Source organism: Cynocephalus volans, chromosome 8, assembly GCF_027409185.1.
Source record: "Cynocephalus volans isolate mCynVol1 chromosome 8, mCynVol1.pri, whole genome shotgun sequence".
Lineage (NCBI taxonomy): Eukaryota > Metazoa > Chordata > Mammalia > Dermoptera > Cynocephalidae > Cynocephalus > Cynocephalus volans.
Genome location: NC_084467.1, coordinates 112,665,557 through 112,900,080, shown reverse-complemented (window position 1 = coordinate 112,900,080; position 234,524 = coordinate 112,665,557). Strand labels below are relative to the sequence as shown.

Here is a 234,524-nt window from a genome sequence, read left to right as displayed (position 1 = left end):
ATGGACTATGCCCCTCCACTCCAAGCACATGGCCTCATTACAGCTCTCTCTCTCTTGGGCAACAAGGTTTTTCTTCCTCAGAGCCTTGACATGTAGTATTTCGGCCCCCACAGAAAATTTCTTGCCCCACTTGTCCCTGCTGGTTCCTTTTCATCCTTCAAATCTCAGCTTTAAAATGATCACATCAAAGAGGCCTTCCCTGACCACCTCATCTGAAATACATTCCCCTTCTCTCCCCACTGGCTTCTCTGTTCCAGCACCCTAGTGATTACTTACTAGCACTTACAAAGTTTGCAGTTACATATTTATTTCTTTGATACTTGTTTATAGTCTGTTTCCCCACTATACCGTAAATTCCATAGAAGGGCAAAGGCCCTCTTTTGCTCACCACTGTATCCTCAGGGCCTGGCACAGAGTAGGTGTTCAATAAATATTGGACAGTAGTGAAAGGACAAATGGTAGCCAATATTACGATGATGATGCTATCAAAGCTCTTCCAGAGAATCCCACTGTTTCGTCCCGGCTGAACCCACAGCTAGAGTCATCTCAAAAGTGGTGGCAGGGGAGTTCCCACAAGAGAGTGCCCCAAACCATCCAGAGATGAGGCCAGTTGGGATTCCAAAGAAGGAAGCACTGGACACCAGGGTGATCAGTCCAATCTTATGCATAGAGGGTGCTGCAGAGTACCCCAGCGGTCGACAGGGAGACGAAGGATGTTCTACCTAGGAATACCCTCTAGAGGGCATTGGGTAATGGAGGTTTTCTCTCTTTTTTTTTTTTTTTTCTGTGGCTGGCCAGTATGAGGATCCCAACCCTTGACCTTGTTCTTGTCGGCACCACACTCTACCAACTGAGCCAACTGGCCAGGCTGGTTATGTAATTTATATAAGAGTTTAAGGAATTTGGCTGGAGGTGGGGCTTGATTCTATGTGTTTAGCAACGTGGTTGATTTGTCAGTGTTTTCTAGCAACAACCTAAACAAGTTTATCAGAGCCTGGGAATGTTCAAGGCTCCAGCTTAGGTTGAAGCCTGCAGGGAAAACACGTAGCCAGCCGAGTCACAGAGTGGACAAGGCACTCTGTATTTCTCAATCAGGACAGAGAAAAAAGGTGGGGGAAACTGGGGGACCCTATATTCACACTACCAAAGTGCTCCCCTTCCCCTTTCTTCAGCCTCCAGTCCCTACCTTAAAGCCCCTGCTTCGGGCCGGCCCGTGGCTCACTTGGGAGAGTGTAGTGCTGATAACACCAAGGCCACGGGTTCGGATCCCTATATAGGGATGGCCGGTTAGCTCACTTGGGAGAGCGTGGTGCTGACAACACCAAGTCAAGGGTTAAGATCCCCTTACTGGTCATCTTTAAAAAAAAAAAAAAATCCCTATTCAGGTTGATTACTAGACAGTGTGAATGGATAGAAAATTTATTGGGAAGAATGGATGAGAGAGGGAGAATGCCAGAAGACAAGGCCAGAGAGCCGGCAGGTCTGGGGGAGGGACTCTGCGTGGGGACAGGGGCAGCCTACTGGGTGTGCCCCTTTTTTATTTTCTGGCTCCCTTAGATAAGACCAGCAGTTTTCTTGTCCTCTCCCTCTCATTCCAGTTTCGGTAGCCCCAGTCCCACACTCTGGAAGCATGTCAAGCCAGGAGAACATACTATCCCAGAAGCTTTGGTCATGTATCTCTAAGTCCCAAAGAGACTTAGCAAACTCCATCCTGATTGGAGCTCCAGGAGGTAAGAAAGGTGAACAGAAGCCATTGAACAGAAGAGAGAAATAAGTGTAGAAATCAGGAGTGGGGGTAGAAGGTATAAATGATACCCATGTGCTGCTGGCTAAGAGGGATTTGGGGAGGATCTGTGTTCATCAGAGTCTCCCCTGTGTTAAATCATGGACCCTGGTCCGGGCCTCTTGTCCAGGCCCTACAGGCAGGCCAGAGGGAGCCTGCAGCATGAGAGCCACGGTGCACTCTCGTGGTTCCTGGACTCTGGCCCCTGGAGTACAGGGCTTCCAATGGTAGTGGAGATGCTGGTGACACTTTAACCAATCTACAGAACTGACCCCAGCTCAGCCAGCCCTCATGCCTGTGACAGCCTGACAGTGGAGCAGAGAGGAGGTAGACGTGCAGTGGCATGGAAGGTGGGACTGGAAGGGGGTCTCCTCTGGCTGGGCTGGATCAAGCTACAGGGACCCCCCAGGGCCTAAAGCAGCATTGAGGGGGCTGGGGAAACACAGAGGAGGGAGTGGGGAAGCCAGCCAGTTGCCAGGGGTTAAAAGGAAGAAGGAGAGGGGACTGGGTGATTCTTGGTCTGGATAAAGAGGGGCCTCTGTGGACTAAACATCAGAGGAGCTGAGGCAGAGGGAAGTCAGCAGCTAAGGGCAAGATCGGTTATGAGGGGCCAATGTAGCTGAATGGTCAGGAATTTGAGCCAAGAGCTAGTCAGACATGGATTTGAATCCCATCTCTGTTACTTAGAAGCTTTATGATCTCGGGCAATTTATTTGATGTTTCTCAGCCTGTTTCCTTATCTGTAAAATCAGGATAATTATAGAGCATTAACAGGACCTGCTGTATAGAGGTCCTTGTGACTAAACAAGATGTGGGCATGATGCTCAGCTCATAAGAAGGGCTCAACACAAACTGGAGAGCTGAGGGAAGGAAGAGAGGATATGCTGAGATGAAGCATGGGGAGGAAAGGCAGGTGCCCATGCAGCCCCTGAGCCCCCTTCTCCCACAGGGCCAGCGGGGTACCTGCGGAGGGCCAGTGTGGCCCAGCTGACCCAGGAGCTAGGCACTGCCTTCTTCCAGCAGCAGCAGCTATCAGCTGCTATGGCAGACACCTTCCTGGAACACCTCTGCCTGCTGGACATTGACTCTGAGCCTGTGGCCGCTCGTAGCACCAGCATCATTGCCACCATCGGTAAGTACCACGCATCTCCCTACAGCTTCACAGGGCCTCCTGGGTGTTTCTCAAGGTGCTTCCTCATCTTTTGTCTCCTTGGAGATTACTCCATGTTGGACACAGTCATTCATTCTACGAATATTTGTTGGGCACCTAGTAGACAAGATTTGGGGCCTGGGGAGTAGATTTAATGAAAAAAAACCAGAGATATACCTACCCTTGGGGAGCTGACAGTCTACTTATGTGGGACAATAACTAATAAACATAATAAATTATTAAAAATAAGTAAACTATTTGGTACATTAGAAAGTGGTAATTACCATGGAGAAAAAAAGAAAAAAAAAAAAAGTATGGTAAGGGGTCACCAGGGTGCGAGACAGGAGTCCCAGATAGGGAGGCCAGATGAAGGTGTGTCAAGAGGTGTGTGTGTCCAATGCTGCTGATGGGCCAGGTAGGAGAGGACTGAGAATTGACCATTTCATTGAGCAACAACACAGAGGTTCTTGGTGACCTTGACAAGAACAGATGCAGTGGAGAGATGGGGGCCAATGCCTGGTTCAAGTGGGTTCACGGGAGAATGGGGGGAAGGGAATTGGAGGCAGCGAGTACAGATAACTCTTGCAATGAATCTTGCTGCAAAGGAAGGCAAAAAGAAATAGGACTGGAGCTGGAGAGGAAATCGATATTAAGATAAATTTTTTTTTATGATGAAAGTAATAACAGCAGGTTTTACACACTGATGGGAATGATCCAGTAAAAAGAAGAGCATTATTGACACAGAGGACAAGAGAATGGCTGAATCTATGTCCTTGAGCAGGTGGGAAGAAGACAGCGCACAAGTGGAAGAGTTGGCGTTTGATAGGGTCTGGGGAAGTTAGCCAGCCTGCTCTCAGCTACACAGCTGCCCTATTAGCAGAGTAAGAATGGGATAGAACTCAGCTCTCTTCAGTCAATGAGGCTTCTGAGGTCTAAAGCCCTGTACCCCAAATGCCCTCACCTGGCACCAACCCCTGCCGTACCCCCCTAATACCCCGGGGTTGCATTGCAGCACTCACATCACTTGCTAATACAGTTACCTTGGACTTGGCTGAGGACACCCTCCTCCAAGACCCCTCGGTGCTGCCTCCCCAAGGCGGCAGATGTTGGCTGCAAAGCGAAACGCAATTTGTATCCTGTGACGTGCAGCATCTCTGAGGGTTGTGAGGGTTTGGTTATCTCTGGGTTTGAGGGAAAGTAGTCTAAGCGGGCTTTCTGGTTCCAGGGCCAGCATCTCGTTCCGTGGAGCGCCTGAAGGAGATGATCAAGGCCGGGATGAACATTGCGCGACTCAACTTCTCCCACGGCTCCCACGAGGTGTGGGGCGGGGCCGAGGGGAGGCGGTCGGGGCAGGAGGATGCCCCGGGGTTCTGGCCGCTTTCCCCTGAAACCCCGGCTTCGCTCCCGCCCCCAGTACCACGCTGAGTCCATCGCCAATGTGCGGGAGGCGGTGGAGAGCTTTGCAACTTCCCCGCTCAGCTACCGGCCCGTGGCCATAGCTCTGGACACTAAAGGACCGGAGATACGCACTGGGATCCTGCTGGGGGTGAGAGGCGGGGCAGGGACGGATCCTGCCTGGGCCGGGGAGGGGGCAGGAGAGCTCGCGGGCAACCGGGCGGGTCCTCGGGGGCGGAGCCTGGGGGCGGAGCCTGGGGGCGGAGCCTGGGGCGGGTCCAGGACGGCGGGGGGCGGAGCTCACGTCGCCTCTGGGTCCGCCCCTAGGGCCCGGACTCGGAAGTGGAGCTGGTGAAGGGCTCCCAGGTGCTTGTGACTGTGGACCCGGCGTTCCGGACGCGGGGGGACGCGAACACCGTGTGGGTGGACTACCCCAAGATCGTCCGGGTCGTGCCGGTGGGGGGCCGCATCTATATCGACGACGGGCTCATCTCCCTGGTGGTCCAGAAAATCGGTGCGGAAGCGCCCCCCGCCCTGACCACGCACTGGGCGCACTCTCTTCCCTTTGGCTCCCCCCTTCGCCCTTAGACTGACCTCGCCTTCCCCTAGCCACGCGTCCTTCCCCACCAGTCCCAGGAGTACTCAGCATCCAGACTCCTGCCCTCACACTGGGTTAGTCGTTTCTTCCGCAGACGTCCAGCAGGTGCCTGTTCGGTGCGGGGCCCAGAACAAAGGCGGAGGGACGAGTAGGACATGATTCCTGACCTCTTGGGGGTCCGAGCCCGGTGTTTTCTCTGCCGTGACTGTGCCCCCGGCCTCACCCCTGACCGAAGCTGACTCTCTCCGTGCCCGCAGGCCCAGAGGGGCTGGCGACCGAAGTAGAGAGCGGTGGCGTCCTGGGCAGCCGGAAGGGCGTGAACTTGCCAGGCGCCCTGGTGGACCTCCCCGGGCTGTCCGAGCAAGATGTCCGGGACCTGCGCTTCGGGGTGGAGCATGGCGTCGACATCGTCTTTGCCTCCTTTGTGCGGAAAGCCAGCGATGTGGCTGCTGTCCGGGATGCTCTGGGACCGGAAGGACAGGGCATCAAAGTCATCAGCAAAATTGAGAACCACGAAGGCGTGAAGAAGTGAGGCTTGTTCTTTGTTCCCATCAGGCCCCATAACCATTCCCCATTGCCCCTCCTCTCCTGCCTGCTACTTCCTGGCATCTCCTGGTTCTGCACTAGCCCTAATTCCCACAACAACCCAGGTTTGATGAAATACTGGAGGTGAGCGACGGCATCATGGTGGCGCGGGGGGACCTGGGCATCGAGATCCCAGCAGAGAAGGTTTTCCTGGCTCAGAAGATGATGATCGGACGCTGCAACTTGGCGGGCAAGCCCGTTGTCTGTGCCACACAGGTCTGGAGGCTGGGTCATGCTGTGGGATTTGGGGACACTTGAGGATAAATACCCACGCCTTAGATCTATAGTACATTTTGCTGTCCAGTGCCTGATCCTCAAACAACGAAATTATGTCAGATACTGTGACTCCTCTTTTCAGATGAGGAAACCGAACTGCAAGGATCGCACAGCTTGACTGTGACCCTGGCTTTCAGTGCACTCTGAGAGTGTGGATATCAGAGAAATAGCTTGAGCAGGGACCCCCATCACAGTGTGACTCCTGTAGCTCTGACATCCATCATGTCCCCCAGATGCTGGAGAGCATGATCACCAAGCCCCGGCCAACACGGGCAGAGACCAGCGATGTGGCCAATGCTGTGCTGGATGGGGCAGACTGCATCATGCTGTCGGGGGAGACTGCCAAGGGCAAATTCCCTGTGGAGGCTGTGAAAATGCAGCATGCGGTAGGAGTACAGAATGAAAGGCAAATGGGCCAGGGAACCAACCCCCTTCTGGACCCCAATGTCCCTGCCCAGCCTGACTTCCTGGTGCCTGCAGATTGCCCGGGAGGCAGAGGCCGCAGTGTACCACAGGCAGCTGTTTGAGGAGCTACGCCGGGCAGCACCGCTGAGCCGTGATCCCACTGAGATCACTGCCATTGGTGCTGTGGAGGCTGCCTTCAAGTGCTGTGCTGCTGCCATCATCGTGCTGACCACAACTGGCCGGTGAGGGGGACACTGGGAGTGCCCAGACAGAGCTTTGGGGCAGGGGTAGGGTGGGATGGGCTACAGGCTTGGGTTTTGTCTGGTCATCAGGGACAAAGAGTATCGTCGTAGGGCAAGAAGAGAGGTAGCTATGGGAACTAGAGGCCAGGAGAGGCAGATCTTAGAGCACACCAGCAATCATGCCAGTGAGCACCAGGGGCTGGAAGGAGACAGTGGCATCAGTGAGTGCATTGGCTTCAAGGCCATTTGGGCTTCTAGGGCTCAGAGGCAAATCCATTCAGCCCACAGAGCTTTGTAATTCTGAGGTGTTGCAGAAGGGCCCAGTGAGTCTGAGTTGTCTTTGCTCTGAAACTTAGCTATGAGACCTTGGGTAAGTCACCTGGGCTCTATAAGCCTGCTGTTTCCTCTTGTCTGTGGTGAGTTAATCATTTGTTCCTCATGGGGTTGTGAGGATTAACAAGAAACATTAAGTATGATATGTAAATTAGTACTATATAAATACATTTTCAGGGCCGGCCCGTGGCTCACTCGGGAGAGTGCGGTGCTGATAACACGAAGGCCACGGGTTCAGATCCTATATAGGGATGGCCAGTTCCCTCACTGGCTGAGCGTGGTGCTGACAACACCAAGCCAAGGGTTGAGAGCCCCTTACCAGTCATCTTTAAAAAAATAATTAATAAATAAATAAATAAATAAATAAATAAATAAATAAATAAATGTACATTTTCAAAAGGGTTTATGTTTCTTGAAGAGGTTTCTCCTTATTATCTCATTTGGTATATCTTTATTATCTTATATCTTCCTTGTGGGGTAGGAAGGGCAGGCATTCTTTTACTCACTTTACAGATGAGAAAACCGAGGCCCAGAGAAGTATGGTTACTTACCCAGGGTCACACAGCTTGTTGGTGACACCTGGAACCATAATCCAAACTCTTGTTTCCTGGTTCAACATACTTTCACTGTTTTTAGCTGAATTTCTCTGCCTCCACCAGCTCAGCCCAGCTTCTGTCAAGGTACCGACCTCGGGCAGCAGTCATTGCTGTCACCCGTTCTGCCCAGGCTGCCCGCCAGGTCCATCTATGCCGAGGAGTCTTTCCCTTGCTCTACCGTGAACCTCCAGAGGCTATCTGGGCAGACGATGTGGATTGCCGGGTCCAATTTGGCATTGAAAGTGGTGAGCCACTGAGACCTACCTCGCTACCCACCCCTGGCATTTGTACCAGGAGCCCCCCAACCCAGCTTCCCACACCCACTCAAAGTGCTCTGCCTCTCTCCTCTGGCCCCAGATTTTCCCAGTTAGATTCACTAATACTAACAGGTATCTTGCACTCTGAGGAGGGTGAAAGTCAGGCTGAGGGTGGAGGGAAGAGGGAGAGAGGCCAAGAGGGCAGGAATATCCCTAAGAAATCACTCTGGCTGCTGCCTGCACCAGGTGGCTAAAGCAGGGCATAAGGAGCAAGAAATGAGAGGAGAAAGGGGGACCCCGTCCCCTGCAGCTGGAACTAAAATCTAATATTCAATTGGCATATGATCATACCCCACCTCCTCCTATCAGCATAACTACACAGGTAGATAGACTTGCTACTTAGCAACAACATGCTCCACGCCACCCCTCAGACACACCTGCAACTTTAATGTACTGCAGTGATCATATTCCCTGCGGTGCCACCTGTGGGACACACTGTACAGTTTCCTTCAGGCTCCTCATTCCCTATAGGGTAACCTTGAGGTGATGGAGGGTGGTGGTTCATTCTCATTACAGGGCTAGCCTGGTCCCTCAATGATTGACTGTCATCTTCTCTTCCTCCCCCAGGAAAACTCCGTGGCTTCCTCCGTACTGGTGACCTGGTGATTGTGGTGACAGGCTGGCGACCTGGCTCTGGCTATACCAACATCATGCGGGTGCTGAGTGTGTCCTGAGATATCCGTGCCTTCTCTGCCTCACCCACCACTGCACCCCCTCCCCTCCTCCTCACTCTGCTTCCTCCAATCCATGCTCCTCCTATAGCCCCACCTGTAAGTATTCTCTACTTCCAACCCTCCATATCTGAGGCCTATGCTAGACTATACCTGCCATCTAGCCCCATTCCAGGATGCCCCTTCCCTCTCTCCATTTTACACAAGCCCCGAAAGTCTGTGTCCAATTACGCGCTGGCCACCCAGCAGCACAAATTGTACATTCCCTGCATCTAATCTGCTCACCTGGGCCCTAAGATGCCCTGAGCCTTTAATCCCAGCTTGGCTGGTTAATTCTATTCCCTCAAGTTTCCCATCCCTGGGGGTGGGGGAGAGGAGAGACAGTGTGATCTTGTCCAGAGTCTCCACAGAATGAATATTTAAGAAACACTTCATATCCATGCAGTCTGATGTTCTCATGTGTGGCCCTCATGATAACCTGGGCATCTCCTGAGGAGAGTACCATCTCCTCCTTATGGCCTCAAGACAGGGCAGGCTACTCCTACATGGGGGCTAACAAGGCTACTCCTAACATGGTGACATCGAAGCGTCATGCTTTGGGAGAACCTAGGGTAGATGGATGCTGTGCAGAACTGACAGCCAGGTGGCTGATCTCATCACTGTCTTCCCAACCTCTGTCCTGAGCCTGCAGACTGCTCCCCTGGCTGCTCTCATGCCTTGCTGGGTCAAATGCCCTACTGCTCCCTCCTGCACCCAGAAATTCCTTCATGCCCACTTTGTTCCCACACACAAATGAGGAGCCAAAATGAGTATCTCTATTTTCTTTTTAAATGCAGCTATTTGGAAGCAATTATAAAACTTCTCCCACACACCAAGAACCCCAGAACTCCCCACTGCTGGGAGAAAAGGAGATTTAGGGTACCTGCCCCATATTCTTCAATGCTATAGAGTAGGAGAGGGGACAGAGTGAGTGTGGTAAGGGATTAGTCTGTCCCTGAGAAGGCAGAAGTGCTGGCTGGCCTGCCCTTCCCCAGGTATGGATACCTCAGGCCCTCCCCTTACTCCTGCTCCAATAGCAAACTCAGAAGGAAAAAAAAAACCCCAAAAACTAAAGGTAAAAACAATCCTCCTCCCTCTCTTGGGCAACCCCTCTTGCCCCTACCTAGACAAGGAGGGGATGAATATTGCTGCTGATGGAGTTGGGCAAGGACCACACAAGCTGGCATGGAGAGCCCTGCCTCCTCCTGCTCCTCCTGTCTCCCTACCAGGCGGGGAGGGGAGAAAAGGATAAAGGAATGGGTGAACAAAAGGAATTGATAACAAATCAAATTAGCAGGTGAATAAATAAATAAAATTAATAAATGATTGAATAAATAAGATAATGGAAAGAAAAAAGTCATAAGAATTAAGCCCCCCCCCAAACCCAAAGAATTAAGCCACTTGCCTCCCACCTGGAGGGATCTAGGTTGGCACACTAAGAAGATGCCAACCATGCCTTAGCTTTAACAGGGGACACCACTGGGGCAGAGGCACAGGGAAGAGGTGGCTCCCAGTTTACAAAAAGACAGTTCTACCACAGAGACAGAGACTGCAGGGAACTTGGCAGATGTGTGTTCCCATTCAGAGGGTATAGACAGGTGGCAGTGAGAGGGCAAAGGCAGATGCTCACACTCAGGACCCAAGACATTTGGTGGTAGCAATGGAGGCTCAGGTAATTGGCAGTGCCCAGCTATGCTAGGGGGACAGGAAGACAACCACAGGAGGCAGAACTTCAGGGTCATTGGCAGGAAAACAGATATCTACTTACTTGGCAGTGATGGTGGTGGCAAGTACTTGTGCTTAGTAAGGGTGGGGTCATGGGCCTGGGCCTGCACATGGCAGGACTATGGTCAGGTAGATACCCTCATCAGAGGGCTCAGAGTCACTTCTACTTGGCAGTGGAGGCATACAGTGCCTGGCACAGTGCCTTGAACATCGTAGGCACTCAGTACATATGATGAATAGGTGAATGGATTAGGATGTCAGACAGGCTGCAGGGTGCTTCAGCAAGGACAGAGAGATCATCTTCATGGCAGGAAGGGGAGACATTCCCATAGGGCAGTCAAGACCCCTTGGCCTTCCCCAAGAAACGTCTACCTTCAGGCACACACTACTGCGTGCCAAGAGCTAAGGCCAGGTATACCCAAAGTTTTCACATGTTGGCAGAGAGCTGGGGGCCCCTGGAGGTGGCTGGCTCAGGCACTGGTGGCCTGGGGAGCTGGGCTGTCCCTGGAGACTTGGCCAGGAGCCCTGAGGGGGGCAGGCGCTCACTTCCTGAGCCTTTACGCCCAGGAGAGCCATCGCCTGTTGCCCGCTGAGGCAGCGAGGGTTGGGAGGCTGAGAGTAGGCGGCCCTGAGGTCCTAGCCGCCGTCCACCTCCTCCTGGGGGGGGCCCCAGCAGGGAGACCTGGGAGCGCCCTGCCCGGGATAGGCTGGCGTGGAGGGTTCGGGCAGGTGGGGCAGGCAGGCGGGAAGTGGATGCCCATGGCCCCCGGGCCAGCAGAAGGCCTGCTCGGACAGGCACCAGTGGGGAGGCTGGGGAACCCACTGAGCATCGAGCAGAGCGAGCAAGGAGGGTGGCTGGAGAGTCAGGGGAGAGGGGCAGAGGGCCCCGCTGGTGAGTCAGGGCAATAGCCACGTTGGAGGTCACAGCAGCTGCCTGCAGGGGCGCATGCACCAATGGTTCCCACAGCACTGGCTTTCCACTGAGCCGAGCTCCCGTGCCTGGGGCCAGGCCCTGAACACCCCGAGCCATGTCCCTGTCGTGTTGCACCAAGTGCTGTTCCATGATGCCACCACTGCTGCCTGGACTTGGCTCAGAACGCTTCCGCTGCAGTATGGAATTCTTCTTGCCTAGAAGTTGGGAGGAGGAGTTAAGGTTGGGGAAGGAATCCAAGATGGAGGTTAGATATCAAAGAGTGTGAGGGTAACGGGTGGAATCGAAGGTAGGGGATGGGAGTCAGGAGTATGGAGATGGGGCAAGGGGGATGGAGATTGAAAGACAGGGGTTGGAGGAGGAGGGTTTGTATCAGAGACAGTGAGGATCAGGGACTGGTACTCAGGGGGAGGAGGACTCAGTGCATGGGACTTGGGGTGATATCTCCAGAGGTAGGACATGCTGAGGGATAAGGACAGTGAGCCACCTGTTGGGAGCATTTGCTGGGACAGATGGGTTAGGGTATGACACTGAAGCACTAGAGCCTGGGCTCCTTGCTGTTGAGAGGGGTGAGGGCACTGCCTAGACCCAGAACAGACAGGATGGATGGGCCTCACCAATGCGGCGCAGCCGATCCATGGCCACAGTCTCGAAGGCCCGGCGCATCATGGGGAACTCCTCAAGCACGGCATTGAAATGGTCCACGCTGAGTGAGTAGAGGCGGCAGTAGGTGTCAGCACGCACACTGGCTGTGCGCCGGCCCCGAGTCAGCAGGCAAATCTCTGCAGAAGTTGAGAGGATGCTTCAGAACCCATCTCCAGAACTCCCTCTCACTGGGCCTGCAGCAGCTGACCCAGCTTTCTGACTCCTACCTAGACCTGGGAGATACTAATGATTACCCCCTATGCCACCCCAGGGTCCCTCGATGCTCCAAGCATTTTTTCTCTCCAGACCTGCACAATTACTAGATTACTGCTCCCTGTCCTTCTCACTCTCTCCAAATTAAAACAGGCAGGTCTTGCTAGCCCCCAGACTCCCAGTTATTCCACTCCTCTTTAACCTCCACCACCATCCCCACTGCTCTATCCCAAGGGAAGACGTGGGGCATCTCACTCCCCTCCCAGCCCCTTGAAGGAACATCAAGGGCAGCCCCAAAGGAGAAATGCAGTGCCAAAGGGCAAAGTGCAGCATGTTGGGGATGCTGGGGGTGATGGGGGGTTTGAAGACTGAGAGATTATATGCACCTCAAGTCACTTTGGGCAGAAGCTGGCAGAATTGCCCACACTGCAACAGGCTGGGTCCCTGAGTCATACTGCCAGGGCAGATCCACAAAGCTCAAGCCCCTGGGCCAGCTCAGCTTCATTCCTATCTTTCCATCAACTCATAGGATCCCTGGATTTCACCATTTAAGGATTCTAAAAGGCCCTATGGCCCAGTAGTTTGCAACCTGGCTGTGCAATGGAATTTTCTGAGAAGCTTTTTAAAAGTGCAGGGCCGTAGGCCCCAGGCCCAGAGATTCTCACTGAGTCAGACTGGGGAGCGGCTGGAACTCTGTGATTCTGCAACATAGCCAGATGAGGACCCTGATCCAGGGGAGCAGTTGCCCTGTCTTCTGCTCATGACCCACCCCCACTATCCCTGAGGCCTGCTGACCCCCAAAGTAGGATCCATCAGTGAGGCGGGTGTCCCGGGCGCCACGTGCCAGCACACTGAGCAGCCCGTGCTGGATGAAGTACATCTTCCTGCCCACGGAGCCCTCACGCACCACGAGGTCACCCGGTTGGAAGACCTCAAAGCGCAGCTTGGTGAGCACCGCAGTGACGAAGCTGGGGTCAGCATGGGCGAACAGCGGCATGTGGGCCACCAGGCCTCGGCAGGTGAAGTTAATGATCTCCTGGGCAGGGGAGGGGCCTGTCAGGCAGGCTCTGCCTCCTCCCCCAGGATGCCCCTACTGAGCTCAACTGTCTCTAGAAACCCTACCCCTGAGGTCATGATCTGCCAAATGATCTGGATTCTTCAGTAGGCCTGGGACCATCCCTAAGCTCCTACCTTCAGAGCACTCCCATGAGCCCTTGCGGGACCATTCCCCCCAAAACAGAGATCCCTACAGGCCCTCCTCTTCACCCCCATAAGACTTTCAAAACCCTATCCCCTGAAAGCCCTCCAAATACCTGGCCTCCCATGGGGCCTCACTCTCTATGAGAGCACCTGTGGACCAATATCCCCCATCCCCAGACAGCACTCCCGGAAGCCCAGGTCCTTGAGGAGCCCACCTCAGGGCCCAGCATAGCCCCACCTCCCGAAGCGGCTCGCTCAGCTCGCCTAAGATGCTTTCCTCATCGAACATCTTGCCTTGGTAGCGGTGCTCATAGTACTCATGGATGCGCTGTCGTGTGTCAGCTGGTAGCTTGTGGAAGGACATGTACTGCTCCACCTGCTTATACTGGAGGGTCAACCCATGGCCAGTGGGAAAGAAGACACAGAGAGATGAGCGGCTGGAACAATGGAGGTGTGTGTGGAAGGTCACAAACACAGGTCAAACCCAGATGGGTGAAACATGGAGCCAGATGTGGATACACAGGATCATGGAGGACATAAGGAAAACAGTAGATACAGGGAAGACACATAGCATAGTCACAGGAAAACCAGACATGGGCAGGGGGAAGGTCCAAGGACAGGGGCGTAGGTCCAAACAAGGAAAAGGTATACACAGGGACATGAGACAAATGGACATGGGGCAGGAAAGGACACAGAGACCCAACAGGGGTATACATCAAAATGGGCCTCAAGTCAAGCTACCCAGTCTCCATCTCCCCTCCACGTCCACACTTGCCCTCTCCTGCCCCTGCTGACCTTCTCCTGATACTGACGCCGGGAAGAGTCCAGGGACTGGATGAGGGCGGTGGCATGGCCGATGAACATGGCGTAGCAGGTGGCACCCACGATCATGCTGAGCATGGTGAGCCAGACGTCGGGCATGCCCACAGGTGCCTGCTGCCCATAGCCAATGCACAGCATGTGGCTCATGGCCTTGAACAGGGCGTGAGAGTACTGGCGGCCCCACGAGTGGTTCTGGGGGGAAGAGTGTGTGGCAGAGCTGGGTATGGGCCCCTCAGAGCCTCATTCTCCACCTGCTCTTTTTTTCTCTCTCAGTCCTGCGTGCCCCCTTCTACTTCAGACCTTCCTCCTAGGAGACATTTAAGTTTGGTTCTGGGGGCCCTGACGCTAAAGGGGCCTCTTTGCAGCTTGGGGGCCTAAGTTTCTGCCTAGGTTTCCTTCCTTGGCTGCTCCCTCCAACACACAAACAGTTCTTCTGGGTCTCTTTCCCCTGTCCTCCCTCTTCCCCACCTCCTCATTCCTATCTACTCTCTTGATCATTTCCCTCTTCCCGCTCCCTGTGGCCATCCCTGCTATTCAGACACAAGGCCCACGAGAGGCACATCTGTGGGGACTTCTCACCACCATGTGATTGATGGAGACCCAGCAGTCGGGAGGGAAGTCCTGCAGCATGGGGACCAGGAACTGCAGACAGCCATCCCAGTGACATAGAAGCAGCATCATCCCAATGAGGTTGAAGATGCGAACCACAGCGCTGGCCAGGTCATAGGTCATGTGAAAAATCTGAGGAGTCCGAGGAGGGGCTGCTGTGGACAGGAACCCCTTCCTGCTGGTCCTCCTCCATTCCCAGCCTTCCAAATTCTCTCTTTGAACTTCTCCCTAGCCCCAGCCCCCATGAATTAAAAAGTGTGGCTATTATTCACTTGTATAGAGTTTTATAACACACATGTACAGCTAATGAAAAGTAGGTTGTGTTATTACTCTCATCTTATAAATAGGAAAACTGAGGCCAATTGTGTGCTCAGAATCACATAGTAAGTGTCACAGGAGAGACTCAAATAGATCTACTGCACAAGCTGCTCAGGTGTAGCCTGGAAAAGAGGAGAGAGGGCATTTAACAATGTAATGTCCCCAGGGCATGTGTATAAGGATTAATGCCAGCAGCTGTCTTCCTCAATAATAATAATAATAATAATAATAATAATAATAATAGTAGTAGTAGTAGTAGTAGTAATAGCTAATCTACTGAGAACATACTATGAGAACCTAGTAGTAATAGCTAATCTACTGAGAACCTTTCTAAATATTTTACGTATAATAACTCCTTTAATCCTTACAACCTTATCATAGGTAAGTATATTTAACATTCTCATTTTATAGAAGAGAAAACGAGTCTCGTATACTAAATAATAAAACTGGAGTCTGGCCACAGACAATGAGATTGCACAGCCAACAGCTGGAACCACTAAACTCTGCTGCTTGAAGTTGAAGCTCCAGCCTCTTCCATGCCCCATCTTCCAACCAGCATCCAACTAACCCTGAAGTGCTTGTCTAGCAGTTGTTCTTCACCCTCCTGCACCACCATCCCCACCCCAGGTCCCATCCCCCTGAACCCTTATTCTATCCCTGCTTCTCCCCCACCACGGAAGCGCCAACCATCTGCCCCACCCTATAAAGTCACCAGGAGCCCCACCCATAGTGCCATCCCAGAGGAGACTGTGAGCCCCCTGCACACCTCCCCGCCCCACCTCCTCCCACTGGTGTATGTAGCGGATGAGGCGGGAGAGGCGGAGCAGCCGCAGCAGACTGAGGATCTTGGTGAAGCGAACAATGCGCAGGGCCCGTGCAGTTTTGTAAACCTCAGCGTCCAGCCTTGGCTCCAGCTCCACCACCAGAAAGATGTAGTCCACCGGGATAGAGGAGATGAGGTCAACCAGGAACCAGGTGCGCAGGTAGCGCATGCGGATGGCACGAGGCGCCAGCAGGATCTCAGCGCCCTCCTCCACCACAATGCCCGTGCGGAAGTTGAGCACCAGATCCAGCAGGAAGAAAGTGTCAGAGAGGACGTTGAAGACGATCCAGGGCGGAGAGTTCTCCTCCTTGAAGAAGGTGATGCCCACAGGCAGTACAATGAGGTTCCCCACCATCAGCAGCAGCATGATCAGATCCCAGTAAAACCTGAAGTGGGAGTGGGATGGGGAATAAGACCACTATGATATTTCACCAGCCACCAGACTAACAGAAGACAATGTGACACGGCCAAGAATGGGCAAGGATACAGAATAACAAAATGACCATTTACAGCCAGTGGGAGTGTAAATTGGGACCACCATTTGGGAAAAGAGTTCAACACTATCTAGTAAAGTTTTTTTTGTTTTTTTTTTAAAGATGACTGGTAAGGGGATCTCAACCCTTGGCTTGGTGTTGTCAGCACCACGCTCAGCCAGTGAGCAAACCAGCCATCCCTATATAGGATCCGAACCCGTGGCCTTGGTGTTATCAGCACCGCACTCTACCGAGTGAGCCACGGGCAGGCCTAGTAAAGTTAAACATATGGATTCCCTGCAACCCAGCAATTCCATTCCTAGATATATATACATCCAAGGGAAATATATGCTCCAGGAGTTATATACAGGAATGTTTATAGCAGCATTAAATTTGGGAACAACACAAATGTCCATCAGTAAAAAAATGTAGATAAATAAGAGAAGTAGGTAAATACACTGTGATATATTCATTGCCTGGAATACTATACAGCTGTGAAATCATCCAACTACAGCTATATTCAGCAGTATGGATGAATCTCACAAATTTAATGTTGAGCAAAAGAAGCAAGAGACATAAGGATATATATTGGATGATTCCACTTATACAAAGTTTAAAAACAAGCAAAACTAAACAATAGTATTGTTTTGGGATTCATACAAAAATGGTGAAACTATTTAAAAAGTAAGAAAATGAATACCACAAAAGCTAGGATAGTAGGTTTGGGAAAGAAATGTGAGAACTCTAGGGGGGGCTTTTATGGTGTTAGCAATGTGGCATCTCTCTCTTTTTTTTTTTCCCAATTCAAAATATTTTAACATTTACTTGTACATATTTGTGGGGTACAGAATGTTGTTTCAATGCATGCATATACTGCACAATGATTCACTTAGGGTAGAGAGCATAGTTTTGTACCCATCAGTCCACCACTTTTCCTCACCACCCCCACCTCTGGTAACCATTATTCTACTCTCTACTTCTAAGGTTGCATCTTTTGACCTAGATAGTTGTTACATGAAAGTTTGCTTTATAATTACTCTTTCACATATATGTATATTATATATAATATTAATTTATAAATGTTATATATAAAAACATATTATATATAATATATACCTCCCTACTATGTATGGTCTATGTGACCATTATTAAATAATTTAGAAGCTAGGGCCGAGCCCATGGCGCACTCGGGAGAGTGTGGCGCTGGGAGCGCGGCGACACTCCCGCCGCGGGTTCGGATCCTATATAGGACTGGCCGGTGCACTCACTGGCTGAGTGCCGGTCACGAAAAAGACAAAAATAAATAAATAAATAAATAAATAATTTAGAAGCTAAAAGAAAAGATAAAGTACCCTGTGCTAATTTCACAGGGCTGTTGAAAACATTTCCACTGAGACAATAGATGTGACAGTGCTGTATAGGCACTAGTTGGTGTTATGACTCACCCACCCTTTATCCCCAGATTTCTGAGAAGGTTGCTGTTTCTCCCATCTCCAGCTCCCTGCCCATTCCTAGTCTAGGATCTCACACCTTCCCCAGCCTTCTGCACCCCATTCCTTCTCCTCAACATAGTTGGACCCATGGACCTGTTTCTCTGACAGGATCTGCTCATCCATGTTCCAGGGTGAGGGTGGTCTATCCTGCCTCCCATCTGAACTGAGCTTTCCAGGAATGCCCCTTCCCCTCCATAGCACCTCAGACAAGGCTGCACAAACAGAGAAGCTCCACAGGAAATCCTGAGGCAGTGAGGCTTGAAATCTGCACTCCTTTTCTCCTCTAACTTCCCTACGCCCACCGGGACTCAGACTGAGCCCAGGCAAGGACATGGGCAGAGAAGAGCTACACTGCTGTAGCAGAAGCTGTGGAAAGAAGAGGTTGGGAGGGAGCTGGATGAAGACCCGATTCAAAGATAATCACTGGATAATCTGAGGGACTCAACTACCTATGGTGGTTTTAATTCTGGGACACACCAAATCTCACCATCAAGCCTGGACCAACCCCCTTCTGACTCTGCAAAACCAAACCTTTCAGACTCTGAAAGGAGCTTGGTGGTCCCCAAGTCCAGGCCTCCAGGAAGCCCTTCAGACTGTGTGCTTTCAATCAACAGCAAACCCTCGACCCCTCTTCGTCTCTCTCCTGGAATGCCAAGGAGAAATCTTGTACTGTGAGATACTGGCAGAGGGGAGGGAAAGAAGGTTGGCCTATCCTTAAGAGCATCTTCACAGCCTGACTCACAGGCGGTCACAAGCCCAGCCAGTGATGCAGTAGAAAGGACAGAGAAGAAGCACAATCATAAGGGGCACACATGGCTTCTGGGGATACCGCTGAGGGTGAACTGGGGAAAGGGAGGGAGACCCACAGGAGATTAGAAAAGGAGTGCTGGTATGGTGGGAATGAGGCAGTGAAGAAGAGAGGAGTGGAAGGAACAATGGGAGGAAGAGGAACATTTAGGGAGTGTAGCAGATATGTCTGTGACTTCAAGATAATGTCTGGGTCTCCAACTGTGTTTCAGGCTCCAGATTCACACCTCATCCTTTCTGCTTCTTTCATTCCCAGGTTAGGTGCTTTGCACACAACCCTGCCTCATCTAAAAGCTGTCCTTAATTTCCTCCAAGGACAGGGCTGCTCTCCTCCCCTAGCGACCTTGATGTAGAGGTACAGCGTGATGGGGACTGTGAAAGGGCCCCACACCCACCCTCCGTCCTTTCTCTCTGGGTGTCACCTGGGTGGTGGTCGTGCCCCTGCTTTGCGGCCTTGATCGCTCTGAGTACTGGCCCTGTCCTGCCGCATCCCACGTTCAGCACCAGGGACAGCGACGAGGGCTGAGGTCTGGCCCGCTCACCACCCCTCAAGCGTCCCCATTTTTCCTGGTAGCCTGTCTTGCTGAACTAGGCAGGTGCTGGGGGTGGGAGATGAGGGAGCTTGTCTTCTCCCTCAGGCTGACCCCGAGCCTTGGGATATGACATAATTTCCCTGATCTCCAGCAAGCAGGACTGGAGGAAGCAGGGGACACAAACTCCGGTAGTCCCTGTCATCCAAATGGTGTCCCAGGTCTCTGAAAAGGGAAATCCAGGTCTCTGGAGATCCTCTAATGTCTGCTTGCCCCCTACCAGAACCCCAAGTCTGACAAGTCACGGAGGATCTAAGGCCAACGATACCCCGCCAAGGAATTCCCAGGCTATGGTGGGGAAGGTGATTCTCCCGCCCCACCCGGGGACCCCTGTGCCGGAAACGAGGTGATCGTGGAGGGTGGGGCGGGCCGGCTCCTGTGTCTCGGCCTGCCCGGGTGGGATCGGTGTCCCCTACCCTCCCTGCCCGGCCCCCAATACCGGAAGTCGCTGTAAGGGTGGATGATCCAGGCCCCCGCTGACTTCACCCGCTCCTGCTCGATTTCCACTGCTTTGTGGCTGCCGAACACCCGAAGGGAGAACTTGTTGACCGTCGGCTGGAGCAGCGTCCCGAGCTGTCTTCTTTTAGCCTCGAACCCGGGGATCTGACCTGAGGCCACGGTCGCAGGCGCCGGAGCCGCGGGAGGCGCCGCCTCCAGTCCAGGGGTCGCCCCTTCTCCGGCTCCCGCCGCCGGCCGCCGCTCGGTCTCCATGACGCCCGCCCGCTTACACGCTTGCCTTCCTAGACCTCGCCGCAGCCATCGGGAACCCCCTACCCTTCCGGAGTAGGAGGCAGCGGAGCCCGGCGGGCTCGGAGCCGATGCGTTGTAGGCTCAGAACTGCCGGCGCGCGGGGTGGAGGGGGTGTGTGCGACAGACTAGCGGGCAGGCTGCGGGGGGGTTGTGCTGCGCCCTCTGGCGAGGGCCGCGCGAAGACTCGACCAGGCGGGCGGGGCCAAAGGAAGCCAGTATCCCGGAGGGACACTGAGGCGGGTGTGGCTTAGCAAACGGAGAAGGTCCTCCAGTGTAGAAGAAGGCGGGGAAGCGCAGCCAGAGCAAAGGGGAGGGCTTGGCCTAGAGTCGATGGGCTTTTGTCCACTGAGAACCAGGGAGGTGGAGCCGCCTGCAAGTGGCGGGAAAACCAGACGCGGGTTGCAGCTCCGTAGGACAAGGCAGGGCGAGTGATTGGGGGCCAATGGAAGAAGGGGAAAATGGCTTTTGAGATACTTTTCTCCCACCCTCACCCATGAGCTTCTGTCCTCCTGATTCTGTCTTCTCTCAGAACTCTCCTAGGTATATTCCTTTCTTCAGATCTCCTCCTAGGGGCTCCCCATAAATACTTCATTTCCTAATGCATTCTGCTAACCTGCACCAACTGCGACTCTGCCTGTCACTGAATGGACGCTGAGGATACAAAGATAAGTTATTAAAAAGTACTAGCTATAAAGTCACTGCTCATCTGTGCCCGAGGACAGACTACCGAACAGGTAAATTACAATGCTATATGATGCTACGTGCCATAAATTCCTAAATATCTCAAACTCTTCCCTTTATCTCCATTTCTTATTGCCACTGCCTTAATTCAAGCCATCAGCATTTTTTCACCTAAATTATTTCAGAAGCATCTGAAAGAGCCTTCAACCTTTCCCAGCCCAATTCTTTTTCCACACTCTGCCAGAGTTACCTTCCTAAAATCCAAAGGTAGCTATATGACTTGCTTAAAACTTCAAACTTCTTTCAAACTTCCCTGTCTTCTGTAGGTATGTACATTTAAGCTCCTGAGCATGACATGCAAGGCCCTGCAAAATCTAGACCTAGTTTCAACAATCTAACAGTCCCTCTCTTGAAAGCCAGGATCCCTATCTTGCTGAAATGCTTTGTTCTGTCTTATCTCCAGGACTTTGGAAATGTTTTCTCTGCCTGGTATTCTTCCGCAATTCACTTTCCAACAGTCGGGAACGGATCTCACCTCTAGGAAAACTAGAAATACATTTCCAATTCTCCTTTTCCCCCAGTAGGGTCTGATTTAGAACTTTCTTGCAACAGCCTGGGCACCACTGTTTATAACAGTTCTTGTCACAGCTCTTGCCATTATTTGTTTGCAGGTCTGTTGCTTCCATTAGATTGTGAAGCTCTAAAGAATAAGAACCTTGAGGGCCGACCAGTTAGCTCACTTGGGAGAGCGTGGTGCTGACAACACCAAGTCAAGGGTTAAGATCCCCTTACCAGTCGTCTTTTAGGGAAAAAAAAAAAAAAAAAAAAAGAACAGGAACTTTGTGCCTGGCACAATGTTAGAGACATAGTAAACACCCAGTAAACGCTTGTTGCATCAATGAATGATATGGGAAATTGTTCATGGAGGAGGAAGTGAAATCTCCACTCCTTCTCCCAAGCCATTTTTTTTTTATTTTTGGTTAACCGAGATCTAATCTCCATCTGACTATCCTCCCACCCAGCTCCCCTCTGATATTCCCTGACTTTAATATACTTTAATATAGCTATCCTCAGTTTATTTTATTTCCCTTTCAATTTTCCTTTCTAACCATTTCTCAATTCCTTTTTTTCTTTTTTTCTTTTTTTGGAAGCTGGCCGTTTCAGGGATCCGAGCTCTTTTTTTTTTTTTTTTTTTTCCCTGACCGGTAAGGGGATCGCAACCCTCGGCACGGTGTGGTCCGCACCACGCTCAGCCAGTGAGTACACCGGCCATCCCTACATAGGATCCGAACCCGCAGCCTCGGCGCTACAAGCGCCGCATTCTCCCGAGTGAGCCACGGGGCCGGCCCGGGATCCGAACTCTTGACCACGCTCTTACCAAGCTAAACGGCCAGCCCTCAATTCCTTCTATAGCGTATCTAACTCTGTCCGGTTTGCTTCACATCCTTCTCCTTCCTGTTCTTTTTTAAGATTCAGTAGACGTATATACTTCTCACACACGAGGCACTTAAAATACAATTCTCAAATGATTCTCCCTTTTTCGGTACCTGATTCTCCACCCCTCCATCGCTCAAATCTTTCCTCCACGGCCATGCCCCCGCCCCCACACGTGCATAACTTTTGTTCAAAACAAAAGGTGTGAGCCTCTCTCTGCTGGGATTAGGTAAGCAAACTGTTTTAAGAAATGGATATTGTCAGGCTATGCTGGAGAATCGGACCTCACCTCCAAGCCTCACCAGAATAAGGTTTGCGGTGCAGCGACAGCCTTTCTTTTAAACAATCTTTTCTTTTAAGCCTCCAAACCTAAGTCACAGAAGTCTCCATGAAAAGGATAAAAAACTGAGGAGGGATGGGACAGGACAGGAGGCGGGGCACAGCTGGCCTGGTAAGTATGCAGCACGCCCCTGCAGTCCCTCCTAGCCCCCATGAACTTCCGCCCACAGCGTCTCCCGGGCTCTGACAGGCTGACTGCCGCGAGCTACGTGAGCACGTGTTGGCGCGCGCGGCCCTGGGGGCGGAACCCAGGGGAAGCTGGGAAGCGACGCAGGGCGTGCGTGCGTGCGTACGTGCTCGCTCACGGCGGCGGCGGCGGAGCGGAGAGGCCAGAGCCGGAGACCGAGCGGGGATCGGGCCCCGGGCGGGGACAGTGCGAGCGGCGCCAAGCGGATCCTGGGGGCGGGGACGGAGCCGGGGCGGGCGGGACTGGAGCGGAACCTGGGAACGGGGCGGGAGGTCCCAGGGTCCCGGGTTTGGGGGGAGGAGCCGCACTTCGTCGCCGCGGGGGTGCCGGGACTCCGGCCGCAGTGCCGCCGCCATCACGGACTTCCTGTGGGACAAGCGCACGGGCCTTGCCGCCAGAACGGTGAGCGCGCGGGCTGGCAGGCTGTGGGGCAGCGCGGAAAAATGGCGACCGCCGGGCGGGCGGGGATAGGTTTAGATTGGGGGCAAGGGACGGGGGCGAGATTGGAAGAGGAGGGCTGAGAGACTTGTGAAGTGTTAGAGTAGGAAAATGACGAGGATGGGGGTGGGTTTGCCTTAGATGTATCGGGGAAGACCTATAGGAAACTTGGAGGAGTCAGAGTAGGAGATGGCGTGGTAGAGTAGGGATAGGAGTGGGTCCAGAGATGCAGGTGCGAAAGAGCGGAATATCAAAGTTGGATCAAGGGGTCCAATCAAAGCTGGAGAGGGGGAAGACACCGTGGGGTCATTTGCTGCATGCAGGAAGAGTTTCACTCTAGGAGTTAGTTATGGATTTTCTGAGTAAGAAAGGGGGAAAAAAGATTTAGAAGTTGAGAAAGGTACGCTACAGATGCTTTGTGGGTAAAGGCCTGTGAGGCATTTTGATGGTAGTATGTGTGTGGTGAGATGGCATTTATGTGGCTATGCTAATCAAGGTTGGATTACCTGGAAGAATCTTGTGCTTGCATCTTTTTGTTTTTCTACCACCCCCATTAGGCCAGGAATGCATCAAATATCACACTCCTCAATTTTAGGAGGTTGGGAACCAGACGTTGGGGTCAATAAACCTTCGGCACACCTAATCCTCCCACCCTGCCACCAAGACTTCAATCTCTGGGCCTGTTTCATTTCATTCTGCCCTCCTATTCTTAAATTCCTGGATTGTGAGAGTGATTTCTCTCTGACATTTTTCCCTGAAGGAAAAAAGGGATTTGTGAACCATGCCATTCCAATTCCAATAACTGGAAGGTGACCAGCTCTCAGCGAAACAGTGCCTATATTAATTAAATACAGTTATTCTCTACTTCCTAAGCACAACAGGGGAGGGGTCAGATGGGAAGCTGACTGTAGTTTGGGGCCCATTGTATTAAAACTTTTGCAGGGGGATCTGGCTAGTCATGCGAGGGATGATTAAGATAGTTCAAGGGGCCAGACCCACAGCCCTGGAACTTGCTAGTATTTGGTATTTATCTGTTATATGTAGAAACCTGGGAAACTGGATTCTTGTTCTCAGGACACCGGTGGTCTAGGTGGGGAGATAACTTTTTTTTTTTGGCTGCTGGCTGGCTCAGGGATCTGAACCCTTGACCTTGGTGTTGTCAACACTGCACAAGATATACTTTTAATGACTGTAAAACATTTATTATAACTGTATAAACTAAAGTTTTGTTTTATTGACTCGTGAGAAAGTCAGCATAACACATATTTTTTATCTTATATCCCAGTCAGGGATGAACTGTGGCAGTGTCTATCAGTCACATACTCTAACCTGTAATGAGCTGTGACCTAGACCTCATGGAGCCATGTTTGAGGAAAATCAGGTTATAGCGATAGAACTGAGTGGGGCATAATGAGGGGTGGGGTTGGGAGGAGCTTTCTAGAGTTCTCAACCAGAGTTAATAGGTGACTGTATACTTCAATAAAGAGGAATTGTAAGCACAGAGGAAGACTGAGGAAGTTGTACGTGGTAAAAAGAGGTAGAAATAGAAGAGCAGAAAGTGGCTTAGCATCTTTGGAGCAGCCAGTCCTTGAAGGAGACTTCTGAAAACTCAGAGCTTTTCCTACTATTTCCACTTTTCTTTCCCTTCCAGATGCCGCATCCCCGAAGATACCACTCCTCAGAGCGAGGCAGCCGAGGGAGTTACCATGAACACTATCGGAGCCGAAAGCATAAACGACGACGAAGTCGCTCCTGGTCAAGTAGCAGTGAGCGAACACGGCGGCGCAGGCGGGAGGACAGCTACCATGTTCGTTCCCGGAGGTGAGGCCTCAGGAAGAGAAGCTCAGACTCAGGCCACTGGCTCATTCATTTGTTCAACAAGTATATATTGGTTACATGCTAAGGGCATTGTGCTAAGCAGCTGCTGCAGGCGATGTTCAAGATGGATAACAAAGTAAGCCATTTGCACTGTAATGTTAAAAGTGTTATCACAGAGGAAGTATCTAAGGAGGGGCTGAGGAGTAACCAGTGGGTTTGGTTGGAGTGGGGCAGAATGTGTAGTTCAGGAAAAACTTTCCAGAGAAAATGCCATCTAAGCTTGTCTGGAGGACAGTAGGAGTCAAATGGGAGAAGTGTCTTCAGGCAGAGGGAAAGCATGTTCAAAGGACTAGGAGCTAGAAACAACTAGTGAGCTAATAGATACAACACAGGTTTGCGTAACTTTAATAACTTAGTGGCATGTTCAGTGGGAAGGATGGGTTAGAGATGGTTTAGAGCAAGGCTGGATTTCAGTCAGGAACACTCTAGAAAGAAGTGGCTCTTTGTTCCGTTGTCTCACTGGAGGGGAAAAGGAGACCTTCAGAGGGAGTGGTGCTGCAGATGCCTTTTCAGAGGTCTTGGTGACATGCAGGTGCGGGGATCCTCCTCTATGCTTCCTTACCTCACTTCTCTGGCCATTGGTCCTCTCAGAGTGACTCGAGTGTCTGAGAACAATTTTTCTAGTATTATTTCTTTGTCCTCACTGAGGCAGGACTTTGTCACATAGTGTGGCAGGGAATATGGTCTGAACAGCTGCGCCTAATGGGTACTTATTGTTCAACAGCAGCTATGATGACCATTCATCTGACCGGAGAGTGTATGACCGGCGATACTGTGGCAGCTACAGGCGCAATGACTACAGCCGGGATCGGGGAGAAGCATACTATGACACAGACTATCGGCATTCCTATGAATATCACCGTGAGAATAGCAGTTACCGCAGCCAGCGCAGCAGCCGTCGGAAGCACAGACGGAGGAGGAGGCGCAGCCGGACATTCAGCCGCTCGTCATCGGTGAGTGCCAACCCTGGTCTTTCTCTCCTCACTCTTCTGGCCCTCTAGGACCCTGGTAAGTGAGAAGTATCCTTGTTCTCAGCTGAGCTTTGAGGCATGAACACTGAGATGGGCACTGAGTCTGTCTACTCTCTTGGAAGCTCTTTGACTCTTGAAGGGCCCTGGAGTCCGCTTTGGAGATGAATGGGCACAGAGTAGTTGTGACACCCACCCCCCTCAGTGCCCTCCCTGGCATGCTGGGCTTATTGTTGGCAGCAGTTCCTCTGCCCCAGAGGCATCTACTCTTCATGGGGACCTTGCTTGTGAACTGCCTTTCTCCCCCCAAGCCCTGGGCTCTGTGGCCCCATTGGCAGGCAGGCTTGGGTGGGGGCAAGGGGAGATCTGTGCCCGCCCAGAAGGGCATTGTGTAGAGCATGGGGTTGTGGGTGACACTGGCAACGACACCACCACTTCTCTGCTCTGCCCATGCCTCTCCCTGTTCCCGTTTTGGGTTTGGGTACTTGGGATTGTGCGCCGCTCTCTCTTCTCACACCAGTCCGCCTTACTGCATCTGACGTGTTCCCTTCCACTGTCCCCCATCATCGTCTGTCCCCCCTGGCTGGGCGCCTGTGACCGGTGACCCCTCCACCACCCACCCCGCCTCCCTTCGGCCCCCGCTCCGACACCTGGCTTGCTCCGACCCCCCCCGCCCCCCGACAGCAGCACAGCAGCCGGAGAGCCAAGAGTATAGAGGACGACGCTGAGGGCCACCTCATCTACCACGTCGGGGACTGGCTACAAGAGCGATGTACAAGCCAAATCGTAACAATCCTATAGCCTGTAATGGTCCCATAGCCATCCTAACGTCCCAAGCCAACCCAAGTCACAGCCTCTTTTGCCTTTTCTCAGTGGTGTTGTTTATCTGGGTGGTTTGAGTTGCTGTTGAGAATTGACCTCTGTTGTCCACTCCCAGCTCTCATGGCCCCTGGGTTAAAGGTGGTGGGTATCATGCAGGGGTTTTCTTCCCCTGTGACCATCTGTATCTGTTCCCCCTTCCTTCATCTCCTCACCCCAGGTTGCTTTACCCTTTTTTCTATCAACTCAGCTTATTCCCCACCTTCTCTCCCTCCCTTTCCCCGACCCTTCTCTCTTTCATTTCAGATGAAATTGTAAGCACCTTAGGAGAGGGGACCTTCGGCCGAGTTGTACAGTGTGTCGACCATCGCAGGTAACTGTCAGCCCCTTTCCTACTCCATACTTGCTAGGCATAAAGAGATGGTGGGGGTTGTCTAGGTCGTTTTGGCTGATTAGCCAAAGGCAGGATTTCTTAGTCCTCACACAGCCAATTCAATCTGATATATTCTTGAGAACCCAGCAAAAGCCTCTGCTGCCAACCTACAGGGGCGGGGCTCGAGTTGCCTTGAAGATCATTAAGAATGTGGAGAAGTACAAGGAAGCGGCTCGACTTGAAATCAATGTGCTGGAGAAAATCAATGAGAAGGACCCTGACAACAAGAAGTAAGCAAGCAAAGGAGTATGTGGGGAGGCCGAGAGGCTCCGTCCCTATACAGGGAAGACTCTCAGACCTGAGTTAGGCATGGGAGTCCTAGACCTTCTCATTCATTCATCTTTTGTTCATCATCTTAGAATAGTAGAACATCAGGGTAGGAAGGGAGTGTCTATTACGTTCTGTAATCCATTCCCCTGTTTTCAGGACAGTTAGATTACTCTGAAGGTTGGTCCCAGCCTAGGATGGCCTTTGTAGAGATAAATCCTGGAAATGTCCTTGGGACTGAGCATCAACATTTTCATCAAAAAACAAATTACACTTTTCTACCTAAAACTATGCTGATGAGGCCACAGACATCTATACAAAATATTTTGTTCACATACATTCACAGGCCAAAATAGAATAAGAGCATTAAATGAAGACATAAGAGGACAATAGTTATAACATGAACCCAGTAGTAACTGAAAGTGAGTGAATTTCAGGAGTTGGGTTGGGGTTTAGGAGTGACAGCTTGATGATTCAGGGTCCACATTGTTTGGAGTTTGACACTCAGCAATTCTTTAGCAAGTAGTTTTTGGAATTAAAAATGTTTTGAAGCTTGACAGGTAGAACCTCTCTTCTTGGATCTGTCAGAAAGGCCATTCTGTAGCTGAACTGAATTTTTTTGGTAATACTAGCTGGCATGTTTTCACGCAATTATGTGAATCAACAGCTATGCAGTCCCTCCTTGTTGGACGGGTGGTGGGCAGATTGGAGCTCATCAGACATCCTCCTTCCCCTCATCTCTCTTCTCAGCCTCTGTGTCCAGATGTTTGACTGGTTTGACTACCATGGCCACATGTGTATCTCCTTTGAGCTTCTGGGCCTTAGCACCTTCGATTTCCTCAAAGACAACAACTACCTGCCCTATCCCATCCACCAAGTGCGCCACATGGCCTTCCAGCTGTGCCAGGCCGTCAAGTGTGAGTGGGGTGGGCCGAGGCGGACTCTGGGGCAGCTCCTCCCTCCATTGGATCTCTTCTGTCTCAGTTGTGCACTGGGGAAGCTCCTGAATAGTCAGTTTTCTATTATCTGCAGTTCTCTTGTTCACTGTCATCTTGACATCTCCTGACTTAACTCCTAGACTGGTGTCTTCACCATCATTGATTGCTCTTAGTTCATACCCAGCCTAGCAGGAGATGGAAGACAAAGCTTTTGAAATCAAAGAACTTAATATACTCCTTTTTCCTTCCCCTCCCCTTCCTTGGGAAGTATCAGTCAGACAGCAAACACAAAGAAAAAAACAGCACTCCTCAGGCTAGAGGTTTACATTTGTCTGAGATGAGATGTTCTCCACTCACAGCAAAGCAGATGGGACATGGAGTAGTTCAGGTAAGGGTCCAGGTGGGGAATCCAGACAGGTAGTTCCTCTTGAGTCTTCACCGCAATATAGTTTCATAGAATTGAGTTCTCAGAATGTCAGTTACACACATATGTCAAAGTCGGTATAAAACTACAACCCATGACAAACATCTTTTTTTTGAACATCAGTTAAGATACATATATATCTTAAATTAGTAAGAATAGGGCTTCTTAGACCAGGCATTTCATTTAGACGTAGAGCAGAAAGCAGCTCTAGTGATTTAGGACCTGCCTCGTCACCAGCTTTGTTCTAGGTGACAAAGCCTAGGGTCAGCTGGTTAGCTCTGGCCACCTGGACCAAGCGTGACCTGGCTTTCTCCCCTGCAGTCCTCCATGATAACAAGCTGACACATACGGACCTCAAGCCTGAAAATATTCTGTTTGTGAATTCAGACTACGAGCTCACCTACAATCTAGAGAAGGTAAGATGGACAGGGTCTGCCACTTGCCATTGGGGGCAGGCAGCTGGACAACTTTACCTTTTGCTTAGCCCTTTCTGTCCTCCGTTTTCTTTCTCCCACACTTTCTGTGTCTGGCTCCAAATGGGTAAAACCAGAGTACCAGAATAGGTTGGGAGAGATGTAAGACTTAAATTGGAAAAGGATGTGGAAAAATGCCTCAGATAACTTTCTGATAGTGAAAGTGTTTTTAATGTCGTAGGGTTGGTTTGGACTTTTTTCTTTTTGGCGGCTGGCTGATACAGGTATCGAACCCTGGACCTTGGTGTTATCAGCACCACACTCTAACCAACTGAGCTAACCAGCCAGCCCCTGGACTTCCTTTTCTTTCGGTGAGGTAGGAAAGGGCCGTTTCTTTGACTAACTGGAGATAATCAAGATGTCAGAACTAAAGAAGCTCAGCTCCCTTAACTCCTTTGCTATATGTTATAGTTTCAGAAAACCTGTATACACATCACTTGGGAATAGTGTTTTGTTTTTTTTTAAGCAAGTCAAATTTAGCAGTGGGGGGTTGTGAGTATAGTTGTAACATATTTACAGACTTGCATGCTATTCCATAATCATTCCTTTTGCTTGCTCTCAAAGTATTCTGCGGGATGTGGGGGAGGCTGTAAAGCAGGAGTTTTTTTCGGATATGTAGGAGCAGGCAGGAGGTCAAAGTTGCTTTTTTTTTTTAAAATTTTTTTTGTCTTTTTTCGTGACCAGCACTCAGCCAGTGAGTACACCGGCCATTCCTATATAGGATCCGAACCCGTGGTGGGAGCGTCGCTGCGCTCCCAGCACCGCACTCTCCCGAGTGCGCCACGGGCTCGGCCCCAAAGTTGCTTTTTTAAGGCTCAGAAGCACTCTAGAGAACAGTGGTGGAATCTCCATTTGAGATGCACAGTTTCATTCTCTTTTTTGCTTTGCTTGTAGAAGCGAGATGAGCGCAGCGTGAAGAGCACGGCTGTGCGGGTAGTAGACTTCGGCAGTGCCACCTTTGACCATGAGCACCATAGCACCATTGTCTCCACTCGCCATTACCGAGCACCAGAGGTCATCCTTGGTAAGGGAGGGTAAAGCTGTCCAAGTGTGATGTGGTGGGGGTGGGGCCCCCTAAGCCTCATAACAGCTTTTCCCTTCCACTCCCATCCAGAGTTGGGCTGGTCACAGCCTTGTGACGTGTGGAGCATAGGCTGCATCATCTTCGAGTACTATGTTGGCTTTACCCTCTTCCAGGTAAGTGGTGTGATTTCTTACTCGACTACCTGATTGCTTTGTCATCTGCTGAGAACCTGCCCACTCACTCTTCCACACTGCCCTTCGTCCTGGCAGATAGTCCTCAGCATCCCCTTCTCAGTTCCCTGCTTAATTCTGTCTTTGTTCTTTTCCAGACCCATGACAACAGAGAGCATCTAGCTATGATGGAAAGGATCTTGGGTCCTATCCCTTCCCGGATGATCCGAAAGACAAGGTGAACCTTGAGTGGGAGGGACTTAACTCTTGTCCTTTCCTCTTCACAGAATTGGTCTTTTGTCTTTTTTCTTTGACACCTCTCCTCTACCCCAATTACTCCCAGATGGGGAAATAAGGGAATTGTCCTGTAACAAGGGGAAACTTCTGATTCCTCAACCTCCCCTTCTCCTCTAGAAAGCAGAAATATTTTTACCGGGGTCGCCTGGATTGGGATGAGAACACATCAGCTGGGCGCTACGTTCGTGAGAACTGCAAACCACTGCGGGTGAGCCAAGCTGGGGATAAATAGTGCCCATCGCCCAGAGGTCACTTCCTTCTTAAGGTGCTTTGCACCTAGAATGCACTTCACAAGCAGAGGGTTAGGAAAGGAGGGGAAGAAAACTGAAGGAAGACATCTTTGGTCAATAGAGGAGAGATTAAAGGGAATGGTTTTATGGAGGGAAGGAGGTTAGACAGCCTAACCTTGAGACAACCAGAGATCAAAGCAATGTCCTGGATTCTTTAGGTCAGACAGAAAAGAATAAACTACCTTTGAAGAACTTACATTTTAATGGGAGCTAAAGAAGATGCATGAAGTTGACAAGGATATACAAGTAGAAAGAACTTTCAAAGAGTATGAAGGAGTAATTGTGCTAGTGGGAAGGTAGGTTGAGTTGTAATTCCAGAAACACTGGTCATGGTGTAGTTGTGGTAAGGTAACATTCAAATTGGTTGCAAGCAGAGCCTTGTTTTTCCAAGATTGAAAGGTAGGGCCTTGAAGAGTTTTTTGTAAGGTATCCTGCCTCATCTTTTTCCTGCCCTCCTTCACCAGCGGTATCTGACCTCAGAGGCAGAGGAACACCACCAGCTCTTCGATCTGATTGAAAGCATGCTAGAGTATGAACCTGCTAAGCGGCTGACCTTGGGTGAAGCCCTTCAGCATCCTTTCTTCGCCCGCCTTCGGGCTGAGCCACCCAACACCAAATTGTGGGACTCCAGTCGGGATATCAGTCGGTGACAATCAGGCCCTGGGCCCCCCTGCATCTCTTACAGCAGTGGGTGTCCAGTCCAGGACACTGGTGCTTTTTTATACAAAGGAACAGAGCCAGAGCTCACTCCTTCCTCCTGGCTCCATATATACCTGTGAATATGTGGAATAGTGTAAATATGACAGAACTTGTACCTATCACTTCAGCCCCTGCCTTGTACATAATGCTGTTCCATCTACACTCTACCCATCCTCACCTGCCCCCACACATGGAGTTGGATGAGGGCAGACTGAGGTAACCAGGTGGCATCTACCCCATGTTTTATAAGGAATTTTGTACAGTCTTTGTGAAATAAAATTACATGGTTCATCTGACCCCCATCCCTGGAATTTGAGGTTTGGGGGTGCTGGGGTGGATGAGACAATTGGCATCCTTCCTGAGTGTGTGTTGGTTGTTTTCTTTAGCGGGGTGGGGGGGTGGCCAGTACAGGGATGGACCCTGGACCTTGGTGTTACCAGCATCATGCTCTAACCAACTAAGCCAACCAGCCAGTTCCTCCTTTCTGAGTTTGGGTATTAAGGGAGTCTACCTTACCCTCCAAAATTAACCAGAACCGGGCCACTAGTTGATTTTTTCTGTCCACGTCTCAGAGAAGGGTAGTGATGGGTGGGTTTCATCTGGAATAATGAGGGTATACAAAGAGGTGTGACTACCATAGTCATTAGGCTGAGCCCCCCGGGGTAGGGCCAGAAACCCAGGAAGAAACTTATGCAGCTAGACTCCTTAGAGGCCGCCACGACTGGTCGGAAGACTCCCGTCCTATGTCTCGGGAGACTGGGAGGCCGACACTGACGCGAGGCCTGCTGGGAAGCGTAGTTCTTTGGTGGGGGAAGTCACGTGGGGGAAGAGGCGGCACTTGGCTTGGGGACTGGGTTAGTCATGTCACGTGGGGCACTTCCGTCCTTACTTTTGGCCAGGACGCAGGCGCAACCCAGTGCTGCTGCGGGATCCTTGTGACCCTTCCGGTCGGTATAACCAATCAGTTCACAGAGAAGCGGGGCGGCACGAGAGGAGCTGAGCGAACACGGAGGGCCACCGCTGCCGCCACTGCCTCGGCAGGGGCGTGGAGGGCAGGGGGCGGCCAAGGCCTCAGTCGCGAACATGGCTCAGAGCAGAGACGGCGGAAACCCATTCGCCGATCCCGGCGAGCTAGACAACCCCTTTCAGGTGACTTGCGCAGGTCTCCTTTGGGCAGTTGGGTTGATTCTTCTAGGTTCTAGGGTCGGGCTAACTTGTATTCTCATTCATGACATTTGATCCGGGGAAGGGCCGCCACGTGGGGGTGACTGTGACTCCAGACCAGTAAGCAACTTGAAGGGCAGACCCTGCCCCTGTAAGGAGCTAGTAGTGGCAGTATTGGGCGACGGATTTGAGGCAAATATTGGGACAACAGCGTATCCCGAAGGTGCAGTACTTGGAGTCACAAGCAATTTAGGAGGGGTCCCTGGGAGGCACCGGGTGCCAGCTGAGCCCCTGGTCTCTGCCTTCAGGACCCTGCTGTGATCCAGCACCGACCCAGCCCGCAATATGCCACACTTGACGTCTACAACCCTTTTGAGACCCGGGAGGTGAGCTACTGGAGAGCACAGGAGGGCAAGGAAGGGGAGGGTGTTCAAATAAGCCCTCTCTGTCTGGATACAGGGGACTTTCTGCATGCAGAGGAAGAAACACGGATTTGAGCTCACTGAGAGAGGCCGGTCAGCCATGGGATGCCTAATCCTTCTAGGGACACAAGGGCCAACAATTTATCTGGTTTGAGCTCTGAAAGTCAGTCCTCGGAGCACCTGTTGTGTGGCGGGGGCTGAACCAAAACTCTGGGAAGCCTTCCTTGAGGAAAATAAGAGGCTGGGACTGGTTGGAGTTGAGAAAACAAACTACGGATGGGTATGCAGTTAGAGGGCAAGGAATGAGGTGGACTAGGCTGGTTTGTCCTGCTAGAATAGATAATGGTGAGTTTCAGTAAGTAAATGGGGCAGATGGTAGATGAGTGCTGTGGGTTCTTGCTAAGGAATTGGATGTGAGGGGTGAGGAGAGCTGCTGCAGGTCATTAAAGTGTTCTCTAACATAAGTTCACACCAGCACTAGCTTCCTAACAACTGGGGGAAAGGCTGTTGCCTAAGATAATGAGTTCTGGGTCTAAAGGTATTCCAGCAGACTCTAGATTCCTGTGTTATGAGGGACTAGATGATTCCTAAAGTCTTTTCCCCAACAGCCACCACCAGCCCATGAGGCTTCTGCCCCTACCCCATTGCCTCCAGCCTCAGCTCCCTCCTTGCAGCCCTCAAGAAAGCTTAGCCCCACAGAACCCAAGAACTATGGGTCCTACAGCACTCAGGTAAAGGGGGTGTGGGCATGGGGGCTGGGGAGAGGGGCCAGTCCTGGAGCCCAGACTCACATTCCCCTCTGCTCATACTGGGCAGGCCTCAGCTGCAGCAGCCACAGCTGAGCTGCTAAAGAAACAGGAGGAGCTCAACCGGAAGGCAGAGGAGTTGGACCGGAGGGAGCGAGAGCTGCAGCATGCTGCCCTGGGGGGCACAGCTAGTAAGTGGAGCTTTGGTAGGGTGGGGAAGTGTATCTGATAGTTTAGAAGGAGCAAACAGAGGTCTTAGGACATGGGCTCTGGAGTCAGACTGCTGAGTGTGAATTTTGGAGATATCACTTATTAACTGTGAGCTCTTAGGCAAGTTACTTAATCTTGAGTGCCTCAGTTTCCTTATTTGTAAAATGAGGATAATGTTTGTATCTGTTTGAGAGGATTGTTGTGAGGGCTAAACGAGGTCATGTATGCAAAGTGCTTGGCACAGTGCTTGGCACATTTGCTATTAGTATTGTTTTTTCTACTCTGTCTCCTTGGACCACAGAAGGGCCAGAAAATGCAGGGAAGGGGTAGTGATTCCTTTGTTGGTCTCTGCCTCACTTATGGGGTCCTCCTGCTCTCTTTGTGCCTTATAGCTCGACGGAACAATTGGCCCCCTCTACCTTCTTTTTGCCCAGTTCAGCCCTGCTTTTTCCAGGACATCTGCATGGAGATCCCCCAAGAGTTTCAGAAGACCGTATCCACTATGTACTACCTCTGGATGTGTGAGTAGTGAGAAGCCTTTTTGGAGGAAGTTACAGGCAGATCTCTTAACTTCCCTGGAGGCCAGTCACCTAGAACTTTGACACTTCACCTCTCCACAGCATTTGAGTTTAAGGCCAATTTCTCCAGGAATCTTCCTGGGTTACTCTTTTTATAGTATTTAGAACTTATTCACCAGCCTGCTAGCAAATATATGTTCTTGTCCCCTCCCCCCTTTCTCTTGGCCCCATGCATAAATGCATTTGGAATCTTTAAATACCTTTGCAAGGGGATCATATGTGATTGCGATTGGCTTGTTTTGTCTTCGTTATTGAGTTGAGGGTTCCATGAAGGCAGGAACTGCCTTCTTTTCTTTACTGTGTCACATTTGGTGAAGGTGTGGGGTGGGCGTGTATGGAAAAGAGCCTTCATTGCAGTCCAGAAGGACCCCCTCATCTTGTCCCTCTGTCCCTTAGGCAGCACTCTGGCTCTTCTCTTGAACTTCCTCGCCTGCCTGGCCAGCTTCTGTGTGAATGGCAGTGGCACAGACTTTGGACTTTCTATTCTCTGGATCCTTCTCTTCACTCCCTGCTCTTTTGTCTGCTGGTACCGCCCCATGTATAAGGCTTTCCGGTAAGTAGGGCGGCAGAGTGGGGACAGTGATACAGGACCTGCAATGGACTCCACATCTGCTCCTCCAGTGCTAATTCTTTTTCCATTCTCCCCACTTTTTTCCCTTTGCAGGAGCGACAGTTCATTCAATTTCTTCGTTTTCTTCTTCATTTTCTTTGCCCAGGATGTGCTTTTTGTCCTCCAGACCATTGGCATCCCAGGTTGGGGGTTCAGGTCTGTGAGGCTGCCATCTACCCTCACCCCTTCCTCCCACTCCTCTAGAGCAAGCCAGCACTGGATACTGGGGTAGAAGTTGTTCAGAAAAAAAAAAGAAAAAAAAAAAAAAGAAGTTGTTCAGAAAAAGGAAATATAGTTCTTATCTTTGGGAGGTGCTGGTTTAATGAGAGAGACAGGGTATATTTCCAGGATAAGAGCGCCCAGACAGAACTCTAGATAGGTACAGATTGAGGGGAATAAGGCTTCGTGTGATCAATCTGAGAAAGTTTCCTGATGGAGACACATGTAACCATGATTGAAGAGTTGAATAGAACTTATAACACCCAAGTCACAGGTTCAGATCCTTGTACTGGTCAAACACCAAAAAAAAAGAAAAAGCATTGAAGAGGGGAGGGAGAGTCCTCAATAGTGAATGGCTCATTTGTAGTGAGGATGCCTGGAAGAGCTCGGAGAGCTTGCAGCTACTGGTTCAGAAGCTGGGATTAAACTATGAAGATGTGTGTGGAATGCTGCCAGGCTGACAAGGGAGCGAAGGGCAGGATCGGGACATACCAGTGGAAAAGCTGGGAGGACAGAGACCCAGCTGTGAGCAGCCCCTCTTCACTGGCACCTGCCTTCCCCTCCTTACAGTGGCTGGATCTCCGCTCTGGTGGTGTTAAAGGCCAATACGGCTGTAGCTGTGCTCATGTTGCTGGTGGCCCTGCTCTTCACTGGCATCGCTGTGCTGGGAATTGTGATGCTAAAGCGGGTGAGGGGCTGTGTTGAAGGTGGGGCCAGAAGGGTGAGATCATGGGTCTCTGGTGACCAGAGTGGAACATTCAGGAGGAACTGGGGTGGGCCAGGCTGATAGGTGGGTTCTCAGCTAATGGACCTCTGTTGGGGGTGTTCTTTTGTGTGTGAGTAGTGTGCCGGGAGGGATGATTAGATTCAAGAAGGAAAAGCTAGAGCAGCAGGCTGGTGAGTGGTGGTGAGGATGTTAGGTTGGGATGGAGTAATAGTGGCTAGAATGTGCTGTAATGTCTGCCCTTCTACTCGCAGATCCACTCCTTGTACCGTCGGACAGGTGCCAGCTTTCAGAAGGCCCAGCAAGAATTTGCTGCTGGTGTCTTCTCCAACCCTGCAGTGCGAACTGCAGCTGCCAGTGCAGCTGCTGGGGCTGCCGAAAATGCCTTCCGGGGCCCGTGACCCCTGACTGGGATGCCCTGGCCCTACAACTCAAGGGAGCTGACTTAGCCCCCATCCCTAAGGTCTCTGGGACTTGGAGAGACATCACTACTTGATGGCTCCTCTGTAGCGCCCCCAACCCCATGACCATGACTGCTGAACCTGACTTGGGGTGTGGGGAGTCCATTGTGACCCAGTCACTACTTGCCCTTGCCCCCCCATCAGGCCACACTGCTGCCACCTCTCACACCCAACCCAGCTTCCCTCTGCTGTGCCAAGGCTGTTGCTTCGGTTATTTAAATAAAAAGAAAGTGAAACTGAAACTCATCCCCGTTTCTTGAAGTTTTATTGGGAATTAGGCCTTATAAAAGAAAAAGGAAAGTGTGGAGTGGAAGCGGTGAACTCCAGAGGGAAGGTCGGACCTGGCTTTTGTGTAAACCGAAAGCTGGGGGGCGGGGCGGCAGAACCCCAGTGGCTGGTGCAGGAAGAGGGAGGGAAGTCCACGGTTGGGCGTGGAAACACGGAGCCGCCAGGGAGCCTTGCTTCCCACCCCTCTCTATTAATGACGGCCGGGGGTGGGGGGTGATCGCTGCCTCTGCCGGGAACGCTCTGGGCCCGGGGGCCTGAGAGGCTGGGTGGGGCCCAAGTGCGCCGAAAGGATCGTTAACAGCCGGGCCTTGGTCGGGGAGAGGCAGGAGCTGGAGAAATGCCCACATTAGGGCAGATAGGGCCGCCCCTCCCTGCAGCTGCCAACCCCCACTCCCCCAGGGTCTCAGTCCCGGACTACAACTCCCGGGGTGCACCGCGCCGACCCTCGCCGCCAAGCCCCTCCTCCCGCACCATCCCCATCCCCATCCCCCGCCTCTAGTCCCGGACCTGCTGCAGCCAGAGCCCGGGGAGCAGAGCGTGGTGGGGAGGGCAGCGGGGTAGGCGATCCAGGAAACGGCGGCGCCGCGGCCTCTCCCCACCAGGCGGCCCCGGATCCTACTGGACACCCCGAGGGCACACCGACCCCGCCTTTAGAGTCACCCCACGCCGACCCCTCCCCTCTTGACTTCTTTCCATCCTTCTAGACTTTACCCTCCCCACCCTTCCCTGGACCGGCCCTTCTCGGCACCCCTCTTCCCCAGGGAGATGCGATGAGCCGGTGCCCCCGCGTCCTCATCGCCACCCCGGGCACGGTGCCCGTCCAGTGCCCGTGGTGGGGAGAGAGCACCCCGCGTTCCCTCCGTGACGCCCCTCCCTTGGGCCCCCCCTCAGCTGGTGTCCCAGGGCCATGCCCCAGGGGACCCAGCCAGGGGGTGGGTTCTAGAGCGAGGGGGGCGGAGAGGAGAAAGGACGAGGCCTTGGTCGCCATCGCCTTTGAGATGCTCCCAAGCGCCAGGGGGTGCCGAGGGAGGCGCAGGCAACCAGGCGGCAGGCATGATGCCCTCGCCTAGTGACTCCAGCCGCTCGCTGACTAGCCGGCCCAGCACCCGGGGCCTTACCCACCTCCGCCTCCACCGACCCTGGCTGCAGGCCCTGCTCACTCTGGGGCTTGCCCAGGTGCTCCTGGGCATCCTGGTGGTCACCTTCAGCATGGTGGCCTCCTCCGTCACCACCACCGAGAGCATCAAGAGGTCCTGCCCCTCTTGGGCTGGATTCTCGGTGAGTTGGGTGCACGGTGGTTGGGTGGGGGAGGCTGCTCAGGCCCCATCCCTTCACACCAGCTGCAAGTCCACATCCTTGCCTCCCTTTTCTGCCTCTCCTGGCCCTCTCCCTCCTTACAGGGCTGGGTGCATCTTGTGGTGAGGGGCTCACTCAGGTGCCTCCCTGCCAGGCTGAGCCTCTGCCCACTCTGTCCCCAGCTGGCGTTCTCCGGCGTGGTTGGCATTGTGTCCTGGAAACGGCCATTCACTCTAGTGGTAGGTGCCAGGGTTTGGTGCCCACTGGAAGGCAGGTGCCCAGCACCTGAGGGGAAGCCCAATTATGCCCTGAAGAAGGGAGTTGGCTCATCAGTTGGTGCCAGCCAGGCACAAAGGGTCTGTGAAGGAGCATGGTTCCATCCATGATAGAGGGGTACTCATGAGGGTCCCAGCCCTAAGTGGTCACCCTGTTTCCCCCAGATCTCCTTCTTCTCCTTGCTTTCGGTGCTCTGTGTCATGCTCAGCATGGCTGGCTCTGTTCTCTCCTGTAAGAACGCTCAGCTGGCCCGAGACTTCCAAGAGTGCTCCATGGTGAGATTTGAGGAGGGAGAACTGGAAAGAAGTGCTCGGGGAGGTGTGCAAGACACCTGAGTTTGTCCTGACTCAGGCTGCCTCACCCTCCCTACTTCCACTCAGGATGGAAAGGTCTGTGTGTGCTGTCCCTCTGTTCCCCTACTCCGGCCCTGTCCAGAGTCGGGACAGGAACTGAAAGTTGCCCCTAACTCCACCTGTGATGAAGCCCGAGGGGCCCTTAAGGTGAGCAAGCACATCCCACCTCTGCTGTTCCCTCTTCCCCCACCATTGTCCTGATTCTCACTCTTGCCTCCCCTCCTCCTTTCTCTTTCCTTCCCCAGAACCTGCTCTTCAGTGTCTGTGGGCTCACCATTTGTGCCACCATAGCCTGTACTCTCTCTGCTATTGTCTGCTGCATCCAAATCTTCTCCCTGGACCTTGTGCACACGGTGAGAGGGGAGCCAGGGCCAGGCAGGTATGGTGGGGGGCAAGGGTGTGTGGACTGGGACTGGGCCACAGATCTGGCTTCTGAGCACCAGGGACTGTGGGTCACCTATTAGGCACGTCTAGTGGAGGGATGTTTAGGGGGGTCAAAGGGAGGGTGAGAAGCAGAGATGATAGATAGTGAGTTAAGTATGGGATGCCAGTTGGGACCAGGAGAGGGGGCTTTAGAGAGTAGGCCTGGAAGGTGGGGTGGAGTCTAGAAGGTCCTAGAGGAGGTGAGGATAATGAGTGGACATTCCTGTGGGGACAAAGAACAGGTGGCGATTCTGGATGGAGTTGGGGCCATGAAGAGGAGGAATTTCTGGGTGGGAAGGGCTGGAGCTGGAGGTCCTGGGTGGGGATGGGGGTTAAGGAGGAGCTGGTTCTGGCTGAGGGAGTGGCCAGAACTGGAGCTTCTTGGAGGGGGCAGGGCCAGAAAAAATATATGTAGAAGAGAGAGGAGTTTGGGGGCAAAGGAGGAGCTGTATTTCCAGAAACTAGGCTTGCTGACCTGCTTGCTCCCCAGCAGCTGGCCCCAGAGCGCTCAGTCTCAGGCCCCTTGGGGCCTCTGGGCTGTACCTCCTCACCTCCAGCTCCTCTCCTACACACCATGCTGGACTTGGAGGAATTTGTACCGCCTGTGCCCCCACCACCCTACTATCCCCCAGAATACACCTGCAGCTCAGAAACAGATGCACAGAGGTGAGGCCTGGCAGGGTTCTACCCTGGGAACTAAGGAAGTTGAACAGGGCTGGATGGGTGGGGAGGGATCTTCGTGGAGTATGAGTTATATTCCAGGTCATATTTGACTTTCTTCCTTATCCTGCCAGCATCACATACAATGGCTCCATGGACAGCCCAGTGCCCTTGTACCCCACTGATTGCCCTCCTTCTTATGAGGCCGTCATGGGGCTACGAGGAGACAGCCAGGTGAGAGCAGGGGTTGGTGCAGGCTGGGGAGCCAGGGATAGGGCCTGGAAAGCCAAACAAGCTGGAATTGCTGGATAAAGATAATAATAGTTCACGTGATCTTCATAGTACTAGCACATCCACTCCATCTTCCCTGGAGCCTGGCGAGGTGGGCAAGATAGGTACTATTATTTCTGTTTTTACAGATGTGGAAATTGAGGCCAACATAAGTTAAGTGACTTGTACAAAGTGACAAAGCTGGTCTAGAATCTAGGTCCCTAGCGCATGGGGGTGGCCATGTCAGTGTGAGGGCTGGTCCCTTGAACCTTGTATCCTCTGCAGGCCACTTTGTTTGATCCTCAGCTTCATGATGGCACCTGCATTTGTGAGCGAGTAGCCTCCATTGTAGATGGTGAGCAGAAAGTGGGAAGGGGTGGGCAAGGGCGGGGCTGCCAGGGATAGAGGGGCTGGGTGCGGGCAAAAAGGGCAAGACAAGGCTGAGTTGGCCGTTTAGGGACAAACGAGGGCTGTGGCTTCTTGGAACCCTGGATTTATCGGTGTCCTGTGAGATAAAGCTGGAGGCAGAGTGGCCCTAGAGGTGCTGGGCTTGGGAGAAGAACTGCCTGGGCTGGGTTGGGCCAGGCTGGTGCTACCCAGACCCCTTGCCGCCCACAGTGTCTATGGACAGCGGGTCTCTGGTGCTGTCAGCCATCGGTGACCTCCCTGGGGGCTCTAGCCCGTCGGAGGACTCGTGCCTGCTGGAGCTGCAGGGCTCCGTGCGCTCCGTTGACTACGTGCTCTTCCGCTCTATCCAGCGCAGCCGCGCCGGCTACTGCCTGAGCCTGGACTGTGGCCTGCGAGGCCCCTTTGAGGACAGCCCCCAGCCCCGGCGGCCCCCACGGGCTGCCCGCTCCTATTCCTGCTCTGCCCCGGAGGCCCCACCCCCGCTTGGTGCCCCCACAGCTGCCCGCAGCTGCCACCGGCTGGAGGGCTGGCCGCCCTGGGTGGGACCCTGTTTCCCCGAGCTGAGGCGGCGGGTTCCCCGGGGAGGCAGCCGCCCAGCAGCGGCCCCTCCCACCCGAGCCCCGACTCGACGCTTCAGCGATAGCTCAGGTTCCCTCACCCCACCCGGGCACCGGCCTCCTCATCCGGCTCCGCTGCCACCGCTGCTGCTGCCGCGGTCCCACAGCGACCCGGGCATCACCACCTCCAGCAACACTGGTGAGCCCCACCCGCCAGGTCCAGGAGAGGGCGGGCACTGCGAGTTAGGTCAGTGATGCTCACTATCGAGGGGGGTCCCTGAAGAGGAAGAAGGGGCGCGTTCACTCCCACTGTAGACACTTCTTGAGTACTCACTTCCTAGGGACAGAACATCCATGGCTCAGTGGCTAAAAGAGGAGGAGAACTTGTTTTTTGAAACCAGTTCCATAGTTCCCAGGTTGGGCCAGTTACCTACCCTCTCCCAGCCTCAGTTTCTCACGTGTAAAAGAGAAATAATAATAATGCCTAAACCATAAGAACTGTAGAGTTGCTGACAAATGAGATAATGTGAGCGAAACGTTCCGCACTGGCACAGAAGGTGCCCATCGGTACCATTAAGTCCCAGGTACTGGCAAGGACACAGCAGCGAATGGTACCACTGTAGCCCGTCTTTGTGGGTTGTGCCATCTAATTGCTGGCACACGTGGGCAGAAATGATGGCCTGTTGGTTGGGGATGGGGTATGGGAGCGTGAAAGCTCCTCTGGGCTTGAGTTCTCCCAAGAGAGCAGTGGGATGGGCGGGCGTGTCCACAGCTCTCCCGCTCAGTCCCTCTCTTTCTCTTCTCCCCAGCTGACTTCAGGGACTTCTATACCAAAGTGCTTGAGGAAGAAGCTGCTTCCATTTCCTCTGCAGATACAGGTTTGCATGTAGTTGGTGCCTGGGAGGTGGGGGGCAGGGGAGTGCTGTCTGCCCTCTCTGCACCCCCCTCCATACCACTCTCCTGACTCTCTCTCTCTCTCTGTAGGGCTCTGCTCTGAAGCTTGTCTCTTCCGTCTAGCCCGCTGCCCTTCCCCCAAGTTGCTACGTGCCCACTCAGCCGAGAAACGGCGCCCTGTGCCCACTTTCCAGAAGGTTCCCTTGCCCTCAGGCCCTGCACCTGCCCACTCCCTGGGGGACCTGAAGAGTAGCTGGCCAGGCCGGGGCCTGGTCACTCGTTTCCTCCAGATATCCAGGAAGGCCCCAGACTCCAGTGGGACTGGTGCCCATGGACATAAACAGGTAAGAGTTTGGGAAGCCAGAAAAGATACCTGAGAAAACCTGGAGCTTCAGCTTGAGCCATACTGATGCACTGTCCTGTGTATCCCTCTAGGTGCCCCGGAGCCTGTGGGGCCGGCCAGGCCGAGAGAGCCTCCACCTTCGCAGCTGTGGTGATCTGAGCTCCGGCTCCTCCTTGCGGCGCCTTCTATCTGGCCGCCGGCTGGAGCATGGTACCCGCCCCCATAGCCTCAGCCTTAATGGGGGCACCCGGGAGACTGGGTTCTGACCTGGGCTTATTGTCACACCGAACAGATCCAGATGAATGCTGGGTCCACAGGCACCAGCTGGTTGGGACCAGCAGCCCCCAGCACCCCCTTGCACTGGCTGGCACAAAAAGAAACCCGCTGTATACCCCCAAAAGTGTCCCTTTCCCTCCTACCTCTGGGGGCTCCTGCTGCTTGCTACTGCCCCTTCAAACTGGGAGAGCTTCTGTCCTGTGCTGCATGGGTATTCAGGCTGTCGGGAGGATATTCCTCTGCTTACAGCATTGGAGGAGGAAAACAAACTCCTGTACCCCTAGCATGAGAGCGGCTCTTTCTGATTTGCAGGGGCACTATAGTCAGGGCAAGGCATATCCCTGTCTTTAAGTACGGGGGAAGTGTGCCTGTGCAATGGGGGTGGTGAGGCAGGCATGAAGGGTCAGAACAATCTGGGTGGTCTCTCAGCTCTGCCACCTGTAGCTGCATGACTTTGGGCAAGATATTTAACCCCAATTTCTTGATCCGTAAAACATTGTGAAAATGAATGTTTATAAAGCTCTTAACACACTAAGTAAGCCTTCAATAAAACTTCAGTTTTCCCCTTCTCTCCTGGATCATTCTTTATGACCAATGAAATTTGTTCCAGTATCTCTCACATTTAAGAAAACTCTTTTGAGATACTTAATTTCCAGCAACCACATTGTACCTCTTCTCCTTTTCATAGGAAAAGATTTTCTCTCTTCCTTCCCTCTACTCTTGAACATCTACCCTCTCCTTACCCACTCTCATCAGGCTCTACCCCTACCACTCTCCATCCTTGACAGTTTTCAGTGACCAAAGTGGGATCAGACCCAGTGACCATTTCTCTGCCCACATCTCACTTGACCTCTAAGCAGAAATTAACCCAGATAACCAGCATCTTGCTTTTTGAATTTTAAAGTGGGATCAGACCCAGTGACCATTTCTCTGCCCACATCTCACTTGACCTCTAAGCAGAAATTAACCCAGATAACCAGCATCTTGCTTTTTGAATTTTTCCCTTTCTTGTCTTGGAATACATCACACTCTCCTGTTTTTCCTCCTACTTTACCCTCTGGTACATCTTTACCAGCTTTTACACCTCTACTGGATTGCTTAACTCTGGAGGGCCCCACAGCTCTTTCCTCAGCCCTCTTCTCTTTTCTACCTCCACTTTGTAGGTGATCCTACAAAGTCCATGGCTTTAAATACCATCTATGTGTTAATGTGTAACTCCAGCCTTGACCTCTGCAGAGTTCCAACCTCCAATTCAACATCTCTGCTTGGAAGTCTAATGGGCATCTCACATTCAATATGGCCACACCTGAACTCTTGATTCCACCTGCAGCACATTTTCTTCCACCGTTCCCATCTCAATAAATGGCACTACCGTTACCCATCTGCGCAACACTCCAAAAGCTTAGGAATCATCCTGACTTCTTTTCCCTCATCCAACACACCCAATCCTACACTGAATTCATCCTTGTTTCATCACCTCTCCACCTACCTAGTTCAAGCTACCACCCTCTCTTCACAACCTCTTAATGGATCTATTTCCACTCTTCCCAACAATCCATTCCCCACTCAGCAAAGTGATAATAAATCATGTCATATCAAGGCTCTGCCTAAACCTAATGGATTCCCGTTGTACTTAGGAATAATCTTCAAACTCCTTACCAAGACTATGGTTAGGTACAACTTGGCCCACTCTGTTGCTCCAAACTACCTCACAGCACAAGGACAACTGCACCTGCTCTTTCCCAATCATGAAACACTTTTGCTTCACCTAATTCAGGTCTTAGCTCCACTCTTACCTTCTCAGTGAGCATCCCTCCCCCATCCCAGTCGTTCTATCACGTCGTCATGTTTTGAGCACTTATCACTATCTAATATTGTGTTGTTTATGTTTGTGTCATCCCATAGAATATAAACTTCCAAGAGCAGAGGCTTGCTCATTGCACAGGGTCTAACACATAGTAGGTCGTCAACACACACTCGTTAAATTACTAAAGTGGCAGAGTGGTGCCTTGTAAACAGCTTCAGGACCCTATGACTGTGGAGGCAACGTGGCGCTCCCCAGGGACGGGCAGAGGAGGGAGGGGCACTACCCAGAGGCGGCGTGAGGTTGCAAGTCCTCTTGAATAATTTACCATCATAACAACCCAGCCTCAGGAAGGGTTGCGGCGCGGCCGGGATGACAAAATTAGGTAGGAGACGGTGGGCACTGGGGTTCCCACTGGGGCAGCTTCTGGGGCACCCTAAAGAGGAAGCTCAAGAATTCTGTTCAGCAACTGTGGGTTGGATTCGCGGGAATCTAACCCCCCTCCCTCCACCCATTATGAGTGTGCGGGCCTGTAAGCGCCGAAGCGCATGCGTGGTTCTCACCTCCCGCACTCTGCCCTCAGCGTAGACCCCTAATACGTGTGCGCCCCACTTGGGTTACGGCTGGTCAGCGAGATTGTCTGTCCCCAGCAAGACCAATAAGGTGTGCAGAGGGGACTTGAGTCCCGCCTCCGGACGAGCAGCGATCTCCCTTCCTGAGCGAGACCCCTCCCCGCTGCGCCCGCCCTGGGCCTCTTGTCCTGCGGCTGCGCGTCCCGAAGCTGCGGCGTTGTTCGGGCGCGGATTCAGCTGGGCGCGCTCCTGCCGCCCCGCCCACTCGCCTTTTCAGACTGCAGTGGGATTTCCTTTAGCCTCCGGTTGGTGCTGCTGTTTCGCTTCGCGGACGGTAGGCGTAATGGATGCTGCACCCTTTGGATCTTAACTCCCCTCCATGAGTTTGCACTTAACCTCTTCATCATCATTGTTATTAATTGTAGGGATGGTCGCATTTTAATAATGAAGAAGTGATCAAATCAAGTGCTTCTTCTGCCCGCTTGCTTTTGAGGGGTGGAGTGGGAAGAAGGTTTACATATGCATTCTTCAGTCGTCCAACAAACGTTCACTGAGCGCTGGACGAGCGCCAGGCGCTGTGCTAGCACTGGGGATACCGTGGGGAGCCAAGACAGACTGGTCCCTACGCTACTCGGCTTATGTACAGATCAGCAGGCAAACGAACTAGCAGTGTTCTGTGAGCTGGGCGCTATGACTGACATTAAGCCATTTGTACAGTTAATTACAACTGTGATAAGAGCGACGAAGGCGACGTGAGGCTATGAGATTTTGTTACGGGAGGAGGGTGTGTGCACGCGCGCGCGCTCGTGTGTAGAGGGGGGGATTTCTTGGAGAAAGTGACATCTGAGCTAAGTTGTGAAAAAATAGGTATTAACTAGGCTAAGGGAGGGGAAGAGTGACGTATGCTGAAGGAGGAGCCTTTGCTGGGACTTTGAGGCAGAAAGGATGAAGAACCGGGGACAATCTATGGCAGGCTGTAGTTGAGTGCCAGTCTCCCTCTGCACTTAACCCCCTACAGTCTGATTTCTACATAGCAGGCAAAGTGACCTTTTAAAAATATAAATCTAATTTTGTCACTTCCCCGCACCAAACTCTCCAGTGAATTTCCATCTTCGAACAAAATTCAGACTCCTTACTGTGGCCACCAAAGGCCCTCCAGAATCTGGTCTCCAACCTTCTCCTCTAAACTCACTTTTTACAACTACCCATCTCAACTTGCTGCACTCCAGCACTCTCTACCTCTTCACTTTATTTTTCTTCATAGCTATCACCAACTGAAATTATCTGTTTTTTTGTCTACCACCTCCACTAGAACATACACACCATGTGGCCAGGGACTTCATCTTCTTATTCCTTGCCATAGTCCCAGGATCTAGAACAGTGACTGGCACATAATAGCTACCCAAGTAATATTTGTTGAATGTGCAAATTGGTTAGTGCATACCAAAGGTGCCTAACCCAGTCACGTGTGTCAAGAAAATGGTACTCATGGCAGTGATATTAAGATTGAGGCCTTAATAATGAAGAATAGTTATTCATTTTTGCCAAGATGGTGGGGAAGAAGAAAGTGTTCAGGACAGAGGGGACAGCAGAGGCAAGATGGAATGTGGCCTATTGGAGGAGGTGATTGGAGCATATGGTGCCAGTGGAGAGGTAAGAAATGAGGGTGGAACAAAGATGTCAGGTCCCATAAACCCTCTTAAGTGCAGGGTGGAGTGAAGCATGTTAGAAGGGAGAGTGGTGGCTTCAGAATTTGTATTTTAGATAGATCATCCAGTTCTTGGAAAATGGTTTGGAGGAGAAAAGTGGAGGTTAGGAGACTAAGAGAAATGTTTCAGTAGTCTAGGAGAGAAATAATTGGGAGAAGTGTATGGAGAGAGGACAGAGTCAAGGACAAATCCGAGGTTCTGGGAGGAAGGGGTTCTATTCATGTGAGATGTCCAGAGGGGAGGCCTGGAGGGCAGGTTCATGTATACAGAGTCATTCCAGGTGAAAGGCTGGGATTAGAGGTGGATTTTTAAACCAAAAGCAACTAGAAGGTAATCAAAACTATGGGGTTGTGTCTTTGGAGAGAGCATGAAGTATGAGACTAGGAGACCTATGAAAAAACCCTAAGGAACACCCACAGAAAGAAAGAGGAGGTAAAGCCTGAAAAGGAGAAAGAGCAGCTGGAGAAGTGGGAAGAAATCCAAAGCAGCAGAGTGTGGAGTCATGAAAACAAAAGAGAGTGCTTCAAGAAGGGAGGGGTTGAGTCTCAACTGAGTTAAAAGGTCAAGTCAAGTAAGGGCTGAACATTAGCAACAGAGATTGTTGGTGACCTTGGCAAGACTAATTCTGGAGTGGAGGGGGCAGAGTGGTCCTGTGGAGTGTAGAGAGTGTGAGAGAGGACTTGTCAAATGTAGCAACTTGTTCAAGATGTTTGTCTGTAAATATTAATTATCACATGCATTGTTTCATTCAATCTCAAACAACCCTGGGGGCAAGAGTCTTGGAGATGAGGAAACTGAAGCTCTGAGAAGTTAGGTAACTTCCCAACATTTCATATCTAGTTGAGTAAAGGAGCAAGGATTTAAAACCTACGTATAGTCACTCCAGTGTTCAAGCTAAGACATCCTTCCATATTGCCTCTCTTTAAGAGGACAAGAGAGAAATGGTCAACATTTTTCTTGACCAGGGGGAGCAAGAGTGGAGGTAGAGGCTTTGGAAAGAACACTCCTTTGACTATACCTGGAGGGAAGAAAGAAAGGCTAAATAGCAATTAAGGGTAATAGTTCCCGCCATCCATATGGAACCTTACAATTCACAAAACACCTTCACAGACATTATTACCTTCTATGAACCTCTTAACAGCCCTGCCTAGGAGACTCAGAGCCATGAGAGTGAGAACAGGCTCACATGTATGCAGTATCTGAATCCATATTTCCTGTATCCTCAATCAAATTCCTTCCATTAGGTCTCAGTTTGATTCTAATAATTGTATTCAGAGTTAGCCTCATTCTTCCTGAAGCTCACCACTCCTTTGCTTTGATCACGCCAGCTGTCTCTGAAGCACTGATGAGAAGGACCTTGACTAGTGGGGTATGATTGGTAACTTAACTCATTCATTCATCCAACAAACATTGAGCACCTATTCTGTGCTTGCCTCAGAGTAAAGAGCTTTGAGGTTTCAATGAAATAAGAACTACAAAATTTGCTTTGCCACTGTTTACAACCTTTAAGGAAAACTGAAGATATTCCTGAAACATGTGGGAGGCTGTAGGACCTGATGACTCAGAGCGGCTTGAACTTTACAGTGGGACACTTACTTAACTTCTTTAAGTCTCAATTTTCTCATCTCTACTTGTCAGGCTAATGCATGTAGTAAGCACTCGTGAAAGACTGGCTATTATCTTGAGAAAAATTAGAAGACAGGGACCGCACTTTGAGAATCACCACTCTAAAAAATAGGAAAATAAAATTAGAAGACAGCATATGAGGTACAAGTACCTTCCATTTACACTGAGCTGTACAGTGAATACTATGGTCATTTTTTAAAAGTTGGTTTAATAAGATGAATCCAAGGATAAAGCTGCACTGTAGTGGGTAAGAGGTATAAGTGGTGTCACCCAACAGTGAGGTCATTTTTGGTGTCAGAAATCAGGAAGAGTGGGTATATCCTTATATCAGAAACCAGAAGTGAAAGGACAGGGCTAGCTTGGCTGGTAAAGTTTATTCATTCATTTGGCAAGTATTTTTTGAGTACCTACTCTCTGCTGTGTGCATAGAACGAGAAAGCTTCTCTCTTGAACTTAACCATGGAGGTAACAGTGGGACTGGAAGGGGGCACCCTCCATGGGAAGTTGGTCTGGGGCCTAAAGAGCAAGGAGCCTGTGACATGGTACCTGTCAGTGTGTAGGGCGGGAGTTTGCTTATCTGAGCCATGCCTACAGCCTGGTACAGGGCTGGCAGAGGTGAGATCAGAACTCCTGTGCTGGTCAGCCAAACTATTATGCTTTTCGCTTGTATTTATTTCCCAGTTGCCTTCCTTGGTGTTTAGGTAAATCGTTGTGTGGTTTTTTTTGGCAGCTGGCTGGTATGGGAATTAAACCCTGGACCTTGGTGTTATCAGTACCAGGCTCTAACCAACTGAACTAAGCAACCAGCTGACTAAGTGTTTTAAGAGGGCTGAACAAAGGGGACAAAGGAACCTGGTTGTGGCCACCTAGTACACCCCTAGTGGCCATTGCAGTGAGGACTAGGTGTTTGAGGTGAGGTGCCTAGGGCAGTGGTTCTCAGTCGCCCCCTAGGGGCATTTTGGAAATTTGTGGGAGCATTGAAATTTGTGGGAGTTGAGACGATGACTAGGAGGCACTTTTGATTTAGTGGATGGGATGGAGGCCAGGAAAGGTATACATTCTATAATGTGTAGGACATTCCTGCACAGGGAATATCTGTCCTTCATTTCACTTGTCTTTGGAATGTTTTGCTCAACCACATGTACAAATATATAGTCAAATACAAATCAGCAGGACTTTATAATATTGCAGAAAAGTTTTACAAGAATTTTTTTAGAAAGAGCCCAATCAGTACAACCCCCACTCCCCACTGCTAAATTTGACTGGCTAAAAAAAAAAAAAAAAAGGAAAGAAAGAAAGAAAGAAAAAAAAAACCAATCATTTAGGAGATCATTATGGAGAAGAAAGCTTAAATAAAATTATGTTGTCTTGGAATTATTGCATTCTGTCTAGTCAGTGCATTAAGGCATTTCCAACTATGGAATATATTTAGTTGAAAAGAGTTTCAGTGCAGTAGTGTAGTTCCTGCAAAAGCAATGAACCTATTGCAAATATTTAATAAAAAAATTTTATTAGTTTAATTGAGGTGTAACATACATAAGTTTTTCCTTTTACATGTACAACTCAATGATTTTTAATAAATGTACTGAGTTGTTCAACAGTTCATCTCCATTCCCACACCAGCACCAGGCAACCATTATATTTTCTGGCTCTGTAGATTTGCATATTCTAGAATTTCATATAAATGTAATCTTAGGATATGTGGTCTTTTGTTGTCTGGCTTCTTGCACTTAGCATAATGTTTTTTGTTTGTTTTTTTGGCAGCTGGCCAGTACAAGGATCTGAACCCATGTCCTTGGTGTTATAAGGCTGTGCTCTAATCAACTGAGCTAACCTGCCAGCCCTAGGATAGCATGATATTTTTGAGGTTCATTCATGCTGTATTATGTGTCAATTTTTTGTTGCTTTTTATTGCTGAATAGTATTCCATTATAAGGAAATACCACAATGTGTTTTTCATTCACCAGTTGGTGGACATTTAGGTTGTTCCCACGTTCTGGCTATTATGAATAATGCTGCTATAAACATTCACGGCATTAGCTCAGCTGGTTAGAGCTCAGTGTTATAACACCAAGGTCAAGGGTTCAGATCCCTGTACCCGCCAGCTATCAAAAAAAAAAATTCATGTACAAGTCTTTGTGTGGACATATATTTTCATTTCTCTTATTTTTATTTTTATTTTTTTTTAAAAGATGACTGGTAAGGGATCTTAACCCTTGACTTGGTGCTGTCAGCACCATGCTCTCCTAAGTGAGCTAACCAGCCGTCCCTATATAGGGATCTGAACCCGTGGCCTTGGTGTTATCAGCACCACACTCTCCCAGATGAGCCACAGGCTGGCCCTTCATTTCTCTTAAACAGATACCTAGAAGTGGAATTGTTGGGTCTTATTGTAACTCTATGTTTAACATTTTCAAGAGCTGCCAAACTATTTTCCAAAGTAGCCACACCATTCATTTTTTACACTCCCACCAGTAACATATTATTGCTGTACAGGGCGAGACCCCCAAAGAGGGAGGGCCTTGAGCCCCTCAGCAAGAGGGTTCTTGGCTTTGCGTGAGAAAAATTCAAGAGGAAGCTGAATAGTGAAAGTAAAGTTTAGTGAAAGAAAGCTACTTCACAGACAAAGCAGCAGTCTCCTCTCTGAAATGAAAATGAGAGACCTCTTTGTTCTTTGGGTGAGGGATTTTATAATTCTTTCTACAGGTTGCTCAACTATATGGAAAAACACTATTTCTATCCTACAGTTTATCATTTATGTCCATCTATTGTACAGTGAAACCTCATGTTCTTCATGCCTATGGATGATTAATACGCCCCTTTTAGTAAGTCTTCATCCTTTGAGGAAGGAGGTCAGATCCCCTGATCCTTGTCCGACTGGTTGTTTTTTTTTAAGTTAATGATTACATGAGAGGTTTCAAGTCACCCCTCAAGAAAAGGGCATTACTCATGCGTGTTATCTATAAGCCTCTTCTATCCTCCTATCTGAATATGAGAGTCTACTTTCTCCATATCCCTGGCAACTGTTGTCTGGTTTTTTTATTATAGCCATCCTAGTCATGTGAAGTGGTATCTCATAGTGGTTTCTTTTTTTTTTTTTTTCTTAAAAGATGACCGGTAAGGGGATCTTAACCCTTGACTTGGTGTTGTCAGCACCACGCTCTCCCAAGTGAGCCACAGGCCACCCCTATATAGGGATCTGAACCAGCGGCCTTGGCGTTATCAGCACCGCACTCTCCCAAGGGAGCCATGGGCCGGCCCTTCATAGTGGTTTCTATTTGTATTTCCCTAATGATTGATGTTGCTGAGCATTTTTTCTTAGGTTTATTGGCCATTTATATATATTTTTGGAGAAATGTCTATTCAAATCCTTTGTCCATTTAAAAAAGTGGGCTATCTTTTCATTATTGATTTGTAAGAGTTCTTTATATGTTTTGGTCACTATACTCTTATCAAAAATATGATTTGCAAATATTTTCTCCCATCTTTTGGGTTATCTTTTCACTTTCTTTATGGTGTCCTTTGAAGCACAAACATTTTTCATTTTGGTTAAATCTAGTTTATCTTTTTTTCTTCTGTTACTTGTGTTTTGGAAACATGTATAAGAAACTATTGCCTAATCCAAGGTCACAAAGATTTACTCCTAGGCTTTCTTCCAGGAGTTCTAGTTTTAGCTTTTACATTTAGATCTGTGATCCACTTTGCTTTATTTGAGGGGGCGTGGTGGTGGCTGGTGGTACATGGTTCAAACCCTGGACTTTGGTGTTATCAGCACCACACTCTAACCAAGTGAGCTAACCAGCCAGCCCTATTTTGCTTTAATTTTTGAGTATGGCGTGAGGTAATCAATAAATGTGTGATGTGCGTCATAGGATTCTGGATATGGATCCAGGCTCTGCCACTGAGTAGCCAAGGGACTTTGGGCAATTTAATGACCTTTCAGAGTCTTAGGTTCCTCATCTCTAAAATGAGGAGAATAGTATTATCTGTCTTGTGAGAGTGCAATGAGATGATGTAAATAAAGTAGCATAGAGTAGGCATTCCATAAACATTAGTCCTTATTATAATTAATACGGGAGGCCATTGTTTCGGACTGAGCTCCTGCACTAGGCTCCAACAGACCAGACCAAATCAAAATGGAGTCACTTATGCTAAGTGCCACATAATTAAACTGAAAACTTAAAGGAAGCAGATAGATCCTAAAATAGACCAGTTTTTCCTGAAAAGAGGAGATTCCAGCCTACCTGAGTCAGCGTAATTAGAAATTCCCCTCACTATAACTCTTACAAAAAAGTAACTGAAGTAACCTGATGTTAACCAATTTGTTTTTTGCTATTATCTGTTTCCTTGTCCCCACCTTACAAAACTCACTATTCTGCTATTGTCTAGTGGGAACTCTCATTCTATTTTGTAGAATGAAGGCTGCCTCCATTTATAAATTGCAAATGAAGTCAATTAGACCTATAAATTTGTTGTAATTTTGTCTTTTGATACTAACTTTACTTAGAAAATAAAATAGAAGAGTCTCAGGGACAAAACGCATTTTAAGAGAAATTTGAAAGATGAGGGGTATCCACCCTGGAAAAAATTTTACAAACTGAAGAATAAAAAGAAGAGACTCCCAAACTTACAAACTCTGTCTGCAAAGGGAAACAAGGAGGTGAGGGAGACTCTAAACCCAACAGAGCAGGCAGAGGCAACAGTAGAATGTGCTCAATAAATATTTATGGGATGAATGAACTAGAGGGAAGTAAGGTACTAGATATCACCTGCCCTCCCCAAGAACAAGTCCTGTGCAACATTTCCTGGAAAAACAGGAAGTCTAGATGGGGTGGATACTGATGTAGTGATGCAAGTAGTTCAATTCAACAATGTGGCACCCACCTGTGTGCCAGGCTGTCTACAAGGAATATGAGGCTGCCTAGAATGAGTAAGACATTCCTTCAAGAAACTCCAAGTTCCCTCCATAAACACAGGCCTAACTTGTAATATGTGGTGCTAAGCAGTGTATTAGACATACATTATTGCACTTAAATCTTACAATAATTTTATGAAGTAGGAGTTATCACTCCCCTTTTACAGATGAGAAACAGAGGCTAGAGTGATTAAGTAATTTATTGAAGGTCAAAGAGCCAGTAAATGGAGCCCTGCTCATCTCACTGAGACTATACTTAAGTACTGTGGGAACCTAGAAGAAGAAATGATCAATTTTGCTTGGGTGTGTCTGGAAAGATTTTACTGAGATAATTTAAAGGCAAAAAAAAAAAAAAAAAAACAGACAAGTAGTTCCCCTGCACCTACTAAGGCCAAGGCACTGTGCGGATCTCACAGACTCCAGGAACAGCCCTGTGATGTGTGGTGTTGCCTCCATTTTACAGGTCAGGAAATAGGCTCAGAGAGCTGGAGTTCATCAGGTCATGACTGTGTGTGTCATTCCTAATAAATCTCATTTGATATGGTTCATGAAGTAACATCACGGACAACCCCCTGCTTGCATCCACTGAGAATGTAACTTCATACAACACTTTCTAGTTTCTGAACTACTGTACAAACCTCCCAGTCCTGTGAGAAAGTAAGAACGGTTATTACAACCAGCATCTGAAGAAACGGAAGGCCACAAGCAGAGCCGTGCTGACCACTCCTTCCCTTCAGTCGTGCCATCCCAATGCCCAGGTCCCATCCCCCGAGCCCCACACTCCACTGGTTGATAACCCCCTATCTTCTCCTGGATAACTAACTGCCCACCCACAAAGGGTCCCTCCTGTCTCAGAGAGCTCTCCATGCATACCTGTTACTGTTTCTGTCTTTATCGCTAAATATCTGTGTAAGCGTCTGACTTCTGTGCCTCACGGGCCTACACAGGGCAAAGATTGTGTTTAATTTTTTCCCCCCTGCTTTTATTTGTTTATTTTTTTGGCAGCTGGTCTGTACTGGGATCCAAACCCTAGACCTTGGTGTTATCAGCACCACACTCTCCCAAGTGAGCTAACCGGCCAACCCAAGACTGTTTTAAACATCTCTATGGCCTCAGTATTTTGCACAGTGGAACTCTTTATTAATACTTTTATTAGTATCACTTTTAAGTTTTTCTCAAGAAAGAAATGTGCCTGCCATGGTCCCCATTCTCTGGGGTTTGAGAGCCTCTACCCAATTCTCCACCCAAATCTTTGTTCTGGGTTCTTCCTAAAGTTGTCACCCACACGTGACTTCCAGAGTTTCATATGGTATGTAATTGCCAACAGCCAGGAGGAAGCCAATCACCCTTTACAGATATGGCTGCAATAGCCTCACTTCCTGTATCATGTGACTCTGCCATAGGCATCACATGACCCATCTACTTAATGATGCCGGAATTAACCCGCAGGGCTAGCCCAGTGCCTATAGCTACAGCAGGTACCTGCATCCTTGTTTTTACTTGGTGGATTCTCTATTCCTCCGAGACTCTGGAACCCCTGCAGTCTTCTCCTTAACTGGTAATCCTGAGGTGATGGAGTTTTCAAGTCCTTCCAGAGAGGTAAGTGGGCCAGGGGTCCCAATCAGCCTTGTCACTCGGCTTCTGGAATCCGGGCCATCCAGGCTCTGGAATTCAATGAATGACAGACTCTCTTTGAAGAGCCATGCCATCATGGCTCTTTGAGCAGGGCAAAGGTGGAGGGAGGGATGGGTTGAGGTTGAAATGGGTGAGAAGAGGGGTGAGGAGAGTGCTGGTTGGGGTGGGCAGAGAGCTGTCACCAGCAGAGGGTTTGCAGGGAGGGCTGCACCCAGGTGCCTGTGGGCCGTGTCCCATTCCTAATAAAGGTGGGAGACTAGGCTGTGGGCACCCATAGGCATCCAAGCCTGCCCAGGAGAGTAGTCGAGGGTGGAGAGGGGCTTGCTGTCTAGACACTCTTCATTCTGTCCTCAGGAGCGTCCCAAGCACCTGGGCAGGGTAGGCGCTACTGCTGCCAGCCTCACAGGATTGCTTCTACTTCAGGCAGTGTCATGGGCATCAGGTGAGTGAGTGAAGGCAGTGGGAGGTAGCACTTGGCTCCCTCCTGCCTTATGGTCTTTTGGTAGCCCTTTAGTATACTAGTGGTAGACTTTAGTAGGTGCTTGATAAACCTTTGAGTGATTTGAGACCAAACTTGGGGTGAGGGTACAGCGAGAGAGCTATTTTTTAAATTTTCTATCTTTATTTTTTTAAAAGATGACCGATAAGGGGATCTTAACCCTTGACTTGGTGTTGTCAGCCCCACGCTCTCCCAAGTGAGCTAACCGGCCATTCCCATATAGGGATCCGAACCCGAGGCCTTGGTGTTATCAGCACCGCACTCTCCCAAGTGAGCCATGGGCTGGCCCTGCAAGAGAGCTTTTGAAACCGGCATTCAGTCTCTCCTAAGTCATGTATCTGTTCTCCTAGTCCTCCTCCTTCAGCCCTTGCCTCTGCCTATGCTCCCTCCCTCCAGGTGCCCGCCCCTGCATCCCTAAGAGCTTTGGCTACAGCTCGGTGGTCTGTGTCTGCAATGCCACCTACTGTGACTCTCTTGACCCCCTGACCTCTCCTGTCCCTGGCACCTTCAGCCGCTATGAGAGTACACGCAGTGGGCGTCGGATGGAGCTGAGCATGGGGACCATGCAGGCCAATCGCACAGGCACAGGTAACCACTACACCCCTCACCCCCAAACCAGGCTGGGTCCTTCTGGAGCTAAATCATGCCTGTGATCATTGTGCCTGTGATCTCAGGGAGTTTCTCCCCTGTGCACCAACACCTTTTATTCCCTATGGGTGTCCTTAGGACTGCTACTGACCCTGCAGCCAGAACAGAAGTTCCAGAAAATGAAGGGATTTGGAGGGGCCATGACAGATGCTGCTGCTCTCAACATCCTTGCTCTGTCACCCCCTGCCCAGAATTTGCTACTCAAATCATACTTCTCTGAAGAAGGTGAGGAGGGGGACAAGGTGACAGTGCAATTGACACCTTCCTTTGACCTTTTCTTAGACCCTGACTTCCACCCACCCCTGACATTTGGTTCCTCTCTTAATGTCCAGTGAAATGAGATTGCCCTACCAGTCTTCTGCTAGGTGCTTGGGGACTGTCAGGCTCAAAGGGCCTGTGCTTCACCCAGGTGCTGGCCTCCACAGGCCCAACCCAGGAGCCCAAGTTCCCTTTGGCATTGACTCAGACATTATTAAGGACTACCAAGTGATGAGCCAAGTCTCAGTTTCCCCTGTTGACCCAGACTCCCATATCTTGGTCATCCTTTTCTGCAGGAATAGAATATAACATCCTCCGGGTACCCATGGCCAGCTGTGACTTCTCCATCCGTGTCTACACCTATGATGACATCCCTGATGACTTCCAGTTGCACAACTTCAGCCTTCCAGAGGAAGACATCAAGCTCAAAGTGGGCATTCTGGCTGCCTCAGGCCCTGATGGCATTGATGTCTGTGGGTTGAGAAGCTTCAGCCTAGGGAATTCTGCAAAGAGACACAGAACCTGTCCCTTGCTTTCTGTTTTGTCCTGCGGTGGGAGGGTAGGGGTTGATGGCCAGACCTGACGCACTGGTTGGGCTAGTCTGTCTGTGTTCCAACTGTGGGTGTCTCTCTCCTCACTACCTTTGTCTCTAGATACCCCTGATTCACCAAGCCCTGGAATTGGCCAAGCGCCCTGTTTCACTCCTTGCCAGTCCCTGGACATCACCCACTTGGCTCAAGACCAATGGGGCAGTGAATGGGAAGGGGTCACTCAAGGGTCAGCCGGGGAATATCTACCACCAGACCTGGGCCAAATATTTTGTCAAGTAAGAGATCAGCAAGGTCATGGGGTCTGGACCAGCCTTCCCTTTGGACACCCTGGTCTATGGCCCAACCCTGGACCTGATTCCACCTCCAGATCTGCCTCTCCTCAGCTCACCTTTCTACATTCTGGGCCTTTCAGAATTGGGCTCATCAGTTTTCCCCACTCCATTGGGCCTCCTGTTCCCCAGGGTCTTGGTCCACTTTTTTGGTCATGATCCCTCATGCCCTTTCCCTTGCCAGGTTCCTGGATGCCTATGCTGAGCATAAGTTGCAGTTCTGGGCAGTGACGGCCGAGAATGAGCCTTCTGCAGGACTGATTAGTGGGTACCCCTTCCAGTGCCTGGGCTTCACCCCTGAACACCAGCGAGATTTCATTGCCCGTGACCTGGGTCCTACCCTCGCCAACAGTACTCACCGCAATGTCCGTCTGCTCATGCTGGATGACCAACGTTTGCTGCTGCCCCACTGGGCACAGGTGGTAAGGCCCAGGACCTCCACGAGTGCTCCAGTGACCCCTAATCCAGCATCCAAATGACCACCTTCCAAACTTAGAGTACCTTTTCTGCCCCAACTCTTGATTCCTAAAGCACCCTAGGCTGGATCCTGGTACCCAGGCCACCATCCTCTCTGGACCTTCAGGGCCCCCTGGATCCCCATGCTTGTCTCTTTAACCTCCTCTAGTTGCATTCATACTACCGCCCATTTTTTAGGACTCCTAATTTCTCTTCCAGAACCCTCTGTGCAGGGCCCAAGGTCAGTGGCTCCCGCATCATCTCCCTTCTCTACGCAGGTGCTGTCAGACCCAGAGGCAGCTAAGTATGTTCATGGCATTGCTATACATTGGTATCTGGACTTTCTGGCTCCAGCAAAAGCTACCCTGGGGGAAACACACCGCCTGTTCCCAAACACCATGCTGTTTGCCTCAGAGGCCTGTGTGGGCTCCAAGTTCTGGGAGCAGAGTGTGCGGCTAGGCTCCTGGGATCGAGGGATGCAGTACAGCCACAGCATCATCACGGTGAGCCCCCCAGTCTCCCTTTTCAAAAATCAGACCACCTCAGACCCCTGCCTAGTCTCACCAAGGGCCAACAGAAGGCTTTCCTCTCCAACTTCCCCAGCCAGCTTGCCCTTTGTGGCAGTTCTGGGATACCATGATTCCTCTTGCCTTTCCTTCACAGATCTGCACACCCTATCACCTTTTTCTTTTTATTTATTTATTTATTTATTATTATTATTTAAAAAAAATTTTTTTTTTAAGTCTTTTTTTTTTTTTTTTTTTTGGCATTTTTCGTGACCGGTACTCAACCAGTGAGTCCACCGGCCAGTCCCGTGTAGGATCCGAACCCGCGGCGGGAGCGTTGCCGCGCCCCCAGCGCCGCACTCTCCCGAGTGCGCCACGGAGAGCGCGGCCCTATCACCTTTTTCCCAGATGCTTAGGTCTCAGGCAGTTACACCTGCTTCAGATTTCTCCACTTCCCTTGAGATGCCTCCCTCTTTGCAATCCCCCTCTCCTTAGATATTAAGGAGATAGAAAGTCCTCCTTACTGGGATAAGCTATCCACAACCCCCATTTCCCTCATGTGACCCTTAACTACATTCTCTGGGGATCCCACATTCAGCCGGTCTCTTTGCCCTTGTCCCTTCCTTAGAACCTCCTCTACCATGTGGTTGGCTGGACTGACTGGAACCTCGCCCTGAACCCCGAAGGGGGACCCAACTGGGCACGCAACTTTGTTGACAGCCCTATCATTGTAGACATCACCAAGGACATGTTTTACAAGCAGCCCATGTTTTACCACCTTGGCCACTTCAGGTGAGTGGAGGGCAGGCACTTCCATTCCACACCAGACCTATCATCTCCTGCATTGGGCTTACATCACCCTGCACCTTGAGTGAACAAGGTGTTTAGGGTGGGAACCTTGGGAGAGATACACCCATCCCCTCTTGCATCATATAGGCAGGAAGTGACTAGGTGACATCAGAGATACAGACAATCCCTGAATGTCTGAAGCTGGGGCTAGATGTGGGAAGGCAGGGCCAGTTCCCAGTGGCATGGCTCAAGGCCTAGAATTGGAACAGTGCTTTGGCAGAAATTATTGCGGGAGGCGGGTGGATGATGTGTTAGATGAAGGTTTGATGGGAGGTGCCCTGAGGACCAGAGGGGCTGGGCTGGGATCCCTGACAGTACCTGTTCCCACATCCAGCAAGTTCATTCCTGAGGGCTCCCAGAGAGTGGGGCTGGTTGCCAGTGAGAAGAACGACTTGGATACAGTGGCACTGATGCGTCCTGATGGCTCTGCAGTTGTGGTTGTGCTAAATCGGTGAGGCCAACAGCAGGGTCTGGGAGCTGGGCGGAAGACAGGGTGATGGGCCTTGGCAAATCACTCTCTCAGCTTCTCCTCCTCTATCCCCAGCTCCTCTAAGGATGTGCCTCTTACCATCAAGGATCCTGCCGTGGGCTTCCTGGAGACTATCTCGCCTGGCTACTCCATTCACACCTACCTGTGGCGTCGCCAGTGATAGAATAGATTCCCAAGCAGGCACTATGAGACTGTAAGCATAACTGACTCCATCTTTAGCCCTTACTGCTTGCTATGTCCTTTGTGTGAGCTTTGCCCATAAAAGTTATACAGTAACTAGGGGTAAGGTAGTTAGAACAATAGATAGTAACAACCTGCTGACTGTAAAGAAGAAACTTTTTTTTTCCTTGGTGGCTGGCCGATGCAGGAATCCGATAAAGAAGAAACTTATAAGAGTCAGTACTGGTGTGGCAATAAGCCGGCCTGGGCATCTGCATACATTTGGAGTTGGTTACATTAGCTTGTAACTTCCTTTTGACTTTTCCCACTGCTTTGTATGAACTGTCTATATAAACCTGAGCTCAGTCAGGAGCTGGTACAGAGAATCTCTGTGTATGCCTCTGGGTTGTCCACCCAACCTGTCATCCTTTTTTCTTTTTTTTTTTTTTTCAGCTGGCCAGTACAGGGATCCGAACCCTTGACCTTGGTGTTATATCTATCATCCTGTAAGTTGCCCTTTAATAAAATCCTTTGCTTTATTGCATAGAATTGCCTGTTTCATTTTTCAGTCTCAAGATACCTTCTCAGTTTGGTGGACATTTTGCCTTTGGTCCACCTTCAGACAGGCACCTTGAGTATTTATCTGGCTCAGCATGGGCATTAAAGGGACAGAGTGTGCTCACATGCTGTCTGTGGCTAAACAGGGCACAGCAGGACTGGTGTGAACTTAAAGTGACATAAGCCCAGGGGCAGTGGTTTGGGTGACTCACTCTCCCCTGTAGTTGGTGCCAGGGGCTGGAGGCCCCCAGAGAAAGATGAGGAAGCACCAGTGTCCCCCCACTCCCCATGCTTGTGTGAGTGTGTGCTATGTGCTGGTTGTCTGTGGAAACTGGGCCCAGGCCCAGGGTGAGCTCACTGTCTGTACAAACACAAGATGGGAGTGGGGGTTGGGAGGGGTGTTAAGGAAAGGAAGAGACTAGGAAAGCTGGACCCCAAAGTGGGGACTGTATGTATTTCATGGAGATGTAGAACTGGGCCCATGCAGAAGCAATGTCAGCATCAGGGCAGAAGCAGCTAAAGCAGCCAAGTGCCAGTGGGTAGGCTCCAGCACCCAGATGGCTCCATTGGCACAAGCTGGGAAAAATGGCAGCCCCTAAAGGAGAGAATGTTTGATCCCACTCAGTGTGAGCAGCTTTATTCTGGGGGGTAGCACCCCATTTCTGGCTGTACCAACAATGGGGAGGTACAGGGGCCTCTGGAATGCATGACAGTAGAAAAACAAGTCCTGGGAGAATGAGGACAAATCATTCCTCTTCATCCTCTTCAGCCATACTCAGGGCCTGGGTGCCAGGGGCCCGGGCAGGCGTTGCCCTCTGGATAGATACAATGCCGCTGAGCAAGGCATAGCCCACCATGGCTGCCAGTCCTGCCAGCACAGATAGGATCTGGTTCCGGCGCCGGTATGGCTCCTCCTCAGTCTCTGGGCCTACTGGTGTCTGGTGTGGGGGTGGCACCTCAGCTGAGGGGCAAGGAAGAAGGGTGGGCAGGAGGCCTAGTTCCTGGATCCCTGCCCACTCTCCCCAGGGCCATCCCATCCCATCTGCTCATCTGCCCCTTACCTCCATCCCAGGGGAAGTAGAGGCAGAGAATGTGGGTGCAATAGGCACAGAGGTTGTGCAGCCCCTGCAGGTGGGCCTGCAGCTTCCCACTGGGCAGCTTTGCCTGTAGCAGCAGGGCCAAGTGGCTAAAGACAAAGGCATCCAAGGAGGCAGGGCTGGAGCAGAGAGAGAAGGATGGGATGGAGGAGGACAACTGGGGCAGAAGGGGTAAAGATGGAGCTAGAGGAAGAGTCAGCCCTGGGAGGTGGGCTCTGGGCAGCAGGGGGCCACTAGGGGAAGACAGGACACACAGTTGTGGACCTGGCATGGGTAGGGTTCCCCAGATGGCGCCAGCCTGGCCCTGAATGGGGCTCTATCCAAGGGCTGCATAATGGACATATTGAATGCCCTACAGCCCTGCAGGCCCCTCCTGAGCCTGGCTGCCCTCCCATCCTACGCTCCTGTGCCACTGAGGAGACTCTGGCCCCACACACAGCCCCACTGTCACCAGAGCCAGTGTCTGTCCCGAGCCTAAGCCCACCCAGCCCCAACTGCTACATCTGAACCTGTATCTTCTTCCAAGCTACCCATTACCCCCTGGAGTCAGACTCACGCATCTCCAAAGAAGAACTTCTGAGAGCCCAGGCGCTGAGAGAGAAGTGTCAGGCACTCCCGGGCCTCTCGGTACAGCTATAGGGAGGACACAGGTAGGCTTGCGGCTGCAGGAAGTGCCACCACCCCTCCTAGGCACTCCCATTCCTGGCCATCATCCTGGGGCTCATCACATACAACAGCCCCCTGCCCCGGAGCTACCTCCTTCTCCAGCTCTTCCTCATTCTCAGGCCTATGCTCCCCACACAGCAGCTGCAGCCGTTCCATGTACTGCCGCTGCATGCGGCCAGGCAGGAAGAAGTTGAGGGGAAAGGGCATAGCCTCTGCATACCACTTCCGGGTCACTTCCACATAGTTCTTGGTGTCTATCCAAAAAGTGTGTATCTGGATTGGGTAGGCAGGAGAGAAGAGGGAGGTCTGAGTCAGTGCACCTGCCTAACCCAGGGTGGGCTGTGGACCCCCACACTTCTCTGAGTCCATGTGTGGGTGTGTGTGTGCCTGACCCCCGTCCCTGCTCGCCATGAATGCTGGGAGGTCTGGGCACACTCACCAGCACTGGGAGCAACTTCTCCTCCAGTAGAGACATGAAGGCCAAGGTGTCTGCCCCTTGCCGGGCTGACAGATCATAATCAGCATTGTACTTCTGTGGAGGAAATATCCATGAGGTAGACACTGTGGGACTGCCAGGGCACTTCCCCAGGGAGGGAGGAATCCTGTCTGGTACCCCTGTCACTGGCCCTGAGGATAGCAGAGGTAGAGCAAGGAGCTTTTCCTGCTGAGGCCCCCTTGCCTGGTCCCAGCTAGTAGCCTGTTGCTGTTGGCAGAAAGCCTGGGCCTTGGATCCCGCTGGCTGTCAAGTCCTGTGCCCATCGGGGGGAGGAAGGAAGGCCTGGCCACAAACTAGGAACAGCTCCCAGAATTTCCACGGAAAGCTGGCAACATGCCTGCTGACGGCAACTTTCTAACAGTAACTTCCCCGATCCAGACACCACAAAGCTAGCAGAGCAGAGCTCAGATGCAGGTTGGGCCTCAGTCCATGCCTCAGGAACTAAGGGACGCCGTCCTCACACTCCCTGGGCCCTCTGGCTTGTTCCCTCAATGCCCAGCTCTCGGCTGTTTCTTCCACTTCATTCCATGGCCCAGGCGCCACCACCACACACACATTCCACCCCTACCCCCAGGTCTCAGCCTGCCCTACCTTCCCAGGCTCCAGTCTCTGCTCCTCAGCACTCCCTCCAACCCTGAGTAAACTTTGTCCCCAAATAACCTCTTAAGCATGATTTTTAAGTCTCTATGAGCCTCAGTTTCTTCCCTGTGGAATGAATGTAATCATCTCTTTTTCTCAATGTGGCTATGTTAGAAAATAATTTAGGAGAAAACATTTTGGAAATTGGAAAATTTCTGTTCATGTATAAGGAATCAGGACAGTGGCCCAGGCCCTGCCAGAAAATTTGGCTTTTATTTGGATTCCCTTTCTCCAGCTCTCTTAAGTTTCCATTAATTCCCTATCTCCTTCACCTTTGGGAAACCAGAAATGAGGAAGAGTAACCTACTTCTGACAATGTGTTCCCTTTGGAACCAGACCGGGAATGCTAGAAGAACCCTTGGAAAGCATGCTGGCTAAGCCCACTAGTTTTACAGATAAGGAGCTTATGGCTCTGACAGGTTAAGTGATTTGCCCAATCTCAATAACAGAGCAAAGAACATAGCCTAGGCTTCTCCACTCCTCTTGTAATGCTCTTTCAATTTCCCCAACCTGGCTCTAAGCGTTGTCCATCCTGAGCCCCATATCCAGCCCAACCTAGTCCCTGAAAATAGGGAAATGGCCCTTAGAAGTCCCTCTCCAGTCCCATCTTTGAGGGCCTCATCAGAGCCACCTGCTTTCTTCCACTCTCTTTTCTCCTCCATGTGTCATCCGTCTATGCCTCTCTCCTTCCCTGCCCAGTGGTGCCCTGAGCTTATTCTCTGGTCTACTGCTCTACTGCATCACAGCAACATCACCTACCATCAGACTGTGTTCTCCTGATGCTCTGGGTCACCTGTGTCTAGCTTGATATATGTCTCGTGCTCAATAAATGTGTTGCACTGAACTGACTGAACTTCTCTCACTGAAAGCTCCCCTATCCAAGCCACTTACCTCTTTTCGAAGGTGGGTGATGATCTTGTGTGGTACTGAGATGACCTCTCCATGACTGGTCCGAAGGGCAGGCAGAGTTCCTGACATCGAGAGACAAATATGCCCACCAGACCCTTAGCTGCCTATCCATACATACTTGCACCACCTTCCTGCCTGTCTCCTGCTCCTCCCCTCGTACATCCCTCTCCTCAACCCCCCAGGGTTGCTGGGTACCTGAAGGGCTCCGCCAGGGGTTGGTGATCTTGTGCACCTTTAGTGGAGCACCAGTAAATCTGGCATAGGTCTGCAGGGAAAGAAGCAGAAGGCAGAATGGCCAGGGCCATGGCCCTCACAAGTGAATCAAGAAGAGAAAAAGCATTTATTGAATCTATTATGCTTAGTATCTTAGTACAAAAAAAGAGGTAGATATTACTATTCCCATTTCACAAATGGGATCAGAGAAATTATGGACATGTCCATGATTATAGGTCAGCCAGGAAAATCCTTCCCTTTATCTCCTCTCCTGACATCTACCTGGTGAACACCTATCCTCAGAAGCTTTTCCCTAACCAGTATCCCTCTTCTGGGAAGCACTAATCATGCTCTTCTTCTCTGGCAGTTTCTGTGGCCTGTTCCTACTTATATCTTACACCTGAACATTTTGTTTCATTTATTTGCTTACATGTCTGTCTTCCTGTAAATAACTTGAGGGGAGGGACCAAGTCTTATTCATCCTTGTAGAGCAATGTTTGGTATTTGGAAGAAGCCTAATACGTGCTTATCAAATCAAGGAGTGAGTGAATGAGTGAAGTGAACTAAGTCTTTCTGATACTAAAGCTCTTTCTACAGAGCCTGATTGTGGGCCGTTTGGTCCAACAAACAATAGGCTCAGTAAATACTGTTTAGTGAGGTGGAGGATGAAAGGGAAGCTGAGAAGACAAGAATGCCAAGCCGGAGGAGATCCCTGAGATCACCCAGGCTGGTAAACCTCCGGATGAAGAAACAGAACCCAGAGAGAGGAAGGGATAGCCCCAAGGTCACACAGCCAATAAATGGATGGGCAAGTACTAGAACCCATCTCCTGAACCCCTGACCAGGCCTCTTTCCATTGCTGTACGAAGCCTAGGAAATTACGACACAGGGTATTGAGCCCATCTTGGCCAAGCACGCTCTTTGATTGCCTCAGTTTCTCCCACTGCGCCCGTGCTGAGGCGCCCCGGCCAAATTCGTATACTCGGCTAGTTTGGGCCCCCTCCCCAGTCTTCCAGGGCGCAGCAGAGGGCGCCGGCGCCACCCCTCACCAGCACGGCCAGGCTGTCCAGGTCCACTGACGGTAGTCCCCAGCCTCCTGACCAGCAGAACAGCTCCATGGGGGCCGCCATCTTGCCCGCCCTCTGTCCCGGAAGCACCTCCCTGGGCACTTCTGCCCTCCCCCGCACGGCCCCGCCCCCACCACCCCCGCTGCGGCCGCTCGGGGCTGGGGACCTGGGGAGGCCGCGGGGGAGGTGCAGCTTCTCCTGGCTCTAGGGGCTGCCGGACGGCTGGGGGCGGGGCCGCGAGCTGCGGGGCAGGGCGGCCGTAAGTTGCCCTCGAAGTAGCGGAGGGCTCCCAGCCGATTGCGCCTCGGAGAGTCACGGCGCCTTGGCCGAGGGGAACCCCGAATCTCCCAGAACGCGGCGGGCCCAGGAGAGGGGTGTCTTGTGTGCCTGGGCTGGCTCTGGGGGCTCTTGACAAGCTGCACGTGGCGTGGACTACTCCGGAGCCCCTCGGGGCTCAGCCCCGAGCGGGGACTCCGGGGGGGGGGGTCCCCCGAGCCGCATGTTTTCCACAGCGCGTTATGTTTGGAGCGGGCCCTCGCCGCCTGTCGCCATGGAAACAAAACAGGGGCGGTGGCGGCGGCCGATCGGAGGCCGGGCTGGGGCCTGGGTGGGGGAGGGGAGGTGGGGCTCGCGGCTGTTTCCTGGTAGCTGGAACTCAGGCGCCCCTCCGTTTCGTCCGGGTCATGGCCCATCGTCCGCTAGTACCCACAGTGTTCCCCAGTCTGATCCATGTCTCCTGGTTTGTCCTCTGGTCTTCTACTCCTGTCCCTGGTGTCCCTTTCCTCTTTCCTGATTTCTTCACTCGGACCTCACTGACCACTGTTTTATACTCTCTTTCCAGTTCCCATCAGACGCTTCCAGACTCCAAGTTTTCCTAGGAATGAGGGAAAATGGAGGAAAGGCACATGTCAGAGAACCCCCACCCTAATAAAGAGCACTTGCTCCGTCAAAGCAGCAAACTTCATGCCATGTGGGCATCCCCTGGGCACTACAGCAAGCTAGTTTCGGCCACTCCTTTGGCATCCTTTCCCGCCAGATGTGGAATAATGCTTACTGTCTGGCACTGCCCCTGCGAGGGGTTCCTGCCTTCCCCGACTGTGGCTTCCAGAAAACAGTAGCATTCGGTAGTGCTGTGTATTCAGGCACTGAATACAACGGGATGACAGGGGAGAGGGAGGCACCTGGGGGAGAGGACTATTACGCAGGCACAGGAGGCAGGGAGGCCTCCAGGGCTCTTTCCCAGTGACCCTGGTTCCAGGAGCTGGTGATGCCTCCAGGAAGATTGGCAGTTCTTTGTTTCACACCCCCCCTCACCCTCCTGCTGCCCCCCCCAAACTCCCCCCTCCGTCCCTCCGCCCCCCGCTCCTGCTCTCTCCGCCTAGCCTTGTCCCCTCCCAGCCGCCTGCTTGCCAGGGGTAGTGAGCCGGCTGAGCGGCATGGAGACGCCGGAACTTCGGGGGGCCCTGGCTCTTCTCCTCCTTTGCTCTTTCGCATCTGCCAGTCAGGACCTGCAGGGTAAGCCTGTCTCCATCCTCTTAGACCCTTCTCTGCCTCCTCCTCATTTGCCCCCAGCCCAGATAGCAGGGAACATGTGGGCCAGGGGAGAGGGGAAGGGTCCTGAAACTGAGCTGGAGGAGAGTTACACTGTCTAGAGTTGGTGAAATTATGGCCTGGTGGGGAGGAGTGGGCACCAGAGAATGGTGGGTGAGTGGGAACTGGCCAGGATCAGGCATAAGGCCAGGGCAGAGGACTCAGGAACTGGATGCTAGAGCTGCCTGGCTGGGTTGGTGTCTGAGCATCTGCAGGTACCCCAGGGTCTGGGATAGCAGCGTGAAGAAAGGTGTACTGTGTGGGTCCCTGTGCTTCGTCCCCCAGGTCTCCTGGCCGCCGAAGGACAGGACAGGGGTGGAGACCAAGAGGTCTGGGCTCTCCCGGAGGTCTGGTTGAAGGATGGGCCCATGGGTGTGGGAGAGGTAGCTGGAGCAGATGACACAGGCATAGATTCTTTACTGACTGAAGGGGAAACCGCAGATTGGTCAGGTCACAGGAGGCAAAGGAGCCAAGTCCTGCATTCCCGTGGGATAGAGCCCAGACGGTGGGAGGGTCGGAGCCCTCAGTGGGCAGCTGTTCTTATCCAGAGTGAGTGTGCTGAGCCCCCAGGATGGGAGGAGCACTAGGGGGTGGAATAAGCCAAACCAGCAGTGGAAAGAGAAGCTGCTTCCCATTTCTGTGCAGTGGGCACCAGGTGCCACTCCTGCCTGGGATCAGCAGTGTCTACCTTGCGCCACCTGGTGGGGGCATCTTATGTGTGCAGGGTGCTGTTTCTGTATTTCCAAGTGAGCCTCTGGCCTGCAGGTTCCCAGAAGATGGTAGTGGGCAATAATGAGGTAAAAGGGAGGCATAATGCCTCTGTGCTCTGATAGCAACAAGGGTTGAGTTTTGAGAAGGTGACTAATGCTGCATGGTTGTGAGTGTGGGGGGTGATGAGAGAGGCCCCACCCCTGAGGGCTCAGGGGAGAGGGCAGGCCTTAGCATTTGACCCCTTTCTCTGACCTTGATAATCCTTGCCTGGCTAGTAATTGACCTGCTGACTGTGGGCGAGTCCCGGCAGATGGTAGCTGTGGCAGAGAAGATCCGGACAGCCCTGCTCACTGCTGGGGACATCTACCTCTTGTCCACCTTCCGCCTGCCCCCCAAGCAGGGTGGTGTCCTCTTTGGCCTCTACTCTCGTCAAGACAACACACGATGGCTGGAGGCCTCTGTTGTGGGCAAGATCAACAAAGGTGACTGAGGGGCATTTCCTTTCTTGCAGTGGTGATCCCCCTGAACACTCACCCTCATTCCCACTCCCAGTTGCCTCCTAATTCTCCTTGGCCTCCACTGGGGACAATGGCCCCATCAGGTTGTGCCCAGGCATCAGGGGCAGCTGGTATTGGGCACTTAGGAGATGCCTCAGAAGGCCAGGTACCAAACCAATAGAGTGAGGCCTGATATCTATAGAGATGGGAGGTTGTACTTGGGGATACCTAGAGGTAGGGTAAGACATGTCTCTTTGCCCCGGCAGTGATATAGAGAAGTTCTTCAGATCCGTGGGACAGTTTGGTGGGTACAGAACCAGCTGCCACTCCAGGAGAGGATAGAGTGATCTGATGCCACTGAAGACTAAGAAAATCATAGTCTGTAAACCAATTTGAGAAACATTTATTGTGTACCTTTTATGTATAAAGCATTATAAGATACATATAGGATACATATGGATAAGATACATAGCTGAATTAAGGATGGTAGCCCTAGAGATGTGGTATCCAGAAGAGTTGATCCAAAGCTCACCTGGGAAACAGGGTATGGGGGACAGTGCCGATACTGACCTCCCCTCCTGGGCAGTACTGGTGCGGTATCAGCGGGAGGATGGCAAAGTCCACGCAGTGAACCTACAGCAAGCAGGCCTGGCTGATGGGCGCACACACACGGCTCTCCTGCGACTTCGAGGTCCGTCCCGACCCAGCCCTGCCCTGCAGCTCTATGTGGACTGCAAATTGGGTGACCAACATGCTGGACTTCCAGCACTGGCCCCCATTCCTCCAGCAGAGGTTGATGGGCTGGAGATTAGGACTGGACAGAAGGCTTATTTGAGGATGCAGGTGAGCAGAGAGGACCCTCTTGAGTTTCTGTAGAAACAGAGTTTACACCATTGGGGGAGGAGTTGATAGATCCTCCCACCTTACTCTGCTGTTATCCCCCCAGGGCTTTGTGGAATCTATGAAAATTATTCTTGGCGGGTCCATGGCCCGGGTAGGAGCCCTGAGTGAGTGTCCATTCCAAGGGGACGAGTCCATCCACAGTACAGGTAACACGGAGACTTCTGCTAGCTGACACTGGACTACAGGTCCTATGATCTTTGGTGACTCCCTATCCACTCTACCTCCATCCCTCTTACCACCCATTTCTTTGGCTCACCTATTCCTGAGGTTTCTGACCCTATTACCCCAAACCTTTCATCTCTGACTCTTATCATCCCAGGAGGTATAGGTAAAAAAAAAAAAATTCCCTGTTCAGGTCATCTCACCTACCAGGGTGGCCAAAATAATAAAATGATTGAAGAGAAGAGTGTAACTATGAGGAACTTCGGGTGAGGCAGGGGAGGAAGCAGCAGCTAATTGCTTGGTCTTGGCTGAATGAGATACTGGTCTGACATCTTTTTAAGCTCCCATTGGCAGTTCTCACCTACCAGCAGTTTCTCTGAACATTGCCCATCTTTCTGCCTGGTCTTTCTGACAAGGATGTTCAGAGGCTCTTACCTAAATAAGACATCCACTTTTCCCAGATATTTCAAAGAAAGAACTCTCGAAATGTAAGCTATGGAAGGAGGGAGGCAATGGAATGTATTGGGGTCCTGGCCCTGCTTTGGGTCACCTCTCACTTGGATTCCTTGTGCCACTATCACTCCTGGGAATAGGGAGTGTTTGAATTTTGACTTCCTATGAGGCAACTCCCTTAGGTCCATTGCCCAGTGGAAAGAGCTGGTGCTGCTTGCCTGTCACCTGTCCTCCCACCATCCAACACCCCATCTTTATTCTGAGGCTCCAACCCTCTGTCCTTGTCCCTCTCTCCCTTCCTCCTCACCAGCCAGGCCCCTCTTCACATCTCTATCCCACTCCCCTGACTGTGTTTTCTTCTCCTCTCCAGTGACCAATGCACTGCACTCCATCCTAGGTGAGTAGGCCATGATGAAGGGGTAGAGCATGGATGGTGAGAGCCCCTGGCTTTAACAGCTGCCTGACACAAACTCTTCTGTCAGGAATGGGGTGGGTTTTAAAGGTAGGGGTTGGGCAACAGTGGCAGGAGCTGGCTTATTGCCCAAGGAGGGGCCAGGGCTGGCACCCCAGTTCTGAGCCTCTCCACACCCTGGGCCCTGACAGGGGAGCAGACCAAGGCGCTTGTCACGCAACTCACCCTCTTCAACCAGATCCTGGTGGAGCTGCGGGATGATATCCGAGACCAGGTTTGGGTGGGCCAGTGAAGGGTGGTACTGATTCTGAGGTGGGGTGAGAGATGCCAAGAGCTGACTCATCCCCATCCTTTTGTCTACCAGGTGAAGGAAATGTCCCTGATCCGAAACACCATCATGGAGTGTCAGGTGTGCGGTGAGTGGGAGAGCAGGGGAGGGTTCTGGATAGCATCACTGTGCTCTCCACCCCACGGCTTCAGCTTCCCCTTCCAGTGATTTGAATGGTGACCTCTGGGTGGCTCTGACTGTGCCCGCCCCCCAGGTTTCCACGAGCAGCGTTCCCACTGCAGCCCCAACCCCTGCTTCCGAGGCGTGGACTGCATGGAAGTGTACGAGTACCCTGGCTACCGCTGTGGGCCCTGCCCCCCAGGCCTGCAGGGCAATGGCACCCACTGCAGTGACATCAATGAGGTGGGAATGGGCAGAGCCCAGAAGGGTGCAGCAAGCTGGGGTGAGGGTATCAGGAGGGGCACAGGAGGGTAGGATGAATGTTGGTCAGAAGCGGAGGAATCTGGGGTTTAGGAGAGGTCAGACATCAAAAAAGTGTGAGATGGGAGGGAGACAGAAGGTCTGGGGCAAAGACTGAAGAGCCACACAAGAGAAGGAGCTGGGGGAGTGGCAGGGGAAGTTTGAGTTGGCTAGGCAGGAGCACAGGAGGGAGCAGGGGAACCCAGAGGGAGGCTGGGGGTGGGGATCAGATGGGGCACAATGAGGGGGGTGGGGAGAGCTGCAAAAAGTAGAGACCAGGAGCAATGAGTTCCCCTGGGGAGGCCTGACCTCTTCCTTCTCATCTGGCCTCCAGTGTGCTCATGCTGACCCGTGTTTCCCAGGCTCCAGCTGCATCAACACCATGCCCGGCTTCCACTGTGAGGCCTGTCCTCGAGGGTACAAGGGCACACAGGTGTCTGGTGTGGGCATCGATTATGCCCGGGCCAGCAAACAGGTCAGACTGGGTAGTGTGTATGAACAAGAGATTTTGGCCTTGCAGAGGCCAGGGGCTTTTGGGTTGGACACAGAACCCTTGTGATAAGTGGGATGAGGCTGGCTTTGCATTGGCTTTCGGTCTGGGCTTAATATCAATGTTCACAGATAAGACCACACCAGTGCCCTCTCCTGTATCTGAGGAGATCCACCATAGGTCTGGTTCTACCCAAAGTCTGCCCCTTCAGGTCTGCAACGACATTGATGAATGCAATGATGGTAACAATGGTGGCTGTGACCCAAACTCCATCTGCACCAACACTGTGGTGAGTAGAGTACCGTGAGTGTGTCTGGGGTGGTAGGAATGTGTAAATGCCGCCTCTTCAAATTTCCTGCTGCTCTTCCTCCTTCCTTAAGGCACCACACAGAGTAGATGTTCCCATGGACCTTGTTTGGAATTCTAGTTCCTGCCTCTTACTAGCTGTGACGTTTTCTGAGCCTCAGCTTTCTCATTTGAAAAATGGGGCTATTACCTGCCTTGAAAGGTTGTCATGAGAACCTTAGGGATACACCTGGCATAGTTATGCGTGCCCATCCTATACCCAGCAGTGGGGTGGTGCCAGTCCCGGGTGCCTGGCAAGCTCACCTACTTCCTAAGACACTACTGCCCCATTCTTAGGGCTCTTTCAAGTGTGGTCCCTGCCGCCTGGGTTTCCTGGGCAACCAGAGCCAGGGCTGCTTCCCAGCCCAGACCTGCCACAGCCCAGCCCACAGCCCCTGCCACGTCCATGCTCACTGTCTCTTTGAACGCAACGGTGCAGTATCCTGCCAGGTGAGCTAGAACTGGGGCTTGGAAGGAAAAGTGAGAATCTGGGGAAAGGCACAGGACTGGACTGTGGGCTTTCATGGGAAAGGAAGGGGCTTGGGCCCAGGAACTGGTTGCAGGGGAGAAGAGAGCCTTGAATCTATAAGCGGTGTGGGGAGACAGCCCAAACTGCTAACTCTTACCCTTTGTGTTGCCCCAGTGTAACGTGGGCTGGGCAGGAAACGGGAACGTGTGTGGGCCTGACACAGACATCGACGGCTACCCAGACCAGGCACTACCCTGCATGGATAACAATAAACACTGCAAGCAGGTGCAGGGGGCAGGTGGGCGATTGAGCATGGGGGGGAGCCCCAGGCTGGGTCAGGCCAGAACTCATCTTCTTCCTCCCTCTTTACTTTAGGACAACTGCCTTTTGACACCCAACTCTGGGCAGGAAGATGCTGATAATGATGGTGTGGGGGACCAGTGTGATGATGATGCTGATGGGGATGGGATCAAAAATGTTGAGGTGATACCTAGACTGTCCTCCCACTTCCAGCTTCTCTGCTCTCCTCCTCCTGTTCTGTGTCTCTTGCCTCATCCCACAATCCTACCTCTCCTTGTCCCCTGGCAATTCTCTAGGAAGGGCCCCAGTAGTCCAAATTAGGGAGGGATAAACCTGGTGCCCAGGACAAGGTGGACTACATGGAGTTGGGTAGGTGGGACTGCATGGAGCAGGTAGATGGTCACAGAATGGTGATCTTAGACAAGGATACAGGAACAAGATGGGTGCAAGATGGCCAGTGGTTTGGGAGAAGATCTGACCCTTCCCCTCCCACCCCTCTGCCCAGGACAACTGCCGGCTATTCCCCAATAAAGACCAGCAGAACTCCGATACAGATTCATTTGGTGATGCCTGTGACAATTGCCCTAACGTTCCCAACAATGACCAGAAGGACACAGATGGCAATGGAGAAGGAGATGCCTGTGACAACGACGTGGATGGGGATGGTGCAGGCCTGGGGCTAAGGGGGTGGCTGGGAGATGTGTAAGAATTTGGACACAGGTGGGGATGAAGCAGGGAGGCTAGGAAGCCTGAGACTGGGGAGTATGCTTGGGGAAGTTGGTGTGGGTGAGGGAAGATTACCTGCAGTGAATGTCAGTGGGAATGTGAGGTGGGGTGTAGGGTTAAGTAGGATGTGGGCTACGGGGTGAGACAAGGTACAGGCAGATTTCCTGACCAGTTGTCCTTTGGGTCAGGAGACAAAAGCTCAAGGCTTCCACCACCCTAGAAGAAAGAGCATGACATGTTCTAGTGACAGCCTTGTGCTACCCCGCATTCTTCTAGGCATCCCCAATGGATTGGACAATTGCCCTAAAGTCCCCAACCCACTACAGACAGACAGGGATGAGGATGGAGTGGGAGATGCTTGTGACAGCTGCCCTGAAATGAGCAATCCTACCCAGGTACAGGGGAACAGCAAGGGAAGGGGAGGTGTAGGGGAACTGGTGGATGAGGCCCCGCCCTTTGGATGGGAAGTGGTTAGGTCACCCTCTTCAGAGTCATCAAGAGGAGATGGTGAGAACAGGACCCTCTCTCTCAGACAGATGCAGACAGCGACCTGGTAGGGGATGTCTGTGACACCAACGAAGACAGGTAGGGTCTTGGCCAAAAGATGCAAGGTCTTAGGGGATATTTTACTTACCTCCAGTATATTCTTAAATCTCCATATGACTTAGCTTTAATTCTTCACCATTATCGGGTAGGAAGTCATTCTCATAGTCTACTCTCCATTCCTACTATTGGACCTCATCTGGCTTACTATAAGGGGTCTGGTTGGCTGAAGAGTAGACTCCAAGAGAATCCTAAGCAGAAGAGAGGGGAATGATGGGGGGTGCCATTAGAGCCTTTATTTAGTGCCTGTTCTGAACAGCGATGGGGATGGGCATCAGGACACCAAGGACAACTGCCCACAGTTGCCGAATAGCTCCCAGCTGGACTCAGACAATGATGGACTTGGAGATGAGTGTGATGGGGATGATGACAATGATGGTGTCCCAGATTATGTGCCTCCTGGTCCTGATAACTGTCGCCTGGTACCCAATCCCAATCAGAAAGACTCAGATGGTAAGGCTGGGGGCCCCGGAGAGGGTTGGATTGGTGTGGGCTTTGCTCAGGGGGAGGCAGCAGGCCCTGCTGGAGAACAAGGAAGGGCAGGGTAGGAGAAGAGGTCAGGAATGTAAGGCCCAAAAGGTGGTAGTGTTGACTAGTGGCAGTGGCCACGGCTTTCCTGAGCACCTAGCCTCACTCTGCCCAGGCAATGGTGTTGGTGATGTGTGTGAGGACGACTTTGACAATGATGCAGTGGTCGACCCCCTGGATGTGTGTCCCGAAAGTGCAGAGGTAACCCTCACGGATTTTCGGGCCTATCAGACCGTCGTCCTGGATCCTGAGGGTGATGCTCAGATTGACCCAAACTGGGTTGTGCTCAACCAGGTACTCAGGGCAGTGGGCTGGGAGTGTGCTATCAGACCAGACTACCAGGTGGGGCCTAGGTGGGGTAGTGTGCCTATATCAGGGCTTTTTTTTTTACCATACAACACCAGGGCATGGAAATTGTTCAGACCATGAACAGTGACCCCGGCCTAGCAGTTGGTATGTAAGGAACACCCAGTTCAATCATTTCTGAACAGAGGAATCCTACAGGGGCAGAAGGTTGGGGAGGAAACAGACAGGGAGGATGGGCAAAGAGGCAAGAATGAAGGCAGTGGGGAAAGCTGGCCACACATATGGCTGGCATCCCTTTCCACCCCCACCCCACCGTGGCTTTGCTACCCCTGACTTTTACCCCCCGCCCCTGCCACAGGATACACAGCCTTCAATGGTGTGGACTTTGAAGGCACCTTCCACGTGAACACAGTGACTGATGATGACTATGCAGGCTTTCTCTTCAGTTATCAGGACAGCGGCCGTTTCTACGTGGTTATGTGGAAGCAGACGGAACAGACCTACTGGCAGGCCACACCTTTCCGGGCTGTTGCCCAGCCTGGGCTACAGCTCAAGGTCCCCCAACTGCCCAGATTCTCCAACCCAGGGCCCTTTCCCAAGGCTCTCCCCACCCAGCCCCAGGGCCCCCACTGCCTGACTGTGAACCCTCTTACCCAGACATCTGGCTTGGAGGTCAAGTCTCTGGGGCTCCAGAGCATTCTCCTGACCTCCTTGACTCCCTTTCCCACCGGCACTTACCAATCTGTTGACTCCCCTCACTCCGGTCCTGTGGTTGACCCACTGTCTTTGCCAATGCCCCCCAGGCAGTGACATCAGTGTCTGGCCCAGGCGAACAACTCCGGAATGCCTTGTGGCATACTGGCCACACCCCTGATCAGGTACGATTGCTGTGGACTGACCCACGAAATGTGGGCTGGCGTGACAAGACCTCCTATCGTTGGCAGCTGCTGCATCGACCTCAAGTTGGCTACATTAGGTAAGGAGAGGGGCTAAGCCCTCCTAGGAGATCCCAGGCTGGCCTTTTCTTCCCCTTTAGCTGGAACTTGCCAGTGACCTTCCCTCTACTCAATTGCTTGTGCCACGGGCAGGGACTGTGGCCATGTCTCTACATCTTCCTTCTCACCACAGACAGGAGGACCTATAGTCAATGTTGGTCAAGTCATGCAACCTTTGTGCCCCATTTCCCCCCCTGTAAATCGAGGGCACTGCCCTTAACAGTTCTCTGGGAACCTCTATATCCCAGGCCAATCTGGGGAAGGGCACATCACATCAGCCTTTTTTTTTTTAAAAAAAAAGATGACCGGTAAGGGGGTCCCAACCCTTGACCTGGTGCTATCAGCACCAGGCTCTCCCAAGTGAGCCAACAGGCCATCCCTATATAGGGATCCGGACCCATGGCCTCGGTGTTATCAGCACCACACCCTTCCGAGTGAGCCACAGGCTGGCCTCTCACACATGGGCGTCTTAATTGGTACAGCCTAGAACCTGCCTATCAAAGTGTCTGACCTGGAAGGGATCATTTACAGAAGAACAAACTGGGGCCCAGACTTCACAGGCCTCACAGTTCAGAACTTTATCCACAACTTTGTGTTTCCCTCCAACAAGTGCCCCTCGTTGTTGGGGATAACTGTAAAGGGAGGAGAAATGGGTCTTCTTAGAGGCTGGACTTTCCATGGCCAAGAGACCAGAGCTCAGGGATCTGGGTTGGTTCCCCTTTAAGGTGCCTGGGCCGTGGGGTGCCAGGACAAGGGATAAACGGGGGTGGACTAGAGCCTGGGAATAGGGTGACTTCACCCCCCAGCCTATTGTGCTCATTGTCATGGCAACTCAATCCTCGCTTGGAATGTGGCTGATGCTTTGAGATGCAAAAGGGGCCGGACAAAGAGCTAGGGGCCCCAGGCCTGAGAAAAGCACCCCCTTCCCTCCCCTTTCCTTCCTCCCTCTCCCTCCCTCCCTTCTCTCTCAGGCCTGGTGAGTTCTAAGGGGGCTGGGGATAAGTAGGGTCCTGGGCATGGTGACACAGTGCCCACTGGCACCCTCACCAATGGACACCCCTATCCTGGACAGGGTGAAGCTTTATGAAGGTCCCCAGCTAGTGGCAGATTCTGGGGTGATCATTGACACTTCCATGCGAGGGGGGCGTCTTGGTGTATTCTGCTTCTCCCAAGAAAACATCATTTGGTCCAATCTCCAGTATCGATGCAATGGTGAGGCTCTAGACCAAAATCAACCTTACCCCTCATGCCCCGGTGAGAGAGCTACATCCTCTGACTTTACTTATTTCCCCTTCTTTAGACACAGTACCGGAGGACTTTGAGCCATTCCGGAGGCAGCTGCTCCAAGGAAGGGTGTGAGGAGGTGGACACCAGATTCAGAATCCTGATTTGAGACCATTTGGCCTTGGGGTCCGTCCTGGAGACCCTGGGGTCTAAGCTCCAGCCCCTTAGCCAAACACAGACCCTCCTCTGGCACCCGTCAGGAGTTTAGCCCCAGAGGGGTTGTGACCCCACGGTTCAGGGGATGGGACGTTTTCAAGGGGTATAACTCAGGCACTAACCCCAGGAACAATACCAGTACGTTGCCATAAAGTTCCAGTTGTTTTCTAAGCCAGTGCAATTGCTTACTTTAGGGATTTTTTGGGATATGGTGGGGAATAGAAAGAAACCTATTAGGTGGTAAAGGAGAAAGGCTGGTAGGATGGAAGTTAGAGACCTAGGGGAAGTTTGGCTGAATTTTGGGGTGCAGGTGGGGAAGGTGCTGGATGAGGTTAAGTGAAGGATGGGGTGTCGGTGGGAGGATAGCTAAAGTCCTCCCAGCCTCACTTACTCACGGTGGTAGCGGCGACACTCCAGTCTATCTTAGATCAGTCGGGATCGAGAGCCAGGAGGGCGGGGGCTGCCCCGTTCGGGGTGAGGGGGAGGCCGGGGGGCCGGGGGGGCCGGAGGCCGGGACGAGTGCAATATTGGCGGGGGAAAGAACAACACTGCACCGCGTCCCGTCCCTCCCGCCCGCCCGGGGCCCGGGATCCCGCTCCCCACCGCCCGAAGCCGTCTCGGCCCAAGAACCAGGGGCACGCTGGGGAGTTGGGTCCACCCTGGAGGCCAGAGAGACTTGGCGCCCGGAAGGTGAAAGGGACGGTAAGGGGGAGGGGGCTGAAGGGAAAAGCGGAGCCCGCGGCGTCCCGAAAGGCCGTTTTCCGACGCCTGGGCGTTGCGCGCGCTTGCTCTTTAAATACTCAGACTGCGCGGTGCGGAGCCGTCGCCATGGTGACGCGTGTCCCAGCAACCGAACTGAATGGCTGTTGCCTGGCGACGCCGGGAGTTAAGGTTTGGGGCCGCCCCGCTAGACTCTCGTGCTTTCTCCAGCCGCGGGTGGGGGGGCTTCCCCGCCTCTCCGGCCCAGGCGCCCCGGCGCGCTGACGTAAGACGCCTCCGCCGGTCCCGCGCCCGCCCCGGGGTCCCGCCGCTGCACAAAGCGGCCCCTTGGAGACCGAGCGGCGCGTGGGCGGGAGCGGCGGTTCCTCGCTGCCTGATCCGGCTTCCCTCCAGTCCCGCGCCGCACCATAGTGTTTTAAAAGTATCATTTGCCAATCCGTGTTCGCTGGAGCTAAGAATTGTTTTCCTCATACTGTCATAACTGCTTCCGTCGGCCTAGACCACAACCCAGAACCGTCGGACCGGGCCTGATACCCTAAATTCCACGTGCCGCTGCGGCCTAAATACCTCCCTGCTCCCAAGGACGCCTGCCCTTCAGAATACCTCTCGACTCTCCTACATTACGCGCCTTTACGTATGGTTTTGCTCCTTCCACGTGCCTTCCAGTCCCAAACACCACTCTGCTCCCCAAAGGGTAGTTCCGTGCCCCCAAACTTCGTTCTGTTGCCCCACCTACTTTACGCCTCCCCTGCCCCCCCAGATAACCAATCGCATTCTCCCTCCCACATTTCGATGTCCTCTCCCACATACCTCGGTGCCCATTCCGCATATCTCAGGACCCCACGCACTTAGCCCCGTTTCCTTCACACACCAGACCCGCGCGCCCCCAAATCCCCCTCCTAAAGCTCCCAGGCCCTCCATCGTACTGTGCGTTCCGCCCTGTCTGTCCGAGGCACTGACTTTTCTCCCCGGGACCCAGCCTTCCCGGGCTCTCTCGGCCCGCACATAGGCAGCGCTGTCCAACCCTCTCTCCACTGGGTCGGGGCAGCCGCTCAGCCCGTGCGGCCGGCGCCGCGAGGCTCCCGGTGACCACTAGGGGGCAGGAGCTCCCGGCCAGCGGCGCAGCCAGGCCGCCGCTAGAAGGTGGAGGGGTGGGAAGCTAGGACCCCAGGGTTCTGCGGAGTTCAGGTTTCGTCTTCAAGTGGAAATTTCTTCCCCCGCCCCCTTCTCGGGAGAAAGCCAAGGAGGGAACCCAGGCTGCTGGAAAGTCCGGCTGGGGCGGGGACTGTGGGTTTCGGGGTAGAACTGCGTGTGGAACGGGACAGGGAGCGGTTAGAAGGGTGGGGCTATTCCGGGAAGTGGTGGGGGTAGGGAGTCCAAAACTAGCACCTAGTCCACTCATTATCAAGCCCTCTTATTTCTTCTCAGCCCCGTAGAATGGGGCTTCAAAGGACTCAGGGAAAGTGCGGAGATGGAGTGGAGGAAGTACGGGTGGGCTTCCCGACCTTGCTGTCCAGGACCTTGACCTAGCCCACTTTCTCTGTTCCTTTTTCTCACCTAGCTGTTGCTCTACGCTAAAATTAAAGCCAGGGGCTTCCAGGTCCCAGACTCCCCTACTCCCACCTTCTGGAGCCAGGGAGTGATCGATGAAAGGGGGAGGCCAGATGGAAAACAAACAGGTTGTCAGAGGCAGAGAGGGTTGAGTGATTGGAGCCCATGTACTCTACCCAGAATGGTTGGGGAGGAGGAGGAAGAGGTAGGAGGTAGGGAAGGGGACAGGAGGCGGGGTTTTGTCACCTGTCACCTGCTCCGGCTGTGCCTAGGGCGGGAGGGGGACCGGTATAAAGCAGCAGGCGCCTGTGCCCGCTGCACTTCACAGGCAGCGCCTGCCTGAATCTGTCCTAACCCCTCCCCACCCAGTTCACCACCACCATGACACCAGACATCCAGTCCCCTTTCTTCCTGCTGCTGCTACTCCTAGTGCTTACAGGTGAGGGGCACAAGGTGGGGAGGGGGCTACCCTGCTCATGTGGTCTTCCTGGTCTTTCTGTGGGTTTTGCTTCCTGGCAGATGGCACCACGAGAAGCAGAAATTGCAGATGTGGGTGGCCCAGTCTCTTCCAGAATGAAGAAGAGAGGCTAAGGACAGGCTGAGAAGAGGTGGTCCCCAGGAGAGTGGGTGCCAGGGGAAGATGAATGTCCGGGAGAGAAGGCTCGGAGCAGGGGGGAGGGAGTCAGGAGAGGTAAGTCTTAGGAGTGGGGATATGGACAGGCCAGGAGCAGAGGTGTGTGGGAAGAGAGTAGGAGGCTGCCAGGAGGCTGCCGGCAGGGAAGGAAGAGGAGGGCCAACCAGGGGGCTGCCTGGTGCTGCCTCAGGTCCTACTTCTCTTGTTGCCAGAGGTTATATTTTCTCCTTGCTCTGATTTGTCTTCCAACCCAATCCTGTGACCTCAACTTCTTACAGCTGCCACCACCCCTAACCCCAGCCAGAGTACAGAAACAAAGACTTCAGCTACTCAAGGCAGCCCAGCCTCCAGCTCCACTGAGAGAAATTTTGTGAGCAAGACTAGCAGTGTACTTCCCACCCTCACTCTAGCCCACTATGTCACCTCGGCCACCAATCCAGCCCAGGCTGCCACTTCATCTCTGACCACCAGCCGTGCCTCAGGCTCAGCTACTACTCTAGCTCAGGCTGCCACCTCCTCTCTGACCACCAGCCCTGCCACAGACTTGGCCAACACTCCAGCCCAGGCTGTCAACTCATCTCAGACCACCAGTCCTGCCTCAGGCTCGGCTAACACTCCAGTCCAGGCTGCCACCTCCTCTCTGACAACTAGCCCTGCCACAGGCTCGACCAACATTCCAGCCCAGGCTGTCAACTCATCTCAGACCACCAGTCCTGCCTCAGGCTCGGCCAACACTCCAGCCCAGGCTGCCACCTCCTCTCTGACCACCAGCCCTGCCCCAGGCTCAGCCACCACTCCAGGTCAGGCTGTCAACTCATCTCAGACCACCAGTCCTGCCCCAGGCTCGGCCACCACTCCAGCCCAGGCTGCCACCTCTCTGACCACTGGCCCTGCCCCAGGCTCAGCCACCACTCCAGGTCAGGCTGTCAACTCATCTCAGACCACCAGTCCTGCCCCAGGCTCGGCCAACACTCCAGCCCAGGCTGCCACCTCCTCTCTGACCACCGGCCCTGCCCCAGGCTCAGCCACCACTCCAGGTCAGGCTGTCAACTCATCTCAGACCACCAGTCCTGCCCCAGGCTCGGCCACCACTCCAGCCCAGGCTGCCACCTCCTCTCTGACCACCGGCCCTGCCCCAGGCTCAGCCACCACTCCAGCTCAGGCTGTCAACTCATCTCAGACCACCAGCCCTGCCCCAGGCTCGGCTACCACTCCAGCTCAGGCTGTCACCTCATCTCAAACCAACAGCCCCACCCCAGACTCAGCCAACACTCTAACCCACAATGTCACCTTGGCCAGCAGTCCAGCCCAGGCTGCTACTTCACCTCTGATCACCAGCCCTGCCCCAAGTTCGGCCACCACTCCAGTCAGCAATGTCACTTCAACCCCATCCATGATCTCTGCATCGGGCTCAACTTTTACTCTGGTGCACAATGGCACATCTGCCAAGGCTACCACAACCCCCATCAGCAAGGTTACTCAGTCTTCAGTTCCTAGCCACCATTCTGATACTCATACCACCCTTGCCAGCCACAGCACCAGGACTATTGCCAGTAGCACTAACCATAGCACTGTCCTTCCTCCCACCTCCTCCAATCATAGTACTTCTCCCCAGTTGTCTATTAGGGTCTCTTTGTTTTTCTTGTCTTTCTACATTTTGAACCTCCAGTTTAACTCTTCCCTGGAAGATCCCAGGACCAACTACTACCAAGAGCTGCAGAGAAAGATTTCTGAATTGGTGGGTATCTGTGCTTCCTTCACATGCTCTCCTAAAGAAGCTTTTAGAACTGCTTGAACCCTTTGCATTGAGCCTGAGTCCTTTCCCTCTCACCCCAGCTTTTGCAGATTTATAAACAAGAGGATTTTCTAGGCCTCTATAATATCAGTTTCAGGTACAGTTGTGAGTGTGGACTCTGTGGGTGGATGGTGGGTGGATTTGTCATGACTGTGGGGAGGTTTTGGTACACTTGTCATTGGGGGAAGTGCTGAGCCAGAAGCTGGGAGCCCATGGCTGAGATGCCCATTTTCCTGTGACCAGGCCAGGATCTGTGGTGGTAGAATCGACTCTGGCCTTCCGAGAGGGTACCATTGATGCCCAGAGTGTGGAGACACAGCTTGTTCAGCATGAATCAGAAGCAGCCAGATATAACCTGTCTATCTCAAGAGTCAGTGGTGAGGCTATTTCCCCAGGTGCAGCCCAGCACCAAGCCAGGGCCACTCTCCTCCAACATCTGGGTTCCTGCCCTTCCCATTGGTGCTACCAGGTGGGGGTTGCCTCCTTTGGGAAACTGCCCTGACCACTGCTTTTCCCTTTTAGTGAATGCTGTGTCGTTTCCTTCCTCGGCCCAGACTGGGTCTGGGGTACCAGGCTGGGGCATTGCCCTGCTGGTGCTGGTCTGCATTCTGGTTGCGCTGGCCATCATCTATCTCATTGCCCTGGTAAGTGCTCAGTCTCTGGCCCTGACCAGAGTCCCCCTGGTGGAAGGAATCCCATGGCCCACCATAACCTCCTGTCTCCCCAGGCTGTTTGTCAGTGCCGCCGAAAGAACTATGCACAGCTGGACATCTTTCCAGCCCGGGATGCCTACCATCCTATGAGCGAGTACCCCACCTACCACACCCATGGGCGCTATGTGCCCCCGGGTAGTACCAGTCGTAGCCCCTATGAGGAGGTGAGGATGGGCTCCATAGACTGGGGGAGGCAGAGGCTTTGGCTGGGCAGGGGGTCTAAAAGCGTACTTGGAAAACCCAAACAGCTTGGATGAGGTGAGGGGTGGCAAAAGGTAAGCAGTGGGGGACCTGGCAAGGATGGGGGTGGAGGTCAGAGGAATTCTGGGGGACGGGCCTGGGGAAGAGACCAGGGAAGAAAGGGGATCTCAAGAGGAGGTGCCCCCACTACCAGCATTCCCTAAAAAGCATTGTCTATCCACCTTCATGGCTGGCAGGCTCTGGCTGAACTGGTGCCATGGAGGTGCTCACTAGGATGCCCAGAGGCAAAGTGGGTGGGGCACTGTGCCCAGGGGGGAGCCCCTTCCTGCAGGAGTCACAAGGAATGAGCATGTGGCTCCCACTCATCTCCTTATAAGAATGGAAAATAGACTGAGAAAGGCTGGGGCGTCCCTGGTGTAGAGAAAGAACTCTCACTAGGCCAAGTGAGCCTGGGTGCTGAAGGGGTTCTTGGGAGCCTCACGGAAGAAAGGAACCCTCCCTCTTCCCTCCCTTGGCCTTTCTCTACAGGACCTAGTAAATAATTACTGCAGCCACCTGGGGCTGGAAAGCCACTCCGGGTGGGGGAGGAGAGAGGAGTTTCCTTTTCTTGCCCTCATTTTTTTCCTCCTGGAGACCTCCATCTTCCAGTTTTATACCCACACACACACACACACCCCTCCTCGGGCTGGAGAAGCAGAGAATGGAGGGAGAAAGGGTGGAAGAGGAGGCCAAGGGGACTGATTAGAGCAAAGAGGAGGGGGTGAAGGGAGCAGAGGGAGGAGCGGTCCTGTTTACAGTCACCTGGCTGCTGGTGGGGCCCGGCAGGTGCTCTCTCTGAATTAACCCTTTGAGAGCTGGCGAGCCCCAGGTGCCATCCAGGAGCTCTAGGAGGTAGCTTCTGCCCCTCACCCTGGATCTCTTTCCCACCCACCCAGGTGTCTGCGGGCAATGGCCTCTCTTACACGAACCCGGCAGTGGCAGCCACTTCTGCTAACTTGTAGGGGCATGTCGCCCACTGAACGCCAGCCAGTGCCAGTCCACTTCCCTCAGGTTCTTCCTTGCCAGAGTCCTCTCCTCTGTTCTGATCTGGTGAGCTGAGAATTCAGGTGGCCTGCTCAGAGCCTCCCTCAGAGGCCCCACCAATTCCCTTACCCATCTTAGCCTGGTGAAGCACATGTGTGTCCCTGGTGGATATGCCTGGGGCAGTGGTGCAGTGCTGGCTCTCAGGAGGACTGGCCCAGAAGAGATTGGGTGGAACCAGAGCAAGACTGAATAAAACGTGCCTCCCACTGAGCCAATTTCTGATCCTTCATCTGTGACCTGCGGATAGGAGGGGTGGTCAGAATATGTCTGTGAGGGGCCTGGAAGGGGCTTGTTGGGGAGGAAAGGAGGCAAGAAGGAGCGGGGTTCATGTGAGAAGCAGATATGGGGAAGAGGTGACATTAGGGCGCAGGGGAGGCCACCAGAACAACTCAGGAGTCACCTCTCCCCCATCCCTGGAGGCACAAGAGGAAGGAGGAAACGAAACCTCAGAGGGCTAGCATGACTCGGCCCTGCCTTGCGCCAGTGGCGCTCCCCTTCCTCAGCAGGGGTTTCACTCTGGCGGGTGCTCTCCTCTCCCCTGGCACGGTGCCCCCAGGCAGCTCTATTCTTAGCTGCCCGAGTGTGAAGTAAATCCTTGGGCAGTGATAACGCCACAGTCAACAGGCCGCCTGCGATAATTGAGGGCTGGGTCACATCCGGGCACTGGTGCCAGGCCCAGCCCCCTCCCTGGCCCTCGGCCTTCCCACCCGCCCCGTCTCTGGGGTGGGCTCCTGGCACCCTGGGAATGGGGAAGTGGTTCTGGGCCCAGAACAGTGCCTGCCCCTTTAACCTTTGTTCCCCCAGGGCCTGGGCATTCTGTCCCCTGGTGGTCATGGTTGGGGCCTGGGCCTGAACTTGTGTGGACTTGTGTGGTGGGAGGCTCGGACCACCTGGCTTGGGGACCTCTTTCCTTCAGGTGCCAAATGCTCCCCACCCCCTTCGCTGAACAATAGCAGAGCACCCTAGAATCCTCTGGCTGGCCACACCCAACACAGAAACGAAGAGGAATGGTCATGCTCAGAGAAGGCACAGATGTGCCTGGCATCACAGTTTATTTGTTTATAAACCACGAAAATAACAGCTGTTGCTCTGCACAGGCCTTGCAGTGCCCACTGCAGGGGGACAGCAGAGGGCACCAGAGGCCTGGCCTGGCCCAACCCTGTGGGGACACCCAGCCTTAGCTGGGTCCCTGAGGGAGACTTGGCATGTTGGCATAAGTGCAGGACAAGTGAAGCATGCAGGAGTGAGAAGGGGACATAAGGGGCATGCGGCTGGGGGGTATCGAGACCCAAATAAATAAAGCTGGATGGCAGGTTCCCCTTCCCCTCCCCAGGGAGTGCCTGGACAGTGTCCAGCCAGAAAGCCTGACTGCCCCAAGGCTGTGGTTCAGCATCAGTGGGGCAGGGAACTTGGCAGGGCAAAGGGCAGAGTTGGGGATCATGCCCAGTGTTCCAGGTGCCTTTCCTAATCAGCCTGAGGAGCACAGGACAGGAATAGGGAAGGGGCTCTCCCCATGACTTGGGTAGGATGCCAAGGGCAGGGCATGGAGCAGACTTGCTGGGGTGGGGGGCGCTGGGCTAGCAGGCACTGGAGAGAATGGGAGAAATCCAGAGAGCCTCTTGGTAAAGAGAAAGCCCTGGGAAGACACAGACGTAGGGTAAGGGGCAGGGCCACATGGTAGGAAGAGTTTGGGGAGAAGCTGCCAGGGGTAACAACCTGGCACCAGGATTCTTGGGGGGCTGGGATTCAGGAGGACCCCTGTTCTGAAGGAGGGGCCTGGGAGGGTCAGTCCAGCTTGGCGAAGCCCCCAATGGTGACCTTCCTCTCAGCCTTAGTGCCCACGGGCTCCTGCAGCTGTACTGCGCCACCCCCAATGAAGCAAAAGGCAGGGCACACAGGCCCTGAGCAGTCCAAGGGGCACTCCAGGAGCCCACGGAAGGACACCGCATCCAGGAAGGAAACCCTGCCCCGCTCGTAGTCCAGGCAGATGCCCAGGCGGGGTGGCAGGGGCACCGTGCAGTTGGCTGCTGGGCCATCCCTCCCTGTCAGACCTGCACTTGAGCTCGCCCCGGACCCCAGCAGGATCTTGCCCATGCCGATGGTTAGAAAAGCGAAGGGTGGTGACGCTTCCACAGTGGCATCCTCGGCACCGCTGTCGTGCCCGCTGTCCGGGTCATACCTGCAGGAGTGGGCGTCAGGTAGGAGAATGTTGGGGAGTGGAGTAAGGCGGGGGTAGGCTACCAGAGGTTAGAGGTGCTGGGAGGATGGAATGTCGCGGAGCAAGAGGTTGAAGGGATGGATTTTGGGTATTGAGGAGAAAACATGTTGAAGAGGCGGGTTAGAGTACAGGGCTGAGGGTTTGGCGTGATGGGAAAGGGTACTGACAGGAAAGTACAGTAGCAAGAGAGGCATCGGGAGAAAAGAAAGCCAGGTGTTATTAAAGCACACTGAAGAAATGCAGCGCTTATTGATAGGAAGGTGTGGAGAAAAATGGTGTTAGGGAAATCATGCTGGGGAGAGCGTTTTGAGGGCTAGAGGATGTCTGAAGACTGAGGGGTTGGGGACTAAGACAGCAGGGAGAAGGGAGAAAGGATGTTGGGAAGGCGGGGGTTGGGAGAGAGATGAAGGATGTTAGAGGGATGTGGGGCTGGGGGATGATGGGGTTTGGGAGAGAATCGGTGTTGGGGAGGAAGCATTTTGAAGAAATGGGGTGTTGGGGATAGAGTGCTAGGGAGAAGGGGTTCAGGGAGAAACCCATGTGTGGGAGGGTGTTAAACAGGATGTTGGGGAGAGGGTTGTGGAGATGGGATGTTTAAGGGAAGAATTTTAGGATGTTGTAAAAAGATGTGGGTGAAGGAGGTCTTGGAGAGAAAAGGTTTTGTGGAGAAAGGATGTTGGAAATGGCGTATTAGAGAGAAAGGACGTGGAGGCTTGGAGAGATGGTGTATTGGTCCTGAGTGACGGATGAAAGGATGTGGAGATGGCTCCCTCTTCTCTCTTCCCTTTCCCTGATCACACCCTCTGAAAATCAATCCTCAGAAACCCTTTGGCTGAGCCCACATCTCTCCTGGCCACAGGCCTCCCAACCTGGCTTCCATGCTCCTGCTGCTTCCTCCTAATCCCTCCCCAGCCCCATCCCAACAAGTCTGCATTCCCTTTGCCACCCCTGCTCTGCCCCCAGCTCCCACCCAAGGCCCCCATACCCCATCCATTCCAGAGGGGCCTGACCTGGGGCTGATCACATCAGGGGCACCCTGGAAGCTTTCCTGAAGCTTGCTCTCCAGCCCGACGCCCACCTTCACCAAGTAGGAGGCTGGGTCTATGGCGCAGGCCCAGTAGCTGCGGCCCTGGGTCACAGCCACATCACCCAGGACCACGTCCACACTCAGGTGGCAGCCGGTCAGCAGCCGGTCAGCAGCCAGCAGGAGGGGAAGCCCTGGAATACTCCGTACTGCTCGCTGGTCCTTGCTGATGGCCAGCCGCTCCCGGCTTGCACCCCAGCGGCCATCAAGGAAGAAGTGCAGGACTGGAGGGGGGAGGGATGAGACGGAAGGAAGGACTTCAGGGACAAACACTGACACTGGGGACTGTGAGGTGTTAGCAGAAGACACTGGGAGATTTCAGAACAGGGAACAAGGTGCCAAAGGGTTTAGTCATCATCAGGAACAGGGGGCTCAGAGGAACAGGGCCTAAGGAACTGGAATGGGGGGCATAAGGAAAAAAGAAGAAGCATCCCAAATGGGCATGGGACCCCAGGAAGAGTTTTAGTGGGCACAGAAACCAGTGTCCCAGACCTGGTTGACTGACAATACTTCCTCTGACCCCTTTCCTGTGGCCTGTCTATGGGCAATCCCCTCTGTTGTTCTGTTCCACCTGGTGACATTCCCGCCATCTATGTACACCTTCCAGCCCACACTCTGAGGCTCACACCTGGCCCTTACACCCAGCCCCTAAGTCTTATGCCCCTTTCATGCCCATACCCCAGGGTCCAAACTATTTTCTAGAGAGTCACTTTATTAACACTTCTTGTGTCCCAACTGTGAGCCGGAAATTGTACCAAGACTTTACATGTATCCTCTCACAACAGTTTAATTCTCACAACAACCCTAAGAGGTAAGTATTATTATCATCCCTACAGAATAGGATTCTGAAGTTCGGAGAGGGTGAAAAACGTGTCCAAAGCCACACAGGTGGCAAGAGGCAGAGCTGGGATTTGAATTCGTGTAGTCTAGCTCCAGAGCTAGTGCGTGTGACCCACTATGTTAAATGGCCTCTCCAGTGTCTACCCAGAACCAGCTGTTTGAGCCTTCTGCACAAGCACCTGTGTCGTGCCTTTTGCACAACTGCCTGTGCCTGCCACACAGTGCCCACCTGCCTCCTCACTCACCAGGGGCTGGGGGCGTGTGCAGGTGCACATCTTCACTGTACTCGCCATAGCCAGCCTTGTTGCAGCCACGGACACGCAGCACATACACAGAGCCTGTGTCAGGGTTGTCGAGCAGGGCACTGGTGCCCCTCACTTCCTCCCGCCGCTGCCAGCGGGTGGGGCCCGGCTGGGCAGGCACATCTGTGCGCCGGAACTCAATGGTGTAGTGCCAGGCGGGTGGTGAGTGGGGGGGCAGCCGCCAGCACAGGAAGATCTGATCGTAGGCAAAGGTGCGCTGGGTATCAATGACGGGAGCTTCAGGCACTGTTGAAAGAGACAGCAGGGGTCAGTCAGGGCCTGGCCATTGGCTTGGCATGGAGGGCAGGGACAGGCAGGAAAAGGGAAAGCAGCGGGAGCCGGGGGGTGAGTGTGGGTGAGAGGGAACTGGGGAAAAGACTTATTTGGGCACTGGGCACAGGATAGGCAAGGCAGGGCCCAAGGGAGAAGGAGAGGCAGGAGAGTGCTGGGCAGGGAGTCGGGAGGCCTGTCTTCTAATCCTGGTTTGCTACTACCTCACTTTGGCTTGAGATAAGTCATGTCCCCTTTCTGGGCCTCAGTTTCGTCCTCTGTCACATGAAGGTATTGGACCTGATAAATTCTGTGGGCCCTTCCAGCTTAGACATTCTATGAGTTAAGAGGAGCCCCAGGGAGGCTGGCTGGTTAGCTCAGTTGGTTAGAGCGTGGTGCGAATAACACCAAGGTATAGGGTTCAATCCCTGTACCAGCCAGCTGCCAAAAAAAAAGAGAAGCCCTAGGGAGAAGCAGGCAAAGGCCACTGGAACCCAGGCAAGAGGGCACTGAGCAGGAAGGGGGGGGGCAGGGTTGGGAGGCAGATGCAAGAGTCAGCAAGGTAGAAAATGGGGAGACAACAGAGGGAAAGCAGAAGCTTGATGGCAGGGAGTAGAGGTCAAAGGGAAGGGAATAAAAGTCCAGAGGGCAGGGGTCACAAGGACAAAAGATCAGAAAGGCCAGAATCAGGCAAGAGCCTAAAGAAGGCAGAAGAGACAGAGGGCATTGGTCAAGTGGGAGGACCAAGAAGTTGGGCTAAAGCAGGGAAGAAAAGGAAGGAATGAGTGGGTGGCCGAGCTGTGTGGAAGCGGCGGGGTGGGGAAGGGGGGCCCGGCAGGGGGCAGGGCCCCCAGGGCAGGGCCGCTGACTTGCCTGGGGTGCTCCGGAGCAGAGTCCGCGGTGGCCACAGCCTACAAACAAAGAGAGGGAGAAGCAGCGCTGAGCGCGGTAGGACGGTGTGGCAGGGTGGGCTGGGTGGGAGGAGTGGCTGGCCAGGCCGGGCAGGAGGCCGCGGAGGTCCCGGGTGGGCACTGCCCCCCGGGCCCGCTGCTGGGGAGGAAGGGAAGAAGGCTCTGTTTGGGCATGGGGCCTGGCCATCTCCTTACCTCTCAGGAAGTTAAGCTCTGTCAGCAGCTTCATTTCACGCCCCACGTCCAGCTGGCAATGGCGGAAGGAGGAGCTGGCAGCTGGTCGGAATGTCTGGAGGGCCTGAGTAGCTCGGGCAATCCTGGAATGGGAACAGGAAAGGGTCAGGCACCTCCATCTGGGCAGCCACCTTCCCCTTGATTCTGCCTTGCCTGCCCCTACAGCCTTGGCATCTGCTTTGGGTCTCTTCCTCACCCTTTGGGTCAAACCAGCATCAGTTTGGCTTCATGAAAATCCTCAAGGCCCCAGCTCTCTGCCTGACATTACCCTAGACATTATTTTAGATGTTGGCTAACATAATCTTAGATGTTGTCCCTTCCCCCTAGAAGCCGGTGCCCCTGTGCCATGTCCTGAGTACCTGCTGTGCAGCTGCTTGGCTGCTTGCACAAAGCAAGGTTGGTCTGTTTCCTTAAGTACTTCCTGGGCATAGCCCACTAGACCTGAGCCATCGAGCAGGCTCCGGTGCTCCTGGATCTGGGCGCTGAGACGGGCCAGCCGCTCCTGCTGACATTCTTCAATGGCCTGAAGGAGCGATGTCCGCTTCTCCTCCAGTACAGCTCCCAGCCCCCGCACCAACTGTGACACCTCCTCCTTGGCCTGCTGACCACTCACCTGCCCAGAGAGCAAGACCCAAAGGGCGCATGACCTACTGTCTTCCTCTCAGAGGCAGTACCTGTGCCAGCCCCCTGGGACACCACACCATGGCTAAGATCACAAAGGACATGGGGAAATCCTACCTACCCATTCCAACAGGGCCAGGCTCTTGGCCGCAAAGGCACCCGCACCCCCAGACGGGCTCAACTCCTGACCATTGTGCTAACCTTCCTGGATGCCTGTGTTATAATCCTGGCCCCTTAAGGACTCACCCAAACAAAAGAGACCACAGCTGGACTAACGTCCACTTGGACTGCACTAACTAATGTCCACTGGCATCTATGCCACCCTTATCTGTCCATCCCCATGTTAGCTGGTTCAAATAAGCTGGCAGAAGGTATTAGCCATCACCCCACCCTAGCTCCAGGGATGTGTGCCATCCTCAGTAGGTAACTAAGCTATATCCCCAAGGCTTTTCAAGTTCTCTCTGTCTTGATCTATAGCCACCCCACCCCCACTGCAGCCCCAAGTACAGTCTGGCCTGGGGCACTGGTATTCCTGCCAACCTGGTTTAACCAGAACCTTGACACACCTCACCCCGGGCTTCCTAAGCTTGCAGCAAGGTGATTGGGCCAGGCCCACCCACACCCCCTTCCTGCCCCCACTCCCAGACAGGGCCCAGGGCCCACCTCCATGCCCTCCCTCACCTCTGTGTGCCTCACGGTCTCCTCCAGCTCACAGATCTGGGTCTGTACAGTGTCCTGGTTTCCCAGGATGTATGTCAGGCTCTTTGTCAGCTTGTCCTGAGGGGGAAGAAAGAGGTGGGCATCACACCCGGCTCTGCAGAAGTCAGCAGTTAGGAAGAGGTGCAAGAGGGTGTGAGTGTGAGTTAGCACTGGGGTTGAGTGAGGAGGGGTCTGCACCTTGAGGGCCTGGTAGGCGCTGAGTACTGGTGTGATCTTATGCCCACTGTGGGTGCGTCTCACCCGGCAGAGTTGGCATACCAGCCGTTGACACGTCTTGCAGTAGTGGGTCACCTCTTCCTTGTGGTCTGGGCACATCAGGCCCTAGGGACACAAAGAGCAGTGAGATAGTCAGCCTATGGTGTGTGTCAGGGTGCTGACCCACCAGTAGAGCAGTTCAGTGTCCTCCCTCTGCAGGCTGCATAGGAGTGGAAGGGAGAGCAGCTGGTGGTGCTCCACAGAGCCACCTGGTGGTACACACTGGCATCAAAGAGAGCCTTTCCTGCAGCCTCCAGGCAATGCCCATTTTACCAGCTTTGCTCCTCCCTTCATCTACCTTACTGGGATGTGTGGTAATAACAATAATAATGATTATAATTAATGTTAGCCTTGAGGTTAATAATTGACTTTGGCCGTCTTGTTCACTGCTGTGTCTCTAACACCTAGAACAGCACCATGCACACAGGTGCCTGATAAATATTTGTTCAATGAATTAATGCATATAGACCTTTTCACTGTACAGATAATACTTTTTAGTGAACAAACATTATCTCATGTGATCCTCTCTACAACCCTGCAGGTATGGATACTGCAGATAACTATCATCCCCATGCAGCAGATGAGATGGAGGCGCCCAAACATGTCAAATGATTTGTCCAATGACTTTGTTAGAGAAAGGAGCTTGGCAGTGTTTAAACCCCTGCCTCCTCCTTTTGGGAGCCCACAATGCCAGACACCCCCACCCACCCAGCACCACCATGTCCCTCTCTCTGTAGGCCTTGCAAGAGCTGGCTCACCTTGGGGCGGAAGGAGAGGGTGGGCAGGGTGGGCTCATGCTGGGCCTTCTGGGTGCCCCAGGGGTGGAAGAGCTTGAAGCACTCATTGCAGAAGGTGGCACGGCACTCTGTGCAGCCCTTGGTGGCCTCTAGTGGAGGGGGCTTGCACAGCTGGCATAGGATGGCGCCTCCCACACTCACACTCTGGCGGTACCTCTCTACCACACGCTCCAGGGTCAGGTTCCGGAAAAGCCCTGCCAGGCCCCGCTCTCCCAGCTCCACATCACCCTGGCAGGCTGGGCATGGGAACATGATCACCTGGGGGTGCAAAGCACCTCGCTTCCGCCCGGGGTATGTCCCAAAGCCTGTGGATGGACCAGGGAGGTAGAAGAGGTGAGAGTTACAGCTGGCCGGGGGTGGAGAAAGTCGGTTCAATTAAAAAATTCGATTTTTATTGTAACAGAACTCAGCTCTTATTAGAGCCAGAATGAGCAGTATCTCCACCCCGAGAAAGACAGACAGATGCCCCTGACCAGTGATGCCCCTTCCATCTTCCTGATGGACAGCCAAGCATTCTCACCCCCACCCGACAGGTCCCAGCCCCACCTGACTTAAGCAGTCGGTCCAAGCGGTCTGGCTTGGGGAGAGTTCTGCGGGAGAGGCGGGGGCTGCGGGTGGAAGGGGTGGAGGCAGGAGAGGTGGGCTCTGAGCTGGGGTCCCCGCCATGGCCTATGTAGCCCTGCTGGCCCAACACCTCCCGGGCACAGGCCTGGCACACGTTGTGGGTACAAGGCAGCACCAGTGGCTGCTTGTACATCTCTTGGCACACTGGGCACAGCAGTTCCTTCTCCATGTTCTTCATGCTTGTCTGTGGAGGGACCAGGAGGCTGGGTCAGACCTGGGACACCTAGGCATATCTCAGCAGGATCCTAGGCTGCCCTTAGAGATCCCAGAGCTCTCAGAAAGAGGCAAGACAAGCTACTTAACGGCTTTTCCCCAACCCCTGCCTTGGTCTGGTTCACAGGCCTTTCCCTTGCCTCTTTCCCTCCTGCAGAACCAAAGGCCCACAGAGGAGGGATGGTTGGAGCTCATGCCTCCCGCAGCCTCAAACCCCACCCTCATCAATCTGGCTGCAGCAGCCTCAGCCGGCAGCCCCCCTCACTTGCCTCCATCTCCTCATCTCTGGGCCTCCTGCTCTGGGCATTTCTCTCAAGGACACCGCCCATTCCGCCTCCCGGTGCGACCCCCGCCCCCTTCTCTAGCACCCCTATCTCCACGCGTGACTCCTCCCCATTGCCAGACGCCGCTTGCTCTCCATCCTCCTGCCCGCCCTATACGTCCTTATGCAGCGGCTCCGGTCTGCGGCCGCCCTAACCTCCCTTCCCCATCCTTCACTTTCCCATCCAACTCCTCCAGTCCCCCCTACCAACCCATTCCCCTTCGCCCCCCACCATCCGGCCCTCCCTCCTCCTCCCCCAGCGCGCAACCGAGTCAGCGGCAACCCCTTCCCCAAGCTAGGGGGGGGAAATAAGCGCCCCGCCTATTCGCCCCCTCCCCACCGGAAGTACTCCTCCCCTTTTTGGTGGCGGGGGTCTTCAGGCTATGCCCCACCCCCACACCTCACCTTCGGCCCTCTTTTCGCAGCCATCCCGGTCAGGGGCGCAGCTGACACAAAGGAGGGAGGGACAGCGAGGGAGGGGGAAGGAAGTGATGGGGGGGAGCAGGGTTGGCACCGCCCCTGGGAGAGCCGGGCACGGGTTGCCATGACAACCGCAGGCTCGCAGGCAGACCTGAGTGGGGGTGCGGCGGGGTGGGGTCTCGGGGAGGGGTCCAAATTGGGAACTGCACCCTGAGGAGCCTCCTTCAATACCCCCCACCTGTCCTCGGTTTTCCTGGAAGATATCCAAGCTCACACATGCCTCCTCATTGCATAGCTCCTTTCCCCAGAAGCCCCAGCTCTGGTGCACTGCTGGCGGCTACCCCAGCCCACCCGCTGCGTCTGGGCAGCTCTTTGCTTCTTACAGCCCAGCAGACGGACGCCTTCACGGCACTCACCTCCAGGCTGCCCCTGGGATTACTCTCTCATACCTGCATCCCGACCTCCCCAGTCATTTCTGCCATCACTAGCCCCCTGTCTACATCCCAGCATCTTCCTGAATCTCCACCTGTTCAAGGTCCCGCCTTACCCCGGACCTCTATATGCCCCCTCCCCTTCCCCTCGACCCCTCCTTAACTCACACTGATGCGAACCAATGCATCCATGATGGAAGTGAAGGTCTGCATATCCTCACCCTCAGCCATGGCCCTACCGTGCCCGCCCGCCCCCGGGTGCCCGATCCCGGCTGCGGCTGCGAGCCCCAGGCTTAACGCTGGAGCCCGGTGGGGGTGTGGGTAGGGGTGGGGGAGAGGTGTCACTGCGCATGCTCCAGGACCAGCTTGGAACAGCGCCCGTCCGGGTAGGGGGTGGGAAATAGTTCTCTCCACGTGGTTCTCAAGATGCGGTCGGGGGGTTGGGTAACACGGAAGGGTATTTGAGAGGGGAGCCGTTTCTTCTATACGCATTCTTCATTGGCTCCTAATCTTACTCTTGTAAAGTGGGAGGTTAGTTTCAGAGGAAGATGGGCTCCAGGTTGGGAGCACTACATTTTGGGTTGGGCAATAGTCCACAAGAGATATTGAGGCAATGGTCGTGGGGCAGGGAGGTTTGAGGAACACGCACTGGCGATGACATAAATGGCAAAGAAGACAGGTGAGCTAGAGGCTATAGGCCATGGGCCTAATGACTTGAAGAGATAAGTGCAGTTTGTTCTGAGAGGCATACCGTTCGGGGTATGCGGTGCTGGGGACCAGGGCGGTGGCTGAGGATGCTCTTTGACGCACTACTTCCTCCCTTCCGGTAGAGGGCGCTGCGTCCAGGCGCCGGGAGGGAGAAATAGGAAGACGTGGGGTGAAGCAAGTCCACCTTGGGCCTTGACGCATGCGTACAGCTTACCACACCTGGTTCGGCTCCCCTCTTTCTTCGCCTGAGGCGTCGGTTGGACCCACGGGCGGGGCGTGATGGGTAACGGGACTGGTGGGGTCCCGCGGGTGGGCTAGCGGGGGTCGGAATTGGGGCGGGCCAGCTTTCCCGATTCTCTCCCTGCTGAGCTGACGTGTCCCGGGTTCCAAAGAGCGGGCATTTCCACAAGAGTGGAGGATTCGGGGCGTCCGGGCTGAGGAATTCCTGGGGGTCTCCGCAAGGTGTGGGGAGTTGGGGAGTGTGCTGCGGTCCCTGGAGTGCTTGGAAGTGGTCGGCCCACTGAGCTTCAGGGCTGGCCGAATCTGCCTACGACTCCTGGAGGGAGGGCAGAGTCTGACTCTCCGTCCCTTCTCTCATTCCCTTCAGTGGTGGGTACGGGCACCTCGCTGGCGCTTTCCTCCCTCCTGTCCCTGCTGCTCTTCGCTGGGATGCAGATGTATAGTCGCCAGCTGGCCTCCACCGAGTGGCTCACCATCCAGGGGGGCCTGCTGGGCTCCGGCCTTTTCGTCTTTTCCCTCACTGTATCCTCCCTGCGGTGGAAGGGGGAGGGGTGTTCAATGGCAGGAAGGGTGGAGGGCCACGTAGGCTTGTGACCTTCCCCTTACCCATACAGCTCTGCCCCCGTTGCACACCCTACTCCTTAACTCCCTCAACCCAGGCCTTCAATAATCTAGAGAATCTTGTCTTTGGCAAAGGATTCCAAGCAAAGATCTTCCCTGAAAGTGAGTGAAAATTGGGGCTTGAGTATTTGAACCCTTTCTTATCTGACCTCCCCCAAACATGATGCTGAATTTTCAGGTGCTTAGATGGTAAAGGTTGTTAAGGAGAAATATGTTTACTAAAACTGTCTGAAGACAGATGACACTTTGGGATCCAGACCTTATTTAGATCCTAGAATTGGAGCTGGAAGAGAAGGCCTTTGAAAGCGAGAAAGCAAGAAACTCTGTTACCTACTGGTCAGCTTCCAGGGAAGGTTTGAGGGGAAACAGCCAAGTTTGGGCTGATGTTTTTCGCCCACCCACCAGATGTTCTTTATCCCCATCAGAAGAAAAAGCACGACCAAGTTCACCAAGTGGTTCTGATGTGAAATTGACCCAATATTAGTGAACTCTATTTATTTAAGAAGATTGTGAAGAACCTAAATATTAGATACACCAAATTTTATGGCAGCAGAAATCCTGACCAAATTAGAATAACTATTAGATTATATACTGTTTGGAATAATCCTTGTTAAATTGCTCATGTAATTGAGAATTGATGATTTAGCTATTTATGGAGAATTAAGTTCATAAAGCAAATTAGGCATCAAGGCCAGATCACCTAAGGAATGCCACATGCTCAGAAATTCACAGCAGATGTAATCTCATGTGAAACCTTAATCTGGTAAAACAAAGATCTGTCTCTGTTGCTCTCTTCTCTGCCTCCCCCTAGGTCTTGCTCTCTCTGCCTGCCCCTGTTGCAGGCTTCCAGAGCTCTTTCCATCCAGCAGCCCCAGCCCTTCTCCCTGTTAGATTTTGTTTCCCTGTGTATTGTCTTCATGTTCTTCTGAAAGAAACCATTGTTGTGGGGCAAAGTTCTGGGCCCTCTTTGCCTCCCTGCCCTCTCCAGTTGGGCAGGTGGGTCCCTGTTTGCCCTTGCTTTCTGCCCTCCCACCTTCTCTCCTGTCCTATTCCAGATGTCCTAGATCCTTTCCTGCCCCGAGGGATGAGTATATCCAGACACTCTACTCTTCAACCTGTGTCCAAGGAACGAGGCCCTCAACTTTCACTACTGGCCAGCCAGCTTAAAGAATTGATTCTCATTGGCTGGCGTCTGTTGGAAAGGCCTTTACCGCTTTCACAAATGGGAGAAAGCCTTGCCTTTCAGGCTCTGCTATCACCTTTCCTTTACCTTTTTATGAGAGGAAAGACAGGATAGGGAAATTAAGTGAGATTTGGGACAGAGCTGGTAAAAAGTGTGTATCTCCTTTCTCAATTTCCTGGCCATCATTAAGGCCATTTGAAGTCCTCCTGCTGTTATCATGTATACCCTTCCAAGCAGGTTCCCCAAGATTCAGAGGGTCTGAAATTTCTCCTAGACCACACAAATGAATTCCTGGTATTTGCATTCTGACCACTGCCCTTCTTGCCTCCCTAGTTCTCCTCTGTCTCCTGTTGGCTCTGTTTGCATCTGGCCTCATCCACCGAGTGTGTGTCACCACCTGGTATGTGCCTGACAACTGGGAAAGAGGGGTGCAGTGTCCTGTCCTTTGGCACCAGATCCATCTGTGATGGTGCTAGACCTTTCCCCCCACCACCTACCTCTCCCTCTGTTTTCCCTCTGCCCTTCCCCGTTTTTCTAAACCTGAGCCTGGATTCTTTCCCTGATGCTCGTGTCTGCCCTAGGAGACACCAGGCTGGCAGCATGCCCACTGATGCCATGACTTTCTTTCTATCTTCACCCTGTAGCTTTATCTTCTCCATGGTTGGTCTGTACTACATCAACAAAATCTCCTCCACTCTGTACCAGGCAACAGCTCCAGTGCTCACACCAGCCAAAGTCACGGGCAAGGGCAAGAAGAGAAACTAACTCAGAATGTCCAATAAAGTCGATTCTTTGTAGCTCTGTGAGCTGTGATATGTTGTGGGTCTCATCTGCCAATGTCTGCTTGGGTGTGCAGCATGTTAAGACAGTTGGGGCCCTATTTGTTTCAGACTTTGGAGATGGTGAGGCTCTCCTTCCTCCAAGGTTCATTTTTACCAAATATTTATTGAGTGGCATATACTATTGTAAGAAAAGCACATGGAAGAAAAGTGCATGAATGATATGCAGTATCGATCTTTGGGGAAAGGGGAAAAAGCTGCAATGCAGGAAGTCCTGACTGTCAACTGGAATAGATCTTGGAACAGAATAGTAAGGGAAGGAATGGCCCCTCACCTCTGCACCACACCGTGGGGTTCTATGTGGAGGCTTTGTTACTTCAGCTCCCCACCCTGAGCAAATGAGCCTCCTGCCCCTTCTGCTGCGAGTCTGCAGGTGGGAATTCCCTACTGATGTTGCCCTCCTGGACCCATCTGTTCTATTACAGCATGAACATATGCCTGTGTTGAGAGAGACTTCCCAGGTTGATCACTGCCCCTAGCTTCTTTATTCTGGTGCCTTCATTATTTTCCTCTGTCTTGTAGCCAAGATATTAGGAACTTCCTAACTTTTAGAAAAAGTATATAAAATGATAGGAGCAAGGTTACCAACCTCTGAGCCAGGCTTAATGGAAATGAGGCGGATGGCTGCTCAAGTCCTGCCCTGTCTGTGCTCTGTTAGGAACAACTGTCCAGAGTGCATGTCCTTTGGGGCACCTGGGCACCCTCTCTCCTGCTGCATGGTGTGGGCTTTAGGGTGCACATCCCATCTTGGTCAGCTTTGTATTCTCCACAGTGCCTGATAATGGGCAGTAAATACTGGTGGGTTGATTGAATGGAAGAACCTGCCCTTCCAGAACAAAGTCCTGCACACGGGGGGGTGCCTAAGTTACCCACTGAAGATGAAGTAAGTCAGAGGAGTTCTGGTCAAGGATTAGAGGCCATCTGCACTACACTCCCATTTGTGGCCAGAACCCCAGACCCTAGCCCTTCTCCCTAGCTAAGGAGGGTGTGATAGGCTGTTTACCCAAGATGCCTGCAGAGGGCGCTATGAGCTCACATCTCCCTCCTGGAGACGTGGAGAGGAGGGATAATCCTGGGTCTCAGTGTGGAAGCTAACGTCTTGGAGGACCACAAAGACTGGCCGGATTGGGAAGGCTGAAGCCTGAATTAAATCTCTTCTCTGCCTAGGCTGGGAGCAGAGGCAGAGAGAGTTGAATGGAGACCAGAGTCTCTCGAGAGAAAGGCAATTCTAGGCTTCACCTAGCAATGGTTTGGGCTGGTAAGGGGGCTTGTGGTACGTGGGACCCTCTGTGAGAGGCAGGGAGATTGTCCAGAATGGACCCTGGACCTACAGGGAAGCTGGGTTGGTTCTAGGTCTCACTGTCAAACCTTGACTTTCTCCTAACCTGGAGTGGAAACAGTGGGCAGACAAGTCTAGGTGAGCACAGACACAGCCTGGAGACCCAGCCACCTGAGGACTCCATGCCTCCCACAGTGAGAGCTGGCTTGGGTGGGGCCAGGCAGCAAGCACCACCTCTGTGGCTAGGGGAGGGTAGAGAGGATCCGGAGAACAGATGCCAGGGCAGTGCCAAGGGATCTGGGCACCAGCTGCCACCCACTGCAAAGGCACCAGGGGCAGCATGTGGCCCAGGAATAATGACCCCTTCCTTAAGGAATGGGTGAATTTACAAGGCAGGTTGGCGCCGACCTCGGCTCTCCACCCAGCCTATCTCTGGGTTGCCTAGTTGTAGGCTGCCTGCACCTGACCTGCCAATTAACCCTGGCAGGGGTACCACAGCCACCTAATCACCATCATTAAGTAAGGGGGCATGAAGGACATCGTGGCTTCTGGAAACCTGAGGGTGAGAAAGGCAAAAGTGCTAACCTCTTGGCCCCTGGACTCCTGGGGCTCTGCTCCACCCTGGAAGCTGTAGGCCTGGGGGAAAGAGGGGCGTCCCCACCTCTGGAGGACAGAGGGAAGCCAGATGTTTCCTCCTGCTCCCTCACACGTGGCCCTTACTCCCGCTGACACCCTCTGACGCCCGCCAGCACCCGCCACCAGCTCCGGAAACAGGAGTAAATAATACAGGGGGAGGAGGCTGTGCACGTGAGGAGGCAGGCTGGTTGGCGGGTAGGCGCTATGTGGGCTTCTGGCCCAGGAAACACTCCTGGGGCAGAAGGTGATGCCACAAGAGAAGAGGGCAATGAGGGAAGGTGAGCCCAGGGGCAAGCCGGCTCCCTAATCCAGGTGGAGGAGGCTGGACTCCCTGCAGACTGGCATTAACATGAGGGATATCTGGCACTTAGGGCATGCTAGTGGGTCAGGGCGGGGGCTGGGGGCGCCCAGGGCAGGCAGGGAGGGGGAGTTTGCGCCAGGCCTTGGCTCCAGCCTTTTCCGGCCCTTATTGTCCTTGGTGAGAACAGGACGCTGTCCTGTTCCCACTGCCCAGCCCCCTCAGCTTTGCTCCCCAGGGGCTCGGGAAGGATGTTGGGAAACGAGAGAGCCAGAGACCTGTAGAGACAGAAATGCTGAGAGACATAGAGACAGATACAAAGGGGAAAGATTCAGTCAAAAGCAAGCATTGAAGCTCATTGTGAGCGAAGGGGCCCTGTGGGTGCTGTGGGAACCATGAAAGAATGGGAAGCTGGAGGCCCTGCCCTTGGGGACCTCCCGGTGGGCCTGCCCTGTGCACGCTCCTTGACTTAGGGTCACTAACAGAACTGCCTCCTAAGCAGACAATGGTCAGAACCCTAATGCAGTCACAGTTGGGGGCACTTAATTGCTTCAGGTAAATGTCTTTAATGTGCTCCCAGCTGACTGTGAGTTCCTTAAGGACCAGGCCAGGATCCTGCTCCCAAATCCCATCCCCCACTTCTCCCAGGGCTGGCCACACCAAGATTGCATTGTAAATGCTGTTTGGTTGAATTCCTGCAGAGGCAGAGACATAAACCCCCTAGCTGGCCATAGAGTTAGGCACCCCCATCACCTAGGGTGAAGGGCCAAGTGTGAACCACTGTAGGCCTGACCACTGGCAGGAAGCAGAGTTTAGAGCTCTCTCCTGGGCTTGAAGAACTATTCCCACGCCAGCAAGGGTGGAAACTCCCAGGCCCACAGGTCTCAGCAATTGCTCCCTTGAAGACAGCTCCTCAGAAAGATGGAGAGGTACAGGTTCCTGCTATCTGTTGAGGATCCAGATATACTTAAAAATGAAGAAAAACAGGTTGGCCAGTAAGTTCAGTTGGCTAGAACACAGTGTTTCAACACCAAGGTCAAGGGTTTGGATCCCCATACTGGCTAGCCACCCCCCCCAAAAAAAAACCCCAAAACCCAAGTACTCTAAATACTTTGGGGCTAGCTGGTTAGAGCACGGTGTTATAAAACCAAGGTCAAGGGTTCAGTTCCCCATACTGGCCAGCCACCAAAAAATAAAAAAGAAAAACAGGCATGTTTGCATTTGACAAATTAACACATTGTAACACAAAGTTACAATACCATATAATTATGCTATCCACAAGATCATTACAGGATTTATGTTCCTTTACAGGGAACTGCAGGTCCTATTTTATAATTTAAAGTCCTATGATAATGAGCATACCAGATTCATTGTACAATTATTTCTACTTTTATATATATTTGAAAATTCCATAATAAAAGTTAAATAAATTATACAGTAAGTTCATTCTTTCTGATCTATCATAGTAACAATGTGATTGTAACTGCACTTGGAGATAACGTCAGAAGTCTAAATTTGAGGCCTATGTGACAATAAGGCCTGAGCCAAATGGCCCTTATGGCCTGTGAGGAGCGTTTCTCTGAGAACTCCTCTCACCTCAAATAAGCTGGAAGAGAAGGTCCAGGGAAGATTCCCCTACCCATTTTAGGCTGAGGCTGCACTGTCAAAAGGGACTGAAAGGTAGGATTCCTGTCCACAAAGGCACAGATCCCACCGAAAAATCTTTCTACATTCCCTTTTTCGGGTTGAGAGTTGCTGTGAGAGCTGACCGCAGGCTATTTCAAGGGAATTTCTGGGACTGAGTTTACGTGCATATCTGTGTGTAAGGACACCAGGAGTGACCCCTCAGGGAGAACCTCCCCCCCTCCTGCTCTTGGTCTCCAGCCTCTATCTCGAGCCTCTGTGACCCAGACTGACCTGTACGGGGAAGCCGATCAGGCCCACTTCTGACTCAGAGTTTCAGGTTTCTAGAAAGCGGTGGGACAGTGGGAAAGAGCCTACTTCTTGAAATCAGACACAACTGAGTTCTAGTTTTGTCTCTGACACTTACCAGGTGAGGGTCCATGGGCAAGTTGAGTGACCTCTCAGTAACTTAAGTTCTTTGACTGTAAAATGGAGTTTTTTTTTTTTTTTTTTTTTTTAAAGATGACCGGTAAGGGGATCTTAACCCTTGACTTGGTGTTGTCAGCACCATGCTCACCCAGTGAGCAAACCGGCCATCCCTATGTAGGATCCGAACCCGTGGCCTTGGTGTTATCAGCACCACACTCTCCCGAGTGAGCCACGGGCCGGCCCGTAAAATGGAGTTAATAATACCTACCTCAAATTGTGGTAATGAGAATTTGGATTAAATAACAATGGAAGAGCCTAGTATAGTACTTGACCTACTAAGCATTTGGCAAATGTTATTTCTTTCCAATGTGATGATAACAACTTAAATTGAGCATTTACCACTTGCCAAGTCACTGTACTTAGTGCTTTATAGATACTTTCAATTTTTTATTCACTCTTATTTTTACTAGAATGCTGCTTGATATATAGCAGATCAATAAATGTTTATTAAAAGAAGAAAATCAGGGCTGGCCGGTTAGCTCAATTGGTTAGCACACAGCCTTATAACACCAAGGTCTGGCTCCCAATACTGGCCAGCCGCCAAAAAAAAAAAAAAAAAAAAAAAAATCCAAGAACTCCATTAGCAACACACTACTATCACACTTTGAGCTTTTTTTTTTTTTTTTTTTTTTTTTTTTGTGACCTGCCGAGCGCACAAAGCGCTCCCAGCGCCGCACTCTCCTGAGTGCACCACGGGGTTGGCCCACACTTCGAGCTTTTTGCTGAAACTCAGCTTCTACCCTGCACATCAACTCCAAATTGCTGAAACTCCAGAATGAGCCAGATGTTTCTTTCAGCTGCCCAGACCTGTTTCTGGGTCCCTTATTCCTCGGGCTATCATCTTTTCCCATCTTGGTCTAGGTTACCTTCTTTGGGAACCTTGACTCACCCAGCCCCTTCTCCAATCAGCAGCACAATCCCTGATCCACCATTTCCCCTTAAAGCCTGTCTGTAATTTTGTAAGTATGTGTTTTTGTTGATTACATGTGTCTGTCCTGTCACCCCTATGGAACTGTGGGTGCCCTGAGAGCAGGGATGGAGCAAACACAACCTGACTACCTGGAACCTTCCCCAAGGACCTAGTAATCACCTTTGCATCTGTGGGTACCCAGAAAGACCTACTGCCTGACATGATATACACAGGTACACATGGGGGTTGCCCACCCCTCTAATGGGTGGGACCACTGACCTGAGGGACCAACCCCCTCACCCCCAACACAAATACTTTTAGGGGGTCTTTAATCACCTGACCCTGGCCAGCTTTTCCAGCTGCATCTCCTGCCACTCCCCCCATGAATCATTCTTTGTCCCAGAGACAGCCACAGGATTACTCACCGTGAACTTTCATGCTTCCATGCCTGCCTTTGTTTAGGCTGTTCCCTTGGCCTTGTGTGCCTGCCCCCCCGCCCCACGTGAACAACTCTTATTCATCTTTCCAGCATCAACTCGGGCTCTGGGCCTCTAAGAAGCCTTCTTCCCAAGGAGTCCACTTCTTGTGAATGATAGTAGGAAGGTGGGGGCACCAAAGGGGCTAAGATGTGTTCTTGGCTGTGCAAGGAGGGGGTTAACATATAATGCCCTCCAAATTGAGAAGCTACTTTGAGACGGAAGAAGGTGGGCAGGTCCATTCAAAGCTATAAAAAGATATTTATTAATCAGGGTGACTTACATACAGGAAAGCTGGATGCAGTGAAGAATCAGACATCAGCAGATGAGTGCTCTCTTTCTCTGTAGGTTAGACAGTGTTTATATAGCAAAAGCCCCATTACTAAGAATAACTTTAAAAGGGGCTGGCTGGTTAGCTTGGTTGGTTAGAGTAGGGTGTTATAACACCAAGGTCGTGGATTTGGATCCCTGCACTGGGCCAGCCACCAAAAAAACAAAACATAGCAAAACAAAAACTTCAAGGAAACATCTTAAGAAAACCAGCTTGATAACATCATTCACTAAAAGTATCTTGTGATTCACAAGGTAGAGGGTCTTGCGATGTTAGTGTTCAGATCACTGATACCACCTGCTGTAATAAATCATTCATTCACTGAAAACTATGTTCCTCTTACAGCTTACTCTAAGATTGAGGTCAGTGAAACAGGGGAATGAGATTAAACAGAAGTCAACATGGCAGACAGTGCACAAAATGGCATTGGTGTTGTTTGCCCTCTAACATTGGCTCTCAGATGTAACTAATGACAGCTATTCATAACAACAAGAGTAACTAACACTCATTGCATGCCTCCCACATGCCACAGTTTTAAGCATCTTACCTACATTATCTTGTTTAATCTTGAGAGCAACACTACAGGGGACAATCAATTATTGGTTCCATTGTACAGCTGAGAAAATTGAGGCTCAGAGAGGTTAAGTTATTTGCCCAATGTCACATAACTTAGTAAAGGAAGGAGCCAGTACCCACCCCCAGGACAATGGGGCTCTAAAAGCCCAAATTTTTAACCCCCAAGCTGCATTGCCTCTCATACCCTGCTGTAATCACATGTACTTCATCCTGATGTGGCAGCAGAAAGACGATGTGCAAAAAGATTGAAGAGAAAGAAGTTGAACCATAAGAATCTGCTGCTTTTTGTCCAGCGCTATCCAAGGCCAAAGACCCTGTGTCTGGTAGATTGGAGTCTCTGGAGTAGTTATATTTTCTGGAACCAAGAAAACTGAGTCAGTTTCCCTGGAGACCATCAAATGCTAAACTGTTCTTTTTCCTTCCCTCCCTCATCTTATGCGTTTAGAAACCTGGGTGGATTTCCCACACTATGCTTGATCCTGTAGATACAATAGTCCCAGGCAGGACAAACAGGGAAACAAAAAACATGCAGCTCAACATGGTCATTGCCATTTATAAAAGAGAGTTGGTGGGAACAAAGAGGAGGGAGATGGTGACCAATCTTGCAAGAGAGGATCAAGGCCCAGAAAGGCTACTTAGAGGACATGATACTTGAGCTAAACATTAGAGAAATATGTACCACATTTTCTTGTGGCATATTTAGGGTTTTGCTTTTTACATTTAAATTTTTTAATGTGCTGGGTATTTATTTTGGTATAAGGAGTGGGGTTGAAATCTAACTTAATTTACTTTTTCATATGATAAGCTAGTTGCAAATGGTTTTCAAACAATCCACTTTTCGGGCCGACCCGTGGCTCACTTGGGAGAGTGTGGTGCTGATAACACCTAAGGCCACGGGTTCGGATCCCATATAGGGATGGCCGGTTGGCTCACTTGGGGGAGCGTGGTGCTGACAACATCAAGTCCCCTTACCAGTCATCTTAAAAAAAAAAAAAAAAATCCACTTTTCTTCATTCACTTGAGATGCCACCTGTACCATATGTTAAATTGGTATATGTGCTTGATTTTTGTTTTTGTTTTTTGTTTGTTTTGGAGGCTGGCAGGTGTGTGGTGTGATAACACCTTAACCTTAGTGTTATCAGCACCATGCTCTAACCAAGTGAGCTAACTGGCCAGCCCTATATGCTTGATCTATTTCTTCACTTTTCATTCTTTTCTATTGATGTAGGGAAGGAGGTGCTTCCTATATTGTAGTGGTAAAGTATGAAGGCTTTGGCGTAAGATTGTCTGGGTGGTGCCTCAGTTTCTTTTCCTCATTTGTGAAATGGAGATAACAATAGTACCTATTTTATATGGTTGCTGTGAAGATTGAATGAGATAATGTATACGAAACACTCACCACAATGCCTGGCATGTAGTAATCAATCAATGAATGTCTGCTGTTATGATGATCCCTACCTGCCCCTTCCTGTATCAGTAAAAGAGTAGAGTGAAATTGCTAAGAACATAGTTTTGAGTCAGATGGCACAGCTCTGCTACTTATTCTGTGGATGACATCGGGCAAGTTACTTACATTTTATCCTTTTTGTGTCTCGGTTTCTTCATTCATACACGGGGATATAAAAGTACCTGCTGCAGCATGTTGTGGAAACTAAACATGACTGTCACACAGGGCATGACACATTAAAGCCCCTCAATGAATGTTTATTCTGCTACTGATTATTATAACTTTATAACTTATTATCTATCTTAATGTATGGTGGGGCAAGCCCGTCCTCATTTTCTTTTCCCGAAAGAGTTTTCTGGGGAGTAGTAGTCTTTTAGGGCCAGGTCTACTGTGGATGAATAAAATAGAATTTTTTGATTTGCAAAGCTGATGTCCAACCCCTGAAGTGTGCCCATATACGAAAGTCATCATGACCAGTGAGGCCTTGGTTGAGCAACCAGAAGGATCTGGGTGGGTGGGTGGGTGCCTGGGCCTGGGGCTTTGGATCTCATATAGCAGGTGTTTAAAAATGTTTTTGTCTTAATTTTCACTTTAGCAAAGGAATTTGTAAAGTTTTAAGAACCAACTAGTTCTACAAATAATGAAAAATAACGACCCCTTCTTCCTCTTTTCCTACCCTACATATATGCTCTTCTGTAAACCACTCTCATTTTTATTTATCGCTTTTTTTTTTTTTGATGGCTGGCTGGTATGGGCATCTGAACCCTTCACCTTGATGTTATAAACTCACGCTCTCGGGCTGAGCCCGTGGCTCACTCGGGAGAGTGTGGTGCTGGGAGCGCCGAGGCCGCGGGTTCGGATCCCATATAGGGATGGCCGGTTTGCTCACTGGGTGAGCGTGGTGCTGACAACACCAAGTCAAGGGTTAAGATCCCCTTACCGGTCATCTTTTTAAAAAAATAAAAAATAAAAAATAAAAAATAAACTCACGCTCTCACCAACTGAGCTAACCGGCCAGCCCCCAACTATTCTCATTTCTAGGCTGCTTCTTCTAGTACTTAACTCTATATTTCTAAATCACATGCTCATATTATTATTTCTTGTTTGTTTTTTTCCATTTTAGATATAATCAACTGACTCTCTGCCATAGAAGATGAGGATTTAGTTCTCTCTAATCCCAATTTACATAATATGATCTCCTCCCCACCCTCTCAATTTAAATACTGTATATCACAATTTTTTTTTTTTTTTTTATTTTAAAGATGATCAGTAAGGGGATCTTAACCCTTGACTTGGTGCCGTCAGCACCATGCTCTCCCACGTGAGCAAACTGGCCATCCTATATAGGGATCTGAACCTGTGGCCTTGGTGTTATCAGCACCACATTCTCCCAAGTGAGCCACGGGCTGGCCCTCTGTATATCTCAATTTTTAGTTAAATCAATACTCAGTGTTTACATTATTATGGCTGTGAAAATATTCTTCACAGCTGAGCCATGTAATGTTTGTACTAAGATTGCAGATCAGTAAAAATTGCTTTTGTTAATTAACATCAAGGACATAACGGCTGAGAAATTTTGTTCTCTAAAATCATAGACAGTCACAAACTTTGCTATTTGAAATCTCTTAGTGAGAATGTAAGATTTCATTCTTGCCTGGAGGTCTGAGCCATGTGGATTACTTTGACACAGAGAAGTAGCCTTGATTTCCAACCCAGGTGCAAAGCTTCAGATAATGGGTTTTTGGACATTACGTTCTATGTTGATCTTTTTTTTTTTTTAAAAGATGACCGGTAAGGGGATCTCAACCCTTGGCTTGGTGTGTCAGCACCACGCTCAGCCAGTGAGCAAAGCGGCCATCCCTATATAGGATCCGAATCCGTGGCCTTGGTGTTATCAGCACCTCACTCTACCGAGTGAGCCACGGGCCGGCCCAATGTTGATCTTAATTTTGTAGTTTCCAAGTGGCCCTCAGTCCACTTCAGACCAAACTTCTTGTGTGATCCCTTCACTTACATCATGCTTATCTTGAACCTCTAAAACACTGCTTTATTTAAATCTTATTTAAAATCAACCCTTTTCCATATCTTCTAAAGACCCTGTTTCTCTCTTTGATGAGTCACCTCACAGTTCTGGTGTGAGCTGTCTTGCCACAAGTTAATAGACCTAACTCAACTACAGGTGAGTTCTGAGTGGTCTTTTTTCTTTTGGCAGCTGACTGGTATGGGGATCCACAGCCCTCGACCTTGGTGTTATCAGCACCATGCTGTCCCAAGTGAACTAACCAGCCAGCCCTCCCGAGTAGTCTTTATCAGACAGACTTTTAGCAATTTTCCTTTCTTTTTATAACTGTTTCTCCTGAAGTTGATAATTGCCTAACATTTTCTTTTACTTGGTTTTCTATGTATCAATCATGAATTCATCCCCAAAACTCTCTGAAAGAAATATACACCTTCTCACATGATGTAATTCCTCTGGTCTTGCACTTTTTTTTTTTTTAAAGGACACACTTCTGGAGCCTTTCTTCCTCTGGCTTCAAGCTGTATTGGTTGTTCCTCTGCATTTCTTTAAAGAAAAACGACAACTACTATTCTTATACTTATCTCAAGGCATCACGCTTAGCTGTCAATGCATCTGCTTTCCTGACTCCTGCTTTTCCCTTCTACCCCAGGAGGTGTCGAGTCTCTCGGCCTTTTTTCTTCTTTCTTTTTTTTTCTTTTTGCTATCTTCATTTCATTTAAACCTTGGCATTTCTGTATCTCCAAAGTCTATCACGGTGCTCAAGGAATGTTCAAATGAACGGATGAATGAGTGAATGAATGAATGGGGTTTCTGTGCTGGAGAACTGAATCTAAGGGGAACGACATTACATTCCCACCTTTTTGCAAAGTTTAAGGGTGTACTCAGGCTTTTTACCAGCCCCACGCCAGCTTGCAGCGGGGCCCCAAGGGAGGCAAGCAGCGTCGCGGCCTCTCCAGGCCCAGCCCGCTGTAGGCAGAGCGGAGCCCACTGAACAAGAGCCTGGATCAAGACCGCTACCGCGAGTCCTCCCGCTGCCGCCATGAGAACTACAACTCCCAGAAGGCGGCGCGGAGGCGGAGCCTGACTTGTGGAGGACTTCCGGACGTCGACGTCCGGTCCACTCGGGGAAGAGGAGGACGCAGGGCACAGAGGTAAGTGTAAGTTGAGGGATGAAGAGAGAGGGCGAGGAGGGTGAGAGCGACCAGAAATTGGAATCAGATGTAGAGGGGGTAGCCGAGTGGAAGGGACTCCGATCTTTGTTTTCTCTTCCAGCAGTGACCATGACGAAATTAGCGCAGTGGCTTTGGGGACTGGCGCTCCTGGGCTCCACCTGGGCGGCGCTGACCATGGGAGCACTGGGTCTGGAGCTGCCCTCGTCCTGCCGGGAGGTCCTGTGGCCACTGCCCGCCTATTTGCTGGTGTCCGCCGGCTGCTATGCTCTGGGCACTGTGGGCTATCGCGTGGCCACTTTTCACGACTGCGAGGACGCCGCCCGCGAGCTGCAGAGCCAGATCCAGGAGGCTAGAGCCGACTTAGCCCTCAGGGGACTGCGCTTCTGACTCCCTAACCCCATTCCCGCCCGGGCAGCCCTCCCTTCCCTTCCTCATTAAAGAGCAAGTTTATTTTCTAACTTTTGAGTACGAGAGAATGGGATTGGGGATTCTGTGTACCAGCGGTCGAGAAGTGAGAGGTGGAAGAGCCACATTCCTGAGGCCGTCTCAGCCTTTATATTTGTATCTTGCTGTTATTTCCCAGTTTTGCTCCAAAGGAGGCAAATACTCCTCACTATTTCTCTGGATGGAAATATTTCATTTTCCTGGTCCTTTTAACCCTGTCAGGAAGTACTTCTTGAAGCCTAACTTCATTCTTCATAACATTTAAGCTCTGTACTTTTTAAGTCCATCCTGGGTTTTTCCAACTTCTTGATTTTTTCAGCTACCTTTTCGGAGCCAACCCTACTGGCCTGAGAATAACTGTGGATCAGCCCTTCACCAAATCAGCCAGGTTGAGAATCATGAATAGAGAATGAACCATGATGGGCAGGGGTAGGGAACAGTTTATTTTAAGGCACATTCTAAAGATATCACTCCAACCTCCAAAATTAAAAAAAGTAATCTCTCTAAAAAATAAAAGTGATTTCATCTCCTAGCTCCCACCTGATCTTCTAAGTGCAAAGGTACTTCAAAAAGTTCATAGAAATATTCGTATTATCTTTTAATTCTATTTCTCCACGAATTTTTTGAAGTGCCCTGTAAAGTTCTTTCTTTGGTCCTTCTATTCTCAAAGTTGCTTCTTTTTCCCATAACCCATTGCATCTGTGGAGCTGGTCATCAGAACCAGCTGAAACAAATAGCTCTCTTTGGTATCAAGTTGGCATTAAGGTGCCCAGTGGTGAAATGCGCTGCCTCAGGTTTGCAGGAGCCGATAGTTCCTGTCTTGCTCCTGGGGGTACTTCCAGAAAAGCCAGAGGCGAATAAAGCTGGTGAGGATTCCTGGAAAGTTGGGCACCTGAAAGGGCAGGGACTGCTATGAGGAGAGGAGCCGGTTTCCCACCTTACAAATCTGTCACTCCATCCCTATTCTGCTTACCATGATGTAGGGATCTCTGAGTCGAAACCCATAGAAGAACCAGGAGGCAGAGGTAAGAAGAGTGGCAATGGTGAGTGAGAAGGAGAGGCATTGAGTTGATTTAGTCTGAATGACCTTGGCCTGTGGGAAGAGACGAAAGACACTCCTGGCCCAAGCATATAGTAAAGATCCAACCTTGCCTAAGAATTTCCCCAGGAAAAACGTCAAACATCCTCCCAGATCTGTCACCCAACTCATCTCTCCTGCCTCCCACTCACCCAGCTCTACTGCTTTGTCTCTTTCCAGGATTTGGATCTTCTCTCCCTCTGGAGTGTAAGCCACAGTATCTGGCTATGGGAGCCTGGCCCGTCTTATCTCCCCTACCTCCCTGGACACCCCCACTCACCAAATCAGCCAGTGGTGAGAGGTACATGCTGATGGTGAAGACACTGCAGAGGAGGCCCAGCTGCTGCAGCCGGGCCCTAAGGTCGGGCACCAGGAGCCAAAAGTAGCTATAACCCAGGAGAAGGACCCCCAGTAGGGTTGCAGTCTGTAGGAGAACAGCACGCTGCAGGGGAGAGAATAGCCTTACTTCCAGGTGTGCCAGGAGCACTCTCTGACCTCCCTGCTGGATTTAATTCATCCTGCCCTCTCCCTTGCTCCAATGGGAAAGCCAACCTTTGTCTAAGCCTCCAGTATTGCACTTGTCAGAGCCTCTTTCCCACCAGTGCCTTGATGGGAAAGTCTTACCCACCCACAACACTGGAGGCCTCTGAGGGAGGGAAAGGTATCTTTTTTCTGTGAGCTTGGCACACACAGTAGGAGCTTAGTCGATGCTTGTATGATTGAGTGGGGAAGCAGAGCTAATCATTTTATTCTCAGCTACCAGCCCTGGCTTTGAAGGAACTATCAGAGATAAAAACCCTTTCCCCTCAGCTTGTTGGGCAGAAGCTCAGGGTGGCACTGCCATCATCAGGCTAGGTAGAGGTACCAGCCTTGCCAGAATGGAGGCAATGTGTTAAGTCTCAGAAGGCTAGCTTCAGCAAAGAAGAGTTGCAAGGCTGGATGGGCCTTCCAGGAAAAGGTGGCAGTGCCAGCCTACTAGGAAGTAGTGTTTGCCCTGTCTTGCTGCAGCATAAAGGTGAGTCCAAGGGAGGGCCTCTACCTTCCGAGGGCAGTAGTGCAAATACACCAAGATGTACAAGGTCTGAAGCACAGCACCCACTGCGTTGACGACGATGAGGGTCCAGTCTCCCTTCAAGGCCCCATAACTCAGCCAGCCCAGGTTGCTGCAGGGTGCAGGGGAGGGATATGGCCCGTAGGGACGAGTGTGGGAGGGAGACCCAAGAGACCTCTTCCACGTTCGCCTACCCCTCCCCCACCTCCCGCAGACATCTTTTCCCGCTGCTGCCATTGCCCCTCTAACTTGACATCCGTGGTGAGAAAGGGCAGGAACTGGATGCTGTCCACGCTCCGGGTCATCCGCATGTGCCTGAGATCCGAGCTATAATAGGGACGGGTGAAGGGTGGAAAAAGAATCAGGGTTTTAGGGGGATCCCCAATAACTGTCATCCAACCCGGACAAGGGCACCCTCCCCCGCCCAGCTTCCCTGCCTTCTTCCTCAGGTCGAGTGACCAGCCTCGTCCTTGTACCCCGGTCCCCTCGGATCCCACGTTGACCCCAGGTTCCGGACGCAGCTTGGGGCTGCGGCCACGTCTCTCTCCCCTCTCCTGATTTCCTGGTCCTGCCCCAGCCCATCCCGGCCGCGCTCTCACAGGCCGGTGGAGAACATGCCGAGGGTGAAGACCACGCAAGCTCCGGAAAGGAGCGAGTCGACCACGCCGCTCGCCTCCATCTCGCCCCCGGCGCCCGCAGGCTCAGCCCGGGGCCAGCGACGCCGGTGCCCAGCCCCGCCCCCGCCCCCGCGCGCTCGGGCAGTACCTCCGGAAACTGAACCGGAACCCGGCCCTGCCCTAGAACGCTTAACCGGAACCCCGCCCCCCTCTGAGCGTCTGGCCGGGCGCCCCGCCGCGGACTGCCAGCACTCCTGGTCGGTCCCATAACTAGGGCTCAGCGGATCTGCCCTCGACACCTGCCCCTCCTCACACTGCTTACGCCTTGGATCATCTAGACCTCCAGCGCCAGCTCTTGTGTCCCCATAGGCCTACGCGGTAGACCTCAAAACAAAAGCTTGATAGACCCAACCAGACTTCAACATGCTTTCTATCGAGAGGTCCAAATCAGAACCTCAGTTGCCCAGGATTTGGGAGGTTTTCCCCGGAGTTTGCTGAAGCCTCTTTCCAGCCTCTCCCCTAAATAGCCGGGATTGCCAGGAATTACCAAGTCTTCATCAGATGCCCTCCCTCTTGAGCTATGTGGCCAGCTTTCCATGACTTGGCCAATCCACTTAAGCCCCTATCACTGACCCCCTAGCCGACCTACTTGCTGCTGGGAACTTTCCCTCCCAGCCTCCCACGCATCTCAGCTGGTGAGGCCGTGGGGCGGGGCGCATGCTTCAGCTGGCATTCCCGGCTTCCCTGACTCACTCAAACAGCATGAGTACCTGAACAGAATGCCAAAGCCCAGTGCTGAGGGGGTGGGAGTAGTGTAAAGGTTGGACAGGAAAAACATCCAGAGTGGGGTGCAGCACAGAACCCGAGGCACTGCTTGTGGGGAGCACTCCTGTCCTGGAACACCCTCAGAGGAGGAAACACCCCACCCTTTTTCCCTGGTGAGGGGCATGTATTCTTTGCAGAGAGAAAGAAAGAAATTCAAACCCGGTTGCTAATGATGTAGCACAGGGCCTAGCACATAGCAGGGACTCAATGGTCATAAGTTACTATGGAGTGGCAGGAAAGCATGTCCAAAAACAAAACAAAAACACATTGCTTTATTTTGAGACAAAGAGCATTGTATAAAAAAACTCCAGTTGTAGAAGTCAGCACAGACACTCAGTTTATATACAGATAATGTACAAGTAAGTGGTCCTTGCCCTTTAGGCTACACTCTAGGCAGACTCTGTACACATTAACATTGCCCTTATAGCTATACTATAAGAACAGGTTGGCACAGCAACCTGCCACCTCCACCACTGGCACAGCTCTGGTGAGTGCTGCCCCAGGACGGAGAGAAGATGCAGTGCCTGGCTACAAACCTCTTGCTGGGAGATGCTGGGTCAGCCCAAGCATGTTGCCTCTCCTGTACCTGGCTCCCATGCAGAAAACTGTCTCTTGCTTTTCCTTCAGTCAGTTCATCTGGGCATCCTGGCTTTCTCTGGGAGGGGCATCTTTGCCAAGCTCAGTGTCCAGTGGATGGCCCCAAGCCCCTTTCAGCTCAGCTCTCACTGCACCCTCAAGGTGTCATGTCTGCACAGCTTGTTTCTTTGGCATAAAGGCAGGAATGACAGGGAAAAGACTGTCTCCACTTCTTTCTCTGTCCCTCTGAGGTGGGGGCAGGGATGGCACTGGCAGGCTGGTCGACCTCCTTTGGGTTGAAACCCTTAATACTGACCCGTTTTGAGGCTGCTGGGTGGCAGCTTGTGCATGTGGTGGGAGTGGTTCCCAGGGCTGGGGCTTTGGGAGCGGCCCCAGGACAGGTGAGGGGTGCCTGCCCCTGCCCCCTCAGCCCAATTCCAATCCTTAAGCCAGGTGTGGCATACACCTTCACTGCGTTTGTAGCAGCAGAAGTGGCAGGAGCAGCACCACCCAGGCAAGTGGGAAGAGGCGGGGAGCAGCACTGTGACCAATGCTATGTAGAACCTGCACCTCCGGGTCATCTGCAAGGTGAGAGGGCAAAAAACCCCAATATGAGTGGCCCCACTATTTGCACTGGCCCTAGGCCCAACAGGGTTTCCCTAGCCCCTGCCTGGAGCCACCTCTTGTACCTAACCTCAATCAAACCTTTTCCTATGCCCCAGACCCAATTTGTTCCAACTACTTACCTGCTGAAAGTCTCTTCTCCTGTGCATTAGCATGGGCCTGGGGACTCTGAGCTAAAAGACAAGAGTAGTAGGTCAGGTATTACACCAGGGGTGCAAGTATTATATGGGCTAGGCAGTGAGACTTCCCTACCATCCTAGATCACTAGACCAGGCCCAGCATAGAGATGGAGGAAGGAGGCCCACAGGGCCCTGAAACTCACTGATTTTGCCGTTAACGGTCACCTTCAACTTCAAGCAACGGTCTTCTTGGTGGTGGATGGGTTTGGCTGCAAGATCAACCCATAGGGTGTTAAAGAAAAAAGCCTGATTGGAAGAAAATATAAGCTCAAATGCCTCTGGCCCTGCTTTCTCGGCTCCCTCCTCATTTTAATTCCTCTCTTCACTCTAATCTTGATTTTTAACCTTCCTTAGTTTTTGCCCACTTCCTGCCCAATGTTCGGCTCAACCTGCATTCTTTGGAATAAACCTCAGCTTTGGCAGTGGTGAAAAGAACATAGACCCTGTCCCCTCCCTATGTTCCATCCTTCATTCCTCCAAGCCTGAAACTGGGTGAGGCTTTTACAATAGATTCCCTTTACCTAGACCATTTTATACTACCCCATGCCTAGGCCCCACTGACAGGGTGAGTCCTGCAACCATTCTACACATAGCTGATCTTATAACTTTAAAAATCCACCAGTGGCTCTCTCTTGCCCCCAGGATAAAGTCCAATTTGGCTCCTTAGCATTTTTTAGGCACTCCCTGATCAGTCCTGTCCACCTTCCCACTCTCATCTTGCTCTGCTTCCTATGGTCCTCCCACTCCAGCCAGGCTGAACCATAAGGAGTCCCCCTGAAGACGTCATGCCCCCTTTGCACATGTACCTTTATGCCTAGCCAACTCCTCTGCTTATCCTAAGCTCTGGGGTCCTCTTCCCTTCTAATCCTTCTCTGAATCCTCTTCATCTGGCAGTTGCCGCACTGTTTGGTCTGTTAACCTATGTGTAGTGATCCGCTCTGTAGTCTAGTGGTTAAGAATTCCACACTTTCATCACTACAACCCAGGGTTTGATTCATGGTCAGGGAACTAGTCCCTTGGAGATGTAAACCTTAACTTAGGAGAGGAAAAAAGAAAAAAGAAACCTATGTGTGTTCCTTCCTAGTTTCCTTGAGAATGGGGACTCTAGTGTTTTATTTATCTCTGTGCCCACAGTGCCAAGCAGAGTGCCCTATACACAGTAGAAGCACACTCCACAATTGTGATATGAATGAATGAAAATAGAATTCAGGATTGAAAAGGGCCCTCTGCTGCTTGACTCAGCACTAAGCATGTACCCAAGCATATGCACCATGCTGCTGTGCCCCCCAGTATGTCCAACTGTGTACATGCCTCCCAGGAACTCACAGATGTAGTAGTAGCTGTGTCCTTCTTTGAACTCCTTGCCTAGGGTGAAAGGTGTGAAGCGCTGGAACTTCTCAGACAGCTTCTCTGGGCCATGCTTGGCACTGGGCTGGTTGCACTGCCAGCGGACTTGGTCCTTAGATTGGGGCTGGCACAGCTGGTATTCCTCATGCTCCACCAGGTACAGTGTGTATTGCTCCATGGCAGTATCTGCTACAGAGTCATCCTCGTAATGCGGACAGATGATGTCCAAGTAGTCATTGAGCCGCACATATACTGTGTAGTCCTCATTCCGGAACCTAGGCATGCGCAGAGGGAGAGGAAGCAGGTGGTAATTCAGAAGCCAAGCCAGAGCCTTGAGACTCCAAATGTTTACATGTCCCCTCACATCTCACACTGGACTCCCCCAAAGAGTCTTCCAAAACCTCAACTCCCAATATTTCCTGAACTTGAGCTCTAACATATCTCTCCACATCTCCAAACATTCCCCACCATCATTGTCTCCTACTAGTCCTCCTCCAAATAGCATCCACTCAGTATCTTTCAGGTACCAAAACATTTTTCATACCCCCCCCATATTTACCCAAGGATGGGCTCCTAAATATTTCTGTAGTTCACTCATCATTCTCTTATACCTGCAAATATTTCCCCAAATCTATTCTACCAGTTGCTCCTTTAAATACTATTAGACCTCAATTCGAAACCCTACTGGGCCATTCTGTAATCAGTGTCCAAGTAACCTTTTCTCTTTACTGTGCTGAGCCCCTAGCACATCTATGTCTTCGCTTCTCTTACTCCTCCCATTTTCCCCCTTGACCCACCAAGTATATCTCCCATTTCCCAGCTTCACTTTTCCTCCAATCCCCTAGTATACCCAGGCCCACAGATAATGCCCCTAGTCCTTTAAGTTAAATCATTCTCATCATTTCATTCAGTCCCCTCACATCTACCTTTCTAGCTCTCAAATGTATGCCCTTGGGGCCGGCCCGTGGCTCACTCGGGAGAGTGCGGTGCTGATAACACCAAGGCCCCGGGTTCGGATCCCATATACGGATGGCCGGTTTGCTCACTGGCTGAGCGTGGTGCTAACAACACCAAGTCAAGGGTTAAGATCCCCTTACCGGTCATCTTTAAAAAAAAAAAAAAAAAAAAAAAAAAAAAAAAGTATGCCCTGGTCTTTTTGTCCCCTTCTCTCAGAGCACATCAAAACATCCCTGTCCCTTTATCTCCAAAAGCCACACTTCTACATTCCCCCAGCTGAAATGCTGGATGTTCTAAGATCTGAGACTGCCTTTCTCCTTCCCTCGTCCCAAGGTGGAGCCAGCTCCCCTCCCCCAGTCCATTCCCCTCAGGCCCCACAGGCTCCAGCCTAACTGCCCATCGACCCCTCCCCCCCAGCTCCAGACACCTGGCTCCAGTCTGGGTGGGGTCCCAGTAGGGGAAAAAGTGCCTCCCCGCTCCCTCTCCAAGCTGGTCAGTCTCTCTGAATTCCCCCAAGCACTGCCAGCTAGAGACTCAGCAGTGTTGGCTGCCAACTTGTTTCAAACCAAAGCCCTGGGCATGGATGGCGGGGGGAAGGGGATGAATTAGGCCAAGAAGCCTCTGAGGTGGGCACCCACTGCCCAGTCAGCATGACCCCTAAGAGACCTGGCCTTGCAGCAGCATGCCAGCACTTGGGCTAGGCTTACCAGGGCCCCTCCCCCACCCCAGGGAAAAGAGAGAGAGGAGCAGAGAGAGGCTTTTAAAATTCCTCTCTGGAGAGATAAACATAGAAGCCATTTCGGGGAACAGGTATTTCAGCTCTGGGTCTGGCGTCTTTCTCCTATTCCCGTGACGGGCACTGACTCATTCCTGATCCACCTCTGCTACCTGCCCCAGCACTCATAAGAACCTGTGAAAATTTACCTTGTCAAATATAGACAGCCCCCAGGACCCCAGGGTGGCACAGTGCCCGCTTGCCCTGGGCACTGTCCTCTAGGCAAAAGGAGCTGGCAGGTCTGAATGGCAGGGTACTTGCCCCTTTGGCACCAAGGAGGCCAATGCCCAGCTCACAGTGGCACCACCCTTCTCACCATGCTGCCCCTGCCTGGGGCCTAGAGATCCCAGGGCTGATGCCCACTGCCCTGAGTCACCCATGCCGGCCTCACACCCGCCCAGCTCATTGCCACCTCATCTTTGCCCCCAAGCCGGGCCAGGCTTGGCTGCCTATGAATTCCACTCTGCACAGGCTTCTCTTTGGTCCTGGGCATGGTAGGGTGTGTGTGTATGTGTGGCCAAAGGGACAGGACAAAAGCTGTGCTTGGTGGGGGCACTCATCGTCACCCTCCTGGGAGTACAATCCAGTCCACTTAGCCCTTGTTTGAGGCTTGCTCTCCATCTGGGAAAGGGGCAGCGGCGTCAGGGAAGGCAGGGAGGGGGGCAAGGAAGAGGCTCTTTCCTGAAAGAGAGGAAACCTGGGAGCTTGGGAACGGAAAAGGCCAGGCCCCCCCCCCCACTCACAGCTTCCTGTCCCCTCCTCCTCCTTCAGCCAACACCTGGCATGGGCATAAACAGGGACTTTGCTCTCCCACTAGTAGGACAAGATTGGGTCACGGAGGCAAAGAACAAGCAGCAAGGAGTGGGGAGTGGGAGGGCTGTCTGGGTTGCCCTGGCACCCATGGGCAGGAGGGCATTGCCCTCTGGGGTTGGCAGCTGATTGTTCTCTCCCCCACCTCAACATGCCACAGGGTGAGAGGAAGCTGGTACAATATATTTCTCAAGGGGCATGGGGGCTGCGTGCTAGGGCTGAGGGTGGCTAAGCTGAGTGGTGCTTTCCGTGACCCCACGCTGCCCGGCCCTCCTCTCCCTGCCATGCCTACCCCTTCTCCTGTCTTCCCGCAAATATTGCTCCCATAACTTCAGAAAACTCATGGGCAAGAACAAAGGGTCCGACTGCGTGTTTTTCTTTCAATACCATTTGCCACAAGTCTTAAACCTGCCCAGGGGAAATTAACTCCTTCTTGCCCAGAGCCCTTTGTAACCCTTTTAACCCCTTCCATTCTTTCTTTTCTTTCTTTTTTTTTTTTCTAAAAAGATGACCGGTAAGGGGATCTTAACCCTTGACTTGGTGTTGTCAGCACCACGCTCAGCCAGTGAGCAAACCGGCCATCCCTATATAGGATCCGAACCCGGGGCCTTGGTGTTATCAGCACCACACTCTCCCGAGTGAGCCACAGGCCGGCCCTCCTTCCATTCTTTCTGAAGCTTTCCCATGACCTCCCTTCCTCCATCTCTAGTTTTATTATTTAAACCTCATAAACAGGTGATTCCCTCAACTTACCCATGCACAGCATGTGCCTCATTCATGCAACCCCAAAAGACCCCTTGTGGGGGAACTTTCCAGGGTCACTTTATTATTATTATTATTTATTTATTTTTTTTTTAAAAGATGACCGGTAAGGGGATCTCAACCTTGGCTTGGTGTTGTCAGCACCACGCTCAGCCAGTGAGCCAACTGGCCATCCCTATATGGGATCCGAACCCGTGGCCTTGGTGTTATCAGCACCACACTCTCCCGAGTGAGCCACAGGCCGGCCCCCAGGGTCACTTCAAATACAGAATTGATGCTCAATGCCCGAAGCCCGGACCCTTCCTGAGAGGTCCTTCCAGGGTTACATTGAACACTCTGCTCACTCTTGATGTCACATCAGGTATACCTGTCAGTACAGGCAGATGCCCAAGTGACACACGAGGAGGGGTACAGAGGCTTTCATGGTTTGGGGCCTAGAACAAGAGTCCTGGTCGCCAGGGAGAATGGTCTATGCTCGATGCAGGAGCTGCTCACCCTGGGTCCCTCACTTCAGAGTAGTAGGGGTTCCAGCGGGAAGGAAGGGAAAGGCAGAAATAGTGAGCGAGCAAGTAGACACGGGCAGCTTCCTGGCCTGGGGTGGGGTGCTCCCAATTGCGAGGGAGAAGAGAGGGGAGGAAAAGCTACACAATCCCTCCCGCCTCTAGTCACCTCCCCTAGGCTCGGGTCAGGGGGGTGGGGAGCTGTGCCAACCGGGAGCCCAGCCTGCCAGCGGGAGACTCGGGGCTTACTTGGGATTTGAACTGTTCCAGAAGACGGTGTGGCGGTCAGCAGCGGCCAGACTGCAGCACAGACCCAAGAGAGGGGCCCAGAAGAACTCCATAGCGTGAGGCCTGGCCAGGCCGGGAGGGGACGAGAGACTCCTCAGGGTCCGGGTTCCTGCTGGCTTTCTCGGCGGCGCACTACGCGCCGCGTTCACAGCTCTGGCCCCTTCGCCTCGCGACTCCGCCTTTTGGGCCGGCGCCGCCTGACACCCCGCCCCGCCCCGCCCCGCCCGGCGCGCGGCTGCCCCGGGGCTTGGGGGCTGGGAGGTGGAGGAGGGGAGGGCAGGGGAGCGGAGGAGGCGGGGGGTGCGCGAGAGAGCTGTAAGTGCTCGTCAGTCTCCACAAATCTGCTCGGAGACGTGTGTTCGCTTACTTATGGGTCTGCGTGAAGCTTTGTGTGGGGGGTGCCGGGTGTTGGGTTTGTGTCCCTGGGCGCAGTCGCGTGCAGAAGGGAACCGACTTGCACGTGCGGATCTAAGAACGCGCGGGTGCGTGACCCGGCTTTGCTGCGCCGCGCGTGGATCTCGTAGGGAGCGAGGTTGTGGATACGTCCCGTCCCTTCCCCGAGCGTCGCACACCCGGGCGCGGGCGTCCGCGATCCCACACTCTTCTCGCACCCACCGCCTTCCCGGACTGCGCTCGGCTGCTCCTCCCCACACACACGCGGCTGTTTGTTTTTGTTGGGTTTTTCAATGTTGTCTTTGTTCAGGAGATTGTGTCATCGCCTAGATGCCGGGAATAAAGTGCGACGCTGTGTGTGATCAAGTGTGTAACGAGTGCGGCCAGGGCTAAGGGCACCTCTATCCTTAAGTGCCTGCGCGTGGGAGGGACACCCGGGACTTGGGGCCCGCGAGGGCATCCGTCGTTGTTTCTAGATGAGCCAAAGGGCACTAATGACTTGTGCTTGCGTGTGTGTGGCCACACACGTGTGTACCGTGAGAACGGGCTCTTGAATATGGGCTGTGAGAATCTGGGCACGAAGGGTGACAAACTGTAGCCACACATGCACATACGGCTGTGTAAATACGTGTGATGGCGCGGAAGTGCGAAAGCATTTGTGAGTAGTATCACAGCCGCGTGTGTGGAAGCGTGTGAAACTCTTTGACATACGTATGCTAATGTTTGTGAACAGCGCGTGAAGAGGAGGGGAAACGTGTACGGGCGTGCACAGGGCGTGGGGCGGGAGGGTTGCGCGGCGTCCCTGGGCCGAGCGGCTGGGTCTGGCCGGGTCTGAGCTGGGTCTCCCAGTCAGTCTGGCCCCAGCACTCCGCTCGGCCCCCTCCCCCGCGCCGTGTAAACAGACTCGCTGGAATTTGCCTCTCGGGGCTCTTCTCTCCGCCGGGATCTGCAGCCGTCTGGAGAGGGGTTGGCGGGCGGGTGTCAGCCCCTGGCGTGGAGAGGGCGGGCAGGTGTTTGATTAGGCTTGTGTGTGTGCCCAGAGCGGGAGAGCAGCATGCCGTGTGTCTGCATGTGTTTGGTAGTTGGTTTGTGTGGTGGTGTGGCTGTGTGCGCGCCTCGGGTTGGTGTTGTGTGTGTGCATCCCTGGTCGGCCCTTCCTGGCGGCTGCGCATCGCGGGAAGCCGCGGACCCGGGGCCCCTGGCCGGCTGGGCCCAGCTTCCCGGTTCCCAGGCCGTTTCATCCTCTCTTTTACGGCCAGGCCTGGCGACAGCCCCTGTAATTACGTGGGGCCCGGACGCCTCGGCAAGTCCGGCGCTGACCCCTCCGGGGAGGAGCCTGGAGCCAAGGCGGGCCCCGGCTGGCTCTCTCTCCCCACCTAGGCTCAGGCCGTAGGACTCGCCGAGCTTACGATAAATATTTACCGAGTGCCAAGTAGGTGCCGGGCCCGGTAACCCAGCGGCGGGGTCAGGGCTCACTCAGCCTTGCGCACGGCCACTCCCACTCCACCCCCCGCGCACCTGCCCCAGGCGACGTGCCCAGCCCCGCGTTTACACGAGGTGCGGCCCGCCCCTCCCGCCGGGGCCGAAGTCTACCCGCCAACCGGCCCCTGGGCGGGCACATCACGAGGGTTTTGCTCACCTGGGAGGACACCTGGGTATCAGCCTCCCACGTGCCACAGGCGAGAGTACCCCATCCCAGCTCCTGTGTTCCATAGAATCGCAGCTCCATGAGGGCAGGGATTTTGGTTTCCTTCACTGGGGTATTGCCAGCGTCTGGCACAGCTACTAGTTCATACAGTAGATGGTCAATAAATATTTGTTGAGTGAGTGAGATCATTTACTGTTCAGTGGAGGTACTTAACTTCTGCTAGACATAACTGCTCTGAAAAGAAACCAGCAGAGGAGTTAGAGGGGGAAGGGTGGTGGTAGCTCTTTACAGAGGGTGACCCAGGGTTGTCCCTTGGAGGAGACGGCTTTGGGCGGGATTCCCTCGTTTCTCTGACCGCCGGGACTGGGCAGGAACGTGTAGGGTCCCACGCTGCGCCGCTTGGGCCAGGCAGGTTGGGGCTCGCTTGGCCCAGCCTGGAAGGGCCACGTCAGCTCCCGCCCAGCCTGTGTCTAGGGCCGGAGCAAGACAGGTGGGTAAGGGGTGGGGGGAAATTCTGTGCACCAACGGGACGCGGAGCCATCCTTCCCTGGTTTGGCGCTGTCTCCAACATTCTCACTTCAGGCCTTGGGCTCATTACTCCTCTATCCATACATTTGTGCATCCCAAAGGAGCGGCACTAGACGCCAGGTGTTGCGATGGGCATCGAGAGTGTAAAGGTGAGTCTAAGATAAAATCCCTTCCCTCGGGGAAACCCCCGACTAAACGGAGAAATAGACAAGCCACCAGTACAACAAACTTGCTAAGTGCTATGGCCCATACTGCAGACCCACAACACACATTCGCGTTGCCCTGACCCCCTCCTGGAGCCGCTGCGACGCCTGGTGGACCGAGAGGAGAGTTGCAGGCGCGGTGCAATCTAGACACAGGCAACAGAAGGGACTTCCGCGCGCGGAGACGCGATCTGCAGACCAACTCTGGCTGCCGCCCCCGTCCCTTCACTATCCCAGCCCCCAGCCTTCCCAGGCGGATCTGGTCTCGATTCTTGCTTTGGACTACCTCTCACTGCAAAGTTGTGTGCCTGTGTTGGCTCTCAGCACAGCCACCCTCAGGAAAACATCTGTGCTCAGTGGCGAGAGCTGTCTGAGGTGTCTGTCTGTCTGCCTGCCTGCCTGTCTGGGAAATTCCCCCGTGAGTCCTTTCTGGAAATTCCTGAGCGGCAGAGTTAACCCTCTATTTGCCCTGGAGGAGGCACTGCTGCTGGAGGGAGGGGCTGCCCACCTGTGGGGCGCTGCCTCCCTGGAGGCAGCATTTCCAGTCTGGAACAGGCACAGCTACTTCTACTTGACTGCTACTCCCTTGCTGGGTGCCTTGTGGTTTGAGGTGGGGAGGGCCGGAGCGCAGGGCTCTGGGGCTTGTCTAACGTGGCACAGCCCCAGAGGGCGCCTACTGGGTAATGGGGTAAGGGAGCTGGGGGAGGGGAACCTGAGCCTGGAGCAGGGTCTGCCCCACTCCTTCAAGGTCATTTTGAAAAATGAAGTGTATGTTTCCCATTTTATTAATGGTGTGTGTACATTTTTTAAAAGTTGGAAAATAGAAACGAGAGGATAAGGCGGGGAGGGAATGTCCAACTACTCTTTAACATTTACATCCTTTCCCTGCCAGTCTTTTGTTTGTGAGGAGATTTTGTTCGCTAGCTTTTAAATAGTGTGATAAATATGACTCATTTCAATTGTGCACTTCTTTTGCCCTTCAACATTACCACAGAGGACATTTTCCATCTTATAAACTCTTTGTAAACAGCCTTTTTAATGGGAGCATAATGTTTCATTGAGTGAGTGTTTCAGAGTGTGTCATTGTAATGAAGCAGGGTAGATATAAATAAACACACATTGCTTTTCAGCCTTTTGGCCAAGATCAAGTGAAATAAATAAACGCTTTCACACTCAAACACTCTTTAATTGCATTTGGGCTGATTGATTCTTAGAAAGTAGAAGCAACCCCGATTGACTTTCATTCAGCAAGTATTTATAGAGCATCTACTCTGGACTGGGTTCTGGACTGGGGATGGGGACTTAGTGGAGGAAAACAGGCAAAGGCCCTGTTCTCATGGAGCTTACATTTGGGCATATGCTTTTCTGGATCTTGGAGAATTTCACAGATATGCGAAAAAGCTTTTTTTTTTTTTTTTTTGGTAGCTGGCCTGTAGGGGGATCTGAGCCCTTGACCTTGGTGTTACCAACACTGCGCTCTTACCAACTGAGCTAATCAGCTAGCCCCTGAAAAAGCTTTTGATATTGCCAAACCAAAGCCAGATCTTTTGAGTACTAGTCCAGTTCTCTTATTGAGGGTCCAGGTGACCAGAACCTAATGGATCTGTCCCTCCCCACATCCTACTCAGGAATGGGCCAGACTGTGGGAGAAGATGGAATTCTCCTTCTGGGAGTCCACTGCAGGCCAGAGGAGGTTGGGCAGGATGGGGAGTGGGAGGGAGTTGGGAGGGGCAGAAGCTAAGAAGGATGGGACTGTGATTTTTGCACAGAAAGCACCAGAAGGTACTTTATACTACTACATCTTCTGCCAAAAATTTACTAATCACTCGAGTTCAATACTGTACTGGGAGGTGCTGGGGACTCTGAAATACATCATTGCCCTAAAGGAATCTAGTCTACTGGCGAATGTATAATTAGAATATAAGATAAGAATTACAATAGAGGTATAAATGGTATAACAAGCTATGGGCTCACAGAGGAAGGAATATTTATTTGGGGTGGGGAGAGCTTCGCAGACGAGGGATATTTGAAATGGGTTTTGGAGGTAAGTAGGCATACACTTTCAGGGATGAGCGAACAAAGAGCACAGGTAGACATGTGAGAGTTGGTGCAGTGAATATCCTGTTGTAGCTAAAATTACAGAACATGTCTGGGGGAGTGGCAGGAGATGAGACAGAAGGTGGTGTGGGGGCCGTGTTGCCAAGAGCCTTGAATGGCATGCTCAGGATTTTGAACACTAATTATTCTGTAGCCCGTAGATGCTTAAGTAGGAAATATAATCAGATTTGTATTTTAGAAAAATCACTGTGGGGAATAGAATGGGGGAGGGGGAAGAGCTCGGCAGTGGGGTGTTAGGCCTGAGTTGCAGGAGTTCCTGAAGCTGAGGAGTTGCACAGGAGGGGAGCAGAGGACAGAGTTGGATGAGAGCAGAGCTGTGGGCATGAGGCAGGGAGGAGTCTGGGATGGCTTGGTGGGCGGGAGTGCTACTTGTGGATAGGAAATGGAGGAGAGGAACAGACCCGGAAAGGATAAATGAAGTTCACTTTGGGGCACTGTATCAATCAAGAGTGGTTTGGTATGCAAATAACAGATTACACAGCTACGGGGCAGTTTAAAGAAGAGGGCTTATTTCCCCCCCATAACAAGCAGTCTGGAAGTGAGACAACAGCTCAGCAGAGTCATAGAGACCTAATGCTTTCCGCCTCTCTGTTCTGCTGTTCTCACAACCCTGGTTACAACGTGGCTGCCTCAGCCACAGAGCTGCATTTCAGCTACCGGAGCCACAGGAAAAAGGGCGGGAGCAAAGGTCTTCTCCTCCCAAAGCACTCTTCATCTGGTAAAAAAAATCTTTTCTAGCAGCTTCCCAACCAACTTAGCCTTGGGACAGAACTGGCTCACCTGTCCACGTGTTTATCACTACACCTGAACCTGAAAGGAGAAGGAAGTGCTCTGAGTTGGGTGGGGCAGGGGCTCAACACAGATCCCCCCCAAACACGGATCTGCTCTGCTCCCCAAAGACACTGACTGGAGTTCTGTTAGCTTGGAGGTAGGGGGTGCACGGTTTTTGGGTAAGTGGTAAACAGTGTCTGTGCAGACATGTTGCACTTGATGGGTCAGTGGAACTTCTAGGTGGAGGTATCCAAGGGGCAGTTGGAGGTGAGGGTCTGGAGCTCAAGAAGGTGAGAAGCTTGGAACAATTGCTGCTTTGGGATCTCATGGTGACCCTTGAGGCTCATGGGAAGGGTTTCTCCCAGACTGCAATGCTGCAGGCAAGGATGAAGAGCAAAGTGCACTTAGGGCCAGGAATCCTTTCCCTGTGATTTTAGCTGGGGAGAAACCCCTCCTTCCCAGCTCCCCAGGGTGGAAAAGCTGGGTGAGAGATGGGCAGGAGGACATTCACTCTTAGTGCAGTTGATAAATCTCTTTTCCACTCTGTCTATAATCTCTCACCACAACACAGTATAAGAGTAGGAGTTATATACTTTTATTTCAGAAGCATTACTTTTATTTATTTATTTTTTAAAGATGACCGGTAAGGGGATCTTAACCCTTGACTTGGTGTTGTCAGCACCACGCTCAGCCAGTGAGCGAACCGGCCATCCGTATATGGGATCCGAACCTGGGGCGTTGGTGTTATCAGCACCGCACTCTCCCGAGTAAGCCACGGGCTGGCCCAGAAGCGTTACTTTTATATAACTTTTTAACCTAATTACAGAAGGAATACGTGATCAGTGAAGAGAACTTGGAGAAACATACATAAAGAAAAAAATCACACATAGAAGTCAAGTCTCAGGAGCAAGCACTTTTTTTTTTTTTTTCCATTTTTTGGTGGTTGTCAGGTATGGGGATCTGAACCCTTGACCTTGGTGTTACAATACCATGCTCTAACCAGCTGAGCTAACTGGACACCCCTTTGGGCATGTATTTCTTCAGTCCTTTCTAATGGCTCTGTAATTTTTTTATGATAAATGTCTTTGAGAAGTTACAGTTTAATGCCCATGTTACAGCCAGCTTGGAATCCCTTACATTTGTGTAACATTTTGTGATCATCCAGTGTTTGCAGTTGTACATTTTATCATGTACTAGTTCATCTTTATAGACTCCTACATTGTGAGTTGGGCAAAGGCAGAAGTATGTTCCCATTGACCACGTGAGGAAACTGAGACTCAGAAAGCTGATGATATTTAGAACCCAGACAGATACCCCTGGTGGGGCTTGGGTCCACACTGCGTCTTTCCTTCTGCACCTTGCTGCCTAGCTGTCCTGGGGATACAAGGTACTTCAAAAAGTATGTGGAAAAGTAGAATTGAAAGATAATACAAAACTTTCCATGAATTTTTTGAAATATCCTTGTGAAGGAAAGGCCCTGGAACAAAGTGCTGAATTTGCTGTGAGCAACTGGAGAGAGTGTATATGAAGAAGGGACTGGAAGGGCCAGCCCGTGGCTCACTTGGGAGAGCGTGGTGCTGACAACACCAAGCTAAGGGTTAAGATCCCCTTACCGGTCATCGTTAAAAAAAAAAAAAAAAAAAAAAAGACGAAGAAGAAGGGACTGGAGAGAGGGCAGCTCCTTCCAGAACCAAAGCAGAGGAGAGGGGAGAGGGTGGTGGGAAGTCCTAGAGGGACCCTGAGGGGGTTTGTGGGACAGGCTCTGAGGTGCAGTCCCCCAGGGCTTAAGCCACACTTACCTGACCTGTCTTTGTAGTAGATGTCCAGATAGTGGATCATTTGTTTTGTTTATTTGTAGGTTAGGGCATGCTGCTAGGCTGGGTGATGCCAGATAAGGCAACCCGTGACCGGGAGAAAATGCAGAGATCTGGGTTTGGGTCCCAACTGTGGAAACTTGGGAAAGTTACTTGGCCTCTCTGAGGCTCAATTTTTTTTCATCTTTAAAGTGGGGTCAAGACTACCTTCTTCATGGAATTATTATAGGGATTAAATGCAGTAACGGATGTGAGGGGGACTGGTGCTAAGCCTGAGGGAGTAGGTTGTCCATAAGCAACAGACATCCTGGGGGAGGTCCTTTGGAGACTGGGGCTTACAGAGAGACTGGTTTTAAATGGGCTGAGAGCATTCCAGATTGGGTTGGAGAAGGACCCTTGGGCCAACCCAGGTTGACCTCAGAAACAAGCTGAGGGGGTTAATTGGAGTAATCTAGGCCAAGGGAAGGCAGAGAGACAAAAAGTTTGGAGACCTGAGAGTGGATAATGGGCAAGGTGTCCTGGGAATAGTGACAGCATCAGCTCATGTTTATAGAACACGTTCTCCATTCCAGGATCATTTGAAGCACTTTGCATACATTAATCACTTAATCTTCATGATCACCATAAAAGGTAGGTAGCATTATTATCCTCATTTTACAGATGAGCAAATTAAAGCACGGAGAAGCTAATAACTTCCCTCAGGTCACACAGCTAGGAAGTGGTTAAGCCAGAATTTGAAACAGGGCAATCTAAGTTGAGAGTCTTGTTTTAACCACTGTGCCGTACCATCCAGCTGCTCCTAGAGAGGGACAGTGAGTGCTGGTCTCAGTTGCAAGCCTCTGAGGACACAGAGAAATGGAAAAACATTCTATAAATGATCTTTACTTGATGCTGCAGCGTTTGGATGTGAGGGGAGGATGAGGTTGTCCATTCAGCACCAGGAGCCCATGTGGGAGGCAGGGTTATGAAAGTCTGAAGATAAAGTACTTGATCTCCCAGGCCTTTTCTGCTAGAACTCAGTCAATCAGATGCTTCTACCCAGTGCTCCTAATGCTACCAGTCTCTTCTCCTCAACATCTGCTTGTTTACTTGCCCAGTTTCCAGCAACGTTTCTGGAGACAAAAACCCAGTTTTCAACAGTGAGAGTCCTCCTTGGGCTCTTGCTGAACCAGTAGAGGTGTTCTCCTTCTTCTGGGATGACTAAGGTGATAGAATGCCAGCCTGAAGCCTATATTTTGCCTCCCTGCAAATATACCTGGCCCCCCCATTCTTTTATGTTACCTGCATTGCTCCTGGCAAGCCAGCTCTCCACCCCCTTGCATGGCAATTCCAGGACCTCAAATCCCAATCCTGTGCTCCATCTCCACCCCTCTAACTCAAAGCTCTGTTAGCAGGCCCAGGCCCTAACTTGCAACTCCTTCTAAATCCATTCTTCAGGACCAGCCCATGGCTCACTTGGGAGAGCATGGTGCTGACAACACCAAGTCAGGGGTTAAGATTCCCTTACTGGTCATCTTTAAAAAAAAAAAAAAAAAAGTCCATTCTTCAGGAATTCCCAAGCACTTTAAACTAAACCTGCTCAGATAGAACTCCTTATCATTCCCCCAAAACATTTGTCTGCTCCTGATTTCCCTGATTTCTGTTTATGGCTTGGGTGGGGATCATCCCATCTCCCAGGTCCAGGAGTTAGCAAGTATCCTGAGCCTGGCCAGTAGTCCCAGCACAGCAGCCTTAGGCCACAAAGACCAGTTTGGGAATGAGCATGTAGCCCAAGACTGAGAATAAAGGGGCATTTCCAAGGAAAATTGAGTTTCTGTCCCCAGATGTTAACTAGGAGCGCTGGTAGCTTGACAAGGTTTTGGAATGGACAGAAGGATATTTTTTGGCTGGAGAAACATGGACCCAGTTGTAGACAAAGAGGAAGGAAGTTGTGAGAACCTGTTCCCAGGTCACCTGCTTCCCCAGCCTGCATCCAGGCAAAGAGCTTGGGCTTTGCAGACAGACTGCAGGGATTCAAATCCCAGTCTCATCGCTTATCACTTCCTAGGGTGTGACCCTGGGCAAATCATATCTGTGCCTCAGTTTCCTCATTTATGAACGGAGGATAATAATAATAGTGCCCACCCATAGGATCATGGTGAGGATTAAATAAGATAATGTATGTAAAGTACTTAGAAGGGCTGGCATGTCTGGCATATAGAAAGACCTGGGGATTAGCTATTATTATGGTAATTATTATGATTTTTATTGCAGAGTTCTCACAGTGACAGTAACAAATTCTTTTTCTTTTTTTTAAAGATGACCGGTAAGGGGATCTTAACCCTTGACTTGATGTTGTCAGTACCACGCTCACCCAGTGAGCTAACCGGCCATTCCTATAAAGGGATCTGAACCTGTGGCCTTGGTGTTATTATCACCACACTCTCCCATGTGAACCACAGGCTGGCCCGACAGTAACAAATTCTAATCCAACAGGCTCCTGCCCCACCTGCTGATGTAAGACCCCTACCCCCCTGTAAAGTCCCCTCAAATATTGCTGATGGTCCCCATAGGGTATTTACGTGGGCTCATGAACGTGTCCGGGCTCGCTGAGTGCTGCAGCTGTTCTGCTGGGCTCAGTGTTTTCCTGCTGGTGGCGGGGTGGGACGGTGGGTATCTCTCTGCCTGTATCATCTCTGTTTTGGGAATTCCCAAGAAAGACCCCATGTGTTTCCATGTGGTGCAGTTTGGCATGTAGGCTCTTCAGTTTCCGTTCACAGCTGCCTCTATCCCTGGGGCCCTGACAGGCTTCCCTGAGGCTGGACTGAGGATGGATTTGTGAGCCTACCACTTTGCTGTGCTGTAGTGGGATTTCTATTTCTCTCTATGGATGAGGGCTTTGCCACTGAGCCCCTCGGCCCCTCCGGCAAGCATACTTGTGTGAGGTGTTTCCTCCTGGGTGCTTGGTGATTTCTGACCCCACTATGCACACAAGCCATCAGACTCTCCATGAATGTCTTGCCACAGCCCCTCCAGGACAGCAGCCCAGCCCAGTCCTCCTGCAGAAACCTTGGGCAAAGCCAGGCACCAGCCCTGCCCTAAGGGAGGGCAGCCAAGGATAATGGGATGGGAGCTTAGGACACAGTGGCCCATTTGCCGGCACCAGGTGGAGCTGGGCCCCTTGCACAGGTTGGAGGCAAGTCCTCTCTCTAACTCTGGGCTGCACTTAGTCCCCAAAGGCCCAGGATCAGGCCCTGAGGTTCCAAAGCCAGGCATCTGGCTCCTGCCCCTACCCTTCTACCAGGCAAAGGATTTACCCAAGACCCTCCCTCCCTCCTCTGCCTCATCCCCACCCATCTCTTCTTACAGGCTCCTGTTTCAACAGAACTCCCTCTGCCTTCTCCTGACAAAGCAAAAAATATAAATAAATAAATAAATAAAAATCTCTGTGTCATTAGATGCAGCTGGATAATGCTGCAGGCTTGGAAAAGGGCAGGGCAGGGTGCTGGGGAGGGACGATGTGAGACCCTAGCCAGCCAGCTCCAATGCCCTCTAGAAAAGGTTAGTTGATTCTAAAATAGGCAAATCTAATCTATAGTGACAGAAAGCAGTTCAGTGGTTGACTGAGATGGAGTTTGGGGTGGGAATGTGTGGGGGGTACTAATTAGAAAAGGGCATGAGAGAACTTCCCTGGGAACTGAAAAAAAATTTTTTTTTGGTGGCAGTCCAGTAAGGGGATTCGAACCCCTGACCTTGGTGTTATCAACATCATGCTCTAACCAACTGAAGAAAATGTTATTCATCTTGATTGGGGTGGCGGTTCGAGAGGTGTATACATTTGTCAAAAGTCATCATGGAGGGCCGGCCCGTGGCTCATTTGGGAGAGTGTGGTGCTGATAACACCAAGGCCAAGGATTTGGATCCCTATATAGGGATGAAAAAAAAAAAGTCATCATGGACCTATATACCTTTTTTTTAAAAAAAAAGATGACTGGTAAGGGGATCTTAACCCTTGACTTGGTGTTGTCAGCACCACGCTCACCCAAGTGAGCCACGGGGCAGCCCTGGACCTATATACTTAAAATGTGTGGATATTTTTGTATGAAAATATTTCAGTAAATATAATAAAAATACAACAAAAACAAACAACAAGAGGGGATAAATAGAGACCTCAGTTTGTGAACTAGTGAGAGGGACCGTGGGTGAGAAAGCTGGAGGGGTGGGCATCCTGAGGGTCTCCTGTGGGTAAGGCACAGGCCAGAGGCTGGCGCTCTGTGATTTAACTCATCTCAGCCCTAGGGGGAGCCCGTCCTAGTCTTGCTGCCAGGAAAGGGGCCTTTCCTTTGCCCCACAGCTACCCTGATTCTAGGAGCTGTCTGATTCATGGCCCTTTCTTTGAGATGTTTCCTCTTAGGTCCACCCAGAACCTACTAAATAGTTTTGTCCTAGGCTGGTCTAAGGCACAAGGAAAGGACCTCCTCTCCACTGGCTACTGGGAGTGCCTATAAAATAAACATGATCAGAAAAGCCAGTGACCATAGAAGACACAGATGAAATGGAAAAAATAAATAAATAAATAAATAACCCCCCCCAACTCCCCCAGCCCCCAAGCCTCACGCAGAAAAACCAAGATCCCCGCGCTGGGTGGGATGAAGAGCAGGCCTGTTTGGGGTGATATTTATGTAAGGGGCTTTGTTCCTCCCTCGGGCAAGTAAAGCAAGTTGTAAAATTTGAAGGCACATTTTTAAATTGTTTAAAATCCTCCAAATGTGTTTCCTGTCTGGCACTGTGTATGGGGAGTTGGTAATACGAGTGCTTGTGTGGCCAGAGTATGTGTTAACGAGGGAGTTTAGAGGCAAGGGATGCCGAGGAGCCAACGAGGAGCAGCGGCAAGAAAAGGAGGCTGTTGTGTGACAGGGGTGTGTTCCTGGTGTTGGAATGTGCGTAAAGGCCTCTGGACTTGGGAGAGGGGTGTAGTCTGGGAAATTAGCATCTTTTAAAAAAACCCGATATTATAAATCACTAGTTAAAGGCCTTTAAGGCTAATCACGCCGGTATGTGATTTTTACTCCTGAAGCAAGTAAGTGCGATAATGTTTGACGACACATCATGATTAGAATATAGCAATATACAGTTTGATAAATTAGACGGGGACGATTGGTCCCCATTCCCCAGCACATCGTGGCCTTCTACGTTTCTTATGCTGTTCCCTCTGCCTGCGCTGCCTTCACCAGCTGTCAAAATCCTACTCATCTTTCCCGGCCTGGCTCAGTACCACCTCCCCACCGTGCGAATTAATCACTCCCTCTTCTGGGCCCCCATGACATTTTGTCTTTTACAATGTTTACTTTGTTCTTTCTCTTCTGGAATTGAGCTGAATATGTGTCCGTTTGCTGTCACACATCCTTTGAGGACTGAAACTGTGTCTCCCTGCGGTTTCCTGCCCAAGTGGGATCTGAGTCCGTGTTTGTTGAATTAAACTATTTTTTTTTTTTTTAAAGAGAATTACTTTGCAGAAAATAAAGACCTCCCACCCCCGCACTAACTTGGACCTAACTTGGTAAAAAGCCATCACACTTTAAGATATTTTTAAAAATTTCCTACTCTGAACTTTGCATCATTTAGAAAATAGATGTAATTGTGCTGAATTTTGAATTGGTGGAATTCAAGATATAATTTGAAGAAAACATGGTTTTATTTTGTTGTTGTTATGGTACATAATGTCTGTCTTGCTGGGAAATCCTTTGTTTAGGAATAGCATTTGTTGGGGGCGAGAAGAACAGTGGTAAATTGGTCTTTATTATGAAATTTCCTGGCACTTGATTGATGAAGGATGGTGACACTCCAGCAACAGGGCATATACCCTGCGGTGGTTTCTAGGGAGGGATACGGTGGGACACAATACTGAACAGGAAAGAACACTTGATTCATGTGAATAATTCAGAGGTGCTCCAAATGCAGCCTTGTTAAATGGAAATGTTAGTGGGTGTGGCAATCTATAGGTCTAGCTATCATGTTAGCTTTCGAAAATGAATTACAAGAAGGAAGAAAGAAAGAAAATAATTACAGAGCCTTGGTGCTAAATAGCGAGACTGTATTGGAACAGGACTGGGGCAGATGCCTGGAGGACTCTGACATGATGGTGGGGATTCACGCCCTTTTCCTTTGCCTCCCTAGTGACTCCAGGATGTGGTGCACAGGAAGAAACAGGTGCTTAGGAGGTAGGCATACCTGGAGTTTAAATACTAACTAGAAGTGGCCCTGAGTCTCAGTTCCCTCATCTGTAAAGTGTAAGGAATAACAAATACTTCATAGGGACTTGTGACACTCTTCTAAACTGCCCAGCATAGCCCCTGGCAGATATCAGCACATAGGCATGTTAGTTCTTGCACTTAGCCTGGTGGGTTCTCCTCCAGTCTCTCCTCCCAGCCATGTATGCCGCCCTTTCTTCAAGTTTAGGCCGATTGAGCAAATAAAAATATGGATACCCAGTTAAATTTGAATTTCAGATAAACAATGAATAATTTTTTTAGTATGTCTGTCTGGTGCAAGATTTGGGATATACTTCTTTTAAAAATTTAATTCAATTTATTTATTTATTTTAAAAAGATGACTGGTAAGGGGATCTTAACCCTTGACTTGGTGCTGTCAACACCACGCTCTCCCCAGTGAGCCGCGGGCCGGCCCTAAAAAAATTTAATTCAATTTAAAGTTTCAAAGGTTCAGATTCACATATTGGTTAGTTGCCCCCCCCCAAAAAAAATACTGGGCAGCCGGCTGGTATGAGGATCTGAATGCTTGACCTTGGTACTATCAGCACCATGCTCTAATCAAGTGAGCTAACCAGCCAGCCAATTTGGGACATACTTATACTAAAAACAATCCATTGTTTACCTGAAATTCAAATTCAGTTTGCGAGTTCTGTAGTTTATCTGGTGACACTATGTTAAGTTCCGTGTCCTCCAGGAAGGACAACTTGGTGACAGCTCCACCCTCTGAACTCCTACCGCCCTTCATGACTTTGACACTTGCTTGGCATCCAGGAAGCAGCACCACTTTCACTTACTAGTAATAATAACTATAACCACTTGTTGAGCACCTGAAATGTACCAGGAACCTAAGAGCTCTATACAACCTGTCATATTAACCCTCACAGTAACCCTGCAAGGCTGGAATTAGTGGAAGCACTGGAGGGTCAGTGCCACCCAGCTGGTACTCGGTGGCATTGTGCTTCAGGGCCAAGTCTGCAGGACTGGACTCCAAAACCCACACTGCTGCCTGGTGGGCAGCACCTGGGTGTGCCACCTGAGGCCTCTGCCAGAGCCTGGCACACTGGCATCTGTCTAGGTTCATGGCTGTGGAGAGGGAAGTTCCAAAGGAGCAGCACTAGTATCAGAACCGATTTGGGGACTGTGGGATTATGATCTGTTTCTCAAGTCCTAAACCTCATTACAGCAAAAACATGAGTTTTCAGATAAGAGTTAAGAAAGTTTCTAAACTTCTAGAAATTTCCAGAGTGCTGTTTGCTTTAGTGTGTGGCTAAGTCTAGCATTACTTCTTGAAGTGCTGTGAAACTGGTTCCTGAGCAAAGTCCTCCCTGGTAGACATGATATGGTGTGATGTGTGACACACGGTGTATATGTGACATGTGGCAGAGGGCTGGGGCTGGCCAGGACCCAGGTAATCCGTATTCCTATGTGTTTTCTTGGTTTCAGTTTGGGAATCAACTGAGTGAAGCTACGGACCTTTTTGGAGAGATTGATGGACGTAATTAAACAGCTCTTTCTGATACCTAATCCCTGTGGATGTTCCTCAGCCAGACACAGAGAATCTGGGTGTAAGCCATCACCCACTCCTGGCGTGGGGGGCAGGATAGGTTTATGCACACCAGATGCAAATGTCGCCCCTTCTGTTGTTTGGACATCAATTGTCATATTAACGTTGCTTCCTTCCTGTGCTTCAAAGTTAGACAAATGCAGCAAGGTGAAGCACATTAGTTCCTAGGATAGAAAGAAGGGACTGTGACGAGCAGGAAAGGATATAGCTGTGGATATACCTGAGCTAGGGGTGGCCCTCCATCCCTGGCAGGCTGGCTGCCTCTTTTCCTCTCACCCCTTTTGTCTTGTATTCCCACTGTTATTTATGCCTGTTCTGCGGAGCTGGTTTTATAAGGGGTGGGAAGACTAAGGGAACCAGCCTCTCCTCACGATAACCAAGGAGTAGGAATCCTTCCCATCCTGGAGTGGGGACCGAGGGAGGTTAAAAGCCTTTCCAGGCTCACATACCTGTAAACAGCAGAGCCAAGATTTGAACTGAGTTATGTCTGACTTTGAACGCTCGGCTTTTTCTGTGCTGCTACTCAAATTCCATCCTTCAAAGACATGGGGAGACACGAGGGGTTAATCACACAAGTCTATTTCTCAAAACCACACTAACTGTGTGAATCGTTATATAATAATAGTATAGCTCCCCTTGGGACGGGAGAAGAGACCACGTTTCATGAGGGTTTAACACATTTTGGAAGATGGACAGCAGGTGAGGGAATGGCGACTGAGTTTTTGAGAGAAAGAAGCTGTAAGCTGGGGGTCTGCAGAGTGAAGGTCCAGCCAGAAGTGAGTCTGTTGATTCCCCCAGAACCCAGGGAGGGCTCAGGATTTTAGAGGAGTAAAAGGCACCTCTTAATGCAGGATGTGGTCCAGGGCTGGAAATGGCGAGGGGTCAGGGTAGCAGAACCTAGGGTAGTTATGCCCCAGGTCTTTCCCACACCCCCTGAAGCTAAGCAGCCCCATCCCTGCAAGCCTGCCCCACAGGAAACCTACCCACTGCCCTGAGTATACTCGCTCAATAAGAGATTTCATCAGGCTGTAAACAGCATCTATAAGCTGAGGACTCACAAGTGTACACCTAACTCAGACCTTCCCTAATCTTCACACTTGTGCATCCTCTGCCTACTCAGCGTTTCCACCAGGATGTCTAATCAGCAGCCCACACTTAATGTGGCCAAACTGCACTCTTGATTTCTACCCCAAACCCCTCCTTCCCCAGTGTCTCCTACCTCAGAAAACGGCATCGCCTAATTGCCAAAACAAACAACAAAACAAAACAGAATCATCCTTGACTCTGTTCTTTCTCTCACCCAGCACCCAGTCCTCAGCAAATCCTGTTAGGTCTACTTTCAGGTGCATCCTAACCCCGACCCCAGCGCACCACCTCCAGGCCACCACCCACCTGCACTTCTCTCCTGGACCCAGGCAGCAGCCTCCCCTCTTCAACTTTCTCCACTATAGTCCTACTCTCCACACACAATTGAGAGATCCTTTCAAATGTAAGTATTATCCTGTGCTCCCCTGGCCAAACCCTCCAGTTCTCCCTCCACCACCACATCTCAAACCATTTTTCTCCTTACACATCATCTCCAGCCACACTGGCCTTCTTGATACTCTTTGACCTACCAAACCATACTCTAGCCTCAAGGAGTGTGCATTTCGAAACTCAGGCTGGAAAACTCTCCCCAAGATATACATTAGGCTCATTCAAATGTTGCCTTCAGTGAGAGTTCTTTCCTGATGACTCTAGCATGTGCAAGCAAGCCAGCTCACGCAGACACACAGACACGCCCACCTGTTATTCTTCATCCTCTTATTTTGCTTTATTTTTCCTCATAGCACTTGTCACTACCTGATATATATATTCTTTTCTGACTGTTGTATGTTTCTCTCTAGTAGATGGTAAGTTTCAGAGGGCAGGGACTTTGTTCCCTATTGTAGAGAACTGTGCCCTGAAAGAAAAAGGTGCTGGGCACATAGGATTTTAAAAAACAGGAAGGGCATGATTCCAGCCTCAGGAACACCAGGCAAAATGACTTCAAGGAGCATACAGATAAAAATAACCATCTGTATGCTGAGTGGTGAGACCATTGTCCATCCCCTACCTGTAGGGTTACATTCCCAGGAATAAGATTAGAGGACTACGTGGCTCACTCGGGAGAGTGTGGTGCTGATAACATCAAGGCCATGGTTCAGATCCCTACATAGGGATGGCTGGTTAGCTCACTTGGGAGAGCGTGGTGCTGACAACACCAAGTCAAGGGTTAAGATCCCCTTACTGGTCATCTTTAAAAAAGAAAAAAAAAAAAAAGTTTAGAGGACTCTATAGCTCACTTGGTTAGAGCGCAGCCTTTTAACACCAAGGTCACGGATTTAGATCCCTGTACTGGCCAGCCCCCACAAAAAACAAACAAACAAACAAACAAAAAAACGTAAAACAAGATTAGAGGACTCTTTTCAGGAAAAGGTCCAGAGAATGGTCCCAGAAAAAAGATCAATATTTAGAAGAGATGAGAAAGCCATTAGATGTTCTTTTATTCTTTCCTTCCATCCTTCTTGCCTTCTTCCCTTCTGCAAATACTCATTGAGCATCTACTATGTGCCAGTTAATATTATGGGTGCTAGGAATCTCTCTGTAAACACAACCGACAGAGATCCTTGCCTTGAGGAGCATATATTCTAGTGGGGGTGCAATCACAAACCCAGCTTGTACATAGTTGCCCAACAGTGTTTTTGTGCCTCATGTTGAAATATAAATGGATAGCCAAAGATCAAGGAGGAATTTGAGGAAGCCTCCAAGGGGAATAAGACAGAGACCAAAGCACAGAAACAGAGAAAAAGAATCAAAAGGAAATAGAAGTAATGCAGGGAATTGAAGAAAACTTTAAAAAAGGCAATTAATATATTTATTTATTTTTGATGGCTGGCTAGTATGGAGATCCGAACCCTTGACCTTGGTGTTGTAATACCACACAAGTTATAAGTTGGTTATAACTTGGTGTTATAACTGGCCAGCCCCTATTTATTTATTTATTTAGTCCTTTTTTTTTTTTTTTTTTTTTGTGCTGGCTGGCTGGTGTGTTAATATTTTTAGAGAGGTAAGAGAGAATTCATAAAATAAGAATGAGATTATATTAAAAAATAAAATAAAATCCTCAAAAATTAAATATAGGTTAGTAAAAACAACTAATCAAAGGAATAGGAAGTGTAAATGAGGAAATCTCTCAAGAAAACAGAATAGACAAAGAGTTGGGGAATAGAGGAGAAAAATATAAAACATAAAGAATCAGCCCAGGAAACTGAACATGCAGCTAAAAGGAGAAAGGAGATGGGAGGAAGTTATCAAAGAAATAATACAAAAACTTTCCAAGAACTGAAATGTCAGAACAAGAGTGATAAAGACTTGCATTTGTACACAGGATTAGATATCAGTTTAGACTTAGACTTCTCAATAACACTAGAAGCTGGGAGACCTGAATTAGGACTTTTGAAATCCTGAAGAAAAATGTTTTCCAACTTAGAATTTTACCCCCAGCCAAATCAGCAATCAAGAATAGGCACTTTCAAGTCATTCAATGATGCAAAACGTGTGTCTCCATGCAACATTTCTCAGGAAGCTCTTGAAAATAAACCCCACAAAATGAGAGGTAAACACAGAAAGAACGAGACATAGGCTCCAGGAAACAGTGCTCTAACACAGGAAAGAGGGGAATGTTGATGAAGGGAGGCTCCAAGATGGCAGCTGTGTCCCAGAAGTAAACAACAGCTAACCAGGTTAGAGCAAAGGAACAGAAGGCTCCAGGAAGGGTGTCTCCAAGAAAAAGGGGACTGCCAGGCTACTTGATGAGTTTGACTATATTGGGAAGAAAGATCTATCAGAGAGTTTAGGGATACATTAGAAATAAGTAAAAAAAAACCAAAACCCTAAAATAAATAAATGATCTGGGCAATTTTAAATTTTAAAATCATTTTTGAACAGGTGATACATTCACATGGTTCAAAAATAAAAACGATTTAAAGAGCAGAGTAGGAACACTTATTCTGTATTATGGAACAACATATTGCCCAATGCTAAGGTCACAACAAAGCCAATTGAGATATTTAAAAAATTATAAATAAATAAATAAATAAATAAAAACAAAAAGCAAAATAACTGACTCCATGCACCCTCTCTCCTCCCAAACAGGCAATCATTTTTTAATTAATTTCTTATGTATACTTCCAGGTTTTTTTAAAAATTGTGGTAACAAAGAACATACGATAAAATTTATCATCTTAACCATTTAAAAATGTACAATTAAGTAGTGTTAACTGTATTCCCATCATTGTGTTCCAGTTTTTTAATTTTTTTGTTTTAGTTTTGGCTGCTGGCCAGTACAGGGATCCAAATCCTTGAGTTTCCAGTGTTTTTTAAAATAAGGAATAAGTAAATGAGTATATTCTCTTATTTTTCCTGCATGCGTTGTTCTACACTTTGCTGTTTACAATGTATCCTGGAGCTCTTGCCGTGGAGAGCTTCCTCATTCTTTTGTCTAGTGTATTAGTGTTCTGTTGTGTGGGTGTACTGTAGTTTATTTAACCAGTCCTCTACAGAAGGACACTTGGGTTATTCACAATACTTTACTATTGTAAATGAATGCCACAATGAATAACTGTATACATACGATGTTTCAAATGTGCACAGACATAGCTGCAGGACAAATTCCCAGAAGTGAGATTGCTAGGTTAAAGGGTAAAGGCATTTGTAATTTTGCTTGATATCTGCGAATGGCCCTCCATGTGAGTTATATCACTTTGCCTTCCCACTGGCAATATATGAAAATGCTTGTTCCCCAAAGCCACATCAACGGACTGTGTTGTAAACTTTTGGATTTTTGCCAAGCTGATAAATGAGAAATGCTATCTCAATGTAGTTTCAATTTTCATTTATCTTATGTGTGAGATTGAGAATCTTTTTAAAAATTTAAAAGCCATTTGCATTTCTTTTCTATAAACTGTTCATGTTCATTGGCCATTTCTCTATTGGGTTTTTGGTCTTCCCCGTGAATTATTAACTGCAAGGAAAATAAAATGTTTTTAAAGAAATGGAATGGATCATGGGATATTATATAGCTCAATTGTGAATAATTGTTACAGTTTCATAACTATTTAAATGCTAAATATTGATTTAACCAAAATTTTGGATTTAACACTATTGGGAGGGTCGGGGTGAAGTGTGTGTGTATGTCTGTGCATTGAGAGGTAGGACCCAGAAAACTAAATCTTCATCTACCGTGAGAAGAAGTCAATAGAGAAAGTCTAACACTGAGAAAAGAAAAAAGGTAAAAAAAAGCATTACAGCATCTTATTTAGAAATATGAAGGTAGGGCTGGCTGGTTTGCTCAGTTGGGTAGAGAGTAGCCTCAGAACACCAAGGTCATGGGTTTGGACCCCTACACTGACCAACCACACACACACAAAAAGGTAAACATCAGAAGAAACAACTAGAAGATTTGAGGGTGGTTGCCTCTCTGAAGTGGAACTGGGAGCTGCCGAGGGGTATGGCAGGGGCTGTCATTTTTCATCAAAGTTGTTTAGTTCCATCTGACTTTTTAGACAATGTAATGTGTTACTGTGACAAAATAAAGTGAATTATGTACAGTTAAAAGGGATGATGTATACATTACAATATCAAGCTCCTCTTTTTAAATAGGGGGATATTACAGAATGTGATCAACACAGGAGTGTTTATACTAGTTATTGCAGCAAGAAGAGGTTAAAAGACGGAAGAAGACCAAAAAAGGTCTTTTTGAAAAGCAAACAAGGTCATGTTGTGAGGAAAGACTTCCAAAATCATAAGCTGACTTTTGATTCTGGCCATGATGTAGTAGCAGAGACCATCTTCCTTCCTGACTTAAGCAATTAAAAAATGTAATAAACTATATGAAACAATGATATTCAGACAGAGAACAACAGGCAGAACAGGACAGTGATCCCTAAGAGAGAGGAAACAAACGAAGTGACCCCTAAGATTGCCCATCTTATTGCCTGAGGAAAACTCCAGGCCTTGGCATAGGAAGGGGGCACCCAGGCTGAGCCTACTGGTCTCCCTGAATTGAGCAAGGGGAGCTGGGAGTCTGGAGAGGCCAAGGAAACTACAGTTCACAGGGCAGAGTACTAGAGAGGAGAGAATGACATGGAGAGAAAATTCTGGAGATCTGCAGAGAAGCCCCTCTAGTCTTTAGCTGTGTGCTGAGCAGCGCATGCATGTGAGAAAACGACAAGGTTAGGTAAAGAATCATGAGAAAGAGGTAATCTTCAGAGCCAGGAATACTTTGTTCCTACAAGCCAGAGTGAAAATACCTCCTAACAGTTACCACTTTGTACCAGTTATTCATTTATTGCCTCTCAGCCCTAAATTGATTCTTCATTGCCTGCTCTGGGAAAATGTAGCTGAGTCCCTTAGTGTTTTTCCTTTGTCCGCCGGCACTGTTAAGTTTGGTCAGTAGGGGGTGCTGGAGAGACATTGCAGGAGGAAGGGGTTTTCCTTGCTGATTCTGGTGTGCTCTCTCCCTAGGTTTCTGTGCGTGTTCAGCTTCTCAGGTGCAGTTGCCGGGTCAGGGGGGTGCTGTTCCTGGGGTGCTCTGTCTCAGCCCAAGGAATAGTGGCTGCTCCTTAACTGGTACTCCTCTATTCTTTCAGACTTCTGTTTATTTCTTACTAGCCAACCCCCTTTGACTTCAATTCCTTGTTACCATTAATAATGTTTTATATCAAACTTTTCCTGTTCAAATTGCCATGTGAGGGCTGGCCGGTTAGCTCAGTTGGTTAGAGAATGGTGCTGATAACACTGAGGTCCAAGGTTCGATCCCTGTACCGGCCGGCCGCCAAAACAAACAAACAAACTTCCATGTGACTTCTGTCTCCTGCCTGGATACTGGCATGGGGTATCAAGGAGAGTCCTCAGAATGGTATTGCCTCAGTGGTGAGACCAAATTAGCCCTAGACCAAAGGCTGTTTCGGTCTTGCCAAATGGCACTTAACAGCAAACCTTAAAAGGATCAACCTGTTGGCAAGTAACTTAACTACATCTCTCAACAAGGCTCAAAAATATTCAAAGGCATACAAAAAATTCAGCTCAAAACAACATAAAATTCTCAATGTCTGGCACCTACCTAATCAATAATTATCAGGTGTGCAAAGAAACAGGAAAATGTGACCCAAGATGAGAATTAATCAATAAAAACAGATCCAGAAATATTGCAGAATTAGTAGACAATAGCTTTACAATTGCTAATATTAAATACATTCTCTATGTTCAAAAAGATAAAGAAGGGCTGGCTCGTTGGCTTACTTGGGAGAGCGTGGTGCTGACAACACCACATCAAGGATTAAGATCCCCTTACCGGTCATTAAAAAAAAAAAAAAAAAGATAAAGAAAAACATGAACATAATGTGAAGATATGTGAAAGATATAAAACAAGACCCTAAAGGAACTTCTATAGATGAAAATTATGCCTGAGGTGAAATATATACTGGATGGAATTAAAAGCAGATAGACACTGTAGAAAAAAGATTGGTGAACTTGAATACATAGCAATAGAAACTATCCAAAATGAAACACAGAGAGGACAGACGACTTAAGAAAACCCGAAAAACAAAACCCAGAAAATCAGTGAGCCGATTAACAGCAACATCAACTGCTTGAATAACATCAAGCAGTCTGTATACTTGTTTGGAGACCCAGAAAGGTGGAAGGAGGGGTGACAGAAAAATATTTGAAGAAATAGTAGCTGAAAAATGTCCAAATTTGATGAAAACTATAAACCCACGTATCCAAGAAGGTCAACAAACCCTAAGCACAAGAAATATGAAGAAAACGACATGAAGGAACATTATAATTTGCCTTAATCACTGCTGAACACTAGTGATAAAGAGAAAATAAGAGCAGCCAGAGGAAAAAACACGTGATGTAAAGAGGAAAAACAGAAGCAGACTTCTTGTCAGAAACAGGGCAAGACTGAAGGCCGTGGAGCAATGTCATTAAAGTACGAAAAGAAAAACTGTCAACCTGGAATTTCGTGGAGGTATCTTTCATTTTTTTTTTTTTTTTTTTTAAAGATGACCGGTAAGGGGATCTTAACCCTTGACTTGGTGTTGCCAGCACCACGCTCAGCCAGTGAGCAACCGGCCATCCCTATGTGGGATCCGAATCCGTGGCCTTGGTGTTATCAGCACCACACTCTCCCGAGTGAGCCACGGGCCGGCCCTTAAAATTCTCTTTAAAAGGGCCGAGCCCGGGGCCGGCCCGTGGCTCACTCGGGAGAGTGCGGTGCTGATAACACCAAGGCCCCGGGTTCCGATCCCATATAGGGATGGCCGGTTCGCTCACTGGCTGAGCATGGTGCTGACAACACCAAGTCAAGGGTTAAGATCCCCTTACCGGTCATCTTTAAAAAAAATAAAAATAAAAAAAATAAAAATAAATAAAAAAATAAAAGGGCCGAGCCCGTGGCGCACTTGGTAGAATGCTGCGCTGGGAGCGCGGCGACGCTCCCGCCGCGGGTTCGGATCCTATATAGGAATGACCGGTGCACTCACTGGCTGGGTGCCGGTCACGAAAAACGACAAAAAAAAAAAAAAAAAAAAAAAAAAAAAAAAAAAAAATTCTCTTTAAAATATAGTTGAGGATTGGGGCTGGCCAATTAGCTCAGTAGGTTAGAGCACGGTGCTGATAATGTCAAGGTCAAGTGTTAGGATCCCTGCACTGGCCAGCTGCCAATAAAAGGAAAAAAATATATATATAATTGAGGGTTTAAAGCAAAACTAATAATGTATTGTGGGGTTTACAGGATATATGGAAATAAAATGCCTGATGACAGTGGCACAAAGTCTGGAAGACGGAAACAGGAGTAAAGTAATCATACCACTCACACTAAGTAAAGTGGTATGATATTACTTGAAGAAGATAGACTATAAGTTAAAGATGCATTCTGTAATCCTAAAAGATCCACAAAAAGAAATTTAAGTATAGTTCAGTAAGACAGTAAAGGAGATAAAATGGAGTTAAGATCACAGTAGGTCCATGGGGGCATGTGGACTGCCCACTCTGCAGACAGAGCAGTTGGGTTGGGTTCCCCAGCCCAGCAGGGTCCCATAGAGCCTTTGTAGGTATTTGGGATAGAGTAAGTACTGTCAGAAAACAGCTTCCTCTCCTGCCACCTTTTGGCAGTAAATCCAGCCTATTTTTAACTCAGGCCTCTGCTTAAGTGCTTTTGGCTCAAAGAGAATTGACCACTTCGGGAGGCCACACTCTCTCTGGTTTCTCTGCTCTCTCCAGCCCTGGAAGGCACAAGGACTGTTCAGATGCCCCCAGCTTCCCAGCCACTTGTCCCAGGAGGAAAGACACATTCAACTGTGGGCACCCACAGGACAGGCAACCCCTCAGCCAGGTGCCAGGGGGTGCCATTCACATATCTTCGGTGGCAAGGGTGCTGCAGAGCCGTGCAGGGCAGCCTGGGAGGGTATGGACTGCAGACTCTTGATCAAGGAGGGTGTGTGTGTGCATGAAGGCACACTGTGTGAAAGGGTGTGCTCTGCTGTGAGTGTGAATGTTTTGGTGACTGTTTATGCTATGAAACATAAGCGCAACTGCTGCTGCCCTTTTGATCACGCTGCCCCTCTGCTTGGCTTATCTCCCTAGTACCCCCAGCCAACACACACACCCTAGCTGGCAAACTGCCAATCCTCCGTCAAGCCTCTCATCTCTCCCAAAGTCTTCCCTGACAACCCTACCCACAGGCCCAGGCAAAGGGCGGCTTTTTTCTGGGTTGTATACCCAGAGTTTACACAGTGCCTGGTGTGTGGTTGGCCCTCAGGGAGAGAGAAATGATCTCAAGGCCCATTTTGTGGGCCTTTTTAGGGGTCCACCAAAAAACTGCCTTTTCCCACTGTCAGATTAGGTCCTGTCAGGCCCTGAAGGGCATCCAAGTGAAGGCCTCAGTGCACAGTGGAGTGCCAAGATCACCCTCCATGCCCAGAGTGCTTAATGGTGCAGAGAGGCCCAGTCGGGGGGGTGGGGGTCTGTGTGCAGAGTGGGTGGTGCTGGAGCCCACGTAGGCAGATGTGGGCATGGCCTCACATGGGGGGGGTCAGCCTCTGCTGCTTTCTCCTCAGGCCCCTTCCCTGAGATCTGTGTGTGTGTGTGAACGAGCACATGCATGTGTGTCAATACATATACATGTGGGAGCATGTCTGTGGTGTGGGAAGAGTGGTCCCTCTGGTCCCAGGCCTTGCTCTTAGTCCTCCCAGCCAAGCCCCCTTTGTCTTCTTCATCTTCACCAGCACCTGGCGGGGCGGGGTGCTAAAGGTCCTGGGAGGAACTGTGGTGGGTACCTGTGTCTCTGTGGGTACATAGGGATGTGCGAAGCTGCTGCCTCTCCCTGTGTTTGCAAGTGCGTCTGGGTATATCCTTGGGGTACTGGGGTTGTTTTTGAGTCCCGTGTGGCTGTTGACATGACCTGTAGGTTTCCCAAGGGTGTGAACATTGCACTGCTCTCCCCCACACCCCACCTCTTCCCTTCCCTGGACTTTCCCGGACTCTAGACTTTGCCCAGTTGGTTTGGCCGCTGCCCTTCCAGGCATAAAATGCTGTTTGTTTAGTTGGGACTGTCAGCAGGTCTGTGTTGGAGAATTGTGTCATCTGTTGGATGCCAGCCCTCCAATGTGTCACCCTGTGTGACTCTGGATGCAAATGTGGCTTGCGGTCCCTATAAGCCCCTTCCCTTGTGTGTGGGCTCGGGTTTCAGTGTGTTAGGCAGTATGACATTAGTTTGTGTGCCTAGTGCATGTGAAAGGTGTGAGCATGAGGGGTTGAAGTGGGTTGGACATGCACACCTGGATGTGTGTGGAAGTGGTGGGTGCATGTCAGTGTTCCTGATGCACGTGCAGGCTGGGAGGTGGCTGTGTGTCTGAGCCCTTCTGCTGGTGCCAGGGCTGCTCCCTCTGGCCCGGTGTGAGGCCCCTCCCACTTCAGCTGTGTAAACAAACCCCTGCTTTCCTTTCTGAGGCCCCTTCAGGGTTGTCATCCTCAGACCCCCCTCTCCCAGTGCAGTGAGTTTGGTTGACCACGTGGGGTTGCAAAGTTGTGAGATTGTATGTGGGTGTGGACTGAAGAGTGTGCAATTGTGTGTAAGTGTGAGGCCTGAGCATCCTCTGGCCAACACCAGCCTCTCAGGGGTAGTCTGGGGACCCCTGGCCGGTTGAGTTTAGTTCTCCCAGGTTTTCTGGGCTGGTTCATCCACCCTTTTATAACCAGGCTTGGTGACAGCCCTATAACTACCTGGTGCCAGACTCTGTGGTAAAGGCCAAAAGTTTGGTGTTGACCCTTTGGGGTGGGCCCCCCACGCCCACCCCTGGACCAAGCCAGAAGAGACTGGAGGACAACAAACTTCCCCGGGGTGAGATCGCAGGTCAGCATCACCAGGTTCTGCCTGAAGCTGCCCCAGGCCCAAAGTGTCTCTGGCTGACCCAGCCCCAGCAATTTGGGCTATCCCTTGTGTCAGCATCACACACTTTTGGTCTGTCATCTAGAGGCTCTAGCTACCTAGCCTGTACCCCCAGCACCTCCAACCTGTGTCCCTTATGCCAGCCCATGCCTCCAACCCAGCTCATGTCCCTATCCCAATTGTGTTCTCTCATTCTTCTCATTCTAGTCCTTGTCTACTGGCTCCAACTTGTATCCTTTATTCCAATCCATATCCCCTCCTAGCCATGTCACCACTAACTCCCATCCATGTCCCTGTCCCAACCCATGTACCCCAATTCCAGACTGCCCCATTTTTCCAACTGTACAGAACAAGGAGGGTGAGGGAGAATATATAAAATTTGGGGGCTGAGTAGCTCTGGGCTGGACAGGTGTGGACTGGGCCCAAGTCCACTCCCAACCCCTATATCTAGAATTACTGGGACAGAAAGAACGGAGCAAAGGTGAGAAACTCTGGGACAGAGAATGAGCTGGATCCTCTCTGGCTCTGCCCCAGGCCTGAGAACAGGGAATCCTATTGTGCAACCAGCCCTCAGCTCCCCAGTGGCCGACACCCACCCTCAGCACTTCCATCAGGCAAAGGCTTCCCAAGCTCCACTCACCCACTCTGGCAGCTCCTGCTCAGGTGCTGCGCCACCTGGTGGATGTGAGCAGATTTGCAGGCCTTGGGTGGCCAACCCACAGGGCAGCAGGGCTTAGACTGGGCTGCAAACAACATACCCTCCCCTACCCACAGCCCTGCTGGAATGACCTCTCACTCAGAAGGGGAGGGCATGGCCGGCTCTGAATCTCGCTCCCCAAACCAAAATCTGTGTTCAGCTTGTTGCTGTTGTTTTTTACGCTAGAGAGGACAGGGAGAGGAAGGAGTCTCTGGGTGGGAGGATTCACCCGTGAGAACCCTCTGGGAATCCAGCGTGTGTTGACGTGACCCCTCTTGATATCCTTGCCGGAGGCAGCCAGAATGAGACCAAACAAGAGGGAAGAAGACCCTGTTCGGGGCGGGGTGCTGCCCATCTGGAGCGGGGCAGCTTACTGACTTGAACTTCCTTCGCCTCAGGGCACTATGCTCAGGGCTGGGGACAGCAGTATGGGCAGAAAGTCAAGGCTCTGAGGCACCACCTGGCAGTGCCAGCAGATTCTAAGGGCACCCCAGGTGCTGGGGTCGGGCAGGAGGAAGGTGGCTCAGCCTGGCTTCCCCTTCACCAGCTGATGCCCTATTACCGGTTGCCCCACTCCCCTGATACCTTGCTCAGCCCTATATCTGAAGCTATTCTATTCTGTTCTGTTTTATGTTATCCTACCCATCATAGGTACTGAGTCTGGACTGTGGGTCTCCTTTCTTCCCTCCCACCAGCCCCTGCCTTCAGGCCCTACCAGTGGTACCATCTCACCACTGCCTTGGCCAAAACACTCGGGGCTACGCAGACCTTGATGTCACAGGCAGGGGCCCTGGGCCACGCAGGCTCAGGGTCTCTGGTGTCTGTCCATCTAAGTGCTGGCCCCTCTCCCCAATCCCCCTTACATGCTCTGGGAACTAAAGCCTTGCTTAAGGGGGAGATCCCCAGCAGGATTCCGCAGCTTCTTGAAGCCTCAGTGTCTGGAAATAAAAAGGTATTGTATTAGTCCATTTATGTTGCTTATAACAAAATACCTGAAACTGGGTGCTTTTTAAAGAAAAACAGCATTTATTGCTTACAGTTTCTGAGGCTGGGAAGTCCAAAGTCTCTCCGGTGATGATGTGGTCTCACATTGTAAGTGGTGGAAGCAAAGTGAGCGGAGAGAGAGAGCAGAGAGAAAGAGAGCGAGAGACTCTCCTCTTCTTTTAAAACCCTCAGAACCACACCCCGACCACGGTTTTTAGTCCATTCACTACAGCATGGTTCTACAATCCAATCACCTCTTCAAGACTCCACCTTTCAATCACCATAATAGGATTTCCCACTCTTAACAGTCACAGTGAGGGTTAAGTTTCTAATACATAAAACTTGGGGGACACAGTTCAAGCTTCAATGAGTTTTGGGGGACATAATTCAACCCACTGTATTCCATCCCTGGCTCCCAATACTCATATCTTTTTCACATGCAAATACATTCATTTTATCCCCAAAGTCTTAACTTGTTTCAACTCAAAAGTTTAAAGTTTAGGGCCGGCTCATGGCTCACTTGGGAGAGTGTGGTCCTGATAACATCGAGACCAAGGGTTCGGATCCCTATATAAGGATGGCCGGTTCGCTCACTTGGGAGAGCGTGGTGCTGACAACACCAAGTCAAGGGTTAAGATCCCCTTACCGGTCATCTTTAAAAAAAACAAAATAAAGTCCAAAGTTCAAAGTCCCATCTGTGAAATCAATACAAGTTATCTACTTCCAAGAAACAATGATGGGACAAAAATAGGGTATATATTCCTGTTCGAAAAGGGAGAAATAGGGCCGGCCCGTGGCTCACTCGGGAGAGTGTGGTGCTGATAACACCAAGGCCATGGGTTCGGATCCCATATAGGGATGGCCGGTTAGCTCACTTGGGAGAGCGTGGTGCTGACAACACCAAGTGAAGGGTTAAGATCCCCTTACCGGTCATCTTAAAAAAAAAGGGGGGGGGGGGGAGGGAGAGAAATAGACCAAAAGAAAGGAGAAACAGGTCCCAAACAAGTCCGAAACCCAGCAGGGCAGGCATTAAATCTCAGAGCTGGTGAATCTTGTAACTCAACTCCATGTTCAATGTCCTCTGCATGCTGGTGTGGGGGTTGGGTCCCCAAGTCCTCTGGCAGCTCCGCTACTATGGCTTTCCTGCTCTCAGGTGATGCTTTATCTCTTGTATGCTGGTGTTGCACATTGGTAGCTCCACAGGTCTGGGGTCTCCATGGTAGTCCGCTCTCATGGCTCCACTAGACATTGCACTGATGGTGTTTCTCTGCTGCAACTCCAACCCCACATTTCCACTTGGCATTGCTCTGGTGAAGGTTGTCTGTGGTGACTCCGCCCCTGTGACAGATCTCTTCCTAAGCCCCCAGACTTTTCCATACATATTTTGAAATCAGGGTGGAGGCTCCCAAGCCTTCCCATCTCTGGCATTCTGTGAGCTTGCAGACCTAACACCATGTAGATGCTGCCAAGCCATCCAGCTTGTATTTTCCAAAACTGCATGTCTAGCCACACCTAGGGTCAATTTAGCCATGGCTGGAGCAGCCAAAGCAGCTGGGGTGCTGGTGCTAGAAGCAGCTTCCTGAGGTGGCCCTGAGCAGTGAGCTTTTTGAGGGTGCCTCAGGCCTGTTCTCCAAGACCATTCTGTCTCCTTAGGCCTTTGAGCCCGAAATGGAAGGGTGGCTCCAGAGGCTTCTGCAATGCCTTCAGGGCCTTTTCCCCTCCTCTTGATAATCCCGTACTTTCGTGTTAGTCTTCTTAGTACCATTGAATTTTTCTTCTGAAAATGCTCTCTGCTTCTCTACCAAATGGCCAGGCTGCAAATTTTCCAAATCTTTATGCTCTGCTTCCCTTTTAAATTCTGGCTTCATGTCATGCTTTTCTGCCACCATAACTCAGCGTAGGCTGCTACAAGCAGCCATGCAGTTTCCTTAATGCTTTGCTGCTTAGAAATTTCTTCCACCAAATGCTCTGGTTCACAACTCTTAAGTTCCAACTTCCACGAAGTCTTAGGGCATGAACACAATGCAGTCAAGTTCCTTGCTAGTTGTTCATAGCAAAGGTGATCTTTGCCCCAGTTTCCAATAAATTCCTTCTTATTTCTGTCAGATACCTCCTCAGAATGGTCTTTACAGTCCATATTTCTTTCTTTCTTTCTTTTTTTAAAGATGACCAGTAAGGGGATCTTAACCCTTGACTTGGTGTTGTCAGCACCACGCTCACCTAGTGAGCTAACCGGCCATCCCTATATGGGATCCGAACCCATGGCCTTGGTGTTATCAGCACCACACTCTCCCGAGTGAGCCACGGGCCAGCCCCCTACAGTCCATATTTCTATTAGTGTTCTGCTCACCACCACATAAACAGTCTCTAAGACATTCCAAACATTCCAAACTTTCCCCGTCTTTTTGTCTTCTTCTGAGTCCTCCAAAATCCTCCAACCTCTCCTTAAAACCCAGTTCCAGGGCCGAGCCCGTGGCGCACTTGGTAGAGTGCTGCTCTGGGAGCGCGGCGACGCTCCCGCCGCGGGTTCGGATCCCATATAGGAATGGCCAGTGCGCTCACTGGCTGAGTGCTGGTCACAAAAAAGACAAAAAAAAAAAAACCCAGTTCCAAAGCCATTTTCACATTCTCAAGTAACACCCTACTTCTCTGGTATCAATTTTCTGTATTAGTCTGCTTTTGTGTTGCTATAACAGAATTCCTGAGACTGGGTGATTTATAAAGAAAAACTACATTTATTGCTTACAGTTTCTGAGGCTGGGAAGTCCAAAGTCCATCTGGTGATGGTGACAGTGACTCAGGGGTCTCACATTGTAAGGTGGTGGAAGGAGAGAGAGGAGAGGAGGGGAGAGGAGAAAGAGAGACTCCTCTTCTTTTAAAGCCCTTAGAACCACACCCATGACCACCATTTTTAATCCATTCACTACTTCACGGTCCTACAATCCAATCACCTCTTCAAGGCTTTACCTTTCGATTACCGTAATAGGGTTTCCCATCTTAACAGTCACAGTGGGGGCAAAGTTTCTTTTTTTTCTTTTTTCTTTTTAATAAAAGATGACTGGTAAGGGGATCTTAACCCTTGACTTGGTGTTGTCAGCACCACGCTCTCCCAAGTGAGCTAACCGGACATCCCTATATAGGGATCCGAACCCATGGCCTTGGTGTTATCAGCACCACACTCTCCCAAGTGAGCCACAGGCTGTCCTTCAGACCCACTTTAATGCCAGCCCTATCACCTACCAGGCTGTGTGACCCTGGTCAAGGGACACAGTCTCTTAGATCCCCATCTGTGTTACTGGAATAGTGAGGCTTAAAAGGGCACAGTGCTTGGCATATAGTAGGTGTTCAGTAAATAGAAGTTGCCTTGTTCTAGTTCCTGCCCCCAAATGCCTGGCCTTTCACAGTCTTACCATTCCCGGAGTTTTGAATCCACAAGGCCCTCCGCATTCCTGCTGGCCAGGCCCCACCTGGCCCTGGGATTTGAGGGAGCCTGCAGCCTAGGCCCACTACTATGCCTCCCTCATGGGACAAATCCCCACTCCCCAGCCTTCAAGACTCTCCCCAGTAGGGCCCTAGTTATGTGTATGTACCTTCTCCTCCCTGAAGCCCCCTTCCTACGTCCCCAGGCAATGGTGTGCTTTCCCCTTGGTGTTCCCACAGCCCCTGGCATATATCATCAAGCATGTGTGTGTGTGTTACTGATTTCTGCTTACACTTGAACACATACTAAATTATGAGATTATTTGAGGGTAGAGGCTCTGTCATCTTTGTATGCCCAGTTCCCAAGATAGAGCCTGGCACTCAGCAGGTGCTCAGTAAATGCCGATTGAATACATAGAGGATTGGACGGATGAGCCTACATTTTCAGTCTTACCTCCCAGTAGGGAGTCTCATACTGGTCCACTGGCTGCCCCTGGTTCTTTCCCTACCTGCCCGCCCTCCCACCCCCCACTCCCCCCTGTTCTGCTATCCCACCCACTCTCCAGAGTCCAGCTGAGATTCCATTTCCCAGGTTTTATGGGTACAGAGGGGGACAAAACACAGGCCCTGCTGCCAAGGGCTCACTCTCACAATGCAGCTGGCAAGAGCCACAGGGGAACACAGGAGGCGCACTGACTCAGGATCCAGCCTGCCCTCACAGTGCCAGTTAGCGAACCCGGATGGGACAGAGTCCCATGGGTGCACAGTTTGGCAATTAGAAGGTGTTAGAGAGTGAACAAAAGTAATGCATTTTGCACCCCGCCCACCAAGCTGACTCCTGCTTGACCTCATTCCTTTGTTTCACTGACCAGTTATACATCAACCTTAGGGCAAGCTCTAAATGGAACATAGGTTTCAGGGAGTGAATGCAGGTGGCGTCAGTGGTCTGAGCACTCGCATCACAAGACCCCCTGCCTCACAGATCACAGGATACCTGGTGAATGATGTTATCAACTTATTTTTCTTAAGATGTTTCCTTGAAGTTATATTTAGTAACAGAGCTTTTGCTATATGTCCTTTGCCTAAACCCAGAGAGCTAGAGCTCTCATCTACTGTAGAAGTCTGATTCTTTGCTGTGTGCAGATTTCCTGTATGTAAGTCACTCCTGTAATAGATATTCCCAATTACCGAATGAACCTACTTGCTTCCTTCTTCAGTCTCAAGGTAACTTCTCAGTTCAGAGTGCATTATACTTTAATCCCTTCCTCACAAAGAAGGGCACCGCCTCTCTGGGCCAGCGCACTTGGCTCTGCAAGTGAAGTCCCAGGTACATTTCAGCCCCTATCCCCATCCCCTTACATAGAGCCTGCACATACAGCTCTGAACTCACCCAGCCTGGCTTCCTGAGAAGTGGTCTTTGACCGCTTCACCCGTTCTCCCATCCTTGGCATTCTCTCCCCTCTACTCTCCTGATGAACGCAGGGTGCTGAAGTTATGTGCAGCCCTAGCTCCAGCCAACTCCCAGCCCTTGGGCATAATGTTCTTAAATGAATAAAATTACAAAGGGTTATAAAGGAAATCCATTATATTGAAACACAGTTACCAAAACATTTACATTTTTTGGTATAGTAATATATATGCTTTTTATTAAGACATTAAAAATGAGGAAGGTCTAACAAGTATGATCATTTCAAAGTAGTGATGAGCGTAAATATTTTCAGATATATTCAACGACTATAGTGCAGTCTGAAAACATCTGTGATTTCTGTTGGTTACAATGTCACGGGTACAGTTAATACTACTGTGGCTTGTTGCCAAAGTACATAAAAGAACGTTAAATTTCAGCTACAGGTAAATGAATATAAAGATGTAATTTCTTCCTTATGTAGGTTCACAAACCCCCTAAAATCCATAGACCCCAGTCAAGAACCTCTGATTACAGAATGGAATGGGAAGAAAAGAAGAGAAACATCACTCATGGAGCCTTTAACTCCCAATATTATTTAATCCTCACCAACCTTGACAGAGATATATTATAGCCCAGTTTTTCTGATGGGATACCTGAGGCTCATAGAGAGTAAATGATTTGCTCAAAATCAACCAGGCCCAGCATGGAAGCCCCTGCTGCTCTCTCCACACACAGCTGCCTCTCTTAAAGGAGACAAGCCGCAAAACAAGGTGTTAAGTTGACTCTTTGGTCCTAGAACCCCCTCCTCCTCCCCAGGCCCTGTGACCTACGAGGTTTAACCAGAATAATAGAAGGGTGATGGCCCCTTGAAATCACACATACTCAGTTATTTTTATCTCCAGTTTATTTTTTTAGACTAAGAGCAGAGTATGAAAGTCACAGCCAAAGCACTTGAAAAAGGCCCAGGAGAATGGGTGGGGACCACATAGGGTAGGCAGGGCAAGGTCCTGGGAGTTGGTTCCTGGCTCAGGGCTGGAAGGGAGGGGGCGTTATTGTCTCACGGTCTCCAAAAGTGTCTGTGCGTTGCATAGGTCCTGTCTTCACAGAAGACAAAAGAGGGGCCAGGGGGTCCCCCGGGTGGGGGGGGCCTAGCCTGGTGGAGAAGGGGTCTGAAGCTGGAAGGGGAAGTCAAAGGTCAGGGGGTTAAAGAGGGAGAGGGACTCTGTCTGTACATTATATATAGAGATATAGAGTCTGTACATGCCTGCCTGGCACCCCAATGCCCACCCCTTTCCACCCTTGTCCACTGCCCGCCCCACCAGGGGTTTCTACTTGTAAACTTGGATTCAATCCAAACCACAGTCCTGGGAGTAGGAGTGGGAGTGGGGGAGGAGGACGTGCTTATTGCTGTAAACAGGGGAAGGGGGCGGCGGGCGGTGCCACCCCTCGCCCATCTAGTCCCCTCCCCATGTTCTGCCCCTGGAGGACAGTGATGGGGGTGCCTCCCATGCTTCGATTTGCTCTCTCTGGGGCATATTTGTCTCTCTAGGGGAACAAAGGAGGAGGACACCAGGGGTCAAGAAAAGGTACCAGGGGGCAGGGAGTCCTGAGCACTGCCCTTTAATGGCCCCCAGTTTGGTACCAAACATTACCAGAGCCACAAGGCTACCTGGGATCCAAGGCTGTCTCTGTGCCTGGTCCACTATAGTGCCCTACCGGGGGGGAGGAGGCAGAGGGGACAAGCACAGATGTATGGTGCTGACCCCACTTCCAGCCATGGGAAGAGGGGTCTAGGCCCCGGCTAGGTTTCCCTTGCAGAGAGGCCAAAGGCTCCCCACTCCTTCGCGGCCCCGCCCCGACTCTCCCGACAAGCGAGGGGGCAGAGCTAGGAGGCCAAGAGTGTCATGAGGAAGAAGGCGATGCCCACGGCCAGGGGCAGGTGTTCCCGCTTGGGGCTGGTCCCGCTGATGCTCTTCTCAAGCTTGGGCACCTGGGGGTTCGCTCCCTCAAAGTCTTCTGTGGATAGATGAATAGACAGACTGGTGAGGGCTGGGCTACGCGCCGGGGTAGGGGCACGCGGCAGCGGCAGCGGCAGCAGCAGTGGAGCCAGGGATGTGATCACCCACGGGGGCAGGAAGGATCGGTGCCCCCAGGGTAAGGCATGCGAGATGAGCAGGCAGAGGGAGGGGGCTGCGGTTCCAGCAGTGGCCACCAGAGGGCGCTGCGCAGACTCACCCAGCACGTTGATCTTCACATTGGGGCCCATGGTGAACTGGGGGAGAGTGGGGACCGGCTTCTCCCCGGTGTGCGATGCTGCGGGGTGGGGTGCGGGTGGGGAGAGAGGAGGGGAGAGTCAGGGCCAGGATCCCCTCCCTCTGCTATAGCTGGGGAGCAAGCCCCCCTCGCCTGTGCCCTCCGCACCCATCCCCAGGAAGCTGGGAGAGCCTCAAAGCAGGGGAGCCGAGGATAAGGGCACGGCTGGGAGCCAATTTTACTCACTTGAGGCGCAGCAGACGAATACCTTCATTCTCAGACACTTCCAGTGCAGGTTGTGGGTGGGCGTGGCTGGGGAGGAGACTGGGCCTGAGTCGCTTTCGATCAATTTGTGCCCTGCGCCCTCACTCAGAAACTGTCCTCACCCCTTCCAAATTGTCCCTCCCTTGGGCAGTTTCCTTCAGTAGATCCCCTACCCTTTGGACATTTGTGTCTGTGGCTCCGCTCTCAGCCCTAGAAGCCCCTTTGATCCCGACCCCGGAATGTCCCTCAGAATCAGTGACTCTGCGGCCCAAATTTGGGACTGTCTCCAAACTCCTCTCTTAGCCTCACAACCCCGCCTGAGCTGAAACCCAGTCCCCACGCCTCATCCCGGGGTATCGCTGTTAGCCAGAGACCCCGCCACAGCCGCATCGGCCCGCCCCCGGACCCGCGGGACTCCACCCCCTGGCTGTCACTCAGACACTAACTTCTAGTCCCTGCCCTCCCAGGCGTCACTCACAGATGTAGTAGTACTCGTGGCCGGCGTGGAACTCGTAGCCCAGCGAGAAGGCGCTGTAGCGCTGGAACTTCTCCGAGAACTTGATGGGGCTGTGGGGGGCGTGCGGCCGGTTGCATTCCCAGCGCTTGAAGCCCTGGCTGGCGTTGCAAGTGCGGTAGCCGCTCCGGCTCACCATATACAGCACGTACTGCTCCGCCCCGCCCCCGGGCCCCGGCCCCGCCCCGGGGCCCACCCCCGAACTGTTGTAGTGCGGGCAGTAAATATCCAGATAGTCGTTCACGTTCACCTGCACCGTGTAGCCCTCTCGCCGCAGGCTGTGGGAAAAGGAAGCGGATCAGAGAGAAGAAACCCCAAAGCCAACGCGCTTTCCACCTCACCGCCCCGCAGACCTTCCCCAGGGTCCGCGGAGCCTTCCGACTTTCCCTCCGAGTTTCCTCTCTTCTCAGCCCCTGTCTGTCCCCAGGGCCCTAGTGCCGCCGGTCCCCGCGCTAATCTTCCGTGCTCTCTGCTTCTTGATATGTCCTTCCCCTGGCGGCCACCAGAGGGTAGCAAAGGCGCAGGGTAGCCCGGCCTGCCTCCAAAGGAAAGGAGGATAGGGAGAGGGGCGGAGGGAAGAAGGGAACATACGCTTCGGTTGCCACGGAAACGGCGCAGGCCCCAGCGACTCCAAGACCCAGGCCCGGATTTCCTCCGTCCATCCCCCATAATTCTCCAGCCGGGAGGAAGGATAGAGGGGATGGAAGCGAAGGTAAAAGTGGGAGGGATCCCTTCCGAGGGACACGCACCCTCCATCGCTTCTCCCGGCATGCTTCCCTGCTGCTGCCGGTCCACCGCCTAGGCCAGTCCGACAGGACCTGCCCTCACATTCGCATGTACGGCGGCTTCATGCATCTACATGCATAAGTTCTATGGCACACACACAAATATGTCCACCGCCCACTCAGAGGCGGCATACACACAGGAAAGCTAGGTTGTATGTGTGGTGGACCGCATACCAGTATCGGTTGACCCCAGCAATCTCAGGCTCTCTCCCTGCCCTCCCACACTACAGTATCGCTCGCCTCTGTACCTTGAGTCCTGCTGACCTCCACCCCGAGGCTATAGACAATTAGGTCCCCAATAACCTGACACAACAGATCAGAGAGCTAAGGGACTCAACACCAAGGCTCCACGTGGCATCATGCCAACCAGCCAGAACCTGTCTCATTATGCACCTCCCTCCTCAACCCAGGCATCACTGCCCCCCTTAATGATGCTAGGAGGAGTAGTGGATACAGTGCCCAGACAAGATGGCTCTGCCTATTACTTCCCTCATCTCTCTTTGGGACAGGGAAACGGATGCTGGGTCCCTTGCTGAATCCCCACCTGCCTTGCTAGTCACCATCAGGGTGTTGGTCTTAACAACCTCGATGGTGGTCCTGAGTGGTGTGGGGATTGGAGAAACCACTGAATGGAGACAGAAACTCAGAGAAGTGGGCACGGGTTTTCCCTAATGTCCTTAGGGTAAGAATGTACACATCTTGGCAGGGAGAGGGGAGTATGGTGTGTCAGGGGAGGCATGGGGTACTTGGCAAAATATCAATCTACTGGGGTCCCCAGTCCCTGGGAACTCCCTGAGGGGACTGGCTCCCCAAGTCACCAGGCACCACCCAGTTCCACAAATAGTAATTAGATACATTAGGGAAACGAACTTGGAGGCCTCTGTATGGGGTGGGGCCTAGAGGGTCCCTCCCTACCTTACCCTACCTCCTTGGCTTGGCCTGTGCTCCCTCCCCCCAAGGCCCCCTTCCCATCCTGGCAGTAAGGCAAATAGGTGAGAGCTGATGTTTGGGCACCCCAGTAAGAATGGGCATGGCCTCCTTGAATCATCAGGAACGCCACCAGCCCCACTTGGTTCCCATGGGAGTGATGGGTCACTCAGGCCCCTCCCTGGCCCTGGCACTCAGGTGGGCAGGAGTCTCGGCCTGGGGCGCTGGGAGCAGGAAAACGGGTTAGACCAGGCCTGGCTCCCAGACACCACCCCAAGCTTACCAGTCCATCCCCAATCCTATAGTCTCCTGCTCCTACCCTCAGGCTTTGGGGAGGGGGCCGCACATGGTTGGGTGCCAGGCCTGGAGCAGCTGCACAACCACACTGGGGCCTCTGTCCTGGAGCCTCACCCACGTTTCCAGTCCCACTTTGAAAGTAGCCCCTCCCTGGTGCACCGCCCAGTCCCCCTACAACACAACCCATTCAAGCAGGGAGCAAGCCAACTCCAGAGGTATTCCTACAGGTACCTCAGTTTCCTCAGGGGGGTGCCATTGGCCTTATAAAAAGTTGCTGGCCTATCACAAGTGAAGAGAAGCCACCTCTTACCTGTCCCTGTGCTGGGTGGCAAGAACAGTCCCTGAAATACTCCCCACAGCTGGGCCTGTGGGAGAAAGACCTGCTGGTGGGATGGTTGTGCCCAGTTGGTATCTGGTGGACAGGGGGCAGAAAGGCTGGGTGCCAGGAATCCCTAGCCACAACTCCTGGGTGACCCGAGGTTCCTGCTTGGCTTGGGCAATTTAATTGAATCTGTCATCTCCTTCATCCTGGCGGTGAAGGGGGAAGGGCCGCTACGCCCCAGAGAAACGCGCGTCCAGGGCCGCATCCCCCCCACGGGGGTGGTGGACGGGCGCGGGCTGGGATCTGGGGACCAGATTGTGCCCTGCCCCTTCAAACTGCTCTCTATTCTTCCCCCACTTCAGCCCCTACTAGCCTCCCACCTCTCTGGCAGAGAGGCGAGTGTTGACACACCCCATCTAGAGGGGGTGTCCCCTCACCCCGTTATTTCGGTATCTCCCGGCTGGCACTGCCCCGAGGCGCTTCCCGACCCTTCTCTCACTCCTTCAATGCCCCGCCTGCCCTCACCTGGCCCCACTCAGCCCTGAGTGTCCGCGGAGGGGGAGGGGTGGGCTGCGGGGGAGCGGGGAAGGAGCAAACCTCTCCCCCCGGGGCAATTACGGGCAGGTAAACACGGTGTCTAACAAGACCAGGGAGTAGGGAAAGGATCCCAAGGGGCCCTGAACTTGTTAAATCCCTGCCCCCGGCCTCAGACGCGGGGGTGCACCGTTGAGGGAATGGAGGGAGGAATGTAAAAAGACCGGACCCGGGTTCTTCTTCCTTTGAGCGCGCGCCCCCGAGGCCGCGCGCCGCCCGCTCCAGCAGGCGAGGCCGGACCACGTGTGCGCGGCGTGGGGTCCGCGCGCCCAGGCTTGGGAAATGGGGGGCGGTGGTGGCGGGAACGCTCGCGGGCGGTGTGTGCACGCTGACACCCCCGCGTCCCTCAGGCGCCCGTCTGTGTGTTGCCATCCTGGGTCTGGGCCCGGGGCTCCCCCGGCCCAGTCGAACGGGGAGAATCGGCGCGCCCGACGCCCCCGCCCCTCCTCCCTGCGACAGCGGCGGCGGCGGCGGCGGCGAAGGTTTATTGATCTGCAGCGGCGGAGAGGAGCGAGAGACCCGCCGAAAGCGAGACACACAGAGACTGAGGGAGAGGGAGAGACACACCGAGCGAGAGGGGAGATGAACAGAGACCGGATTCACAGAGAGGGGAAAGGGAGGGAGACACACGAGAGAGAGGAAGCCAGAAGCCGAGAGGGGAAGGGAAGAGAACGGGAACGGAGAGACTTGGAGAAGCGAGAGGCGCAGAGGCCTACAGGGAGTGGAGACAGAGACAGAGAGACGCAAAGGGGAGAGTCAGGGACACAGAACGGTGCAGGGCAGAGACGGCGACTGGGAGAAAACAGAGAGAAAGACAATCAGGGACGTAGTAGAGCCTCAATAAATATTTGTTCAATGAATGTATGAATGAAAGAGAGATCAGCAACAGAAACATTTCAGAGATAAAGAGGATGACAGCTAGAGAAAGACGTTCCTGTGGCTTCTTGATCCAGGGGCCAGTATCAACACCCGTGCTTAGTTCTGCAAAGAAATGAAGCACAGGCAGGAGGCATATATTTGGCCATCATCCGACCCGCCTCCAAATTCAATTCCGGGTCCAGGGGACCCCTCGACCTCACACTCTCATGCTTCCCTCCAATTTAGTTCCCCATCTCTAGTTTCTGGGCCAGGTTGGGAACAGATCTCGCCTATCCCGAGGGACTAAACGGAGGGGCTGAGCGGGGGCGGGGGAACACAGGACTAGGTCGTGGCTGCTGTGCAGGGCACTGCCCCCAGGTCTGTCAAAGGAGGCCGTCGCACGTGTCCCAGCAGCACCCTCCCATGTGACCCCAGGAGGCGGGGTCGCAAGACCCTCCCCACATGACCCCAAAGGGCAGAGACCCTCCGCACGTGACGGGTGGTGGGAGCCAGGAGCCTAGCTCACGTGACTGGGGGGGAGGGGGCGCGGGAGCCTGTGGCTCGGCCCAGCCCCGCCCCCAGCTCCCCGGCCCTCTCCACTCCCGGCTCCGGAGCACGTCGCTCTCACGATTTATGGGGCCGCGGCTGCCGCAGTGAGGGAGCCGGGGAGCCCGGGCGCAGCGGCAACAAAGGCCGGGGAAGAGAGGCGGGGGCGGTGGAGGCCTCCTGGTCCGGTGCGCGCCCCCTCCTACCTCTGCGGGTCCAGGCCCGCATGGGAGTGGAGAGGACAGAAAGGAGGCTCCCGGAACCCGGGCTTCCCCACCCCCTCCCGGAGCTTTTCACCTGCGCCCAGGTGTATGCGGGGGAGGAGAACCTGATCAACACCACCCCAAGGCTATTCCCGTATACCCCGCTCTGGCTTCCCCTAAGAAAGCTGGAGTGCCCCAAGGGTAGCGGGAAATCCAGGGCCCCTCACCTGCGAGCTCCCCACTCCCCGACAGACTCTAGCGGGGCGGGAGCAGACGCGTGAGTCCGGGGGGAGGGAGACAAGCTAGATAGAGCAGGGGAATCAACCCCCAGCGCCCTCCGGAGTTCTCGGAGTCCCGCTCGGGGTGGGGGGAGGGGCCGCATCCCCACCCCCGAGGTTTCCATGGGAAGCGAGAGGGGGGCGTCATTGGCTCATCCCCACCCCCAGTCTGACACTCCGGGCGCGAGGAGAGAGAGGGGGAGGCGCAGAGCCCCAAACAACAAAGAGCGGAGCGGCGAGCGGCAGCCCCTCCCCCGGGAGGTTGGGGGTCGCGGCCGCCCGACCCTCCTGCTTCCCTCCCCTGGGGTCTCGCCATTTGCTTCCTAGTCACCGCCCGGGGTGGGGAGCCACAGACAGTGTTGCTGCCACCGCCCGGGCAGGTGTGACAGTGACCCCCGCGTCCCCAGGGGATCCCCCCTACCAACACACAGACACACATTGAGGCCGGGCTGATACACACGGAGGCTCGGCGGGGAGGAGAAGACAAGGGCAGCGAGGACTGAGGCGAATGAGGACCCATCCCCGCAGCCGGCACCCAGCCGCGGGGCCACACACCCGGGAAACCACACGGCCGCCCTGACACCCGCCCAGACCGCGGCGGCGCCAACAGCCACCCCAGCCCAGACGCGGCCCGCCACGAGGACACCGACCGCAGCCCCTTCCCCGACCCCGCCGCCTGCTTCCACCCCCAGACGATCGCCGACGCAGACACACAAATCACACACTCAGACACACACGCACACTGACAGCCGCGCACGCCTGCTCACACTTGGAGCCATACGTCGTCCCCAGCCCGGGCGAGTGTGTGCGTGTGTGACACGCCGACATCTCCCTGCCTCCTTCCCTCTTGCCGGTACCCCACGATCCCATCCTAACCAAACAGCACTCCCAGGGTCCCCCAACTCAGCAACCCAGGCCCAGCTCACCCCAGCCGGGTTTATCCACACAACCAGAGCAACACACTCGTCTTCGTTCTGGAGAGGTTCTCTGTTGGACTCCTTGCCTCAGCTCTGGACCCCACTTTTAAAAGCAGGAATCCTAGAAAGGACCCGTTGAAACCCTGATTGCTGAAAACAGGTCATCTCTGGGCTCCCAAACGAGGCGGCCTATCCCCAACACATCGGTACCTCCAAACCCCAGCCCGGCCGAAGGGAAATGAGGATGGGGGGGACTATGGGAAAGGGGCACACTTTTCCATCGGCGGGTGTGGAGAGAAGCCAAGATGCGGTGGGGGGTCCCCAGCAGTCTCCGCACGGCCGAGCGCTCCTTACCATACCGCAACAGCTGCTCTCAGGACACCCCCCGAGTTTCACAGACGCCCACAGAGTGCGTCCTTCTCTCCCGCGCCTCCCAGCCCCCCAGCTCTGGTCTCCCAGGACTCCCACCCCAGGTTCCCCCAGGACTTCCCGTGCCCACCAGCTCCCTCTCTCACTGACGTGGGACGCGCGGGCTCCCAGGGCCCCCGACTCACTGCTGGTTGGAGCTGTTCCAGTAATACCGCATGCCGGTTTCCCAGCGCCCCCCCGGGCCCCTGGGCCAGCAGCGGCAGCAGCGGCACGGGCACAAGCAGCAGCAGCAGCAGCAGCGGAGCCGCCGCCATCCCCCGGAGCCGCCGCCGCCGCCGCCCCCCGACTGAGCCCCGCGCTCCCGGCTTCTCGGCTTCCCAGCTCCCTGCTGCCCGCCGCCGCCGGCCCCCCAATCTTAGTCCACGCCCCCAGCACTTCCCTCCGCCCTCCTGGGCGCGCCCCCGAAGCCCCGCCCCTGGCGCGCTCACCGCCAGGCCCCCGCCCCGCTCGGGCCGGGAGCGCGCGGCGCGTGGAAGTGGGGAGCGTGCTGCCCCCTCGGGAACAACCGCTGCGCGCCTCTCCCCTCTCTCTCTCTCTCTCATCTCTCTCTCTCTCTCTCTCTCTCTCCTCTCTCTCTCTCTCTCTCTCTCTCTCTCTCTCTCTCTCTCTCTCTCCTCTCTCTCTCTCTCTCTCTCTCTCTCTCTCTCCTCTCTCTCTCTCTCTCTCTCTCTCTCTCTCTCTCTCTCTCTCTCTCTCTCTCCTCTCTCTCTCTCTCTCTCTCTCTCTCTCTCTCCTCTCTCTCTCTCTCTCTCTCCTCTCTCTCTCCTCTCTCTCTCTCTCTCTCTCTCTCTCTCTCTCTCTCTCTCTCTCTCTCTCTCTCTCTCTCTCTCTCTCTCTCTCTCTCTCTCTCTCTCTCTCTCTCTCTCTCTCTCTCTCTCTCTCTCTCTCTCTCTCTCTCTCTCTCTCTCTCCTCTCTCTCTCTCTCTCTCTCTCTCTCTCTCGTCTACAGCTGGTCCTGGGCCTTTTGCTCCCCAGGCTGGAAGTGCGGGAGCCCAAGACAGGGATCCCATCTCAATTGAGCCCATTCATCTCTGGGTTGGGGTGAAGGAGACTCAAGAAGAAGCGGGGGTCCAGGATCTCTTAATATGTAGGACTAGATCCCCTTCCTTTATGAACAATTCGGCTCTCTGCTCCCTCCATGACCCCTCTTTCCTTGTGCATGAGGAGTCAGGTGGGCACAGAAGGGCGGTGGAGAAGCCCTCAGCTGGTGTCAAGAACCTGACAGCTGGTGACCTGAAGTCCCCAGCTGAGTGTGAAGCTTGTTTTTCTTGGACGTGCAGTAGAGAAGCTCAACCTCCAAGAATGTCAATACCGGGTGCTGGTAGGGCCTTTGGCAGTCCAGGGCCCAAGGCACAGGAGGGACTAAGGAGAGAGTTGGCTAGAGCAAAGCAGGCTTTCCTGGAACACCTACAAAGGACACTCAACCACACTCAGGCAGGGCCCCCTCCCAATGCAGCCAGTGGTGTCCCCAGGCATTCTCACTCCTACTCTCACAGACGCTGACCCTGAGGGCAGAGGGCAGAGCACCTATCATTTCAGCTCTCACTACAGTCATTGTCCTCACAGTGACACCCAAGCACACACACATGCACACACATTCAGGAAAAAGGGACAGGTACCCAGAGGCAGAGAACACAGAAACCCAGGCACTTGACACACAGACATGCAGACACACAGATACCCCTCGCAGACACACACAGGTAAAGGTACTATTAGACAACTAGAGATGTGTAGAAACACAGGCACGTAGACACACAGAAACATAGAAGCACACACTCACAATAATTCACAAACCCACATGCATCCTCTGACACATACACATACAGTTCTGTGCTCTCCTCTTCTCTCTTATTTTCCTAGGAAGTAAAAATTCAGGGAAAGTGTCCAGAATCCAGACCTGGGATTGTCCACCCCTTAACTCTTCTTTTTTGGAGAGGCCCAGACTAAGAGTGACTGGGCAAGGACCGGCCTATGGCTCACTTGGGAGAGTGTGGTGCTGATAACATCGAGGCCATGGGTTCGGATCCCTATACAGGGATGGCCGGTGAGCTCACTTGGGAGAGCCTGGTGCTGGCAACACCAAGTCAAGGGTTAAGATCCCTCTTACCGGTCATCTTTAAAAAAATAAAAATAAAAATAAGAGTGACTGGGCAGAACCAGGCCTGACTGGGTTCTCAGAACCCAAGCCAACCACATGTTCCCAAAGAGACAGGCATGATGCCATTTTGCTTCGGTACTTTGGCAGACAGGGCATACAGGCACCCTTCATCTGCTTATCCTTGACAGGCAAGGTCCTGACCACAGTCTGCCTCAGGTGCTGGTCTGGGGGAGGAGCAGTGCCTTCCAGAATAGGTTCTGTGCCTAGCTACTGCCAGACAAGAGCAGGCTCTGTCCTTTCTGTGCCTTTCTCCACCCCAGAAGATCTCTTCTCCCTTCTTAGGAGCCAGAAAATAAATTAGGCCTCTTGAGGTGCGAGTGGGGGACTTTGCAAACAGTTCTCCCTCCCCCAAAACTCTTCATCCTCAGGGAGATTTATCTCACCCAAATGATGCTAACCTGTCTACTACAGATGCCACAAATCCCAGTTCCCTCCCCTCCTATCCATTCTCTGTGCTCCACAAAGGTAGGCATCTCTCTATAGGACCTGCAGTTGGTGGAGAGGCTGCCCATATTCCTAGTGAGTGGGAGCTTGCTGCTTTGGTCTAGAACTTTAGATTCTATTTTAGAAAACTTAAGGATTTGGGCCCTTTTTTATAGGGCCCAGATACTGTTCTTTAGAATCTAGCACCTCCAGGGGCCAGCTTGTGGCTCACTTGGGAGAGTGTGGGGCTGATAACACCAGGGCCATGCGTTCGGATCCCTATATAGGGATGGGCAGTTGGCTCACTTGGGAGAGCGTGGTGCTGACAACACCAAGTCAAGGGTTAAGATCCCCTTACCAGTCATCTTAAAAAAAAAAAAAAAAAGAATCTAGCACCTCCACACCCACCCTTCAATAATATCTGAGCCCTTCTCTCTAGAATCTGGAGTCTTCTCTGTAGGATTTAAGCAGCTCTTTCTATGGGGTCCACACCTCTGGTTTTTAAGTTAAGATACTTTCTACAGGGCCTAGGCCTATGTCCATGGGATCTGGTGCTCTGTCTACCTGGGCCTCTGTCCACAGGGCTGCTGGCTGATTTTGGCCTTTATGTGAGTTAGAAAAAGCACCCCTCTATGTAGACCCAGTCCCTAGGGTGCATCTCTTGGCAAGTGGTGTCTTTGTGCAAAAACAAAGGTGCTGCTTCCTTCAGTGGGAGGCGACACTATGTGTCTCCCTATCTCAGTGAGGGAGCTTGGGCTGATGTCAGCATCTACTTGCCTTGTGGGTGGCTCCTTTGTGCCATGCACAAACTGCACAACTGTATGTGGCAGTTCTGTCTATAGGATATGCGGCTCCAGCTATAATGCTCAGGCTTATCTATAGGTCTTCATTCATGCAGTCTTGCCTTCTCTAGGGATTGAGTCTCTGTGTAAGATCTGGACCACTGTCTACATGCCTGGGACTTGATCTGAAGGACTAGGCCTCTTTCTGTGGCATCTGGGTCATGGAAAGACCCAGGTTTCTATCAATGGGGTCTAGGCCTTTGTTTATAACTGTGATTCCAATCATTCCTGACTATGACCCACAGTAGGATGTACATTTCATTTGGCAATCCAGTACACACAAACGCACACACATTCACACATTTAACTGAAACATTAAGTTTCATGAAACAATATCCTTACTACAGAGGATACACTCTGATACTATTCTTCTGTTCTGTTTTTAAAATTAAAAATAAGATGGGCTGGCCCATTGCTCACTTGGGAGAGCGTGGTGCTGACAACACCAAGTCAAGGGTTAAGATCCCCTTACTGGTCATCTCTTTTAAAAAAAGAAATAAAATTAAAAATAAAATTAAAAAGCTGGTTGAGACCCATAAAATTGATTTTTTTGGTTTCACCACCCCCAGTGGATCACAACCTATAGAGTGAAACACTAGAATCTAAGGCCTGGGGTCTGATCTACCTCTCTGTAGGGTGAGGGCCTTTGTCAAGGCTGAGGTTCTCTCCATGGGGCTGGTCCTCTTTCTAGGGTTGCACGCCTCCTTTCTCCTCACCTGCAGGCCCTGCCTTCATTTCTCTTTGACCCTTGGGCTTAACAGTACACTGCTGGCTGCCATGATCTCTCCAGGGGCACTGAGCTCAGGTCCCTGAGAACTCTCTGACATGGTACCTCCCTTTCTCCTCTCCCCTGGGGGCCAAGGAATCAGGGAGCTGAGCAGGTCTGGGGCAGAGGGAGCTCTCAGGCTGTGTGGCCCAAGGCAGCTCCTGGGACAACGGGTGGAAACCACAGAGCTCAGCTGTGTTCAATAAATCATGGAGGCTAGGGCCTGGGGGAGGGGGAGGCCAGGAGGGAAGGGGGAGATAGGAATAAATAATTCATTAAACAAATAAACAAGGAGCCTGTGAGAGGGAAGATCGGGCACACGTGTGAGCAGGAGAGGCAGCTGCCAGCTCCAGACATGAAATATTCACAGGTTCTGCACCTTACACAGGGCCCATGTGTATGCCCCATCATGAGCAGACTGTTGGTGTGGTCCTAACATGGAAAACTGGGTGCCAACAAGGAGGGTTATGCACATGTCTTCTGACTTCCCAGTGTGTGTGTCATCATGGCACCATGGTGCTCTAACATCCATGCATTGACATGGGACCACGCACAGGGAACACAGTGCACTGGAGTGTGGTCCAGGACACGGAAATTAGGATGCAGGGCTTGGTGGGTGGGGTTGGGGTGTAATAACCTCTGATTCTAGTCATGCCTTGATCCCCCTAATGAGTCCATCAAGCCAAGAAGCCTGGAGCAGGAAGGGATCTCTGAGGTGTTACACTAGCGGTGTGTGTGAGTTCTTAGAATGTTCTTCAAGAAAAGCTGAGAGGGAGGCAGTATGCCTTAGCAGTTAACAGCATGGGCTTGGGTTCAAATTCCAGTTCTACCACTCACTGGCTATGCTAGTCACTTAACTTCTCTGAGACTGCTTCCTCATATATAAAAAGGGGATAATAATACCCTACCATGAGGAGTTGGTTGTTACGAGGATTAAGATCCATAATGTCTGGGAAGCACTCAGCATAGTGTTTAGGGCCCAAGAGTTGCTTGATTAATGGAAGCTTCTTCATCATTATTATTAAGGGGTTATCTCATGAGGTCTGCCCACCTAGACCAGCTCCAGACTCTCTTTTCCATTTGTTCTCTCTCATTTCCAAGCTTCCCTAATAGCTATTATAATGAAAGAGGTGACCTAGGGCTTAGAGATTAGGGAAGAGGTAGGAAAAAATTGATGGAATAAGGGGAAGAGGGAGTCACAGCAAAAAACAACGTCTTCATCATTGACAGTGTGAAAGAAGGGGTCCTTGACCTTCTCCTCAGACCCCAGACCCTCTCCTTAACCTGTAAGTCTCTCCGTAGATCCAGACTTTTACCAAAATTTAGATTTCTAGCAAGAGGCTACAAGGAGACAGAATTGGAGTAGAGGTCTCTGAACGGTACCACATCCTCCCTCACTCCCCAGTCTTCATTGCCAGAGCTCTAGCCCCCACCCTCTGCCTAGTTGCCTAGGGCTTCCCTGGCAAAGATGCAATGTCTGGAGAAAAACTAGAAAAGTGGCACCCCAGAGTGGGTGGGGAGAATCCAGGCTGAAGAGAGTCTCCTCAGAGGGCCAGGGCGGAGCATCTGGCGGCCTCCCAGTAAGCCCCAGCATTCCCCAGCCCTCTCTTGTCCCCTGGGAAGGATTTGCTCCCTGAAGGAGAGAGCCAGCAGACAGGTCTGTGCTGGCCTACTCCTCAGCAGACAGGAGAGAAACAGGCTGGGGCAGGGGGCCTGAGATCTCAGCGGAGAGTGGTGGCTATAACTCCCTTGTCTCCTCTGGAGAGTAAGGAGCAGAGGGGATTATGGCTTTGGCACACCCTACCCATAGCCTAGGGCCCAGCCCTTTGCCTCCCTTGGCCAGCCTGCTGCCACTTGGGGAGCCAGGGGTCTGGGACCCCAGTGTGAAGATGGTGCTTGCCCACCCCTTCCCAAGGAGCTAACATCAGGTCTCTACTTCTCCTTCCCTGGGCTGGGCAGGTTCAGGCCAATCTGTAAAAGAGCTTCACAGCAAACATTGATTCGTAATAAAACCACAATGTGTGTTCAGGAGAAGGGATTCCAGACACAGAGCATCTAGACAACGCACACACACACTCACACACATGCATACAGATGCAAAACATACAGCCCTGGAAGGGCAGACACCAGCAGTCCTGAAAATACATCCAAATGCATTGCACTGTATCAAACACACAAACATTATTAGTCCTTCACATCCCCTCCCCGCCATAAAGTTTGTCCTTCAAAATCAAAGCCTTCTCTGACAGCCCATTTTCCCTGTGTTCCCACAGCACTTTGTATGTAGCTCTATATTAGCACTTGCACTTGACATTATAATTATTCATTGGCCAGTCTATTTCCTCCGGTAATCTGAAGATTTCTTAAGGGAAGGGATCTTGTCTTATGCAGGTGTGTATCCCCAGCATCTAGCATGCAGACTGGTATTTAGTGAGCAGGAGTAGGTGAGATGTTTTATAAATAATTTTTGAATAAATGAACAAAGGAATAAATGCATTCTGACAGTAGACACCCATTCCTAGAATCCCTTAGAAACCCACCGAGCATAACTAGTGCATGCTACTCACGTCTTTGGCCCTGTGTTATTGTCTCCTGGTCCCCTGAACCTCAGCTTCCTCGAAGGCCCTCCTTTTCCCCTCTTCCTTCAGTGTTAGACCATGAATTTTGAGTTCCACCTAAGTGCTGGAAGGCAAGGTAAGGGTTAATGACACCTCTTTAGTGTCTAATTGGAGGAAGGAAACTGCCCTGGCACCAGACAGGTGGGCTGGCCTGCCCCTGGCTGGAACCAGGCATCCCTACTTCCAGCACCCTGCCAGGCGTGTGGGTGATTTGGCCCTGGAGACCCTCGACCCAGCAGGGGCACCTCCCCCCACCGCTTGCTTTGCCAATTTGGTCTCCAAGCAGTACAGACCAGCACTCCCCATCTGTCACCAATCATCCAGAGGGAGAGGCAGGCTCCTTATCCTTTCTCCTTTAGCTAGGCTTTGCCCCCTCCCATCCCCAGGAGACACTGTAGAGTGGGAGGAGGGGTGGAATATGAAGTTGGACAACTGAGGGATGGGTTAGAGAGCCACAAAGGGATACATTGCAGATACAGACAAGCGACAGGGCTGGGGCTGTGGAGATGTCTGCCCAATTTGACCTTAAATGAAGAGAATGCAAATGAGATGCAGACGATATGCAGATGAACACAAGGATCTCAGAACTGACATTCCCGGTGGCAGCAGCTCTGTACCCAGAACCCCAACGCTGTCGCCAATAACTCCCTCCTAACCTTTTCGGGTTAAGTGTCGCTTAACAATACTTTGAGTGAAAAAGAGGATCTCAAGAAAGAGAAGAACTTGGTTGGGCTAGGGCTGCAGGATTTGGGAAGCTGAGCTCCACTTTGGCTTCACCTCCCCATCCCAAACACCCACCCGAGCTGCCATAGCAGCTCAAGCAGCGACCATTCTCCAGGTTACGCTCAGAAGCACCGTCGGTTGCTATGGGGACCCTTCCTCACTTCCAGGCCGGAACCAATGGGCATCACCACTGATGACCTCATGCCCCAGGCCCCGAGATTCTATTGGTTATATAGAAGGGAGAGTGCACCCTTTTCAACTGCGTCACCGCTGGGGATACCCCAACGACCCTAGCTAGTGTGGCTGACTGAAAGAAGGGCGCACAGGGAGCTCACAATGTGCTGAATAATGTGCTAAAAAGGAAGAAGAAAAAAAGGAGGGATCACAGTTAAAGACCCAAACTTCAGAGTTTAGTCTCGAGGGGAAAAGCGCGATTAGCAACCCCAGAAAGTGTGGAGCAGGATCCGGGTCGCAGAGACTCGGGCTCTCAGGACAGACAGACAGGGCGAGGTAAAGACGAGTAGAGTTTTCGCATCTGTTCGGGAGAGACTAGGGTAGGTCCAGCAAACTGAGGGCCCCACCCTCAGCCGTCTAGCGCCGCTGAGTTTAGGGGAGATCGGTGACGCCCCAAAACTTGCAGGCCTGCCCAGCCTCTTGGAACCGAGCCCCGGAACACGCCTCGAGGACTTCTCGTGGGAAGGGCCTGGTGCCCAGAAGACCGCCCAGCGCCTTCCGTCCGTCTCGGCCCCGGGAGTAGACTCAGTCCTAGCTCTCCGTGGGGACGCGCCCCGGGACTGGATCAGCCGCCCGCGCAGGGCCGAGGCTGTGAGCAAACTGTAGAGAGGGCCGGTTTGGCCTGAGTACCTGCGGCCGGGCGGGCCTGAGTTTGCGACCCCCCTGCCCAGCTCCCGCGTCGCGGAGGTATCCGCCCTCGCGCCCGCAGGGAGCTGGGCGGCTGGCGAGGGCGTGTGTCTGCGTCGAGTGTGCGCGTCTGACCGGGAGTGAGGGCGTGCGTCTGAGTGCGGGGAAAGCAGACCCGGCTCCGCATCTTTCGCACATGCGTTCTTATCAACGGCGGATCCGCGCGCCCGCCCCGGGCTCGGGAGCGAGCGTGCCTGCCTTGGTCAACGAAGAGGGGGCGTCTGGGGCTGCTAGGAGCAGGGTGAGACCCCCCCCACAATTCTCAATCCGGGGGCTGCTAGCCAGTCGCCCCCTGCCTGCTCCGCCTATGGGGTAGAGCAAAGGTAGTACAGTCCGTTTCCATGGCAACAAAGAGAAACCCTCCTGAACGACTGTAGAGACAGAACTCGAACCCAGGACCAGAAGACCGAGCCTATAGCTCCTCCTTCAGCTCAGACTCCACCCTCTCCTCCGCGCCCCAGTCTCTCAACCCTGCTAAAAAGATCTAGGTTTGGGGCGAGGGCCCTGGTACACGAATACACAGGCACACGCACTACCGACATGACATTTTCCCAGAGTGGGGGAAACAGTTGACTCGCGTTTGCTCTGCCCGCGGTGCCGCCCTCCACCCCAGGCCTCAGCCACAGCAATGGAATTAATACGAACGATGACGGCCGAAGTCGGTGTGCTTGGTGGCGGGGAAGAGGGCTACGCCTTCTCCGAGAGGACAGGACCGGAGTCTGACCTAGGTGGGCAAAGGGACCGGGGAGGGGGCGGGGTTCACAATCTCCAGCATCCGTGTTCATCGGTCTCTAGACCCCAGCGCCCTACCCCCTCTACCTCTCCCTCCCACCCCGCCCCGTGTTCACACGCCGCCTCTCGCTGCCGCAGCCCGGCCGAGCTAATCAGCACAACATCCACCTATCGATCGCTGGCTTGGTGCCAGGCGGGCCGGCACCGTGCCCGGGGAGGCTGCGGGGTACCGGGCCGGGTAGAGCACAGCTGCAGGGAAAGGGGGGCCCCTTACCCTGGCTCCACCCAGGACACCTTTCACAAAGAGGGCTCTGGTTGGGCTTGGGGGATCGTTAGCCTCGTCTGCCAGAGGTGGTAAAGACAGTGTCAGGCTGACAGCTAAGGGGCCCTCCCTCCTCAGCCCCACCCCCTCCTCCTTATAAAAGCGAAGAACAAAGAGGCCGCTGGGTTAGGAGGCTTTGATCTGACCCCACCTTCCCTGTTCCAGGCCAGACACCGCCCAGAATGCCACTGGGGAGGAGGAGGGATGCCCAGCTCTCATAGACCCAGGCATTCTGAAATCCAGGTGCTGTCTTTCTACTACCCCTCACTTTTGCCCCAGCACCCTGCTTGGTGCTGCGAGAGCTTGGGCAGTGCCCCAAGCAGGTGGGCTGTCAGGAGCATCTGCCCCTCCTCAGCACAGGAAGCTGGCTGGGAGGTGGGAGAGGGTGCCAAACTCCACAGCTGCTGCTGGCACCCACCCCATGCTGCCCAGAGGGGTGCCCACTGAGGGCTGGCATGGATAGCCTGGGCACAGCTGGCATGGAGGTCAGACCAAATCCTGGTGTCAGGGAAGGAGCCAGAGGGCAGTAGATCAGGAAAGACAACAAAAAGATGCGTGGTTTATTGAAGGTTTGGTCCAGACACTTATAAAAATACAAATTGGCATGAAATTCAACCTCATGGCAAGTCAGTCCGTCTTCACAGAAGACAAGTGAGTGACCCCCTGTGGAGGGCATGGTGCTGCCCCAGGGAAGAGGCCCATAGGGCACAGACAGCAGGGCTTCTTCTTTGCCCTGGTTCAGCAATTCACCTGTCCCCAGGTCTTCAGCCTTGGCCCCCAGCTGACTCAAGGATTCAATCCCACCCAATCCTAGTCTTCCTGGGAGATGGATGAGACCATCAAGGCAGCTGACAGAGCTCCTGTTTGTCTTGCCTCTGCTCCAGTGTGCCCAGGGCTGTCTGCTGCTCCCTTGTAGCTCCTCCTCAGCATGGGATGAAACAGCGGGCACCTGCGAGGGTCATCTCAGACCCTCTGACCTCCCCCATCAATGCTCCATCTTGTCTGTCTGGCTTGGCATCCCCAGTGCAGGCGGCAGAGACCCTCCTCCCGGGGGTCCTGGGAAGGCTCTGGCTCCTTGGGGTGGCAAAGAGGGTCCACTTGGCTCACAGAACTCGAAGGAGACGCAGAATCAGAAGTGGCAGCAGCAGCAAGAGACAGAGGGGGCTGGGAGTGCCCCCGCCTTGCCATCCTGATGTGCCACTCTCTCCAGGGCTCCCAACAGGATGGGCTGACTCGGATTCTGTGACAGGGAGAGGGTTGCACTGATGGGTCCTCCCACTTCTTCAGTAGCCGCCTTCCTGCCCTTCCCATTAGCTATTCCCTCCCATCCCATTTTCCAGGGTGTCCTAAAGCAGCCATTCCCTTCCCATGATCTATTACCTCATCCTTTCTAAGCCCTAACTTCTAAGTCTCCCTCAAATTGCCACTAGAGACAACTAGCCTAGCTAAGGCCTTAAAGGGCCTTGCCCCTGGAGATCCCATTCTCTTGGCCCAGTTTAAAAAGGGGGTGCAGTGGAAGCTTCCACAAGACTAAACAGGGAAGAAGAGGCTACAGCTTGAAGCTCCACCTGGACTTCTCAGAGCCAGATGTTCCTAGATTTTCCCCACTCCTTCCCAAGGGCCCCGCACTAGCCAGAAGAGTTGCTCCCCATACCCCCAACCCACTTACTGCTCTCCTTGCAGCAGACAGACACCTGGAGCCTCAAGCACTGGCCAGAGCCCTCTGAAGTCGGCACCGCTGGGTGGTGGGAAATTGGAAGGAAGAAGTTAGCACAGGGAGTCCCTTCGTATGCCTCAGATTCTGTTTTGACCCTTCAAGCTTCTCTGCTCTCCAGGTTCCTGGAAAGCTTTTCCTTACTTTGAGACCACACCCATATGCCTGGCCCCATCCATGCCCCTCCTCAACTTCCTAGCCCCCTTTCCTAGTTCCTCTTACTTTTTCCTCCTCTCTACAGAATCACTCTAGATGTCCCCCTACTCAGTGCTGGGATCAGCCCTGTCCCCTGAATTTGAGACCACGGTCCCCTTCCCCCTCCCAGGGCTCTCCTTCCCCCTCACCTCAGGCTCTCTGCCTTGACTGGTGGCAATGGCAGGGAGCCCCATTCCTCTCCCCACCTTCCCCAAGGGGGGTCCAGTGTACCCTTCATCACTCACAGATGTAGTAGTACGTCTCTCCAGGCAAGAATTCAAAGCCAAGGGAGAAGGGTGTGAAGCGCTGAATCTTTTCTGAGAATTTAACAGGGCCAAAGGGAGCGAAAGGCAGGGCGCATTCCCAGCGCTTGAAGGCACTTGCCCCTTTCGCCTGGCAGGCCTCATAGCCTGGCCTGTCCACCATGTATAGATCAAATGTCTCGGGGCCCTCAGGGGGCCCTGGACCTTCATAGTGTGGGCAGAAGACATCTAGGTAATCGTTGAGGCCCAACTCCACCACAGCGTCTCCTCGAAGCAGCCTGTGGGCATAAGGTAGGCGTGGGCTGAGGGGGTTATGGCATAGCACAACTGGGGCATGGGGTCAGAGATACCCCTTCTCAGAGGCCCCTGCCAGCCTCTCTCCCACCCACTGGAGATGGAGCAGCTCAGTTCAGGAAGGTCTGAGTTCCCCTGACCGACAACTCTTGAGAGGCAAAGAGAGTATAAGAAATGGATGAGATGATCAATCACATGTTCAGAGAGGTTAAGGGACTGCAGTGCCCATAACCACATGGCTTAAATGTGAGAAGGGGTCACCACAAGCTATCTTTTGGGCTGGAGCTGCCACCTACCTCTCTAGCCCCAGTGCCAACACTAGGCCTGGCACAGCATCTGTGCTTGATAAATGTTAGGTGGATGGATGCTGTGAAGAAGCTGGGGCAGCAGGACAGGGGGTACAGGAATGGGCCCACACTAGTTACAGACACAGACATGGAAGTGGGGACTGGGAATAGTAGCCTCAATAACAGCTGCAGAGAGAGAAGACTACTCTTCAGATCTCAACCCAATAGTGAAAAGAATGCCATGGTAACAAAAGAATGAGGGAGTGGGTACTAAGGGCCTCCTTCTTTTTTTTTTTTGCCAGATCAGTGGAGTGCCAGGCATGGAGGGGAGTCCCCTCCACACACTACAGTTTTCAGCCTTCTCAGGATTCCCTTCTCCACCTCTTGGGAGCTGCCTGAGGGAGCCAGTACAGGTGAGAAGGGCTGGGACAGGCTGTCCCCCAAATACCATAGACTGCATGAACCACTCTTCCCCCTACACTACACACTCAGAGAAGCTTGACTTATAGAAGGCCTCCAATTGTCAATGGGTGGTCTAAGGACCACTGGCATCAGGAGTTCTGATTAGAAATGAAGATTTCTGGGCTCAGCCCAGACCTACTAGAACACAAGCTGAGCAAGGACAAGGCCTTGGTATATTTTGTTCCACTGCATTCCCAGGGCAGGGCACATGGAAAGTGCTCATAAATATTTGTGGATTGAATGAATGAACCAGAAACTTCAGGGTTAGGGGCTAGGAACTTGAATTTTTAACAGGTCCTCCAAATAATTCAGAGGCACTGGTCTGGAACAGAGATAGAGGAATTCAGAGTCTGAGGACAACAGCTCACATGGTATTGGTATTGTAATGACCGTCTTTCTGCCTCTCCTCCTGGGGGGTCTGTGTACTCCCAGAAGGCAGAGTCTTGGTCTTCTCATGTCGCTAAATCCCAGCAACCTACCACAGGTTCGGGCACACAGTATGTGCTTAATAAATGATAGTGACGGAACAAATGAACAGAGTCACAGATTGTCTCTAGAAGATCAGAAAGGAAAACAGATGGGGAAGGCAGAGAGAATTGGGGAGGGAGATGGAAATAGTAAAAAATCCCAAGGTCCTAAGGTAGGCAGCCCTGGAGAGAGAAAGAACCTCTTTCACATACATGACCTCAGTTAGCCTTCCTGACTTCTCAGGGTACTAGGTATTAGCCCATTTTACAGATGAGGTTCAGGAGGACAAACGACTTGCCCAAAGGTAATACAACTAGAAGGACAGGGGACCGAAATAGAAGGACAGGACCGATAAAGATCCAGATGAAAGCAGAGATACCAAATGGGATCAGGAGACAGAACGAGGGCCAGAGGCGAGACCCAGTGAGCACGAGTAACTCACGCTCTTTCACAAGCGCAAAGCCCCCTCCCTCGCTCTCAAGTCCGTCCGCTCCAGCTCTGGCGGGCGGGAGGCTGGGGATCACCAGGAGAGAAGCGAGGGGGGCGGGGCCCGGAGTGCGGGACGAGGCCCCCAGCTCCTTGCTCCGAGACCACACCGACTGCCTGCGGGGCTGCGGTCCTCAGCCCACTCCCCAACACGTGCGGGAAGGGGGGGAGACCCGGGGCGCGCCTAGCCCCTCCCCCCTCCCCTGCCGGCTCAAACAAAGGAGCCCCGGCGCGCGGCCGGGCTCAGGAGGCGCAGCGCAAAGAGCGAGTGGCAGGAGCGCGCACAGCCCGGGAGCGCGCAAGCCCGGCTTGGCGCTCGCTCGGTTCGGCCAGGCTACCTGGGGTTACTGGAGTTCCAGTAGACGGGGTGGCGGAGGCTGAAGCCCCCCCGCAGAGGGGAGCCAAGGAGCGCGGCCCAGAGGACAGTCCGCAACAGGGGCAGCAGCCGCATCGCCCCCGGGGTCCGGTCTGGTCTGGCCCGGCAGGTCCCGGCCCGCTTCGCAGTCGGGGCGAGAAAGGTACAAAGTGGAGAGAGGGTTGCGAGAAGTGGGGTGGGGTGCGGAGACTCACAGGCCACGCCCCGAGATAACTTTCCACCAATGGGAGCGCGTCTCCGCCTCTCCGCTCAGACCCAACTACGGTTAACCCTCTGTGCGCCGTTACGCGCGCCGGGTTAGCCAAAACTTCCCCTAGGCCGCACGGCGCGGGAGGATATATTCCACTGAGTTGTTTTTAGGAAGGTCGTGTCTTTCGTGTCTGCCTTAGTACAGGATAGAAAGCCTTATTTGGAAGATTTTAAATAGGGGCACACACCCTTTGCCCAGATAGGGGAAAGCGAGGGACGGGCAAGGATCCACGAAGCCTATCCAGCCCCTTCATACACTGCCTCCTTTTCTTTGCACATCTAGGGATAGTACGAGGGGAAGGGACAAAGCGACTTCTGGGACACCCCTCTTTCCTATAGAGCCTTAGATGTAGCGCTAGATGCCCACTTTGAGGTTGGTGCCTGTCCCTTTCTGCCCCACACCTTCGTTCTGGGAGGGGGGCCCACGCGGGCTCCAGTCCCGAAGACGAAGTAATGAGGTGGTTGCGGCCGGTACAAAGCACCTTTGTTCCCGAGCCCTCAGGTGGGGGCGGGGGAGGGGGAGGAGGCAGGTGCGCGGCCTTGGGATCGTGGGAGCCGCCGCCCCGCTCCGCCCCGGCTCCGGGGCTCTGAGAATACCAGCCAGATCCACTTTTCCCAGCTAGTGGTCAGAGGGTGGGGACGGCGGGTCCGACAGCTTGGCCGGTTTGTCTATAGCCGCTCCTGGAGGCCGCGCGACATCGGGGACAAGGACTTGGAGAGTGAGGGTGGCATCAGGCGTACAATTCTCTGTGGTACAGGACTGCGCTGAGAGCCATCCCTGACTGGGCAGAGAAACAAGCCACGAGCATCCCCGGGACACAGGCTGCCCATTCTGGGACTCCCGCGCTCCCCAGGCCGCCCTCGTCTAAGGAGGCAGCGTCTCCTGGCGGCCAGATCTGGAACCGCAGCGGAGGCGACCCCACTTCCCAGTGCAAACTCCGAGGCGTGCTCCAAAGATCTCACGTTTATTGCAGCTGAGCAGCTGAGCCAGCTGAGCAGAGACAGGCTGTGCGCACCTCCCTCAGCCCCGTCCAGCCCCCAGTCTCTCCTCAACCCTCGGCTGCCACTACAGGCCCCCAGGATGCTGCTTGACAGAACTTGAATGTCCCTGGTGGCTTAAGACTCCTGTTCCACTGTGTCCAGGCTCCGTTTCCTTCAGTCCTGCTGGGGGACTCTCGGGGATGAGTACACCTCTTGAAGTCCTAAGTCTGGGTTGGAGGCAGCAGAACTTCAGGAGAGGTCAGAGGTAGAGCGAGGACACTGCTGGGGGCGGTGGTGGTGCTGGCCTGCAGTATGGGCCAAGAAAAAGGTCAGAAGTCTCCTTTTTCCAGATCACTCATCCCTCCCGCCCATCCTGTGCGTCCCTCCTCACCTACCTGGAGGGTGCCACTAGGGGGGATATTCCAGCTCCTGGGTCTGGTAGATCACCCAGTGGGCGCCGGCCTTGGGGGTCCGCAGGCAGTGGCTTCCTTGGGGGTGGGGGCTTGGCAGGCCCATGAAACTGAGAGAGAGAAGGCAGGAGGCCAGCTTGTAGGGGATGTCAGGTTGCCCACCCCCCGATGCACTGGTGCTGGGAACACCAGCCTGGGGGCAGTACCAGAGGTCACCCTTGTCTCCAAACAAACCTGTCACCGTTAAATACACCACCAGGATATGTGGTCTCAGGCACTGAGGGGGCATCTCACCACGGCCACCACCGCCACGGCTACCAGCACCACAGCCCTAGGTGGGGGGAGAGGCCGTGCCCTTCTCTCCCCCCACTGTTACCTTCGGGCGCCTCACCACCGGGTCAGCGGGCAGAGGGCGGGTGGGGGGATTGGGTCGGTCAGCCAGCTCAGCCTGAACAGAGAGAGGGGCAGTGGCTGTAAGAACACAGCCAGGGGCAGTGGGCATGCAGTGGTTCCCCAGAGCGGTTCAAGTCAACATGCAAAGTCAGCCAGGGGAGAATGGAAGTATGTGCAGAGGGCTTGGGTGCATGCCAGCAGATGCCTCAAGGGAGGAAAGTGTGGGTCAACCGTGGAGTCCCTGGCCGACTGCACGCCCGCCACTGACCACCAGATGGTGCTAGAAACCAAGACAGGAGGCTCGCTCTTTGCTGCTTCTGAGGCCCAGAGTGTCTGAAGGCCGAGGGGCACCCCCGTCGCCTAATGAAGAGCACCACTGGCAGGGAAATGCATTGGGCACCAAGCCTCCCACCTGCCCTGGGCAGGGCCTGGCCCAGATTTACCTGGAATCTCTTGGGCACAGGGTCAGGCGGCAGCGGCCTGGAGGGGGGTGCTGGGAAGCCACGAGCACTAGTCTGCTGAGAGAGCAGGAGGAGCAAACAAGCACAGGGTGGGGGGAAGAAGGAGCAGAGAGACAGATGTGGGCAGTGAGGGGTTAGTGCCTAGGGAGGGGCAGCCAGGGCCCCAGGGGCAGCGGCGCTGTGCATACAGTTATTCAGTTGCATGCAGGGGGGTGACAAAGGGTGGAGTGGGCATGCAGACCACCTCCACACACATAGTCCTGTCATCAGATCCAGAGAACTCAGGGCAGGGGCACTCACCAGCCCTTCTACACATGGTGACATGGGCCTTGTCAGGTCCTGGTACACTGAAGGCCATTCTGAGCACCACCCCCCTTGTACCCTCCAAGGGTCACTGCTGGGGGCATGAATAGACCCACCTCTCAAAGCCACCAACTTGGCCAGCCAAAAGAGCTCAGCAGACCCTCCTCTAGGTGACTGTCCCTCCCCACTCCAGTCTGGATTCTGCTTCTCAGACTATAGCCAGGTAAGGGACAGGGAAGGATGGGTAGGGATAAGAAGGGGAAGGGAGAAGGGGAGAAGAGGAGAGGAGGGCTGGCCCTGACTCCTTTCACTGACTCTTGGGCAATGCTAGCCTTTCTCTGAGTCTAGAGACTTCAATGCCCACCTCCCAGTGCCCAGCTGGATGCCAGGACCCTTTCCTCTGGCATTTAAGACTTACCTTAGTGCCTGGCATCAGCAGAGCCCTCTGTGGGGGTCCTAGCTGTTCTGGGGGACCAGATTGGGCTGCCCTGAGCATGAGGAAAAGAAAGGAGAGAGAGGGCCCAGCCTCAGACCCTGTTCTCCACCCTTATACCACCCTTGAGTGGGGTTAACCCTTTGTAGCCCCTTGGAGAGGAACTTGTTTGTGTGTGGTTTAGGTCAAATCAGGGGTGATGTGGGGGGGGGTTGATCAGCATGAGAGGGCCCCATTTATCCAGCACAAGGGCTCCTGGGGAGAAATGGCTTTAGCATCCCAGCTGCCCCACGGGGGCAAACGTGTAAACTGGAGAGTTATGGGGTGCGTGTAGGGAAGGGAGGTGTGTAGGGTGTGGCAGTCAGCAGGTTCAGGGTCCAAGGGGCTTGGGGCTTAGAACCACGTGGAAGGGGCTGCAGAGGTGAGGGCAGGCTTCAGAACTGTCCCCAGTTGAAGAAATTGGTAGCGGGGAGGTGATGCTCATACCTGTATTGGCAGCTGGGTCCCTTGAGCTGGCAGAGTCGCTGGCGCAGACAGGCACGGTGCCAGTAGCTGGCAACAAGCAGCACCAGGACCAGTAACAACAGGAGGCTGAGGAGCATCCCTGTGGTAAGGGATCTGGTTGCTGTGGGGTAAGGTCAGGTTTTAAGGTGGGCAGGGCTCTACATCCATGAAGGAGCAGGGGACAGGAAGTGAAGTCAAATGACCAGAGAAGGTGAAGGGGGTTGGGGATTATAGAGTCAGGGAACCAGAAGCGAAGGGGTCAAACGAAGAGAACCAAGGGGGAAAAGGTAAAGGATGAGCCACTTTGCCCTCCCAGCTGCCCCTGCCCCCACTCCATGCTACCTCTGAGCTGGGTAGTGCAGTCAGGGGGTGCCCAGCCCTCCTCACAGTGGCAGTGCCAACTGCTGTCGCAGACCTAGGAGGTACAGGGAGAGCAATGAGGGGTTCTGCCTTCTGGGACCATTCCCCTGTCTCTAGCTTTCCAAGATCTCTGATTTCTATAGCTGAAAAGTGTGCTGGGGATGATGAGTAGAGAGAGGCTGAGCCCTGGAGAAAGGGAGTCTCTACTCATGCCAGAGGAAATTAGATCAAACTAACACTTACTGAGCACCTTCTACAGGCCACACAGCTAGGAAGTAGTAGAGCAAAGATTAGAACCCAAGTATGTCTATTTCCAAAGCCCACCATCCTTTTCCTCCCTGGAGGCACCCTGCTCCCCTCCCATCTCCCCCATACCGGCTCACCCCATGTCCATGGCATTTGCTTCGACATTCCTGTGCTCCCAGGAGATCCACGGGCTGGCATCGATGGTCAATGCACACCTGCCCCACAGGGAGAGAAAAGCAAAGATCACATTCTCACAAAGCTTTACTGGGAATGGAGGCCAACAAGGCTGAGGCCACATCCTGCTTTTACAGATGTGGAAACCAAGGTTTAGGGGGATAACAGGACATTGCTCAACCTGAAGTAAGAATCTGACTTCCCTCAGAGTCTGCCTTTTACACTGGTGGATAGTGAGGCCTGGGCACTGCTCGCCATGGTCCAGATATCCCTTCCCACCTGGTCTTGCCAACCCAGGCTGCTCACCAGGCCAGGGCCACAGGCTGTGCCAGGCAGAGTCAGGAGGGGCTGGGCCACATCGTTGCCCAGGTCCAGGTGCACCCAGCTGCAATTCAGCTGGGTCCCATTGGTTTCCAGCATCTCCCAGAGCAGATCTCGAGCCGAGCCCAGCAGAGGCTGTAAGCTAGCCCCCTGGCACTGGAGCTGCCCGCAAATGGCGTCTCTGGTGGTGGTGGGGGGTGCAGGGTCAGTGGGAGCAGGGCCAAGGCACCCATAAACCCAGAGAAAGAGCCATATTTCCTCACTTACCTAGGGGCACAGGGCACGTAACTGCCATTGGGGCTGCGCCCACAGTTCCCAAAAGCATCCCCCCGAGTGTTGGCTATATGGAGGCAAAGTGGTGGGGCAGGCTGGGCCCCAGGTCCCCAAAGTGACTCGCATTGCTGGGCATAGGAAGCACAACGCCCATGCATGCACACGGCCTGTCCACCAGCACAGGGCTCGCCGTCCCCCAGGCTGACATCAGGGGGGCACTGGGAGCTGTCTCCTGGGCAGAACTCTGGCAAGTCACAGTTGCCTCTGGTAGGACGGCACTGCCAGCCAGCCGGGCGCAGCTGTGGAGGGTAGGTGAGCATCAGTGTGGGCACTGGGCAAATCCAGCCAGGCTTGGGGCTCAGAATGACCCTTTCCACCCTGGTCCCTGACAGGGGAGTTCTGGGTGGTCAATCCAGTCTGCGCCCACCTGGCAATTCTGACAACAGGGTCCATCAGACGCACATTGTGCCCCTGGTCTCAGCTGGCAGGTGAAGTAATCACAGCAGGGATCAGTGCAGTCCTGTGGGCAAGGGCACCGGGGGGCTGAGCACCAGAGCAGGCTGGCTTACCTCCAACCCCTCCTCCCAGAACCCCAATCCACAAGAATGCCCAAGCCACACAGCCAGTGAGAGCTAAAGCCCAACAATCCATGTGCTGTCCCTACAGACAGGAAGGTCGCAAGAGGGGTGGGAAATCCCTTCAGAAGCAGAGAGGAGCACAGGAGGCTTGGAGAGGGTTAATAAGCCAGGAGGAGGGCACAGAAGTGAGTGGGGCAAAGCTTTGGGTAAGGGGCTTACATCCGGGAAGCCACAGTCACACTGCTCGCCCGGCTCCACAAACATATTTCCGCAGAAAGTGGCCATAGGTGGCAGGCTGGGCAGCCGTTCAAAGAGGCAGCTGCCCATTCCATCCAGGAGGGCTTTCTCCAGGGCCTGCCGGCTGCAGTTGCTAAAGTTCAGGCCTGGCAGGAAGCTGGGGAGGGTGGCAAGGAAGGTTGGGGCTGCAGACCTCGCCCTGCCTCCTGCCCCATCCCCTCTCTGCATCCTGCAGCCACTCACTCTGTGGAGGCCTCCATGATACAGCTCTTGGCTGGGGCTGGACCTGGACAGGGGCAGCTGTTCCCAGGTGAATCGTGGTCCAGGCCCAGGCTGTGGCCCAACTCATGGGCTATTGAGGAGGCAACTCCCAGGATGCTTGTGGAGTGGTCCTGTCATTGGAGAGGGAATACCCCAGATCCAGCCTAGCCTGCTTCCACCATAATGCCCAGCCTACCCTGACTGCTCCTGTTTCCTCCTCAACTGACCTTTTGGGTATTCAGCAGGCACTGCCTCTCTCCTTAATTGCCTCTAAAGTAGGAGGAGAGCCCAGGCCTGGGTGGCAGGAAACCTGGGTTCTAACTCAGCTCTGTTCCCTTCTTTCACTGTGTGGCTCCTGAAGATCACTTCTGTTCTTTGGGCCTTAGCTGGTCCTTTCCCTCCCCGCAAGAAATAGGAAGACCTCATAGCTGAAGACTGTGTACACTGTCATGAGCTGGCCACAAGTGGGCGGCTCCCTGACAGCAGAAGCTGCATCATGTACCTCCTCCCTCTATACCCAGGGGTTGGGCAACTTGGTCGGGGATTTCAGTGAATAAACAGCACCATACTTGGGAGGAACTGAACTGGGGATGGAGAGGAGACCTGGAAATAACTCACCATGTTCACACCTCCTGAGAAATCAGGAGAACAGATGGAGTTCTGAATGGCCATGCCCACCATAGGCCCAGAGAATGAAGTACCACTGTGAGATCAAGAGGTCAAAGGTCAGAGCCAAAAAGCTTCAGAGCTTCAGGGCTTGAGGCAGGGAGTTGAAGGGGTAAGAATTTGGCCAGGACAGGGTAGAGTCAGGCCCCTCTGGCTGAGGCTGGGGGCCTTACGTCACCAGCTGGGCACTGTCGTGGGGCAATCGAGGCAGCAAGTCTGCCCGGCGCCAGTGGAGGAAGTTGTCTAGTGTGACAGCTGGGTCCGGGCTTATTTCCACCAGGTCGTGCTGGGTCCAGGCCTCCAGGCCCACTAGTGCCACCCGTACATTTAGGGGCCGGAAGAACTGAAAGAGAGCTGGAGCTCAGAAGAGTTGTCATGACAGGGGACTGTGGGGCTGCTGCCCAGCCCCATACTCACTGTGTCCAGCAGGAGGGCTACTTCTAGTGTGCGGTTCAGCAGGTGCTGGAAGTCCAGGTACCTCTGGACCTGTGGGCCAAGAAAGGTGACCAGGAAAGGCGGCAGGGCAGGGAAGGGGCGGAGAAGGATGTGCAGGGGCCAGCAGGCTCACCTCTGAATGATCGGCCACAATCACCAGCTCAACAATCTTGGTCTCTGTCACCACGTCCCGCCTCCGCTATGGACAAGAAGAAGGAATATCAGGCCAACCTGCCTCTCATAGCCGGCAGCCATGTAGGCTGACCAAGCTGTGTCTACTCCCACCCTCTGTAGTCAGAGGAGGGTGAAGAGTCCATTTTACAGATGAACCACTGAGAGCCAGAGAGGCCAGGGACTTGCCCAAGACAGACCAAGAAGTAGACTATGAAGCTGGGAGTAGAGCTCTGCTTTTCTGGCTCCAAACTCAGTGCTTTTTCCAAATTAAAAAATAAAAAATAAAAAAATAGCTAACACTATCAAATATGAGGGGTCTTCAAAAAGTTCATGGAAAATGTGTATGCTAAAAAAACTATGCATGTGTTTAAAAATTTTTTTGTACCAAAATAAACTCATATTAACTTATTATAATGTCTGAACAGGATCTTGTTTGAAGCACTAAAAAGGACAAGACATCAGTTTGAAAAGAGCACTTAGCAGAGCAACATGAATACATCAAATTTATAGTGAAGCCTGGGTGGAAGAATGGTGACATCGTTAATGCTTTAGAAAAAGTTTATGGGAACAATGCCCCAAAGAAAGCAGCAGTTTACAAGTGAATAACTCGTTTCAAGAAGAAATGAGATGATGTTAAGATGGAAGCTTTGAGCAGCAGACCATCGACATCAATTTGCGAAGAAAAAATTAATCTTCTTCATATCCTAATTGAAGACAACTGATGATGAACAGCAGAAAAACTAGCCAACACCATAGACATCTCAAGTGGTTCAGCTTACACAATCCTGACTGGAAAATTACAGTTGAGCAAACTTTCTGCTCTATGGGTGCCAAAACTGTTGTGCCCAGATTAGCGGCAGACAAGAGCTGAGCTTTCAATGGAAATTTTAAACAACGGGGATCAAGATCCTGAAGCATTTATTTGAAGAATTGTAACAGGAGATGAAACATGACTTTACTAGAATGATCCTGAAGACAAAGCACAATCAAAGTCATGGCTACCAACAGGTGGAAGTGGTAAAGCAAAAGCAGCCCAGTCAAGGGCAAAGGTCATGGCAATAAGTTTTTGGGATGCTCAAAGCATTTGCTTGTTGACCTTCTGGAGGACCAAAGAACAATAGCATCTGCTTATTATGAGAGTGTTTGGAGAAAGTTAGCCAAAGCCTTAGTAGAAAAATGCCCAGGAAAGCTTCATGAGAGTCCTTCTCCACAATGACAATGTTCCTGCTCATTCTTCTCAACAAGCAAGGGCAATTTTGTGAGAGTTTTGATGGGAAATCACTAGGTATCTACTTTACAGTCCTGATTTGGCTCTTTCTGACTTCTTTTTTTGTTTCCTAATCTTAAAAAATCTTTAATATTCTAATTATCCTGATTTGATCATCATATATTGTACACAGATATTGATATTCAACTCTGTTCCCCACAAATATGTATAATCAATTGTTTCAATAAAAAATAATCTTTAAAGGGCACCGATTTTTCTTCAGTTAATATGGAAAGAAGAGTGCACTGACATGGTTAAATTCCCAGGACCCTCAGTTCTTCAGGGATGGACTAAATGGCTGGTATCATTGCTTACAAAAGTGTCTTGAACTTGATGGAGAGTATGTTGAGAAATAAAATTTGTATTTTTTATTTCTATCTTTTAATTCCATTTTCCGTGAACTTTTTGAAGTATCCTCCTACTGATCATATGCCAGATACAGTTCTAAGTAATTTACATAGATATGGACTCATTTAATCCTTACAGCAACCCTATAAAGTAAGTAGTTTTATTATCCACATTTTACAAATTAGGAAATTGAGGAGAGGTGGATAGCTCAGTTGATTAGAGCATGGTGCCCGATAACACCAAGGTCCAGGGTTTGATCCCTGTGCCTTGCCACTAAAACCAAAAACAAATTAGCAAATTTGGTTTTTATTGTTTTATGGTTAAGAACTATGTATTTTCTTTTTTTCTAAAAGATGACCGATAAGGGGATCTTAACCCTTGACTTGGTGTTGTCAGCACCACACTCTCCCAAGTGAGACACGGGCTGGCCCTGAGAGCTCCGTGTTTTCTATACCCAAGTGAGAACTCTCTGAAAATGTGATCATAAGACAGACAAGGAGTTTGAGTCAAATATCTGCTTCTGAATCCTGGATATACCATTTTTTAGTTGCATGGCATTGAGCAAGTCATCTAACCTCTTTGAGCCAGTTTCCTCATTTTAAAATAGATCTATTGATAGTACTTACTTCCTAGGGTTGCTGGGAAGAGTAAATGAGATAATTTTATAAAGTGCCTGGCATGTAGAAATAGCAGGAGCTTGTTGTTACTGTGAACAAATACTGTAGCTCTGAGGGTGGGGGTCAGCTCTCAAGACAACTGAAGCCCAGTCTTCCTGCCATTCATCCTCACCCGGCTGCGAATGTAGTGTTGTCCCAGGGGGAGCTCGGGTGGAGCCTGAGTGGGCACAGGTGCACGCCCCCACAGGGCACAGGTGTGGCCTGGCAGGAGGAGGTCTTGGATCCGGGAGATAATGGGAGGACCCTGAAAGTCTCCAGGCCCCAGTTCCAGGGCATAGCTTCTCTCTGGAGACAGGATCACCAAGCCCCTAAGGAAAGAGACAGGAAGTCAGAGAACATTCCTGGTATCCCCTCACTCTCTCCACTATCACGGAATCCACCCACTGTACCTGAGCCCAGAGCAGGTGCAGACGGACACCCAGGAGTCTGCATGGCCCTGTACTTTTCCCTGGTAGCAACAGTTTTCCTACAGCAGAGAAACAACAGTAGTGCTGAAGGGTGGACCAGGATTTGAACCCAGGAGTCTAGCTTGTTGGTAAATACATTCAGTGTCTTCCCATATCCTCTAGGCCTGGCTCCCTCCAGTTGCCCCTTCTCTCCCCCTCATAGGCCAGAAATGGCACAAGAGGGCCTGACTCACCAGAGTGTGTCCCTCATTGACCACCCGAGTGCCATCAGGCTGGTACCACACCAGAGTTGGGCGGCCTGGGACCGACTCCCTGTGGAGTGAAGAAAAAGAAGGGTGGTGTCTGAGCTGCTTCCCTGGGTGGTGCAGTGACAAGTTGAGGCCTGGAGGCGGTAGCGGGTAGCTGGGAGCCAGGCAACCCTCTAACCTTCCCACTTTCCCTTGAGGCAGCAGAGTACAGCAGGTGGGCCACTGACTTTGCCAACCTATCTGGGTTCCAGTCTGGTTTTTACCACATACTAGCTGTGTGACCTTGGGCAAGTTATTTCAGCTCTTTGTGCCTTGACTTCTTCATACATAAAATGAGGAAAACAATACATAACAGTACGTACCTTATGAGGTTGTTATGAGGGTTAAATGAGTGCAAGCACTAAGTACTGGCACATAGTAAATGCTATATAAATTATTAGCTATGTGATTATTATTTTCTTTTCACAGCTGGCTGGTACAGGGATCTGAACCCTTCATCTTAGTGTTATCAGCACTCCACTCCAACCAACTGAGCTAACCAGCCAGCCTATGTGATTATTATTATTACCACCATCATTATTACCTATTCTGTAGCAGCTCCAGGATATGACTCTCACCGTCCAGCTCCAATTTGATCCTCAGGGCTTCAGGCAGACTGGTCTGTGGGTACCAGAGGGCATGTCACCTCCCTAGCCCTGCCTGCAACTCCTACCCTCTCCAACCAGAAAACCTCAGGCCCTCAGGAGAGCACCAACAATTAGATCACTAGTGGTGGGGGGGTCCCAAGGGAGGAGTCAGGAAGCCCTGCCTGGCCTGGGCATTGTTCTGGGGGGTTGTGTGGGGAGGTCAAGGAAGGTATCTGAGCCGCCCCTTCTCGGCTTCCTGCCCAGAGAGGAAGCGTCATGGAGGACCCAGTGCAGGCCCCAGCCCTTCCTCTGACTCAGCTTCAGAATGGGGGGGTGGGGGGGTGAGGCCCTGACACTTTCCAAATCCCCCCACTGAGAAAACTAACAACATGAGATGAAGAAAGCAAGTTTGGCTTCAGTATTTCCCCAGTGGAGATGGATGGGTTGGGTGGGGCTGAAGCAGACAGATGTGTGTGTAGAGGGGAGAGGAGATAAGTGAAGCCAGGTGCTGGGGTGTGGTGGGACAGGCAGCCAGACCTGGAACGGACCTGCTACAGCCAGGTCCACTCACCGGCCCCTTAGACACACATTGGCCTTGAGACACCTCATTATGTCAGGGGTGGGGGTGGGTTACACATCATTTATTTATTAGAGGGGGTAGGGGAGCTCACCTGAAGCACCTCTGCTAGGCTCATCAGGAGACTGTCCTGAAGGAGCTGGGGCTCCAAGGGTCCACTTAGGGTCTTCTCTGGCCTCACCTGCTCCTCCTCAGTGCCACCTGCAGGGTTCCAGGACACCCCAAGAGAGTACTGAGGGAATCAGCACCAGGGCTGGGGATGGCTGGTGCCCTCAGACCCATCACCTCCCAGCACATCTGGCCCTTCAGGGCCCCAAGGGCTCCTGCACTGCATGCTAGGACTTAAAGGAGATACTGGAGGGAAGAGCTTCTCTCCAACTTATGGCTTTCCACCCATCAACCCATCCACAAGTCCCCAGGGAAAGAAGTTCAGCTTGCCTGTGGTCGCTCCTCATCCCCCACTGACCAGTCCCAGGTTCTCACAGGGACCCTTCCCTGTTCCCACTCCTTCCCGATCACGCCCCCCCCAACACCACCTCTCAGATCTGAGCTAAGCCTTGTAGCCTGGTTCCCACTCACCCTCCCCTTCCCTCACATTGGAGATACTGGGAACGCCCATTTCTGGGTGAGCGGTGCAAACACCCCCACCTCCCTAAACAACCCTCATGCCCAGTCAGGCACACCCGCTCCCCACAGCCTCCGCTTCCTCCCCCATAACCACCTTCCCACCCCCCCATGGCCCTCTCTCCTCCGGACACTCCACCCCCGCCTGCCTTCTCGGCCCCCGGCCCAAGACAGCAGCGGGAAGTGAAAGTTCCAAGGAGGAGATGGTGTCCCAGCCTCTTTCCTGGCCAATTCTCCCTTCTCCTGGCTCCTCCCGGACCCCTCCCGTTCAGCCAGGCTTCTGGTGGCAAAAGCGCCAGGGTGAGGGGTGCCTGGCCGCCTAGCCGTGGGATAAGGAGCTAGAAGGAATACTCTTCACTAAACTCTACAAGCCATGCCCACTCGGCGCCCTGGCACCGGGTAGAACGGTCAGCTAGGCCCCAGAGGAGCGAAGACGTCAGTCCTGGGCGCCCTCTTTCCACGATACTGAGGGGGCGCTGGGCAAGACCCTCGGTGCCTAGTACTTGAGCCGTAAAGTGTCCGCGGGCACCAAGCAGAGAATGACCGGGCTGGGGGTGCCGGCATCCCCCCTCCTCCTCTTTCTACTCCATTGCCAAGTCACCGGGCCCTAGGCCCAGGACAGCAGACCAGGGCGGGCCGCGCTCAGGTTGAGCTCTCCCAGGGTCTCTGGCCGACCCCAGTACCCCAGTGCCTCCCGACTTCCCCGCACCTCCTCCAAGTCCACCCCCCGACTCACTCCCGGCCCGGGACTTACCCGCATTTGGGAGCAGCCGGGAGGGCAGAGGGCTGCCCGCGCCCAGGAGCCCCAGCGCCCAGAGCAGCGCCAGCCGCATGGCAGCGGCGCAGCGGGCCGGGTGAGGGCAGCAGGTGCCGGGCAGCGCGCCGAGAAGCGGCGGCGGCCGGGTCTGCTTCGAGCACCCTGCGGCGCAGCCCAGCCACCAGGCCCCGCCCCGCCCCGCCCCGCCCCTCCTACCCACCCGCCTGGAGCCTGGCCCCGCCCCAGCAGAGGCTCCGCCTCCTCCGAGCGCAGCGTCCTAAAGCAGCCGGGACCCCGCCCACGGCGGTGGCTCCTCCCGCGCGGCTGCGCCGGGGCGGCTTCGCAAACCTACTGTCCCCCGGCTTTGCAGGGCGGGAGCTGAGGCCGAGTCTGGCCGGCTTGGGCGTCTTGCCTTCACCCAGCTCCGGGTCCGGACCCCTCCCGCGGCCTTCCCGCCTCAGGGCCTTGGCCGCGCCCTGTGGGGATCAGGCAGGCCAGGTCTTCCGACTGCCGGCCAGGCGGCGCCCCAGTCCCGGTCCCTCGCGAAGCGCAGGCAGCAGGAGCTTACAGAGCGCTTTATTAAACGGGAAGGTGCGGGAGAGCGAGCAGGATGCTACTTCACTCCGCGTAGGTAGCGTCGTCGTTGCTGTCACTGTAGGCGGAGGAGGAGAGCTCCTCGGGGGGTGTGCAGGCCGGGCACTGTTGCCGCATGTCATCCCAACACGACTGGCAGTACACAGCCTCGCAGTCGGGCGTCGGGCACACGTAGCACTTGGGCGTCTCAGGTACTTGGCACACCACGCAGCGCCGGCGCAGCCAGCGGCGCAGGAGCGGGCAGTGGCGGTGCAGGATGTCCATCAGATGGCGATGCTGTTGGGAGGGGGGTTAAAGACAGCTGGGGAGCGAGCCGGGGAAGAAGGGGTTGCGAAGGGAACTCACGGCGCTTCTTGTCCGAATTCGCAAGGCCTGACAGGCCCACACGTTGGAGGAGGCTGGGTTGGGCAAAGAAGACCCCTGGAGGGCGAGAGTGCAATGGAAGTGGGTTCTAGAGAGCCTCCCTCCCCCACTCCGCGATGGAGAGTGGGAGGATGCAGCCTCCAGGCTGTCTCCCAGCTGATATCTGAAACGACTGTCATTTGCACTTTCGCATAAACCATCTTACTTGGATCTCACGGTGAGGCTGAGAAGTGAGTATGGCAGATAGACTATCACTACTGTTATCCCCACTTTACAGATGAGAAAGGTGAAGTGACTTTCGCAAAGGCACGCAGATAGTGAACAATCAAGCCTGGCGAGACCCAGGTGCTCTAATTCCAAATCACAAGCCTAGGTGATTATACTCTCCCGTCCCTGAACGTTGTCTCTTCTGTGCTAGTTTCTCCTTAGAGTAGCCCTGGCACTTGACATTCCCTTTGGACTCTGTCTTTGCACATTCTGTTCCCTTGGCTTGGAATGAATGTCCCTCACATTTCCATCTGCTCATTCAAATCCAGTTTATTTCAGGATTGGGTCAAGGACTCTCAGTATGTTCTTTTGTTGTTGATTGTTGTTTGTTTTTTCATCAAATATTCATTCACTCCCTATTGTGTGTCAGTGGGGCTTGGAGGAATCTAGGCACTAGAGTTGAGTTAAGCAGTTTCACTTTAATGAACTTTGTTAGGGCTGATTAAATAAGAATGGCTGCCATTCATTGTTCTGTTTATAATGTCAGGCCCTGTACTAAGAAAATGTAATTAACCCAATTCAAACAATAGGGCTGGCTGGTTAGCCAACTGGTTAGAGTGCAGCCTTATAACACCAAGGTCATGGGTTCGGATCCCTTTACCAGCCAGCTGCCAAAGCAAACAGTAACCATATGAGACAGATGTTGTTATTGCCTTCATGTCTTTTTCAGGTGAGAAAACTGACACTTGGAGAGGTGGTCACTTGCTCAGTGTCTCACAATGGTAACAAACATGTATACAGAACTTGCTGCATGCCAGCACCATGAGAATTAAAATTCATTAATCCTTACAACAACCAGATGGAGAAATTAACCCCATTTTACAGAAAGGAAAAAACCAAGGTACAGCAGTTATGTGCTGAAGATCACACAGTTGTCATTAATAAGGGGAGGAGCCAGGACTCAAGCCCAGGCCCTCTGGCACCAGAGCTCCACACCTGACTACCACTCTATACTGATCTCTAGCGATCAGGCCTTTCAGATTTGTCCAACCTTCCATTCTTCAGAGGGAGTAACTGAAGCCCAGTGAAGACCTTGGGCAAGGTCACACAGCTTAATGAAGGAGTGTGAACTGGAACCTGGTTTTTCTGACTCTGTGCTATTTCCATATACCACGTGCTTCTGCACGAGGCCTTCCTGACCCCCAGTCCACCTGCCTCCTCCCCCTCCTCTGAACTGCACTGATCATCTTGTATGCAACCCTTTCAGTAGAACCTGTGGCTTTGCCTTTGGCCCCTGCTTCTCTGATGAACTCCTCTTGCTTTCCTATGACCAGACTGTATTAAATCTGATTCCTCTTTTCTGCCTGCTTCTTGATAGTCCACTAAATTTCTCAGGCAGGCTGAATCCTGGGGTACAGAGATGGACACAGCCCTGACTTCCAGGAGCTGGATGGCTGGGACTCTTGGCATGCATAATGTCAGAACTCACTGAGCTCAGGTAGGCCTGGGACCACTATGGGTGCTGGGCCAACTGGAGGAAAATGCCCCCCCCCCCCCAGCTCTCGGACCCAGGCAGAAGCTGGCCAGAGTGCACAAGCCTGTACTCACTGGAGCCTTCTGCTGTCGCACCCGCCTCACAATGGCAGCCCTCCTCAGTTTGGTGAAGGCTGCTCTCTTCCTCAGCAGCTCATTGTAGAGGAACAGGATCCGCTTCTTCTCTTGCTGGGGGCAGGGAGAGGGGGTCAATGACCATGACAATGCCGAGGAAGAAAGCATCTCCCAAAGTTGGGGTTGATAGGGAGATGGGTGTGGGCAGGTGTGTTTGTGTGTGTGTGCCCACGGGTGTGTAAGTGTGGAGAGGTCTGGGGAGGGGCTCACCTTGGGGAAGTAGAAGGCTGCAATGACCCTCCGGAGCCGGTAGCCAAAAGCCTGAACCAGGCAGAGACACACTAGGAGGCCAATTGGTAGCACTGCTCTCCAATAGGCCCTGGCATCCAGGCTCACGGGCTGGGGCAGGCAGGCTGGAGGAGGGAGCAGGCCTGTCAGGGGTCTGGTCAAGGTCAGCTGAGGGACAGGGCAGCCCTGGGGTGAACTCCCCATCCCAGTGGGAAATGCAGGCTAGGCTTCTGATTCCTCTGCTCTCCTGCCTGCCCCTCGCCCTGCAGAGCTGCACTTTCAATACTGGAGCCATTAGGCCCATGAGGCTGTTTACTCAGTGTGACACAGATCTTGAAAATTGCCATCACGGCAGAAAGTTCTCTTGGACAGCACTGCTCTACAGGACTGGGACTCTCTGGCCCCAAGGACCCGGCCCCAGACTCTTCTGACCCAAGCTTGTCATCCTCCACTTCTTCAAGCTTGCCCTGATGTGTTCCTTGCCCCTATTTCCCCTACTCAAGCACACCAACCCCGATCTCTCCATACCAACAGCCAAGTCCCACAACTCTTTACCTTGGAATTTTTTTTTTTTTTTTTGGTCTTTTTCGTGACCGGCACTCAACCAGTGAGTGCACGGTCCATTCCTATATAGGATCCGAACCCGCGGCGGAAGAGTCGCCGCGCTCCCAGCGCCGCACTCTCCCTAGTGCGCCACGGGCTCGGCCCAACCTTGGAATTTTTTGACTCTTGCTCCCAGCCCTCAATTCTTCTGATCCAAACTTTCAACATCACTCACGCATGTTGTTTGATTCCACTGCTGTCTCTGAGGAGGTATTCAGGGCCCCAATAGTTTTCCGAAGAAGCCGGGCGAGCATGGAGTCTCCCTCTACCTTTACCTCCAGTTTATGACTGCCTGAGACCAGAACGGGGTGGGGGTAGGAGTCAGGAAAGATTTGGAATTAAGGGGGTGGGCCAGGATGGGGGCTGGATGTGGGGGAGGGGTCAAGGTATAGAAGTACTTCTTAGCTGCCCAGGCCTTTTCAGGGCTTCACTAAATGCTAACCCCTTTCTGTAAATGGGTAGCTGAGGCCCTCAGTGACAGCTGTCAGGTTGCAAGGCTGAGATTTGATCTTGAGGAAGACAGGGGGCCTGAGTTACAGAAGGGGGAGCAGAAGAAGGAGACACAATAGGAAGAACTGGGGTGGGGTGGCTGCACAGGGGTTGGAGTTCTCCAGAGAGTGTCTCCTGGGCCTGGACCCTGGAGTGGGGTTTGGGCTCACTGCGGAAGGAGTACTGCAGGAAGGAGTGGTGGCGGATGGTGTCAAAGATGGAGTAGAGAGCCCAGTCTAGTCCGCACAGCAGCAGCAGCAGCAGCAGAATGGGCAGTGTCTCCAGGAGCTCCCTTACCTGCCCAAAGAGCAGGAGGGGTGGAGCTGGGCAGCCCTCAGCCCTGGCAAGGGGCACCTTTTGCCTCCACCCTCCGATTCATGCCTGGAGTTGCACCCCGAGGCCTACTCCCACACCATCCTACCAAATTTCTCATTTCTGAGGCCTGGATAGTGGGCTTGCAAGGGAAAATGACGGTTTTCTCTTCAGCTTTGCGGAGCGGCAGCAAAGTCCGTTTGCCCTGGAAAAAAATGTCCATACAGTGAGGAACCCCATGGGCCCTATGCCCTTTTTCCTCTGTCCTCCTGCAGTGTGAATCCCACACAGGGCACATGGCAAGGCATCCTTAGGTAGGACTGTGCTCACTCACCATCTTCTTCCTGCGTTCATCGATCTGACAGAAGTAGGTGCTGATGTAGATATTGTCAAAGCGAATGTCCCGGTGATAGCTGTCTGCATAGGAGAAGGACCTGTGGATGGATGGGCAGGGATGTCTCCATCTCCTCCTTCATGTTCTCCTCACCTACTCCCAAACCTGGGCTTCATTAGGCTCAGTCATTCAACCAACCAATCACATTCATTGAGCACCATCTATGACCTAGGCACTGTGCTGGGTAATGGTGATAACAAGAAGACTCTGTTCCTGCCTTCCCACTGTGTAGTGGAAGACATCCACCTACACTACTGATGAGACATCACCCAGGTGAATAGGAGATGGGTGGGGGCTCCGAGGAGGGCATGGCCAGTCTGTCCAGGAGGGAGGTAGGTGTGTGCATGTGAGGGAGAGGCAGGCATGCATCTGTCGGATGAATGGCAAACAGGGGCAAGAGACAGGAAACCCCTCAAGGTTGCAGGAATCACTTAATCCACTGTGACTCCCACATCGACATCTCAAGTTCCTGACTCCTGGCTTTGCTTGTGGCACGTCTCTTGGAGGTTATCTCAAGCAAAACTCACCCCAAACAACTGTCTCCCTTCTTCCCGACACACCCCTGCCCCTCTCTGGCTACACTTGAGCATGGTTGTGTGTGTGCGTGTGTGCACACGTACATGTGTATCTATCCTCCATGTACCTACCAAAGTCCCACATAATGCTTTGGTTTCCTAAAGAAAAATGTTAATTGTTGGAAATGTGTTTAAAACTGTAAAAATACATTAAATAACTGCTGTAAAGTGTGAAACGTAAGTTCCAATGCTATTGGTTCTGGGACCCTGTAAAAATTCACATCTTCGCCTTTAAGATAGAAATAACTATAAATGCAAAGACAGACTGTGAGCACCCCCTTGTGGAGAGACCTACTGTGGTGGTGCCTGGGTTTCCTGAATCCCGGCCTGCCTTCCTGCTGGCTCTGTCCCCTCAGTGAGTGACCTCACCCAGGTTGAAAGCCTGGAAATGGTTTTTGACTCTGTACCTCCTTCCTTTCCTCCCCAAGCTGGCTCTGAGACCTGCTGTACCTTTCCCCTTCCTCCCTCCCTCCATCTCAGGCCACCTTCCTGCCACACCCCACCCCAGCTAGGCCTCCCTGACCCAGCCTGGCCTCCCTGCTACCAGCCTGCCCCAGTCCATCTTATAACAACCCCCAGAATGAGGCCTTCCTGCAGGGCTTTCCAGACTGTTCTGGTCATGCCCACTTCAGCCCAGTCCTCCACCTCAGCCTCTTTCCTCTACACCTGCAGATCCTAGGTTCCTTGCCTAAGAGAATGCCCTTCCTTTTCTTCACCATGGCTCCCCATCTGTAGGTTTTGGAACCCAGTTATCGCCTTTCCAGGGGCACTTCCTCAGTTCCCACTCCTGTCCCAACAGCCAGTCCATAGAATGGCCCTTGAGCACTCTCTGTCTTATGGGTGTCTCTCTCACCACCCCAACTATACCATGAGCTTCCTGAGGGCAGGAATATGGCCCATTCATCTTTGTTCTCCCACAGGCCCTTAGGTACACACACACCACTCACTTGCAGTCACTGTGGGCCCACAAACAGGGGAGATGGAGCAAGAGCCCCTGTGACTGCCTTTGCCCAGCTCCTGCCCATCTCAGGCATTCGGGGGTGGAAAAGGGAAAGAGAGGGTCCAGAAGGCAGCAGGGGACTGAGGGCCGAGCAAGACCTGAGGCAGCCCAGCTGGACAGCGGGCTGGGTGGGGTTGAGGACTTTGTTCTAAATGGAGAGAAAGTAGCTGCCAACGCAGCAGGCAGGAGAAAATGAAAGCAAAACTGGATGATAAAAATGGCACAAAGTCAGAGCCAAGGGGAATATGAAGGGCAAGAAAAAATGAAAAGTCAAAACTAAATGTAAAATAAGTCAGTGTTGGGATAAAAGCTGGAAGGAGGTAGATAAATGAAGACGGTTGCCTTTTCAAGATGGTGGGAACATGGGTAATATTTCTTCCGAAAAAATGTCCACATTTCCTTTAACTTTGTTTAAACAAAGAATCCAATTTAACAAAAAGGTAAAGTGAAAGGTAAATTATATTCTGAGTTGGGGATGGGCTCTGCAGTCCCCTTCTTATAGCTTCCTTCAGGGCAGGGCTCCAGTCCAGGGTTGAGGAAGGGTCTGCTGGGGTGGGGTGGGTGCTCACGCGTGGAGGACCAGCAGGAAGGTGCAGGACAGCAGCACATGCAGCAGCCCCAGGGCCCAGTCCAGCCGGGCCTCTTGCCGTTGCACGTAGTTCCGCACTTCGGTGCTCACACGCTCCCAGCTCCTGTTGGGGCCAAGCACCGCAGCCTGCTTCTCTTCCTGGAGGAGAGCACATGTGCAGACTCAGCCTGCTGGGGCCTTGTCAGACCCAGACCCAACCTCTTCGTTACATCTGTCCCCTGGCACCCCACTCATGTCCCCCAGATCCTACCAGGATCATCATGAACTGTCACTTGCTTCTGCTCACCACCCTCCTTGACAGTCTTGCTCCCCTGCACCTGTCTCAGCTGACGCCGTCTCATACCTGGCTGACCATTCTGTCCCCAAGATAGTTTCATGCCTACCACAGGTTCAGCACTGCCCCCCCGCCCCCCTGTCACCCAACACTAACACCATCCCCCTCCATGTCCCCTTCCCTCACACCCAGTCACCTCTTTCCTGTGCCCTCTCACTTGTCCTTCCTCGTGCCCTATTCCCCAATTCCCTCCTCCCACTCCCTATCTGCCCCACCTCCCCGCCCCTACCTCCTACCTTGAGCTCAATATTGGCTGAAAATTCCCCATCCAGGCCATGGATAGACTGGTTGAGGGAGTCATAGGTCTGCCCAAAGTTGCCTTCCACTGGGATGCGATTGCGGCACCAAACCTCCATCACTGGGAGACAGTGGGGACAGGTCACGGGCCTCCCCATGCCCGGCCTCCAGGCCTAGGCCTGGTTGGCCTGCTTACCCTCCTGTGGTCCTCTTCGTCCTGCTTTTTTGTCTTTCTGTCTGTGACTTTCTACTACACTGAGTCTTCCCCTCTTTGTCCTCTTCAGATTCTTCCTCCCAGGAACAAGGCCTCATTACCCCCATTTTCCACATGCCCTTAACCTAACAAGTACTAAAAATAGCCTACATTTACAGAGCAGTTCCTCTGTGTGTTTCACATGCATTATCTCCTGAAATCCTCAAAAAAACCCCTAGTGAAATAAGCATTGTTATTATGCCCATTTTTCAGGTGAAGAGACAAAGCTCAGAGCTTTGCTGTGACTTCTCCTGGGTCACAAAGCCAGTCAGGAGATGGGCTGGGCTCAGAGAGCACCATGTCCTCAGAGCCTAAACCCTCCTCACCTGATTGCTTTCCTGCCTCACACCTACCAGTGGTCCCCAAGGACTCAGCACCCTAGCCTTGGTGCTTCCCACCCTCCTGCCACTGTGCTGACCCTTGGCGATGCTACAGAAGAACTTAAACTTCATGGGCAGGCAGAGCAAGTGGTTGAGGAGCGGGACCCAGATGCGTTGCATGCACTGTTCATGCTTTCGGTCAAACCAGCGACGGCAGCTGAGGATGGCCTTGTTCACCACATCTGCAGGAAGGAAAAAGGTGGAGTCTGAGGTCCCTACTCTCTGATCTGAAACCCCAGCCCCGTGCCCGCCCCACCCTGCCCCACCCAGGGACACCCCTCACAGGAGCAACGCAGCTTGGTCTTCAGCTCATACATCTTCTGTGTTGAGAGGTGGAGTCTGGAGGCTGGGGCTTGGACGGTCTCTACACCTGGGGCTGCCTGCCCTGAGTCCAGAGCATCCTCGGGTGTGTAGCCAGTCTCACTAGTCACCTGGGCATCCAGGTCTTCAAAGGAGGTGGAGATGTTCTGAGTCTCTGCTTTCAATAATTTATTGCTGTGCTGGGGTTGGAGGCAGAAGGAGGAAAGGGGTGAAGGATGGGGGTTTAGAGCTTCTGATAGCCAACAACCTGTCCTCCCTCCATTAGCCAAGCTTTGGGCTCTTACCCCAGGCCTACAGGGAGCCTGGGCCCTGAGACACGGGCTCTCACCTCAAATTCTCTGCTGTGCATATGTCTCGGGAGCCCTCTCCTCTCCCCGGCTGCCTCATCTAATGCCCCGTGCCTCCTCTCTGCTCACCTCCAGGCTCCTAGCTTCTCCTCAGGTCTCCCATCCCAGATCCTTACTAGTCAGTTGTTCCTCAGGTCCTTGGACTTCACCCCTTGTCACTCTTCTCTCAGATCATTATGTCGTCCGATGTCCCTGACTCCAAAACTCCTCAGCACCCATCTACCCAACTCCCCAGCCCGCCAGTACCCAATTTCCTAATTCCCTAGTCTTCAAAACTTCTGAAATCCTCAAGGCCAAGGCCCCCAATCTGACATTCTAGTTCAGCTGCCCAGAATACCACCCACTCAGGTATTTGGAAACATGGGATGGGGGACATGTCCCAATGACTGGGGGGCAGGCAGCTCTCCTGGCATTTAGTGCCCTGGGATGAGGGCACATTCTGTAATGCTTGGGGACAGTTCTGCAAAAAATGCCCGTAGTATGCCCATTGGGAAACTGTAAATCCAGGGTCATCGCTCCTAGCTGAAGTCAACTCAGCCCTGAGGAGAGGGATGCCCAGGCCCTGCCTGTGCAGAGTCCTGACCAGCAGGTCCTTGAACACTGCCCGCAAGGGGGCCGTGGAAATGCGCCAGGCCGCGCGGGTGTTGTTGATCTGCAGCTCCACAGTGCAGCCCAGTGATGCTATCACTTCATTGAGGTTGTGCCGCAGATTGGCCACCGGCCCTGGAGGAAGAGGAGCTGTTGGGTCACCTTGCTGTAGAGCCAGGACTTTCTCTAACCTACCCCTAGCTCTTTCTCTGCATGCAGGGACCATCTTCTAGAACCGTACTGTGTTTGGGGCTGAGAAGCCTGTGAGAGGTTATCTCATTCAACCCTTGATTTTTCTCACCTATGAAACTAAGGAGGCACAGAGATGGGGTGAGGGGTTTGGGGGTAGCTCTTTTAGGGACACACAGCAAGTTGGAACAGCTGGGATTAGACCCTCACCTTTTCTCCTTCACCAGGCCCACCCAGGGTCACTGCTCCAGTGTCACTAACCAGCACCCAGGGGCACACACTCACCCTCATAGATGGCAGCCAAGGCGTATCCCAGGACAAAGAGCCTGCCCTCTTTGCCCAGCATCTTGGGTATTAGCAGGAGGCTGGCACAGCGGATGTGGGGGGACGTCCCCCATCCCATGGCCCCCAAGCCTGTCAGGAGAGTCCAAGAGATGGTGAGGCAAAGTGAAGAAGTACCTCCCCTACCATGTCACCCACCTGCCACCACCCCCTTCTAGAACCACCACCATCCTGCCCTTGTCTCCATTTACATGGACTCTGATAGAACTTCTAAGCCACTCATTCACTTGACAGCCATTTACAGAGTTCAGCTGTGTGCCAGTCTCTGGGAGAGCATGGAGAGATGGCTAGAGATTGAAAAGTCAGTCGGTGATTGACTTGCATGTGTATATGACGTTCATGTTGGTGTTAGGGAAGGGAGCCAACCCTTCCCATACTCAGACTGGATTCACACTTACTCTAGGTGCTGAGGGAGCAGAGACAGCAAGAGAAAAGTTCTGGAAATAGGCACTGGTGCTCACAGTTGTCAGAAGAGAGGTCAGAGCCCACCTCGATATTCCCGGTGTTCTGATGACTACAGCACACACCATCTCTGCCCCTAATTTTAGCCCTTAATCATGTACCACCTGGTATGTTTTAACAGTTTCACATGTGTCTCCTTGTGGTCTCTGCAAGGAGACAGTGAGCTCCTTGAAGCTCATAATCCAGGGACAGAGACAGACGGGTAAACAAATGACTACAACGCGATGTGCTAAGCGCACAAGGGAGGTGCTTATGGAGAGCTGTGGGAGCCAAGGAGGGAGTGGGTATTTCTGCAGGGAGGGGTGGGGCTGGGAAGGCTGGATAAAGGAGATGATGTGTCAGCTGGGCCTGGAAGATGAGTAAGTGTCGTTAGGAGGCACAGATGGCATTCCAGGCCAAAGGAACAGCATAAGTTGGTCAGGGAAGCTAAAAGATTCCTGTGTTAATGGAGTGTTCGCCCAACAATTGTCAAAGCAAATCCTAAATCCTTACACTTCCCTCCATCTCCGCTGTCCTCATAGAGTCCCCATCACCTCTCATTGAGACTATAACTTCGTAACTAGTCTCTCTAGTTCCTCTCTTGCTATCTTATACCTCGATTTTCACAAGGCAGCCAGAGTGATCTTGTAAAAGCATAAATCAGATCATGTCCCTTCCCTGCCTCAAACCATTCAATGACTTTCTACCACATTTGGGACAACATCCAAACTCCTTCAACATGGTCTATAGTCCCTCGTGATCTGGCCTCCGCCTACCTTCTGAAGTGATCTCACGCAACCCAGCTCTTCACCCACCATGTCCACCTACACAAACCTTGTTGCTGTTCCTTGAACATGCCAAGTTCATTCCTTCTCTTAGGACTTTGCCCTAGCTGTTGCCCCTGCCAGGAGTGCTCCTCCCCCCGTTCTTCACATGGCTGGCTCCACCTAGTCATTCAGGTTTGTGGCAAACCCTGCCGGGTGCCTCCCACCAGTTTTTTTCTGCCTTCTTCCTCGCTAACACAACTTGGGTTTTGTTCAAGGGCAATAGCCTGGCTCTGCCCTGGCCCCTGGAGGTAAATCTGGATCTGTCTAAACCAATCATGGTGTAACAGGGTATTGAAAGAGACTTGTTCTGTGGTCTTGGCCTTCTTGCCAAAGATGTAAATTGAGGACAACAGTTGACAAATAGTTGTCCTACATTCTTTTTTTTAAAGATGACCGGTAAGGGGATCTGAACCCTTGACTTGGTGTTGTCAGCACCACGCTCACCCAGTGAGCGAACCGGCCATCCCTATATGGGATCCGAACTCCTGGCCTTGGTGTTATCAGCACCGCACTCTCCCGAGTGAGCCAGGGGCTGGCCCTAGTTGTCCTACATTCGAATGAGAGCCCCTTGGAGCTGGAGGTGTCTTCTTTGGGCTTACCAAAAGAGCAAGACTTGTCTCTCACTCCTCTACCCCAATCATGCTGTATAAAGAGACCAGAAATGTGAATTTTCTGGAACTGGAGAGAAGTGGTTGGAGTAAGCAGACATAGGAGGAGACTCTGTGGAGGGGGGAGTCAAGTGAGAGACTCCCGAAGTCCCAGACACTTGAAGGACTTGTGCTTCAGGAAGGGGAACCTGCCACATCCCTCCCAGGCTGGACTCCTTCTGAGTTGCAGAATCTCAGAGGGCCACTCCAGGGCTGCCACCAGACCACAGAGTGGGGGGAGAGCTTGTGGGAAAGCTCAGCAGGTCCTCCCCCGGACCATGGTGGGACCAGAACGTGGAGACTGGCACCTACTTCTTATCAGGGCAGGAGAGAGGGCAGCTGCAAGGTGCCCTGCTTTCTCAGTTTGGCAGGGCAAGGATGTGTGCATTTGCTCTGGGACAAGTGGACATTTTTTTTTTTTTTTTAAGATGACCAGTAAAGGGATCTTAACCCTTGACTTGGTGTTGTCAGCACCATGCTCTCCCAAGTGAGCTAACCGGCCATCCCTATATAGGGATCCGAACCTGTGGCCTTGGTGTTATCAGCACCACACTCTCTCAAGTGAGCCATGGGCTGGCCCCTACAAGTGGACATTTTGGAGGGCAGCAGGCCTCAAGCCACCTGTGAGGTTCACCATCCGAGAGGTGCTTAGGGGAGGGATCCAAAAGTAAGAGGCTGGGAGTGGCCTTCAGGAGCTAAGGGGAGCTTTATATGAGGTCAACCAAACAGGACAGCCCTTAGCCGGAAACTGGGCACTGCTGAAGTCCACACTGAGCTTCCAAAGAGACCATAAACAGGCCTACTGGGACAGCCAGGCAGTGAGCACCTGCCACACAGGTGGCAGCAGGAGGGCACCGGCAATGGAATTACAACAGCATTGGTGATTTAAGACTTTTGTCCCTTTTCCTTCAATTCTTCTAATCCCCTTTCTGACATCAGAAGAACCAGAAAGGGAAGGAAGCAGAGAAAAAAGTGGAAGAGCAGGCCAAGCTCCCTTCTCCACCACAGGACCCCATGCCAAGGATCAAGCCTGAGCTAGGGTTCAAAGGGAGGTGGGGAGGAAGGAAGATGCTTGAGAATAGATGTGAGGTTGAAATTTCAATGTAGGGTGGGTTGGACCTCTTAGTCTCTAAAAATAATTTGTAATTACTGAAGCAGGACTAGGTCTTCTGAAGGAAAATAACCAGAAAGTTAGGGGTATGTGTGAGAGGTCCTCAATGGGAGAACATGGTCCAAGAAATAGTAGTTTCGTATTGTTATCCAAAAGGATTCGTTCAGTAAGCTGGAGATGGTGCGAATTCCATTCCCCTTGCCTGGAATAGGTTAAAAGGCATGTGTTGCAGTTATGACCAAAGAGATGTGAGAGGAAGTCTGCTGGGGGATTAAAAGGACGTTTTTCTTGCTTCTAAAAAGGGACATGAGGTTGGTTGGCTTAGCTGGTTAGAGTGTGCTGCTGATAACACCAAGGTCCAGGGTTCAATCCCTGTACTGGCCAGCTGCCAAAAAATAAAATAAAAAAAGACATGAGAAAGAGATGTTCCTTCCTTTCTTTCCTAGTCTTTGACATTGTTGTATGAATGTGATACCTGGAGTTGCTGCAGCCATTTCATGACCTGAAGAGTAGTGGTTGACAGGCCGAAGATGGCAGAGAGAAAAGATGGAAGGAACCTGGGTCCTTGGTGGGGCTACTGAGCTGTTGAATTACCCAAACTCCAAAACCATTCTGCCCTGAAACTTTTTATTATGTGAGATAATAAACTTTCTCTATGATTAAACCACGTTTAGGTGGGTTTTCTGTTCTTGCAGCCCAGCACCTCCTGATACAAGGTTTCTATTCAAATGTCACCTTCTCTGAGAAGCCTTCCCTGACTGCTTAAACTAGGGCAGTGCCCTAGCCCCTTTCTATCGCTTTCCCCTGTTTTATTCTTTTCATACCACTTGCCACCAACAGAAATGTTCATTTATTCATTGTTCATTCATTGTCTGATTCTCTCCACTGGAATGTAAACTCCAGAAGAGCTGGGTGCTTGTCAATCCTATTCACTCCTGAATCCTCAGCAGATGCTCAGTAAGTGGGGAAGGAAGGAAGGAAGGAAGGAAGGAAGGAAGGAAGGAAGGAAGGAAGGAAGGAACTGAATTTCTCAGGAGGAGCAGGAAATGAGGCCAGAGAGGTCAGGAGAGATGAAGGTATGAAGGGTTGTGGGGTTTGAACTATATCATGTGGGCAATGGGAACTCTCTCAGATTGGGGAGACTCCTTAAGGGCAAGGACTGTATCTTTATCTTCTTCCCTAGACTGGGCCCTCTTCCATCTGGACCTCCCTCTAAAGCTCAAGAGGAGGCTGAAGCCACAAAGGATGCTTGGGTACAGAAGGAACAAGCACAGACTCCTTCCTGGGCATCCAGGACTGGGCTGTGGTCCACAGGCCTCTTGAGTGTCCCTGGCCTTTGCCCAGCACTAACCCACCAAGCTGTACAACATCATCATCTTCTCCTCTTCATAGATCTTCATGGGGTTCACCAGGAGTTGAAAAAGACCTAAGGTCACAGGATCAAGCCAAAGTTCAAAAGATGGGTCCCACCCTGGCCCAGCCCCTGCCCACCCATGACCTCTACTTCCACACTCACCTATGGCCAGGAGCCCCCCAGTGCTTGCCCCCAGGAGGAAGGCAGTGACAGGAAACTCGCCCGGCTGGCGCCACAGGAACCGGCTACAGGAGACTGGCAGCCCCCAGCTCAGGAGCCTCTGCACCGCTGAGAGGTGGGACAGTTCAGCTCAACAGCCCACTCTTCTGGCTGGGATGTGGCTCATTAGGATTAGGGGTTTGCGGGGGGTGGGGTGGAAGCTGGGGGAACCTGGAGGACGGTGGCAGGAACTTGAGGGATCCTGGAGGAGGATGAGGGACCCTGAGGAAGTAGGGCAGATGTGAGGGAGAGAAGAGGAAAGGGCCGGTCTAGAGGAGGGCACTGGATGAGAGGGGTGGAAGCTGGAGGGCCCCAAGATGGGGGAAAGGGTGGAGGAAGCCCTGGAGGAGAGGTCGGATGGGAGCAGTGGAGGCTGGGGATACTGGGAAGGGGTGGGGTGTCGGTGACCGACTCACTGGTATGGGGTGCTTTCCTTTGCCCTTTTGCTCCACTCTGATGATGCCTAATGTCCATATGTCTGTGCTGGAGAACCTCCTCTCATCCCAGAAGGCTCCCCAAGGATTTCCTGGTGAGAGAAGGAAGGGCCTTCCTCACAGAAGTGTCTCCTCTGCCTCCCTCACAGCCTATGTCTAAGGTCTGTGTCTTTTAATCCCTCTGCTCTGAGATGGGGGGAAGGAGATTAGAGACCTCCCTATGCCCTTGCCAGTCCTTGGAACTGGGTAAGGGATTCCAAGACACACACAGTAGAAGCCTTCCAGAACCTTAGAGTATGGTGAGAACTTCCAGGACCGTAGAACCTGATGGGCATCTCCTGGAGACAGCAAACCTTTGGTCTCAGCAGCCATGCCCAAAGCCATGGGGGGTGTTGTGCGCCCCTCGGGGGATGAGGAGCCTAGCATGGCACGAGCTGTGGTCCGCAGTGTGGGGGGCTTTACCCTGGGCTTGTCCTTGGCCACGGCCTATGGGCTTCTGGAACTACTGGTAGAAGGGCACAGCCCCTGGGGCTGCCTGGTAGGCACCCTCACTTTGGCTGCCTTCCTTAGCCTGGGCATGGGATTCTCCCGCCAGGTCCGAGTGACTGTCTTCCTGATGCTGCCCCAGGCCTTCTCCAGTGAGCCGGGCTCCCAGTGGGAGGGGGCACAAGTTGGGGCAGAAGGGATCCTGGGGGTGATGGGGGTTAAGGGAAATATTCTGAAGGCTTATGTAAGGGATTTGCTGCCATGTTCAAGGCTGGGGTCTTGGTTCTGATGGAGCTTTCTCCCCCAGACCAGGGCCAGACACTGCTGTTGGTGGCTGCCTTTGGAGTGGTGCTACAAGGGCCTTGTGCCAACACCCTGCGCAACTTCACCCGGGCCAGCGAGGCTGTGGCCTGTGGGGCAGAGCTAGCCCTGAACCAGACTGCCGAAGTGCTGCAGCGGGCCAAGCAGCCCCTTGTCAGTAAGGTCCCCCCACCACTGTCCCCAAAGGCCCCCATCTCCCCCCATCCTGCATGTTCTAGAAGTCCTTTGGCTTCATTCCTCTCTGCTGGTATTGAGTACTAACCTCAAAGAATCTGGGCCTGGAAAGGGACCTTTTTGCCCAGCTAGAGCCCCTTTCCTTTGCTCTCTGGCCTCCTCCACTGCCAGATTAACTATCTCCCACACCCAAGCATCCAGGCTGCCCACCTCCAGGGTGGCAGCCCCCTTTCTACTCCCTACCCCAGAAGCAAAGGTGAAAACTAGTCCTTAGAGGAAGAAGCCCCACAGTGTCCCTGCCCCTCACCCCTCAGGTGCTCTGAACAAAATTAAAGCTATTGCCCAGAAGGCCAAAGAGGTGGCTGACCGGGTCCGTAAGTTATTTCGGTCAATCATGGATGGTGTGAAGCATGTAGGTAAGCACATTAGCATGTCTGATTTGGGGGGGTCAAAATGCACCCAGTCTCCTCACCTTTACCGCTGTCCAGGCCTTTTAGGGCCCCTCCTGGGTGCTGACTGGATACAGCACAGCCAGGCCCCTGACCACAGGCCTCTCCAGCTCTGGATGCTGTACTGGTATTCCCTGAACCCCTGAGAAGAGGCTGCTGGACTCTGGCCCTGGGTACCATCCCCACAGCTGTCCCCAGCCAGGGCCCTTCGGAACGTGTGGTATTGGCTCCTGCACATCGGCGACGTGTGCAACTCGGAGCTGGGCAATCCTTACTCGAAATGCGCACGGGTTTTCGATGACGCCAAGGACAGCTGCATGAAGGTCATACCACAAGCCTACCACCTGTGTTACGTGCTCATGCCCTTCAAACTGGTGCTCTGTGGACTTGCCAGCGGTGAGAAAGCCAGGGATTTGCTGACAAGGAGGAGCTAACGTGGGGTGGGGTGGGGAGATGGGGATATGGGGGTCAGTCAGGAGGGCAGGACCAGGGGGACCCAGAGGGGCCAATGAATATGGAACTAATAAGGATGCTGGGCCCAGGATGGGGGGCTAGGCAGTAGGGAGAGACCAATGCTGGGGAAGGGGGGCATTAGGGAGAGTCTAAAAGGTCTTGAACAAATGTGGAGGCCAAAAGGAAAAGCAAAAAGTTGAGAAGGCCCTGTGAGAAGAGGGTCCCCAGAGGTAGGGGGACAGGCTGTGTCTCCGTCCCTCCTCCTGACACTCAGCAGTCTCCACTTCTCAGTGGTCCAGGTGTTCTGCGTCATCCCCAAGTACATCCAACCTTTCTTGCGCAAGACCATTGGCACCCGTGAGTGACCCCTTTCTAGCCCTTGCTGCCTGCGGTGCGACCGGGTGGTCTCCCTCCCTCATCTTGATATGGCCATTGCCAGCCCAGAGTGTACTCAGTACATAAATGAGAATGCAGGAGCAGGAAATGACCTCTAGAGGTTATCCAGGCCTTACAGATTAGGAAGTTGAGGCCCAGTAAAGGGGAGGTGCCTCACCAAAGCTTGGCTTTAGAGCAGGAGCTGTGAACAGAACCAGGGCCTCTTGCTCCTGAGCTCAGGTCATTGAGATCATTCATTACGGAATATCTATTGCGTGCCAGGCATAATGCCGGGTGCTGAGCATACAGTGGTGATAGCACACATATGTGCAGACTTTGTCCCCTCCTCAGTGCACTGCAGGTCCAAGCACTGGGGCTTCCTGGCTGGTCTGTGGGCCATGCCAGACTCCTGACCCCAGGTGCTGCTCTGCCTCTTCCTAACTTTCCCTTGCTCACATCTCCCCTGGAACCTGCTGGCCCCAGCTGTGATGAAGTTGATTAACCGGGTGCGTCAGGAGTTTGAATTCAACATGACAGCCACCCACCACTTCTCTGTGGACCTCAATGCCTCTCGGAGCCTGTCACAGGTAGCTTTGGACCTGCATGAGGCTATCAGCATGAAGCTGCTCCGCGCCCGGGAGGCCCTGGCTCTGCTGGGCTATGCCACACCTCTGTTGCTCGTGCTTCTCTACCTCCAGTGAGGGCCAGGGCTAAGGCCTAATGAGTCCCCATTGCATCCCAGGAGGCTGAAGTTTCAGGGTGGGGTCTGGTTAGGGGTGCCAAGGGGCTTCATGTGCACTTCACCTCCCACCCCCACTCCAGAGCCCTGTTTTACCGCTACTGTTACCTGAACTGGGACCATTACGACAACATCTACATCACCAGCCAGTTCCTGCGCATGGAGACTGTCCGCTCCAAGGCAGGATTGCCCACAGTGCTACCACTCAGTGCTCATGAGGCCACACACTACATCCAGCCAGGTGAGGGCCTGAGCATGGGAGAGAAGCGGCTCTCTGGGAGGCCAGAGCTGCCCCTAACCCCACTGCCCTGACCCTACGCCGCATGCACAGGCAGGGCTCGGCAGGGCTTGAGGCAGGGCCAGAGGGAGGAGAGACAACACAGAACTTAAGGATATTTCAAACTGAGGGGGAGACACAGCCCTGTCCTTGGGGAGCCCTCAGTCTGAAAGGGGAAAGTTGACACCCTCAGAAAAAGCAGACAGAGAGAGAAGGGGCAGGTGATGCTTCTGGAAGCACCCTGGGAGTCAGGAGAGTGGGAAGTACATACAGAGCAAGGGAAATGAAGTTGGGAAGGTTTTTTGGGGTGGGGACAGCAAGTGTGAATGTGCTGACATGGAGGGGGAGGACTTCCTGTGAGGTGGGGAGCCAGGTAAGGTATGAGAGATGTCCCAGGAGGGAGGGTTCCTAGAGACTGGGAATGGCCACTGGGCCCGGGTGGAGATGCTAGGCCGGCACCGCTAGACACAGAGCCGCCTGCCCCTGCAGTGTTTCCCACCCTCGCCCATGGGTCCTCACAGCTTCTTGCCCTTTTCATCTTCCCGATGAGCAAACAGGCCCAGGCTCTATCAGGAACAGGAGTCCTCTCCAGGAGCTGGAGTCTGGTGGGAAGAATTGGGGAGCATCCTCCTGACCATCCCACTCCCACTCAGGCTCCATCTTCTTGTCCCGATGGGAGCAAATTTTCTGTGTCCTGAAGACCTTCAACCTTATCCGACACCTCCTCCTCATGCTGTTCCTGGTCTTCCTGGACTATGCTGTCTTTTGGGTTCTAGACCTAGCCCGGTACCAGCTGCAGGGGGAGATCGTGGCCCGCAGTGAGTGCCCACACCTCTCCCCGCCTGCTCGCTGCAGCCCCCTCGCCTGCTCCTGTGTCCTCCCTATCCTCTCCTGAGCTTCTCTTCGCTCCCACCCTGGATGTCTCTGTGTTGCTGTTGCTCATCAGATCCTGACTTTTCCTCTCTCCCAACTCTATCCTTTGCCCCGTAACACCTGTGTCCAGGTCAAGGTTATAACAAAACAGAGTAGTTAAAGATACAAGCTCTAGAGGCAAATTGGCCTGGGTTCAAATCCTGGCTCTGTCCTTTATCAGGCAGTGAACTTAAGCAAATTGTTTCACCTCTCAGAGCCTCAGTTTCCTCATCTGAACAATGGGATAATAATGGTAGCAACCTATCTGGATCACTGTAAGGAGTAAATGAGATTATGTGTGCTGAGCGCCTGGTAGACAATTGCTTGAGAATGTGCCACAAGCCAAGCAATATAATTAACCTAATTCTGTGTACCACAGGTCCAACAGACAAAGTAAAAGCAAAGCAAAACAAACAATAAAGCACTTAGTCCAGTGCCTGCTATGCAGTCAGTGCTCAACCAGTGCTTTAAAATAAATGCTTCTTTCTTTCTTTTTTTTTTTTGTGACCGGTAAGTGGATTGCAACCCTTGGCTCGGTGTCGTCCGCACCGTGCTCAGCCAGTGAGCACACTGGCCATTCCTATATAGGATCCGAACCCACGGCGCTGTGCTCCCAGTGCCTCACTCTCCCAAGTGTGCCACGGGGTCGGCCCTAAAATAAATGCTTCAGGGCTGGCTGGTTAGCTCAATTGGTTAGAGCACAGCCTTATAACATCAAGGTCATGGGTTTGGATCCCTGTACTGGCCAGCTGCCCCCCAAAATAAAAATAAAATAAAATAAAATAAATGCTTCTGAGTGGTCATGAAGGCAAGGGTGGACTCACTAAACATTAAGGTCATATCATATCTGGTGACCAGTGCCACCCCAGCTAGACAATGGGGCCAGTCCTAGGTGCCAGGACTGAGGTCAGGCCCCACAGCACCCTGAGGGTGCCTGGGACATCAAAGGCCCCTAGCGGGGGTATAGGCCATCCCTACGACCTGCTGTGCTCCACTTTCCACCCTTCAGAAGCTGTGGCCTTTCTGCATGGTAGAGTGGGCAACTGCTATATGTGTCCCTCACATGTTGTCTTTGTGCCAGGCCCTGTGTTGGTATCTATAACTGTAGAAGGGACTGGCTATACTGGGAATATTTACCGTGACCTGGTGTCAGCATTTGATGTCCTGCAGCAAGGCAACATCAGCATCTTGTCCCAGCGCTGCCTCCTGCATCCCTTGGAGCCTGACGCCACTGGTTACCTAGTCATCGGTATCAACACAGCCCTGAGGGCCCTGGGGGAATGGACAGCATTCAGGGAATGAGGGGCACAGACTTCTGGGGGGGCCAGGGGCCAGGGTTTTAGCCTGCCCCTTGTGCCCACTGGCAATGCTTACTGCACCTGCTGTGCTCCAGGCATCATGTACGGCCTGTGCTTCTTCGTCACTGTGTTTGGCAGCTATGTCAGTCGGCTGCGGCGAGTCATCTGTGCCTCCTACTACCCATCCCGGGAGCAGGTGAGGGATCCCCCTTCCTCAGGGTGCTAAGCTAGTGGCTGACTGTCTTGGCTTTGGGGAGCTTGAGCCCTTCAGCAGCCCCAGGCTTCTCTCCTCTGGTTGAACCCCAAAGCAAATTACCTGGATTACAGGTCTCTGGACCCCAGATAGGGCTGGGAGAAGTTGTGCCTCTTGGGGCAGGGATTCCTGAGACAGAGCTTGCTTCCAAAGTTTTGTTAAAACCACGGAGGAACTTGGGTGGTGTTGGCATGTTGAGGTGTGAATAGAAATTCGCCATTTGTTTACTTATTTACTGATCATTTACTGAGCATCTACTGTATGCCAGGCACTGTGCTGGTCTCCAAAGATACCAAGATGAACCACACCTGGTCAGGAGCTCAGAGTCTCAAAGCAGGCTAGACAGGCTTTTAACAAAACATTACAATTAAAAAGTGCTTTTATTAAGGAATGAATAAAGTGCTCTGGAGACCCAGAGGAGAAAGTGGGTAACTCTACCTGGTGAAGTCCAGAAAGCTTCCCAAAGGAAGGGGCATTTGAGCCAAACCTAGAGGGATTCATAGGAGTTGGACAGAAGAAAAAGGTAGAGAGTGGGGACGGGTGCGGAGGGCATTCCAGGCAGATGAAACAGGATCAGGTGGGACCCATCCCTGATCTCCCCCCATCAGGAGAGGATCGTCTACCTCTACAACGTACTTCTAAGCCGCCGAACCAACCTGTTGGCTGCTCTAAGCAGAACTGTGAGGCGGCGGGCAGCTGACCAGGGCCACACAAGTGCCCTCCATGTGCTGGCCAGCCGGTGAGCCCACTGTCCTTTGCTATAGGAATGGGTGAGAGGGGACAGAAAAAGAGCCAGAAGTTAGAATGGATCATTGTCCTCCCTAAGTGACAAGAGGTTTGGTTGAAGAGGGTGCCCATTCCATGCCATCATGCCCTGAGAGGGAGAATTAAAAATGAGAATTCTTAGGGGTGGAGAGTGATGGGTAGGAGGAGGACAGGGCAATAGAAAGGTTGTTGTTAAGGAGGTTAGACTGCAGGAAGGCTTCCCCATCATTTGGAGGGTGGTGCTGGAGTAGGGAGGGTTAGGCTGTCTGAGCTGGCCTGCTTAGTGTCTGTGACCCTTCTTCTCAGGTGTCCCTGCCTGGGTTCATTTGTCAGCCACTTTTGGCCGCATCGGGCCTACTGCCTGGGCTGTGGGCAGCCCCAGGATGAGGGGGACATGGAGAACTTTGTGTCCTGCAGTACCCCAGGCTGCCGAGGTGAGACCCCTGGGGAGTGTGCCTCTCCCTGATGGGCTCACTGTATTTGCATATGACAATCAACCGTGGTCCTTCTTCTTTTTTTTTTTTTAAAGATGACCGGTAAGGGGATTTTAACCCTTGACTTGGTGTTGTCAGCACCACACTCTCCCAAGTGAGCCATGGGCCGGCCCTTGTGGTCCTTCTTTTACGGACTTCTCTTATACCTCACCTTTTGTACCCCTCCCATCATTACTATGCATGTTCTCATTTACATAGAGCTCTCAGGTAGCTCATTTTCTGCATGCTTTCCTTGATTCTCCTGGGTGAGAACAGGATTTCTATGCAAGTGGCATTGCAGCAGTTCCCTAGTGTTCACAGTGTGAAGGCTGGACAAGGACGATTCCTCCAGGGGTGGGACAGGGGAGATGGGCTGGAAACTAGGGAGCACAGGGGCTGGGTGGGTAAGCCCAAGTTCACCTCCTTTGCTCCTGTTCTCCTCTAGGTCTCTACTGCCTTGACTGCTTCCGCCTCCTAAACAGCACCTGCTCTGTGTGTGCATCTCCCCTCTCCTACCAGGGGGACCTGGACCTGGAGCTGTGAGTCTTTCAATGACAAGAGGTGGCTGGAGTCTGTGGGGGCAGTGGGAGTAGCCACCCTTCCCCCAGGACATCTGTGGGCCACTAAAATGGGAGGCTTCTCCAGGGACTCTAGTGACGATGAGAGCCCCCAGCTATGGCTGGCTGCAGCTCGAAGAAAGGACACTGAGCAGGAGTGGTTACTGCAGCAACTGTTGGAAGAAGCACTGGACAAAAGCCTCTCGATGGAGTCTAACTCCAAGATCAGGTGAGTGGGAAGCAGAAGAAGGTGGCACCTGGGAATTGGGAAGCTTAATCAAGTTCTTTCACATTTACAATGGGCTTCCTGGGTTCCTGGACCTCTGCTTGGGCTGGAGACAGAGATGAGGGGAGGGGAAGGAATGGAGGTTTGCTGAGTGCCTGCTGTGTGGTGGCACCCCTTCCCTGAAGGAGCTCACCGTGCAGTGGGGGAGAGTGACATCAAATACATATCAGTGTGGAGAGCACCCTAGTAAGGGATGAAGTTCGCTTCTTAGCAGCACAGAGAACGGAACAACCAATTTGGGATGGGGGTGTATCAATGAAGCCTTCACAAAAGAGGCAAAAATGAGTTGGAATTTGGAGGTAACCTGGTAGTTTGTTAGGCTGAGAAGTGGTGGAAGGCATTCCAGGTGGAAGCCCATGTGAGACTGAGAATGTGAGACATTCAGGAAGGTAGAATCTGAGTGGGGAGTGTGTGTATGGGTGGAGACCTCAGAATGTGGGGAGATGAAGTTGGAAGCCAAGGTGGGGAGAGATGGGCAAGGGCCTTACCATTTGAAGATCTTAGGTTGGAAAGTGCCATGTTCACATTTATCTTTGAAGACCATAAGCTCAGAAGGCAGAACAGAGACTGGGCAGGAGCAGGGAGACCAGAGAGGTGGCTGCCCTAGTTCAGGAGAAGTTGGTGATGGACTCAGGATTGAGCTGCTAGAGATAACTGGGGTTTCTATGCTTGGCACTGGGATGGAGGACAAACAGGTTCTGTGGAAAGAGGACTGGCCCAGTTTGAGATCTTGAGGTGTCTATAGGACATCCAGCTAGAGATGCCCAGGGGGCAGTTAGAAAGGGCAGGGCTCTGGGCTGGAGGTGTACTGTTGGGGGTCATTGATTTAGAGACTGTAAGAGAGAGGATTAGATAGGTCATTTTGGCAGAGGGCATGATAAGAGAGAGGAAGGGGACAAGGGCAGAAGAACCCTGGGAGTTCAATCACCAACCAAGGAAGAGAGAGACTCAAGAGTGCAGGAGAGCCAAGCATGTGAAATGCTGTGAGATGGTCAAGTAGGATGAGGATGAAGACAGGCCACGAATCAGGCAGTTAAGAAGTCATTGTACTGGCTCGTGGGAACATTCTTCACGGCATCAGGAAGGCCAAAACCAGATCATGATAGGTTGAGGGGTGACTGATAGAGGGGACTCAGAAACAGGGTATGTGCCTCCTTCATCACTGTTGCAAGAAGTATAATTATTTTAATATAATAACTTGTAGTTTAAAAAAGTAAGCTTGATGGTGAAGACAAGGAGAGGGTCAGCTTTACATAGCAAGAGAATAGCTTTAAGGGGATTTTCTAGAGAAGATTTCTTTCTTTCTTCTTTTTTTTTTTTTTTCAAAAAGATGACCGGTAAGGGGATCTTAACCCTTGACTTGGTGCTGTCAGCAGCACGCTCTCCCAAGTGAGCCACGGGCTGGTCCCCTAGAGATTTCTAAAAGATTTTTTATGTCCAAGGACAGGAAGTGGAAAAGAGAGCATTGAGGAGGGAGGGATGAGCTCTAGGGCCAGGACCCAGGACGGGACAGCGTGGGTTCCTCTGAGCAGAGCTGAGCCTGCTCCAAATGGTGGCCTCGCATTTCTCTGGGGAGTGGGAGGCAAGGGCACCTGCTGAGAGAGGAAAGGAGGTGGGTGGAAATGGCTTCAGGGAATGGGTGGTGGAGATTGAAATACCTGCTGTGGGGAGTGTGCAAAGAAGCCCACTGGGAAGGTTAAGAGATTTCTAGGGAGCCTTAAAGGCCCAGAAGATGTTGAAAACCATAACCCGTAATGACTGCTTCAGAGTGCTTGGTTATGTGATTTTCTCTGGCAAATGTGGTAGCCATGAACAGGATTTAAAGATTGAAGGCTTTTTCTGGGCAGCTCCGGGGAAGGACAAGATGGCGGAGAGAACTGTTTCTTGAGTGTCTTGAGATGATTGGCCTCAGGGAACAGAAGGTGCTGAGGTCCCAGGGGGCAGTCCAGGGTCTATTTCTTGAGGAAGTGTGTGAGCAAAGGCAGAGGCCAGAAGGGAGAGCTGGCAGGATGGGAAGGGTTCAGAGAGTAGGCCATGAACAGGGCAAAATTATGGGATAAACCCAGTGAGTGGCCAAGGCTGAGGATGTCCAAGTGAGGGCAGAGGTGAAGGTCAATAGAGCCAAGGAGGTAAAGGATTGAAAGGCCAGAGGGTTGGATGGGTCCTCCAATGAAGAGGTTGCTGGACCACACAAACAGCCAGAGTCCAGTGCTGGCATCTTGGATGGATGTGGCAGGGTGTCTGGGAGTGCTGGGGAGACAGCCACAGCACTGGTGGTATAGCTACCATGGCAGCCAAGAGCTTTGCAAAAAACACTATGGGCTAGCTGGTCTTGAGAAAGATAAGCTGCCTCCACTTGGGAGGACTGCAAAGACAACTGTCCAGTGGGTACATTCCGGTGTGAATGGGGTGGTGGAGGTTGTGATGAGTCGAGAGGTTGAAGGGGAAGGAAAGCTTTCTTGTTAGAGGTTCCAGAGGACCCAGTGAAGTTAAATGCTGGGTTAGCAGAGGGGCAGCTTGAGCCTTGAACAGGTATGATCACTGAGGCCGCTAGTGGTTCTGTCCTTACTAGCCATGTGGCCTCAGGTAAGTCACTGCCCACCTGTCCCTCAGCACCAGGCTTAAACCAGAAGCTATCTACAGCCATAGGCTGGTATGCCTCCTGGGCCTGTGAGAGCAGGAGTGGCTGGTAAATAACAGGAGTTGGATCCGAACAGATGGGGCAGGGACAGGGGGCAGGAATGCACCTGTGAAAACAGAATGTTGGTGACTGGCCACCCAATTCCTCTCCTTACTAGTTACCTGGATGAGAAGGGGCCTCAGCAGAGGACGCACTGGCAGCAGACCTCACCTGAAGCCCATCAATCTGCCAGCATTCCCAAGATCCCTGAGCCCCACACACTACCTCAGGAACTCTCTGCCCACAAAGCAGTCCCCTCCCCAGCTTCAGAACCCCCAGTCCTGCTGTCAGCTCCCTTTCCTGTTGATCCCTCCAACCCACCTCAAAAATAAAGGAACCAAAAGTGGACACAGTGTGAATCTTAAATTATTATTATTTCTTCCTGTCGCTTACACCCGAGGTGGAGGAGCAGGGGTGGGGGGAGGGAAGAGGAGAGGGGGAAAACGCCTCCCCCTCTAAGGCACTGACTGGGAAAGCCGCAAGTAGGGAGAGGGGAGGCCACTTTGACCCCACTCTCTGGGGCTAGGCCCCAGGTCTCCCCAGTCCCCGGCTCCCCCCATCACCTGAAATGCTAAGATGAGGCCCAGGGTAACCCGACCTCCCCCCAACCCCAATATATTACATCATCACTTTTTAAATAGATACAGGGACTGGTCCCACTACCCCCTCCCTGTGACCCCTCCCCACTGTTGGGGGTACCTGGGCAGCTGTGCAAATGGGCATGGGGGTGCATGGAAGGGAGGGAGAGCACCGGGTCCCTGAACCTGCCCCTTTTAAGGAGGGGGAGGGGGCGCCAGGCCAGGGAGGGTAAATAGTGCAAGGCAGAGCCCAGGCCGCATCGAGGTCCAGCACCCGGCGAGGAAGTGGGGGGAGGTACCCTCCACCCCCAGCAGAATTGGGTAGTTAAAAATCTGAAACTAGATTTCAACAAGACCAACAGATGTGGCTATGTACAGAATGGGGGTGGATTCAATCCTAAGAGAAGAGTGAGGGGATTATTCTCCCCTGCCCAACAGGAAGCCCGGCTGGCAAGGATTTGGGAAAGGGATCTCTTTCCCACAGGTCCACAGCCCACTTTCCTAGCGGCCAAGCCACAAGTTATTCGCTCACAGCCTTGGCAAGGGGCGCCCGCTCACTGGCTGCGCGGGCTGGGGTGGTTGAGGTTCGTGAAGACGGCTCGCTCGAAGTGGCCGCCGGGGGCGCTCGCCCGCGTAGAGCACGGCCGCCAGATGGCGCCCGCTCGCCCGCTCTCCGCAAGGCTCCCCCCAACCCCTCACCCGGTCCCACACCCAGAGCCGCGCCAGCCCGGGGGCGGCGTGAGTCAGGGGCGGCAGCAGTGGCGGCGGCTCCGGCTCGCACCTGGGCGTGGAGGAGGTGGGGAGGAGAAGAGGGTAGGACGCAGCCCGGCCCGCCCTGCCCTCTGGCCCCGGGGAGGGAGCGGCGGGAACAAGACATTCCCTGCCCGGGGACGCGGGAGGGGAGGGACAGGGAGAGGAGTGGAGAGGAGCGGCTCCCCTAGCTTGGGCGGGGCCCCTCCCGCTGCCCCCAGGGGCGGGCGAGCCAATCAGGCCACCCCGCCCCCTTCATCAGGACCCCATGACTCAGCGATGGGAGCAGGGCGGAGGGGTACTGGGATGGCTCCTTCCTTACAGGCCCAGTCCCCCCAGTCTTTCAAGCTTCCAACCTGCTTTCCCCCACCTACCCTTTCTTTGCCGCCCCCCTTTGCATAATTCACTGCCAGGAAAAGGGAACAGAAACCAGGAAGGAGGGGTCTCGGAAGGGAGGGGCAGTCCTTCACCCCCTTACACAGCCAAAACCCCCAGGGGGAATCGGGCGGGGCAAGGCTTTGGTCCAAAGCCCCCACTCCCTAGAAACCCGCATAGCCGAAGTGGGACCCCACAAATCAGAAATACATTATTGCTTCTACTCCCCAGGAGCAGCCGGGGACAGGGACCCCACCTTTACAATAGAACTGTAAATATACACATAATATTGTATGTATCACTCCTTGGGGGAATCATCCCAATCTGGGGAGCCTCTGCCCCAAAACCTTCTCAGCTTGGAATTGGAATGAGGGCTCTGTGGGGAAGGGGCTGATTCTCATACCAGCAAGGTTTAGTGCCCATGACCCCAGCTCTGTCCTGCATGTTCCCACTGCTTGGCATGGGTGTCCCTGGCCTTGTGCTGCTCCAGCCTGGCCACTCGTCCCTCTTTAAGAGGACTCCATGGCACCTTCAGCCTGGGGTGTGGTGGGTGCCCCTTCCTCCTCCTCATCATCAGGGGGTCCCGGGGTAGAGACCGGGGGCCCAGTGGGGGCTGACTGCTCCCAGAACCGAGCCAGGGAGAGGCGGAAGGTGTCCAGGTGGCCATTGGAGAGGTCTAGGCCAGCGGGGGATGGGGCAGTGGTGGAAGGTGGTGGATAGTGGGGTGGTGCATCGTCCTTGCGACGCCGTCGTGTGCGCACCTCCAGGCAGTTCTGGCCCTTGAGGTGGCGCTGCAGGTGGTCCTCCTTGGCAAAAGCCTTGTGGCACAGGTGGCACTCATAGGGCCGGTCCCCTGTATGCAGGTGCATGTGGTTCTTGAGGTCGTAGCTGTGCAGGAAGCGGGCTGGGCAGTGCGGGCACGAGTAGGGGCGCTCTCCTGTGTGCTTCCGCATGTGGATCTTCAGCTTGTCGTTCCTGGCACAGGCAGGGGTGAGGGGGCAACGGAGGTGTTCAGGATGGATTCCCCAACTCATCCTGCCCATGCTCCCAGGCCTTGTCCCACTCCCGCTCTCATCCCTCACCATTTGTTTCCCCATTACTGCCCCAGTATACCCCTGCTGATCTGCCTCCAGCTAACCTGGGCCCTGCCAGCATCCATTCCTCTTCTTCCAGCACAGCCTTCTTGTGCACCAAATCCTTCATGCCCCAGATCCACCCCCCTTGGTTTGCTTTCTTCTGCTCTCTCTCCTCACTCCAGTAACCAACACACACTCCAGTCCCTCCAGGGTTTCTTAACTACCTCTCCCCACCCCTGCATGGACCCCACTGAGCCCCTTCCCCACTTGGTGCTCACCGGGTGAAGCGGACGCCGCAAACTTCACAGGCGAAGGGTTTCTCGCCTGTATGGGTCCTCATGTGGCGTGGCAGTTTGCCTGCCCCATGGATGATCTTGTGGCAGACTGGGCACTCCTGAGGCATCTGGGAACGGCGTTTGCGCACTAACTTGTCTTGGCCGTCCAGGCCTGGTGCCAGGGCATCTTGGTGCAGGGAGCTTAGGTAGGCCATCAGGTCAGGATCGATGGCATCCTCGTCTGAGCCCAGCTCCTCTGGGGACAGCGGGGGCCCACTGCCCTGTGCCATCCCATAGGCCGGGGGATATACCAGCTCTTCCTCTTCTTCCTCACCCTCGTAGGCCTCGTAGCTCAGGGACCCCTCAGGGGGTGAGGCATTCCCTGTGGGAGGGCTGTAATTGTCCCCCAGCCCACTGCCCCCACTGCTGCCCACTCTGCCTGTCACCTCCTCCTCTTCGTAGGTCAAGGGATGGGTAGGCACTGCGGGCACCTCAGGTACTAGATGGTTTGCCCGGGCCCCCTTTGTTTGCAGGAAAGCTTTTCGGGGCTTGCGGCTGCGGCGGGCAACAGGCCGAGGCGGTGGTGGTGGTGGTGGAAGAGGCACCTGCGGAGGGCTGTCTTCACCATTGGGAACGCCAGAGGCTGAGGCTGTGGCTGTGGCAAAGGCCTCCAGGTACTGACGGGCTCGCTCACAGTCGTCCTCATCTGGGCTGGGAGCTTCTAACCCACTGCCCTGCAGAATCTCCATGCAAGCAGCGATGACACAAGGGATTTCCAGCAGCCGGGCTGCCTGAAGCACAGCCGGCATGTTGGCGCTGCTGGTGGTCAGCGTAGCTGTATATGCAAATTCAAGCAGGGCACCTAGCGCCTCTGGCCCTACAAAGTCCAGCTCACACACACCGGTCCCTACTGCCCCAGCAGCTGTCCCACCACCCCCAGACCCCATGACTGTCCCACCACCGCCCTCAGTGAAAAGCTTCTTGAAGTAGTGGCTGCAGGCAGCCAGTACAGCCCTGTGGGTGCGGTATTCGAGGCCCTGTGTCCGGATGGTGAGGTCGCATAGGTGGCCCAGTTGGCGCTGCTCATTGAGGCAGCTCAGGAGCTCACTGCTGTGGTCCGGGAAAGGAATCCCAATTAGGTCATCTTCGGAGCTCCCCATCTTCTCCTGCAGGGTCAAGTAGAGGAGAGGTTAAGAGTGCTTATCCCTAAGACAACAACAACAAAAGAGTGCTTATCCCTAATACAACAACAACAAAAGAGTGCTCATCCCTGCTAGGAGGTCTGAGGAAGGAGTACCAACATTGGCCAGCACTTATTGAGGGATGACCACACATCAGACACTCTAAGTACTTTACACTCAGTTAATATTCTACAACCCTCTGAAGTATGATTATCATCCATTTCACAGACAAGGAAACTGAGGTTCAGACAAGTGAAGTGACTCTCCAAGTTAAGTGAAGAATGGGGTTCAAACCCAGGCAGTGGGCCCAGAGTCCGTGTTCCTAACCACTGTACTATTCTATTCTGCCTCTGAGAACAGCCCTGCCTTTCTGGCTCTTTCCTAGAGATCCATCTGCTTCACTTGCCCCTCTCCCCATCCCTTTGGAAGAAGCACTTGACTAGGAGATAGGATGCCTGGGTCCTAGGTCAGGCTTCATGGAAAATTGACTGAAGGACTTTGGGTGGCTCCAGCAGCTGCCCTCAGTCATCTGAAAAGGGGGGTAACAGTCTTTACAATGTAATCTCCTCACAGTCCGGGGGTTGGGGAGAGGCCAATGAGAGAGTTCAGATTCACATTGGACCAAGGTCTGCTGGAGGCCAGGCACAACTCAAGTTATTTCTCTAAAGCATTTAGTACACTGTGTAGAACACTATGCAAACAAGAGGAGGCAGCTTCCAAGTACCATCCTCTTCCTCATCATGCCCCTCCCCCAGCCACCAAAAGTTCACCTCCTCTTCTAGATCCCCCCTTCTAGAGGCCAAACGGGAAACACAGCTCCCAGCATCGCTCCCCCCTACATCTTCCCCTCCCCCATGGGGCCAAGGAGCAGCCACCCTTTGCTGGGGTGTCGCTGGTGCTGGCGCGGGTGCTTCCTGCCCCACACAGATAAGCATCGCCCCCGCCCCCTCCCCCATTGCCAATAGGCCAAGTTCCAGTCCCACCCCTCCCCCTCAGCCACCATCACCACCTCTCCCTCCCCATTCCAGTTGAGCCCCCTTCTCCAGAGGTCCATGGTTCCACTCTATGCTTTTCCCTCCAAGGTGCAGCCATAGAAGACACAGAGCAGCAGTCATCCCAAGGCTGGCAGAGGTGTGGGGCAGGGGTTGTGGCCAGAGTTTGGCCTAGGAGGAGACCTGCTTCAAGTACTGGCTCTGCCCCTATCTTGCTGAATGACCTTGGACAAGTCATTTCTCTCTGAGCTTCAGTTTCTTCAGCTGTACCAGGAGAGGGTGGGGTGGAAGCCCCAAGGGCTCAGCCCTTCAGCTCTGACATTTTGTGAGGCTGGAGCAACTGGAGATAGTGTTGGAGCCTGGAAACAGCTGGGCTCTGAAGTCAGCCAGGCTTGAGTTTGAATCCTTGCTCTGCTGCCAATTAGCTCTGTGACATTAAACAAGTGATTTAATCTCTGAGCCTCTTTCCTCATGTATACTATGGGATAATGCCACCTGACTTCTAGGGTTGTGGTGAGGGTTAAATGAGACCAAGTATGGCACAATGCCGGACACATGGTAGGGGCTCAATAAATGTTCTGGCCTTGGCCTAGCCTGGGGGCAGATTCTACTATACAGATAGCCTCTGCTAAGAAAACTACTTGGCGACAGTCTGCCTCCCTCCCTCAAATTACTGTGAGGGAGCCAGGTTAGTTCTTGCTACATGACCTTGGACAAGTCACTTCCTTCACTGAGGAGGCCTCAGTAGTATGTTCCTCATATGTAATATTAAAGGCTAGTGCAGATGATCCTTAGGGTAAGTCCCACTGACATTTTGTCAGCGTCCTCTCTGCCTCTCCAACAGCTGTTCAGCACTGGCCATTGATAGCGAAGCTTTTTTATTTGGGGGAGGGGTGTTGGGGGACTCAAGAGCTACAAATTTCCTCTTTAGGACACAAGAACTGATTGTCTCTGTCTGCCTCCTTGCCTACCACCTTCATTGCAATGCCAGGGCTCCTGCGTGGAAACCTTGAGTGAGCAGCAGCCACATGTCTGTCTTTGCTTGTAAGCCACACTTTAGGTCCCCATAGATAGCGCACCTGTTCCCACCTTAAGTCCCTAGACCACTTCTCTCCCTGGGGACCTAGCAGTCTGGGAGCTCTCCTTGCTCCCTTTGGTTCTCCTGCCTGTACTTTACAAATGGTACAAGTGGTAAATGGCCCCAGGACTTAGGAACAAATAAAAACCAGGTGGGCAGGAGCAGCAGCCATGGCTGAGGCTGCAAAGGCCACTTAAGCAGCAGTGGGCACCTTCCTGGGCCCAAGTGGATCCTGTCCCTCCTAAGGGATGGGTGGGGTTGTCTGCGCTGTCCATTGGCTGGGAGCTGGGCACCCGCAGGCACGTGGCTCATCCCATCCCTCTCCCTCCTTCCATACCCACCCCACCCATTCCCCCTGCTAAACCCGCCTCCTTTCTCCCACCCCAGGGCCAGTCTCCGTGGCAACTTGGTGTGGCAGGGCACTGATTGGCTGACCCCGATGTCAGGTCACAGGCTCAGGCTGGTTCACCACGCAACTCACACAGGGCTTGGGCAAGGGTGGGTGTTTAACCCCTTAGGCCCAAATCCAATGCCCATGGCCAAGAGGTGGCAATGAAGGAGGGGGAGAAGAAGAAGCAGAGGACACACGTGGGAAGGAGAGGGTGTTCATACAGTTCTCCAGCTTCTGGGAAACTCCCCCAGCTTTTACCTAGGGCTCTGGCACCCATGCTAACATAGGTGCCACCTGGAACTATGCTGGTGCCAACCAGGCCAAGGGGGTACTCCTAACCCCATCATCTGGGAGGGGTGGGTGGGTGGAGGCCTCCCCCTTCTTTCTGCCAGGGTGGGGCACTGGTGCCAGAGTGCCCACCCCACCTTGGGCACCCTTCCACCTCTGTATCCCAGAGGGCCCAGTCCCCCAACGCCCCATGAAGGCGGCCCATCCCCACCCAGCCTGGCATGCCCCCTCTTGCTAAGACCTTGTGGGCATGGGCGTGTGTGGTGGTTGGGGGGGGGCAGCTGTGCCAGGGAACCAGGCAAGGTCTGTTTGGTCTGTTTGCCTGGTAGGGGGAAGAACTGGGGGCCCCGCCCCATCACTCCCCTCTTTCCCGCCACCCCCCCAGGCTCCCCTCACTGTCAGGCCTGCTAGACCGGCCAAGCCGGTGGGCAGCTCTCTTGAAACTGGGCCCTGAGTCAAGCCTGCCCCATCTTTGGTTGGGGGAAGACTTCAGGGTGAGAAAGGTAGGAGGGGGGGCAAAGGTGGGAGCCCCTATCACCTACCCCTCAGTGCCCAAGGGCACCTGCCAGGGTGTGTCCACCACCAAGAAACCAAAAGGTAGAGGGCACTGTCCCTGTCTTGGAAAGAAAAAGAAGACTGGAACTCTTTCCAGGTGCTGACCTCAGGCAGTGTCCAGTGCTGGGCTGGGGGGCACCAGGGCAAACACTGTTGGCTTGCGCCAGCTGAAGAGCAGGGATAGGAGGCCCTCAACAGGGCAGCTGAGTAAAGCTGGCCCCCCTTCCCCCCCCACCCTGGGGATTAGGGGAACGAGGCTTAGTGTGGGGGGCAGCAGGCAGAACCCGGATTAGCAGCAGAGAAAATAGATATGGGCTGGAGATACAGGCACACAGAACCCCCCCTTCCCAGGTTCCAAGGCCCCTGCCTTCAGGTTCTGCCAGGGAGCCTGAGAGGGACCTGGCCAGTTTTCTCCGGGAGCAGCAGTTTGGGGTTAGGGAGGACGAGGACCAGGCTATGATATCTTCCTGCTAGGGGTGATGGAGAGACCCGAGGCTCTTCCCAATGTTCCTGGCACCTTTGGCTGGCCACCCCTCCTCCCTACTTCTTTTTCCTTTCTACCGCCAACCCCCACCCCAACTCCAGCCTCAGGTTCTCTTCCTGTTTTTTTGGAGCTAAGTTTGCACGAAGCCAGGGCTTTGGCCTGTGGCTGGACCAGGGGGGTGGGGAAAGCAGACAGCCAGTCCAAAGTCCTCAGGGACCCAGGAATCCTAGTTCCCCAGCTTCCCCCACCCCTTCCCAGGGTCTCTGGGGCCCAGGAGCCACAGACATCTATATTGTCCAGTTGGGGAGGCAGGGTAAAGGGGCTGAGCCACATCTCGCTCAAGGATTGAAAGGTCTCTGAAGGAGAAGTCCTCCGCTCAGGGATGCCCTAGATGCGTATGGAGCCCTTCTATGCCCACCACAGCCCCTCCAAGCTTAGGCATGCCTTCCCCATCCCCCATATGACGCTTCCCCCTCCTAACCTCACCACCCCCAGCACTCACACTTCCTGGGGGCCGAGGCGGGGAAGAGAGACCGCAAGCCACGAAGGGGGAAGGAGGCAAGGGGAGTTGGCTGCTTCCCGGTGCTGTGGGGGTTAAGCCTCTCCCTGCTGTCCAAATCCCCCAATCCTGGTGCTGGGGGTCCTGAAATGAGGGAGACCTCAGTGCTCCCCTACATTTTCTTTCCATAACACCAGCCCTAGCCCACAGCCCCTTAGGCCCCATCAAGGGAAATATGAAGGAGATAAAAGATGGCGGCAGAAGGAATGGGGGCAACTCTCTTTCCCAGCCTTTATCCTCCCACCTTTGGGTTCCCCCTGTCCATCAGCCACCCTTCACTCTTGGCCCTTTCTGTGGCCACCTCTTTCTGACCCCTTACTAGCTTCTCTGACCCTTGTCTTCCCTCCACATGATTCGTTCTTTGCTTTCCTTCCTTTAGCCCTTGCCGGGCTCCTCACCACCTCTCTACTACATCTCTGTCCCTAGGCCTCCTCCCAGGAACCATCCCTTCCTCTCCTTTTTCTTCCCCTTTGGTTCTCTCTCTGGTTCTTTCTCTCGATCAAGCCTCTTACTCAAGCCTCTCCCACTCTTTCCACTTATCCCCTGCACCAAGCATCCATACTCTTTTCCCAGGCATGTGTGGGTTAGACAGGGGCAGAGAAATTAAATCAGGCACAAGGGCCTGCCTTCCAAGGCTTGGTCTTGCCAAGAGATGGTCTTGTATAGGACACCCATGCTCCGCTTCTGGATAAAGCAGGGACTAAAATTTGGGGGCCATTTGGGGATGATGAGTGGCAGAGAGGAGAGTGTGTAGTGAGAGCGAGCGGATGTGGAGTGGGGGTGGGGGGGACAACCTGTACCTCTCTGCCCGTCAGAGTTTCCAGTCCTGGAGCTGCTGGACTTTCCCCAGAGGGTGCCCACCCTGGGCCAGGCAATGTCCACTTGGAGAGACCCTGGCCATCAGGGTTCCTAGCAGGGTCTGCCCAGGCAGTGCCAGCTCCCCTTAGGGCCTGAAGAGACTGCACAAGGTGCCAGGGTCTGTCCTGTGCCCACCCCCTCCCCCCAGCCTAGTGTCTCCGGCTGAGTAACCGAGCTGACTGGTAACCCCACACCTGCCAAGCCGCCGGCAGAAACCTGAGCCCCCCAGCCCCAGAGGACACCCCAGCCCGATCCCCGGACTCCGGCTCCTTGCCAGCCTGTCCAACCTCCTGGCCTGGCCCAGCAATCACCCAGCTCCTGTAGGCCTCTTTCTGCCTCTCCTGGTCCTCTTGGGTGCCCTCAGACTCTGAGGCCTCCCCACACTCCAGCTCCTCAGACCCTCAGTTCCCTAAACCCCACAGTGAAGTCTGGATACCCTCTTCCTAGCCTGTTTTTCAGTCCTTCTCTGACCCTTGGCCAATTCTAGGCCTCTTAGCCCCCCTGGGGCCTGATCTCCCAAGCCAGAGCAGGGCCTACTCACCTGAACGCTGAGGGGCCTTACCGGCAACTCCTTCTGGCCCCTGGGGGCAGTAGGTTGGGAGGGGTGGGGGAGGGCCAGGCTGGGGGGGAGGTAGGGTGGCTGTTCCCCGCTCCAGCTCCCTCCTTCAAAGGGGCCGCCCACGACCTGGCCCAGCCCCTCCCCCCTACAGCCTTAACCCTCTGGGTGCTGTCCCCCCTCCCCCCAGCTTGGAGGGAGGGGTTACCGGAGGGCTGGCAGCGTGGGAGAAGGCCCAGAGTTTCAGCCTGTGTGCCCAAAGCCCCAGTTGTACCCACCCCCTCCTGTCCTTACTCAGTCCTAAAAGCGGAAAAAGGTGAGGGGTAGGAAAGGTAGGAGCTGGGAGAGTCCAGGAGGACAGAGGTGAGGAGGAGCAATGGGAGAGGCTGCTGGAGGTGGGACCAGGAGAAGGAAGAAGGGAGGGGAGGGTACAGGAGGCGGCAGTGGCCAGAAGAGGGAGGAGGGAAACCCTGGACAGTCAGTGCCAGGGGTGACAGGTGCCCAGGTCCCAGCCCCTCAGGGCATGTGGGATAGGGGACCCCAAGAAGACCCTCTAGACTATAGTAGGCCCTTTAGACCCCCTGGGAGCTGGCCCAATTCTTCCCCCACCACTGGGCTGGGGCCCTCAGGGGCTGGGCAAGGCGGCACCCCGCCCTCCCATAGCCTCACCCCAAACCCACTCACATACCACAGTTCCTTGCCCAGGCACCAGCCCCTGCCAACCAGGCCAGGGGGCAGCACTCATGCCAGCCCCCAATGGCTAGGGGGATCAGGGGGACAGAGTTGGCCTGAAGGGGGTTGACAGATTGGGGGAGCTGTGGGCACCGAAAGAGGAAGAAGCCAGGAGGGGGCATCTGCTGGGAAGCGCCTAGCCCCACCCCTTGCGCAAGCATTGCCACCCTGGCCGGTTGGGTGGGACCCGCCTGGGCCTGAGGGGCAACTCAGGAGGGCTCTGAGCCCAGAGAATGGGTGGGCCACAACGTTTCACTTAAACTCCTGGTATCTCTTATTCCTGGAACTAGAGTATCCCCCAGACACTAGGCCATCCCAAATCCTGCTAGATTGAGGGGACCACAGAAATGCCCCCTGAAGTACCCCCTCCCCTTTCTCCCCAACAGCTGCTGGCTCAACGCCGCTGGCCTGCTGCCCCTCACCAGCTCCCGGCCCGGTTGGCACCTACCCACCAGGATGCTGGCAGTCCTGCTCTCCTCTCCCTCCTACCCCCCTGCTCCCAGCACCCTATGCCAACTGTGGGCCTGGGATGGGGGAGGGTCACCCCTGTGCCTTGGTGCCAGCCAGGCAGGCTGAGGCCCCTAGACCCTACTAAAGCCCAAGACTCTGTTCTCAAGCCACCTCAAGAGGCAGCGCACTGGGGAGGCCCATACAGAGAACCCAGGAGGCCATGGACAGCTTCATGAGCAGTTATTGAAGGCTCCACGCCCCAGGGTGGTGGCCAGTGTCTCTCCCTGCCACCAGGCACCAACCTCCCAGCATTCCCCCTGCCCAAGCATTTGCTTGGGCACCAAAGTCCCTGTAATTCCTGAGAGCCTTAGTGCCTGCAGCCTGCGAGGGAGTGGGGTGGGGCTGCTCTCTGCCCTTTGATCCCCATAAAGGGAGGGAACCAGCCTAGAGGGCAGGGGGCAGGGAGGGAGTTCATGGGGCCCCTCCATTTCACCCCTGTAGGGGCAGCAGGGCAGGGTGTGGGCATCTTTTGGGTGGAGCCTTAAGGTGAGATGTATAGCATGTCTCATCAGGGAAGATAGATGTCAGTCATGGATACATGATGTCACGTGGGAAAAGGATGGCAAAAAGATATTGGGGGGATGCAGAGGGTACCCATGTTCCAACCCATCCTAGTCCTGGCTTTTACATTCATCCAGAAACATTTCTGGATTCAGCCAAATTGAGAGCTCAAGGAGGACTACAACTCCCAGTGTGCATCACAATTGCTTTGTATATACCTTGGGAGTTGTAGTTCCCTTGAGAAGCCCTGGGTTCTCCTCTTCCCCAGAGAGAGCCTTGCTGATGGGGTGGGGAGGCAGAGGACTTGGTCGTGAATTTCCAAGAGGACTGTTTAAGAAGAGGTAAAAGTTAGGAGGTCCATGGTGGGGAGAGAGGACCCTTGCTCCCAGGCAAAGGGGGAGGAAAGGAGGAAGGAAGGAGGAGAGGATGTCTGTTGAAAGGGGCATATGGGTGGGGAGGAGTTGGGGGGGGCAGTGGAAACAGGAAGGAAACTGAAGCCAGAGACATGAGGTCGGAAGCAAGGGCCTGGGGGAGCCCCACTCCGAGGCCTGGCAGGGACTGGGAAGGCATTTCCCCCTGCTATTCTGGTGACCTGGGGAGGCATAAGAGGTATTAGTGACATCAAGTGGTAGCAAATTGATGTATTTGTAGGGGTCACTGGCTCCATTTTCCTGCTACCAACCTTTTTTTCCCTGGGGTACCCTCAACCCCCCGTATCTGGCACAGGTATTTGGTGGCTGGGATGCTCTGAAGGCTGACCCAGTTCTGGGGAAGCTAGCAGGCGGAGGAAGGGGTTGGGGGAGGTCAGGGCCATGACTGATGGTGAATATAGTGGAGGTTATGTGTGAGGTTAGGCCCAGGTGTGAGGTCAAGGAAGGGTGCTGGAAATTAAGGATGCTGTCTTCCAGGGCAGAGGTGATGGCAGCTGGGAGGCCTCAGGGAAGAGGGCTAAGATGTCAAGGCCACCTGCCTGTCGCTTATCCCAGCCTGTAGAACAGAATGAAGAGGGCAGTCCTCTCTAGCCTCCCTGGGAAATTTGCAAAGGTAGCTTTTACCCTGTGCCAGGCAGCTTGTGAACATTAAAGACAGCAACTCATAGGGCCAAATGACAGCTGGGTGCCTTTCCCTAGTTGGGGTGGAGGTCAGAAGTGGGCAGTGGTCCTGCTTCAAGGCCACTTTCCCTGGGTTTCCCAAGACTCTGGGACAGATGCTCACAGGCCCCAGCCAAGACTTTTGCCAAGACCCAAGCCTGGCTAGGTGTGTGTGGGGTCTTTCTTGCCCACCCCATCTCTCTTAATGGTGGATGACAGTAGCCGTATCCTTTTCCCCCCAGTCCCCCAGGCCTGCCTTGGCGCCAGGCCGCTTGTGTGTTGGCAGGACTAAGGGGGGGTGGGGGGGGCGGCGAGGCAACTTCAAACTGTCCGGGCAAAACGTCAAGTTTACTCACGAGTTTACTCAGCAGGAGGGGGAAGAGGCCAGGGCAGGCACACCCCATGCCAGGGTCCTATCCGTCTGGCTGTCCCCACCTTCCTTTCCCACCCTCCTCTTCAGCCCTCGGCCCAAACAGGCACAGGCCCCAAGCCCTGGTGGCAGGGCAGTTTTAACTCTCAGGAAGGTCAGGGAGCCAAGTGGGCTGGAGGCAGGAAGCCCCGGAGCAGGCCCAGAGGCTTCTATCAGAGGGCAGTGCCCTGCCTGGAGCCCATTCACTACTACTATCTTAGGGCCTTGGCCTTGGGCCAGGAGATCTGGGTCTCTCGGCCATCAGGAAGGGGGCAGTACAAGGCCAGGCCTCCTCCATCTGATCAGTCTCCTGGGCAGTGACTTCTGAACCCAAATGACCAGTCCTAGGCTGTGCCTCAGGCACCAGCATGATGCCATCCAGGCAGCCATAGGGTCAGGGGCTGGTTCTCTCAGCCTTGGCTGGGAATAGGGGGCCAGAGCCCTATCTGACCTACTTCCCTTTCCTCCCCACCTGCTTTCATTCTCTGCATCTCTCCCCCAGCCTTCACTATCCCCACCCCAGAGGCGCTCCGCCCCCCCATGCCCGCTGGGCCCCCCTCCCCCACCCTTCCCCAGGGTGCCAAGTGCAAGCACACAAAGGGCCCGATGGTGCATTGTTAGCCCAGCCCCCGCTGCCCGCCGCGCCCTCCCAGGGCGGGCACTAGGCCAAGGAGGAGCTGGGGGCCCTGAGTGCCAGGGGGCACCATGGGGAAGGGGGAAGAGGACAGCACCTGTCTCCCAGACATTGGGGTCCACATCAGCTAGGGCTGAGTAGTGATAAGAGTGCCCCAATGGAACAGGCCGCTCTCCTTGATACCTGAGCCTAGTGGGCACTGCCTTCTTTCTTCCCCAGAGCTTCTTTCTATTAACCCCTTTCTGACCCCTGTGCCAAGGCTGAGGGGTGTGGTTCCCAAAGGAGGGGACAGTGTCTGGGGGTGCCAACAGGCTGCATCGTGCCCACAGCAACCATGCAACAGAAGTACGCTGGGGGAGCCGGGGTCCCAGGGGCCAGGGACAGAAGGCACTGACAGAAATTTCTTCTTGTTTCATCACCTGCTCCAGGGGGAGCCCCCTGCCCTTCTTCCCAGTTACCACTAAGGAGGAATACTAACTACCACCCAAACCTATTCACAAATATGTCTCTCTCCAGCGCAGCACAACACTCCTTAATGCCTACTCTCTCCTCCCAACCTGATGTCCACTCCATGCTAGCTCTCCCAGCAGTGCCAGGCGAGTACAGGGGTGACCAAACCAGTTGGTGTGTGTGGGGCAGCAGGAGGCAACCCCATAATCCTCCAGGTCTCACCCCCCCACCCCACTCCTTGAGGGAACAGAGAGTTCCCATCCTGGTTTAACCCCTCACTGCCCAATCTAGCTCCCCAACCCCGGATAAACTGTCTCCCTCCTCCAGGAATAAGTTGGGGGAAGGAGGGAATAGCTGCGCTGACTCATTCCCATTCCCAGCTGCAGCTAGGGGTCTCCAAGGCATTAAGGCGGGGGTCAATTCAAGAACACCCTCCACCTGGCCCGGAAGCCAGGACAGCCTGCCGGTCTCCCCCTCTCCCCAGCACCCACTTCCGGTGTCCCAAACTAGGTCAGCAGCGCTCGTTTCCTGTGGGTCAACTAGCACCGGCGCCTCTGCCCCTCCCCTGCTCCGGACCCAGGCTCCCCGCTCCCCCGCCCCCCAGGGCGCCCCGAGGTCTCACCACGTCTCAGCCGCCCTTTGATACGTGGGGGTTGTGCGAGGAGGGGGCAGGGGACCCGCCCTCTCTCCAAACACCAGCAGGGCCGGGGCGCCTGGGCAGGCACGTGTCCGGGCACAACCCGCTGCCCACGCCGCCCCCCCACTCCCGCCCCCCCCTCGTTCTGGCCGGGACACGTCGCTCTCTTACTTGGGATGGGGTGGAAGGAGGGAGAGAAAGCTGGAAATTGAAAGCAGCGCCCCCCACCCTTTTGAATGGCAGCCCTCTACCAGAGGCGCGCGCTATAGATTCTACAACACAGTAGAGACCCCCACTCTGGGTAGAGGCAGGTGCGCCGGCGCCGGTGGGAGGACGAGTGGTAGGTGCGAGAATTCTTCCTAGTCACCCACCCCTCGCTCTCCGGTTCTGGGGGCATGAGCTGGTTTTGAAAAGGTGGCGGCGAGACTGGAGCCTGAAGGAAGCGAGTGGGACTGAGGAGCAGGGGAGAGAGGGGTCGTTCTATGTCGTTCAGAGGTTGTCGCTGAGCCTCACTACCGCTGGAGAGGGAGCGCGGCTCTGGAAGCGCAAGAAACCGAAGAGTCCAGCCGGTAACTTTCCCCCAAGCCGCAGCTCCTCCTGTGCCGCCCCCCACCCCCCTCATACAACTGGCTTGGATCCAACCCACGGCGCCAGGGGGCGCGGAGGGGGGGGGACGCGTTGTCCTAGTTAGAGTCCGTCAGCGTTTCCATTCCCTCAACTCGGTCGGGTCTGGGGTCTCCCCCTAAAGGCACGGAGACTGAGGAACGCTCAGCGCCACCTCACCCTCTCTCCATCCCGGAGCCGCCTGTCTGTCTATCCTAGGAGAAGTGCAGAAAAAGTTTCTGGGGACCCTCCGCCAAGGGTTGCGGGGCGGCCGTAGTTCCTTGGCTACCTTTCCTCCCAGTTAAAACCAATTCCAAAGACCCTGGGTGTTGGGAAGGCATAGAGAAGGGGAGTGGTGGGAATCTGGTCTGCATGCGTGTGTATGTGGGGGTCCCACTTACAGGACGGACGAAGGACACTGCAGTAGTCTCGATTCTAGTGGACCCCGAGCCAGGAGACAAAAATGGGGTGCACTCACCTCTCGACCTTCGGGTCCGCTTGCTGGAGCTGCTGAGGCACCGGGTGTGGGGAGAAGCGTGTCCCCCGCCAGGCCCGGGGGCTTGGGGCCCTGCTCCGGTCCTGGTCAGAAGGCCGCGGTCAGTTGCTCGCCGCTTGCTGCTGGGGGGCTCCTCCTCCGCCGCCCTCTGCCTCCTCCTGCCGCCCGCCCCCCCTCGGCCGCTGAGAGCCGTACATTCACCTGGCTCCCACCCGCCCCCCCTCAGGGCCCGCCTCACCTGTCCTGCTGTCTCACCTGTCCTCCTGCTTGCTTTCCCCCCATCCCTCCCCTCCCTCCCCCCGCCCCCTGCCACCCCCCAAACTCCCCCCCCAACCCTTAGCAACACCCTCTGTCACTTCCTGGTTTTTCACCCGCCCCCCCAGGCCCCCCTCCCTCCGCCCAATAAGGACATAAACTTCAACCCCTTCGTCCAGCCAGTCCCTGCAGGGCGCAGATGGGTTCCTCCCTCCTTTTTCACCCCCTTCCTCTAAGCTCTCACTTTGCTCTCCGAGCCTTTCCCACCCTCCTCTTTTTCCTCCTTTCTTTCTCTCTGTCTATCTCCCTTCACCTGCCGCGGTCCCTTTCCTCCTCTCCCTCTTCTCTTGCCCCTATCTCTTCCAGTCCTCCTTAACTCGAGCTCCGCCCCCGACCCTCATCCAGCCTTCTGCCACTGCTCCGCCCCGCCCCCTGCACTCCACCGCCCTGCCCGCCCATTGGCTTGAACTCCTGTCCATCCCAAGTGGGTCCCGCCTTGCGTTCGTTCAGGGAGGGGGCGGAGCCGAGGAGCCGAGGGGCCGGCCCGAAACCGGGAGGGGAAGGGGGGGGCAGTGTCCGCAGCTGCCCGGGAACCGAGCACCCCCCTCAGGGGCTCCCTCTCCTCCAGGAGGGGCTTCTGTTAGGTCAGCACCTCGGGAGGGAAGAGTATGAGAAGTTAAGGATAGGCTGGGTGGGGAATTGGGGACTTAGGGTCTTCAGGGAGGGGGGTCCTGTGAGGGGCTATAATCAGGTCAGGGCCCCATAGGGGAAGGGGAGAGGGAGCCACCTGGCCTTCAGCTCCGGCCCCTACGCCCCATCCTACCCCCTCAGAAGGAGCGGGGGAGTTGAGGCTGCGGGCACCCTGCGTCCCTCCCCACGAGTGATGGCGCCCCTCAGAGAGGGAACGGCGCCCCGGGCAAGCAGCCTCTGCGCTCCAGCCGATGCCCGCTGCGGCCTTGGCATTGTAAGAGGGGAGGGGCCTGGTCTGCGAAGGGGGAGGGGGAGCGCGCTCACGCTCCTGCTCCCCGCCTCCATCCCGCCCGATTCCTAAGTGGAGAAACTGAGTCTCCACCAGGGAGGGACGTCTTGACGTGGATTCACTCAGAGACCCAGGTGGCGAGGGTCCCTGGGTGTTTTAGGATGTGTGTATATGTGGGTTTGGGGGGGACTGGGATACGTACTTCAGTGACCCCCAACTGAGTGGTAGCCCGTGATAGTCGCTTTTAACTGGGCCTGCAGCGCTACGTACCCTAAAGGGCCCCTCCCATTAGTGTCAAACGGAATCAAATCCGGCTACCTTGGGCCAGGTTCGTCTCCCCTGCTGCCCGCCAGGCCGAACCGGGTCGGACTCGCTTTCCTCTCCCCACCCCCCTCCGCAGGGGGCCTCCCTCCCTTTCCAGCAGGTGGCTCGGCGGGACACCAGCTCAACCTGTTGGACCACAATGGGCGGCGCCAGGGGGGCCCTGGCCCTCACCCGGGCTGACCCGGGATCCCCGTGCAGGGGGAGGGGCGGAGTCCGAGTCCCTCCCTCCCCCTTTCTCCCTCTCTCCCGGGCCGTGACTCAGCCTCGGGGCCGCTGCCCTGCGCCCCAGCCAGAAGCGGAAAGTGTGAGGCGCCCCGGAGGGCCCAGGCCAAACCAAACAGCCCCCCACCCCAGACATTATCTCACTGGAGAATTAGGGGGGCTATAGGAAGGAGGAGGTAGCAGCAGGCATGGAGTGCTGCGGCTCGAGTAATCCGCTCCGGGTTTTCCTGTAGTCCCTGTCCCCCTTGGGTCTCCAGACCGGTCAATGCTCCGGGTTTTCTTCGCAGCCCTGCCGGACAGTCCGGAGGGCCCGAAGCGGGTGGGGTCCAGGTCGGGTTTTTTCCCTTCCGTCTCCAGCCGTTGGGGTCGCGCTGGCCTGGGGAAGGGCAGTGCCAGGGGCACAGCGGCAGTGCCAGATGCACAAGTGAAATGGAGACGGGGCTGCTTCGGGGAGGAGGGGGCATGGTCGAGGAAAGTGGGGGTGGGAGGAGCGGGAAAGTGGCCCAGGGAGGGCAGAGCTAGGGGGCGGAAGACCTGGCATCGACCCTTGGGTACAGAGACGCGAACGGCGTCCAGTGCTTCGAGCTCGCCTCGCCCCCTCCCCATCATTTCTGGGGGCCGCGTTCGGAGTCTGGCTGGGCACAACTCGGATCTTTTTGCTGCTGTATTGCCACTCTCCACTTAAGTCCCAATACTGGAACCCACTGTTAGTTTCTCAGTGACTCCCCCCTCCCATGCTTCTCTTTTTCCTCTGTACAGACAGCTCCCCTCGCTCATAAGTTGGAGGGGGGAACCCCAACTTGAAATTCCCGCCTACCCCCCAACTCCCGGCCCTTACCACGCCAAACCACTGAGAGCAGCGGCCGAGAAACGCTGACTGGGAGCCCTGACCCCTCCCACGAAACCCCGGCCGGGTTCCAGGGGCCTCTGCCGTCGCCCCCGCCCTCGCCCTGACAGTAGGCCCAGGCTGGAACTGGGAGCTGGAGGGCAAATGTGGGGCCTGCAGGAACTTCCTGGGGATAGAGAGCGTTCGAGATCCGCACGTTCAGACTTAAATCGGACCAGCTAGACGTTAGTATTTGGGGAAAATAGCAGGAGGTGGGCAAATACCCGGAGAGTGAGATGTTTGCCCTGAGAGAGGGATGAAAGCCCAGGCTGGGAGGATTGTATACCTGGGGCTGGGGACAGCGACTCGGAGTGGCGGCCAGGTGCCGGGACTGGCTGGGCCACGTGCGCCGAAGGGTAGCTGCAGAGAAGTTAGATGCTTGCAGAGCCTTGGGGAGAGAGGGCTTCTGGCGGCAGGAGAGGCGAGGCTCTGCCTGGGCGGGGTCCTGCGTGAGTGGGTCTGGGGGCCTGCTCAGAGTGTGGAGGGCTGAGGTGAATGCTGGATGTCAGCCTGCGCCAGGCGCCCACCTCTTCCCAGCTACCTCCCCCCAACCCGGCTGCCTCCGCTTCCCTCGAAAAACCCGCCGCCCAGGAAACCGCTGGGGGCGCTCAGACCGCAGCCCCCCCGCCCGCCGCCCCCCAGGGCCCCCACCGCGACCGCCCAACCCACCTGAAGGGGCCGTGGCTGCCAGGGGTACCCCCTCCCGCCGACTCCCCCCACACCTGCGGGTGGTACTATTTATAACTCCGCGCCTACTCCGGGCCTCTCGGCTGGAGTTGGCTGCCGCGCAGAGCTAATCGCCGCCGGGATCTCTGCGCCCCCCAGGGCCGGGGAAGGTAAATTTAGCTTCAGGAAGCCCCGGGGAACATTTTCCAAAACTCCACGTCCCAGAGTAGGCGAAACAGTACCCCTCTGCCCTCAGCTTCCCTCCAACCAGCCACCAGGCGGCGCAGATCTCGCGGCTCCTCGAACCCAGCCAGCTAGGAGTTAGGGTCGTTGCTTTGAAGCGGGGGTAGGTAAACGGCAGAGGGTGAATGATGGAAAATATTGAGGGGTAG

At 52.9% G+C, this 234,524-nt stretch overlaps 20 protein-coding genes and 1 non-coding gene across 63 annotated transcripts; 11 read left to right on the top strand and 10 right to left on the bottom strand.

The window, feature by feature from the left end:
- The first annotated feature begins 1,630 nt into the window (after positions 1-1,630).
- On the top strand, positions 1,631-8,354 carry PKLR (pyruvate kinase L/R). Its single transcript, XM_063105654.1, has 11 exons — positions 1,631-1,730; positions 2,733-2,915; positions 4,159-4,250; positions 4,348-4,479; positions 4,656-4,842; positions 5,184-5,454; positions 5,577-5,727; positions 6,021-6,173; positions 6,268-6,434; positions 7,427-7,608; positions 8,248-8,354. The coding sequence occupies exons 1-11, from the start codon at positions 1,631-1,633 to the stop codon at positions 8,352-8,354; spliced, it is 1,725 nt and encodes a 574-aa protein (XP_062961724.1).
- A 2,188-nt stretch (positions 8,355-10,542) lies between these two features.
- HCN3 (hyperpolarization activated cyclic nucleotide gated potassium channel 3) lies at positions 10,543-19,750 on the bottom strand. Its single transcript, XM_063106604.1, has 8 exons — positions 19,479-19,750; positions 15,633-16,062; positions 14,506-14,667; positions 13,900-14,118; positions 13,343-13,489; positions 12,700-12,940; positions 11,664-11,828; positions 10,543-11,243 (listed from the first exon to the last, which is right to left on the bottom strand). The coding sequence occupies exons 1-8, from the start codon at positions 19,748-19,750 to the stop codon at positions 10,543-10,545; spliced, it is 2,337 nt and encodes a 778-aa protein (XP_062962674.1).
- Positions 19,751-22,728: 2,978 nt separating this feature from the next.
- Positions 22,729-31,905, top strand: CLK2 (CDC like kinase 2). 5 transcript variants are annotated; one of them, XM_063104576.1, is made up of 13 exons: positions 22,729-22,832; positions 24,520-24,689; positions 25,474-25,699; positions 26,402-26,486; positions 26,840-26,906; positions 27,080-27,196; positions 27,984-28,150; positions 28,917-29,011; positions 29,963-30,092; positions 30,183-30,265; positions 30,421-30,500; positions 30,677-30,767; positions 31,314-31,905. In XM_063104576.1, the coding sequence occupies exons 2-13, from the start codon at positions 24,520-24,522 to the stop codon at positions 31,497-31,499; spliced, it is 1,497 nt and encodes a 498-aa protein (XP_062960646.1). In that variant the 5' UTR covers positions 22,729-22,832; the 3' UTR covers positions 31,500-31,905. The 5 variants fall into 5 exon arrangements, with proteins under 5 accessions (XP_062960646.1, XP_062960645.1, XP_062960644.1 ...); XM_063104575.1 differs by having other exon boundaries at positions 26,399-26,486; XM_063104574.1 differs by having other exon boundaries at positions 25,471-25,699.
- A 537-nt stretch (positions 31,906-32,442) lies between these two features.
- Positions 32,443-36,928, top strand: SCAMP3 (secretory carrier membrane protein 3). The gene is made up of 9 exons (XM_063104579.1): positions 32,443-32,697; positions 33,021-33,098; positions 33,743-33,865; positions 33,951-34,071; positions 34,483-34,611; positions 35,065-35,221; positions 35,333-35,434; positions 36,068-36,185; positions 36,476-36,928. The coding sequence occupies exons 1-9, from the start codon at positions 32,632-32,634 to the stop codon at positions 36,620-36,622; spliced, it is 1,041 nt and encodes a 346-aa protein (XP_062960649.1). The 5' UTR covers positions 32,443-32,631; the 3' UTR covers positions 36,623-36,928.
- Positions 36,929-37,484: 556 nt separating this feature from the next.
- ENTREP3 (endosomal transmembrane epsin interactor 3) lies at positions 37,485-43,265 on the top strand. Of its 2 annotated transcripts, none has more exons than XM_063104921.1 (12): positions 37,485-38,248; positions 38,449-38,505; positions 38,707-38,817; positions 38,923-39,042; positions 39,141-39,248; positions 39,812-39,984; positions 40,113-40,212; positions 40,534-40,603; positions 40,867-41,412; positions 42,023-42,091; positions 42,198-42,451; positions 42,543-43,265. In XM_063104921.1, exons 1-12 carry the CDS (start codon positions 38,024-38,026, stop codon positions 42,714-42,716), a joined length of 2,007 nt encoding a protein of 668 aa, XP_062960991.1. In that variant the 5' UTR covers positions 37,485-38,023; the 3' UTR covers positions 42,717-43,265. The 2 variants fall into 2 exon arrangements, with proteins under 2 accessions (XP_062960991.1, XP_062960990.1); XM_063104920.1 differs by having other exon boundaries at positions 39,809-39,984.
- Positions 43,266-44,861: 1,596 nt separating this feature from the next.
- On the top strand, positions 44,862-60,260 carry GBA1 (glucosylceramidase beta 1). 5 transcript variants are annotated; one of them, XM_063105258.1, is made up of 13 exons: positions 44,862-44,915; positions 54,802-54,951; positions 55,342-55,429; positions 55,883-56,074; positions 56,213-56,359; positions 56,689-56,822; positions 57,046-57,218; positions 57,457-57,694; positions 58,007-58,231; positions 58,863-59,026; positions 59,418-59,534; positions 59,607-59,766; positions 60,186-60,260. In XM_063105258.1, the coding sequence occupies exons 2-12, from the start codon at positions 54,925-54,927 to the stop codon at positions 59,731-59,733; spliced, it is 1,632 nt and encodes a 543-aa protein (XP_062961328.1). In that variant the 5' UTR covers positions 44,862-44,915; positions 54,802-54,924; the 3' UTR covers positions 59,734-59,766; positions 60,186-60,260. The 5 variants fall into 5 exon arrangements, with proteins under 5 accessions (XP_062961328.1, XP_062961324.1, XP_062961323.1 ...); XM_063105254.1 differs by having other exon boundaries at positions 44,882-44,915; positions 54,878-54,951; positions 59,628-59,766; XM_063105253.1 differs by having other exon boundaries at positions 44,882-44,915; positions 54,878-54,951.
- Positions 60,261-60,900: 640 nt separating this feature from the next.
- MTX1 (metaxin 1) lies at positions 60,901-65,583 on the bottom strand. 2 transcript variants are annotated; one of them, XM_063103708.1, is made up of 8 exons: positions 65,360-65,583; positions 64,293-64,362; positions 64,080-64,159; positions 62,493-62,585; positions 62,144-62,326; positions 61,944-62,020; positions 61,352-61,506; positions 60,901-61,251 (listed from the first exon to the last, which is right to left on the bottom strand). In XM_063103708.1, the coding sequence occupies exons 1-8, from the start codon at positions 65,438-65,440 to the stop codon at positions 61,037-61,039; spliced, it is 954 nt and encodes a 317-aa protein (XP_062959778.1). In that variant the 5' UTR covers positions 65,441-65,583; the 3' UTR covers positions 60,901-61,036. The 2 variants fall into 2 exon arrangements, with proteins under 2 accessions (XP_062959778.1, XP_062959779.1); XM_063103709.1 differs by having other exon boundaries at positions 61,352-61,476.
- THBS3 (thrombospondin 3) lies at positions 65,550-77,197 on the top strand. Of its 5 annotated transcripts, none has more exons than XM_063103703.1 (25): positions 65,550-65,636; positions 66,219-66,892; positions 67,253-67,314; positions 67,954-68,160; positions 68,762-69,018; positions 69,122-69,224; positions 70,064-70,090; positions 70,297-70,379; positions 70,470-70,521; positions 70,648-70,796; positions 71,188-71,328; positions 71,555-71,632; positions 71,986-72,138; positions 72,332-72,442; positions 72,533-72,640; positions 72,963-73,122; positions 73,460-73,578; positions 73,716-73,768; positions 74,046-74,239; positions 74,430-74,608; positions 74,719-74,767; positions 74,979-75,175; positions 75,424-75,596; positions 76,688-76,827; positions 76,916-77,197. In XM_063103703.1, the coding sequence occupies exons 2-25, from the start codon at positions 66,645-66,647 to the stop codon at positions 76,972-76,974; spliced, it is 3,102 nt and encodes a 1,033-aa protein (XP_062959773.1). In that variant the 5' UTR covers positions 65,550-65,636; positions 66,219-66,644; the 3' UTR covers positions 76,975-77,197. The 5 variants fall into 5 exon arrangements, with proteins under 5 accessions (XP_062959773.1, XP_062959775.1, XP_062959774.1 ...); XM_063103705.1 differs by lacking the exon at positions 65,550-65,636 and having other exon boundaries at positions 66,003-66,892; positions 68,762-68,866; positions 68,942-69,018; XM_063103704.1 differs by lacking the exon at positions 65,550-65,636 and having other exon boundaries at positions 66,003-66,892; positions 67,253-67,296.
- Positions 77,198-79,707: 2,510 nt separating this feature from the next.
- Positions 79,708-83,670, top strand: MUC1 (mucin 1, cell surface associated). 3 transcript variants are annotated; one of them, XM_063106088.1, is made up of 8 exons: positions 79,708-79,779; positions 80,280-80,330; positions 81,630-81,698; positions 81,797-81,852; positions 81,999-82,132; positions 82,278-82,399; positions 82,483-82,632; positions 83,605-83,670. In XM_063106088.1, exons 1-8 carry the CDS (start codon positions 79,708-79,710, stop codon positions 83,668-83,670), a joined length of 720 nt encoding a protein of 239 aa, XP_062962158.1. The 3 variants fall into 3 exon arrangements, with proteins under 3 accessions (XP_062962158.1, XP_062962157.1, XP_062962159.1); XM_063106087.1 differs by having other exon boundaries at positions 80,265-80,330; XM_063106089.1 differs by lacking the exon at positions 81,630-81,698 and having other exon boundaries at positions 81,806-81,852.
- A 1,867-nt stretch (positions 83,671-85,537) lies between these two features.
- On the bottom strand, positions 85,538-94,245 carry TRIM46 (tripartite motif containing 46). 3 transcript variants are annotated; one of them, XM_063106500.1, is made up of 10 exons: positions 94,183-94,245; positions 92,551-92,812; positions 91,966-92,309; positions 91,130-91,273; positions 90,914-91,009; positions 89,971-90,224; positions 89,573-89,694; positions 88,140-88,442; positions 86,981-87,278; positions 85,538-85,931 (listed from the first exon to the last, which is right to left on the bottom strand). In XM_063106500.1, exons 1-10 carry the CDS (start codon positions 94,243-94,245, stop codon positions 85,538-85,540), a joined length of 2,280 nt encoding a protein of 759 aa, XP_062962570.1. The 3 variants fall into 3 exon arrangements, with proteins under 3 accessions (XP_062962570.1, XP_062962571.1, XP_062962572.1); XM_063106501.1 differs by lacking the exon at positions 94,183-94,245 and adding an exon at positions 93,569-93,592; XM_063106502.1 differs by lacking the exon at positions 94,183-94,245 and adding an exon at positions 93,371-93,385.
- Positions 88,833-88,906, top strand: TRNAI-AAU (transfer RNA isoleucine (anticodon AAU)). The gene has a single exon. It is a non-coding gene; the product is annotated as a tRNA-Ile (tRNA).
- A 656-nt stretch (positions 94,246-94,901) lies between the features above and the next one.
- Positions 94,902-97,563, top strand: KRTCAP2 (keratinocyte associated protein 2). Its single transcript, XM_063106629.1, has 5 exons — positions 94,902-95,005; positions 95,330-95,484; positions 95,622-95,685; positions 97,100-97,166; positions 97,411-97,563. The coding sequence occupies exons 1-5, from the start codon at positions 95,002-95,004 to the stop codon at positions 97,529-97,531; spliced, it is 411 nt and encodes a 136-aa protein (XP_062962699.1). The 5' UTR covers positions 94,902-95,001; the 3' UTR covers positions 97,532-97,563.
- An 11,222-nt stretch (positions 97,564-108,785) lies between these two features.
- DPM3 (dolichyl-phosphate mannosyltransferase subunit 3, regulatory) lies at positions 108,786-109,320 on the top strand. 2 transcript variants are annotated; one of them, XM_063106783.1, is made up of 2 exons: positions 108,786-108,841; positions 108,963-109,320. In XM_063106783.1, the coding sequence occupies exon 2, from the start codon at positions 108,971-108,973 to the stop codon at positions 109,247-109,249; it is 279 nt and encodes a 92-aa protein (XP_062962853.1). In that variant the 5' UTR covers positions 108,786-108,841; positions 108,963-108,970; the 3' UTR covers positions 109,250-109,320. The 2 variants fall into 2 exon arrangements, with proteins under 2 accessions (XP_062962853.1, XP_062962854.1); XM_063106784.1 differs by having other exon boundaries at positions 108,787-108,841; positions 108,966-109,320.
- A 414-nt stretch (positions 109,321-109,734) lies between these two features.
- Positions 109,735-112,713, bottom strand: SLC50A1 (solute carrier family 50 member 1). Of its 13 annotated transcripts, none has more exons than XM_063105034.1 (6): positions 112,600-112,692; positions 111,685-111,762; positions 111,424-111,547; positions 110,665-110,826; positions 110,280-110,399; positions 109,735-110,198 (listed from the first exon to the last, which is right to left on the bottom strand). In XM_063105034.1, the coding sequence occupies exons 1-6, from the start codon at positions 112,608-112,610 to the stop codon at positions 110,097-110,099; spliced, it is 597 nt and encodes a 198-aa protein (XP_062961104.1). In that variant the 5' UTR covers positions 112,611-112,692; the 3' UTR covers positions 109,735-110,096. The 13 variants fall into 13 exon arrangements, with proteins under 13 accessions (XP_062961104.1, XP_062961110.1, XP_062961109.1 ...); XM_063105040.1 differs by lacking the exon at positions 112,600-112,692 and adding an exon at positions 112,375-112,402; XM_063105039.1 differs by lacking the exon at positions 112,600-112,692 and adding an exon at positions 112,201-112,227.
- A 408-nt stretch (positions 112,714-113,121) lies between these two features.
- EFNA1 (ephrin A1) lies at positions 113,122-119,852 on the bottom strand. 3 transcript variants are annotated; one of them, XM_063105094.1, is made up of 5 exons: positions 119,657-119,852; positions 115,583-115,878; positions 114,400-114,465; positions 114,200-114,250; positions 113,122-114,034 (listed from the first exon to the last, which is right to left on the bottom strand). In XM_063105094.1, the coding sequence occupies exons 1-5, from the start codon at positions 119,746-119,748 to the stop codon at positions 113,922-113,924; spliced, it is 618 nt and encodes a 205-aa protein (XP_062961164.1). In that variant the 5' UTR covers positions 119,749-119,852; the 3' UTR covers positions 113,122-113,921. The 3 variants fall into 3 exon arrangements, with proteins under 3 accessions (XP_062961164.1, XP_062961165.1, XP_062961166.1); XM_063105095.1 differs by lacking the exon at positions 119,657-119,852 and adding an exon at positions 117,485-117,611; XM_063105096.1 differs by lacking the exon at positions 119,657-119,852 and adding an exon at positions 116,988-117,067.
- A 34,387-nt stretch (positions 119,853-154,239) lies between these two features.
- On the bottom strand, positions 154,240-162,411 carry EFNA3 (ephrin A3). The gene is given in 6 exon segments (XM_063103764.1): positions 154,240-154,986; positions 155,206-155,283; positions 155,470-155,535; positions 155,966-156,279; positions 162,283-162,305; positions 162,307-162,411. Coding segments are annotated over 6 exon segments (717 nt in total). The 3' UTR covers positions 154,240-154,855.
- A 9,814-nt stretch (positions 162,412-172,225) lies between these two features.
- On the bottom strand, positions 172,226-176,333 carry EFNA4 (ephrin A4). Of its 2 annotated transcripts, none has more exons than XM_063103766.1 (4): positions 176,170-176,333; positions 173,817-174,112; positions 173,328-173,400; positions 172,226-172,733 (listed from the first exon to the last, which is right to left on the bottom strand). In XM_063103766.1, the coding sequence occupies exons 1-4, from the start codon at positions 176,280-176,282 to the stop codon at positions 172,586-172,588; spliced, it is 630 nt and encodes a 209-aa protein (XP_062959836.1). In that variant the 5' UTR covers positions 176,283-176,333; the 3' UTR covers positions 172,226-172,585. The 2 variants fall into 2 exon arrangements, with proteins under 2 accessions (XP_062959836.1, XP_062959837.1); XM_063103767.1 differs by lacking the exon at positions 172,226-172,733 and adding an exon at positions 172,766-172,902 and having other exon boundaries at positions 173,332-173,400.
- A 1,080-nt stretch (positions 176,334-177,413) lies between these two features.
- On the bottom strand, positions 177,414-189,331 carry ADAM15 (ADAM metallopeptidase domain 15). Of its 5 annotated transcripts, XM_063103761.1 has the most exons (23): positions 189,195-189,331; positions 187,911-188,017; positions 187,197-187,273; positions 186,599-186,677; positions 186,348-186,424; positions 186,071-186,266; positions 183,626-183,691; positions 183,475-183,543; positions 183,231-183,400; positions 183,010-183,094; positions 182,374-182,522; positions 182,113-182,287; positions 181,743-181,835; positions 181,310-181,614; positions 181,028-181,223; positions 180,685-180,762; positions 180,284-180,356; positions 179,924-180,062; positions 179,423-179,492; positions 178,684-178,755; positions 178,224-178,295; positions 177,833-177,957; positions 177,414-177,742 (listed from the first exon to the last, which is right to left on the bottom strand). In XM_063103761.1, the coding sequence occupies exons 1-23, from the start codon at positions 189,271-189,273 to the stop codon at positions 177,697-177,699; spliced, it is 2,598 nt and encodes an 865-aa protein (XP_062959831.1). In that variant the 5' UTR covers positions 189,274-189,331; the 3' UTR covers positions 177,414-177,696. The 5 variants fall into 5 exon arrangements, 3 of the variants coding, with proteins under 3 accessions (XP_062959831.1, XP_062959832.1, XP_062959833.1); XM_063103762.1 differs by lacking the exon at positions 178,684-178,755; XR_010024170.1 differs by lacking the exon at positions 177,414-177,742 and having other exon boundaries at positions 177,871-177,957; positions 178,082-178,295.
- A 484-nt stretch (positions 189,332-189,815) lies between these two features.
- On the bottom strand, positions 189,816-204,298 carry DCST1 (DC-STAMP domain containing 1). Its single transcript, XM_063106964.1, has 16 exons — positions 204,226-204,298; positions 203,753-203,878; positions 203,588-203,662; positions 199,154-199,282; positions 198,675-198,814; positions 197,707-197,923; positions 197,462-197,605; positions 196,790-196,911; positions 196,200-196,357; positions 193,996-194,095; positions 193,771-193,866; positions 193,520-193,646; positions 193,036-193,152; positions 192,240-192,382; positions 191,970-192,083; positions 189,816-190,067 (listed from the first exon to the last, which is right to left on the bottom strand). Exons 1-16 carry the CDS (start codon positions 204,281-204,283, stop codon positions 189,816-189,818), a joined length of 2,118 nt encoding a protein of 705 aa, XP_062963034.1. The 5' UTR covers positions 204,284-204,298.
- Positions 204,299-204,613: 315 nt separating this feature from the next.
- DCST2 (DC-STAMP domain containing 2) lies at positions 204,614-215,073 on the top strand. The gene is made up of 15 exons (XM_063105845.1): positions 204,614-204,881; positions 205,037-205,207; positions 205,539-205,640; positions 205,872-206,069; positions 206,418-206,483; positions 206,985-207,198; positions 207,324-207,481; positions 208,171-208,335; positions 209,511-209,678; positions 209,823-209,923; positions 210,589-210,719; positions 211,052-211,179; positions 211,664-211,757; positions 211,864-212,004; positions 214,860-215,073. Exons 1-15 carry the CDS (start codon positions 204,614-204,616, stop codon positions 215,071-215,073), a joined length of 2,319 nt encoding a protein of 772 aa, XP_062961915.1.
- Positions 215,074-215,096: 23 nt separating this feature from the next.
- On the bottom strand, positions 215,097-231,408 carry ZBTB7B (zinc finger and BTB domain containing 7B). Of its 5 annotated transcripts, none has more exons than XM_063104836.1 (4): positions 231,369-231,408; positions 230,783-230,883; positions 217,799-218,961; positions 215,097-217,419 (listed from the first exon to the last, which is right to left on the bottom strand). In XM_063104836.1, the coding sequence occupies exons 3-4, from the start codon at positions 218,953-218,955 to the stop codon at positions 216,954-216,956; spliced, it is 1,623 nt and encodes a 540-aa protein (XP_062960906.1). In that variant the 5' UTR covers positions 218,956-218,961; positions 230,783-230,883; positions 231,369-231,408; the 3' UTR covers positions 215,097-216,953. The 5 variants fall into 5 exon arrangements, with proteins under 5 accessions (XP_062960906.1, XP_062960907.1, XP_062960905.1 ...); XM_063104837.1 differs by lacking the exon at positions 231,369-231,408 and adding an exon at positions 231,056-231,080; XM_063104835.1 differs by lacking the exon at positions 231,369-231,408 and adding an exon at positions 231,039-231,078.
- Positions 231,409-234,524: the final 3,116 nt, after the last annotated feature.

Excerpts from the sequence above, each read along its gene's own strand:
- CLK2 (XM_063104573.1), top strand. The coding sequence starts at position 24,520 with ATGCCGCATCCCCGAAGATACCACTCCTCAGAGCGAGGCAGCCGAGGG. Across the intron at positions 26,907-27,079 it reads CAGTGTGTCGACCATCGCAG|GGGCGGGGCTCGAGTTGCCT; the intron begins GTAACTGTCAGC and ends GCCAACCTACAG. Across the intron at positions 28,151-28,916 it reads GCTGTGCCAGGCCGTCAAGT|TCCTCCATGATAACAAGCTG; the intron begins GTGAGTGGGGTG and ends TCTCCCCTGCAG.
- KRTCAP2 (XM_063106629.1), top strand. Across the intron at positions 95,485-95,621 it reads TTTTCGTCTTTTCCCTCACT|GCCTTCAATAATCTAGAGAA; the intron begins GTATCCTCCCTG and ends CCCTCAACCCAG. Across the intron at positions 97,167-97,410 it reads CGAGTGTGTGTCACCACCTG|CTTTATCTTCTCCATGGTTG; the intron begins GTATGTGCCTGA and ends TTCACCCTGTAG.
- EFNA1 (XM_063105094.1), bottom strand. The coding sequence starts at position 119,748 with ATGGAGTTCTTCTGGGCCCCTCTCTTGGGTCTGTGCTGCAGTCTGGCC. Across the intron at positions 114,251-114,399 it reads GACCGTTAACGGCAAAATCA|CTCAGAGTCCCCAGGCCCAT; the intron begins GTGAGTTTCAGG and ends CTTGTCTTTTAG. Across the intron at positions 114,035-114,199 it reads GGAGAAGAGACTTTCAGCAG|ATGACCCGGAGGTGCAGGTT; the intron begins GTAAGTAGTTGG and ends CTCACCTTGCAG.
- PKLR (XM_063105654.1), top strand. The coding sequence starts at position 1,631 with ATGTCAAGCCAGGAGAACATACTATCCCAGAAGCTTTGGTCATGTATC. Across the intron at positions 4,251-4,347 it reads TCTCCCACGGCTCCCACGAG|TACCACGCTGAGTCCATCGC; the intron begins GTGTGGGGCGGG and ends TCCCGCCCCCAG. Across the intron at positions 4,843-5,183 it reads CCTGGTGGTCCAGAAAATCG|GCCCAGAGGGGCTGGCGACC; the intron begins GTGCGGAAGCGC and ends CCGTGCCCGCAG.
- ADAM15 (XM_063103761.1), bottom strand. The coding sequence starts at position 189,273 with ATGCGGCTGGCGCTGCTCTGGGCGCTGGGGCTCCTGGGCGCGGGCAGC. Across the intron at positions 183,401-183,474 it reads TAGCCCTCCTGCTGGACACA|TTCTTCCGGCCCCTAAATGT; the intron begins GTGAGTATGGGG and ends GCTCTCTTTCAG. Across the intron at positions 182,523-183,009 it reads TCTCAGGAGGTGTGAACATG|GACCACTCCACAAGCATCCT; the intron begins GTGAGTTATTTC and ends CTCCAATGACAG.
- MTX1 (XM_063103708.1), bottom strand. The coding sequence starts at position 65,440 with ATGGCGGCCCCCATGGAGCTGTTCTGCTGGTCAGGAGGCTGGGGACTA. Across the intron at positions 62,586-64,079 it reads TCACCCACCTTCGAAAAGAG|AAGTACAATGCTGATTATGA; the intron begins GTAAGTGGCTTG and ends TTTCCTCCACAG. Across the intron at positions 61,507-61,943 it reads AAGTTCTTCTTTGGAGATGC|CCCTGCCTCCTTGGATGCCT; the intron begins GTGAGTCTGACT and ends TCTCTGCTCCAG.
- DCST1 (XM_063106964.1), bottom strand. The coding sequence starts at position 204,283 with ATGGACATTAGGCATCATCAGAGTGGAGCAAAAGGGCAAAGGAAAGCA. Across the intron at positions 203,663-203,752 it reads TGGGGGGCTCCTGGCCATAG|GTCTTTTTCAACTCCTGGTG; the intron begins GTGAGTGTGGAA and ends CTGTGACCTTAG. Across the intron at positions 196,358-196,789 it reads CAGCCAATATTGAGCTCAAG|GAAGAGAAGCAGGCTGCGGT; the intron begins GTAGGAGGTAGG and ends GCTCTCCTCCAG.
- TRIM46 (XM_063106500.1), bottom strand. The coding sequence starts at position 94,245 with ATGGCTGAGGGTGAGGATATGCAGACCTTCACTTCCATCATGGATGCA. Across the intron at positions 92,813-94,182 it reads ATGCATTGGTTCGCATCAGT|ACAAGCATGAAGAACATGGA; the intron begins GTGAGTTAAGGA and ends GTCCCTCCACAG. Across the intron at positions 89,695-89,970 it reads GCCAAGCAGCTGCACAGCAG|GATTGCCCGAGCTACTCAGG; the intron begins GTACTCAGGACA and ends TTCCCATTCCAG.
- MUC1 (XM_063106087.1), top strand. The coding sequence starts at position 79,708 with ATGACACCAGACATCCAGTCCCCTTTCTTCCTGCTGCTGCTACTCCTA. Across the intron at positions 79,780-80,264 it reads TTACAGGTGAGGGGCACAAG|AGTACAGAAACAAAGACTTC; the intron begins GTGGGGAGGGGG and ends AACCCCAGCCAG. Across the intron at positions 82,400-82,482 it reads TCATCTATCTCATTGCCCTG|GCTGTTTGTCAGTGCCGCCG; the intron begins GTAAGTGCTCAG and ends CTGTCTCCCCAG.
- SLC50A1 (XM_063105030.1), bottom strand. The coding sequence starts at position 112,650 with ATGGAAAGCTGGCCACATAGCTCAAGAGGGAGGGCATCTGATGAAGAC. Across the intron at positions 111,763-112,599 it reads GGGCATCTGATGAAGACTTG|CTCGGATCTCAGGCACATGC; the intron begins GTAATTCCTGGC and ends TCCCTATTATAG. Across the intron at positions 110,199-110,279 it reads TCAGAGATCCCTACATCATG|GTGCCCAACTTTCCAGGAAT; the intron begins GTAAGCAGAATA and ends CTGCCCTTTCAG.
- DCST2 (XM_063105845.1), top strand. The coding sequence starts at position 204,614 with ATGCCCAAAGCCATGGGGGGTGTTGTGCGCCCCTCGGGGGATGAGGAG. Across the intron at positions 211,758-211,863 it reads GGGGACCTGGACCTGGAGCT|GGACTCTAGTGACGATGAGA; the intron begins GTGAGTCTTTCA and ends AGGCTTCTCCAG. Across the intron at positions 212,005-214,859 it reads GAGTCTAACTCCAAGATCAG|TTACCTGGATGAGAAGGGGC; the intron begins GTGAGTGGGAAG and ends TCTCCTTACTAG.
- DPM3 (XM_063106783.1), top strand. The coding sequence starts at position 108,971 with ATGACGAAATTAGCGCAGTGGCTTTGGGGACTGGCGCTCCTGGGCTCC.
- THBS3 (XM_063103703.1), top strand. The coding sequence starts at position 66,645 with ATGCCTCCAGGAAGATTGGCAGTTCTTTGTTTCACACCCCCCCTCACC. Across the intron at positions 73,123-73,459 it reads CAACGACGTGGATGGGGATG|GCATCCCCAATGGATTGGAC; the intron begins GTGCAGGCCTGG and ends GCATTCTTCTAG. Across the intron at positions 74,240-74,429 it reads CAATCAGAAAGACTCAGATG|GCAATGGTGTTGGTGATGTG; the intron begins GTAAGGCTGGGG and ends CACTCTGCCCAG.
- ZBTB7B (XM_063104836.1), bottom strand. The coding sequence starts at position 218,955 with ATGGGGAGCTCCGAAGATGACCTAATTGGGATTCCTTTCCCGGACCAC. Across the intron at positions 217,420-217,798 it reads TGCGGCGTCCGCTTCACCCG|GAACGACAAGCTGAAGATCC; the intron begins GTGAGCACCAAG and ends TGCCTGTGCCAG.
- EFNA4 (XM_063103766.1), bottom strand. The coding sequence starts at position 176,282 with ATGCGGCTGCTGCCCCTGTTGCGGACTGTCCTCTGGGCCGCGCTCCTT. Across the intron at positions 174,113-176,169 it reads TGGAACTCCAGTAACCCCAG|GCTGCTTCGAGGAGACGCTG; the intron begins GTAGCCTGGCCG and ends TTATGCCCACAG. Across the intron at positions 172,734-173,327 it reads TGCTGCAAGGAGAGCAGTAA|CCAGAGCCTTCCCAGGACCC; the intron begins GTGGGTTGGGGG and ends CACCCCAAGGAG.
- ENTREP3 (XM_063104920.1), top strand. The coding sequence starts at position 38,024 with ATGATGCCCTCGCCTAGTGACTCCAGCCGCTCGCTGACTAGCCGGCCC. Across the intron at positions 41,413-42,022 it reads CACCACCTCCAGCAACACTG|CTGACTTCAGGGACTTCTAT; the intron begins GTGAGCCCCACC and ends TCTTCTCCCCAG. Across the intron at positions 42,452-42,542 it reads GTGCCCATGGACATAAACAG|GTGCCCCGGAGCCTGTGGGG; the intron begins GTAAGAGTTTGG and ends GTATCCCTCTAG.
- SCAMP3 (XM_063104579.1), top strand. The coding sequence starts at position 32,632 with ATGGCTCAGAGCAGAGACGGCGGAAACCCATTCGCCGATCCCGGCGAG. Across the intron at positions 32,698-33,020 it reads AGCTAGACAACCCCTTTCAG|GACCCTGCTGTGATCCAGCA; the intron begins GTGACTTGCGCA and ends CTCTGCCTTCAG. Across the intron at positions 34,072-34,482 it reads TGCCCTGGGGGGCACAGCTA|CTCGACGGAACAATTGGCCC; the intron begins GTAAGTGGAGCT and ends TGTGCCTTATAG.
- HCN3 (XM_063106604.1), bottom strand. The coding sequence starts at position 19,750 with ATGGAGACCGAGCGGCGGCCGGCGGCGGGAGCCGGAGAAGGGGCGACC. Across the intron at positions 16,063-19,478 it reads CACCCTTACAGCGACTTCCG|GTTTTACTGGGATCTGATCA; the intron begins GTATTGGGGGCC and ends CTCCCACTTCAG. Across the intron at positions 13,490-13,899 it reads GGCGTCAGTATCAGGAGAAG|TATAAGCAGGTGGAGCAGTA; the intron begins GTCAGCAGGGGC and ends TTGACCCTCCAG.
- GBA1 (XM_063105253.1), top strand. Across the intron at positions 55,430-55,882 it reads GGCAGTGTCATGGGCATCAG|GTGCCCGCCCCTGCATCCCT; the intron begins GTGAGTGAGTGA and ends CCCTCCCTCCAG. Across the intron at positions 56,360-56,688 it reads ATCATACTTCTCTGAAGAAG|GAATAGAATATAACATCCTC; the intron begins GTGAGGAGGGGG and ends CCTTTTCTGCAG.